The sequence below is a fragment of the Micromys minutus genome (genome assembly GCF_963924665.1).
Source record: "Micromys minutus genome assembly, chromosome: 1".
Lineage (NCBI taxonomy): Eukaryota > Metazoa > Chordata > Mammalia > Rodentia > Muridae > Micromys > Micromys minutus.
In genome coordinates, this window is record NC_137969.1 from 245,405,001 (window position 1) to 245,630,048 (window position 225,048).

A 225,048-nucleotide genomic window follows, 5' to 3' on the forward strand; every position below is an offset into this window, starting at 1 on the left:
AACAGGAAGTGCTTTCAACCATTAAGCCATCTCTCCAGCCGTGTGTTACATTTTCCTATATTTATTTCCTTGCTGACAAGAGTCTTGCTGATGATCTAAACTTCAAGGGATAGCGTTGCCTAAATCAGTGATTTCCTTGAAGGTAGCAAGACAGGTCTGATGCTAAAGTTATCCCTGAAAGAGTGGGATGAGAGAGACTTAAATGGACACGGAAAACCCAGGGGGGAGAAAGATAAATTAGTTCAAGAGATGATCGTTTGAGGGGCTGGCCGGTAGAGGTGCTAGCCTACGTTCAAGCTTCAAAAGCCAGTGGGGGGGGGGGTGTCTGGAGAGATTGCTCAGTGGTTAAGAGCACTGACTTCTCTTCCAGGGGTCCTGAGTTCAAATCCCAGCAACCTCATGGTGGCTCACAACCATCTGTAATGAGATCTGATGCCCTCTTCTGGTGTGTCTGAGGAAAGCTACAGTGTACTTACATTCATGAAATAAATAATCTTAAAAAAAGAAAAGAAAGAAACATCTTAAAAGCCAGTGAAGGGAGAGAACAATGTGACCTCTAACTTGTCCTCCTGAACTGTGACCTTCATCCACTCAATAAACAAATGTATAAAAAGGTGATTGAAGAGACATTCATTTGGGCTGGGAATGTAACACAGAGGTAAAGTGCCTAGCAGGCAGAGACAAACGCTTGAGTTCAACCTCGACTGAAAGAGAGAAAGAGGGAGAAGTAAGAGGGGATGGAGAAGAGATAAGAGAGCGGATGGAGAGGAGTCCCTTCAATACATGGAGTCACCGGGCAGTGGCGGCAAATACCTTTAATCCTAGCACTTGGGAAGCAGAGGCAGTCTATAAGTTCAAGGCCAGCTTAGTCTACAGAGTGAGTTCTAGAGAGAATCCCTCCCTCAAGAAACAAAAAGCATGGAGGCCATGGGGAAAGGCAGGGGGCAATCATCCCTCATCTTGGGCCCTCCAGTGTAAGGAAGGAAGGAACGGCTCAGAGAAGCACAGCAATGCAGCAGATTCTTAAAGGGAGTTCTGAACAACTGCCCTCTGTACAGGCCAGTAAACCGAGGCAAGAAGGAAAAGCCTGCCCCTGAGCCAGTCGGAGAGCCTACCACACACAGCCACTTGACTGTGACGTAGCCTGGAGCCCCGAGCTCAGGCCTTCTTGACAGTTGCTACTCTGCTGAGACCATTGCTTTTAGCCTGAACCCAAAGTGACCAGACCAGATAATGGAGATTGTTCTCCACAAGTGCTCCTCTGTGACTGATATCGTCCCCAAAGCCTGGGAAATGGCCCTCACAAAAACCATCATTTCCCTCTGCGCCAAACATTTAGTGACATTCTTTCAGTCCTCTGTGGCACTTAGAAAACACAGCTACTGACTAACTAACTATATTAAGAAATACCAACTACTGCCCACCCCCAGCCAGCCCCATGGGCCTTGGTGACGTCTACCCTATAGGGTCATGGGGAAAGAGGCATCTGGTGGCCTCTTGGATCCTAAATTGCTTTTCCTGGCAGAGCCCTGCCCTTGAGCTCTCGCAGACAGGCCGCTGGAGTTTGTCTTCACTTTCTGAGAAAATTAGATTCAAGAGAAAAGAAGTAGAGGGGCTCACAGCCCACGTGACTTGGTGATTGGAGCTTTAACTGGTTCCTACGATGTCCGAACAGTATCCGTCTGTAGTTGTGTGGCTTAAACACTATGTTCTGGTGGGTGTAGGGAAGCAGTTTGCAGGCACCCAAGAGCTGCGTCTCTTCACTTTCCTGAGAATCTTGTGGCATACACTGTGGGTTTGGGGACCCAGAGATGGAGCACATTGACAGAGTTGTACACTGAGCTTGTGGGAGGCTCTGGATTCAACCACAATCTTACCAATTCCCCTAAACCACCATGCGGAGCCACTTAGTGCTTAGTGGCCTTTGCCAGCTCTACCGGCTCTGGAGACACCAGGGAGAGAGGCCTTTAAGTTTGCCTGAGAGGGATGCCTGCTTAGGGTTGTGTTGATTAGGTTAAACGAGGTGAGACAGCACACCCCAAATGTGCGTGGTACCATTCCGTGAGCTGAAATTTTTTTTAAAAAGAGAAAGAGAGAAGAAAAGAAATTTTCATAGGTTGAATATAATAAGAAAAGAGGCAGAGAGGTGGTGACTCACACCTTTAATCCCCAGCTTTTAGGAGGCAGAAGCAGGTAGAGCTCTGTGATTTTGAGGCCAGCCTTGTCTACTGAGAGTTCCAGGACAGTCAAGCCCTGTCTTGAAAAACCAAAAGAAAAAAAGAGAAAGGAAGGAAGGAAGGAAGGAAGGAAGGAAGGAAGGAAAAGAAATCTTCATAAGCTGAATACAAAGGAAAGGAAGGAAGAAATCCCCATGGGGGGGAGAGGAAATCCAGGATAAGCACCCACCACGGCCTCCCTCTTCCTGGTGGCAGATATAACATGACCATATGCTGTAAGCTCCTTCTGCTTGGACTCTCTTGCATGCCTGACAGAACATGAGCTCAGATAAACCCTTTGTCTCTTGAGGGAGCAAATGACAGCCAACACAAACTTCCCCTGCTATGTCTATGACTTTCCTGTGGCCTTCGAGTTAAGAATGGTTTTACATATTTAAATGGGGGTGGGAATAAGAAGTGTAACCATCATCACTAGTAAGAAAGACGCTGGGAGTGACCCCGGCATACGGTACCAAGCCTGGTTTAATTCGTTCTTCCTTTAGGTTTTCATGTCGATTTTCAGCCATAAGGGAAGAGACCAGGATGGCTGCAAAGTCCCATCTCTGCAGAACAGGCCTACCAACCCTGCTCAAAATGGTTTGACTGTGCATTCTTGACCTTTCTCTCTTATACTTCAGTGAGATGCCAAACACCAGAGGCTAAGGATGCTTCCTGCCAAGACTACCAACCTAGGACTGTCTCAATCCGACTCCTGGGACCCACACAGTGGAGAGAGAGAACCGACCCTCTGGTTGTTCTCTGACCTCCACATACATATTGTGGCACGCATGCATCCATATCTGCACTTAGTTAGTTGATCATTAATTAATTAAAAACAATAATAATTAAATAATTAATAATTAAAACAATTAGTAGTAGTAGTAGTAGTAGCAGTAGCAGCAGCCAACTAGTTGCATGTCCAAAATTTTTGGGGGCTGAAATTGATTCCAGCAATACAAATGTTCTGAGTATCTGGAAATATAAAACTAGGACAGCATTTCCAGCAGAAGGAGGCCTTAGGGCTTACCTTTGTCATAGACACAGCACGTGCCAGTCCTCACCCCCACCCCCACCCCCACCCCCAAGCCTGGGCCCCATCAGAGACAGAGAAGAAGCCGACTTTAAAAAAAAAAAAAAAAAAAAACAAATGCCAAACTAAAGAAGGAGAGATTCTTAACCCCCTAAGTTATGGGCACGCCTTTGCAGGGCCCACAGGGGGTTTATTTAGCACTGTAGGGGCCAGTTCACACTCTGGAGGGGCAAAGAAGAAGGGTACCATCCTTAGGAGCTAATGGTCCAGGGTTGGGGTGGGGAAATCAGGCAAATGAGCACTGAGCCCTTGGGCCCCTGAGACTGAGGTGGTAGGGTACTTCTTGTGCACTAAAAACAGTTATAAGGGCTAATCGTAAAGTGCTGTGGCCCAAGTTACCCTTTGAAAGCCTGTGTGTGTGTCTCAACTTCCTGTCTTAACTGCTCGTGTTGGCAGGCCCTGGTAACTAAGAGGACCTTATGAAATCTGATTTTCAGCTCAGTGGACAGCAGGAAGAGAAGGCAGGGACAGTGAGGTGGACCTCTGGGAGAGAGCTGCAAGTAGATTCAGGATTTCACCCACCTAAAGGAAAGGAAGCTTCTGGAAACCGTTCAGTGTGTGTGTGTGTGTGTGTGTGTGTGTGTGTGTGTGTGTGTGTGTGTGTGTGCTAGAGAGCGACTCCAGGGCCTCAGGTGTGCTAAGCACACGTTTTTACCACTGAGCTGTGTAGACAGCACTTGTTCCATTTGGAGTGTAGATAGAGACAACACATTCATTAAAGGATTTTGCAAACGAGAGACTCGGAAAGTGAAATTTACCCAATGGGATCACAGTTAACAGATCTCCATCTGTGGCTTTTCTGTTACACAGACAATGTGTCTTTAATCTTTTCTCCTGCTTTCTTCCTTCTGGTCAACAGCTCTTATACATCTCCTATGCTACAACAACCTTAATAATCATTAGCTTTAATGGGTGCCTAGTACTTTTTTATTTTATTAATCATTCCATTCATTTACATCTCAAATGATATCCCACTTCCCGGTTACACCTCCATTAGCCCCCCCACCCCCCACCCTCCCTCCCCTTTGCCTGTATGACAGTGCTCTCTCTCCCACCCACACTCTCCCACCCCACCGCTCCAGCATCCCCCTATATTGGGGCATCCAGCCTCCCAGGGACCAAGTGCCTCCCCTCCCCTTGCTGTCAGGCAAGACCATCCTCTGCTACACATGTATCTGGAGCCATGGGTCCCTCCAGGTACACTCCTTGGTTGGTGGTCTAGACTCTGAGAGAACTGGGTGGTCAGGTGCCTAGTATTTAGCTCAGTCCGTTCAGTTAACAGACCGTTGTCTCACTTCACTAGTCCCCGCATACTGAGTACCTGACTAACTCCTGTTATTTTGATGCATTGGAATTGTGTGAACTAAGCAATCATTTGCAGCACTGCACAGCTCTGTAAGTGTGTGTGATTATTCTAGATAGCGTAGGTTGGGCGCTTTGACCTATATAGGTTACCTATGACTCCATTCTTGAAGATTAGCTCCTCCTGTGTGGATTACAGGGTCAAATTCCAAGTCACAGGTATTTCCCAAAGGCTCAAAGTGACATCAACTTCCTGGGTAGCCAAGCGTACTCAGCAGGAACCATAACTGTTTAGTTGCCCAGGGTTACCCACCCCACACTCTGTGGCAGGTACTCGGGCCCCTTTAAAGACACCAGATATTCTAGGTCTTTGGCCATATTTATATGCAGCCCAGATGGTTGCACATGAGCATACAAGAGGCCCAGTTATATCTGAACTTTGATATGCAAGGAATAATTTTTTAAGCTTGAGTATATCCCAAATGAGAGATACTCACATTGAAAAAACATCACTAAGGAGGCTGGAGAGATGGCTCAGTGGTTAAGAGCAGTGACTGCTCTTCCAGAGGTCCTGAGTTCAATTCCCAGCAACCACATGGTGGCTCACAACCGTCTATAATGAGATCTGATGCCCTGTTTTGGTGTGCTAAAGACATGGACAGTATACAGTATACATAAATAAATAATCCTTTAGAAACTATCACTAAGGATAGAAAATTCAGATGTACGGGTGCTTGTGTATTGTTTCTGGCAATCCTGGTCTTGAAGAGCCCCATCCAACCTCTGATGCCCCTTAGTGTGAGCGTGACCTTCATCTGCCACCTGGAATCTGTCCTCGTCCCTCTCTTGGGAGTGGGATGGTCATGGGTCCTGGGGAAAAGTCTGAGCTGAGATGCCATATTAGGAATACTGGGCATGGTTTAGAGGAATTGGCCTGTTTGTTTTACTGGGTAAAGAGATTGCCTGCTTACATTAGTGAGTAAAGTTTTGTTTTCTTTTGGGAGAGACAGAAATATCCAGGCAGGCCTGGCCCCAGTACAGTTGGGGAAATAAATCACAGAATCATCTTCCATGATGTCCTTAGGAAAACCACTCAACAACTCGGAGGGACCAGTCAGAAGAGAAGGACTCTTAGCCTTAAGAAGCATGCAGGCTGCATTGCTCAGGAATGTCTAGGACCATCTGCCCCACATCTTGGTGACAGAAAGAACTTTAAAGACTTTACTAAAGCCTCTGGGCTACTTTCCTGACTTGACGCCCCAGCCATTGCTACTACCAGGACAGCCCATTCTTAGTCTACTTCCTTGGCTTCTAGAAAGTTCTCTCTCCCTTTGTGTCCCACCCCTGGTTGGTTCCTTCTGGGTGAGCATACTTTTTTTTTTTAAAGTATTTATTTTATTTATGTGAGTTCACTGACCTCTGGGAGAGCAGTCAGTGCTCTTAACTGCTGAGCCATCTCTCCAGCCCTGAGCTTTATACTTCCAGCTGGAGGTGGAGGGCGCTGTGAGGAGGGTGACAGCCAAGGTGTGGTGAGTGACCTGGAATCTGGCCAATCAGGGGCTGTGACCGCCAAGCTCTCGCTCTGTGCACCCTTCCTGCAGCCACCTCCAACCTTTTTTCCCAAAGGTCATCAGGATAAGACATCCCTACCTTGATACCGCCCTCAAGCTTCCTCCCAGCTCTCCTGAATATTGTGAGCACACCTGGGCGCATCTGGCCGACCCGCGACAGACTCCCCCGATTCTCTCCCGTTGGGATAGATTTGCAGTATTCGTGGCCTGCAGTCAAACCACGTCCTTGAGTGGCTCTTGCGCCTCATCGACAAAGCGGCGCGGCAACATGGAGTCAGGGTCCATAAGTTGGCTGCAGGCCTCGAAGGGATACTATTCTACCCACGCGTAAGGGAAGCGTACATGGGATCTTGGTCTCTGCCTGTGGACGGCGGATGCCCCGGGCTTTGTCCCTGAGTCCTGAGTCTTGGTTCCCTCATCTGTGAACAGAACACGGTCAGACTGGACTGCAGGGATTCCCTGGGGATGCAATGGGACCACTCACTGGAGTGTGCGCATTAGTGCAAACGCCAGTTACTATCACCACAACCAAACTAAAATATGCCGTGAACTGAGGGAGCTGAGGTCAGTCAGCCTGTGGGAAAACCTCAACACTATAGACAAAGTTAACCTGCGGGTGGGTTTTATTTTTGAGACAGGGTCTCACGTATTCCAAACTGACTTCAAAGTCCTTATGCATCAGAGGGTAACCCTACTCTTCTGCCTCCACCTCCAGTCTACTAGAATTCCAGGCATGTGTGACCTCATCCAGTTACCATCATCCCAAGAATAAAACCCAGGGCCTGAAGAACGGCAGACAAGTTTCCTCCCCCCCCCCCCGCCTCTGGTGGGGGGATTTTATAAAGGACTGAATGTGGGTCACCTTGACTGCTTAATCTCGGGTCTCCTAGAGTTGTGTCTGAACCCTTAGGGAATTAACTGAGGCAGCCTCTCCATCTAGTGCCCGCTCTCCCCAGCATTGTTCTAGGCATTGGGGTACACCTCCCGCAGTTCACATCGGAGGTAACAGAAACAGGCAACACACAAAAAGTGTCAGATACAGAGAATAGCGGGTGGAAAGTGTGGGGGTGGGGTGGGGGGGTGGGGTGGATATAGTGCCAAGACCTTACTATTTTTCCCCAGTGCAACAGCGCTTCCTAGTGGTCATCCTGGAAATGTACATAGGCTAGCCATTAATTACAAGAGTGTACCTGGTGTTAGGTTGAAACATCCTGCTGTGCACAAGAGAGTTAAAGATATAAGGAATAAAACCAATCTGCTTTTGTCACTCTAGAACGTCTCAGGAGGCCAGTTTTGTCACTAAGAAGTTTTCTGACACTGACAGAGCCCACTTCATTTTTTTTCACTGTATATAAAGACTTTTATACTCACTGAAAGAATTCACGAGTCACGCACAAGGCGGGAAGGCGGGTCATGACTCCACAAGGGTTGTTTGCTGTTGTAAGGAAGAGGGAGGGATACTTAACGCCCGAGTTATGGGCACACCTTGGCAGGGTCCACAGAGCACTGTGGGGTCCAGTTCACACTCTGGAGAGGCAAAGAAGGAAAGTGCCATCTTTATTCAAGAAACTAATGGCCGGGGGCAGGGTAAATAAACCCCGAGCCCCATGGGACTGAGGTTGGGGCTGTGGAAGACATCTTGCAGCTATGGGCATTAAGAAAAGCTATAAGCTTATACACTGTAACCTCTCTATGGAATTTGAGTGCCTATCAGCCCACCTGTGACCCTGTGACCTACTGTAACCCTAGGTATTCCTGCAGTCAGCTGGCAGACCGGTTACATGTAGAAATAGATAACCAAAGTGGACTGATTCTTCTTCATCCTGTTGGTTTTTGAAGAGTGTGGCCATGGGCAACTCTTCTTCTCTGTGAGTGTGTCTCACGCTCGGAACATTGAGGGGGTTCTGCGGTGTTTTGAGGAAGGAATATTCAGCGACTTTGACAGGAAAGCTAAGAACCAGGAGGCTCACAAGCTAAAGGAAGCAGGGAGCCGAGGGCATGTCAGAGGAGGGCTCTGAGGACAGCAAGGATGGGCGCAGAGATGCAGGAGATGGGTGTGGGAGGTGGACCCATTGGTAACGTGCTTTCAGTACAAGCAGAGGGACCAGAGTTCTAATCCCTAGCATTCACAGAAAAGCCAGCGTAGTTCCAACACTGGGAGGTGGGCATAGGGACTTTCTGGCCAGTCACACCGGCTGGTCAGTGAGCTCCAGAGTCAGTAAAAAAAAAAAAAAAACAGTTTAAAAAATAGGTAGAAAATGTTGACAGGAGTTGAAATTCTGGGTCCCAGGACGTGGAAAGAAAGAAGAACCCTCACGCTGTTCCCTAACCTCTGTCAGGATACTCACACACACACACTAAAATAAACAGAGTTTAATTTTTTTAAATACAGGATATGAGGTATGATGCTTATTTTATTTTTGATGCATGCAGAGCCTGGAAGCAGGTGTTCAGGAGGTCAACGCTGGAGGATCACAAGAAGCCAGCATCAACCACATAGTGAGAACCAATCTCAGAGAAAGACAGTTGTCAAGGGCCCTGTCAGGAAAGGGCAACCGGGAAAGCTGGGTTCTACTTAGGACATGAGAGAGGGAGAGGGCTGAGAGAGAACGAGGGAGGAGGGAGGAGGGAGAGAGGGGGAGGCTGTGTGTTTTAAAAAACAGCAGATATCTAAAAATACACAAGAGTAAACCCATTTTTAAAACTTTCTGTTTTTTAAAGCCTATTTTTTAAAAGAAAGAGTCACCAATCTGTTTGTTCATCGATGGACTTGAACTTCGATTCGTGTCTCCTGTGTGTACGTATTCTATATGTATGTACCTTTTCATACGTATCCCATGGCTCCTGGAAGATGTCCCAGTCCTTCACTGAGGAAGGACTGAGCCCTCGTGTGAGCCTCTCACATAAGACTTGGGTCCTGGAGTCAGCGACAGGAGACAGGAAACACAAGGCTAAGTAGAGGGTAGCGTCAGGAGGGTTGGGTACAAAGTTGGCTTTTAAGGAGCCACCAAGTGTCGTAGGCTGGCAGGGCCCTTGCAGTGGGGTTGGTGTTGCCCCCGAGTCCAGGACCGTAGCCGACTGACTGGGTGCTTCTTCCGGGCTCTTTCTCTGAGAGGAGACAAACCCAATCCTGGCTGTTCAGAGACCCAGGGGCGTGGTACCAATGATTCCTCCAGGAGCTGGTTCAGGGGCCCAGAGTGTACAAGGAGACACGTTGATGGACAGGTGCGTGGGGCTCGCTCTACACCGCACCTTCAGGCTCGTCTCACACCACTGGGTGGGGGGCTGAGGACCAGCTGTCGTACCTGTGGGGTGTGGTCTGTGAGATGAGGATTGGCTCAGACAAGGAGGATGAGTGAGTGGGGCAGCCGGTGACAACAGGATGCAGCTTCTCACTGTCACATCGGAGAATCAACTTCCGGAGGAGGCAGGACTGTGTGGGATGGGCTGGAGATGCTGGCATGACCTCCAGGTTTGAAAGATATATGGAGGGGCTGGAGTGTCTGAAGACAGGGACATAACATAAACAAAAAACAAATCTTTAAAATTAAAAAAAAAAGAAAGATATACGTCTAGACCTAGACATAGATTTAGATGGACATGTAAACACACACATACCACATACACGTCCTGATGGAGACCCAGGGGAAACAACAGCCCTGAGGAGCCTGAAGGCCTGCTGCCCAGGTATTTAATTACCATTCCCCACTGACAAAATAAAGTCCATTTTGACAGAATGAAAATCCAAAATTCCTGGAGATTTACAAGTTGAGCCCAAAACCCTGTCTGGGTAAGAAAATACTCAAAACATAAAAATGCCGTGTAAATGTCAGACCCCAGCAGAGCCATTGAACCAACTCCCAACGGTCTGAAGCTTTTCTCTTCCTCGGACTGAAGGACGCAGAATACAGGTTTGGATGCTGTAATAAAACCCAACAATGATGGTTCAAATGTAAATGCAAAATTAATCTCTCTGATTTGAAAATAAACAGAACTTTAATTTGACATTCAGAGCGGTTAGACAGGAAGGGTGGTAATAGCTCCACATCACTTCAACCCAACCCTGCCTTTTTTTTTCTTTCTTTATTTCCTTTTTTTTTTTTTTTTTTTTTTTTTGAGACAAGTGTAGCCCTGGTCAGCCTGGAACCCACTATGTAGACCAGGCTGGCCTAGAACCTACAGATATGCCTATCTTTGCCTCCCAAGTGCTGGGATTAAAAGCGTGCACCACCGCACTTTGCTTTCTACCTTCTTTTTGTTTTCATCTCAAACCCCATCTTTCCACATAAATCAATATGGCTGCTCCACTCCTGTCAGCATATTTCTGTTCTAGCCAGAAAGAAAGAGGAAAAGAATTTAAAAAAAAAAAAAAAAAAAAAAAAAAAAAAAAAAAAAAGGACGATAAAAGAATGTGCCTTCGCTTTAAGGATATGACCTAGAATGGAGATTATATATATATATATATATATATATATATATATATATATATATCTCACTTCTGTTCACACCCCTGATGTCTAGAACTTAGTCGTAGAACGTGTCAATCTGAAAGGGAGGCTGGGGAAGCATGTAGTAATTAAAGCGATTCTGAACCTGGCTAAAAATAATTTTACCATGTAAGAAAGGGGTAGCGGGAGTTGGGAGAAAGTGAGCACTTCTGCTCTTGCGACAAATTCCTCATTTTGCTTTCCTTAAAGAGAGCTGATTCCTTTACACATGAGCAGCTGAACGCAGACTGGCAAGAAAGTGAGACCCTAACTTTTCCCCACCATCCTTGATGCCAGGCACTCCAGATGGACATCTCTGTCTTTTTTTTTTTTTAAGTTTTTTTTCTATTATATATATTTAATTTTTATATTTATTTATTTTTGAGACAGGTCCTTACTATGCAGCCTTGGCTGGTCTTGAATGCTCAAAGACCTCTCTGTCTCTGCCTCTCAGAGGGCTGAAGTTAAAGGTGTGCACGCCACCAGCCCCTTCCAGCTATTTTAACTTTTAAATTTTTATTTTATGTGCATTGATGTTTTGCCTGTATATATGTCTGTGTGAGGGTGTCAGATCTCCTGGAACTGGAAGGATGCTGAGAACTGAACCCAGGACCTCTGGAAGAGCAGCAAGTGCTCTCAACCACAGAGCCTGCTCTCTAGCCCCAGACTTAGGTACTTTTAATTTTTATGTGTATGAATGTTTGCCAGGATGTATTATGTAACATGTGTGCCTGTTGTCCATGAATATCAGAGTCCCTGGGACTGGTGGTTGTAAAGGGTCATGTGGGGGCTGGGAACCCAACCTGGGTCTTCTCCAATAGAAAGTGCTATGACCCAATGGGCCATCTCTCCAGGCCCCCACTTTAATTTTCTAAATATTTACTCATTCAGGGGGTAAGGCACCCTCATGATACAGCATGTGTGTCCCAGCATGCTGGTCAGTGGTCAGAGGACAACTGGAGTCAGTTCCTTCCGTCCAGCTAGTCTCTCCCACAGATTGAACTCATATTGTCATGTTTGGCTGCAGGGGTAGGGCCTACTGAGCCATCTTTTATAGTTCTGGTAGCAATTCAGTAAAGTAGTTCAGATCGATGATCAGGATGACAGAGTGACTTGCTCTTAGTCTCCAACCGTGGGACAGCTGGAATGGGAGCCAAGATTTCTGGGAGCCTCACATTCAAGTTCTTGGCATCACACGTGGCCTGCAGGTTCCCTACTCGTGACCCCGGTGCTGGGAATACATCATTCATCACTGTCCTTGGTGTCTGTTTTCCACTGGTGCCAGTCCCATCTGTGGGTATCATCTTTCTTTAACGTCAGTGGGTGACACACCTTTATGCTTCGACAGCAGCTCTACCCTAATCTCACGATAAGCACTTGCGGTTGGGGACACATCTTGTCATCTTCAGTCATCCTGATGCCGGTAGATATGACAGTCTGGGTATCCCCTGAGGAGCCCCAGCCTAGTGAAGATTCAAAAGGGAATTTGGCGACGCCAATGTTCTAGTTCCAAAGCAATGGCCTGTCGGGTTCACGGCCAGAGTGGGCTATGTGGGAAGTGGGTAAGAAAAGCTTCAGAGACGTTCCTGTAGTGAAACTGCCTTGGCTCCAGGAGGGAAGGTCCACCATTTTTCCCAATTAAAAAACTAAAAGCCTCATACACTGTGTAGAGGGTGGGACAGCAGAGCAGGCCAGGCCATGGGGATAAACTGGGAAGAAACCAGTCAGGGGCAATGTATGAGGCGTGAGCCTGAAGGTGCCAGGAAGACGAGGGACACCTATCCTGCAGAGTATGGACTTCAGCCCCAAGGACCTTGGCATTTATGGCCTGGGTGAGTCTGTGCCCACCCATGGCTGTGACACAGAAGCCTCGGGACTCTGGGCTGGCTCAGGACATCCTTCTGGCACTGAGAATATGCATCACACTGGTTTGCTGCCAGCATTACAGAGGCCTCTTCAGATCAGAAGCACTCCAGGCACACATAGGAGTTTGCTCAGCAGCCAATTCACTTAGAAGGTCTGGGCTGTGACTTAGGGGACTCTCCAGGACCGGGACAGGGAGGGAGAGCGGGGTGGGGGGAGCTGGGGAGTTCTGGGAAATGCATGCGGTGCTGCTCTGTGAAGGGGTTCCCGCTTGGTAGCAGTTTCCAGTTTCAGTAGTGTAAGCTTGCCCTGTAGCTAGCTGACTGCCGCCCACCAATGCCACATAGCTATATGCACGATGGGCTCTATTAGCTAGCCTGGGCCTGCCTCCGCAGACGGATGCTCATACCCTCTTTATTATGAAAGCGTAGAGGTGCATTTTGAGGTCTGAGGCTGAAGAGTGATGGGAACCTTGGTCTGCCTGGAGGCAGGGGCCGGGACACGTCTGCAGCCTAGGCTACCTCCGTCTCTTCCTCTCGATTTGCATTGTTCTGGGTCCACTCTATCTCCCGTTGTAGCAGATTGGCATCTGTGCCTGGGCCGAGGAGCGAAGAATCCCTCTTGCTCACATTTGCTAGGCTTGCGTGTCTCCTGACAAGAAAGACACCAGACTGCAGCTGAGCCTCTTTCTGTCCCAGTTTCAAACTCCCTAGAGGAAGCCCATTGGTCCTACCTGGTTCACAGTTCCCAGACTGGGGAACAAGAAGATGTTATTTATAGCAAGATGGTAGCTAAGGTTGAGAAGATAGAAACAAGACCAAAGCCATTGAGAGAAGCTCAGTGGATAAAGGCGCTTGCTGCCAAGCTTGACAACCCGAGTTCAAAACCCAGACTTGTCATGGTAGAAAGAACCAGTTCCTACACATTATCCTCTGACCTTCACACCCTCCATCTTGCTTCCTTTTCCTCTTGTTCTCTTGCGATGAGATTTACAGGACAGTCCAGGTTGGCCTCAGATTCTCACTCACCTGCCTCGGCCTCTTGTTGCTGAGATTACAGGCTTGTGTCACTATAGCCTAGGCTATCGCTGAAGTATTTTAAAGTGTAGACAGACATGGTGGTGCATGTCTTCAAGCCCAGCACTTAGGAAGCAGAGATAGGCAGATGTCTGAGTTGGTGGGTTGGTCTGTATAGAAGATACCAAACTAGCCAGAAGTACATAGTGAATCCCTGTCTCGAAAACAAACAAACAGACAGACAGACAGACATAGAATTTCACACTAAGCGATTAGTCATGCTCCAGGAAATGGCATGTCTTCCTATAGCAGAAGCAGTCCTACCTTCAAAAACAACAGCCACTCCTCTATGCAGCCCAGCCCTCTGACTACACCCAGACGCACAGAGAGGTTGTCAAAATGTCTTTTACTGATTGCTCTCTTCAGATCCACTGTTCAGAGGGTCTTGGCCTTCGGGTCTGAATTAGCAACCAGAAAGCCCTTCCTAGCTTCGCTTATGTTGCTGTGATTACCCTGACAGTAAACAACTGCAGGGAGGAAGGAGTCTGTTTCAGCTTACAGTTCCAGGTTATAGGCCATCACCGAGGGGAAATTAGGCAGGAACCCCATACAGCTAGTCATAGTACATCCATAATCAAGAGCAGAGAGAAGTGAACGTATGCTCTCTTGCTTGCTCAGTTTAGTTTCTTCACGCATACAATTCAGGACTAACCTCCATTACTGCACATAGCCTAGGGAATGGTGCCACCCACAGTTGGATGGGTCGCCCCACATCATTCAATAAGTTCACAGACATGTCTAAAGGCCAGGCTCATGTGAACAATCTTTCATCAATACTTTCTTCCCAGGTGATTTATAGCACATTGACAGTGAACGCTGACCATTGCAAAACCCACAAACACTTTACACTGTTTTCCGTGAACATCAGATCTTCTTAGGTGTAAGAAAATGAGAGCTGCTAGGCGGTGGGAGTACATGCCCTTAATCCCAGCACTTGGGAGGCAGAGACAGGTGGATCTCTGTGAGTTCAAAGGGGAGGATGAAAGCTAGCTCCACCAGCTGGGACTCTCAGAATAATGCACTGTGGCAATGTGGCAATAATAAGGAGACATCAGAAGAAAGGCAAGGGCCAGGAGACCAGAGAGGTTGGGGGAGTGGAGCCGGAGACCTGGCAGATGGCCCATTGGGGAGCTGCTGGCCCGAGACCTTTGGGAAAATCCTGCCGCTCAGCTCATTGAGTTGGTGGTTTCCTCCGGTGTGGTCTTGCCAATATCCCTGCATATCCCTCCAGGGGAAGGGCTCAGTGCCATGTGGATGACAACCTGTGGTGAGTGAGGACCCCACAGACTGTGTCTCTGTGTGGCCCCTGGCTGATGAGTCATTGCTCCTCGTTTGAGAACCTAGTGACAGATGAGGTTCTTGCCGGGGCTACAGAATAAGAAATGCCAGGACCTTGTCCACAGAGTGGCCCTGGCCAGCTCTGGCCTCAAGCACTGCGATGGTTACTCTCCATCCTCTTCTTGATGGGGTTTAGAATCACCACAGAAACACTCCTATGAGGGTGTTTCCAGAAAGGTTTGGCAGCACAGGGAAAATGCACCCCAAGTGCAGGCAGCACCAGGAAACCTGAAAAGACAAAAACCTGAAGAACAGGCAAGGCGCCTTCTTCCCAGTGACACATACAGGACCCTGAATGCTGACCAGAGCCCACAAGGAAAAGCTTATGGCCTTAGGTTGAAACTATGGGGAAAGGGGAATTCTTTGCATTTAAGGACAAAGTGGAAACCTACAATTGTGGCTCACACCTGTAACCCCTGCACTTGGGATTCTGAGGCAGGAGCATCCCTGTGAGTCTGAGACCATCTAGGACTACAGAGTAATGTTTTTTAAAAAACAATAATAATAACAAGATAAGGGGCTAGAGAGATGGCTTGGTAGTTAAGAGCACTGGGTGTTCTTCTACAGCACCCAGGTTCTGTTCCCAGCACCCACATGGCAGCCCACAAGCTTCTCTAACACTGGTTCCTGGAGAATCCAATGCCTTCTCCTGGTCTCTGTAGGCACCACAGGTATGTGGTGTACAGACATACGTGCAGGCAGAACAACCATACACATGAATACAAATATAAAAATATACACATGAATATAAAAGAAATAAGGTTTTGTTTTAAGGATTTATTTATTTAATGTGAATCCACTGTTGCTGTCTTCAGACACACAAGAAGAGGGCATCTGATTTCATTACAGATGGTTGTGAGCTACCATGTGGTTGCTAGGAATTGAACTCAGGGCCTCTAGGAAGAGCAGTCAGTGCTTTTAACCACTGAGCCATCTCTCTAGCCCTAAATAAATCTTAAGAAAAAGAACAAGCTGGGTTGGAAACAAACGCCTTTGTTCATGGAAAATATAAATCAATAAAGAATCAATGTGAAGAGAAGGACCCAAAGATGGATGGACGGGAATCCTGTCATCACTGGGGGGAGGGGGGATGTGGGGGGGGGTCATGTGCACACCCTGGCACTCTTGTGGAGATTAGAGGGCAACCTTGGGCATTGGTCCTTGGCTTTTGCTTTGAGGTTTCCCACTGTGCTGTCCAGGTACCCTGTTCCACAAGCTTTGTGCTTTGTGTCTGGCTTTCATGTGGGTTCTGAAGATTCGAACTCACGCCCTGCTTACTTGGCCTGCTTTTTTACCCACTGAGCTGTCTTTCCAGCTCCCGAAGCACTGTTTAAGCTGTGTCTGTTATGACTAGTGGTTTTTCTTAGGACACCCCTAGCTCCCCAGGAAGGAGAACTAGAGAAGTAAAGGCCTGTTTGGCTCCTCCTTCATAAGGAAGGGCAATGCCAGAGAACAGGGACAGAGGGCAAGCAAGAGGAGCCAGTTCACAAGCAGCTCCTTCAGTGAGGGATGCCTGAATTTCCAAGACCCTCCGAAGGGGAACGTTTCACTTCATGGGTCAGAATGAATAGGGAATTATCCGTGTCTCCCATCTCCCACGACTGATCAGTGGGGTATTAACTCCTTATCCACCCTCCTCTAACAGGCTGCAGGGTCAATTTAGTGGGGCTGTTGTTGACACTAGGATGTGGAAGGAAGACAATATTAAAACAAGTAACTGCAAGGTGATGTGGGCTTTTGTTTTTTAGGGGTGTGTGTTTTTGTCTGGTGTGCTGGTGTGCGCGTGTGCATGTGTGTGTGTGTGCATGTGTGTGTGTGTGCATGTGTGTGTGTGCGTGTGTGTGCATGTGCGTGCATGCATGTAGTCTTCCTTGCTACCCCATGCTGGCCTCAAACCATTCTTCTGTTTCACCTTCCCCATTGCTGGAAATTATAAGCTATTGTGCCCAGACCAGGTGAGGAATTTGAAGAAACAATCAATACCCAGTGTATGCTGGGCCCGGGTCAGAGAAGACCTCTTAGGTGGCCAAAGGTTGAGAGCAGGAGTGAGCCAGCCCAAGGGAATCCAGGTTACCCAGAGACGTCACAGACGACAGCAGCGTTTAGGGACCTACTGTGCTCAAAAAAAAAGCAGCTCAGGGAGCATTTACCGAACACCAAGAATTTACCAGAATGTGGCCCCTATTGTTCAGCAGCTCTGCCCTCTCCCCTTTTCTGGGAACGGCCTTCTTACTTCCTGCGCCACCCCACCCCCACCCCCACCCCCCACCGCACATGGTTACCATAGGAACAACCTCGTTCCTACCATTGGACCGCACCCCTCTGGCCACAGTCGATTGGACTAGAGGTGAACACCTCACTGAGGCTGGACCAATCAGAGACTCAGACCCTGGAGAATTGGGAAGGTTGGGATCCAGATTGAGGCTCTGCTTGCAGGGCTGGACAAGTTGGGTCGTTGGCTAGGCAGATCCTGGCAGCCAGCTTTTCAGTGGAATGAAGAGAAACAGTGAGAGGTGTTAATGAGGAAGACGAAAGATAGGAATAATTGTGGGACCTGGTTCCTGGGCGCCCAAGATGTAGCTGCACCTTTACCCTGGGGCTCTTCAGAACAAAGCACTCTTTCTGCTTCAGTTGCATCCAGTGGGTTTCCATGGATTGCAAGACAAGTCTTAACGAACACCATGCCAAGTGCTGGGGCTTTATAGAAGCATGGTCTCTGCCCCCAAGAAGGCCATAAAAGCAGCAGGAGGGCCAGACGTGTACACTAAACATTAACTACTGGGGGAAGTGCTGTCATAAAAGGTCATTCAAAGCTGGAGATTGCCAGGGAATAAATTATGATAACAGATGTAATGAAGATTTGGAAACGCCCTAGCTGTGTAATTCCCATGTAATTATGAGAATCAATTGCATTTTCCCTAAGCAGGAACGTGGCCACCTTCCTTGCAGAAAGACTCGATCCAGCTTGTTATCTGGCACTGGGCAAAAGACCACCCCGGGCCTGCGCTCGGGTTTCCTCATTGGCAGGTTTTGCTTTTTGTTTTTGTTTTCTGATAAATAAGTGCCGGGTTCCCCAAAGATTTAGGAAACATTGGTTTCTACTGTGGGGTGACAGAGTTTCTTCCTTCTCTGCGGCGACTCCACCAATGCTCACCGCTTGGTGAATGTGAAGGTTGCGGACTCACTGTTAGAGATTCTCCGCGGTGAGCCACTAAGAGGGCTCTGCTGATTGATATACCATTGCCTTGTTAACCTCGGGATGGGGACATTATATCTGGAGAGAAGGTGTGACCCTTTCCAGCTCGCCAGTTTTCAAAACATACAGACCTTCTCAGGGCTCGAGAAAGGGAACCTTATTGAGAAATTCCGGCTCGCCCCCTCATCACAGACACCCGTTGGTTCTTCAGGCCCGGAGTGGCTGCACCCTGGCGTAAAGGAGGAAGGTGACACCCACGTCAAACCGGATCTTGTTCAAAGCACACCATGCAGATTGTAAGGTTTGAGGTACTTTATAAGTAGCACCTCTTGACATCCCTGGAAGACTGATTTGAACACACACACACACACACACACACACACATACACACACAGGATTAGGCACAAGCTGACATGCCTGTATTTGATTCTTTGAGACCCACGCAGTGGAAGGATAGAACTAAGTCTTGCAAGCACATTTCTATAGATGTACTGTTGGGTGGCATTCACAAGAGCATGCATGTACAGGCACGGGAACAGAAAACAAATAAATCTTTAAAAATTGTGTGTGAGTGGCTGAAGCGATGGCTCAGAGTTTAAGAGTGACGTTGGCCGCTCTTCAGTTCCCAACATGGTGGCTCACAACCATCTGTAATCAGACCCAGTGCCCTCTTCTGGTCTGGTGTGCCGGAATATATGCAGGCAGAACACTGCATAGGTAATAAATCTTTTTTTTTTAATGTGGCTACAATGAACATGCATGTATTTCCCCCTTGCCACTGTTTCCTGAACAATACAACGTAACAATCATTTACATCATGTTTACATTGTATTCGGTAGTATAAGTAATCAAAACCAGTGCAATACCAACAGCTCTTTACATGACCTACTTTAAATCATTTCAAAAGTATGAAGCAGCTCCTGAACTTGGAGCCTCATTTTCTCAGCTGATTTGGGATCCAGGAAATCCTCTTGATTCCCCAGTCTCTTCTTCTGACAACCTTGAGGTTACCACAGCGATCAAGATCATACCCTACTTGTTTCCTGGGTTCTGACACTATTATGGCCTGCTATGTGTGTGCTGATCCCATAGTCAAACAGCAATGACTTTTTTTTTCCTTTCCCCACTCTCAGCTCACCAGTCTGGCCTCAAAATCACGGAGATCTTCCTGCCTCTACCTCCCAAGAGCTGAGACTAAAACTGTACTACCTCTCCCCTGAGCAAGAATTTTTAACTACTGGCCCATTTCCCCAGTTCTAGGCACATTCTTCCCCCAGGCACCTTTGATTCCCAGTGGGTAGAATCGCCAGCCGTGGAAGCCAAGGCTAAAGAGGGTGGGAATGGGGGCTGGCTGTACTTCTCATGAGAGGCAGTGGGTTCAGTCTGGCCTAATCAGCCGAATTAAGAGCAAATAATGGAATTCTGGGACAGGCGCCATCTAAAACTGTAAAATTCAAGAATGTCTTTCTCCTGAGAATAATTCTAGATTTGAGGGCTGGACCCTCAGAGTACAGTGTAGCATTATGAATTGCGGAAGCTTTCGCTCTCGCTCTTGGGCTAATACCAAACACCATCGCAGTGCCTGGCTTCTCAGATTATTTTATCTCAGCCAATCTGTCTGCAAAATTGATTATAAGCCCCCAAATATTCTGCAGCCCAAGAACTTCTAAGACATCTCAGCCAGCTGTGGTGCCCTGGCTGACGGGAGGCTGTTTCTTTCTACCTGCTAGAGTGGCACCACACTGTGGCCACACTGTGAATAGCACACAACCCCACCAGGATGCTTTGAAGTTTTCCTTCCTTCCTTCCTTCCTTCCTTCCTTCCTTCCTTCCTTCCTTCCTTCCTTCCTTCCTTCTTTTCTTCCTTCCTTCCTTTCTTCTTTCCTCCTTCCCTCCCTTCCTTCCTTCCTTCCTTCTTCCCTTTCTCCTCCCTCGATCCCTCCCCTTTTTTTTAAACGACTTTATTTTGCAAAACAAAGATAAATGTAAAGATTTTAAACATTTTTTGCTTAAAATTATACATTTTTGTCAGTACTGTTTTTTCAGACATTAAAATAAATTTTACATAAAACCATGTGAATATGTTTTTTTAGTCAGTACTTGATTTTTTTCAAGGGCTTGACAGTATGCATTGAAAACGTACTAGTTGCAATAAGCGTAAAGTACATGCAAAACAAAACGCAACATGGAAATAGTCAAAGTCTTCTTGTTTTGTGAATATATGTATATTTTTTGTTTTCTTTATTTCTTGGACTTCATACAGTCTGTGAGTTGTTTCTGGGGGAGTGCAAGCCTCTGGGGTTAGCATCCCACTATCAGTGACTGCATATTATGTCTGTTCTTTTGTGACTGGGTTACCTCACTCAGGATGATCTTCTCTAGATGCAGCCATTTTCTTAAGAATTTGGTTAAGTCATTGTTTCTGGTGGCTGCCCTTTTTCTTTTTTGCTTTCTGTTTTGTTTTCCTTTGTCCTGCAGATGGAACTCAGGGCTTTTTATGCTAGTAGGCAAGCAGTCCATTGCTGAGAGGCATCCTCATCCCTGCCAGTGATCCATCCATATTCTGACAGTGGAGCATCGTTTGAGGCTTCTTCTTTTTCTTCTCCTCCTCCCCTCCCCCTTTCTCCTCATCTTCTTCCTCCTCTTCTACTTTCTCCTCCTCCTCCTCCTCCTCCTCCTCCTCTTCTTCTTCTTCTTCTTCTTCTTCTTCTTCTTCTTCTTCTTCTTCTTCTTCTTCTTCTTCTTCTTCTTCTTCTTCTTCTTCTTCTTCTTCTTTTTGTATACAAACTTGATTGTTTAACTTTTCATAAGTACCCAGAGGGAGGGACACTTTTCTTTTGTAGTTTGGGAGTGTTCATGAGTATATACAACCCCAGGAAGAAGCCACATTCTTTGTGGTTGTCAGAAAAGGGGCTGAGGAACATCAGTTCCGTCAGGCTCTTGGACTCAGTTCGATAACAGAGGGCCTCCTGTGCTGAGTAAGAAAGTTCCTGAATTTGTAGTGTGTTTCTTCCATGATGAAAACAAGCCTTCACTCCATGGGAAGAACAACATTATCAACCAACCGAACCCTCTAGAACTCCCATGGACTAAAACACCAACCATTGAGCACACATGGAGGGACCCATGGCTCCAGTTGCAGATGCAGCAGAGGATGGCATTGTCTGGCATCAACGGGAGAGGAGGCCTTTGGTCCAGTGAAGGTGTGTTTTCCCAGTGTAGGCACTGAGGGGAAGAGAGTGTTTGGGAGAGGGAACACCTTCATGGAAGTAAGGTGAAGGGGGGGATGGGAGTGGAGGAAAGGGAATAACATTTGAAATGTAAATACAGAGAATATCCAATAAAAAATAATTACCAAAAGAAAAACAAACAAACAAACAAATAAACAAAAAAAACAAAAAAAAAAAAAAAAAAAAAAAAACAAGCCTTCTTCCTAGGGCAGGCTTGTATTTGCCCATGGGATGAATTCATTATACATGAAACAGAGTGTGTAGGACCCGGGGCATGCACAGCACACCATCAGAGTGTGTTTAGACTGAGAGCACACTGAGTTCAATCTCCTACACTGCCTTTCAAATAAAAAAAAGCAGGCAGAAAAAAAAGAAAAGAAAAGAAAGAAAGAAAGAAAGAAAGAAAAAGTTAAAGAGCTAGGTTTTGGGGTTGCTATTTTTTTCTAGCAGATTTCAAGTTAAAAAGAAAAAAAAAAAAAAAAAAAAAAAAAAAAGGCTGAGAAGGTCAGCTGTTCAGATGCACGCAGATCTCTCCGAACCATTACACTTAACAGTGCCTACTCACAGGATAGGTCTGTCTTATTTTCACAATCAATATGGGTTGGGGCAGTGTTTGTTTGCTTGTTTTACAACTACAGAACATTTCTTTATTTTTCACTAAGACTTTCCCGGAGGTCATAGCTAACCTTGGCCCTACCCACCCCCCCTCCACCCCACCCCCACCCCCCCCCCCCCCCCGCGAAGGGTTAGTGCTTCATGGCTATAAAGCAGACTTGGAGTTTCAAGGACTGGAACCAATCTTAAATGGCAAACACTGCTTTCTATCTGAATTATCATTAAAATGTTTAAGTTAAAAAAAATTAAAACTAAAGGAGCAAAGGGACAATGATGGCATCAGAGTGAAAAGATCACTCATGGTTCATGTCAGACATTCGCTCTTGGCTCGAGTGTGATAACGTGGAAACAGAATCACCATCGCCATCATACAAAAGGCTCACTACAGCACGCTGTACACACCTGCTCCAAGTCCACCCCAGCCCCTGTGCTTCCAACTCAGTTACTTCCCAGCCTGTTGGGCCTGTTGGGCCTGTCGATGGAGGAGCACATAAGATCTTCTTGATCCAGTCTTTGTTATACATTTGGTTTGTCTGTGTATCGGCTCAGTAAAAAGACAGCTGAGATCTGCCAGATCGTCAATAAAATCAAACAACTGACTGATGTCATATGAGATGGAAGGGCTGTTGGGAATCATTCTCTGCAGTGTTCTTCATACATTTTACAAACACCTCCCATGCATTCATTTGCAGATTCATAGCGTGTAAGTCCTGCCTTTCTGGCCTCTTGGTAGGCTGTACCAGCAAAATGGTGTGAGACATCTCGCCAAATGCAGCCGCAGCTAACACCTCCGCCGTTGCACAAGAAGAGCTCAGCCGCACCGCCAACAGCCAATCCTCCTGGGGCGGTGTTAAAGGTCTTTGGAGTTGGGCATCAGATAAAGTCCTCTATCCCCAAATATGGCCATATGTCTCCGGAGGCGCATTTAACAGGAACTGCCCATGCTCCATTATGAAGCAAACACAGCACAGCTCCTTGGAATAAAAACCCTGCTCACCCGGACAGTCCCAGCAGACAAATTTTGGGTGCTAGGAAACGGCGTGGCGTGAGCTGACTCAGCAGCAATAGCTGGACGGGTGAAGAGCCTCACACAGCTTCCGGGTCTTCGAGCTGAGGCCCGTGACATCACTTCGCAAGCAACTCCACAACACCCCGACTAGATCCTAGCCCAAAGGAACTGAGCGGTCCTGAATAGTTATAGTTTGGGGAGTGGCAGGCTTGCATACAAGTATGAAAAACTGGGAAAGCAGGGTGCAGGGGCTATAGCTGAGCAACAGAGTGCTTGCCTAGCAGGCAAAAGGTCCTGGGTTCAATGCCCACCACTGCAACAAATGACCAAACAAGAAAGGCATTGTTACAAAACTGGAGTGACCAGACCTATGAGGAGGACCTAGCCGGACTAGGAGAGTGCACATGTCAGTGGGAAGTTGGGAGCTGAAATCTAGACAATCTACTGCAGTGTCACGTGCCAGGGTACAGCCAGGAAGAATGCAGCTTATAGGCTGGCATCTGCTCACCTCTAATCAGTAGCTGAGCCACTAGGCTGGGGAAAAAAAATCCTCCAACAAATGTCGGGCGGTTGTTTTTAGGAGGACAGCACATGTCCAGAGTTTCTGGAAGATGGGAACACCTATCCCTCCAGCTGCCTTCATCTGCAGGAAGCTCAAAAACTCCAGGCAGTTTCCCAGGCTGGACCTGTCTCCTGCTCTGGGAGGAATCCTGGGTAGCTGGCTTAGCCACTCCCTAAGGAGGAATCATTTCACCTAGCTTTACATGTGAATAACTCCCAACAAAACTTAGAAGAAATGGTTTTGTATTTTATGTCCTTTGTTTCATATACTTTATTTGTCCAACCTCTGCAACATTACACAAATAGGAAGTCGTCATTGGAGCAAAGCAGAAATAGAACATTTGTATTTTCGGACAGGGTCTCCCTATGTAACCACTGGTCTGGAACTCGCTGTGTAGACCAGGCTGGCCTTGAACTCATAGAGATCGATTCTGCTCTGGCGGGTCTGGATCTATTCAGTGTTCTGTATCATTTAGTGGTGTTAAGTGCAGGACTTGGAAAGGTGGTTCTCTGTGACTCTGATTGGACTGGTGGGGTCCTTTGTTTCCATGTGAAGACTTAATGAGTGTGAACAATTTTACTTATGTTTTAAACTTTACAGTCAGTCCCGGTCAGTGCAGAGTTCCTACACACTCACCTCCCTTCCCTCCAGGAGACAGGTGGGTTCTATGACAGGTTTCAAGTTCAAGAGATCAGGCCTAGAATCCCTGGCTTCAGGCGAGTAGTCAGAAACTGCCTCACCTGACCTGAAGCAAGGACAATGGGTCAGCAACAGATTCCAGTCCTCAGGCCGCATACTGGTTTTGGAATGTCCCGAAGAGATAGAGCAAGATAAGGTCACCTACCTTGGAATTCCCCTTATGTGCTTTAAATGGTGCCTTTGAGCTCAGGGGGGGGTGTCTATCTTTGAGTCCAGGGTGCCATTCTTCTGTGAATCATGGACCCTTACACCCTAATGTAACTTTACACCTGTGCATCTGTGCACTCTGAGGAAAACAATGGCACAGTACTGGTCAGTGCCACGCAGGTCGACACAGCTAGAGTCATCTAGGAAGAGGAAAACTCCAGACAGAAGATGCTCCTATTGGACTGGCCTACAGGGCCAGTCTGTGGGGGCATTTTCTTGACTGATAACGAAGACCCAGCCCATTGTGGTGGGTCCCGGGGTGTATAAAAATGCAAGCTAAGCAAGCCATGAAAATAAGTTGATAGAGCAGCCTTCTTCTGTGGTTTGTGCTTTAAGCTCCTGCCTGGAGTTCCTGCCTTGGCTTCTTGTAAACCAAATAAACCCCTTCATGGGAGAATCTAGCTAGGACAGCCAGGATTCTGGGAGAGTCTTTTATTTTTAGATCTATGTGTGTGTTTTACCTGCCAGTATGTATGCTTACCACATGCATGCCAGGTGTCTATGGAAGTTAGAGGGCATTGGCTTGCCTGGAACTGGAGTTATTCGTGGATGTGAGCCACCCTGTGGGTGCTGGGAGCCAAACCCAGGTCCTTTTCCTCTGAAAAAGCAACATGTGCTCTTAGCAATGGAGCCACTTCCCCAGCTCTGGGTTTAGTGGTTTCACTAGTATCTTCTGTGTTCCAAGGTCAGCCCCAGGGCACATTACATGGATTTCCTATGGTTCCTTAGTTGCCTCTGATTTGGGGTAATTTTTTTTCAATTCTTTAAGAAAATGTCAATTGGGCTTCTATGGTGCATTTCTCATAATTAGCCTGGGTTATGGCTTTATCACATTGCACCAGGGGTCCAGACGGCCTCACAGTGATACCACTGAAGTTAATGTAGCATTAGCCAGGTTTTCCAAGGAAAAGTTACTGCTGTCCCTTTCCACAAGCTCATCCTTAGAAAGAAGTCACTAAGTGTCGCGCCCCACCTCGACCAGCAAGGAAGACACGACCCGGGGAAGGTCTTCTTCTAGCAGTTTATTCAGGATCCTTGTACAAGCTTCTTCTTCAGCTTCAGACTCTGTCTCCACTCCCGGGGAGGGAAGGGAGCAGGCTAAATACTCTAGACTGGCAAACCATAAGCTGCCACGTGGGCAATGCAGATAGGTTGTAACCATGCGGAAGTTAAGGAGCCAGGCAGGTGCGTCCAAATAGGGAGTTGTTTATCACGGGGAGGCTCACCATCGGGAAGGCGGAGGGCGGAGGTCGAGGTCGGCGCCATCTTTGGGGCACAGCACAGCGTAGCTCCCTACAACTAAGTTGAGCCTACATGCAAAGGGAAAGGAAAATGATAAATGATGCTTCCAGGGGTGGTTTAAATGACAAATGTCTCCCAAAGGCTCAGGAATTCACACGTGTTCCCCAGATGATGGCACTGTTTGGAGGAACATCGGGGAACCTTGCTGGAGGATCCACGCTTACTGGGAACCTACTTGGAGAGTTTATAGCCTTATCTTACATCCAGTTAGCTTTCTGGGCTACCTGAATGGTAAACTGTGACCAGCCAGCTTCCTGATCTTGCAGCCTGATGTCATAGCATAGCGTTCCTCTGAAACAGTAAGCCAAAACAAAACAACAAAACCACCAACAACAAAAAACCCAAAGTCTTTTGTCACAGAACAGAGTTCCTAGAGGGTAAAACAGTCACATGAATTATTTGGCATTCTTCTATGAAGATTCACCTTCTCTCCCATATTTACTCAAACTTCATTAACACTGACAACCCCCAGGTATTTCCTTTGTGTTGGAACTATCATTAGGAGGCTTACTCTGTAGCTCTGTGGAAGCTCTTCCCGAAAGTCCCCTGGCTGAGGACATAGCACCATCTGAAATTCCCCTTCAAGACCTTGTATGTAAACATGGCATTTTGGTGTCATAATGTGTCAACATGGCTGTTTAAAGAGGCATATGTGCTTTTATTATTTCTCAATTTATATAAAAGAAGTATAACTCCTTTTTAGTTCCTCAATTACATAGTATTCACCAGATAGATGTGGAAGAAAAGCTGTCTGTGGGCTGGAGAGGTGGCTCAGCAGGTAAGAGGACCTGCTGCTTTTGTAGAGGACCCTTCCCAGCATGTTCAGGGCAGCAAATAATCTTGTGTAACTCAGTTCCAGAGTTACATGATTTTCTTCTGGCTTCTTCAGACACTGGGCATGCACATGTGTTTGCATATACATGCATGTAAGCAAATGTTTATATGTCTAAAATAGATTTTATTTTTTTAAAGAAACACTCCTGGCACTGAATGAATCATCTTGAACCTTAAGCTTCCTGTCTGTAGAATGGAAACCGTTTTTGTTTTTTGTTTTTGACAGGTTCCTATGAGAAGTTAACAAGGTAACCAAACAGCTTAAGAACAAACCGACTCTGGGGGCTGAGGAGATGATGGTTTAACAGTGAAGAACATTTACTGCTCCTGTACAGGTTCCGGGTTGTTTCTGGCATCCTATGGTGACTCACAACGGTCTGACTCCAGTCTCAGGAGGATCCACCGCTCTCTTCTGGCTTCTACAGGCGCTGCATGAATATGATGCACACATATCCCCACATAACATGAAAAACAAAGATCAAGGGCTGGCAGTGGGTAAATGTAAATCCTGGCCTGTCACTTTGATAAGGAGACCATGGGGACACTCAGCAGGTGTTAAACATTGTTAAAGCTCTGCTAAAATCACTGTTAATACGTTCTTTTAAAAAAAATTGTAAGCACTCCTGCTGATGGGGCCATGTGACTTTTCAATCACCAGTTGCTGGACTCACCCACTGTTCTTGGCTGCTTTGAGCTAAAGGACTGTCAAAAAGCCCCCCAGTTATCCATATGACATCTGTTTGGAACATTGCATGAACACCTTAAACACAACTGCAGCCAATTTGCTCCAGCTCCCCAAGGTATAGCCTCAGCCAGGACTGGTTCAGCTTATATCAGACGTTTGCTAGCTCACCCTCAGAGACTCCTACATGACCCTACAGTCATTTTCAAGGAAGGACAGTTTCTCTGATAGCTTGGCTGTGACTGCGATGCTAGTGTTAGTTCAAGGCTGTGATTGGTGCAAACACAATCCTTCATTTGCATGTAAGGTTTTCTGAAAGTGGCACAGATATCCTTCCTTAGCCTGTAGTTAGGATGTTGAACTCACTTTGTCAGCTAGGAGATAACCTCTTGAGCTGCCTCCTCAATAACTCAAGTGTATCCTTGCCTGTTTCTAAGAGTTGTGAGGCTAAGACGGTAATACAAAGTCAGGAGAATGGCAGCAACAGCAGATGGTGGTGTGGCAGGCAGAGCTGAAAAATGCTGTGTGGCTGGCTGTTTTGACAACTGAAGAGGCAGAGATGAAGGAGAGAAGGCTGTAAAGAGGCAGAAAAGAAAAACTGCAGGCCCTTGTCACTGGAGGTTTCAGAGAGCTTCTGTGATTTTTTTACAAGTCCCAGACACCCTGAGGCCTGTAAGCTTTAACACTGGCCTTTGTCAAGGGCAAAGAAATACCAACTTCCAACGTCTACACAACAGCTGCAATACTTGTAAAGAGGCCTACCCAATAACTTAGTATTCTACTCAAGCGCCTGGTTAGTTAAGGGTTCAGCATCCTAGACCCCTAGAGCTATAGCATCAGGTGGCCCCCTCCTCCATTTGTCTGCCACCACTGCGAATGTTATGGGATTTAAGCTGTCAAAGACAAGCACTTAAAATCTGTGCCTCCCAATGATCTACCCAGAATAAAAAGACCCAGGGGCAGGGGTTGGCTAATACTACCTGTAAAATCCCAGATAAGTTAACTTTTCTGTGTCTCATCGTATTCATAAAATGGGAGTTGGGAAAAGACTTAGCTTCTTGGCACTTAGGGTCTTCAGCCAGTACTTAGTCCCTGGCCAAGGACATGTCCAATGGCAGCCCTTATTACTGAGTCTGAATAAACCTTCAGAGCAGGAATTAGTTTACTCCCTCAGCTCAGGGTCTCACATACAGGAGAGGTGTGCCATTTATTAATGCTTGTGTGTCTACTATACAAAATGTGAAGCTTCTTACAGAGACAGCACATGAGTGTCCTGCAGGACGGTGCAGGTGTCTTAAGCCACTAGACAAACACAAGCAGAATCACAGCTCTCGAGTCCACATGCCGTTCTGTGGTGGAAAACAGAAGGAAACGGGCCACGTATCCCTAACTCAGAGTAATCTAGTGCACTCCGACGCACCCAAGACTACATGTACACATGGTGACCCAGTCTGGTCCTGATTCTTGGTGAAGCTCCCTCCGTTAGCAGTGGAGAGAGCACCAGCCTTGCAAGAATGAGAACAGCTCTAATTACTACTTGCTTCATCTTTTCTTTTTAAACATTTTTTTATTTTATGTATGAGTACACTGTCACTGTCTTCAGACACACCAGAAGAGGGCATTGGATCCCATTACAGATGGTTGTGAGCCACCATGTGGTTGCTGGGAATTGAACTTAGGACTTCTAGAAGAGCAGTCCACTCTTAACTTCTGAGCCATCTTTCCAGCCCTACTTGCTTCATCTTGAACTTACATCCATTTTCCTAGGTGTGATTTTGGTTTCCCTGTATGTAGAATTTTGTCTTTGGAGGCAAGGTCTCACACTGTAGTTTGGGCTGGCCTTGATTCCTCATTTTGTCTTTACTTGTTAAGCATTGGGATTATACGTGTGTAGCACCAGGGTTGAAAAAACACATAAAACCTCATCTTTCCTTTCTCCCTTCAAATTCATATTGATAGGCCTGTTACTTGCCATCATTTGTGTACAGTCTGGTTCGTGTCAAACAAGCAAGTTTCTCTCCCCTAGGTGCCAAGAGTCCAAAGACCCAAGTCTGTAATTTCAGTGGCTTTCAGATTCACACGATAAAAACTTGTGCTCAGCCAGGTGCAGTGGTGCAGACCTTTAATTCCAGTATTCAGGAGACTAGCCTGGTCTACAGAGTGAGTCCCAGCACAGCTAGTGCTACACAGAGAAACTATCTCAAAAGCAAAACAATTAGTTTTGTTCAAATGTAGTATCTTGGAACTCCAATGGATACAAAGATCAAACATTTTATTATTAGCATTTCTTTATTTATTGAAGACTCCAAGAAAATGATATTTAGAAGCAGGCCCTTTGGCAACACATCAGATACATCACAAACCTAAAGATAGTTGTAGAATTTACTACAGCACTCAGTTGTGCTTTTTGATTGCACAAAATCAATAACTGATTTATAATAAAAGAAATTCTAAATATCTTAGCCTTTGCTTAGGGTCTTCAGTATAAATGTGGACAACAAACACCTGTAAACTGTTGGTAACTGACAGCACCATCACGTCTATTAAACATGCATGTAAACACTGGCTTTCTGGAACACTGTACTAGCAGAATGATCTTTTGATTTAAATAATTATCAGAGTAGAATAACATTTATACCAGTAAAACATTGGGGAGACATTTAGTAGGGTGAACAACACGACCAAGGGCTAGTTGCTTTGCAGCACAAAGTGGGGATGGGCTGATCACTGCAATGAGCTCCTCCATCATGTGGGTCAAGTGAAATATCCTAATTCAGCCCGAAGCAGGACCTCTTCCTCAGCTGCCTCCTTATCTTTTATCAGTGTCAGCAACTGCAATAAGCCTGGGGCTGGGCTACCTTCTGGCAGTCCAAGCTCTCGTCGAACTGACTTGTGGACTGCCCCAGCAATAACTTGGTCTAGACGAGCCTGATTCACAACTTCTTTCTCAACTGCTCCTTTCTGCACCAGTTTCTGTAATAAAGGCTCCAACCTTAGAACATAGGCAGAGAGCTTTTCATCTTCCTTCTGATAAGTAGTAAGGTATTTGACCTGCAAAGCCCTAGGGTTATCAATAATCCCAAATATTGTCTCAAGCGTCTTCAGGCATTCTGCAACTGTAATGAAGGGGTTGTTTATCTTGAGGACACGAATAATTTCAAATGCTGGGCCTCTAAGGCTCTCTATCAAGCGCCTTCTTTTCTCTACATCTGACACCTGCCATGTTTTCATTACTTGGGATGTATGAAACATCCAAGATTCAAATTCTTCTTCACCTGGTCCTGGAGGATCCCTGCCTGAGAACACACTCAGCTTTTTGTACCTCAGATACTGCAGGGTAGGCTTAAGAGCCTCATTTAATGCCTGTGCTAACATGGGTGCTCGAATTTCAGGGATCATCATGCCCTGGTCTAGGCAGAGAGGGTCATTCCGATTCCCAAGAACTCTAGTTAATTCATCCATTGTCATGCCCTCTCCCTTTAAAAACTCATTTAATCTGCATAAAAAGTCATTATCAGCATCAGGAGGCTTAAAGATCACTCTCCAGACACCTCCTTTTGCAGGTATCTCCTTGGGGACTAGGGTACTGCCAGTTTCTACTGTAAGCCCAATCAAGGCTACATTCTTGTTCTCATCCCTCCTGAACATCCTCCCAAGCAGTCTGTGTTCCCCTAAGGGAGCAAGGCCAGTCTGCAGGGCTTCCTCGATGTCTGCCACTCCGCAGGTTGGAGGGATGCCGGCAACCAGTAGTGCCTTCCGAGGGTTCATATCCATCCCTCTGCACCAGTCTTCTAAGAGTCTCAGTGTCATGGTGTCCAGAGTATTTAAATCCTAATTCGACTAGGGCGCCGCCGCCGCCACCACCACCGCTCACAGTGATGTACGTGCTCGTCTTTTTTAACACGCAGAGGTCCGGGAGCCTGAGAAGACAGAGCATCCATGTAAGTTAACGGTGTCTGATTCTCGAGACGGTCCTCCACCCACCCGCCTCCGGCGCTCTTTTACAAACGACATTAGGCCTGCAAATCACAAGCCTATAGATGCACCACTCAGGTCCCGGAGAGGGCGTCTGACCTTTGCGGGTTTCAGGAGACCCGGGGACCACGTCCCCAGCGTGTCGATGGGGAACACGGGCTCTTCGTGCCCGTCTCCCGGCCGAGGGCAGAACCGCGGCTGCAAACCCCACAGAAAGCAGACAACCGCCTCCCAGCCTGACGTCACGAGAGGCTGGTGCGCGTTTCCGGCCTAAGACGGAAGCTCTAACTGCGGCGGTATCCGGGACTGCGAGCGGGCGGGCCACTCAGGACAGGAAGGTGAGACCCGGGGCTGCTCAGCTTGGCTGCCAGGCTGGCCCGGCGTCGAGCCGGGAGCCCAGCTCCGGGCTCTGCAGGCCAGGCCTGGCGCCGCTGCCCAGCCCAAGCACGGCGGCGGGTGCTGTGGGGGGCGGGCGCGGAGGTCCCGTGGCCAGGCATCTCCAGGTGGTTCCCCCCAGCCTGGGGCTCCAGAGGGCCGCCGCCGCGTGACCAGCTGTAGTCACGCAGAGCTTAATCACTACTAGCTCGTGCTCTCGCAGGCCGCACTCACCTTCTTCAGCTGCGCGACTGAGAGGGTTTCTCTTAAGGTTGCTTGTTCTGAAATGCCAAAGGCACCTGATTATTCAGAATTGAGTGACTCTTGCACGCTTGCAGGGGGAACAGGAAGATTTTCGGGACCACTGTAAGTGTTTTGAAAGAGTTACCATCTTAACTTGGGGACTCATATTGGTTTAACGAGTAGAACCCAACCCAATGCTCATGTCTGAAATAATAGTGTTAAGCCAGAAAGCATTTCAACTGTCAAGTGCAATGTCCTGTGGGGAAACTATATGTTTCATTATCTGAAACGAAGGTGTACTGGGTCTGCTCAAGCAAGATGTGATGATTCACTCTGTGGGGTTCTCATAAATACCAGCACTCAATATGTACCGAAACCAGTACTTTATGTACTCACAATTGTTATATAAAACCACCTGTAAGTTGTTTTCAGCTGTTAAATCTTAAAATGCTCCTGCTTTTCGGAACTCTTGAATTTAAATCAAGTACACTTGGAATAGTTGCCATGGCAACATTACTAGACCCTAACTATAATTTTTATGTGTTTACATTGAAGGCACAGAGCATGGAGAATGATGAACTTCCGTCAGCGGATGGGATGGATTGGAGTGGGACTGTATTTGCTAGCAAGTGTGGCAGCGTTTTATTATGTTTTTGAAATCAATGAGACTTACAACAGGTTGGCTTTGGAACACATTCAGCAGCACCCTGAGGAGCCAAGGGAAGGAGCTACATGGACACACTCCTTGAAAGCGCGGTTACTTTCCCTGCCCTTTTGGTTGTGGACAGTTATTTTCTTAATACCGTACTTACAGATGTTTTTGTTCCTTTATTCTTGTACGAGAGCGGATCCCAAAACGGTGGGCTACTGTATTATCCCCATATGCTTGGCAGTTATCTGCAATCGTCACCAGGCATTTGTCAAGGCTTCTAATCAGATCAGCAGACTCCAACTGATTGACACATGAAGCCAGTCACCGTTTTCCCTTATTACAAGACTGTCAGTACTGTATGGTGGCTGACCACAAGACTGCAGTTTCTTCACAGGTCTCAGGAAGTTGTGGCGGAACAGAGACTTTAAAAAGTGACAAGAGGACTATTTTATCTGAATAATGACTTTTTAGGTAAAGCCTGAAATACAGTACTACACAATCATGTTGATGACTTCAGATTTTGGAAGCAAAATAGTGGCTTGTAATTTGCAGTCTTTAGGAACTTGAATAAGCACCTAAATTTTTTTTTTATTTCTATTCTATGTGCAACATAGTATGATTCGCAAATTTTTCCATTGGGGAAAATAATGAATATTTCCATTGTGTAAATGTAAAAAGGTCTGACCATGATCATAAAATTTAAATTTTATACAATTACTTTGCTTGCTTTAAAGTTCTTCAGACTAAGACACTAATCCTGCTGCAACTACTGCTTGCTTGCTTTCAGTTTACAAGGGACTGGTACAAAATTACTGAGGTGGCTATCACCTTTCTGGTTGTCTTTTGGGGTGGGAGGTGGCTAGGGGAGAGTGCTGGGAATTGAATCCAAGCCTTTTGTGCTGTGTTTTCTGAGACAGGGTTATTACTCTGTGTGCTCTGGCTGTCCTGGAACTTTCCCTGTAGATCAGTCTGGCTTCAAACTGCTGGGATTAAAGGTTTGTGCCACTACCAATCTTTTGTACTCTTACCACTGAATTATATGTCCATATTTCCAGCCATTAATGATTGATATTTAGATACACAGATTTTTTTTTTTGGATAATGGCTATCTAAACCACTAATCTTTGACAAACTGTGTAGGAACTGAACAGACTAAATGGTTGAAGTCTGGAAATAACGCACAGATGCCAGATGTACCAGCACAGATCACTAAAGCGATTGTGCCTTTTCTGGGTGAGATCATGCTATCCAGTGACAGTAGTGCTAACACATTTTACACCATTTTAATAACCATGGTTTTGGGTCATTGATTTAGAGCTACAGCAACCCAATGAATGAGATAGCACTGTAATCTGATGCAGTTCCTCACCACTGACAACAGCCCATGCTCTGCACAAATGTCAACTATTTACCTGTGTATACTGCCTACTACTCATACCAAAACATGAAAATGAGTTTTAGTGAAAGCTTTTTCTCAAATTGTACCATCTGCTAGCTTTTTGTGGTGCTAAAGATCAAACTCATGTCCTTGTACATACTAGCCAACCCTTAACAACTGTGCTATAACCCTAGTTCTGTAAGTTTTTCAGGAGCCTCACGTTATGCTGTATTTGAACGGAGAGGCTAAGATTTTCCATAGCAAGATTTATTTATTTATTTTTTTGAGACATTTTCTGGCTGTCCTGAATCTTGCTATGTATACTCAGATCAACACACTTCCTCCCAGAGTTCAGAGGCTAAAGAAAAGATGTGCCTGTGACACCACGCCTGGCTCAAACTTTAATCTTAAAAGGCTAAACTATCTCAAAAGCATAAGAATCTATTTTAAGAACTTCCAGTGGTGGCACAGGCCTTGATCCCAGCACTTGAGAGGCAAAGAGGCGAATCTCTAAGCTGGAGGCCACCTCGTCTATATGAAAAGTTCCAGGACAGCCAGAGCTATAGAGAGACCCTGTCACAAACAAACAACCCTCTCCAAGCTTGAAAAACAACTCAATTTAGTTGCTGAAGCAAAACATCTTTTGCTGTAATATATTCAGTATTCCAGGGAAACAGTTTGGCAAATCTGTGTCTGTCAATCAGGTGCATCATTTGAGTGCTTTTAGTATGCATGCTGCAGAAATGTTTTACAAGTACACCAACTCTTCACTCCAATACTAAGGCAGCTGTTATATTGGCACAAGTGCTGTTTTCCAAGACTTTGAAGCATTCAGGAATTAATAACCTGTCAATGGACAGGGTAAGTAACTGGAAAAGCCATGCTAAGTATGAGCCATAGGCAGGGTGTGGTGGCACATTCCTGTAATCCATCAAGGTCAGAGGCAGGTGGGTCTCCGTAAATATTGTCTATGTAGTGAGTTCTAGGACAGTCAGCTACATAGTGAAACCCTGCCTCAAAACCACCCCTCCCCCCCAAAAAAAATCAGATTAAGCAAGATTTGAACCCAGGATATCCATCTGGCTTCAGTTCCCATCTCTGTACTTATGGAAAAATTACCAATTCCTCTTTAGCTAGTGTAGAAGTAGCAATAATTTACTTTTTACTTTTGTCAAGACAGGGCTTTTTTGTGTAGTTCTGGCAGACCTGAAACTTGTTCTGTAGACCAGGCTGGCTTTGAACTCAAGGACTCAACTGCTTTTGCAGGGATTAAAGGCATTTCCAGATGTAATTAATTATTACTGGTTAGTTTACAAGGTTAATCTGATCTTTTAAAAAATTACATTTTTTCCCCCCAAATGTGAGGTTGGGCGCCATAGTCTATATGTGGAGGGCAGAGGACAACCATGGGTGTGTTTTTCAGGTGTTATCCACTTAGGTTTTGGGGACATGGTCTTTCTTACTGGCCTGGAGCTCTCCAAGTAGCTAGGGATTCCAGTTTCCTGTGGGCCAAATTGCTTGGCTCTCCCCAATCCCCGCTAAAAAAACAAAAACACGAGTTCTTGCCAACAAGCAGTTCTGCAAACAACAGCGCCATTGTCATTTTATTTACAATCCTAGCTGGAATGAAACAATCCCATTGAAGTTTTTCCCTGAAATACTTTAGTTTTCCAAAAGTGCAGGCACAGGAAATAGTTTAGCTGCAGAAATATCTATGGCACCTTTTTCTCTAGTACACACTTTTTACTTAGCTGTCATTACCTTTAAAGTAAAAATCCCCTGAAGTATAGAATCTGATTCTACTTTACAATCTTTTTAAGGAACAGAAAGTTTTTTTTTGGTGGAGTCATGAGATGAAGTGCTTACATAAGTCACTGCTCCTCTGAAACACACAAATGCCTGTACCGAATGGGTAGGGTTAGTGTTTTCTTAAGTGCCTGGCAGAAGTAATTACTGTGATACTTCATTATTCATTCTTTCATCAAAAATGCACCACTATGTTACAAATCCTCCCACACATAAAGTCCTAGATAATTTTCAACTATGGCTGGAAATCACTTTGCAGTTAGTGTTTCTTTTGGTGTAAGGTATTGAGAAACAAAAAAAACTCACATAGAATGTCAAGAACCAATTGAGGTGGTTCTATCTCATTTTGTCTTGAACATTTTTCAGTTGCTTCTGCTAGGGTTCACAGAACTGGTCCACAGTGTTTTGTTTTGTTTTTTTTTAATGTAGCATTTACTGAAGATTCAGGTATTGAAGCTGTGCTTATCTTTGGAACAGTATCAAAAAATGTTCTGCATAAAGTTCACTTAAGCCATTTACAAGTTTTGTCCTCATTTCCTCATATTAAATTCTTCCTGTGTTTTTGCTTCTCTCAGACTTTTGCTTCCCATTCTGCCAAAGCCGCTCAGCTTCATCAGTAAGTCCACAGAGTCACTGGTGATTAACACTGAACTCAACAGCCAGGTCTGGATCTTGACTTACTTTTTGAGGAGTTTCTGACCCTCTGACCCTTGACATACATTCTCCAGCTGGCTTTTGGGTCAGCACTATCTAGGATGTTCCTTCATGTCCTGTACTTCATGTACTCATTCAGAAGTCACAAACCAAGAGTAGCAGCCACATGTGGCCACTAGCTGTATGTATTTAGTAGCTCAGTTCTAGATAATTCTCTGGTTTTTCTTTTTCCTCATAGCTGCTTGCTGCTGCTTTGAGGAATTCTTGGGGATCTCCTCCAACTCTGCTGGTGTTCTCCAGTTCTTAGTTCTTAGTCATGTCATCTAGTCCTGTGGTTTTAAGTACCCTTCTTCAGAGTTTCACTTGAATATCCACCATCAACTTTTTTTTTCTCTGAAGTGGAATCTCACTTGGTCCTTTTGCCTCAGGCTCCCAAGCAGCTGGGATCACTTGCATGCAATCGCTACACTTGGCCTCCCTTCACTGCCTGTTATACTTCATCATATATTTACTAGCAGACTCATGAAATTTAACGTGTCTAACACCAAGCTGCCAAAGTCAACCCATCAAAACCTGTTTTTCAAGTCTAGTATCAACTGTGCCAAATGCTTATAATTCCAGCACTTCAGAAGAGGCAGGAGGACGAGAGTTCAAGGACAACTTTATCTACAAGTTCGAGGTCCTATCTTGGGTCAGGTCTGCTGTCTCACACTTTTGATCCCAGCATGGTCTATAGATGGAGTTCTAGGACAGCCAGGGCCACACAGAGAAAAGTCCTATATCAGCACTCTATATACCTTCATGTCATTTCCCTACTGTTCTTTCTGCTCCATTCTACCCCAGGCACACTAATCTTTTCTTTTTCCCTTTCTGACAAGCCTCACAATATGCAACTCAGGACCCTCTTGCCTCTGCCTCCAGAGCACTGGGATTACAGACATGTAATCCTTGCTGTGCTCCACTGGTCTTGACTATTTCAGAAATGTTATAAAGCCTCCCTCCATGCCTCTGGCTCAAATGTCACCTTCTTGAGATTCTGACTACCTACTGAAAGCAAGCATTCTTCCCAGTGTTACTTTAACCCACAGTACTTACATATCCTCACACGATCATATGTACATTTCCTCAAAATCTTGGATTTTTAAGTCATGTATTGTGATGGCTGCTGTGCTTACAACAATAACTGGCACACAGTGGGTGCTCAGAATGTATTTATGAACATATACTTCTCTTACCATACTGTAAAAACTAAAATAGCTCACTCTTCCTTGAGAACAAAGTCAAAAGCTCATATTTATTATTAAGTGTATGGCCTAGTCTGTCATGTGTTCAGTTTAATCCAACTCTCAGGTCTCAGGATTTAGTGATTTTTCTCTTCAAGGCCAAGATTTCAACTGTCCCTCAATGTTTTTGTTACATCAGTTTTAGAATTTTATTTTATTGGATATTTTTTATTTACATTTCAGATGTTATCCCCTTTACCAATTATTCCCCTGGAAATCTCCTATCCTATCCCCACTTCCCTAGAGTTTTCATAAACAAAGTTTTTTATTAAATGCTTGGCTAGAGTTCTCAATACATGTTTCAGTCATGAAAATTAGAGTTTCCTAAGCCGCTTAACAAGTACAAAGTGCAATGGCTTTTAGAACTACATAACACAATTCTAGAGCTGGACAGATGGCTCAGCGGTCAAGAGCACTGACTAACTGCCCTTCCAGAGGTCCTGAGTTCAAATCCCAGCAACCATATAAGCGCACAACCATCTGTAATGGGATCTGAAGCCTTCTTCTGGTGTGTGTGAAGACAGCTACACTGTATGTACTTATATATAATAAATAAATAAATCTTTAAAAAAGTGTAAAAAAAAAAGCAAGAAAGCAGCAGATGCACAGCAGTACACACCTTTAAGCCTAACACTGGGGGTTGGTATGAGGCAGGCAGATCTCTGAGACTCCAGGCCAGCCAAAGCTACATACAGAGAACCTGTCAGGAAAAAAAGAATGAGGGCACACCTGAGAAAAGGTGGCAGCACTAAAGATCTTTGCCTTTGCCTCCAAGTGGTGAGATTGTAGGTGTGCTTTGCTATGCTTGTCTTCGGCTGATTTCAGCAGTAAGAGTATTGGAGTGAGTGTTAAAAACAAATAAAAGATCCATCAAACCTATAGCCCAGAACCTCAAAACACTATATTGATGTTTTAAAGCACAAATACTATATTGAAATGTATTTATAGCTAATTTACTAGACAAAGGAAATGTAAAGATTCTAGGAGCAAGTTGAGCTATCATTTGAAACTATTTTTACCCTTCATGTATCTGTATACCAATATAAGGGAGTCAGGTCTCTAGGACTGGAGTTTCAGAGGGTTGTGAATGAACCCAGGTCCTCTTGCATGAACAGTCAGTGCTCTTAACTGCTGAACCATCTCTGCAGCTCCCTCAATATAAACTACTTAAAATATACTATTTTAAATTATATACCAGCAAATTGTTTAAGGATTATGTAAATCTAGAGTTTTAAGTTAGCAACTGAATATCAGAAACATCATTAAACAAGATTGTCTGCCCATTAGTAATTTTTCCTAGGTGAAACTGTTTGGATTACCTAAGAGTGCTTGGTGGAATGCTGATGCTCCAAGCAAGACATTAAAAAAAAGTAAGGTGTGTAAACTGAGTATCCTCAGTAACATCATCTGTAATTACATATGTAATTTGTAGCTGTGCATCTTAGCACAGCACTGGTGGTGGAGGCAGAGGCAGATCTTCAGGGGTTTGAGGCCAGCCTAGTCTAAGGAGCAAGTTCTAGGTTAACTGGACTAAGTAGTGACACTGTCTTAAAAAAAAAGAAAAAAGAAAAAAAAAAGATTCTGGGTGGTGGTGGTGCATGAATGGCTTTAATCCCAACACACACAGGCAGATGCAGGCAGACCTTTGTTGAGTTTGAGGCCAGTCTGGTCTACAGAGTGAGTTCTAGTACAGCCAGGAATATAGAGACCCCTCCCTCCCAATTAAAAAAACAAAACAAGACCCAAAACACAGAGCAAATGATCTACCACAGAACCCATTTCCACTCCTAAGAGTGTTTTCATTTTCATTTTGAGATACAGATCAACCCCAGGGACTTGTGCCTATTAGACAAGCATTCTGCCACCGAGGTATATATATATCCCCAGCCTCAAAATCTCTCTCCTTATAAATTTATAAAATATAAATTTATATATTTATATAAAAAAATAAAAACTAGGCCAATGGTTGGCTTTGTAACCTGAGTCAAGTAACAGCTACTACTCTGAGATTGAGTAATTGCTCTCTGAACTAAGTCATCATAGTTTGTTGCATCCAAGAGTCTATGAGGCCCTGAATATATCTGTAATCCCAGCACCCAAAAGGTGACAAGTAGAAAGATGAGAGGATTGAGGACAAGCTGGGCTACACCTAGGGAGTTCCAGATCAGCTTCAGCACACGGCAAAGCCTTGTCTCAAAATAACAAAAGCCAGGCATGGTTGTGAGCACCTGTGATCCATGATACTCAGATAAGACATTCAAAGTTCAGAGCCACGTAGGCTATGCGATGAGTTCCAGGCCAGTCTAGGCCACACACATATAGCAAGAACCTGCCCCCCACAAAACACTAATAAAAACAATCATTCTAATTTCACTAGGCACATTTTGCATTTCAGGTGTCAAAATCAGGAAAGATATACTGTAAATCAAAAAAAATTTAGTTTCACTGATAAACAGCAGAAAAGGAACATATACAATATATTTTAGAAATTTATATTTTTAACCTATTCAACAGTTCCTTTGAGTAAGATTAAAAAAAATGGCTACAAGAAATATATAAGTTACAATCTATTTTATTGTCTTAGGCCTCACATCTATACTCATACAGATGTATATATACACACAAATCATTTCTCTTATCAATTCTTCAAATATTAATTGCCTCTAACTATAACAAGCAGCTTTTGTAAAGATGGAGACACACACCATTTGATTCAACGATCACTTTAAAAGAGAAAAACAAAAGTTCATTTTCCAATTTAGATTTCATCCACTATGAACAGTTCCATTTTATTTTAGGATAAGACAAGAGTTCATTCCCAAACATTTGTTGTACTTTTCTTTGTTAGGAACAAGGAAGTCTGCTCTGTGATGAACTTGTTCCAATGAAAGAAAACGAGTTCCTCAACTAGAGCACGGGTCTTCTGCAAGTCCCAGCGGGTGACGGAACAGCTCTTTTTTTTTTTTAAGGCAAGGTCTTGATATGTATGCAGCACACAAGCTGACCTCCAGCTTTCAATTCTGCTGCCTCAGCCTCTGCATTAACTGAGATTACGAGTACACATCATCTCACTCAATGTAGTAGCAGTCTTAATTTCCTAAAACTATTGTTAAGGTGTTGGTTTTAGTCGTTTTGCAGATGGTCCATCTGAGTTAGTTCTACCAGAGTTATTTTCATCTTCTGCATCATCTTCATCATCACCTTTTAAAATAAATGTTTGTTGTATGACATTATGTTAAGTGGATGAAAGAAATACAAAAAGGTAGTGACTGATAAGACCATTTCCCTTTGGAGACTGGAAAAAAAAAAAAAAGAAAAAAAACCTACACATACCTTACATTTTATAAATGCTAGAAGCCAGTAGGATTGCTCAGTGGGTAAAGAACGCAGTACAAGTATGGTGACCTGAGTTCAATCCCTTTAACCCAATAAAAAGGAGAGAGCCCACTCTACATATGCAACATGCTACTCACATACACATAAAGTGAATTTTTAAAAACTTTAGGAATTTGTTGAGTGTGACAGCCTTTAATCTCAGTGCTTGGGTGGCAGAGACATGCAGATCTAAGTTCAAGCCAGCCTGATCTACATAGTAAATTCCAGGGGAGCCAGGGCCACACAGTAAGGCCACATCTCAAACACAAAGTAAACGTACACATCACAGCACTTGGGAGGAAGCAGCAGGCAAATCTGAGGCCAGCCTGTCTATAATGTAATACTGGCCCCCAAAGCCTGGTTGCCTCAGGGATGAGAGAATCCTAACATACATCAAGTAATGATATATGACCCTGCTCCTTATTTTAAAACTATTGGTTAAATAAAGATGCCTATAGCTAGACAGAGGAGAAATAGTTTCGGTTCTCATGGATTGAGGAGAACCATGAGAAAAAAGATAGAAGACACTGTGGGGTAGGTGAATCATGAAAACATGGCCAGGCCATGAGGGCTAGACAGTTGGAGTTAAGAGCTGTCCAGATGGAACACAGCAAGTTATAACTCGTGGTTATTATTGGGGAAGTGGATAAGAATAGCTTAGAAGGGAGATAAATGCCCAGCTCTAGTGCATTAAAAGCATATTATAAAAGTTTGTATCTTAATCTGAGAACTAAATGATCTAAGGTGGAGTAGAAATTTCTAATATATCACAACATATTGGCCCCTAACATGGGGTACCAATTTGTAGAAGCCTGATTCCAGTTCTTCTTCCTAGACTAATGATCCCAGAAATGAGACAGACTCAAAATATATGTACAAATACTTTGGCCACATAGCTAGGCTCTTCCAAGATAACCTATTATTTTAACCTACATTCTGCCACATGTATGGTTACCTGTGTTTGGGTACCAAGTGTCCCTCTCCTTGTATTTTCCTGGGTGAATCTCTCCCCTGCACCTTGCTCTATCCCAGAATCTTTTCTGCTTCTTGGATGTCCCACTTCTATTTCCAGCCTGAGCCATAGACCATACAATTGTGTATCGATGCATCCATACAATACACAAGATACTCTCTATTCCTGGGCTACATAGAGAGGCCTGTGTGGTAGTTTGAATGGGTATGACACCTATAGTATCAAGTATTTGAATGCTTGACCCATAGGGATTGGCACTACTAGGAGGTGTGGCCTTGTTGGAGGAGGTGTGTCAATGTAGAGGCAGGCTCTGAGGTCATATATATATATATATGTTTAAGCCATGGCCAGTGGGATAGTTGTCCACAGATTAAGATGCAGAACTCTCAGCTACTCCAGCACCATGTCTGATTGTACTTAGCCATGCTTCCTGTCATGATAATGGATTTAAACCTCTGAAACGATAAGTCAGCCTCAATTAAATGTTTGCCTTTATAAGAGTTGCCTTGGTCATGGTGTCTTTTCACAGCAGTAAAACCCTAACTAAGACAGGTTCCATATTTACAACAACCACGTTGTTCCTTCCAGTCTTACAACTACTAGTTTACTTTTAACCTCCATAGATTTGCCTATTTTGGATATCTCATACAAATGAAAACAGAGTGTATAGCCATTTGTGCCTGACTGTTGTCTTAGAATTCATTACTGTTGTAGCGTGAATCCACATTTCATTCCTTTGTGTGTGTGTGTGTGTGTGTGTGTGTATGATGTATATTTATGTACCTGCCATAGTACACACAGAAGTCACCATTTCAGTATAGGTCTTTACCATCCACTTTAAGAAAGGGTCTTTCTTACATACATGAAGTTTCCTGGCTCTTCCTTTCAAACTCACTGCAAGGGTACTGGATCACAAGCACATGGTGTTATATGGCTCTGGGGAGTCAAAGTCAAGCCTTCAAGTCTGTGCAGGTAGCTTTACTTTAATTGTTGAAGATTACCTAACAATCTCCATAGCCCAATACTTCATTTTACACTTCGACTATTATTTATCAATTAAAAGAATACTTATGCTTAATGGGCATTTGTATTATTTCCATTTTATAGCTACCAGTGAACAGTGCTGCTACAATCAATGTATTGAGTTTCGGTATAAACATATTTCCAGATAACCTGGAGAACTAGTGGTTTAATTATGGGGTGGTATGGTTAAGTTTTTAGGAATTCTAAAGTGGACAAGCCATTTTGCACTTACACCAACAATGGCCTATCATACCTTAGTATGACGGCTAATCTTGGTTGTCAATTTGCCTGGTCCATGTGAAAAGATATGGAAGGAAGCATTTGCTTTCTGTCTGCTTGCCCTCACTCTGACCAGCAGAATAGAACTAGTTGACTGAACAGAATAGAAGTTCATCTATTCTGTTACCGAGATGCCCAAGATGCTTGTTTGTTGGTGCCCACTTCTTTAGGGTTCCAACATGGACTGAAAACTTGCAGCCCTCTTAAGACATTTCAGGGACTCTAGTACCTGATTGGGACTGTTGAGACATCCAGTCTCCTGGACCAAACAACTCCCAGATTTTCTGTCAGAACTTTTTGGACCATAGGCCATAAGCCACTCTATACACTTGTTCTATCTGTTTTGCTCCTTTGAGGAACCCTAATACATCTAGCTAATCCTTTTTATTGTTCCTTTTAATGACAGCCAATACCTATATTATAAAGAAAAAAGAAGTACAGTTAACCTGCAATCTCCTCTGCAGAAGAACTGACTCCTTAGCTCAGGACAATGAGATATCTTGGTGTTCATTTCAAGATTAAAAGTAAATTTAACAAAGGTCGAGTGTGGTGGCACACTTCTTTATTCCTGGCACCACTGAGGCAGAGTCAGGGAAGTCTTTGCAAATTCAAAGCTAGGCTGGCTTAACAGTTATATGGTTGACAATGTCTACAAAATAGTTTTATTCCTATTAACAGAGCTGGGGCTGGAGCGAAGGCTCATGGTTAAGAGCACTGCCAGCTTTTTCCTTGCATGCACAAGGTGCTCTCAACTCTGGTTCTAGGGGATTTGATGCCCTCTTCTGGCCTCTGAAGACACTGCAATAAGTGGTGTACAGACATGCATGCAAGGTAAACATCCATCTTTAAAGACAAACTCCAACCCCCAAAAACCTAACAGTTAATTTCTACAACAGTAGAGGGGGTGAAAGAAAGTAAGAGCAAGAGGAAGGGAAAGGCTGTGATGCTTTTGGACATGATGCAGTCTTTACACTCTGGCAGCAGCCATGTTTACCAGCACAGGATGGCAACCTAAACATTCGATCATGGAAGGGAGAGGGGCCTATGACGTGCCACCCATCCCAGGGGAGCGTTTGGCAGTTAATGGGGGGTGGGAGTGGGGAGAGTCATTGTTTTTCAGTGGTTTAGTCACTGCTGATTTCCCCTAGTTCCTGTAAATAACCCACCCATGCTCATACAAATATCCTTAATAAACTCAGTGACAAAAGGCCGGAAAGAATAGGAGCCCTATTGGGAAGAGGTTCAGCGGGGGATAGAAAGAGAAAATAACCAGAATGTATCACATACACGAATGAAACTATCAATTAACTAAAAAATACCAAAAAGCAAAACTAAAAATCCCCTTTACTTTCAAAACAATACCTACAAAACTGAGAGGAAAAGTGGGTCTAGATCATCTGAAGTTCTTCTCATTCTGTCAAATGTTTTTCTAATTTCACTTCTTTTCCTCTTTCAACAACCAGCTCCAAAGTCCCGCCCTTTCGGTCTTCCTGTCAGCTAGCAATGGTACAGACCTGCCACGTTTTCTCGAGCAGGTCTGCCTATCTCAATCCTTTGCGGTTTTTGTTTTTTTTTCCCCAATGGAGTCGAGCTGACTTCGAACGTTGTCCAGTCCCTAGTCCAACGCTCACCACGTTTTGGTGGTATAAATGAAAAGTCGCGAAAACAGGGGCAGTGGGAGATCAGACAAAGAGGATAGAGAGGAATAACGATTTTTAGAAGCGACTCCTCCCCCAGGTTCGCCTTCTCTAGGCTGCCCTTCACACTGCCCGCCCCCGCCAGAGTCCCCAGTCGCCCCGCCCCCGCGCTCACCATCCAAAGCGTTGTCCGGATCTTCCGCCACGCCCTGTGCGTCCTGCTCCACTAGGGTCCCGAAGAACTCCGCTACCAACTCCTTCATCCGGACCACGCCCGCCGACAGGCTCTGGAGAGGGTCCGCGTCGCCCGACGCCTCACAGGACACTTGTAGCCGCTGCGGCTCTCCGTCACAACCGACGTACTCGCCAGAAAGCTCCATGGCGACCGCTCAGCTTCAACAGCGCGCCAGAGAATCGCCACCCGGAAGCGGAAGCCAGCCCGCCGCCGGGGCGGGCGGGAGAGGCCAGTAGAAGGGATGACTTCCGCTTTCCCTGAATTGCTCCGCCTATTTTCTTTCATCTCCTTCCTTGGGATTGGCTGTCTGGTGCTCCGGCCCCTCCTTCTCAGGACGCCCCTGGCGGTCACTTTTCCCGCCTCCACTTGGGCCACGCAGCGGAGCCCGGTGACGGTTGAGGATGGCCGGAGCCGAGAGCCCCGCTGGGTGCCAGGCGGAGCTGGAGCCCGTGGTGTCGCTGGTGGACGTGCTCGAGGAAGACGAGGAGCTGGAGAATGAGGCGTGCGCCGTCCTGGGCGGCAGCGACTCGGAGAAGTGCTCCTACTCGCAGGTGCGCGCGGCCCGGCTCTTCCCGCCGCCCTGCCTGTTTCCCTCTGGCTGCGGCCGGGCTGGCTCCGGGGCGCCCCTTTTACTCTGTGCTTCCATAGCCCCGGCTGCCCTTTGATCCTCAGCTTGTCGCCATCAGTTCTGTCCCTCTGTCCTGCTGGCAGTACACTGCAGGCTCCGGTCCTGGAGCATCAGCTCTGTCCTCCAGTTGTCGTCTCTTGGTGGCCTGCTTTCTACGAGATTATATTCTCGTGACCTCTCAAACCCAGATATTCTTCGCCCCATTTCTCCTACACCTAAAGAATGTTAATTAGGGACTAGATGGGAAAAAGTAAAGGGAAAGTGAGCCGGACTTGAAAACTTCCGGTGAGGGTGGGTTTCTGGACACTCCTGCAGTCTAGTTTAACTGCTAGTTAACAGCTAGCTGGTGACCCCCCTTCCGGTTAAATGAAGTTCCATGTGTATGTGCTGTGTGACACCCCCTCTCCCTCTGGAGTAGATTAAAGCCAGAACATCAGGTGGCTCTGGAAAACCAAAGAAGGAGAAAAGGATCTTTTTTGGCGTTTGTGCGACGTTGTGAACAAGAGTTTGAGGGGTCGAGATGTAGTGTTGACTGACGCATACTGTACATTTAAGTACTAAAGTGGAAAAGAGTGGGTAGGAAGGAAACGTAACAAGGATGAGAATTGGTGGAAGGAAACAGGCTCGCTATGCCCATGGGTGGAGAGGAAGATTGAGGAAGGAGTGAAGGGACTTGGAGTTATTGTGTAGTGTACACTGAAGTCATAATACTATTGGTTTTCGTTGACCAAGTTGGTTTGCATTGCAAAACTGTTGGATTGTCGAATAAATCTTGTATCGCAGAAAAAGTCATTGAATGGTTGCTTGGCTTTTAAATCATGAAGGATCACTGTTGGGTTTCACCTGGACAAAGGGGCTGTGTATATAACGTATTAAAGTGCATGGTGGCCTCCAGGTTCTCCCTGCCCTTCAGTCCCTTGCCGAGCCCTCCTGGCTGGCATACCCAGTCCCCTACCCCAGGCTTTTCCAGCTCCCTCCGCTTCCCTTTCCTAAGTAATCCGACCGTTTTGTTGAGCCAGCTCTCCTGGGTCTCCAGGCTGTGGCACCTGGCTTCACATCCCTTCTTGCCCTTCCTCTCTCTTCTCACAGGGCCCAGCTCAGGGTCGTTGAGACTCTGGACTCTCCCAGGTGTCCCTGCCTCTATGTTTTTCCTTTCATAACTTTCTCTTCCATCACACCAAGGACAGGCATGTCCTTTCCTTTTTACTTCTTTTTTCATTTAGTGATCACCAAATCACACACACCACCCCTTCCTTGGAAGAAGGAAAGAAAGGTCCTAAGTCTTTATGTAAGCTGTTTATTAATACACTTAGCTTTATAAAATATTAACTAAAATTGTTGTTGGAGATAGGATCTTATGTAGATAGGATCAATCTGCCTTGAATTCCTGATTCTCTGCCTTCACCTCCCAAGGTATTACAAGTGTGCACCACTATGTTTAGCTTAAAGTCTTGTTTTGTTTTGTATTTTTGTTTGTTTTAAATTTTGCTTTCATTTTTTTGAGACAGAGACATATTGTATGGTTCTAACTGGTCTGAAACTCACTGTAGGCTAGGCTGGCCTTGAACTCACAAAGATCCACCTCCCTGCCAAGTGTTAGGATTAAAGGCCTGGTCTTAAGTTTTTGTGTTTTAAATATCTCATATCTCTATTAAGTATAGATATTAATAACCATAATAATTATTATTTTAGCTTTTTTGAGACAGGGATTCTCTGTATAGCACTGGCTGTCCTGGAACACATTCTGTAGCCTAGGCTGGCCTGCCACTGCCTCTTGAATGCTGGGATTAAAATTGTGCACCGCTGCCACCACCACCTGACAGTACTTTTTAAAAGTATTTGTGTGGATATGTGCATGTGGGTGCAGGTGCCCCTGAGAGCAGAGGAATGGAACCCCCGGGAGCTGGAGTTAAGGGGGCGGAGCTGCCAGTGTATGTACTGGGAAGTTAGTGCTGGTTCTCAGAGAGCAGAATGTGCTTTTAACCTCTGGGCCATCTCTAACTTCAAGCCAATTAAAAAAGCTTATTTACTGCTTTGTGTGGGCATGTGTACCACTGAACATGTGCAGACAGACATCAAAGAACAACTGTGGAATCCGTTGTTTTCTCCACCTTTCTATGGGTTCTGGAGATGGAACACATGTTTCCAGGGTTACACAGCCACAGAGCTACCTCACTGCCCCGGCAAATTCCTTAGTAAAACAGGAGCACATTAAAGTAAAATAGACATTTGTGTAGTTGGACTGGCAAGAGAGCTCGGTAAGGTACTTGCTGCACAAGCAGGAGGGCCTGTGCTCTGTCCCCATAAAAACCTGGCGCTTTGTGTGCTGGTAATCCCCCTTCTGGAGTGGTATGTGCTCCTGACCAGCATTTCTAAGTTTAGCTGTTTTTTTCCTTCAACTTTTAATCTTTAAGTATTTTAAACCTACAGATAACTTGAAAGAATAGTTTGGATATGTGTATACCTTGTGAATTACTGCTTTTAAACACTTGCCTCTGTTGAATGTACTATCCCTTCTTTGTACTTCATTACTTGACAGTAAGTAGTTGGCATCACTACACTTCCAGATGTCTCCCATATATCTCTCCCCAAGTTAAAATGATTAATTTTTCTCAATGGTTGAATTATAAGCATTTTCTAAAATAAAAAAAGTGTGCCAAGTGGTGGTGCTACCTGAATTACCCAGCACTCAAGAGGCAGAGGCAGGAGGATCTCTTAGTTCAAGACCAGCATATTCTACAGAGTGAGTTCCAGGACAGCCAGGGCTACACAGAAAAACCCCTGTCTAGAAACCCCCCCCCCAAAAGGTGTATCACTCTCTTAAACCTATGTAAACTCACTTATTCACAGATTTAAACTTCTTATTGCTATAAGAAAAATGACATCAAAAACAAGTATCAGTATAGACCTGGGGTTTGGAATTGTGTTTTTGATCCTGTGTTAGTTAACTATTTTCTTCTTTTTTTGGGGGCGGGGCTGGCCTTTCAGGGCTCAGTGAAGAGACAAGCACTGTATGCTTGTAGCACCTGTACCCCAGAGGGAGAAGAGCCAGCCGGGATTTGTCTGGCATGCAGTTACGAATGTCATGGAAGTCATAAACTATTTGAACTGTACACAAAAAGGTAATGCTTTTTCTGAGTGTCTTCTAAATGTTTAAATTATTCTGCAGCCGCAGTGGCTGCTTAATCTTGCTTTTTATTCAGAGTAATTGTGTGTTGGTAAAATTTAATATGGGAGGGTATTTTTTTTCTTTTAAATTTTTAATTATGGAGACTACCTCAAACTTCTCATCTTTTCCTTTTATGACTTCATTTGTTTGAGAGTGATACAGATATTTGTTTTTTATGTATAGTGATGTCTAGAATTATAATTTGTAACTATCTCTTGTTGGAAAACTTGAACAAGACACATGAGCATCAAAAAGTCATCATTTGGATTCTAGAAGTTAGTCAGAAAGGGAGCTATGGTTAGTACTCAAAGAGTGATTCATTTAGAAAGAAAATGTAAATATATATTCTTTTTGTTTTAATAGAAATTTTCGTTGTGACTGTGGAAACAGCAAGTTTAAAAATTTGGAATGCAAATTATTTCCTGTAAGTAAGCACTGTGATTACAAATGTACTTGGTGGGAGTGGGGATGGAGAGGTGTCTCAGTGGCTACGAGCACTTACTGCTCTTCCTATGATCCAGTTCAGTTCCAGCATCCATAGCTACCTGTAAGTTCAGCTCCAGGGGATCCTCCTCCCTCTCTATATAAATAAAAGTAGATCTTTTTTAAAAAATGAACTTAATGAGTGGAGGTTGGTATTTACCAAAGTGTAAAAAAACTAAAATATTTTCCACTTACTTGTGAGGATTTTTACTCTTATTTGGTTGGGAAAACTGCATAATGTGTTGAGAGTCTACCATATACATTGCAGTTAATAGTACAGGTCTGGGAGGAGATGTTCTTTGGGCTGATTTTTACTTGGGTTGGTCATCGGTGCATGCTGAGGTTTCTAGAGCAAAGCATGTGACTGGATGAAGAGCTATGCTAAGAACCTGTCTACAAAACAGAATCAAACAATGCTTTCAAAGAAGCTGTAGGAAAACTGCTCATGAAGGAGAAAGGATGGAGAATGCCACATTATTAGTTTATCATTGCTGAAATGTCCATGTTTCCTCCTTTAAGTTTATGACTAATTTTTGATATTTTCCTCCTTTTGCTCCCTAGTCCTGAAAGTCTTGGTAGTCACTACTCCATTTTAGGAAATGTCTGAGGGCTAGAGAGAGGACTTAGCAGTTGAGGGCATGTACTGTGTGCTTCAGGAGGACCTGGGTTCAATTCCCAGTGTACAACTGCCTGTAACTCCAGCTCCAGGGGATTTTGACTCCTTTAGCCTCTACAGGTACTTGTACTTAAGGGCTCAAACTAAAAAGAAGTGAAGTGTGGTGGGGCATGTTCACCTGTATTCTCACAATTGGGGAGTCAGAGACAGGTGGATCTCTGAGTTCAAGGCCATCCTGGGTTACACAGTGAGTTCTAGGTCAGCTAGGGCTGTACTGAGAGTCCCTGTCTCGAAAAACAATTTTAAAAAGTTTCTTGAAATCCCAGGCCAGTGACATTTTACATAAACTGCATACACACACATACACACACACACATACACATACATAGATATTGTTTTTTATTATATGAGTATATTAAATAAATTTCTCCCAGTTGCTGCAAAGAAGATAGAGAAAATAAGGGTTTTTTTTGTTTGTTTGTTTTATCTCTGTAGCTTAAAAAAATTACTTGTTTAATAGTGACCTTTTTGTTGTTGTTGTTACTTGAAAGTTAATGACTAGTTTGTAGGAAGATACTTAATGCAGAGATTTTTTTTTTTTTTTGATTTATTTGTTTATTATATCTAAGTACACTGTAGCTGTCTTCAGACACACCAGAAAAGGGCACTGGATCCTGTTACATTGGTTGTGAGCCACCATGTGGTTGCTGGGAATTGAACTCTGGACCTCTGGAAGAGCAGTCGGTGCTCTTAACCACTGAGCCATCTCTCCAGCCCATAGAGATTTCTTAAATGTATAAATTTTATGGTGCATAACCTAATAGTAGACCAGTATATATACTGAAATTTATTCTCTTTCAGGACAAATCCAAAGTAAATTCTTGCAATAAGTACAATGACAACTTTTTTGGATTATACTGCATTTGTAAGAGACCTTATCCTGATCCTGAAGATGAGGTAAGAGAATCAGAAGTTTGAACTCGAACTGGGGTTTTGCTGTTGCTGTTTGTTTTAGTTTATGTTTGTTATTTTTGTGTATCATAGAAATAAAATATTGGAGAGGACTTTATTTTCCCACCCTCAGATATTTTCTAAGAAATCACAGCTTCTTTCCTCTGAAAGAAAATAAATATAGAAACAGGCATCTTTTAAAATTTCAGTAACCAGTGTAGGCAAAATCCCAGAGTCATTAGTTATTCTGTGCATTCACTTCTGCAACTAGCCCTTTAGATCAGCTTCTGCAGCGAACAGTCTACAGCCCATCTGGATGTGGTGGTCATGCCTTTAGTCTTAGCACTCAGGAAATGGAGGCTGGTATTCAGTCACAAGTTCAGGATCAGCCTGATCCACATAATGAGTTCCAAGCCAGTCTGGGCTATATAGTGAGATCCTGTCTCTAAAAGGTAAGAGGAGAAAACAGATGCCAAGTCTGCTTTGTAGCTTCTGTAAGTCAGTTAACTGCTCTAGCAGAGTGGCATGTCTAGATGGTCATCTTCAGGCTACATGCACATCCTCAGGCATCTAACTCTAGAGCACTCCCGGTGTTATGTAAAAGCACAGCTGTTGGTGGGTCTAAGAGTATTCTATTTGTATTTAACATTGTAATTGTGACTCCCAAAAGAGTTCAGCAGTAGTTATTTTGATAGTATTCTTTCTTTTTTCTTTTAATGGTGAAAAAAATGTATATATTTAGAATTAGCCAGCTGTATTGGTTTGGATTGCCAATCAGTTGCCAACTTTGTTGGCAGCATCCAAAGCATTATAATCAAGAGTCAACCGAACATAGCCCTCTTCCTACCTTCTCCCCATCAGGCCTTATCAGGACATTGACTGTGGCCAGCCACATCAGTGTCATAGCTATTTGATCTGGTGCTTGTTGGCCTTGACATCCACAGTGAACGCAAGTATGTTGTCTTTCATCTTCTTGTAGCTGACTCAGTGGTCAGAGGGAATTCGATGATGGCATAGTGGTCAAGTTGTTTCTCTCGTCTTTTGATAGTATTTGTATCTTGGGCTGCAGGAAAGTGGGTCAAATGTAGGTCTTCTTTTTGTAGTTGTGGACACTTTTTGACACAGCCATCTTGGCATTCAAGGCCTTCACTTTGGCTTTGACTTTGGCTTTGGGGGTGGGGGCAGGCACTTCTTTGATTTCAGTGCCATCTTGGCAAAAAAAGTGAGACCGTCTTAGTGTGTTGCCCTGACTTGTCTTAAACTCATCTTCAAGTGCAGGGCTCCTTTGGCAATTTTTGTTAACACTCTTAACTCCATGTATTACCAGTCCTTTAAAATAAACCACATAGGATGTGTACTATTAGTTCCTTTAGAATTGTTTTATTTTTATGTATGTGAGTGTCTTATTCATGTGTATGTAGGTGTACCAAGTGGATATCTGGTGCACATGGAGGTCATCAGAGCTTTGGATACCCTGGAACTAGAGTGTCAGCCGCTCTTTGGGTGCTGTTAACTAGTCCAGGTTCTCTGCAAGAGTAGCAAGTGTTCTTAACCACTGAGTCATCTCCCTAGTTGTGAATGAGATTACACAGTTTTCTGAGTTTTGGGGATAACTATAATATCTGCACTAGCTTTCCATATCCTAAGCAAATGTCTTGTTTGTATATTTACTGATCTGAAAGAGTACTTTGTGCATATAGAAGAGTTAACTCCCACCTTTCTGGCTTTTTAATCGTCTGGGACCATAATTATTGAAACAGATTGTATATAAAGGGAAATTTGAAATGTCTTTAACAAATATCTCTTAGAACTGGATATTTTTAAGAATGGGGTAAAATATTTTTTAAAGTACTTTTGAAACAGAAGACTCCCTCCCCGCCCCCCAGTGTGTAATAAATTAAGAGACAGAAAACAAAACAAAGCTTGTATTATCTGTCCATCTGTCTGTCTGTTAAGAAAACACCGCAGTAAAGGGTCAGGGAAACAATACAATGTTAACTAGTTGGTATGAAAACCTAAGATAAATAGAAAACCATCCCCCCATACTCTACTTTTGGTGAGTAATTTTCCTAGTGTTGGCTATTAAAGAGCTTTGATAATCACTTGTAAACTACTTCACGTAGAATGGGCTTGTCCTCTTGACCGTTCTTACATGGATAGGCTTCTCAGAGAGCTGCTAGACAATTACCTAATTTTTAATTCTACTGTGGGCCAGATTTACTTTCATACCCTAGAATTCAAAACAGTCATTAACAAATGTTTTTTTGTCAGGTTCCAGACGAGATGATACAGTGTGTGGTCTGTGAAGACTGGTTCCATGGCAGGGTAAGCAAGACTTTGACCCTTTAAGATTTGTCTCCCCCGCCCCGAGCATAATGGTGCATGCCTGTCATTCTAGCACTTAGGGGGTGAGGGAGAAAGATCAGAAGGTCAAGGCCACTCTCAGCTACTCGAGATCCTGTGTTTAATAAATGGGGCTGGGAAATTGCTCACTGGGTCAAAGAGCACACCTTTAGTCCTAGTACTTGGGAGGCAGAGACTGGCTGACAGCTGTAAGTTCAAGGCCAGTCTGGTTTACATAGCAGTTTCCAAGTCTGCCAGTGCCTACATAGTAAAACCCTGTCTCAAAACAATATTTCTGTTTTATTTTACATTCCTTTTGCTGAGGATGTGATCAGTGTATTTTTGCACTACTGTTTGTAAAACAACACATGCTAGAGGACTTGGCGATCACAGGAAGCATCTGGGTTTCTATATCCACAGCATCTTGGTGCCATTCCCCCTGAGAGTGGTGATTTCCAGGAGATGGTATGCCAGGCTTGTATGAGGCGCTGTTCTTTCTTGTGGGCTTATGCTGCCCAGTTGGCAGGTAAGTGTTTCTGTGAGGTTGATGTGACACAGTTTTGTGCTTGTGAAATGTGTGTGTTCAATTGAAAAATTTTAGTAGCTATTAAACTGGATTTTAGAGAGATCTAGAAACAGCCAGCGATGTCCATCTTCTATCCAGTGCTTTTAGACTGGTTGGGAGCCCGCCAGGAAGAAATGTGAACTTGAATAGCGTGATGCAGAGTATTGATGTGACAGAGTTAAAGAACGTGCAGGAGGTTGGATTTGGATGGGATTTTGAAGGACAAATAGAACTAAAGTATGTAGTTAAATATATGACATGTTTTAAAGGGATTAGCATCATAATTCTGAGGGTTATGACACAATGCCTTAGACTTATCAATAATGGATAAATAGTGCTCACAGTTCTTAAAGCTGACAATAAAGGTCAAGGTGACTGATGTGAAGGCCATTCTTTATACACGGGACTTTCTGTGTGTCCTTAAGCCATGGAGAGAACATACATTCTCCTCTAGGAATGTTAATTGCAGTATGTGACCTAATCACCTTCTAAAAGCCATAGCTTTTAATACTCTGTGCCGGAAGTTGACTTTTAACATACGGATTTTGTGATGTGTATGCATCCCACCCATAGCAGATGGGGAAACAGCATGTTATGAGGTAACACACCAGGAAACAGTAAAAACACAAGCTGTTGGGGTGGGTAACTCTGATTGCTGGTTCCACTTACACGGGGCATATTTTCTGCTGTGCCATCTTGATTTTCTGACTTTGACCATACAAGCTACAAGCAGTATAGCTGTGCCTAAGATCTTCTCCTCCACCAGCAACCTCAGACTTGCTGTGGTCACAGCCCCTTCTCTTCATTCTCCTCCCAGGTACCACTCCATTTGCAGACACTTGAGCTATATGTATTTCCCACAGGGTTTTCCTTTTTGCTTTTGCTGGTTGGTTGTTCTGTTGTATCTTTAGTCCTAAGGATCAAACCCAGATTCTCACATGTGCTAGGCAGGAGCTTTCCACTAAGCCTCCTCCAGCACTGTTTGGCTGTTTTTTCAAGGTAGGGTTTCTGTGTCATAGAGCCTGGCTCTGTGTCAAACTCCTGGATCTTCATGCCTCAGTCTGGGTTTTCTTTGTCTTTCTCTTCCTGTCAGGTGCTTTGTGCTAGATTGCAGCACCATTACCCACCATTAGATCCTTTGCCATTTGTCTCAAGGCTATCCTTTCTGACTCCCTCTTTTCAACTAAAAACTTAGGTTTTCCCGAATTGTCTTTTTCCTGTTTTTAGTTAAATCCCTTCCCACTGCCTTGTTTCTTTCGTTAACCTTTCTTTTAACAGCTGTGGTATATTCTTTATGCACATGGTTCTTAGGTAGGGAAGCATATTTTAGTGAACCATTTATTTAGCTAGGCAGGCATACCGGTAAGAATGCTAATTCACTTCTTGTTGTTACAGAGATTCTGGTTGCCTTGTACCTAGTCTGAGATATCTGAACAGTGTGATTTCTTGGACCGAGAGTTCTATGGACAGCTTTGTTGTGTGTGTCTCATTGAACCCACAGTCACCAGGACATCTGCTGAAGATGAAGGGCCGATGCTGAGTGTTGCAGGGATGGGAGATCAAGATGCTGTCAAGCCTGAAAATGGAGCTCACCAAGATAACACTCTGAAAGAGGATGCTCCAGAACATGGAAGGGGTGCTAACAAGGTGAAAGCTGAGCAGAAGAGCGAGCCCTGTGCCAGCTCTAGTTCTGAGTCTAACCTCCAGGTAGTGTGTGGAATTCATGTCTGGAGTGGAACAGGGCTAGATGATGGCATGACCAGCTGAGGGCTTGGGCCTGGGCTGGGGAGGCGTCTGTGTTGGCAAAGTGCCTGACATACAAGTGTGAGGGCTCTAGTCTCTTGTACCCATGTGAAGAGAACAAAATGGCCAGGTTGGGCATGGTGGCACTTTGATCCTAGTACTTAGAGACAGGTAGGCAGGTCTCTGAGTTTGAAGCTGGCCTAGTCAACATAGCAAGTTCCAGTTTAACCTGAGCCGCATAGTGATACCCAGTCTGAAACCACAACAAAGCCTTGTGCAGTGTGCATCTGAATCCCAGTGCTGGGGTGTTGGAGACGAGGATTCCTGGAGTTTGCTGACAGACATGCTAGCCAATCAGTGAGGTTCAGTGAGACCATATTTCAAAAGATAAAGTGGAGAAATGCAGGCAACGCACCCTCACACATAATAAAATTATTTCTTTAAACTTAAAAATACAAAAACTCACTTCAAAACTTAATTTTATTTCAGACAGTGTTTAAGAATGAAGATATCAAAACCGAGCCTCAGTCTGGCTGCAGACTTCAGGAACTCCAAGCCAAGCAGTTTGTAAAGAAAGATGCTGCCACCTATTGGCCCTTGAACTGGCGCAGCCGACTGTGCACCTGCCAAGATTGCATGGTGAGTGTCTGGTTCCACTTGATGTTCACAGATTAGACGATGCAAGACTTATTCATGTATCAGTACAAAGTTCAGGGGACACTGATTTCCTGTGGGTCAAATTTATAAAGTCATACTTATAGACTGAGTTCTTGTAGGGGAAAGTAGGCATTATGTGATACTTATATTAAGTTTTAATAGAAAACAGTTCTGGGGCTGGAGAGAGGGCTCAACTCATAAGAGTGCTTACTCTCAAAGAGGATCCGGTTCAGTTCCAGCACTCGCGTGGTGGCTCACCGTATCTGTATTCCAGACCCAGAGGTTCTGATGGCTTCTTCTGGCTCTGTGGGCGCCTACCTTCACACAGTCACACTGACATATGTCTAGGGAAATGCCCATGCATGTAAAAATAAAATAATTTTAAAAACCTACCAGTTCTTTTCTTTGTATCAGAATTGCTTAGAAGGCTAAGAGCTTGGAAATTAGTAAATGATTTTAACTTCAGACTACAGAGACCAGATTTCCTGTGGAAGTTGGAAGATTTCTAAAAAAAATCTGAGCCAAAAGTATAACTTTAATAGACGACTTTGAAGCTCACAATTTTCTAGGTGTGAATTTTAAAAATTTAAGGTCATTATTTATTCTCTTCAATTTGACTTTCTGAAAATGAGGGAACTGGACTTTTTTCTATTTTGAAGAAAATGTACGGAGAACTAGACGTCCTGTTCCTGACAGATGAATGTGATACAGTTCTGGCTTATGAGAATAAAGGCAAGAGTGACCAGGCAACTGATAGAAGGGACCCTTTAATGGACACCCTTAGCAGCATGGATAGAGTCCAGCAAGTGGAGCTCATTTGTGGTAAGTACTGTTCATAAGGTTTTCTTCATTATGCAGGACAGTATATAATCATCTATGTTTCTAATTCTAACCAAATTAGAATTCTATAGTAGACCTTAGCTACTGTTTAATTTTTTAATAATGCTGAATAGTTTAGTTGCTATTACCAATGGATCATTAGCATTTTACGCTAGAACAATGTTTAAGAAACCAGTTTCTGCCAGGTGGCAGTGCTGCACACCTTTCATCCCTGCACTTGGGAGGCAGAGAACTTTTTTAAGTTTGAGGCCAATCTGGTTTACCTAGTGAGCTTCAGGACAACATAGAGAGACTGTGTCAAAAAGGCAGGCAGGTAAGGAAGGAAGGAAGTAAAAGAAAGAAGCCACAGCATGAACTATTTTAACTAAGGGTAGATAATAATAGAGTGTTTCATCCTTTTAGAATGTCCACTGAACATCATATCTCCCTTAGGGAAGTGGTAATTTTGAGAGTCCTTGGGTGCTTGATGCTTTGTAGGAAATCCTGAAACCCCAGCATGCTCTGGTGATTCAGGGTTTCAGTTGGATTTTCCACTTGGATTCCACAACTTTTGTGTCCCTTTTATAGCACTGATCGTTTCCCTTACTTGTAACCAGTTGTGTTTTTTTTTTTTTTTGTTCATTAGATTAACAACTTAAAAGTTTTTTTTTAGTTGGTGTAAAAGTAATAGACTTTATTATGATATCATTCTTTTTTGGGTGAATTTATGTGCACTTGCAGACTCTAAGAACATGACTTTTTCAGTGATGGGGCTGTATCTAAGAGATTCATCAGCTGTGGTAGTGATTCATAAAGATTCATAAACTTGAGTGAACATATGAGCTTAAAGCTGTTTAATGAGGTTGGTGGAGATGGTGGCACATTCCTGGGAGGGAGAGGTAAGCTGGTCTCTGAATTTGAAGCCAGCCTGGTTACTACTCACTATAGAGTGAGTTCCAGGCCAGCCAGGGTTATACAGAGAAACCCTGTCTTAAAAAACAGAACAGCAACAACAGAAGCTGTCTGATGAGTTTAAGGTTAGTTGAGGGGCCTGAGGTGTCTGTTTCTTGTAAATATTAAGACCCAGATAGCAAAATGAGGGAAGCCAGACTTGAGAGGAGTGGGGAACAAGGTTCTGTGGGGGAGGGGGAATGGGAGAGTGGGGGAAGGTGGTAACATTTGAAATGTAAATACATAAAATATCCAATAAAAAAGATTTAAAAAATTAGTCTGAATAGAGAGTATAATGCCATTCAGTCTGAAATATTAACACAGTCACTGAGTAATGTTTTATTATTGGACACATCACTGCCATATTACCAAGATCAATATGTAGATAGTGTTCAAACTTTAACCATGTTTCCCCTGGACCATGAGTATCCTGATGCAGGGATAATGCAGGATTGATCACCACTGTATTGTCATTGGCACAGCATCCAGCATAAAATCAGTAAATGAGAAATGTTACTTGAACTGAAGATGAAACAGCAGTCTTGGATTTACAGTAGAGTGCTTTATTAGGTTGTCTTGTATTTATTATGTATTTTTCCTTTTTTAGGTTTATTGTGGGGGAAGGGGACAAAAAGGGACGACAGAGACTAAGGGGGAAAAGAGAAAAAAGAGAGCGTCTTGTATTTTTAAATGTATAAAATAATAAGGATCATGATAAACAGATAAAGAAAAAGAAAACATTGGTATAAACGGTAAAACACTTGCCTTGCAATGGCAAAGGTTTTAAAGTCTGTGGCCTATGTGAATTTGAGTTATTTTTGTGCTTTTGATTTAGAGTACAATGACTTGAAGACTGAACTTAAGGATTACCTGAAGAGATTTGCTGATGAAGGCACGGTATGTTGAGTTCAAGAATCTTACTCATAGCCTTTTTGGCTTGAATGAATTGCTCATTTTCTTTAAAATGACTCAAGGTACATTTTAAAAAAATTGTTTTCTTTAAGGAAAGAACTTTATTCTTCCTCATCGATGCAGAAGAGAGCACAAACCCAAGCTGAGTGTGGCAGTGCACACCTTTATTCTCAGCACTTGGGAGGCAGAGGCAGTGCATCTCTTTGTGTTCCAGGCCAGCCAGGACCACATAGTGAGACAAGAAAGCACAAACTTAGAGCAGAATACCTTGTTCTGTTGTGCTGTGCAGACCAGAAGGAAAGCTGTGCTGCTGAGCATGCATGTGACCTTAGGTCTCTCAGGTCACTGTGTGAGGACTCTGATGGTCCAGCTGATTCTTACCAACAACATACAGTGTGCACCATAGACTCTAGCTCACCTGATCTTCAAGTGGCTTTGCTAGATAGGTGCTGCTTTTATTCTCTTGGGCACATGCTGAGGTAGATGGTACAAACTGAGGTTTGAGCCATTCCCCCTCTGCTGCCTGGCTGTGTGACTGAGTGGTTAGCCTCTGTAGGCCTTGGTGAGCATTTCTGTAACAGGTGGTGGTAACTATACACTAAAGTACAGAGACCTTCATCAAATGTGGTTTTGTCCTACTGCTGTGCAAGGAAAGCATTGCCACCGAGTAAAAACTGCTCTGAGGTGTGAATCTGTGACTTTGGTATGTACACCACAGTCTCAAACAGCAGTGAACTCATCCACATTTAATCCTGTGGTGAGTAGAAGGGTGCCTGCAATTCTTGTTTATCTTGTGGTTTTTGAAACTGGGACACATTAGGTAACCCAGGCTGGCCTTGAACTTGTGGCTGTCTTTGTACATTAGGATCACAGACTGTGCCACCAGGGTAGCTCTCATACCTCAGGAATTAACCAGTGGAGTCCTTTTGTTTGCTTGTGACCTTGGCCTGCTGTTGTTATTGTAGAATGTAGCTCCCTTTCAAATCTTGGCTTTTCACCAACAGGTTGTTAAGAGAGAAGACATTCAGCAGTTCTTTGAAGAGTTTCAGTCAAAAAAGAGGCGGCGAGTGGATGGTCTGCAGTATTACTGCAGCTAGAGTGGAGCGCCTGCTTCCTCAGTCAGGTTCACGGATATGCCACTGTTCCGGAATAAAAGAGACCTGTGTCACACTTGGTTCCCTTTCCATCCTCCTGTGGCCTCAGGCTCCCTTCTCCTAACAGTAGCTGCAGTGTTTACACTGGTCTCTCAACAAGCATCCTTTATGACTCGGCTCATTCCACAGACCTCAGCTTTCCTGTCCAGGATACCAGGATTTTTGCTTATGTTTTAAGAAGTTTGATTTGATCTTGAGAAAGCAAATTAGCTTCTTTTTTTGCACTTTGTTCCATGACTTCCAAATGTGTGTCTATAGAGCTGTTGCTTTCTGGGTCCTCTGTTTGCAGGTTCTCTTCCTGTCAGCCTGAACCTCTGTGGCACAGTCCCCTCTCTGCCCCCATGATCACGGTGCCTTGGGTCAAAGCTTCCTCAAGCCTGCTCTGCCAGTCCTCTCAGTGCTGAGGTTTGATCATAGCTTGAAGTGATTGGAACTTTTCTCTGTACCAGCCTTCAGAGTAGCCAGGACTGATGTTGATGTCTGTTGGAAGTTGACTCTTGGCAGGATTGAGGAAGCAAGCCTTTGTTCTGAATTTCACTGATTAATTTAATTACCATTCTAATGGCCCTTAAACTTCAGCGTCAGTACTGTAATGCTCCCAGGGCTTCCGGGAAATCCACTCATGTGAGTCCCTTTGTTGCTGCCTAAACATGACTAGATCCTACCCCTGACATGTGGGTGCTTTACAGTCTTCTGCTTTCTTACACTATCAGGGATATGCATAAGCATATATTAAAAATGGACCTATTTTGCTACTGTTCTGTTAGGAAAATGTTATTGGAACCCCAGTAAGTTGTTTTTCCCTTTGAATTTGTGCTGAAGGCAAAGATACTTAGTGGTAGTAAGTGGGGCAGTGGCAGCCTTGGAAGAGAGATGGAGGATTCCAGTCAGAGCCCTCAGCTATGTACATGTTGAGTCTTTGTATGTAAACAGTGTGCACAGCCCTCCCTCCTGAAGGTCTTCATGAATTGTATAAAATCCTGTTTTTGAGGGAAGTCTTTCAGATGGTGTGAAATCTTTTTAAAGCTCCCTCAATCTATGTAGAAACATCTTTTGATCCACAAAGAGTCTTCCCTAGCACACTGTGAGGTACATTAAAGACATTTTAGGCCACATATTGGTGGGGATACTTTTGTGTGTGAGCAGCATTTGTGTGCATAAATATTCTCCAGTTCCTGGACAAGATGAAGTAGCCTACAAATAAGGCCTCAGGAAATGGCATGGCTCCTGTACTGTATACAGCCTGTACCTTCTAGTGACAGATCCTGTGAAGACTGCTATGTGGAGCTGGAAGGTTCGCCGGCTGCAGGCAAAGCCTGTGTGCACTGAGCTGGCCTTCTGGATAGGGTTCAGTTAAAAACCTTGGGTGCTGATAGCCCAGGGAACTTCCAAGCCTGTGGATGTTTTGAATTTGAGAGTTGCACTTGCCATGTACCAGCATGTCCTCAAAATTTGTTTCTTCCCAGATGTCAGATTTAACTACCAAAAAGTTCCTGTCTGCCCTTGATAGGTCAGAACCAAGGCTTAGTAGCAGTGTCAGTAAGTAGCAAAAATACAAACCGCCAGTGTTGAAGGGCTTGCCTAAGAAAGGTTCCCCACTTAACCAAAAACCTCTTTTTGTACCTGTTCACAACTAGTTTTCTTACTGACAATTCTCATAGAGGTGGTTTGGGCCAAAATGTGGCAGTTGATATTAATGCATGTTTTATGCAGAAAAAAAAATGTGATACTAGTTGCTTTTAAGGAATTCTGGCATTGTATGTACATTTTTGTAGAAATTATTACTCAACATACTTCAATCAGGTTTCTGTAAAATCCAAATTAAACCAATTCAAAATAACCACTTTTCTGATTGTTCTTGATCCTGTTTCTGTTTAACTCCTGCCTAAATTCTGATCCTCCTACCTAAATCTACGAGGCCTCTGTCTGCTGGTGGTGTCTGCCCAAAGCTTTCCTGGTTCAGAATGGGAGGCAGTTCATTTTGTGCCCACTTCTTTATGTCTTAACCCCGCTGAGCCATTCCCCCAGAGCCAGAACCCATTTTATAAAGAAGCAGCATAACCTGAGTTCATACCTAAAAATGAGTATGGTTGTACTCGTATTTTGGTAGCCCCAGTCACTGTTGATAGACATGAGGGTTGCAGGGGTACCAGCTTAGGTCCAAGTTCAGTAATGGATGCTGTCAGAGAGATGGGGGAATGATACTGCCCACAGTCAATTAGGTGAATGAAGTGTTCTTTCTCATCCTTGAGCTGTTCCTGTAGTTAAAATCCTGATGAAGGCATTCTTGGAACCAGGAAAGGTGCCCTTGGGTGTAAGCCAGGAATGCAGCAAGTTACTAGCAGTCTGGATAGGATGGCCAAGAAAAGGGACCCAAGCTTTAGAAACTACCAAGTGTTTCAAATCATTTGGTTCTGTATTTCTAGTAGGGGATGGCAGTCTGGAAACTGGGCTAATGATGTGCCAGGCATCCTGACCAAGGAACAGCAGCAGATGGACATACTGTACCTGTCAAATGGCCTGTACATTCCTAGGTTTCTGGTCAGACATGAGTGCTGCACTCAGTTACTGCAGAGACCTATAACTGCTCAGTGCTGAGAATGTGTGACCATTAAATGAAGATGTCCAAGTGCTCCTTAGTGGCAGAAAGAATTAGCATGGAGGATGGGGTGGAGTGATGCAGGCATCACTTGAGTCAAAACAACAGTAGATGAAAATGATTTCAGAAGTAAAGTAGTATTTAGTCTTTTTCCTCTAATTTGAAGAGGTAATATGGGTCATGTGAAAACTTAGCCATGGTTGGTGAGTGGGTGAAGATGTTTGTTGTGGAGCTTGGGTGCCAGTGGAAGGAGAGAACTGACTCTTAAGTTGTCCTCAATCTCCACAAGCTCTATGTGGTGTGTGTGCTCACCCCCAAATAAATGAGAGCAGGGGTTGATGGGTTTAGCTTGATAGCAGAGCATGGGCTTAGCATACCCAAGGCCAAATTCCCAACTCTGACCCCCACTGAAAAAAGAGCCAGTATACAATGGCACAATAAAGTAGCAAGCAGGGCTGGAGAGATGGCTCAGTGGTTAAGAGCACTGACTGCTCTTCCAGAGGTCCTGAGTTCAAATCTCAGTAACCATGTGGTGGCTCACAGCCATCTGTAATAGGGTCTGATGCCCTCTTCTGGTGTGTATGAAGACTACACCACATGCTACAATGTACTCATATATACTCATACATTAAATATTTTTTAAAAAGCAAGCAGGGAAAATAGGCACACACCTTTAATCCCAACGCTCAGGAGGCAAAAGCAGGGGAATCTTTGAGTTTGAGGCTAGTATTGTTTCCATAGTTTTAGGTCAGCCAGGGCTTCCAAGAAAGACCCTTAAGAGAGGCAGAGAGTGAGACTATAATCCCAGGTCTCCCCACTCTATTACTACCAGTAGCCCTCAGGGCAGCCCTGTAAAACACTGGAGAATTGTCACATACACCTTATTTTATCTTATTCTGTAGATGGAGACCAAATGCTGTAGGCTAGAACAGACTATGTCCAACTCAGCAGGTTCTATACAAGCCATTTATTTGAAATGCCAACTATATGTAGGATAAAGTCAGTGTTACATGCTTATCAGTAACAGTAGAAAAATAGAACCAGTGAAAACCTCTGTACAACTGTGATGATACTCAAAAGAGAAATGTATCGTTTACAATGTTTCACACAGACGAATTCAAGTTTGGAGGTACCTAAATAAAAATACTATATATTTCTTTAAAAAACACTATGTACAGTTGAAGCGTAAACAAGTTTTACAAAGTACTGGTTATGCAGGTTGTAAAAACACTTGCATAGGACATGAAATCAGTTTAAGAAAGATTTCTGAGCCTTTAGCATTGAAGGCACTTGACTTTACCATTAACAGCACGACCACAGAAACGCAGTGGTGGAGGCAGATGTGGCACATACACGACAGCAAGGGGAGCTCAGGAACCTCAGGTTTGTCAGCCGCCTCATCTAAGAGCAGAATTCCCCAGCGACTACCCAGACAGTCTGTGCAGGCACACCTGAGGACTCTTCCAGAAGATATTTCCAGGACAAACTTGCAGTCGTTCTATAAAAATGGCCGCAGCATTATAATATTCTGAACACAGAAGATTGGTACAGTCATAGATATAGTTTTTAAGGAAAACAAAATCAAGAGACTTGCCCAGACAATAACCACATGACAGCTAGTACAACTGATGGGACAGAAGCACTTACACATTAGAGCACTGTTCCAAGCAGTGTGGATAGAGGATGGTCAAACACCTGTAGGACGTGCAGAATAGCTCTTAGCAAGATTATCTGAATGAGGCTTGAAAGTAACTACATGGTAGACTTTGTGAACCACTGCAGACCCGGGGATAGCACCCATCACTGCGGCATTAATAGTCTTGACTACAAAGAGCTTAACTCAGCCCAAAGAAACATGTAAATGCCTTATCATTGCAAAACAATGGTCATATGCAAACTTCATGAAAAGCATCTTTCCCTTAAAAGGAAAGTTTAGTACTATGAAGACATATCTCCTTGTAGACAGGGAGTGTTGATCCTCCAGCTTCGGCCCAGCTGGCCCACATGGCCTCAATCAGATTACATTGTGTGACATCGGTCTCATTCAAATGTACAAGACCTGTACCCACTGCCATTAAGGTCAACAACAAAGGAAAATGAAATAAAGGGTGGCAAATGTTAACAAAACATCTGAAACCTAACAGAACAGCCTAAGAGGAAGCAAAGTCAAAGATTAGGTTGAGTTATATAAGATGCAGAAGACATATATTTAACACTATAAGCCCTAAAAGCCCAATGGCTGCTGAAATGGCCGGCTAGCTCAGACCTAGGGACAGCACTAATGAATAAAGCCAACGGAGGAATGTAAAAGGGAGATGGTGCATGGAAATTTAAGGATCTGTTTCGAATGGTTTTATTTTTTTTTCCTTATGAGCCACAGGCAACCTTAAATGTTATTTTTTAAAAATACGAGAAAAAGATCAACAGCGTCTTGAAAGTGGTGGCTCCCCAGCCTCAGCACTCAGTGGGACTGGAATGGTGATTGTCCGAACGGCCTGATTGTCCCTGGCCTCAAAAGGAGATCTGGGATTTTTTTTTTTTTTTTTTTGTGATTTGGTTATTAACTTTCTATACTAAGAGAAAAACAAGTTCCTGTGGCCCAAGGTTTATATTATACATAAATACCTTCTTTTCTGAGACCAACCCTATTCACACTTCACATCTGTAAGTACAGCATTAAGAAACTTCATAGATGCTTCACAGCCAGAGGCACACAGTCTAACTTCCCATGAACACCTATCCTATCACACACAACACCACACCTGTTTATCTTCTTTCTGCAGGTCACACCAGCCCACAATCCCATAGATTAAAGCAAGATTTCCCTCTATACACACGGTTTGGCCATGTAACCTACTAAGTCACTAAAAACAAAGCTTATAAGTTAAATAAGACTACAAACAGTGCCAGTTTACGCTTACAATTACACCATGTGGATTAGAGAGCACATTTAATAAATTTTCAAAAAAAAAAAAAAAAAAAAAGTGAGATCAATGGTCGTAAAATGTTAAAAAACAAAACCTGTCAAAGGTGAGAAAGCTTCGATATACTTGATTCTCTGCAGCACCTGCACAGTACAGTCTGATCTGGAACAATCTCAAACTACATCAAACAACTAGGTCCCAGAAACAGGCAGGAACAGAATTGCTTTTGCTTCTGCAACCTAAGGCTGCTTCAAAAGATACCACTTTTAAAGATGAGCAGAGCCCTGTGGTTTTCTACTTTAAGGAAAAAAAAAAAAAAAAGGAGCCTGAGCCCACTTTACAACAGATGTGTGCCCTGTCCAAGCCTGCAAGCTTAGGATACCCATTTCCGGGGTCAGCCACAGTCCCCAGCTGGACTCATGAGCTAAGTAGTCAGGCAACAGAACCAGTGGCAGCAATTGCGGGGTAAAGAGATGGGCATGTTCCCATCTATGGGATTATGTACTGTTAGGATGGTTTAAATGTCAGATCATTCCTGAGTGTACATCCACAGGGTAAAGAAGGAAGAGATCAGAAGAGAAACTACAGTTGCAGGAGAAATCAGAGTTGCTGATACCCAACAGAAATCTATTTACTTCAAAGTGCGTGCAATTCACTTCTCCGGTAGCTTGTTGAAGGCTCCCTAGCCCTGCATAGTTTTAGAGTGAGTGTAAGTGATTTCTAGTTATATGTATACGCACAGAGAAGAGGTTCCCAAATATCTTTTCCATACAGAATGTTCGGGAAGTCTCTTTTCTTCTAGGTGCTACGGCTGTGTATGTTTATAAAAATACAAAAATGAATGTTCAAATGGTGAAGTGATTTAAAAACTTAAATACTAATATATTTACACTGGAAAGTAAGAAAATACAAAAAACAAACAAAAACAGTCCTTAGCTCACACATTACCCTTCCAAGCAAAGGGGTCATGATCGAACCCACGTGCTAAGTGATTCAGTAAATACCAAACCAGCATCTCTGGTAGAGTTCAAGTAGGACATGTAGTGTTTTTCTGAAAACGAAATCGCTTTTGGTGGTAAAGCACTATGCATTATACAACTTTATAGAAGACACCAAAATTCAGACATAGTGACAGTATTAAGAAAAACGTATGATCACAAATACCAAACGACACACAGAAGACTGAAGCCCTTTTGTTTTTTGTTTTTCCACAAAATGCAAGACAACCAAAGGCAGTCATTTTCCCCAGTGTAGTGAGTCACATGCAGAGCCAGACACCCTGTCACTGTGCCCTGTGTGTGATATCACCATCTCCGCTACTGTTTTTTCATTTTATTTTCTGAGGCAGGGCTCACATACCCAGCCTAATCTTGAACTTAACTATGTAGCCTCGAACTTCTGATTGGCTGTCTCTGCCTCTCATGTGCTGGGATTAAAGGTGTGCACATGCTCACCAAGCCCAGCTCTACTGTTGTTTAATACTAAAGTCTGATTCCCTTAAGCCATTTGAATGAGTGAATAACTCTACTCCAAAACCTATAGGGTTCCCGACAAAACCCACACTAATTACACAGCAGCCACAGGCTGAACACCAAGGTTTTCCTCCTTGTTCTTTACTGAGTCAAAAAACATTAAGACCTGGACTTCTGCTGTGGGGAATGAAGACTGGCTTTCAAGACTTACAAAAAAGAATAACATTGGATTTATGGAGACTGAGCAGGAAGATTTCTGAACTGAAACAATCACCAAAAAAGAGAGGAGCGTTTGATGTGCTGTTCTTTGGAATTTCTATAATTAAAAAATAAACACAACTATTTTGTAAGAAAATACATCTTAGTGTGCAACCCAATGCACATGGAAATTGGTAGATGATAGGTAAAATGCAAAGAGTATGAAAATACAGTCCTTTAAATGTAGCAATAAAGTTTAACACACTGTTATAAAATCAGTACAAATAAAATGCACAAGTGCAGTTAGTCAAGAAGAGGAAGTGCCAGCCTGCTTGCTCTCTAAGATGTTCCCCACACAACTGCCAAACACAAAAGACATATGCAGCATTCAAAACAACTCTCTTAGCATGCCATGTATAATAAAAATATACATACACACACACAAGCTAGGATAAAATGTGAAACTGAGCTGGCACCGACAAACTGGTCAGTAAGTTGTTGGGTTACATCATAAGACAGGGTGTTTCACATCTCAGGCACAGACTCGGAAGCTACGTCAGAGGGCAGACTTTTTGTAGAGGAAGTCTGGCTTGCTTGGTGACCTCCTTCCTCTGCTAATGGAATCGTCCCTTTCCAGATCTGCATTTCTCTGAGCTCCGTGGCCCAGGGACTCACTGTCTGTCAGTCTTCTACTGGATCGCTCTTCCAGAACTTCAGAGCTACATGCAGAATGGGAAGGAGGTCTGTTAGGTGTCAGCCCAAAAGTCAAGTCAGTTTCCACTGCAGTTCGTGCCCTGACATGGGCAGGACCATTACTAGCATTTTCTGAGGCTGCCGAAGGAAAGTCTGACCTCTGGGGAGGCTGCTCAATAACATCCAGGCGTATGGGCTCATTCTTCTGCTTGTGTAGATGCCCATCAGGAGAAAGTGGATATTCTCTCCGAGTGTCTTCCTGCTTTTTAGGAGAGGTCTGACCAGGTAGGTAAGCTGACTTTAAGCCATTTGGTGATGCCTTACTGTGGCTGTACAAGTCTGGACCAAAATATCTACCATGAGAAGGGGAAGGAGTGCGTCTGCCAGGAGCAGGAGTGGAAGGTCTACAAGCAGCATTCGAGAAGTCATAGAGATCTGGGTATTCCTGCTGATTTTCTCTACCATCTGGTTTCTGCTCTAGTGTGTGTTTTTTCCGAGACGTGTGTGTATGTCTCTGTGGAATACATGAGAGATGCTGGGGAGGCCCTGGTCCTGCTTCGGAAACTGTTTGGCATAATTCTGTGTCTGCAGCAAGCTCTGGGAGCCTCCTGTCCTTGAGTGACAGTGTAGACACCCCCATAGCAATATCTGGCATCAGATCATTCAGCACAGGCTGTGGACACTGAGACAAAAACAAAGGAGCATTATCAAAAAGAAAAAAAAATCCATACATTTCTTTCAAATCCTTTCAAGAATACAAAGTACATCACTGTGTTTAGGAGTCCTAGAAATACAACTATACACAAGAACAATACCAACCACTACACTCTCCTAAAGGGACTATCACTGTTAGCACTGTGTAGCTCTTCAGTTCTGTATCTATGACTCTGCATTATACACAAAACTTAAGAGTACAGTTCTATCACTCAACTCTCTTTGAGATGACTTGAAATCACCATGAAACATTTTACTGTATTGTTGAGATGTAATTTAATCATTTGCTTACTCCCTCTCGTCCCTGCGCACCCATGTCTCTTTTCTCTCTTTTACCCTACCCTCCTCTGAAGGTCTGTCTATGTATCCTGGATATCCGGGAACCCATGCAGACCAGGCTGGCCCTGAACTCAGAGATACCTGTGCCTATGCCTCTCCAGTGCTGGGATTAAAGGTGTGTGTCACTATGCAGAACCAAGGCAGACTCTCTTAACTCACTGATAATGGTTAACCTGGCTAGCCATCTTAGTCTGGGGAATCCCTTTCAACTTTCTGATGCTGGAATTCCAAGTGGGCTCCCACACCCTCCTGGCTTTTATGTAAATTCTGGGGATCTAAATTTAGGTGTGGGGCTAGAGAGATAGCTCAGTGATTAAGAGTGATTATCTTCTCTTCCAAAGGACCCATCCTGTTCAATTCCCAGCACCCACATGATGGCTCACAACTATCTGTAATCAGTTCTAGGGGATCCAACACCTTCTTCTAATTTCCAAGGACACCAGGCATGGGCATCAAGTATGCATGTGGTATGCAGACTATATATACATGCAACACAATCATACATACAAAAGATTAATTAGAAAAGAAAACCAAACTTGGGTCTTCTCAATTGCACAAGAAAACTGAACACAAAGCTATCTCCACCATTGTGGTTTGGTTCTTTGAGAGAGGGTGGCCCTGGCTGGCCTGAGATTTGCACCAATACTCATCCTTTGCTTCTTGTGCACAGGTATTTATAGATGTACCACTATGTCCAGCTATTTTTATTTCTAGATGTCTAAGTTGAATCCATCTTTCTACCTCAGTGCTGGGATTATAAGTGTGCGTCACCAAACTTAGCTCTATTAGAAATTTATATTATTTGCATTTTTCACTAGTCAGGATTGTATCAATGAATATATTAATAAATAATCTTTAAAGAGAATTGTATTTGATAGCACATGACAGAGTATGGAGAATTAGAAGCCATTGATGTTTTTCTCAAATGTATTACATAAAACAGAAGTCCAACCTCTAGAAGCTCAAAACTCAGATGAAAACCCTTGCTTTGTCATACACACTGATACTAGCAGTCATAGTGCTTAGGAGAACAGAAGATTCTACATGCATACTTGCATGGAAGATCTGAACACTGGTAATGTGCATGTGCACTGTTTTATCACTGTGCTACAGCTAGCTGGCAGGGCTCAGCAGGACATTGCTTGCTGCCATCTTACTCACCTCAAGCCTCTCCTATCTATGCCTGCCCTCCTCTTTTTTCCATCTCCTGAAGAGAAACTTCCAGCTAGTCAGTTAACACTTCTGGGTGTTGCTAAGTCCCATCAGGATCCCTGGAGCTGAGGAAACTCCTCCTAAGGTCCTATACCTCTGTTTTAGAGAAAGTTATAGAAGTGCAGACTTACCACTTGCTTCTCAGAGATTATTGCTGCTGAGGCGGCAGCAGCTGCAGCAGCAGCAGCAACTGTCTGTCTCCCCAGACCTGTGGTGTTGGTACAGTCGGGAGGTGCTACTTTAACACCTGGCAGATAGACTGGGGGTGGGCCAGGCTTGGGAGCAGTTCTCGAGTGAAGCAGTGAGTGGTTACAGGGGTAAGAGAGTGATCGAGAAGGGTGATGACTGGGAGGCCTTTGTTTCCAGCCTGCCTTGAGCTGGTTATGGATTGGAGTAGCTGGAGGGTGGTATGGAGGGGGAGGAGGGGGCAAAGGTGGATGGAAGGCCACGAAAGAGTCTAGGTCTGTAAACATGGTTTCTGCAGTAGGCGTACTGTTGACACGACATCTCCCAGGCTGCCTCATTGTCAAGAGCGGACTTTCATCACCAAACCGTTCATCAGGAAAGAACTTGTGAGGATTCTAAGAAAGATTATAAAAAAGGAAAAGTTAGCATTTTAGCCCAGGCTGCCCTTGAACTCATGACTGAGGGTGAGCTTCAGACTCTCTTGCCTCAACCTCCCTATGCTGGGATTACAGATGTGTGCACCATGCCTGGTTGTGTCATGTTTTCTTTTTCCTTTAATAGCACAGGCTGGTCTCTAACTCATTATGTAGTAGAGGTGGCCTAAACCTCCCAATTTTCCATCCTCAGCATTCCAAGTGCTGAATCACATGTGTGTGCCACTTCATCTGGTTTTATGCTTGTACCCTTACTGGACTTAAAAACCGGAAACTTACAGGTTGAAAGAATTAAGTCAGGTACCAAGGGACAGTAGTACCAAGAGACAGAGTGCAGGAGGCAGCACAGAGCATCTCAGGCATCTTTAGCAAGATCATATGACAAAGCCAAACTTTAGTAGTAAATGTAATTCAAATATGCCATTGCTAAAGAAACTAAATTAAAACTGAAACCAAGGAAGGATCTTTCTAGAAAGTTTCTAATATAACACCCTTGTATCCATCTAAAGTTACTACAAAACATTATTCCTTACACATTATGCATTAGTGAGTTACACTAGGATACTATTAAATGTAGAATGTTTTTGTACAATTTATAAAATTAAGATTTTTTTTTTTTTGAGTTTTGTTTTTGTTGAGACAGGGTTTCTCTGTGTAGCCCCGGCTGTTGTGAAATTTACTCTGTTGACCAGACTGGCCTTGAACTCAGAGATCCAACAGCCTCTGCTTTTCAAGTGCTGGGATTAAAAAAAAGTGGGCATATGCCACCACCACTTGGAGATATATGTATATGTGTGTGTGTGTGTGTGTGTGTGTGTGTGTGTGTGTGTGTGTGTGTGTGTGTGTGTGTGTAAGTAAAGACAGAGTCTCACTATATTGTTCTCACTGGCCTGGAAATCCCAATGTTGGCTGGGCTGGCCTTCAGCTCAGAGATCTGCCTGCTAGGATTGGAAGTATGTGATCCCCACACTCAGCCAGAAAATACATTTGAAATGGCAAAAGGAAAAAAAGTCCTGAAGAAGGATGATGCCAATAGACAGGCTAACACGGGGAAAAAAAATCGTAAGGCCATAGCCTCAAACAAAGAACTACAGGTAACTAAAGAATGCCGAGAGTGGGAGAGAGAGTCTTCTTCCCCAGGGAGAGGATACCAATTGGCTATCCAATACCAAATGGTCATTTCTGGAAGCATATAATGCAAGCAACACTATATAGACTGAGCAGGTTGTATTGAAAAAGTCAGGAAAATACACATACGCACACCCAATAATAATTAAAGAGAGGCTATGAATTTGAACGAGAACAGAAGAAAGGGGATCCATGGGAGGGATGAGAAAGGGAATAAAGGGAAAAGGAAAATAATGAGATTATATTATAATCTCAAAAAATAAAAATTTCAAATTTCATTGTGTAGCTTTACTAATGGAAACAAACAGTAAAATAAGGCCTAAATCATTCACTGTTTTGCCCACTTTAATTGTAAAACTAATGTTATTGTTTTTTGTATCCAATGACTATAAATGAGGGTTAGTGTTTTCTGGCTAGGTTAAAAAAAAAAAGTTTTTTTTTTTTTTCTTTTTTAAAATGGTTCTTGGGTTGTGTTTGAAAACAACTCCTGAGGAAAAAAAAAGAAGAAACAAGAGACCTGGATGATCAGTGTATATAACAGGAGTCAAACTGGAAATGCAGTGACCAGATGGGCAGTGAGGCTTAGCATTTTCTACTCCCCCTCTGATCTCTCCTGAGAATGAAGTCTGCAGTAGTTGCCTGCTAGATGCTTGTTAGGCCTCAAGCACACAGCTTTACATGACATCCTGTCTTCACTGCACAGGGAGGAAAGAGACGTATGTCAGTGTGGGTAAGTGACTTTCTCTACTTAATAGATCACAATCAGCGGAGCCAACTCTGTGCTTAGGCTGCTCTCATCAGGAGAAACCTGCAGGCTATTAAGACAGCAGAGGCTGCAAAGGAACAAGCAGGAAGAAAAAGCAGCAGCTGAGGGCTCCTGAGGTGACCTGACTGACATTCCAGGCTCCCTCTGCCCAACTCAGTGTTGTGTCCTACCTGCAGGAGCTCTGCAGCAGCATCTGCAAGACCAAACTCTCTGAGCACTCGGATCTGGATTTCATAGCTGACGGTGGCACCTTCCCCACAGTTCAGCGCATAGGCTCTCTGCACCTGCTCTGTGTGCCGCAGTTCCTGCAGGCGCCTCACCATGTCCTTCATAATGAGGAGACGAGGAACTACAAGGAGAAAGACAGGACAATTCCGGAGCTATGCAAGAATACTCAGCAGGCACAAGGAGAAACATATGCTATAGCAGAATCTTCTGAGACACTTTTTAAAGATAGTATTTAGTTCCTGGAAATATTCAATTTATATATCTCCAATTATTTTCCAAGGTTTTAAATTTTCTCTGGGCCCCAAAGCTCTTGAGTACACAATCAACAGCTCCTAAATTCTATCATTTCCAGCCACAGCTCAAATAAAACTCTACTGGTACGTCCCAGCACTCAGGAGGAAGAGGCAGACAGAGCTGTAAGTTCAAAACCAGCTTCACTTGTTCTACAGAGTGAATTCCAGGATAGTCAAGGGCTACACAGAGAAGCCCTGACCAAAAGAACCAAAACAACAAAAACAAAAAAGCCAAGCACCTACTCTTTTCAGAAGGTGGAGGACATCCATGCCTTCCAAATGTATTCACCAGAAGGGCCAGGATAGATCTTAGTGAGGCAGTGCTCCTAGCTGTTATTTCCCACCAAACAAAATATCACGGTTATGGTTGTGAGTTCTGACAAACACTGGGGGTTGTGCTTGGGCAGTTAAGCAAAAAGTTACAAAACAAAAATTATGAACCCTGTTCTAAAAAAATTCTGGCTTTAGTCACTGTCAACTAAGTAAGCAAATAGAAGCAGCACCCAGGCTTGACTGAGGGCAGGGAAAAGTCCTTAAGACAAGAATTTTGACCAAGGAGGTTCTAGAAAGTAGACAAGCAAAGGAAGCAGGGAAGGCTTTCTGAGCAGAAGGCAGGTGAATATAACACATGCAAGTGAGAGATACCATGACACAAACAGCTGGCTTGACAGTAGAATCCGGTGCTCAATGGTACAAACTAGAAGTGTATTGACAGATGACAGGCAAACAATTTAAATACATTCTGTGTCTACCATGGAGTTATGTTTCTAGGGGATAATAGACCAGAGCTGTGACTCCCTGACAATTACTCTGTAACTACCGAACACAAATGTGCTGGCTAGTTTTACGTCAACTTGACACAAGAGCTTCAACTGAGCAAATTTCTCTATATGTTTGGACTGTGGGTCAGCCAGTAGAGCACCTTCACAATTACTGACTGATGTGGGAGGGCCCGGCCCATTGTGGGTAGAGCCATCCCAGGGCTGGAAGTCCTGCGTTCTGTAAGAAAGCATACTGAGCAAACCACAGTCTAAAAGAATCTCTTTTCACAATGTTACCCAGTGTACATATAAGTACACACACACACAGAATAGCCAAACATGAAAGCAACTTATGAAAGACAACAGTTCAAGCTAAAGCTGTGAATGTGATGAAAAGCTGTCCTACCATGTCCCTTATCTCTCCATGGCTCTGTAGGCAGAGAAGAACTACTGTTAACGCCATTCTCTGTTAGACATATTCTGAAGCCTGCAATGGCAAGTGGTGAAGGCTGGCCCTGAGTTTCTGACCACTAGCCATCGCTGTCCATGGACATGACAGTTATAAATCAAGGTCCGGCAAACCCTAACCCAAACTCCAGTAAATCTGGATGTGGTGAAAGGATCTCTAGGAGCGAACCGGGAATGCATTTGGGAGAGGAGACAGCGCAGTAGCTCCCTGAAGGTTTTGTTTTAGAGATGGGTTCATTATGTAGCTCAGGATCTTCTCAACTTTCCCGATTAGGGTCTGGGACGACAGGTATATGCCATCATGCCTGCTTCAAACAGTTCTAATATGACAGAAAAAAACCTCTCAATTCCTCTAACCAGTCATTCTTCATGGGAATGGTTCTGCTGCACAGTACGCATCTGATAATGGAACACTGCACAAAGGGCACTGAAATGTGGGGAGACTCAACGCACATAAGAGTGAGTTCAACCCGCAACGGTCAAACTAAAGAACTGGTACTGCCTTACCTGGAATTTCATTGGCTACAACTGATGGAGGGCTTGACTGGTTACTGCTGATCTGCTGGTGGCTGATCACGTGGCAGCACTGGGGCATGGCACTGCTGACCATGTAGAGTGTGTCTGGAACATTGGACATTCGCACCATTCGGAGTCGCACCAGGTCTGTTTGCTCCACCATCATCTCATCCAGCACCGACTGGAACATTGGAACAGAACTGATCAGCCTTCATTTAAATGACATTTCCAGCAAGATCATCATCATCATATAAAGGCTATCATTTCTCATAAAGTTTAAAATTGGAGGTAAAAAGACAAAGTGCTTCTCTTTTTGATGTATTTTGAAAAGATCATCTTCTAAAAAGTTTGACTATAAACTGGTCAGAAATGAACTATACACAAATCACAGACAGTGTGTACATATGCTAAGTATCAGATCAAACAAAATTGCTCAAAATACTGACGATAAGGCCAGGCACTAATGCACAGCTTTAATCCCAGCACTTTAACCACAGAGCAGGCAAGTCTTGAGTTCTAGGCCAGTGTGGTCTACATAGTGATTTCCAGAACAGCTAGGGCTAGACAGTAAGACCTTGTCCTCAAAAAGGGGACACACACACACACACACACACACACACACACTATATATATATATATAAAATTATTGCTGTTTACGTAACAAATCTATAAACAAGCCCAATTTTGTTAAGTAAGTTCCAGTATATCTCTCTCACTACACTGCAAAGTGGCCCAAACTCTGTAATATATGAACATTGTCCACATTTATTGGGGGGAGGAGGACCTCGTCTTAGGCAATGGCCCAGTGCCACACCTGGTGTGGCTAACTAGCCTGGAAGCAGAAAGAATGGGTGTTTATCAGAAAGGCCAGACCTGACCACCGGGCTGTTCTACTGTCTTAGATCTGCTTAAAATGTCCACCACTCGTCTTTCCTTGGAACCCTGTAGTGGCGGAAGGAGAATGACTGACTTCACAAGGTTGTCTTCTACTCTCCACTCACATGTTATATAGCACATGTGCCCGCATGGACATCATGCATATGTGGCTGAATGGCTCAGTGGTTAAGGACATTGGCTGTGTTGGCTTTGTGGTAGGTATAGTGAGGCACACCTTTAGCCTCAGCACTCTGGAGGCACAGGTAAGCAGATCTCTGCGAGTTTGAGGCCAGCCAGGGCTACAAAGTGAGAACTACTCTAACAATCACCACCACCACCAAAGATAAACTTGTTGGTGATTTAAAAGAGTCTTAGTTTCTCAAACTCCACACCAAAATTATGTGTGTGAACACATCTAATAAAGCAGTATTATGTTCTCACATTATTTTATTTTCTTAGAGAGTTTTCTATATTACAGTACACACAGGGCCTGCTATTTACTACTAGCAAGACTGAAACTTTGCTTAAGTGCTTACCCTAAAACTAAACTGAATTTAAAGGCAGCTATTCTGGCAGGTTAATCCAAGAGATCACATGTCTCTTAGTTTATGAGGCAGAAAGCAAAGCAGCTTGCTTTAGTCATCTCCCAACCTGCAGACTGAAAGCATGGGGCTGTGTCTGTCATGAAGCTACAACAATTTGCAAGGCATGGAGGTAAAATGCACCTTAAGTTTTAAAAGCATCCTTGATCATTAAATACTGCAGAAAAAAACCAACAAACTAGAATTTACTTTCAATTTCCCTTTTACTACATGTCTGGGACCCTTTTAAATAATGGATCTCTGTGCATGTGGTTGGTAATAAACTCATCTGCTACCTCCAATGTTTTCATTACCTTTGCTTCTTCCACATAGGGAGAAAACAGCCGCGGACGAACATATATGCCAGCATTCTTTTGCCGAAGCCAGGCATTTGATTTCCCCCCTTCTGTTGTAGGAAGCATATCTGATGGGGGTGTACTGATCAAACCTCTTTTTATCTTAAAAAACAAAATGAACAAATATTTTTAATATATAAACAAGATATATGCAGCACTACAATACTAGTAAGACATCAATATTACAGCTATGAAACAAATTACCACCATTTAAATAAGAGTCTAGGAATGTTATATAACCTTAGCAGTACTTTAAATGTTTAGCAGCAATAAAGAATATGTACCATAATTGACTGTTTTCCTCTAGAGGATTAATAATTTCACAAAGACACATAAATACAAATTTATTAATTTGGACTAATTTGGACAAAATTTGATAAAAACTGATTATTTTTTCCTTGTTTATTCTGCTCCCAATACAACATAGAGTTGGTCTAACTTACAGCACAAACACTATATAGTAGGCGCTCTTCTCAGGGAGTGTGACCTGACACCAACCCCAATAGCCCAAATCAGAAAATGTTGAACACTTTTCAGTTTACTGGGGAAAACACTTTAGATGTGGGCCTAGTAGCAGCAATGGTGAACTCTGTGACCACAGATGACTTGTTTATTAACCTCAAGGGCCCCGCTGTAGGGGTGCTGTGTGGTTCTGCAAGTGGGGAGCCACAAGACTAAAAATTTTAAGTGTTATCCCAAGGTTTCCTTAATGATGCTAGAAACCCATAAATAAGTCCCTTAGGTCCTCCTGTAATGGTAAAGAGTAAATGAAAGCAACACTTGTCATGGTGTGCGCTAGCAGCACCAAGAGAACACAGCAACACATAGTCACAAGCAAATCTATACTAGGCTAAGAATGAAATTAAGAACAAAAAGTACATAGTTCCTAAACAATGTCCTACAATACTTTTCTAAACAGAATACAAGAATCAATCTGCCTTGGGGTAGTGGTCCACATCCTTATCCCCAGCACTCAGGAGGCAGAGGCAGGCAGATCTCTGAGTTCAAGGCTAGCCTGATCTACAGATTACCCTGTGCAGGAAACAAAACAAAACCAAAATAGGAATTAATCTGGTTTGAATCTAGAGTTTTAAATAGAACCAAAAAGTATTTCCCCAAGTTTACTACTTCTTTTAAGCATAATGTCTACCTGACCCATTAGCTTAAATTACTTTAGATTAATAAAACATATCATAGTATTTAAAAGGTAGAGAAAAGATAAAAATAATAAATCATTATAACTATGATTCTACTGATATATTGTAAACTCCCCTCACCCCCTGCCAGTGTTTCTCTGTGTAGTCCTGGCTATCCTTGAACTCAAGAGATCCATCTGCCTCTGCCTTCTGTGTGCTAAGACTAAAGACTTAAGCCACCATGTCTTTCTTGAGACCAGTTCTCACCATGCAGTCCTGTTTGGCCTAACACTCATGAGATATGTTCTGCCTCTGGAGTGCTGGGATTAAGGGCATGTGCTATCATGCCCAACTTTTATATCCTTTAAAAAGCTTTATCATTAGCATTTTTCATATTGTTATGTTAGTTTTTGAGGCATGGTCTAATGATGCCAGTCTGGAACTCTACTTGACCAACTGGCCTCAAACTTCAAGAGATTCACCTGCCTCTGGAGCACTGGGATTAAAGGAGTGCACCATTCTGCTTAGTTCTGTAATAGTTTTTATACTATTATTCAAGGCAGTAAAATATTCTCTTGAACAGTCATATAGTCTTATTTTCAGTGTTATTAAAATTTAGGATACTTCTAAACATTTAAATAATACTAAGTATCTGATTGCTTATATATACACACATGCACACATTTATTCCTAATAGAGCATTTGAAAGAAGCAAAGACAAGACCAAAGAGTATGAATATATTGATGGCTCTTAACAACATGTCTAATTGCTGTCCCTCAGACTGCTCCAATCAAGTGTTACCAAGGTGCCACTGTATTTCCCAGTAGCAGGTCTTTGGCTACTTTGTGGGGTTTGTTCCACCCTTCACCACACTTTTAACACCCTAATGCTAGATAGGAGAAAAAAAAAGGACAGAGTGGAAAGGAAAGTGATCCTTGTATAAAGTCAAGGGTTGGAAAGGGAGTGACATTATTATACTACTTCCTGCTGATTAGGGGCATTGAGTACCTTGGGGCAAGCAGTGTATGTAATTTCTTCTTGTTCCTTCTTTGCATAGGACTACTTAACAAACCATGACCAACAGCAACTAACTACCAACCAATAATCCATCCCACTGCTTGGAGAGCTGGAATTTATATACCCTGTGAAAAGCCCTCAGAATCCCAAATGTCACATGATTGCAGATATTTGCAGCTGGTAAAAACTACACCTCTGCTAGAGCATGAGGCAAGTCATAGTCAGCTGCTGTGAAGCAGCCTCATATCCCCTCACCTGGGATTAAAACAGGAACATACTCTTATACTATTTCTGTGTTTCTTAAAGAAACCACAATAACAAAATTGTTACTTGTACTTCATACCTAGGATAGTAGCAATACTTTAAAGCTATGGGTTCCTTCGAATAAATAAATTACTCTTTGTATTCATGTAACTACTAGCAAACAGTATTTTTCTATTAAAAAGTCCATAAATTCTTTTTTTTTTTTTAAAGATTTTGTTCCATGCCTGCCAGCTATTTTCTATTGTTGTTATATGCCTGCTGGTCAGTGATGCAGAAAAATAACTTGAGTCAGAGCAGAGTCATGCTGACCTTGCTGACCCACATACCCTGTTATGTTTTGTACGTTATGAGGTTTGTTAATCTTAAGAAAATTCACAACTATAAGCTTCATGTAGAGTTCATTAAATTAAAGGTCAATAAGAACTGTCATGTCTAAAATGGCTTGAGTCAGGGTCGACCACCAGGCGGTACTTCCAACACTTGTGTATAAGCTCATTATGGTTTTGTGGTTTTAGCCTTTATAAGTTGGCCCTGAGAAATGTCCAGTGCACAACTTTGAGCTGTTGGCTCTGGTCGATCAGTCTTGGAATGTGCGAACAATAAAACATTCTGAGGTTTAGCAGAGATCGGTGTTTGTGTGGTTTGTGGGGTGACTCCTGGACCCCACAATATTAGTATTACTTACTAATCCTTTAAAGATTTCATACATATTTACAGTTCTTTGACATGTATATAATGTATTTTGTGTTTTGTCAACCCTCGGTTACCTTCTCTCATCTTCTTCTCAACAAACTCTATTTTCATGTCTTTTTCAAACTACTGAATTTAAACAGGGCTGCCTGCATGAACATGAATGTGGGGCAATTTCATGGAGCATAAATGACTTAACAGCAGCCGTATCTCTGAAGAACTTCCTCTCCCCCTAGCAACCATTAGCTACCAATACATCTTCAGGGGAGGGTCTGGGCCTCATGAGGTCCTCTAACAAAAACCAGTTTCTCGTGCAACAAAATATATTTTCTCTGTTTTGCTAAGGAGCTAATAGAGTACCATACTTATTGATGACAATTAATCGGTGTGCTTTTTCTAAGCTACTTTTTGCCTTACTTGCTTTTATTAGCATAAAAATATGTTTAAGTCTAAAAGAGTTACTGTTTTTTTCATTGTGCTCTTTTTTGAAGAACTCTAGGAATGGTTTCTAAACAATTTAGAATCAATTAGAAGCAATCAAGAATATTAAAAAACAGAGCAAAAACTTGTCTAGGTTATCTATCCAGCCCAAGAGTTGGTCTTTTGAAAAAATAATAAAAGATTAACAAACCTCAGCCAGAGTAAGAAAAAAAAATTAAAATAGCACCAGGTGTTGTAGCACACACCCCTAATCTTAGCACTCAGGAGGCAGGAGAAGGCAGATCTCTGTGAGTGCAAGGCCAGCCTGGTCTATAATTGAGTTCCAGGACAGCCAGAAATGTTACATAAAAACTCTGCCTTAAAAAACAGAAAACTAAAAAAAAAAGATTAAACTAAACTGATTCCACAGAAATAAAATGGAACATCATTATAAGAAATACATATGCCAACAAACTGTATAATCTAGAAGAAACACATCAATTTATGAAAATATACAATGTATCACAACTGAATCACCAAAAAATAGATGCAGTCTTCTAGTGTGTCTGAAGACAGCTGAAGTGTACTCAGATAAATAAAACAAATCTTAATAAAGCAAACATTTAAGGTGGTAGGTAGGCTAATTAAGCAAATTTAATCATCACATTATACATAATTGCTCTGAAAGCATTCATTACATTACACTGTATATATGTATAACTGTTATGTAAAACCTTGATAAAGAAAAATTGTGTTTATAATAATTTTAAGGTACTTTATAAAATATATAAGAGTTTATATTATATTCATTAATTTAAGCAATTCTGCTAGTTAAAAAACCATTTAGATGGCTCAAGAGCAATCCTAAAGACTGCAGTTTAGTTTAGTTTCAACATCCATAGAACCAGCCAGGTTTCCTGTAAAGACCTGTAACTCTAGCTCACAGGGTTCTGATGCCCTCTACTGGCCTTTGTGCCTAGGAGTATCAGACATTTGTTTCTGTCCTCTGAAAGTCTAGTTTCGAGTCATTTGCTAGTAGGAAAAATTATTTAAAAGATTAAAGCAGGGTAAGCTTGGCACTTTTCCTTTCCTGAACATAATGAAAGAAGAAATAAACTTACTGCATCACTTAGGACCTCGCTGTTTATAGGTAAGATGTGTTCAATCCGCACAAAAGGCAAGAGAGAAGAAAGGGCCTCCCTCAGCTCTTCTGTGTCCAGGTCTCTTCTTCTCACACCTCTTTTGCTCACACTGTGTGCAGTGCCACTCAGTAAGTTTGGCTCTATGAAACAGAAAAGGAAAAGCCTTCAGTCAAACATAAGTCATCAGGCTTGGGTAGCAGGCTCTTTTACACACCCAGCCATCTTGTTGGTCCTAGGGACAGCCTTGTTTTCCTCTCTATTATGTAAACACTTAGTACCAGACATTGCACGTAAGAATATCAGCTTTTAAAAAAAGTTGTAAATAAGTTTAAATTAGTACACAAGTTTCTGGACAGAGAGAAAGTACAGTGTCTACAATACAGGAACATTCTTTATGACTTCTGTACGTGACTCTTTATGTACAGTAACTCAAAGTAAGAAAAGTGACAATCTGTTAATACCAAGGTTATGACCAGTTTTTAATGTAAGAGGCACAATGCACTGCATATGCTACTTCAAGTGATGAAATCATGTATGAGAAGGGGAGAGAGGGCATCTCAAGTAGTCCAGGTTGGCTTCCAATTTGTTAATTGTCAAGGATGAGTCTGCACTTCTGATCCTTTTGCCCCTATTTCCTAAATTCTGGGATTACAGACATGTTCTACCATGCCCAACCCAGGCTACTTACATTTAATGATAATAACATATCAATCACCTGCACCCAAAGGAGCAAAATCGAATGTACATTTTACCTAGTTCTAATCGTCTAAGCTTCCACAACATGGAAATGTTACTGCACACAGGTTAATATTTAGTATTTGACATGTCAGTTTTCTGTTCTGAGCAAGACATAAAGCTTCTGCTCATTAGATATTGATATACCAAGAAGATCTAAAGAAAAATATGTGTGCTTATGACACCGAGGTATGAAAAAATTATAAAATTTTGGAAATATTTAATTACAACTTTAATGTAGGGGGCTATATGGTTTACTTAAGATCTGATAATTTTTATAACAAATATGCTCTATATTGTTGGTAATAACAGTGCCAGTCTTTTGCGACATGGTGTCCCTACATAGCCCTGACTGTATCTGAACTCACAGGGTAGACTAGACTGGCCTTAAACTCACAGAAATCTGTCTGTCTGTATCAAAGGCATGCATCATCACACTTAGCCCACATTTTATAAGCAAATACATCTTTCTAAAATCATGTGAGGAAATATATATAGAGAGAAAACAATTTGTATGTTTGTAGTTGAGGGTAAAATCTACGTCTCAGTATGCAAGACAAGTCACTATCACTGACTTTTTGTTTTTAAAGTACTGGCATCTTGTGTTTATGTAAAGTCTTACAAAACCTTCAAAAGCAAGGGTACAATCATCTAAAGAATGGCTAAGTTTGCCTTTCTTACTCTTGCAGGAGAACCTTACATTTTAACTTTATCTGAGCCTATTTCATCTATTTGCTTATTTTTGTTTTTAATGTATATGGCTGTTCTGCCTGCAAGTATGTCTGTGCACCACATATGTCCAGTGCCCTCAGAGGTGTTGTAAGCAACCATGTTAGGTTCTGGGAACTGAACCCTGGGACTTCTGGAAGAGAAACAAGTGCTGTTAATTACTGAACCATCTCAATAACTCCCAAAACTACTTCAAAGAAAATTTTATCCTTGAAATTTTTTTTTACCTGCTCAAATAATATGATCTTCCAACCTTTCCTCATTGACCTGTACCAATGAGCATACCAATGGACTCCAGTAACTAGGCAGTTAATATTCACAGTGTGTGTGTGGTAGTTATGCTGTACACAATTCACACACACTAAATTAAACACTTCTCCTAAAGGTTAGTTTTCTGTGAGCCTCTGGACACCATCATTTTGCTAACCCGTCAAGACCTAATAACTGTGTGCTTCTGTTTAAAGGCAACTTAACACATATTAACATCGAGCTCATGGCCAATAGTGCTGTAACTCATGCCTCAACGAAGATTATCAAACATGTTCTATTGTCTCCATAATAGAACATACATTTCAGAGTCCAAGACACTTTAGCATTTCACTTGACAACCATATTAAACTAAGATCATGAATGAGAAAACTGAAAGGTAAAAACTTATTAGGTGGGGTGTAGAGACAGCTCATTGGTTGAAGAGTATTTGCTGCTCTTGCAGAGGAGGACTGAGGTACCCACATACTGGCTCACAACCATTTGTAAGCATATATAGGTTTAGGCAAAAATACTTATACACATAAAATAAATCTAAAAATTTTCATTAAAAAAGAATTAGGTACACTATGAAAAGGAAGGTGTTCACAGTAGATCTGAAAACAAGGCAAAGAATCAGTGTCTTAGTCTTTGGGCTGACCAGGTTGTCTCTTAACTCGGTTCTACTTGCTTCTGCCTTCAAAGGTGTGCATAACTACACCTGGCTTGAGAATTTAATTTTGTTTTTTTTGAACAAAGAGTTTCTCTGTGCAGCCTTGGCTATCCTAGAATTCACTCTGTAGACCAGGGTGGCCTCAACTCACAGAGATCCACCTGTCTCTGGAGTGTTGGGATTAAGAGTATGCATCAGTTTAAGAAATTAAGCTACCATTCCGGCTGAGAATTTAGTTCTTGTCTTGCCACTCTGTCATGTCCACAAACAGCACTGAAAATGTGTGAATAAAGATTTGAGGTTACTGTACAATGTGCTGGGACCAGAGCCTAGCATAATCAACATGAGAGAGACCAGAGGATTCATCTAGCAACTGATGGGAGCAGATGCAGAACCCAAAGAATACTAGGCAAGAGCTTGGGGAGTGCTACGGAGGAGGGAGTTGAAGGATTGGAGGAGCCAGAGGGATCAAGAACACCACAAGAACATGCCCTATAGAATCAACTGACTGGGATTCAAGTGGGCTCACAGAGATCAGGGAGCCTATAGGGGTCTGACTTAGGTCCTCTGCATTTATGTTATGGTTGTGTAGCTATGTGTTCTTGAGGAATTCATAACAGTGGGAATAGGGGTTATTTCTGCCTCTCTTGCCTGCCTTTGGGATACTTTTCCTCCTACTGGGTTGCCTCATCCAGCCTAGATGTGATAACATGTGCCTGTAGCTTGTTATGTCATATTTAGTTGATGTCCCTGGAAGGCCTGCTCTTTTCTGAGGGGAGATAAAGTCAGGGGTTGGATCTGGGGGAAAGGGAGGTTGGTGGTGGAGAGACTTGTGGGAGGGGAAACTGCAGAGAGAATAAACAAAAAGGAAGAAAAGAATTGAGGTTACAAATAAATTTAGTAAGTTGATAAACTTACAAATACTGAAATCTATAAATGAGAATGGATATGTTGCTATTCAGAAATCCTTCTATATTAATTATAATAGCTTTGTAGTTAAAAATTTTCAAATTTGAGAAAATGTCAAAGGCCTTAGAAGATCATAGAAGAGTAAATTAAAAAAAAAAAATAGAAGGACTGCTTCTTCCTCTACTACTTAAGTAGCAACATAGGAGAGAGCTCAACAGTTAAGAGTACTTAACTGCTCTTGAGGATGACCCAGGTTTGGGTCCCAGTGTCCACATGGAGGCTCACAACCATCTATAATTCTAGTTCCAGGGATCTGATGCCCACTTCTTAGCTCTTCCAGCACCAGAAATAACATAGTACACATATATATGTGCAGGCAAACATACTTATAAATAAATCTAAAAACAATTTTTAAAGGGTTTAATGGTAAATTAACACAAAATCTTTATGTTTAGAGACTGTAAATGTAATGGCTTGAATATCTTAGATAAGTGAGCTTCATGATAAGCAAGTTATACACAAAGTACTGAGGCTGAGGATGTGGTTCAGTTGGTGTGACTTTTGACCAGCATTCAGAGAGCTCTGGGTTTGCTGGGTTTCACTCCTAAGAACTCATAAAACTAAGCACAGTAGTGCACTCAGAAAATGGAGGCAGGAGGAAGAGAAGTTACATAGGCTTTGGCCACATGAGCTCCTATCTCAAAATGAAATAGCTTAATAAAATGTTGAAAAGTGACAGGAAAAAGACATTTCCTTTGCTGAAGTTTATTGATATAGGTTCAGTATGTAGAGGAAGAGAGCATTAGATGGGCAGGGGAAGGGGATGATAGGGCAGTGGTCTAACATATGAAAGAACAGTACATAATCCTGTGTTTCCAGATTAGCAAGGTGGACTCAGTGTTTAAAGGCACCTGCCACCAAGCCTAACAAGTTAAACTCTTGCAAGCTGTACTCTGAATTCCACGCATGTACTGTGACTAATGTGTACACACCTGTGCATATACATGTACATGAACATAAAAATGAAGGAAATGAATCTTGTATTTCTAAGACCAAAGCCCACATTGTATGGACAGCCCAGCAGTGACCCTAGCTGGAGGACATTTTACCAACAAACTGAACAAACACCTTTTGTGGTGCTAGATGTCCCACATGCTAGGAACCCACACATACTTACTAAATGCTTATCACTAAGTATGTCTTTAGTCCCTGTAACTCCCCTTCTCTGTTAGACTTATTGAGACAGGGTACCCTCAAATCCACAGATTTTATTGCTACTCTACATCCTGAGGGCCAGGGCTACAGTTGTCTGCCATGTTCAGCCTTTGTTTCTTTCTTAATGAAAGTAAAATTTATACAACATAAATTTATCATGTTACCATTTTGAAAAGTATGTTCACTTTGTATATTCATCATCTATTCCAGAATATCTTTAATGATGTTTCTTTCTCTGACACATTAATCACCACACTACATTTTGTTGTTGTTGTTTTCTGTTTTTCAAGACTGGGACTCTCTATGAAGCCCTGGCTGTCCTGGAACTCAGTTTGTAGACCAGTGGTCTTGAACTCAGAGATCTGTCTGCTTCTACCTCCTGAGTGCTAGGATTAAAGGCATGCACTACCACCACCACCGTGCTCTACATAACATTCTTTATTCTCACACTCCATGAATCACTTAACATATTATTGTAAACATACAATGTAATAAAAAACTATCTTTTATGATCATAAATTTTAAAAAAATGATATATTTATTTTATCACCTTCCCCTCAACTCTTCTAACATACTTTATTTTTGGTTAGAAACCAACCAACCAACCAACCAACCAACCAACCAACCAACCAACCAACCAACCCACCCCCTCTAGCTTCTTCAGTCCAGTGTGCTTCTAAGACTGATGAGAGTCATTCAGCAAGCTTCTGGGATCATTGAAACCTTACAGATGGTAACTGGCGCAAGCTTACTTTCTGAACTTACCTCTGTCTGCTATTCTCTTCATCAACTGATGCTCACCCCATTTAATCAGATATTTAAGAATATCTTGTTCACTTGCCTATAATAAAAATGGATTGTTATTTATTTTACTGAAGTTAGGAAAATGTTTAGTTTCATTAGTGACTTTTTCTAAATCATCATGTACATATGGAGTGCAACTTACCACATTAATTTATTTGTATTAGCTGTGTGAAATTTAGAGTTAATCCCATGGTTTACCAACAATGAATGTACAAGATGGCATTCTTTTATTTAATAACCTCAATATTCATTCCTGCTAATGGTTTTATTTTAATCATATTTTTAAAAATAATGTGCATTTCCTATTTTAAAATCTATCTTATTATAGGGGTTCTATAGAACTAGTTGTTTTTGGGACAAAATAGAGACAAACATGTTATCTTCTCTGATGATGGGAAAAACAAAATGACAAATTGTCCAGGCAGGCTACAAGGTTTTCTGTAGGTTGAAGAGTAGCCCTTGCAGGACAGTTTGTGAAATGGCAGTGTGTTTATCATCTCTTTATATTTTATTTAAAGTTTTATAAAACACACAGGCTGATCCTCAGGATGCTTTATTTGTTATGAAGGTGTGCATAGCTCAAGACAACCATCTGAAAGCACTGATAAATCCTGACTCCAATAGACATCTTGTATTGATCAGGACAATGAGGCAGAGTGAACGAAAAAGATCTTCTACAAATGAAGGCCAAGTGTTTCAGGACACATTACTGGAATCAAAGCAATATTTAAGAAGCACAGTGAAAAACTTGGGTTGTTTTTTTTTTTTTTTTTTTGTTTTGTTTTTTAAATTTAGTATTTTCTAACCATGGTGATACCCTTTTATAGTCTATCTGGTACACATACAAAGATACAATGGCTCAAAGGGTTTATAGTTTCACAGCATTAATAGCTGTTGTATAGTTTTTTTTTTAAGCATGAACTTAACCCAATGTAAAACTATTAAAGTTAAAATATTGAAAAACTAGTAAATTACAAACTAGATTGACACATAAGGCAAAGACATAGAAATAACTGAAAATTGCTGTGCTTAAGGAGAAATAGTTGAAAATTCAATTATGCTTTACAGAACACACACACTGAGTTCTTGTGATGAGTTGAACAGATCAGTAATGGAATTCCACTCTTTGTGCTACTTAGTCTATGCTCTATACTCTAAGTATCTGATATTGTACCAAAAGAAATTATACCAAATGAATATTACTAGAAAATGGCAAGACAGTCACTCTGAGCCGGTGTTCCTGACCTGGCTTGTCTGCTTTGTAGCAGCTGTTTAAGTCCTGGGCTTGTTCACAATGCTGAGTCAAGACAGTAGTATGCATGGAGGTCCAAAGAGCCAGAAGGCTTTTAGTCTACAAATATGGACCTGGCATTCATTAAGCAAAGTCTACTTCTCCCTGCCCCATCCTAAGAGTGAAGTTATGAAGAACTTCTTTGTGCACACAGGGATGCAATGGATGTGGGAGATGTATAAATGATTACCTGTAGGTAGTCAGACTGGATAGCAGTAAGCAGATGGTCTTTGCTGAGTTCATAAAAAACATCCGAAGTCATGACCTGGGATAATTCCTCACAAAGGAAGTGCAAAGCTTGTCGGTGCACCCACTTAGAACCATATGGATGTGAGCTCCACTTAAGGATGGCAATTAAGGTATCTAATGAGATGCTTTCAGCAATGATATCCTCACAGCCTAAAAACAAGGCAAATACTTAAGATTAATCAGAAATATTACTTATTGAACATCAATATTTTAGGCTACCCAGTTAAAAAATGGCAACAGTTAAAAAAAAATCAAGGAGATAAATCTCATAGAAATCAAGACTTCACAGGATAAGATAACAACAGCTAAAACTTCTATAGGAAATCTGATGCCCTACAGAGTCAGATCTACAGGAAAAGGCAGAGAATCCTCCTAGCTACAGAAGAAAACATGTATATAAACCAATCCAATAATCGGAATAAGACAGTACAACTAAATCACTGGACCAAAGGGGAAGAAGAGTGGATTAAAAAGACAGATGTGGGAAAAACAGAAATGAAAGAAGGACATGGACACAGTTGGCTGGCTGAGCACCAAGATCCAAAGAGATGGTTTAAACCCTTAGAAGAGAGGCAAGACACATTTGATGTTCTTTTGTGTTTAATTCTGGCAAACTGAAAAAGAAGTAGTGAAATAAACCAAAAACCCAGAAAAAGTAGCTGTGCCATTTTAAGAGCTCAAAGAAGAAAGTAAGAAAAAATGAGAATAGTCAGTTATTTTCCTTAGGAAAAATCACTTTAAAATATAAAAATACACGGCAAGGCTAGTAGCACATACCTTTAATCCCAACACATGGGTGCCCCAAACAGGAGGATCTGTGGGAGTTTAAGGCCAGCCTGATCTACATGTGAGTTTCAGAGCAGTCAGAGCAAACAAAAGAAAACAGCACAACAACAAACCCAGAAACCCTGTCCCACCCTCTCTCCCCAGCTATGAGTGACAAAAACTGTGAAAGGACAGAAATGACTAGACAGAAACATGTCAGTTTACTACAGAGTCCTAATAATATGAAAAAGAAAAGACTAAGCATTTAAATCCTGTAACTAATTAAAAAATATGCCCACCCAGACTGTACTGTACAGTAGAGTCTTAGAGATAAAGACATCAACGACAATACTTCCACAGCTGAACATTCAAAGTTCAAAGTAACAGATATGCAAGACCATTAGTGGCCATTTGGCACCTACTTACCTCTTTCTTTTTTTCTGATTCACTACTACTAGATGAGGGAATACATCATAAATAATTGTGCCACAAAGCATTTAACAAAATATTTCATGATGATGCTAGTACCACAAACAGGAATGTTGTCTTCAATTTATCTTTATAGAACCTTTGCACATTAGGTAGGCAATGAAATGTGTTGGCTACACAAGTCAGATCCTAGCAGATACGAGGTACAAAACAGAACATTGTTTAGAGGAACTGCTTGTAAACAACACCAATTAGAGGGGAGTGGAGCAGATATGAGTGAGCCCTTGTCTGCAGTGTCGATCATGAATTTGTACGAAGATCTGAAAACTATGCTCAGAACTTTCAGATGACTGAATCTGGAAAGCACTGTTCCCAGGACACTGCACACAGCACAATCACAGCTGGCTATACAGATCAGTCAAAATCGAGTTCAATAGAGCTAGGAAAAATCATGAGTGTCTACACTTAGAATGAGGAAAATTGCTACTTGGTGGGTGACGGAAGCAAACTAGCTTAATAGAGAGCAGTATCTGGGTATTTTAACTGAACTGAAAAGAAATGTAGTATGGTTGTTATTAAACGGAAGCACTCTTGGGCTTCAGTTCTCAACAGAGCCTAAGGTGATACCACTCTCTCGTACTGCTGAGCCCCGTGTTTTAGATGGGTACTGATCAAATCACAGAATGCTAAGAGGCAGTAACAGAGCAGCAGAGTTTAATACTTGTTGCAGAAAAAAAGCTCTCAGCAAACACATTACACAATTTACATAAGAGAAACCTGACATGAAATATAAGAGATGTTATATGCTGTGGGCCTTCACTAGGCAAAGAATAAAGACTGACTACTATTGCTCTAAGGTCAAATCCCAATAACCAGCAGAATGTTAAAAGAAGGGAGACTGGCTCAAGAAGAAGAAATTATTATAACCACAATTTCTCTCTTCTCTGTTTCAGATATCCTTCTAGAAATTTAGGAGCAGAAATAGGCAAGTTAGAAACAGAGTACAAGGAATCTTTACATGGAACAGGAACCAAGGTCAGAAGATATCTAGTTACTAATCTAATGTAAACATTAAAATAACATCTTTGAGGGAGAACCAAGCTTTTAGTGTCCACTGACAGGTCCCCGTGTTTCAGTAGGTTGCCCCACACCGGACACATATAGGTCTTAGCTCACTTAACTTAGTGGTTCATTAAAAACAAACAAACAAACAAATAAATAAAAAGACATGAAATTGGAAGGGTGATTTATTAGGAGGGATATGGGAAGAGATAGAGGGGAGTAAATGGAGGGGGCATATATGATCATGATTGTATTTCATTGCATAAAATATTCATTGTATAAAATCCCCGAGGGGGAAAAAATCATCAAAAGCACTACTGAGATGACACAATGAGATCAGAAGGCACAAACATGTGCTGAGGAAATGTGCAAAGCATGGAAAAGTTCTGAAGAGACTTCAGGAGTTCATGGTGAGCCAAACTGAGGACAGATCTCATCTAAAAGGCAGTGGGGAACTTTTGCCAGGATAGAGTTTAAATTTAGAGACTGGAGTAGAAGTTAGTCAAGAATCAAATCGACAGGAAAAGCTATCACAGATGTGTTTGGAAATGAAGCGGGGAAAACAAACCTATTAAACCAGGATGTTGGCAGAGGAAAAGAGAAAGATGACATCATTACCCCAAATTTAAGATTAAGATTACAGAGAAGCAGATTAAGGAAGGGAGAAAGGGCTTTAAAATCAGGTGGGCTAGACTTGAAAATCTCAGCTATGGTGAAGTGTCATGGAACATGCCTTGAATTCTAGCATGCAGGACACTGAGGTAGGAGGATTGCCACCAGAGTGAGGCCAGCTTGGGCTGTATAGCAAGATTCTAAAGCAAGCATACAAATGAGCAAAATCACCTTGGTAATTACATAATTCTCTGAGCCCAAATTTTCTCTATGAAAGTGGGCTTATAACTATATCCTAACATTCTGCACTCATTCAAACATTCTGGAGCACCTAGGTACTGAACATCATGGCCACATAGCTTATTTCTGTCCATACTCATGATAACATTGCGGTATAGCTTGTATTGTCAAAGTTAGTATGTTATGATAAAGAAACATAGGCTGCCAAGATCCTCAGCAGCGATAGGATCTTGTATAAATCTGGTGGCCTAAATTTGATTCCAGAACCCATGTGAAAGGTGAAGAAAAAAACAATTTGACAAAGTTGCCTTTGACCTTGACAGGTGCACCATAGCGTGAATCCCCATCATAAACAAATTTAAACAAAAAGAGAAATAGCCAGGTAGGGTAGACATGTCTTTAATCCCAGAACTTGGGAGCCAGAGGGAAATGGAAGTCTGTGAATATGAGACCAGGCTACATCTTGTCTTCCCTCATCCCCAAAGGTGGGGAAATGCCTTTGTCAAGGTTCAAAAACAAGGGACCAAAACTATACTTAAAGTAGTAAGGCAGGGCCACTACGTTAGATTCAAGGGCTTCCCATAGTGTCTCTTTTCTGGTATATTTGAATTAGACTTCTAGGGTCCAAATGCATATTCAAAGATGGTCAGATTTTTTTTTAAAGATTATGTTAAAATCTGGTTTATTTGAAAGCTGCTCTCATGTCAGTGAGTTCACTAGCCCGAAGGACCAAGGCCAGGGAAGTGGCCATGAAGAAAATGTGGTAGTGGAGGGAGAGAAGGGGGTGCGTAATATGCAGAAAAAGAAGAGAGATTTGTTTTTAAGGGGTGATGGTGGTGGTCAGATTCTTGAGGACAAAAGAACACTAACAAATCCCTGCTGGTCAAGGTATAGGTGAAAATGTCCATTTATATACTGTGCAGAATATAAATGTCAGAATCAGTAGAATGTCACATATGCTACCTTCACAGTTCTCAAACCATCTTCTGCCAAGGAGCAGGCTTTTTGGGGGGAAGGGGGTGCAGGGGGGGTTGGGCAGGGGTGAGTTTATGTATGTGTACAGATGTACGTTCGTCAAGAGTTCAACATGGGTTGTCTACCTGAATCACTTCCTATTTTATCTTGAGACAAGGTCTTTCACTGAGCTTCGACCACACATCTGGCTGAGCTGGCTGGCCATCCTATCTGTACCTGCCTCCCCAGATGCTAGACATGTTATTATGAGTAGGAGGAACATGACAGGAATTTTCATCTTTACAACTGCACGTAAATTATTGTCCTGACTAATCCATCCGTTGGATGAAGTTTTTTGCTTGTTTGTTTGTATAAAGATAGGGCCTATGTGGCCCTGGCTGGTGTCTTAGAGCTCCTGATCTTCCTGTCTCCATTCTTCAAGTGCTAAGATTACAGGTGTGCACTGCCATACACAGTTTAAGGAACAGGGTTTTCTTTGTTCAGCTTCTTTATGAATTTCTACTCTGTTAAAGCTAATCTTAAAACAAACAAACAAACAAACAAAAAAACAGCAAAAAATACTGCTTGAATGTTGCTCGAGACGATTTTTACACTTAAAACCAAACTTCTCTATTTTTTTCCCCCACTTTGAACACACTTCAGACGGTGTTTTAGTGAGAACTTTTTCTCTTTTGGGGACTAGCCACTTCCTCCCTTGTCTATAGCCAAGGAAGAGCACTCTATGGGTGGCTTGTTAATCAAATCAGAAGGACAATGAGCAGCACTGGAAACAAAGCACTCTTGTAGACTCAGATGGACAGAGCTGTCTGTCTCTCAACCCCAAAGCTTGAGAGAAATCAGCATAGGCTGTTTATGCCACTGAGGGTCATAGAATGTTTGATACATGGAAACGACTGACTAATAACCCAAGTAACTTTCCAGATGAACTGAAAAACTTGTTAACAATTTCCTGGTAAGTGAAAATCTCTACCTACAATATTATAGAACAACAAAAAAAGAACAATTTACTCAGGTAGATTTTAGCCATGATGTTGCAATGCTAGAGCAGACTGTATGAAGTCAGTTTCTTTAAATTATTTTGCTTGTATGTTACCTACACTTTACAGATCCAGTTTGTATTTCATAAGTCTTTCTTTTTTCTTTCAGTGGATTTTTTTCTCCTTTATACAGACTAGAAAGTTCCTTTTAATTAAGCTACAAAAAAGAAATGAAAGAACAATAAAGGCTGAGATATAAAGAAGTAAAATCAACTTAAAACTTAGATATGATTGTGATAGTTATATAAAATAGAATTATGTTTTGATTTTATTATAAAAATCTTAAGAAAAAAATTCTTTCTAGCCCTGTGTGGTGCTCACCTTTATCTCAGGATTCAAGAAGCAAAGGCAGGAAGATCTCTTGAATTTGATACTAGTATGGTGTACACATTAAATTCCAGGACAGTCAGGGCTACATAGGGAGACCTAGTCTCAAAACAAAATGAACCAATTCATCTTCATGTTCCTCTAAATTTTGACATCTCATCAACAGCATCAGGACCCGATTCCTTGGCATGTCTTCACAGACGTACACATACATAAACTCACCCCTGCTCAATAACAATGAGAAACTTTTGATTGCTCCTGGACACCAGGAAATAAATAAGCAGATTCTACATCTACTTTCTACTAGACTTGGGGTAGAAAGAAAAGGAAGAAATAGGAAAGAAAAGAAATGGTAAAAGGAGATTACAGTTCACCACAACATAAAACAAAACCCCAACTTTAGTACAAGTTTGCCCTGGAACTAACCATGGTGATTCCTCAATGGCACCAGAAATGAAATAAAAACTTAAAGTACAAATCGGCTTGAGGAAACAATAGGGACATGAGAGTATTAAGCAGGAGAAGGAGACAGGTTTAATTTGAGCTATTACATCACTAACTTTTTCTCTTTTCTTGAGAGATACAGTCTTGCTATGTAGTTCAAGTTCACCTAAAACTTGTTATTCAGCCCAGGTTGGTCTCCAATTCATGATCTTCTTGCTTCAACTCCCTAAATGCTGGGATCAGAGGCATGTACCACTATGTCCAGCTTGTATTGCTCACTCTTGACTATCATCCTAAGTTCAATTCCCAGCAGCCACATGGTGGCTCATAACCATCTGCAATGGGATCTGATGCCCTCTTCTGGTGTCTGAAGACAGTGAGAGTGCACTCACATATAATTAATAAATCTTGAAAAAAATCTATAATAAACTTTCTTAAAAAACAAACAAAGGCAACAGTATAAAACATAAAAATATAGATCTGAACAACTGTTCCTCTGGTCATTATTCACTGTTACTCTTTGAGTACTCCTATACAGTGCAATAAATTCTGTCTTTTAAACTCACACTGTGTGTCATATCTGAATTCTCTGAACAGAGATCACAAGGACCAAGGTCCCAAAGGGGAGGCCAGAGTGAGATTTCAAGGACACTCTGATCTCAATATCTAGCCCATGAGGTCTAATGACTCTTCTTTCAAAATACTCTTATGGGCCTTTTATCTTTCCTCTTAACCATTCCTACTAATACCACCTATTTTCAAACCCTCAGAACCTCACATGTCAACTCTGTCAAGGCAGGGTAAACAGGCCTTCATAATCCTGTTTTGCAACGATCTGTCAGATGATCCTGGGCCAAAGGCTGAAGAATGATGCTCTAACATTTTGAGGAATTAGGGGCTGTCCAGGTAGGTAGTCAGCTGTCTCTATAATTGTTTAAGTTGAAGAAGCTATGTTTAGTGTTTCCTATATACCCAGGTAATGTTTAAATTCTAATATCTGATGGGGTTAAAGACTAGTTATAGTCTCATATTCAAACTCAAGTTGTTTAACATTGAAAGAGAGGTTATAGAGCAGAAGACATAGTTTTCAGATGTTACTGGCTAAAATCTAAACATAATCTAGGGATAGAATCATAATTCTCTAAATTAGGAATGATGGTAGAATACTTTTATCTAATTGACAAATATGATAAGACTAGATGTCATTTGTGTATCATATTGTGTAATTTACATGATTGTAATGGTTTTGTTCAATTTATGTCTGGAAGCTTTTTTTTTTCTTCTTCAAATTTTTTATTGAACAGAAAAGGTGAGTAGGGTTGGTTATGATGCTACAGTCCTGTTCCTCAATTGGCTTTTGATCTGTCAGTAAAGACGCCATGGGCCAATTGCTAGGTGGAAGGGACAGGTGGGACTTCTGGGTTCCTAGAGGCAAGAGACAGAAGCAAGGGTGGAGAGGAGTGTTCACTATGCTTATAATGGAGAAAAGTTGACCAGCCATGTGAGATCATAAAACAGAGTGGCCACACAGGCTGCCCCATAGGTGGGTGGTCAGGGACGTTTAGCTGGGACTAGCTGGGATTAGATGTAACTGGGCACTAAAGTTTAGGGCAGGTGAGAGGTGCGGAGCTAAATGTATTGATAAGGGCACGTTAGCCATGGGAGTTCAATAATGCCCAGCAATTGTGCCAAGAAGACAAGCTGAAGAACTGTGTGTATATGTCTTTTAACCGTAGATTTAAGGGACACTGGGTGGGGCCTGTTCCAGAGCTTTGGTGAGATAGCTACATAAAACCAATTAACAATTAAAATTTTGCTCATCACTTGGGATTTTGGTCAAATGAATGGATCATTTGGTCCTGAATTTCTGGATTTCTTTCTGGACTTTCATTTTAAAAGATTTGGTTGTTGAGCTGTGTGCCAAAGTCTATACCAGATATGCCACTGGCACTATAGCTCTTAATTTTAAAAGCACAGCATTTCTAGAAGAAACAGACACAGAAGTGAATATAAGCCTATGCACTTCTCACATTCTGAGTAGTCCAATTGTGGTGTTTATTTATTTATTTATTTATTTATTTATTTATTTATTTACTTTTTACTTTTAATAAATCTGTGGCTGAAAAGTTGTCTCTACTTCTGTTCCCTTTACAGAAATCTCTGACTAGCTCTTATGAAGACTCCCTTTTCACCCTTCATAGCCCTCACTAACCTTGTGCTTGGTTTTGTATTAGAATCTATCAGTACAGCAGGAACATGTCTAAGAAAGTGTGACATAAGAACAGTCATTGTTTATCTCATGTTTACCATAAATTAATTACTCAATGTAGGAAGCACTAGGTATATAATATCTAAGCCTAAGAACAGTCTTACAAACAAGATGGCATTATCCCCAGTTTTCAGATCAGCAAGCAAAATTTCACACATATAGCTAAAGCAATTGGAAACAGGTCTTACACTATGCACATAAAATAAAAATAAATCTTTAAAAAATTTAAAGTAGCTCCCTGGAACAGTATTCAAATCCTGGCCTTAATATTTTACCTGTAACATTATTTTCTACTTTCAGTTTATATATGGCAATAGGACCATCACCAATAAGTAAAGAAATTCTCCTGAATAAATTAATACAGTACACACAGAATTAGTAGAGGCTTGGAGCCTGGCTAGAGTTCCTGCTAGCATTTAAGACGCCCTGACTCTTGGTATTCATACATATAAGAGGGGAAAAAAAGGTAATTTTGACCTATTTTTAGATTTGTATCTGCTTAGAAAATTATGCATCTAAAAAAACAAAAACAAAAAACAAGACAAAACAACAACAACAAAAAAAAAAAAAAAAAAACCAAAACCCATTTCCAGAACACTTATGATCTCTGTATCTTGTAGACAAAGAGTTTTTAAAAAATGCAAACTTATCAGCCCACAAGCTTTATTTAGTGAGGGGATACTCTGCATGGTCTTAAAAAGCTTGTGTATCAGCCTTGTCTGCCTTATTTCTTGCCACACCTCACTCATCTTTGCGCTGTCACCATCCTTCTCCCGCTCTGTCTCCAGACCTTTGGATCTGCTGTTTCTTCTACCCCTAATCATTATGGGACTACTCATTCTCCAGGTCTTGCCTTTCTGAAAAGTCTTGTGTCTCTCTGCCAGGGTCTGCAGTTTCTCTGCCTCCCACCACGCTCCATCAGTATCCACTGCTGTGAGCTGTAAAGGCACTTTTGCTATAATTAACTTAGTGATACCACTGGACTGGGCATTCATTCCTTTAATCTAAGGGCCTAGCATACAGCAAGTCTTCAATAAATGTGCTAAATAAAAAAAGAATGGGAGTCATAATACTAATTTTACACTGGGACACTGTATGAATGGAGAAGCTAGAATTTTTTTCTATCTTCAGCATCCCTTTTGCTTTTATTAGTTTAAAAACTCACATAGCAGTTAATAGATTCAGATTTAGAGATCCACACTATCTACCACTGTGCATGTGAGTAATACTGGATAGCAAATGCAGAGACTTGCTCACACCAGGCAAGTGTTCCATGGGACTCTTACCCGAGCTTCAGCTACTTCTATTTAATCTAGTACTTCTAAAACACACACACACACACACACACACACACACAGAGAGAGAGAGAGAGAGAGAGAGAGAGAGAGAGAGATCTGGAATGAAAATGTAGATATGGAGTATTCACACCATTAAACACTTGCAGCGCTACTTAAAAAGCTGGGTGTTGGTGGCATGCACCTTTAATCCCAGGGCTAAGAAGGTGGTGCCAGGGGGATCTGTGTGAGTTCAAGGGTAGCCTGGTCTACAAAGTGAGTTCCAGGACATCCAGGGAGACCCTGTCTTGAAAAGCCAAAACAAACAAAACACCCAAAAAATTAGTGAATAAATTTTTTAGAAAGATGTATTAAGTGTTTTGCCTGCAAATATATACATGGTACCTGTGGAATTCAGAAGAGGGTGTTGTAGAAAGATATGAGTCACCATGTGGGTGCTGGAAATGAAACCCAGGTCTTCTGCAAAAACAGCAAATGTTCTTAACCACTGAGACGTATCTTCAGTCCAAGTGCTTACTATTTCTACTGCTCACACTTACAAACCAACAAAACCTTTATCTAGTTTATTTCTTCTTTTAAAAATTAATGCTATGTGCACATGTGTAAGTCTGAGCATGTGTGCAGGGGTAGAGTAGGGTTAGAGAGCTGCTTGGAGGAGTTATCTCCTAACATGTGGTTCTCAGGGATTGAACTTAGGTCACTGGATTTGGCAGCAAGGTACTTTTAACCTGTGAACCATCTCTCTGGTCCTATTTACCTAGTTTTAAATTGACACAAATAAAGAATAATAAATTAATTACATAGTTTAGGTTAAGGCATTTTCTAAACCTATTATAATAAGATAGAAGCTCAAATAACAATATACTTAGAAAATAAGATCCATTTATTTCCTGGAACTCTTTTCAAACTGCTTTTTAAAACAGCTGTTTTTTTGATACAAGCTTTAATTAGGAAAGAACACAGTGTAATCCTGACAGTATAAGCCTAATCTTATACTAAATCAATTGAAAAGGCTTATCTATTATATTATTATAGTTAAAGAGAAATATGTTTGATAACACACTGTTTTGGCAATATTTAAGTGTGTACATGTATTTCTGCTTTCTGGAGCTAGTGGTAGATGTGCAGATATTTCACCTTCAAACACTAACATGTAAAACACAGCACACAGGAATGAACATTAAACATGAAGCTTATGAAAATGTTTTATATATATGTATAGGCAAAGGCCAGATGACAATCTGGGGTAGTGTTTCTTAGGTCCCTCTACTTTATTTTTAAGACAGGGTCTTGCACTGACCTGGAACTGGCCTGGCAGGCTACTAAGTCCCTGGGATCTGTCTGTTCTTCCTCTCCAGTGTTGGGATTGCAAATACATACCACCATGTCCAGCTTTTTACATGAACTGTAGAATCAAACTCAGGTTGTAATGTTTGCATAGCAATAATTTACTAACTGAGCCATCTCTTCAGCTCTTATCTTAATATACAAAGTCTCTCCTTCATGGAGATACGTTTAGTGCGATTAGAACCATGTCAATCTATACTAAAAAAATATTTAAAGACATTTTTTCTGGCCAACTTATCATCACTGAATGTTTTAGCAGTTCTATAAACACACTGGAGACATTCACAAACAGTATTTTTGTTAGTGGTAGTTACCACTGTGGATAAGTCTACAAGTTCTTAAACATTTTTTCTATTACTTGTGTTATTTGAATCTAACCAACTGTGTATTTATTTTTGTATACTTAGAAAGTATCTTGAAAATTTATTAAAAATAAATAATAAAAATTTCTTAAGGTTTATTATTAAGTATGAAAAAGGATAGCAAAGCAAAGGTATAGCATGATGCAATTTACAGGACAGAGTAAGACAAACATATAAAACAGAAAGCCATGAAGTTCTTCACAGAGTATCTCTCCTGAGCTGGACAGAGTAATGGCAGTGATGAAAATATGCTTTGGGTCATGTTTGTTTACTACTCTCCCTTTTCCCCCTCCCCCAACAATCAGCATAAACTGCTTTTGAAACAAACTTGAAGTTCAAGATTTGGCATAGATAAATGTTACCAAGCATCCTACTTGAAGTCCTTAAAGTGAAAAGACACAAGAAGTTTGGTCCCTGAGTGGACAGCAGTACTCAGTAAATCCTTGATCTGAAACCCTTGTTCATCTGTGGAGGCAGATATGGGAGGAACTCAAATATTTGCCTTTTCTCTAAAACCGAAAGACATGGCTACACAGGTTAAAAGTGGTGCCTTTCACACACTGTTAGTGAAATAGTATTACTAATATAACTTAATTTTGAAATAACATATTCCAGTCCCTTTGGTTAGAGTCCTGCCCTGGATAAGAGCAGATCTATGTTTAAAGGAAGAAACTCTGCACTTTGGTCCTAGTTTGAAAAGCCATCATACTTGTAATGTTTCAGGTTCTTTCATCCCCGCCTCTATTACTCCCCTTGGTCCTATTTTACTTATATTAAATACTCTCCTTCCTTCCTTCCTTCTATCCTCCTTGCCCCATCTTTTCTGTGTTTTAGAGAAAGTCTCTCTCTGTAGCCTTGGTTGGCTTGGAATTCTCTATATGGAACAGGCTGGTGTTGAACTCACAGAGATTTGCCTGCCTCTGCCTCCTATGGGCTGAGATTACAACCTGCAACAAAAATCAGTTTTAAAATTGTGAAGCCCTATCCACTATAAGCTAAGCCTGGTGTCTATGTTTCTATGCAGAAGGAAAAATATTCTGAGGCTGAAAAACCTGGATGGATTTTATAGTTAGTATGTAGCAGAGATAGGATTGGAACCCAGGTCTAAGTTCAAAGTTCATGTTTACAAAACACAAGATTTGACAATGTTTACTTATCACTGGACCTGGACAAGCTTCACAGGATTTTCAAAATCAAGTGAAACAACTTATATCCAGTGCTGTCATAAAGCTAGGTATACTTTGGTGTCCAAATATTCCCTTTCTCCTGTTACAATCTTGAATTGCAATGTTGTCATTAAATATTAACTTGAAATTTGAAAATAGTTTATGCTTTTTATTTTATGACTAGCACCAAAAGTTTTGGTTACAATGATGGTTTTATTTTTTATGTCTCACTTTGAAATAGAAATGGTACTATAAAAAAACTATAGTGAACATTGATCTCTCAACAATTCAAGACAAAATGAGACTCCATATTGTCTACCAGTCTACAATTTAAATAAACAAGGACATTCAACTGGATCTTAACTGAATGTTAATTGTACATATTCTAGATAGTTGTAATGGCGACGAAGTGTCAGATACACACTTACATTAAAATGTCTTTCAATAAGTCATAATAATCATTACTGTCTTTTAAGTATGTAAGTAAGGGAATAAACATTCAAATTTCAATAGAAAACAAATGAGTATTGGCAACTGTTTACAATTTTATTTTTCTTAATAAAAAAAGACAAGAATGAGAATGTCCAAGTTATGGGGACATTTAGTTATATAACTGATTATGAGTGTACATTATTACCATTACTGTATATAATTTACTGCTCAATTTTAGAAACATAATTAGTTCTTTGACCTACATTATAAATTAGCTCAAAAGGTTAAGATTGATTTTAGGATCTCCACATGTGGCATACACCTTTAATTGTAGCACTTAGGAGGCAGAAAAGGCAGATATCTTAATTCAAAGTTAGTTTGGTCTAAACAGAATTATAGGCCCATGGGGCTGCATAGTGAGATCCTGTCTCAAAGTTTGCTCTTGGATTAAACAATCTGAGTTCAGATGATGTATAGTAGTACTGACTCCAAGAATATTTTAAGTTCAAATATCCTACTTTCTATCAGTGCGTTATCAAGTGAACAGAAGATCAATTAATTTGACATTGTTGCTTAAACTGGTAAGTTAGATGACAGTCTCATTGTTTAGATTATATACAAACCCACTTTCTAAAGAATACTTCCTTTTCATCTTCTACACTGGGATTGAATGTCTTCATTTTATTTACAACTTTTATGCTAGGTAAGCATGCACTCATCGCTGAACCACATCATATACAAGGCTCACTGCTCAGCTCCCTTTTCTGCATAAAAAAAGATCATGCAGAGGCTAGAAAGAGGACTCAGCCAGCCGTTCTTCAGAATACCTAAATTTAATTCCCAGAGTCCATATGGTAGCACCCAACCTTCTGTAACTCTAGTACCAGGGGATTCTATCCCCTCTTCTGGCCTCTACGGACATAGCATGCACATGATACATAAAAATACATACATCAAGGCAAAAAATGCCCATATACATACTTTTTTTTTTAAATCCAAAGAAAGGATTACTTAGCTCTTATTAGCTATCCAGAATAATTAAGAGGCTGGAATGATGGCTCAGTGATTAAGTGCATCTGCTGCTACTTTTCCAGAAGACCTGGGTTTGCTTCCCGGCAAGCTCATAATCACCTGTGACTCCAGTATCAAGGGACCCAACACCCTCTTCTGATCTCTGTGGTCACAAAAGAGTCTACTAAGAGCAAAGTACTATTCTAGGTTCTTGGGGTGATTGGAATAGTATCAATATTCTGATTCTCTCTTTAGGAAACATAGAATATTATTATGTGATTAGAGAAAATGAAACAGGTACACAGGCATTTCTAAGCCAAAAATGGAAATACCTAACAATAACAAATGTTTGAAAGTTCTTACAAAATGGAAAATACTCTTTAACTTGGAGTAGCAAATATAAAGCAAGGCACAAAGCACCAAGTTTGTTCTTAAAGATTAGGGCAATATATGGAAACTCAGGCAATAAATCAAAAGAAAGTGCAAAGGTACCAGCCAACATATAGAGGAAAAGCATGTAATCTATACCAAAAATTGTTTAAAATAAGACATGTAAGCAAATGCTCTATTTAGAACTCTGTTAGCTCTCTCTGATTAGATATGCATCATCTCAGTCACTTGAACTGCCATTCATAAAGCTAAAAGTAATTGTTTCTGTCTCATGTTTAACCGACTACTCTTCACCTGCTGAAATGGTCTTTAGCCCAGTTCAATGTTCTCTCAGAATCATGCTTTAGAAGGAACAGTTACAAACAGAAGTAAAATGAATCGCCAGCTGTGACAAGAGGAAAAGTGTCAATATGCAGGACAATGGAAAGAATGCTAAGAGGAGACACAGTGAGTGGGGACAGTGGCTCTGCCCTTTTGTATGTTTCCAGGCACACACTCTTGGAAGCTGGCCAAGTTGTTAAGGGAAAAACTAGGTCAATGTTTTTGTGGCTTGTTAAAAATTTTAATTCAATAAAACACATTCACAATGACTAAAAATATGGCAAGTACAATATACAGCCTATTTTTAAATAAAGATTATAAATAAATTTCATCTTTCAAAGGTTGAAAATACAATTTTGATTCAGTTAAGTTTTTATTAAAGATGTGTGTGTGTGTGGTGTGTGTGTGTGTGTGTGTGTGAGAGAGAGAGAGAGGGAGAGAGAGAGAGAGAGAGAGAGAGAGAGAGAGAGAGAGAGAGAGAGAGAGAGAGAGAGAGAGAGAGAGAGAACTCTTCCATGTGCTGTCCTGGAACCTGAGCCAAGACAGCTCCTGTTCTGTGGCAGGTCAGTGGTGGCAGTGGTAATGGTACCTTTTCTCTTTTTGCTGTAGACATTGTTGCTCTCCCCTGCTTCCAGGGGAAGAACATTTTCAATAGCTTCTGCTTTCTGTGCTACTAGCTCCTAACCTGAGGCCTAGGTCACATGTTAAAACCCAGGCACAGAAGGAAGCCAAGAAGACTTTTCTAGTTTTTCTTCTGGGAGGTGGGCTATCCCCCTCTGTTAAGACCTACACAAAACTAAAAAGGCTCCAGTGCTAAAAAGCCAAAAAACCCCAATGACCCAAAGAGGAAAGCAGCCCATTTAGAAGGAATGGCTGAAACACAACAGACGCTTCCGTTCTCTGACCAAGTGCTCTAGACTCCCCCTAATCAGGGGTACTTTGAGCAGCAACCTACTCAAGTCCCTGCTCCCAACAATCTTTAAACTTCCTGGCTGGGGTAACAATTCCAAGTGGTTTCCTGGTCTGATGAAGAAACTGAACTCAGTAAATACTCCTTCAAACTGATGCTTCAGTAACTAGCAGTCTGCCTACTTGGGCCACTACCTCCTACTAGACCTGTAAAACTGGTTCTCCACTCCTCTTTCCCTCTATGACTAATGCCTGGGCTTATGGATCAGAAGAACTAGTATGAGTTACACACAGCTTTATCAGCATAAGCTAGTTATTAGCTTCTGAACCCATCAAACTCGGAGGCTGTCAGGATGATCAAATTAGTCAAACTAAACTAAAATTATAAGCACAATATCATTTGTTACCAATCTTCATAGATGAAGCCAAGAATATGATTCAGTTGGTTGAGTTGTTTGGCATACACATGCCCCTGCCCCATCTCAGCACCAAAAACAGCAGGTATGGTGGCACATGCTATAATTCTAGAACTTTGGGACGTGGAAACGGAAGTTGAACTTCTTGATGAGAAGTTCAAGTCCATCCTCAGTTAGTGAATACAGAAAGAGACCAAAACAAACAGGCAAAAAACAATGAAAAGAATCTTAATATTCATTTAACAGCAAAACAACAATCTTTATAAATGATAGATTCTTATTTCTTTTTAAAGGACTGTGGCCTTTTCTAGGTATGTCACTAATGTCATATCTGTATTTTAAAAATTAATTTTGGGGCTAGCAAGATGGTTCAGTGGATAAGGATACTTGCCACTAGGATTGACAAATCTGATTTTGGTCCTGAGGACCCATTTCCACAAGTGTCCTGAGCTCCATCCACACACAAGCTTGGTGTGGCACATGAATGCCTATATATACATGCATAAAAATAAATGTAATAAAAAATAAAATAATCAAGCTTAATATGCTTATAATTTTAAAGTTGAGTACTAATAAAATGTCTAAAAAAAAAAACAAACCCCTATAGTATTCAGTCCTGCTCCCAATTAATTCTTTAGCTCTTTCATGTACTGTGTACTTCCATGTATTCTCATTTTTGTTCATTAGTATTCAGTGTTCCTATTATAACAAATATCTAAATACTATTTACTGCTGAGCTAAGCTCTAACTAGAATTGTATCTGCTTCATTGTCATTAAAAACTTACTTGAATATTAACTTTACACACATTTGCATCATTGTCAGAATTTATTCCTGATTCTTCCTAAATTCACTCAGAGTCTTAAATTTCAGTGTAGTTTGCTACTTTCTGTTCAAACATTAAGTAATTGATCTTCTAGATTTAAGGATTTTTGTTTTGGTCCAGTCTAGACCAATGCATTCTTTCCCCTCCCTAACCCTAACCTGAACCCTAAATGACTGGTACCTAGGCTGATTTCCTGATCCCTTTTCTCTGTTCTTGGCTTGCTTTAGCATTTGGTGAATCACATCTTCAGTAGCTTCCTGAAGTGGGCATGTAGAAGTGTAAATATTTATACTTTGGTTTTTCCTCCTCTGTTGTTGCCTTTTTTCTTTCTAGATTTCTTCAAGTTTACCTCTCAACCCTTTTATATTTTTTATTTCTGCTCTAATTTTTAGGAGCTTCTGCTATTCATTCATTCATTCATATTTTATTTTTTTTTTTTTTGAGAGAGGATTCCTCTGTGTATCCCTGGATGCCCTGGAACTCTCTGTAGGCCCAGCTGGCCTCTGCTTCCTGAGTGCTGGGGTTAAAGGTATGTGCCACCTCTGCTCAGCCCTTCTGCTTTATTTTTTTGAACTCTGTTGAAGTGATGTGAACTGATCATAGGGTCTTATACACATTAACTGAGTGCTCTACACTTACTCAATATTCTTGCCTCAGTTTTCCAAGCTCTTGGACTATGTCTCTAAGAAGAACGTTAAGCAAATCATGATTTTACCTTCAAGTTGTCTAACAGTCCTAGTTTCAGAGTCTTTCTGAAAGACTGAACATACTCATTTGAATCACAGAACAAAAAAATACAGAACAGGGCTGAAGAGATGACTCATAAAGGATAAGAGTCCTGCTCTTTCAGAGGACCCGGATTCAAGTCCCAGCTCACAACTGTTACTCCAATTCTGGAGGATCCAGAGTCTGGCCTCCTTAGACACCAGGCATATACATACACACTGGCAAAACACATATACACATAAAATAAAAAAAATACAGACTACTCAGTTCTCTCTAAGATGGTATATAGCTAGAACTATGCAGGATTTTCACATACATAGATGCCTGAGTCTACGTGTCACTGGTACAGACTGTTAGGAAAGCTAACTGGAAAGTGACAAGTAGACTGATCCTCAACAGTTTGATAAAAACCATGGTAAGAGACAGAAACCAGCTTAAAGTTGTGATAAAATTATAAGACAATCTTAACACCAATAACTTTCTAAAAATCTATGAAATATACTCAGTATTGGGCTTAATTAGTAAAGTTACTTTTAGAGAAGACTTCATCTAAGGATGAAGTTCAGCAGGAGAGTGCTAGCCTTAGCCTAGGGTAGAAGAGAAGAAAAAGAAAATTATGGCAATAAAGATATATCAATCAGAAAGATTTGCAGCTGACATTTATTGAATGCTTATTATATATTAAGCACTGTTTGGATGAGTTAATATATATGGTTTTCTTAATCCTCAGAATAATAGGGTTATTATTCTTTTTGCAAATCAGTAAGACAGGAAATTAAGATCTATAAGACTTGCATAAGGTCGAACACATTAAGATGCTGGAGAGGAGGATTCAAAGCCAGTTCACTTGGCTCAGACCTGAGCTTTAAGCTCTAACACATGAAATTCTTCCACAAGTAACCAAAAACTGGCCTCTTCATGAAAATGAGGTAAGGCTATGTTGAGGGGATTAAGGGCCAAGATAGATATGCCTCTGTCACAGGTATAAAGGAAAGGCACGATACACATAAAGCACATGAAGCTGAAGTGAAAACCGTGGCTGTGATGTATTCTGAATGAGAAGAGAAAAGAGCTTTTGGTTAGCCAGATTGAGACAACAAAAGGGAGGTTTTAGATCTTTAAATGTACTGTACAAATGCAATTTCTATGTGAATGACAGAAAAAATTAACTCACCTAAGAAAGTAAAAGAGCTCTAGGTACCACCAAAGAGCTAGGGACTGGCTTGAAATTTCACTTTTCACTCAAAACTAAAAGAATTACTACATTAAGGTACACACTCTCGCTTTTAAAAGCAGGTAAACATAACGCACACACTTGAATTATGTAAGCCTGTCAAAAATCTAAAAACAATTTGAGAAAAGAAAAGATTTGTCATACCTTTTTGATGCTGTGGCAAACTTCAATTTTTTTTTCTGTAGAAGCATTTTCTCACAAATTTAGCTTTATAGAATAAAGGAATGGTTGGTCAAGCTGCTAGGTCATTTCTGATATTGTCCCTATAAACTGGCATCTAAATAGTAAGCTATTAACATAATGACTATTTTAAACTAATAAAAACAGTTTAATGACACACTTGCTGAAGTAAGAAAACCAAAACTAGTCTGTTACTGAAAGACAAAGGTAAATTAAATTTTGAAAGATTATGTATAGAAAATTTCAATGTTTGTTTACTTTCAATGCCTGATTCTAATTTTATCATTATCACTTTAAAAAATTTAGTACTTTTCAAGGAAAGTCATGTTAAATTTTCCTTACTAAAACTGTCCCTTTCTCTTCTAGTTGGCAGCTTTTAAAATCCTTTCAGTGGCTGCACTAGCAAAATAAAATTTCTCAAGTAATATTGGGTCATCTCATTTTACTTTGCAGCCACAGAAAGCTAAATAGACACTTTCCCTTTGCAGTGAGAAAGGTCTCTTTCCAACTCTGAAATGATAGTGATTCTAACATTTACCAACAGACATACTTCTTTTAAACAATATGTATATAATTCACTTTTTTATAACACAAAATATATGACCTCTCTTTTCTTTTTTGGTTGGGTTGTTTAAAACAAATGAAACAAGCTTATGGGTCTAACTAACTGCTTTATAAGCTAATATTTGAGGTACAAGTTGAGCCTGAAAGATACAAACTGTTTTAAAATGTAAGTCAGAGACTTGCTTCAAATAAATTTATGTTTAAATATGTTCTACCTTTTTTCTATAATGAATTTATTCTAACTGTAAACAAAGAACCAACAAAGTGTTAAATGTAAATACAGGAATACTTGAAATCTGGGGAAATGGGCTAGTTCAAAGTCAGAGGAGAAACAGCATAGGCGGCTAATCACGTATTCCCATACCCATCATCCTATATTAGGGAAGAGCAAGTCTGCAGTCTCCCCTGATGTTCTTTATCATCAGTAATGAATGCTTGATTTTAATATGAAACAAAGAGCTATATTAATGCTGACCCTGCAGTTGTTTCACCATCCATAATTACAGACCAAGAAAAACTAACCCTGTATATTGTAGACACTGTTATCACAGAATTAAAGTAGTTGTTTCCAATTTAACAGACAAATAGTATTCATACCTTGTGCAAGCATGTTAAATTCCAAGAACAGTGCTATGTGGTAAAGTTCCATGGCTTCTTCTGCCCTGGTCATGTTTGGCTTCCCTGCGACGAGAGCCTGAACTTCACTGAGACTCCCCACAGAGGGGCTACAGTGCAAAACAGAAAGGTCCACCACGTCAGTGTACATACAGTGTAATATCACTTTTGCGTATTTTTTTGGTATAATGGACTCATCTAATATAATTCTTGTGGGAGTTCTCAAAGTTCGGTCTGTGATTTCTTCACCAGTCCGTATTCTCCTTTGTAATAAATTTCGGAAAAATGGGGACCGTGCAGAAATAATAGCCTTGTGGGCTTTGAGCTCTTCATCTAAACAATTCTGATTTCCACCAAAAGCTTCAACTAGTTCAGAATCTGAAGAAAAACTAAGGACAACATCATAATAACACATGTAATCAAAGAGTCCACGCATATCTACATCAAGGGAATTTGGTGTTCCAAATTCTTCACTAAGCTGAACAAGGATATCGACATTCTGAAATCTTGAGTCCTCCATTCCAAATTCTCCTGTGTAAAGGTAGTGTAACAAGGCAGAAAACATGGGCATATCAATACCAGCTGTACTGATATCCATTATTATCTCTGCCCCATACTCAGGGGAGGAAGAAAGCAGTGTTTTAAAAAATGGACACCTTGCTGCCAAAATGGCTCGATGAACAGGAAAACAAGTTTCTTGAAATATTAAGTCCACGTCAGTACAGTACTTATACTCATAAAGGTCAGCCATGTCCTTCTGCAGTGTCCGAGCTTCTGGTCTAGCCAAACTGGCTTGCAGAGAAAGCTCCTTTAAGGCTGAAGTTCCCTCATATTCTTCCACCAGTGCATTGACATCTCTAACATCCCACCCAGAGAGGAGTTCTCGCATCTGCTTGGCATGGTCAGCCGATCTATTAGATTTTCGGCGTTTAATGAACTTCTTTTTGAGAGTGGCAAGGCCAGAGGTTCTCTTTTTTTTGTCTTGTGGTTTCTCATGGCTATGGTCAAGGCTATACAACTTTGACTCACAACCATAGCCTTGCTGAGAATAGGAAGATGTTCCTAAGAAGAAAATTAAGCAAATCATGATTTTTTAAATATTTATTTTCAATGTTAATATATTTCATGACTAAAATTTTCACAAACACATTCCTATATAACTCGAGTAAAAATGTAAAACTGAATGCTTTTATGAAAACAAATAACTCATTTTTATATTAAGAAAGAGGGCTGGGCACTATAGTGCACACTTGTAATCATACCATTTAGAGGCTGAGGCTGGATGAAGGTCAAGAGTATGATAACAGACTGGGCAAGGAGAGCTCAAATTAAGGTAGGCAGGTGTGTGTGCACACGCCTGTGTGTTTTGTGCACATTCACGTGTGTGTGTGTTCGGGAAGGGGCAAGGAAGATTGCTTGGTGTTCAGATAATCATCCATCAGCATAAAAGCTGAACATAATGGTACAGTGCTGGGAGGATGGATACGAGCAGATCCTAGGAGATCACTTCCCAACCAGTGTAGCTAAAACACGAGTTCCAGGTTCACTGAAAAACCCATCTTTAAAAGAAGGCAGAGGGCTGGAGAGATGGCTCAGTGGTTAAGAGCACTGACCTAGCACAACCATCTGTAATGAGATCTGATGTCCTCTTCTGGTGTGTCTGAAGACAGTTACAGTGTACTTACATATAATAGATAAATAAATCTTAAAAAAAAAAAAAAAAAAAGGTAGAGAGGCTAGAGATATGGCTCAGTGGTTAAAGCACCACTGTTCTTACAGAGGCTCTCAGTTGGGTTCCCAGCCCCAACAACAGACAGCTCTTGACCACCTGTAAGACCAGTTCCAGGGGATCCAACATCCTTTGGTGGACTCTGCAGGCACTTGTCACACAAATTTATATTAAGGCACAGACACATACACATCAAAAAAAAATTTTAGAAGCCAAATAAGGTGGGGTGTAATTGCAAAAGATACTTGATATCGATCTTATATCCCTTTGTACACACACAAGCAACTGTATACACATGCATGCAACTCCCCTCCACACATATGCGCTCTAAAATAAAGGATGTAAATAAAATTTAAAAGGGCCAGAAAGATGGTTTATTGGAAAAGGCTGCTTTGCCATCAAACCTCTTACCTGAATTTGATTCCTGGGACCTATTCAAGGATTAGGAGAGAGCTTACTCTCACAAGTTGTCCTTTGACTTTCACATATGTTCCATGTACACACACGCACACACTAGTGCAAACACACACATGCTATAAAATGTTCTGTAACAATTTTTAGTAAAAAGGAAGATTAGGAAGGAAAAAGGAAAGAAAAAAAAACAGAAATAGAATAAAAAATTTGTCTAAAATTTTTTAAATGCCCTTGATTTTCTAGCAAGCAAGGACTATATCAAGGGTTCAGTCATGGATTTTAAGAAATGAGAGGTGATTTGCAAAATAAGAACACTGTATATAATTTTGAAATGTTTTTCTCTTCAATCACATTAAAGCTACATTTATAACAAGCCAGATTAACTAACACTGGGGTGAAGATAGGGAACCTGAGTACCACAGAATTATTACCTGTTACAACTTTTCTATGGCTCAGTACTCTTTTCATCTACAAAGATAACTGTTAACACATTTCTATTTGTAGTCATAACAGAAAATAAAATTAAGGAAATGCAAAGTTACCTATGAAAGTCTGCTGGGCCTGTGAATTTCCCCCTACCCTTGGGGAACATGAATGAGGATAGTTAGATGCATTAGCACCCATTTTCTTCAGTCACTCTGGCGTTCCATCTGCTGGTTCTTCAGAGGGTAATCCCAGAGGCCTTTACGAACCTTCAACCCTGGATCCAGCAGCCTCTTTTCATCCATTTCTTGATAAAACCAAAAAAAAAAAAAAAAATTGTTTCAAATGTATCTTAAACCATACAGGTTTTTTTTTTTTTTTTTTTTTTTTTTTTTTTTTTGCAAATAACATACTGTCAAGTTCACACATAGACTTAAGTTTGAGCTATGAATGTGTCTCTTTACACTTTAGGCATAACATTATGTACTTTTCAGGATGGCAAGAATCATCATACTTATATAGTTATAAAAGTACCTGTACTAAAGCAAAGGTTGCAAGAGGGGGATAACAGTCAGGAGGCAACAACAGCCATCATAAACTAACAATCTACATGGAAAGGGCTGATCAGCATCTACAAAAAGCAGATGTTCAAGTGACTGGTCCCTGTGGTTCTGTTATAAGGTAAAACAGCTTAAGTTATCTTTAATATTTATAATTGTATATTTTACAAGAGTGGTTAAAAAAGCAGATGATTAGTGTTTGTAAGCTACTTGTTCTGTTTAAATATAGTTAAGACAAAGGAAAAGCCAATTTTTGTTAATTTTGTTTATTTTGAGAATCTTATACATACATCATATCCAAATACCACCTTTAAAAAAAAATTGACACAAGGTATGGCTAAGTTGTTTAGGCTGCCCTTGAACTTGTAATCTTCCTGCCTCTGCCTCCCAAGTAGCTGGGATAACAGGCTTGCATCACTAGGCCAAGTCAAAAACCAATGTTTTAATCTATCTTTCCCATAAACTCAAAAATAAAAAACAAAGCCTTTTACTAACACTGTAATTTTAATATGTATATATAGGTCAGGTGTAAAAACAGGTTAAGTTTCAATGATTACACATTAATTTTGAGCTAGGAAATTAATTCTCAGAGCTGAAAGGAGAATATGTATGCTTAGAGGAGAAACTAAGATAGAGAACAAGGTAAGTAGGAATATTTCTAATTCTGTATACCCATTTGAATATACATATATAACTTATCTAACCCAAAAAGGTAATGGTTTAAGAAAAACAACTTAAATTTATTAGAATTGTTAGGATAAACAAGCTAGCAGGTAATCTAACCTCAGAATAAAGGATAAAATGTTTAACAATAAAAACAGAAAAAGTATACAAACACTTTCATAGGAAACCTGGTGGTATACCTTAGAAATTTACATTTAAGAAAAACCACTATTAGCTGGGCATGGTGGTATATGTTGTTAATCTTAGCACTTGAGTGTCTAAGGCAGGAGATTTTCAGGATTCAGGCCAGTTCATCTGGGCTAGTGAGACCTTGTCACATCTCAAACTATTCTGTAAAAACTGCAAAACAAGGATGCTAAAATGTTTATGCTGCAAAATATTAATCATAGGAGTGAGCCCTGCAATTGTGTTGTTTACTGGGGTGAAAAAAAGGCCTAGTTGTGAAGTGGCTTGGCCGTTAGCACACACTTTAATCCCAAACAACGAAGGTAAAATTAGTTTGTAAAAGGAAGCACCCATGTTTGAAAGTGATGTGTAATTGAGTGACAGGCAAAGTGACAAATCAGAGAAAGATTTGACATAATAGGATATGTCCAACTCTCATGGGAAGAGAGAGGAAAGGGAAGCTACTTAAGTGAAAGAGTACAGAGAAGAGAGCCGTTGTACAGAGACAGAACAAGCTAGACACAGGTGAAGACAGGCAGAGCTAGAGAATTATGAGCCAAGAAGATCAGAACAGACTGTCAGAGTTAATTTGAGGCCAAGAAAGCAATTTATAGAGAAGCTCAGAGAAGCCAGACTGAAGAGGAGTTTTGAGCCAGAAGAGCTGAGCTGAACCAACCAGTAAGCAGAAAGAACTAGGAAGAGTAAGTTTATTGAGCAGTTAAGTCTTAAAGGCTGAAAACATTCTAGGCCCACATAAGATTGTATGGAGGCTAGAAACTTCCAGACTAGGCCTAGGTTAGAAGACAGAGACAGTAAGCTTTGGAGATGATAATTATATCAAGTGAATAAAATTTACATTTATATGTTTAATATAATATTTCATAAACAGTACATAGTTTAAAAATAAATTCTTTCATTAAAGTACATTTTAAAGTACATGAATAATCAAAGTCTATTAACCCTCAGTAGGATCAATCCCAATCAAAAGATGCTAACTGTTAAACATGCCTGCTGGATGGGAAAACTCACACAGAATAAACAAACAATTGAATGAGAATTTAAAAATGCATATGACAACTTCTTATCTCCCCATCATCCAACAAAGTCTAAATAAACAATTTCCAAAGAGCTTCTTTCAAATTTAGAAAATGCAGAGTTAATAGCCAGATGTCTCTTTACCTCAGGACTTTTCAGTTGCTTCAAAGTGTAAAGGTACACTGTGAGAAGGAAGTTTTCAGCATGATATAAAGGAGTCCTATTGCCTTACAGAGCACCAAAGAAACGAACTTCAAACTGCAGCCTAGAAAGAAATGCTGACTGCAGCTTAAAACACTTTCTGCTTTTAGCAGAAGCCAAAATGGCAGAAGTTTACATTACCAGGGGTTGTATTTCGCTACTGATTATCACATAAATGAGACAAGTTACTGATAACTTTGATGGATCTTAGTTTCTGCACCTATAAAATAAAAAAGCTGAGATACGGTTTCTAAAAGGGAAGCAGTGACTTAGAAAATGAGGATGAGGATGGGGTTAGAGACTTATTTCTGTATTGTTAGTCTATGGAGAAAAGGGGGGCACGGGAACCTGTTTTGTAGACCAGGCTAGTCTCAAACTTAAGAGTGAAACAAATACGAAATTTCACCCTGTCAAACTGAAGTTCATCATACAACATATCACTTAATCCACAATGCTTAAGGATAAAAGGAAGTACAAGTTAGACAGGATCTGAGTCTACTTTTTTTTTTTGAAGAAACATGATACCCAAACAGGGACAGCTCCTGTCTCAGTCAGTCTCACTCCCAGTCTTCATAATGCTATTCCATTTATGGATTAATACTGTGGCATAATTGCATAATTACTTATATTCTCACCAAACTGTAAGTTTACTGATAGGTATTCTGTTCATTCATTGTGGGATAATTATCATTCTCCATAGAACCCAAGGTGGGTGTGAAATCTTGAATGAATAAATGCTAGTTATATTATGAATGCTGATAAATATTATCTCAAAGTCCCAAGGCATTCATATATTATGATATTGGTAAGCAGTAGCTTAAAAAAAAGCTCACTACACAATGGTGTACTACTCAGCTATCAGAAACAATGACTTTATGAAATTCCTAAGAAAATGGATGCATCTAGAGGATATCATCCTGAGTAAGGTAACCCAGTCACAAAAGTACAGACATAATATGCAGTCACTGATAATGGGATACTAACCCCAGAAAGCTCTGAACACCCCAGAAGCAACTCACAGACTATATGAAGCTCAAGAAAAACAAAGGAAAAAAAAAAAAACAACAAACCCCCCCCCCCCCCCAAAAACAAGGAAAGCCTCAGTCCTTCTTACGGAAAAAAAAAAAAAAAAAAAAAAGTCTAGCACCCTCTCAGAGTGTGGTACACCTGGATCTCAAATCATTAATAATCCAAGAGCTAAGATAATAGCCTTGTGGCAATTTTTGGTATTCACAGATCATTATGCTTAATCTATACCCAACAAGAAATCTGTTTCCATGTTACGTTCTGTCCTACATGTATTTCATGTTTATGGTAACTAGTGGGATTTCTATGCATGCTATCAAACCTCTAAAAGAATTAAGTACTGACAAAATTATTCATATAATGCCTTTAAAAATCTGTAAATGTATCCCTCTCTCTTTTTTTTTAAATAAAGCGGTAAGGAATAATTTAAAAAAAAAAAAAAAAAAGAGCTCACATGGTATATGGTGTAAGGGCAGAACACAGTAAGCTAGCTCCTGGAGCACAGATTAGGAAGAAAGCTGCACCACTACACCTGTGTTTATAAAGATTACTGATGGCCTGAAAGTAGAAGATATTCATGCCAGAAGACTTATTAGACAAGTCTTGCTACTGTTCAGAAAGTGTTAATGTTGAGGGGCCAGGATTTGTGCTATGTATGTGGAAAGAATTAAATATATATTGAAAATATTGAAGTAGTCTGAAAAGTTCACCAAGACTAAAGAGCAATTTCTAGAAAATAACAAATAGACTTGATTGCATTGTAAAGATCTGGTTAGCCATACTCAATTTATACTCAACATGACTCATCACAAACTACACCCTTGGTTCAAATGAAGTTCTACTGAGGTGTGGAGAGTGTAGAGACTGCCTCAATATACTGCTTGCCTATCCTCCGTATTGTCGTCTTTGGCAGACGGTTTTAATGCAGAATTCTACCAGACATTCAAAGAAGAGCTAATACTAATAGTTCTCAAACTATTCCACAACACAGAAACAGAAGAAACATTGACAAACTTATTCTATGAGACCACAGTCACCCTAATGCCAAAACCACACAAAGACTCAACAAAGAAAGACATTACAATTTTTCTTCTGAACACTGATGCAAAAATATTCAATTAAATACTTGCAAACCAAACCCAAGAACCAACACATCAAAAACATCATCCACTGTGATCAAGTAGGCTTCATCCCAAGTAGGGATGAAGTGATGGTTCAATATACAAAAACCCATCAACTTAATCCACCATAAAAACAAACAAAGAAAAAAAAACATTGAGATATCATTAGATGCTAAATAAGCCTGTGGCAAAATCTAACACCTCGTTATATTAAAATAAAGTCTTGGAGAAATCAGAGATATAAGGTGTATATCTAAATACAATAAAAGCAATAGACAGAAAGCCAATGGCCAACATTAAATTAAATGAAGAGAAACTTAAAACAATTTCACTAAAATTAGGGACAAGGCAAGGCTGTCCACTCTCTACATAAAGCAATAAGACAACTAAAGCAGTTAAAGGGGATACAAATTGTAAAGGTATCATAGATGACATGAATACAGATACATAAGTGATCCCCAGAAATTCTACCAGAACTCTTACAGCTGATAAACACCTTCAGCAAAGTGACTAGGTACAAAATGGAAAAAAAAAAAAAAGAAATCAGTAGACCTCCTTTATACAAATGCTTAATGAAAGAAATTAGGGAAACAACAACTTCAAATAAAATATCTTGGTGCAATTCTAGCCAAGCAAGTGAAAGACCAGTAAGACAAGAACTTCAAGTCTCTAAAGAAAAAAACTGAGGAAGATCTCAGAAGATGGAAAGATCTTCCATGCTCATAGATCAGTAGGATTAACACAGTGAAAGTGGCTATCTTACCAAAAGCAATCTACAAATTCAATGCAATTCCCACTAAAATTTTAACACAATTCTTTACAGACCTAGAAATAGCAATTTCCATCTTTATGTTAAAAAAAGACAAAAAAACCTAGGATAGCTAAGACAATCCTGTATATAAAAGAACTTCTGGAGGTATCACCATCCCTGATTTCAAGCTGCACAACAGAGCAATACTAATAAAAACTGCATGGTATTGGCAGATAGGTTGATCAATGGATTAAAATCAATGACCCAGAATTAAACCATATACACCTATGGACAGTTGTTTTTTTGATAATGAAGTAAAAAAAAAAAAAAAACAACAGAAAAGAAAGCATCTTCAACAAATGGTCTTGTCTAACTGGATATCTGAATGTAGACAAATTCAAATAGATCCATTTTTATCACCTTGCACAAAACTCAAGTCTAAGTCGATCGAAGACCTCAACATAAAACCAGATAGAACAGAAAGTGGGGTATAGCCTTAAATACAACATTGGTACAGGACACAACTTCCTGAACAGATCATCCATAGCTCAGGCAAATGGGACCTCATGAAAATGAAAACCTTTTTTTTTTTTTTTTTTTTTTTTTTTTGGTTAAGTCAAAGGTCACCATCATTAGGACAAAACAACAGCTTACAAACTGGGTAAAGATGTTCAACAACCCTACGAGGGCTAGTATCCAAAATATATAGAGTTCAAGAAGTTAAGACACCAACAAACCAAATAACCCAATTAAAAAATGTAGTACAGAGCTAAATTGAGAATTCTCAACAGAGGAATCTCTAATGGCCCATGAAACAAAGAATGTTCAACATCCTTCAGGAACCTACAAATCAAAACAACTCTGATATTCCATCTTACACCTGTCAGGATGGCTAAGATCAAAAACTCAAACTACAGTTCATGCTTGCAAGGATGTGGAGCAAGGAAAACACTCCTCCATTGCTGGTTGGAGTGTAAACTTTTATAAACACTCTGGAAATTAATTTGGCTGATTCTCAGAAAATGGAGAATAGTTATACCTCAAGACTCAGCTACACCACTCCTGGGCATACATCTATAAGAAGTTTTATCATACCAGATGGATACCTGCTCAACTATGTCTATAGCAGCTTTATTCCTAATAGCCAGAAACTGGAAACAACCTAGATCCCTCTCAACTGAAGAATGGATAAAAAAAATTTGGTTCACTTACACAGTGGAATACTACTCAGCTATTAAAAACAAGGGCATCATTTAATTTTGCAGGCAAATGGATGGAACTAGAAAAATATCCTGAGTAAAGTAACCCAGAAAGACACACATGGTTATAAACTTACTTGTAAATGGATATTAGCCATAAAGTACAGGATACCCATGCTACAATCCACAGACCCAAAGAAGCTAAGTAACAGAGAGGGCCTAAAGGCAAATGCTTGAATCTCACTCAGAAGGTAATATAACATTGGAGGAAAATGGAGAGAGGGAACTGGGTGGGAGGAGAATAGGGCTGGGATGGGAAGGGGAGTGAATATCAGGTACGGGGGGGGGGGGTGTTGGAGGTGGGGCAGGAGAGGGCTGGGAGAAGAGAATGGAAATCATTGGGGGGTATCTCTGGGAAGAGCTAGAGACCTGGGATGGGAAAGGCTCCCTGGAGTCTATGGGGTGACCCTAGATGAAACTCCCAGCAGCTGGGGATATGGAGACCAAAATGGCTACCTCCTGTAGCCAGGTGGGACTTCCAGTGGAGGAATGGGGACATCAACCAACTCACAAAACTTTCGATCCAAAATGTGTCCTGCCTACAAGATGTGCAGGGATTCAAGATAGAGCAATGATTGAAGGAATGGCCAACCAATGACTGGTCCAACTTGAGACCCATCCCATGGAAGAGTGCCAACCCCTGATACTATTAATGATACTCTGCTATGCTTGCAGACAGAAGCCTAGAATAACTGTCTCCTGAGAGGCTTCATCCAGCAACGGATAGAAACAGATCCTGTAGTAGTTTGAATATGCTTGGCCCATAGGGAGTGATAATGTTAGGAAGTGTGTCACTTTGAGGGTGAACTTTGAATCTCCTACCAATTTGAAAGAACCAATCTGCTCCTGGCTTCCTTTAGATGAAGATATAGAACTCTCAGCTCCTCCTGCACCATGACTGCCTGGATGCTGCCATGCTTTCCGCCTTGATGATAATGAACTGAACCTCTGAACCTGTAAGCCAGCTCCAATTTAATGTTCTTTGTAAGAGTTGCCTTGGTCATGGTGTCTCTTCACCCAGTAATGGAACCCTAATCATGATAGGCCTAGAGCCAAACATCAGGTGAAGCTCAGAGAGTCTTGTGGAAGAGTGAGGGGAAGGTCTGGGAAGGGGGGCACAGCAAGGATATCACAATAAGAGTCAACTAACCTGAGCCCTCACAGAAATTCAATCACCAACCAATGAACATGCAGGGGCTAGATGTAGGTCCCCTAGACATGTGTAGCAGATGTGCAACTTGGTCTTTATGCAGGTCCCCTAACAAGTGGAATAGGGACTGTCTTTGACTCTGCTGCCTGCCACTAGATCCCATTTCCCTAGCTGGGCTGCCTTGTTCTCCTATGACTTGATGTGCCAGGGTGGGTTGGTGAAAATGGGAGGCTTCCTCTTCTTTGAGGAGGGAGGGTAGTGGGAGGAGGGGTATGTGAGCGTACAACTGGGAGGAGAGGAGGAAAGGGAGGTTTCAATCAGGATGTAAAGTGAATAAATTTTTTAAAAGCCCAAATCAATAAAAATAGTAACTAAATAAGATAACTGAATGAAATAAGTTTTTAAAAAGTAAGCATGAAGTAAACAAATACTTGCTGACCGATAATCATAATGACCTCAGTCTCTGCAGCCTCAAAATTGTTTCTTGGGAACCATTTTCCTTGTCCAGTCTAAGCGTTTAAAAAAACATTTTCAGGAAAAGAAAGGACCAACAGCATCAAATGTGACTGCTGAGATGTTTCAAATACACAGTTTTAAAGGCACAGTTTCCTCGACATAGAATTATCATATAATCCAACAATCCTACTTGTGGGAATCTAGTCCAAAAAAGGTGATAACAGGGGCTCAAACAGGTATCTATGTACTCTTGTTCTCATAAACAACCTTCACAACAACCAGAAGTGAAAGCAACTCATGTGTCCAGTGGAGAGTAAAGGAACAGGCAAAATATGATACATACATAAAATAGGACTTTATGTAATGAAAAGAAGAGTGGTCTCGTGATAGAGCTAAAGTGCTCATCTCATATCATTGAGGGTTTGGGCCTAATCCTCAGAAATAACTAAGTTTTCTTCCCTTACTCCCCCCAACCCTTACCCCCACCCCCGCCCGCTTGAGAAAAGGTCTCATTATTTAGTCCTGGATGGCAAATGTAGACCAGGCAGGTCTTGAATTCAGATCTATCTTGAGTATTGAGATCAAAGGTGTGTGCCACCACATCCAGCTGAAGTAAGCTTTTTCAATGAATTTTTTAAAAGGAAATCCTGGCCGACGCTAAAGCATTGATAAATTGAAAGCATTGTAGTAAGTAAAGTAAACCTGTCACAAAAGTACAAATAGTGCATGATTACATTCATATGAAGTATAATCAAATTCAAAGACAGAAACTAGAATGGTGGCTGCCAGGGGTTGTAGAGTTAGGATTTAATAAGCAGGTTTACATTTGTGGAAAATGTGTTTTAGAGATGGATTGTGGTAATGGTTGTACAACTATGTGAGTTTTATTTAATATCATAAAATATATACTTAAAACTGGTTAAAATGGTAATTATGTATTTTATGTTATGTAGAAAATAAAATATATTAAAATAGAAAAGCAATGACACAGATTTATGTTTTTTAAAAAAACATTCTCCAATGAAAATTTTCTTTTCATGACTGTAGTGGGATCATTACATACCAGAATAAGGATGCAGAACAAGTTCTTCATGTAGACAGAACAGGTACCTTTTTTTTTTTAATTCTCTGAATGAATATGCTAAGGTAGAAATTAAACCACCATTCTAGTTTTGGCTCTATTGCTATGATAAAGCATCCTGACAAAAGCATCTTTAAAGGAGAAAGGGTCTATTTGGCTTAATATTCCAGGTTATGGTCCATCACTGTCAGAGAATCAGGCAGGAACTTGAAACAGCTACTTAAACAGAAGGAGAAGGAATGACTGCATGCTTACTGCTCAGTTCTTACACAACTCAGGACCCAAACCCAGGGAATGGTACACTGCCCACTTTTAGGCTAAGTCTTCCCACATCAATTAATACAATCAAGATAATATCTCACAGACAAAACCACAGGGTGATCTGATCTAGACAGTTCCTCATTGAGACACTCTTTCCAAGTCATTTTAGATTGTGTCAAGTTGACAATTAAAACCAGCCATTACAACTATCTTACTCAATATTAAATAGAGTATAACGGCAAAGCCAAGACTGGATTCCAGGAATAGTGATTCTAATCTTGTGTTTATAAGGTACTTCAAAAGGCTTCAATCCAAATAGTCTTTCCACGTTGCCTTTGCTTTTTTTAAGTCCTCTATTTTTATGCCACTTAAGTCTGCATTTTATGCACCCACCCATCTTGGTATGTTTGGGTGGGTGGGTGCATATCATAAGTGAGGTGATGTGTATACATGTGTACACAGTGTATAGAGATTAGGATACTTTCAAGTATCATACCTTAGTGCCTTCCATCATTTAAAAAAATTATTTAAAGAGTTACTTATTTTATGTATGAGTATACTGTCACTGTCTTCAGACACACTAGAAGAGGGCATTGGATCCCATTAAAGATGGTTGTAAACCACCATGTAGTTGGTTGGTGGGAATTAACTCATGACCACTGAAAAAGCAGCCAGTGCTCTTAACTGCTGAGCCATCTCTCCAGCCCCTCCATCTTTTATTTGACATAGTGTTTGTTTTTCATAGGCTCAAAATTTCTCCAAGGCTAGGATAGGTAGCTAGGGGGCTCCAAGTATTCACCCATCTCTGCCTTCATCTACCATCCTTTGGATTAAAGGGGCGTATCATCACATCCAGCTTTTCATGTGGGTTCTAGGGATCCAAATCTCAAGTACACATACCTGTAAGGTAAGCCAGTTTACCCACCGAGTTATCTCTCCAACCCCAAATGGACTGATTATAATCTTTCCAGTACTTTGAATTATCTATGAACAGTGAAGTTTCCCGTTTGTGGATTAACACCATAAATATCACATTCAGACATAGAAGACAATTTTCATTCCTTCCTCTTTTACAGGGGATATTTTTATAATTTCTTTTTTTTGTTTTTTTTTTTAAAAAGATTTATTTCATATATGTGGGCACACTGTCGCTGTCTTCAGACACACCAGTAGAGGGTGTTAGATCCCATTTCAGATGGTTGTGAGCCACCATGTGGTTGCTGGGAACTGAACTCAGGACCTCTGAAAAAACAGTCAGTGCTCTTAACTGCTGAGCCATCTCTCTAGCCCCATTTTTGCAAATTCTATAGGAAGAATTTGTATACACAAAAGTGGAGACTACTATCATCAGTAAATTTGAAAATTAGTTGAATTGTAATAATGTCATATCAACTCTACTTGAATCTTCTCCCTCTCTATCCTGAATTACTTTGACACACTCTCAAAGGGCCTATTATTTTATCCGTACTCTATGTGTCACCTCTAAAAGGAAGGATAAAAAACAACTGTTTTAGGTATTTAGTCTAACCTAAAACAATGGTAATTCCTTAATAGGAACTTCACAGACTCACAGTTTTCTTCTTTTTCTCACTTTGAATCAATGTCCAAATATGGCCCACACACACATTGTGAATGGAAGAAAACCTGAAATCTCCTTCAAGTGTCTCTCCTTTTGTATCTCCATTTCCTCCATGTAACTTTCATAAGGTTATCAGCTTGGTGGTGGTGCACGCCTTTAGTCTCAGCACTCTGGTCAGAGGGTCAGAAAAGTAGAGGGAGTAGGACAGGCAGAGAGGCAGATCTCCTGGTAAGTTCCAGGCTAGCCTGGTCTAAAAAGATAGTTCTAGAATAGCCAAGTTACACAAAGAAACTCTGTTTTGAATCCCCCACCCCCAAAACAAAAACAAAAAAAATAAGGCTATCTGAGTGTCACAGGGTAGATTTTGCCAAATAAATCACTTCATTGAGATCGAATATGTTCCTCTAGCTTCTTTTACAATGAACTGACATATCTAGAACTGTGGTCAGATTCAGTATCATTCTTGTGTCTGAGTGTGTTTATGTGGATGAAAGAGTGAGCTTAGGCACAGGCAAGCCAAAACAGATGTGTGTAAGACAGTCTTGATGTTGGGTATTGATTCTCTCCTTCTACCTTATTTGAAACAGTCTTTTCTTGTTTTGTTGCTGAAACCAGGCTAGGTGCCCTGCAAGCTTCCATCATGGACTCTCTTTGTCTCCACCTCCCATCTCTCAGGAGGGGCATACTAGGATTAGAAATGCCTATGCTACCAGGGAATCTGAACTCAAGTCATTAGGCGTGAGTAGGCAAGTTCTTTACCCACTGAGTCATCTCAGCCCCCAATGTCTTTGTTGTATGAACACGTGTGTATTTATTTAGCCAAGAATGCCTCATGGGTAAACTGTCAAAGTTAGTTTTGTCAACCTGAAATAAACCTTGGCATAGTTTGGAAGAGCTAATCTCAATTGAGGAACTGCCTTTATCAGATGGGCCTGTGGGCTTTATCTTGATTTAACTTTGATTTGGGAGAGCCTGGGCTATATAAAAAAGGTAACTGAACAGACAGGGAATCAAGGCAGTAAATAGTGTTCCTTGGTCATCTCTGCTTTAGTTACCACCTTGAGTTCCGTCTTGGCTTTCCTTGATGATAGATTGGAAGGTGTAAGATGGTATCATCCCTTTTCTCTACAAGTTGCTTTTATTTAGAGTGTTTATCACAGCAACAGAAAGCAAAGTAGAACAATTATGGAATATACTTCAAACTGTTGGTACAAAATTTCTACTTAACTCTCAATGTCTTAACTGTCACCAGTAATCACTAACTGGAGTCATTAATTTGTTAGGGTTTGCAAAAATTTTTTCTTTTTCTTTAATCATGAGCTGGAGAGCTTGTTAATTATTCAGTTGGCTGACTCTACAATTTATATAGAAGGGACAGAATTATTCTTTGCCGATGCTTACTAAGTTTGAAAACAACCAGTAACAAACTAGTACATTTTTCTCTAAAGAATTTGAGTTCTGGTCCATATATTGGACACCTTTTAATCCATTGTAACTATCATCCCATGTTATTCATACTGGCTACTAAGACCTTATAACACAATTCTGTCTGCTTCTGGCAATTTATTTTTTTTACTTTCTAGGTTCGCATGCTGTGTAGCAAGGGCTAGATTAGAGCTCTCAATCCTCCTGCTTCAACCTTCTGAATGTTGTGATTACAGGTTGCACCAATAAACCCAATTTAGCTAATTGACTATCTGTTTTAATATTAAAGCTATAAATAAGATAATCTCCAAAAATGACAAGGCAATATCTTTATCTACTGTATCCTTTACCATAATCTTACTCATAAATCCCCTTGAGTACTATCCTTACAATCCTGAAGTCAGTAACTCCTCTTATGCTTCACACCCCAACACCTAAATATATTTTTATTTACAACTGCTAGATATTGACAATTAGTGTGCTTATTCCATTTTTTACAAGTTCTCTTTTTTGGTATGTACATAAGAAGCATGCACATGTGTGAATACATATAGAGGAAACTTCTTGTATTGCTCTCCCTTGCCCTTTCTTTTGAGACAGGGTCTCTATCTTTGTGTAGTCCTGGTTGTCCTGGAATTCTCTATGTGAACTCATGCAGACCCACCTGCCCCTCCCTCACTAGTGCTCTAATTAAAGGTGTGCACTACTATGCCCAATTAACTGATTTTTAAAGTAGGATTTCTCACTAAACCTAGAGTTCACCTGCTTAGTGAGGCTAGTTGGCTGTTGAGTCCCAGTGATTTTCTTATCTTCATCTCCCCAGAAATGAAATGCAGACACCTGGCTTTTTATGTGAGCACTGAGGATCTGAATTCAGGTCCTCATGGCTGAGCCATTTCTCACCCTTGTTTACTTTTCTCATTAGGCAGCTCTGGTTAGTGCCCAACTTGCCATGATCTGGCTGACTGCCTTCTGAATACTGGAGTTATAGGTGTATGCCCCCATGATCAGTTTTCTCTCCAGTTTTGATAATTAAACTTGCCATCCTTGACTACAAAATGGCTTTGAAGCCAGTCTAGTCTACATGAGACCCTGCCTCAAAGAAAAGAAGACAGAGGGAAGAAAGGGGGGGGGGTAGGCCTTTTCCCTTATCCACTTTTCACTGAACAAAAAAGTAGTCTGAAAACTTTTTTATTCATGAGTGTTAAAAGTACCTATCCCCTCCCTGCTTTGAGAGAGGTTTTCACCACGTTTTAAACTCTTGTGTTCACAGATTCCCTGTGCTTTCAACTCTAAAGTGCTAGAATAACATGAATATGCCACCACACTCAGCTTTAAGAAAACATTACTAAGCTCATATGTTCTTTTATTTTTTAAATATAGCCTATTTCATTTAAAACAGCTGTTGGTCCCCAGGTGATACTTTTCTTACTCTATTTAAAAATGCATTTTTAAAGAAACATAAATGTATATAACATCCCATTATTTATGTGACATTTTTATACATGTAATTTTAAGAAAATTTTTTTCAAACCCAGGGATGGGGGAAATGACTACAGAGATATGAAGTGAGTCTGGTTCTTAAAATTTTGGCTTTACAGAAGAAACTTATTTTAATTTGGGGGAGTAGGTGGTATTTGAATATTTGGCTGACTTCTCCTAAAATGAAATTATGTATTCTTAGTGTTCCTGATTTTTCAAGTTATGAAATATTTCTCAAATTAATTATCAGTTACTATGTACATGGTCTGAAATTTGTTAGTTCTTAAAATTATTATTATTTTGAGACAGGGTCTTACTATGTAGCCTTGGCTGACCTGGAGCTTGCTAGGTAGATCAGGTTGGCCTCCAACTCATAGAGATCGACCTTGCCTTTGCCTCCTTAATACTAGGATTAAAGATGTGTGTCACCATACTGGGCTAATATTCTTCAGAGTCACATAGGTGAGAGTTTGAGGACAATCCAAGCTACCCAGTGAAAAAAGAAAGTCATGAAAAACCTAGGGAATAGATGCTAGGAAAGTTCTATAAATCATCCTTTTTAAAATTTTAAATAGTATTGTGTGTGAGCAAGGGCACACATGTGCATTTATGTGTGCATGTAAGTGTAAACATTAGAAGAAGCTGACAGAATAATTTAAAAAATTATTTTGTGTGTGGATGTTTTGCCTGCACGTATGCAGAAGATGGTGTTGGACACTCTGGAACTGGAATTATAGGCAGTTGTTAGCTGTTATATGGATGCTGGGAACTGAAGCTTTACTCTTGGAAAGCCCTTAGTCATGGAGTCATCAGCTCCTCTATAACTTATTTTTTGAGTCAAGGTCCTTTACTGAACTTTGAGCTTGGTATTTTAGCTAGACTGGTTAGCAAGCAAGCCTCCAGGAACCACCTGTGTCTTTTCTTCACTTTTGCCATCATACCTGGCTTTTATTAGGTTTTGAGATCTAAATTCAGGTCCTTACACTAATGCAGCAAGCACTTTATCCATGAAGCCATTTCCCAAGCCCCAGATCATTCTTAATAGGGTTAAAAAAAAGTCAAACCAGCAGGGTATGGTAGCACATGGCTGTAATCTTAACACTTGGGAGGGAGTATCAGGAGAATCAGGAGCTTCAGGCCAGCCAGGGGTATACTGAACCCTAGCTAAAAAGGGGAAAGAAACTTAAAAACAATGAATCCTTAAAAGATATATACAATTACATTACTAGGAATAAACTTAAAATATAGTTATTTGATTTATAAAAAGTAAAACTTATTAAAGCTCAACCTTAAAAAGTATTATACATTCATATGTACATTAAATGTAAAGGTAGTGTGTGACTACTGCAGGCTATCCTTAGGTTTAATGAAGTGTTTTTGTCTACTATAGAGCTTGAAACTGCCAATGTACTCTGCTGAGTGAAGAAAATCTCAAAGGCTAGGCTATTTAAACAAATTAAAATGTCAAAGAACTTATCTGCTCAATGTCCTCTTCTCCCTTCATCTCAGAATCAGAATTGTTCCCTACTCAATTATAAGAATAATCTGGCTCTTTCTGTCACCTTGACGCCTGTGGAGGCCTGCCGGGAACAGGACTTCTAAAGAGCACAAGCATGTCCAGAAGGCTGTGGTGCAAGTGCTGGCTACAAGTGTAGAGTTTAGGCTGCCCTCAGATTTGTGATCCTTTGATCTCTACACTGGGTTAAATCATGTGGCTCATGCTGGCATATATAGTTTTAAGTAGGGTATTCTCACAAGCAGTTCTGTAAATAGCTAATTTCATTTCAAAATATATCAGTGTTGAAGAAACATAGCCACATTAAAAAACAAACAAACTGTTCTTTGCCTTTTAAAAATCCAAACATAGAATTGCACTGTGAACATGTTATAATGTACTTAATCATAACCATATGGAGTCAGCCAACTCTTCATTATTATAAATGCTGCTGCTGCTACCCTTTAACATATCTTTGACCACTCCCAGAAAAGACTAATTATTGGGTTAAAAGATATATAAGCCAGGCATGGTGGCACGTGTTTTTAATTCCACTTGAGAGGTAGAGGCAGGTATGTTCAAGGCTACTTTCTATATATACGCAGTTCCAGGCCACAGAACTAGCCAGAGCTATAGTGAGATTGTGTCAAGAGAAAGAAAGAAAAAAACAAGCAAGTAGCAAGAAAGAAAGCAGGAAGGTAGGCAGGCAGGCAGGCAGGGAAAGAAAAAGGAAAGAAAAAAGAAGAGGGGAAGAAAGAAGGGGAAAAAAAGTAATTTGGAGATATACTGTCAGAAAAGGTGCAATTTAGACTCCTAATGACTTTCCAAGAAAATGTCCAAAATGTCCAAATGCTAAATATAATTCTTAATCTTTACACTCTAAATAAGGGAAAATGAGTCTGCTGCTATCATTACACACACACACACACACACACACACACACACACACACACACCACATTTGTATTACTATTAATATTCTTATTAACTCCCATGTTGCTTTATGCTCTTTGCCCATTTAAAAATATTTATTTATATATTTTTGCCTGTGTGTGGGAGTGAGCATGCTATGACATGTGTGTCATAAGGATCCAACTCAGGCCACCAGGTTTGGTGCCCACTAAAATGGTGTCCTGCTGGCCCTCCTTGCCCATTTTTCAATTCAGTTCCTTGTTATTAATTTGCAGTACATTCTATGTTGATATTAAAATAACGAGAGAGGTGCTACACAAATGGCTCAGTGATTAAAAGTACTTCCTGCTGTTCCAGAGGACCTAGGTCCAGGAGGCACCTCATGGTGGTTTACAACTATCAATAACTACAGTTTGAAGAGATCCAATGCCCCTTTCTCCTTTCTATAGGCAATGTATACATATGATGTTCATATACAGATGTAGCCAAAACACTCATAAACATAAAATACATGTATGTGTTTATGCATTATGTGTGTACATATGTATGTACGTGAGAATATACAACTGAATCTTTTAAAACTATTAGGGCTTTGGTCAGACTGTTTACATACTTCTAATTCTGTAAATATCCTTTGAAGTTCTGACATTCATGGTTTTTGCTATACTTTCTGAGTGCTGGCATTACAGGCATGTACCACCATACCCAGCCTACAAAAAGGATTAAGTACCTAACACATAGTGGACTTTAAGTAGGCTATGTTTGAAACACATGATAGGGAACAAATCTAACTCTTTATGCAAGTATCTTTTAAAAGAAATACCATGAACAGCCAGAGTCAAAACAAGTCATTTTCCTCCTCCTCCTCATTTTCTATACCAAAGTGGTTCACCAAACTTAGACCAAATTGTTTATTTCAAAATTGTGTGTTTCTCACTCCACTGTTTCCAGTTTAATCCATAAGCATATTAACAAACTATTTTATTAAAAAATAACAACTTCAATCAAGAGTTCAGAATAAGAGATAAATGGTTCAGTGGTTAGGAGCAGAGGATTGATATTTGATTGCTAGTACCCACGCCAACCAGCCCATTAACTACCTGTAAGTCTAGTTTTAGAGGATCAAACACCTCTGGCTCCACAGGTACCCGCACTCATAGGCACATACCCACATAAAGAGACACACACACATACACATAATTAAAAATAAATTCCGAAAAAAATTATCTCCTGTTTATACTATACATATTACATAGCATAAACTATTTTAGTGTTTACATTACTATTATGTGCATCCTACCACAAAATAGGATTAGTTTGGGAACTATTGGTTAGTTTTGGAGACCTACATATTACATAATATCTGAATACTAACTATAGGTTACACAGTGTTAGTTTTTAATGATCATATGTTTGAGTGAGAGAAAATAGAAATCTAAACAAATAATTACATTAAGTTAAACAATGGGACCAATGCCATGAATGGTACAGGCTACAATGGGAAAGAATGGGTAGTGACGCATTACTGACAGAATGGTAGTAATAGGGAATTAGGGCAGAGTAAGCAGTTGTGCAAATTAAGTAAAGTGGTTAGTAGAGAGCAGACAGGTAGAATGCAGGCAAGACAGTAAAACCAGGTGGTAAATATCCTGCAAAGAGCTAGGGTTCTCAAAGAGCTGCAGCAAGCCATTCCATACTTAATTATACAAACCTTTCTAGCAAAGCCCAACAAGACGCTACAGACAGTGCTCCATGGAAAATACTTTCAATTACGCCATGGAAGTCAGTAGCACTAAGCTAATGTTGATATATTTGGAAAAAATAAACAAACATGAAAATTGATTAAAAAAAAATTAAAAAGTACTATGTAGAGCTCAGTGATGATAGATAACAGGTGTCATTCACCCCATTATTCCCAAAAAAGCTTGTTTACAGGTTAGCTCTGGCAGTATTTAAGTATGGGTGTCAAGAGTGTTCCCTCCATCTCCTAACTGTTTGAAAGGGTGATTCATGGAACCTCTATAGTTTAGGGAAACAATATGATACACACTAAATTGCTGCTTTCCTCGTGTGAATTTAGGCAGAAGTGACCAGACCTCAATAAAAACTCTGTGCACTATGTCTCTAATCAACTTTGGTAAGAGAACACTTCACATGTATAGCTACATTTCCACACTGGTGGGATGAAATATGTCCTGAATGTTTCCTCTAGGAGAAGATTCAAGGAAGCCTTCATTTGTCTCCCTTGGGACTGTGCCCCATGATCCCTTTCCCTTTGTATTCTTGTTTTAATAATTCTTGGCCATGTAAGTTGTACCATGTTGGTTTTGAGGATCCCAATGTAGAAACACCATGGTATACCATGAAATGTTTTCTTCTTTCCCTCTCTCTCCCTCCTTCTCTCTCTCTCTCCTCCTCCCTCCCCTCTTTCTCAGTTCCCCAACTTCAGACTATATTGTTTGGAGATAAGTATTGAGCTGGTGTTCAGGCATGGTGGTACACACTTTGGGAAGTTAAGACAAGCAGCTTATCATGTGAGCTCAAAGCCAGTGTGGCCTACAGTGAGAGTCCTTGTCTCTAAACAGTTGATTTCTTTTTAAAGAAATTGGGATGTTTCAGCTGGAACTTTGAAACTACTTGGTAAAGGGGCAGAGAAAGATGAACAGGCCCCATGTGATGGGGCTGAGGAAACGAGGATAAATATGAAAAACATCCAGAACAGGCTACAGGGAAGAAATGGCACTTAAATGAATTTCACTTAAAACTGAGAGAATATCCTTCTCCTCTGCTGCCAGGAGTTTACACAAATTTACACAGACTTTGGCTGCAGTACTTCTTTCTCTGTAAGGGATACACTGTCTAAGTTCTCGGCAGACTGTGTCTTCATAGGATTAGAACTGTGTCTTACTTCATTAACTATATATGCCAAGGACCTTCCAGAATGCTTGGCTGGTAATGAATACTTACTAATAAATGAGGTGCTTAGAAATGGAAACTGCAATCAGGAAAGACTTGCAGAAAACTGGAGAAACAGGAGCACATAAGAAGAATTCCATCTTCAATTTTGAATTCCCTTCTATTTTCCTTCCTCTGGTTTTTACTAATTCCTATTGTCTCCTTGTGAAATGACATAAACACCAACCATATATTCTGGTACCATGTAGCCAGGTAATGTTGGGGATTTAAAAAAAGGAAAACCAATTTCATATACAAAAATGACACAGGGGTACAGTGAATACAGAAAGAAAGACAAAGATTATGGCATGGAATTAGAGAAAGCCAGCCTTTCTCTGGCTGTCTCTAAAAAGAAATTAAGATATAGGCACTTTAACACAGAGGTCAGCTTAATAACAAGTATCAGGCTCACGCACCACTACCACTTGCTGGAGTAGATTTAAATTTTTTCAAGACAACCTACTTTTTCCACAAGCTACTCTAGAATAACTTCTTGAAGTTATGACCAGATTATCACAAATGCACCCCACTTTGACCTAATTTTTCCTAGTTTTCTTACAAAAAAAATTACTGATAATTCAGCAGGCTTCTACTGAAAAATGCTAATAAAGAACCTTTGTAACCTCTCAACCTTAGAGATAAGTCCCCTACCCCTCTACTGGAAGCTCTGCCCTGGGCCCTGGAAAAAAGTGAAAGGATCTTGTGGGAGACCAGAGGTAGGTAGTATTCCTTACAGGCAGACAGAGTGAACATTCATATCTGTGTAGACACAGCAGTGTCAAAATTCAGATCTCCTAAGCAGCAGTAATTCCTGGCTTGAAAGAAAACAACAAAGAAACACTGGTCTTATGGAAAAGAGAGAAATCAAGGGAAACTCTCAGATATACCTACAGCTCTTAGAGGCCCTTCCCAAGGATGCTAAAACATGTAATGGTATGACAAAGGGGTGAGTGACTTCAGCATAAACCTTACACTTTCTTTCCTGCTGGAATTTCATGTAGCAAGCTGAGAAAGCTACTCTATACTATGAAAGACTGAACAGAGTTCATTTTTGAATAATATATATATATATATATATATATATATATATATTGAGTTCTATGACGTATCTCTCTTCTAGTAACTTCCCCAACTCTGTGTTCTTAGGACCTCTTCCTACCTGGTCACCAGTAACTGTGTAGTTTGAATGTAAATGAAAACACTTCGACAACTTTCTAGCTTTTGATTTGACCCCAATAAGTGTCAGCAGCTGTGGGGTAAAAGTAATTTAAGAGATGTACACCAAACAGTGGTATTTTAGTCAGGGTTTTACTGCTGTGAACTGGCACCAAAACCAAGGCAAGTCTTATAAGGACAACATTTAATCAGGGCTGGATTACAGGTTCAGAGGTTCAGTCCATTACCATCAAGGCAGGCACATGGCAGCATCCAGGCAGGCATGTTGCAGGAGGAGCTGAGAGTCCTACATCTTCATCTGAAGGCTGCTAGTGGAAGACTGAATTCTAGGGTGAGCGTCTTAAGGCCCATACCCACAACAACACACCTACTTCAACAAGGTCACACCTCTACACAGTGTGCTACTCTCTGGGCCAAGCATATTCAAACCAATACTAGTGGGTAGCTCAGTTACAGTGCAGTAATTATTATGGTAATTTGATTTTTCTGGTTTTCACAATTTTTCAGTAAGAGGAAATCTTGATGTGTTACTTTTCACTTAATTTTCTTTTCAGTAGCAAATGAAAGTATAGAGAAGACTTGGGGTAATGGAATAGGTATTCTATGAACCAAGATGTGTAAATAACTTGAATGTCCCTCAACAGATAAATAACAAAGAAAATGTAGTACATATATAAAGAGGAATACTAATTGGCCTTAAAGATGGAACCATTTGGCAGCATAGATGGATCTTAAATATTGTATAGACTCATTTATATAAGATATGGATCTAGATCTGGTCATTACCCAGATTGACTAGCAACTATTTAGTTAAATTCACAGAATCAAATGGCTATTAGTTGTGGAACTAAAGGAATTGGTCAGGAAGAATAAAGTTTCAGATAACCAAAATTAAGCTCTAGAAATCTACAGTACAACAATGTACCTAAATCAATGCATCAAACACTTAAAAATTTAAGATGGCAGATCTCATATTGTTATTGAAATAAGAAATACTTTTAAAATATAAAAATGATGGGGCTAGAGAGATGGCTCAGTTGAGTAGTTAAAAATGTGTATTGCTCTTGCAGAGGACTGAGGTTTTGTTCCAGGATCCATGTCAGATGACTCACAACCACCTATACTAACTAGAAGATCTGATGTCCCTGACCTCCAGACACCTGCACACACATGCACACACCTAAACACAGATATAATTAAAATAAGATAAATATCTTAAAAATAGGAATATAAATGACAATATGTAAGTACTGTTAAAGAGGCAAAACAGGAAGAACTAGAGAAAAATGAAAATGATGTCATTGTTCTTTAGGTAAAGATTAGTGGTAGTGTTTGTCTAGCATTACACAAGGCTCCGGTTGATCCCTAGCACCCACCCCCTACACACACACACAAATTAAATATGAGATCCATTTTTAAAAAGAATTCTATATGCATACAGAAATTATATCCTTTTAAAAGCTTATTAGAGAGCTGAAGATGTAGCTTAGCAAAGCCCTGGATATAAACCTAACACCACAAAAACTAGGCATGATATATGCCAGCATCTGGGAAGTGGAGGCAGGAGGATCTGAAGTTCAAAGTCATCCTCAGTTTCAGAGTTTGAAACCAATTTGAGCTTCAGAGGAAGATACTCTCTCAAACCTGGTCACTCCCCACCGAAGACTCTCTCTACTCTCAAAAATAATTGAGACCACATGTATAAGTATGTATCTGTGTATACATCCACACACACAAATACATGCATCCAAATCTAATGGTAAGGCTTTTGCCTAGCTTGTGTGTGAGGTCCTGGCTTCAAGCCCTAGGATTATAAAAACCAAGTAAAATGATTTTCTTAGAACTAAATATACTTCTGGATATCTAGAGTACTTGGGGACAATAAAATGAACAAAAAGTAGCATAATTTTTGCTCCAAAGGTACCTAATGTCTAGCAGAACACAGCAAAAAACAGACAACTATACTGCAAGAGAAGTGTGTATTATCAGTGAAGATGAAGAACTCTGGAATCAAGCTGCCTGAATTTGGATCCAGCTCTGCCATTTATAACATTTATAATCCAGCTCTACCATTTATAAACTGCACACTCTTTGGCAAAGTTTTTATCTTCTTGATGATAATGAAAAAGTCAGCTTTATAAGGTTGTTAAAGTGACATCTGAGTTAATAATGTAGGATCAACAGTTAAAAGTATAAACTTTATTCTAGAAGAGATGAAAAAGGATGTGAAGACCCAAGCAAGGACAAAACCTGATTGCTCAGGAGACAAAAGTGATTTGGGGAGGAAGTGCAGAGAAGCAGGATATGACCTAGGTGATCCATCACTGGCACTGTATATCTGCATTCACACACACATGCATATGCACACACACATCACTATAGAGTGAAAAAATAAGGATTTTGTTAACACTGATTTATTATTTTCTGTGTATTTGTTGTGTTCCTAAATGTATGTATGTTATGTGCACAACATGTATGCAGGAGCCTGTGGAAGGCAGAAGAGGGCATGAGATCTCCTAGAATTTGAATTCTAGATGATTGTGAGCTGCCACAGGATGCTGGGAACTGAGCCTGGATCCTCTTGCAAGAGCAGTCAATATTCTTAACTTCTGAGCCATCTCTCCAGCTCCTTTGTTTTTGTTTTTTGTCTTAAAAATAATAGTGGGCTGGGAATTTAGCTCAGTGGTAGAATTCTTACCCAGCATGTGTGAGGCCTGAAGTTCAACTTCTAGCATGGTGTTACAGGAGTAGATGACATGGGATTCATAACATCCAAATAACACTAATACTACTGCTTGAATTAAGTGACAGGCTTTTTCTTTGTCAAAAGGCTAACTAACAAGATGGCTCAGCAAGTAAAACCACTTGCCACAATGCTTGAAAGCTTACGCTTGATTCCCCAGGATCTACATGGTAGAAAGAAAGAACTGACTCCAGCAAGTTGCTCTGTGACCTCAACACACACATATAAACAAATACATAAATAACAAAATACCAAGGACTCCATACTCCCTGTACTTCCATGTTCATTGGAGTTCTATTCACAAAAGAAAGGAAGTGGAACCAGATTTCCATCAACTAACGAACTAGTAATTAAAATGTGGTACATACACATAATGGAATTTTATTCTGCAGTTATAAATGAACTTTGCAGGAAAATGGATGAAACTAGGAAATATACTGACTGAGGTAACAATAGCCAAGAAAAACAAGCACTGCTTATTCTCCCTCACCTGTGGATCCTAGCTACACATGTTTATAGTAGTCTGATTTAACATTATTGTGTGCTAGTAAAAGCCAAAATATTCAAAGGGGTCATTTAGAGGAGGGAGTGGGAATGGAACACATTGAGCATAATATAGAAAGGGGAAAATACTCAGAGAATAAAGGTATACCAGGGAGGTAAGTGGAAGGAAAGGGATGAGAAGAGGCAACAAAAACTATGGATGGATGAAAAAAGCCATACAGAAATTACTTTATAAGCTCATTGAAAAACAGTATTGAATGGAATACCAGAAGCCAGAGGTGATTAAATGAAAATCCTAGTGCCAGGTATAAGACAACTCCCTATTAGACATTGGCCAGTTAAGTCCTAGATGTTTCTCAAACAATACAGGATACTGTCATGCTCTTGACTACGCATCAGAACTTTAGATTAAGACCCTGTTGTTGAAAACATAGTATACTTTTGTCAAATGACATGGAGAAATCAAGCTGGAGCTGAACTGGAAACTTCTTCCCTACCCACCTTCATGGTGCTAGCCTATGCAGGTTGCTAGGGGAGAAACATCATCAGCAATTTTACTTAATGAAACTTCTCTATCATTAACAGGTTTATTAACATTTGTCACTAATGTATCTAGTTCTGCCCAAAACATTTTGCTTTTCAAGAAAGTTTTAATGTCTAGACTCAAACAAAAAATATTTTGGGAAAGATAAAAATATTTAAGTCTTATAAAGTATATTATAAAATTATAAATTTTCCTAAAATACAATTCAGAAATGAATCCTAAATAGATCAGACCTACCAAACTACAATTTTCAAAACACTCATTATCCAATATATATGAAATTAAAACATTACATTGTACCCCATTAATATATTAAATATAATGACCTTTAAAAATTTTTTTAAAGTTGCAATAAGAACTGGGGAAATGTCTTAGTCAGAAAAAACCTGACATCAGTCTCTAGACCCATGTTTTTTAAAAAAAGCCAAGTGTGTTTATAATCCCAGCACTAAAGAGGCAGAAACGGGTGTGTGCTCAGCACTGGATGGCCAACCAACCTACCCTATCTGCTGAGATCCCAAATGATGAAAGACTATCTCAAAAAAGCAAGGTAGATGTCGCCTATGGAACAACATCTGAAGGTGTCCTCTGGGCTTCATAAACATGCATATGTGCAGACACACGGCCACACATGCATGCACATACAATATATTTGAAGTTATTTCTGACATGTTTCCCACTTTATTGCTTCTTCCATAAGGGAAGATGACAAGATGAAACCACATTTTCTTTTTAAAAAAGAAACAAAACAAATGACTCCCCCCCCCCAATTTATTTTAATTTTAAATGATTATGTGTATGTGTATATTTGTGTGTGGATGAATTCGAGGAATGTTTGTGTATGCCTGCAGAGATCTGAAGAGGGAGGGCATCAGGTCTCAGAACTAGAATTACAGGTGGTGATAAGCTGTCTGGTGTAGTTACTGGGAAACAAAACTCTGGTCCTCTATACTTGCTCTTAACAGAGCCAGCTCTCTAGTTCCATGATCCACATTTTCTATCTAAGTGAAATATCTAATCAGGCATATTAGCTTACACAGTTAACTCCAGCACTTAAGGGACTATGGCAAAAGAATTCCTTTGAGTTCAAGACCAACCTCAATTATAGAGCGATCTCTCTCAAAAAATAAATTCCAGTTGATAATTAAGAGTCATCACAGGGTGGTGGTGATGCATGTCTTTAATCTCAGCACTTCAGCAGTCAGGAAGCAAAGGCAGGCAAATCTCAGATTTTGAAGCTAGAGCCTGGTCTACAGAGCAAGTTCCAAATCAGACAGGGATACACAGATAAACACTAGTTTGTTTTGTGGGGAACCTAGCACACAATATCTAGTCTAAATTTTTTGTATTAATTTGGTTTAAAGATCATAACACACCTTACACTTATTTTAAATTTGCTTATGCAACAATTATACAGTCAGCAACTTATTTTATTCTAAGGTCACTTGGTGGATATCATGAACAGACATGTTACATTCTATATACTTTGATTTTCAGTCAGACACATGAAGTGACTGATTACAATATGCTGTGATATGGATGGAAAATAGGTCTAAAGTGCCAATAGAGTAGACAATAGAGTAGACCTTGAAAATAAAGAACACAGTACCAACCAGAACATTTCTAATTCCAAAGAGCTTGCTTAAACAAGAAATTTATGGTTGAAGAGATGGCTGAGTGGTTAAGAGCACTTGCTGCTTTTCCAGAGGAGCCACATTTCATTCTCAGCACCCACAAGGCAATTAACCAACGCCAGTTCCAGAGGATTCAAAGCCCTCGTCTGGCCTGTGCAGATACAGAGTACAAAACATATAGTCAAAATACCCATATACATACTTACATAAATAAACAGTAAGAAATGTATCTGTAACAAGTAGTCCTGTAGTAGGGAAAGTCCAGGACATGATATAACTAAATGATGCCACCAAGAACTCTGACTCCTTCTACCTCTGATCTGTTATCTTCAGAAAATGTTTTATCCCTGTGGTTACAGGACAACTGCCAACAGCAACAGAGACCTCATGTTCTCTTGGTCTTGAACATGAGGAGAAAGAAGAACCATTTTCCCCAGAAATAGCCTGTTTTCTTCAGTTCAACCTGACTGAAACAGGCTAACAGTTTACAAGAGAATGCAACTGACTGACTTAGACTAACCAAAATCTAACCCTAGAGTTGCTGATGAATCATCTCTAAGTGCCCTATATTTAAGAATAAAAGCAGATTTGTCAGGAATGGAGATAGATAATGGGCAGCTAACAGAGTTGATGATAAAGAATAAGAAAACTCCAAGCACTTGGATAAACACATGAAAACCACAGATGGAAGGAGAGGAAATAAGAAACAGCTTGGTTCAGCTGGAATGATGAGAAATATGATTGGACACATTCCGCACTCTGCTTTTGAGTCTGGCCTTTACCTCATAAAATAAGATAAAGTTAACTTTTGTTTTTGATTTGTTTTTAAGTAGAAAAGATACTACAATTAGGCTTTCTAGAAGTATAATTATGAAAGTATTATCAAGAATAGTCACGAGCTGAAGAGATAGCTCAGTGATTAAGTGAATGTTGGCAGTTCTCAATCACTTGCAGCTCCAGTGGGATCTGACACCTGACTTCTGCAGGTGCCTGAACTCATGTGCACATATCCCTGCTCCCACTCTTCCCCATAATTAAAATAATAAAAATAAGTTAAAAATATACAAAAGTAGCCAGAGATAGGTGGGGAGAGTAAGGGAAAAGTGGCCCAGCCTCAGCTGGTGGCTATTCAGCAACAGTAAGACTGATAAAGAGAGGAATGGAAAAGAATAGGACAGGATTTAAAATCCACACACAGATTTCTAAAAACCTAGGCAAGACAATTCTACTTTTGTTGTTGTTGTTTTGTTGGGACATGTAGCCTTAGCTGGCCAGGAACTCACTTTATATACTAGGGCTGGCTTGGAAGTTATGGGTATCTGTCTGTCTCTGCCTTCTGAATGCTGGAATTAAGGATGTGTACCACAACATTCAGCACTATGTTGTTTGCTTGTTTATTTGTTTTTTTAAAAAATGTGTGTGTGTACTCCTGCATGTTAGAATACATGTTTAGGTCAGAGGACAGTTGTGGGAATGAGTTCTCGTCTTCCGCTATGAGGATCCCAGGGATTAGATTCAAAGCTATCAGGCTTAGCAAGTGTCTTTAACTGCTAAACCATCTTGCTGATCGTTATTTCTTTTATAACAAGAAAGAAAATTAACCCTCAAACAGATTAGGTAACTTACTTGAAATCTCAAAGTGATTAGAGCCTGGTACAGTGGTGTGCATCTACAGTCTCAGCTGCTGGAGAGGCTGAGACAGTGCCTGTGAGTTCAAGAACAGCCAGGATAACATGGTGTGATGCCATCAAATAAAAACAAAAATCAAAAGACTATAAATAGCAGATTGTAAAGAGAGGTACGATGCCCAAAGTCAGTTTTTCAATACCATAAATACACATGAAAATGTTTTTAATGTTCCACAAGTAAACCTGATATATGAGGTAGGAGTATTTCACTAGTTAAATAAAGGCCATTTGAGCTATGCTGAGAGTTCCAGGCCAGCCTAGGGTACATAGCAAGACCGTAGCTCAGAACAAAAGTATGTGTATAAAGCCAGGACTACCATATCATTCTGTCAACATCACTACAATTTTCTCATTCACCAGGCTAGAAACTCTTGCAGAACTCAAATCTAAAAAACAAAAAAAAAAAAAAACAGCTATAATACTCAATAAATCTAGAATGAAAGAAAACTATCTCAACATAATAAAAACTTGTGCTAACACGAGTTCCTATTGGTTTACTTTTTTTTCTTCCTGTGTGTATGTGTGTGTGTGTGTGTGAGAGAGAGAGAGAGAGAGAGAGAGAGAGAGAGAGAGAGAGAGAGAGACAGACAGACAGACAGACAAAGACAGACACTCAGTGGTAGAAGACTGAAAACTTTCCTTCTAAGATCTACAACATCAGACCTAACCAGAACCCACTTAAGTGGAAAGGAGAGATGACTCCTACAGCTGCACAAGAGCATTGACACACATGTGCACTCACAATCTTATACACACAATCATACACTCATAACAATAAATTAAGTGCAAAAAGCTTAATACTACCCAAAGCAATTTTCATTATTTAACAGAACAAAATCCAATAGATTTTGTTTTAATTAGAGAAATCCATTTTAAAATTTCTATGGCATCTCAAAGAATCTCACTGAAAAATAATCATTAAAAAGTTCAGACGTCAGGGCTGGAGAGATGGCTCAGCGGTTAAGAGCACTGACTGCTCTTCCAGAGGTCCTGAGTTCAATTCCCAGCAACCACATGGTGGCTCACAACCATCTGTAATGAGATCTGATGCCCTCTTCTGGTGTGTCTGAAGATAGTTACGGTGCCACATACATAAATAAATTTTTAAAAAAGTGCAGGGGTCTTATATATGTTGATTTCAAATCTTAACTACAAAGTAGTTATTAAAATAGCCTGGTGCCAATACAAAGAAACCTACAGAGAGCCCCAAACAAAGACTAGCACTTATGGTTCAATGATTATTATATCTTCCTCCTCCTACTTCTTAGTACATGCTAAGCATTCTCACTACAACTACACTACATACCCAATCCTCGAATGGTTTCCGTTAAGGTGCCAAAGCCATTGAACCAGACAGTATTTTTAAACAAACAGTACTGAGAAAGCTGAACTTAACTGGGAAAACTTACTCTTAAAAAGATAGAGGATCTACAACTATAAAACTCTTAATAGAAAACAAAAGGAGAAAACCTTTATGGCAAGAATTTCCACATGGCACCAAAAGTATAAATAACAAAAAGAGAAATGAGGTAAACAGGACTTCATCATAGTTAAAAATTTGATAGACTAAAGGTATAGCTGTAGTAGTGGCTGAAGTTGGGATTTTGTCCCAACATCACAGAAAAAAAAAATTTTTTTTTAAGTTCTTGCTGGGTGTGGTGGTATATGCCTGCAAGCCTACAGCTTGGGTTACAGAAATAAGGTCCCTAGTTAAGGGCCAACCTGACCACATAGTAAGACCTGGTCTTAAAAAGCCAACAAATAAGCACTTTTTTTTTCTATCAAAGGAAGAAAAGGCATCATAGATAAGTAGAAAACATTTGCATTTTGATGTAGGTGTCAAGCCTGACCTGGGTCTGAATTCAATCTTCCTATATCCCCAACTACAAGATGAAAGGAGAAACAACTCTTGCCAAGTTGTTCTTTGTCCTCCACACATGTAGTATGAAATGTCTACAAGCATGCTAGCTAGCACCCACACACAAGTGTGCACCCACACACAAAATATAACTTTACAGATCACATGTCTAACAGGAGATTAATATTCAGAAAAACCAAAGAACTCCTACAACTCAACAACCAAGCAGAACTTTTGATTAAAGAAATAGGCAAAGGAGTTGGGCGTGGTAGTCTACCCATGTAACTCTCCAGAACTAGGAAAGCAAAGCATTTTGATGCTAGCTTGTGCATCAAGGCCTCTCTCAAAAATTCCAAAAGGACAAAGGAGGTGACAATGCCAATAAATACAGGAAGAGATAGTCATCACTAACCACAAGTAAATGTATGTTAAAACACAATAATAACCACATGCACTCTTTACAATGACAGAAAAGGAGAACCCTTCACAGTTCAGAACACAATCTTTGTGCATTGCTTGTGGGAATATAAACTTCCTTTGGCTTGATAAATGCCCAAACTAAACAAAAGAGATGTCTTGGACAGGTCATTTCATATAGTGATCAAAAGACAGACAACTCAAGTGTCCATGGACAGATGAAGACACAACATGTAGTATATACTTAGAATGAGTTTTTCAGCTTTAAAAAAGGAAGCAAATTCTGATAGTGTACAACATGAATGGACCATCAAGCCAGTCACAACAGAAAATACTATGTTTTAGATTCTATGATTGTATTTCTACCTAATCAAGGTCATAGATAAGGTAGAATAACAGATTTCAGTTGCTGAGGTTAACCATATTAGTGTTTAAAGAGTACAAATTTTTTGTTTGGATGAAAGAATTCAATTTCTCAGATGAGGGTGTGTCACTTTGTCTCAGAAATCAAACTTAGCATGCATGAAACCTTCAGTTCAAATCTCAGCACTGGGGGAAAAATAAATTCTAACTATGTGAGTAGCAACATCATCCATCACATAAAGCTATCAGCTGCCCAAGCTGGTGTACCCGAGTTCTATCCCTGAGAACCCACATAGTAGGAGAAAATCAACTCCTATAATAGTCCTCTGACTTTCACCTGTGACCTTTGGCTGCATGAATGTTTATGCAGTAAGAAAAAATAAAATCTAGTAAAAATAACATTTTTCTAGGGCTGAAGAGATGGCTCAGTGGTTAAGAGTCATCTTAACCAAGAGCCTCCTCCAAAGGACCTGAGTTCAATTCCCAGCATCCGTATCAGGCACTCCTAACTGCCTGTGACTCTTAAGTTCCTATATGTACACACAGAGATAATTAGAAACACAAAGTTAAAAAAAAAAAAAAAAAAAGGAGGGTGGGTGGGAGAGATGGGTAAGAGGTTAAGAGCACTGACTGCTCCTCCAGAGGTTCAATTCCTAGCAGCCACATGGCAACTCACAACTTTCTGTAACCTTCACAGACCAAATACCCTCACAGGCAAACACCCTCACAGGCAAACACCTTCACAGGCAAACACCCTCACAAGGCAAACACCCTCACAGGCAAACACCCTCACAGGCAAACACCCTCACAGGCAAACACCCTCACAGGCAAACACCCTCACAGGCAAACACCCTCACAGGCAAAACACCAATGCACAAAAATAAAATAAAACAAAACACACACACACACAATTTAAAAACGAATTCAGCAGATAGCAATGGTAATGATATACAACAATGTAAATGTGTACAGAAATGTTTAATTATCAATATGAGTGTATAGACACATATATACCTGCTAGGTAACCCTCCTTACTAACTTTACCTTACCTAACTCAGTGGTAGAACATTCTTGGATTTGATTTCCAGCACTTCAGAAAAATATTTTGAGATACACTTTGCTGGGTGTGGGTGTACAAATCTGTAATCTTAGCATCTGGGAAGCAGAGGAATGATCCTAGCTATCCTCTCTGAGCCAGGTAATAAAATGACTAGCTACTGTCTTCTTAGCTCATTTATTTCTTGCCTTATTTTTTAACTCAACCTGTGGATGACAGCTTTTAACAAACACCTTTAAAGGTTTGTTAAAACTTGCACAAAAGAAAACTTAAAATTTCAATTTAGCACTCAAAATTCTTCTACAGAGTCAGCCTTCTGGCTACTTAATGTTCCCTATAGAAAATATCTTCTGGAGAGGAGAAGCTCTGTCTGCTCATTTTGTCTTCTTCTTCCTCTATTCCCTTTCCCTAGCACTAATATCCAATTTATACACCCCCCAACACACACAAAGTGAGTGTAACAATTTCTATGTAAACATAAACACTCATTGGCCAGTTGACTACCAAGTGTCCCAGGAAGTTATTTAAACTCCCAAGGGCAGGCTAGAACTCCCACTACCCTGACCTCCCACAGCATTCTCTGCATTAGCAGAGCTCATTAGACTGACTTCTAGTCTCATGTGAATGCATCTTTTCCCAGTAAGAACCCTGAGGCAAAGCCTATTATATATTACATTTCTTGACTCCCACTCCCTAGGTCTGGAATAATAAAAACACAAAGCAGACCTTTAATAATCATACGTAATCTGAGCCTTGTGACTAAAATATGAAAACAAAATCACTTGATTCTATTTTATTCCTGAAAAGTTGACCTGTAACATATTACATATAAAATTCTGAAGCCCAACAAAAGAAGAGAAGGGGACTAGGCAGTATAACCTGGAAAACCACTGTTTTAAACCTAAGGTTAGAGCCAGATACAAAGAACTTGAGATGCTAATCATGTTGGGACAGAACACTAACAGGAGTTAGGTTTTACAGAATGAACCCATGCAAGAGCGAGCCAGGCTACAATGTGATGAGAATCTAGTTATGGACCTAAGAAAACTTCAAATGAAATGTTACTCAGTGTTACTAAATATGGTTGGTGTTGGGTGGGGTGGCCTCCTTAGCAGTTCTTTTGATTGAAGTAGCTGCCAGGTTCAGAGAGATGCTCATTTCTACTTTCAACTTTATTGTGCAAAGGCCTAGAGATTGGGATGAACCGCGTGGTGAAAGCAATCCACAAACAGTAGTGCAAGAGTGGAGTGAAAAGAGCTCTTTCTCACCTGCAGAAGCCTAGATCCTAGTTTAGGTCTCACCCCTCCCCAGCTAAGTTAAGACCCATGGCAACACGCGTCCATCTCTCCCCACCCCCCCTTTAAAACACGCTAAATCTCTATAGGTTTTTCTGACTTCAAAATTACAAGACAAGTCTAATCATAACTGCTACTGCTATTAAGTTCATATAACTTCAAGTCTTTCTTCCAGACTTACAAGGAAGACGATGTGAGTGATGAGTGAAACCTAGACGCTACTCAGAGACAAACTATAACGTTTGCTGGAAAAGCTAACTCTTCTGCAAAAAAAAAAAATGCTTTTTCCTTGCTCGTCACAGTTAGATGCTTGAACCGAGGAAACAGTGCACTGGGAAAGAGAGCCAAGACTGCTCTGTAAATTAGGCCTACGCCAAGAGTACTTATTATGCCTGCTGGTATGTGAGAGGCGCTGTGGTAGTTCAAAGCAGATACAACACTCCTCGGAGTTTCTCCTAAGACGGTGAGAAAGTTCTCACCCTAGAGTGTGAGAGAGTGAGTGTGAGTGCGTGGAAGGGAGTAAACAGCAGAGGCAGAAGAGAAGGCACACCTTTCGCCAAGTACTCCAGGGAGCTCCATCAGCCTCCGCGTCTCCAGCAGACGCTCGGTATTGTCTCCCCACCTACCTGTCAAAGCTCAACGCCAGTTTCTTTCCTCCCGGAGCACTCACCCCGGACGATCTCACTTCGCCCGCGGGGAGTGGCCCTCCCCAGGCCTGCTCCTCCCCAAGCTCTGGCCCTCCCTGCGGCCTCACGCCCACCCGCGGCCCCGCACCCCATAAACAGGAGTCCGCGCCGGGAGCGGGTTCCCCAGCGCAGGGTGCGGCGGGTCCCGCCCCTCGAAGCCCAGAGCTAGCAGCCCGACCCGGCGGCCACCCCGGGCGGGGGTGGGTGGGATGCGCGCCCTCCGGCCCAGAGCGCCGCGTCTCAGTCCGGGCCCGGTCGGCTGCGCGCTGTCCGGCCCGCCCCTCAGGGCACGGGGACCGGCCCGTCCCGCGCCCGCGCGCTGGGCCCTAGACGGCCGGCTGGCCAGCGCCTCAGCAACCCCCGCGGCGTCCCGGCCTCAGCTAAGGCGCCACCACGCCCAACCACAGCCCCTTCCTCAGCCGGACGCCTCGCGCCGCGTCGGACGGCGAGACGGCTCCTCAGCTTCAGACACCGAGGGACACTCACCTCGGAGGCTCCTCCCGCCGCGACTGCTGCTGGGACCGCTGCCGTCGCCTCCGCCGCCGCCGCCCCCAGCGCCGCCGTCCGCACTGGCGCCAGCCCCCGCGGCCATTCTCCTCCAGCCGCCGCCGCCGCCGCCCTCCCCTCTCCTGTCAGTGGTTTAGGCTCCGGGACCACTCCAGGTTCCCCCCGTCGCCATTTTGACTCCGACAGGGAGCAGGAGGGGCTCGCCTCGGCGCGGCCCTGGCGCGCGTGCGCCGCTCTGCGGAGCCGGACGGCCCCGCCCGCCCCCGCTGTCGGCGCGCCCCCGTCACGTGACCCGACGTCGGCGCGCCGGGTTGGGGGAGGAGGGGCAAGCTAAGGGAGGCGCGTTCCAAAAGGCGAGTGCGCGCGCATTCTTCTGGCTAACTCGGCCTGAGGGAGATGCGAAGGGGCGCCGGGTACTTGTTGCAGCATCCTGTACAGCTCCTGGAACTGTACCCTATTATTCGTTGTATTTAAATGGAATAATCACCACTACGCAGGGGAAAGCCAGTTCCATTGGTTCGTTTTCTCTGGGTAGCTGCCACCCACTGGGTGGTGGCAAATGCTTGCCTCAAAAAGAACTGCGATCTGGAGGAAAATTCCTTCCTGGCCGACTTTGCATTTCGGTGGCTTCTATTTGTTAAGAATTTCTTAAACTCTTTTGTCCTCTTGGTATTTTTATAGGTAGCACTTTTCTAGTTACCTAGTATGTGAGAAAAAAAAGATACCGAAAAGTTTCAACAACAAAGAACTAGGCTGATAGAATTAACAGCGCCCCCCCCCCCCATGGGAGAGCCAGATCTCTTCCATAAACAGCCCTTGTTTGTGATTTTTGCTGTAATTACAGCGAGGCAGTAACAAAAACGACTTACATTTATGGAGTGCCCTACAGTTTTCAAAATACATGGTTTCTGTCTGAATGCCAAAACCGCCCTTTAAGGTAGTTGGGATCGGCGTTATTATCACTGTTTTACAGTGAGGGCAGCGGGCAAGCCAGGACAAGAATCCAGGCTGTGTCCTTCAGGAATTTGCGTTTTCTCTGTTTCCCCAGTCTTTCTGAAGCAAGTTCTCTAGCATACTTCTTTTTGATGGTGTTAGATTAATGTTTATGTGTATGAATGTTTTGCCTGCATGCATGTGCCCCACATGTGTGTCTGGTGTCCACAGATCCCCTGAACTGGAGTCATAGGATGGAGTCACCATGTGAGTGCTGGGAATCGAGCCCGGGTCCTCTGCAGGAGCAACAAGTTCTCCGAATCACTGATCCATGTTTTCAGCCTCTTCGTGGTCGTTTTAAAAAGCACCTGAGTAAAAGGTCCTGTCCCCAGTTCCTGAAAGAATCGACTTGATTTAACCTAATCTTTTAAAGATTTAACTGGCCTTTAGCACTTTTACTTTCTCAATAGATTTGGGGCGTGGGGGGGTATTTGTATTGAGACCTGTCTGAAGCCAAGGCTAAACTTTGACTTACTGACTTTGACCTTGAGCTCCTGCTCTTCCTAGTTCCTCCTATAGAGCAGGGGGGGGGGGGGTTACAAGGGTGTGTAGTCAGGCCCACCAACCCACTTTGCCTGATGACTGACTTTCTTCAGTTGACCGCGGGTGTTCAACATTTCTGATGTGTGGGGTATGGCAATCAAGTTAGAGTTGGTGGAATTTTGATCCTTTTCCAGTTCTCTGAGAGATGGATTTGAAACTTGTCCTTGAGGTCCCATGCCCTTGCCTCTCTATGAATAAGCACTGTGTTTTGCAAGTCTCCCCGCCCCCATTGGTATATTGTGTACAGGTTTAGGTAAGTTTCAAAGGATAAAAGCAACAAAATTCTGTCATGGGTTTGGCTTCTGGGTTTTTTTGTTTGTTTGTTTGTTTGTTTTGTTTTTGTTTTTTGGTTTTTTTCTGTTTTGTGGTAAAAAGGGTCCTAGTCCTTTGATATTTGTTCTTGTTTTGTTTTCATTGAATAGATGGTATATGTGTGTGCCTATGTGGTGGGGGAGGAGGGGTGTGCAGGGCAGAGGACAAACTCAGGAGTCAGTCTTCCCCTTTCACTTTGAGGGAAGGTCTCTTTCTATCACGGTCCAGCTGGCCTGTGAGCTCTGTCTCCCATCTCTCCAAAGTAGCGATAACATTACAGATGAAAAGCCTTACCCGGGTCTGGAGATTTAATTCAGTTGCCTGGCAAGCACTTTACCCGTCTTCCTAGTCTCTGTTTGCAAAAGAAGATTTGATCTGTGTTGTTTTAGATATTTGGCCTTCAGTTAAAGGGCATAAATTGTTTCTGTCAACTTCTAATAGAAGAACTTTCCTTTCTTTGAATATTTTCCTGACTTTTTTTCGAACATTTTAAAGTTTATTATAATTTCCTTATTGGTTCATTAACTGCTTTCTTTAAAAAACAACAACAAAAAGAGCTCTTCCTGGATTTATTAGCTTACTGTTTCCTTGTGCAGTGTAAATGCTGCCACAATTCTAATCCCTGAAGGTGTGTCGATTATAGCAGAAACTGTAACTATTGTTCAAAAGAGGATTCTGTTTGCACTAGGGCTCTTTCCAGCTTCCAGAGCTGACTACAAGGTGGCTGTCATCTCCTCTGAGACGTTATGGCTGCCCTCAGATCTCTGAGAAAGCCCAAGATCACCAAAAAAGAGGAGCCAGAGCTTTACCCTGTTGAGCAGTATGTCAGAGTCCAACTGACGGAAACTCAGAGGTAATGACATCATTCAAGGAGATTCAAGGGCCAGATTCCTATGCTCCACATTTGGTTATGAAACAACAGGAAAACTGGGTACATGCTGCCCACTGGTTTCTGGAAGTTCCTGATTCACAGCATCAAGGAGCTGGATGAGCTCCTGATGTTCAGCAAATTTTACCGTGTTGGGATTACTCACCGTGTTTTCTCCAGGAACTCAAAACCATCGGAAAAGCAGCACAGTCGGCCACCAGAGTCACCAAACCTGCAGAACAACAAAAATGGATAAAAGGTGTTTCATTTGCACTAAGATAACCCCAGAAAAAATGGCCACACAGGGATTCCCTGACAGCTGGTCGGTGTCAACTGACCACACAGCTGTGAGCAATAGACAAATGATAAATAGAAAAAAGTTTTGAGGGAAACTGGTCCATCTGGTTGGAGCTGATGTACCAACCTCCTAGGCCCCCTCCACTGTAGCTCGGAGTCCATAACTGCACGGTATCTTCAGTCAAGCCCCCACCACTATTTTCCACAACATGAACTTTGTCTATATCCGTTGACCACTCATTAAGGGGTGGAGAGATGGTTCAGCAGTTAGGAGCACTGACTGCTTTTTCAGAGGAACCAGGCTTGACTCAGTTCTCACGCTGCCACTCACAGCTAGCTATGACTCCAGTTCTGGCCTCTGGCAGCACTAGGCATACATGTGGTGAGCAAACATATCCAAACAATGTTAATACACATATGACTTTAAAAATCTTTACAACGGGCCATCACTAACTTGCTTCTGCTTAACCACAATCACAGGAAAAGGACTTATTTCAGAGTTTCCACCAGCAATCTTTGGTTTTTTTTCTAGCCTTGTGATGAAGCACAATTCAGCAGAAGTTTGTGGCTACTTGCTTAATGATGGCTAGGAAGCAGAGATGGGGACAGACTGGGGACCAGGGGTAACCTTCAAAGGTAAGCTCCCTGTGACCCTCTTTCTCCAGCTATGGCCTATTTCCTATACTTTCCACCAGTTCCCAGAATAGTGTCCCCGATAGAGACCAACTGTTGAAAACTTGAGCCTGTGGACTGTATACAGTTCATACTTAAATGAAAACATAGTCAGAGATAGATGAGCGTGTGACACAGTCCAGTCAATTGGAATATTTTCTGAAAAAAATGTTTACCAGAGTTGAAAACCTGAGACATTTGCATCCAAGAATTCCAGTTACTGCCACTCCAGTGGCTTGAGTTTCTTTTTTATATTTATTTTATTTTAAGGTCTCTCTCTCTCTCTCTCTTTCTCTCTCTCTCTCTCTCTCTCTCTCTCTCTCTCTCTCTCTCTCTGTCTCTCTGTGTGTGTGTGTGTCTGTGTGTGTGTATGGATGGGGGTATGTGCATCCCACAGTGTGCATGTGGAGGTCAACAGACAACCTGAGGGAATCAGTTGTCTCCCTCTGCGTGGGTCCTGGGGATGGAGCTTCTGTTGTCAGGTTTGACTAGAAGTACCTTTATTGGTTGAGCATCTCACCAGCTCAAATTCTAACAGTATTTTCTTCCCAGTATACTTGCTTTTTTATTCATAAGCCACGGAAGCCCCTTCTCAAGCCCCTTCCTGGATGTATATAATAGAAACAGGGTTGGTTGGTTGGTTTTTTAAAGTCTCAGAGGCCAATTTTACTTTCTCCAATTGCTTTGCATATGATTCTGCTTCCACTCATTTCTTTCAAAGTCCCTGGTGTCTAAGTGGTGAGAAAAGTTGAAGTACATTTGTCAAATTATAAGAGGCTAGAGAAGTGACTCAGCAGTTGAGAGCACTGACTGCTCTTCCAAAGGGCCTGGGTTGGATTTCCAGCACCCACATAGCAGTTCACAAACATCTGTAATTCCAGGTCCAGGGGATAGGATGATGTCCTGCTCTGACCTTCATGAGCACCAAGCACACATGTCATGCACATATATACATGCAGACAAAACTTCCATACACATAAAAATAAGTGGCTAAATCTTTAAAATTGCTTAGTATCCAGAACAATAATTGATGTATAGTGCTTAATAAGTTAGTATTTATTATTATGTTAATAAGTAATAAGATTAATAAGGTTTCTAGAAACTAATATTGGAGGATAGTTTAATTGAGCTGGGGAAGAAAAGTTTTGTTTTGTTTTTTTTTTTTTTTTTCCAGATGGGGTCTTATATACCCAAAGCTGGTCTCAAACTCTGTGTAGCCAAGATGATCTTGAACTTTTGATTATCCTGCTTGTATCTCCTAAGAACTGGGATTATAGACCTGTGTTTTAATTCAAGGGAGAAAAACAAAACAAAATAGATAAACAATCAAACAAACAAAACCCATAAGGTTCATGGAACTTCAGAACATAGCAGCATTTGTGTCCAGCATCTCAAATCCAGTTGAGGCTGGAGGATTAGGAATTCAGGAGTTCAAAGTAACCTCCAGTCTGTAGTAACTTTCAGTCTGTAGTAACCTTCAGTCTGTAGTAACCTCCAGTCTATAGTAACCTCCAGTCTATAGTAACCTTCAGTCTATAGTAACCTTCAGTCTGTAGTAACCTCCAGTCTATAGTAACCTTCAGTCTATAGTAACCTTCAGTCTATAGTAACCTTCAGTCTATAGTAACCTCCAGTCTATAGTAACCTTCAGTCTATAGTAACCTTCAGTCTATAGTAACCTTCAGTCTCAGCACATCTTTTTCCTAAGTGGCAGTGTTACAGCTCTCATGACAGAAGCTCTCAGATGACAAGAGGAGAGTAATTCCTGCACACCTTTATTCCTTCTGGATAGGATTCTTATATACAGTTTTGGGATGACTCAGGGTCTGAAAGTAGGTGCTTCCTATTGGCTTGGGAATACCTCATCTACATATGGGAGGGTTTGGTCCTTCTTCTATGTGAATGATCTGACTTGAACTGACCTGTGGAGGAGGGGCTTACGGTGGGCTGTAGGGAGGCTGTAGCTACCTGAGAGGGGCCTGACCTCCTGGGAGATTAGGGAAGCACCTACCATCTCTTAGGGTCACCAGGACTTCAACCTATCTCTACCAGGAATCAGGATACCTTTCACAGCCCGCCACCCTATCCACACTTTGTCGCAAGCAAGCAAGCAAGCAAGCAAGCAAGCAAGCAAGCAAGCATGTGCAATCCCAGTCTTCAGAAGGCTGAGGCAGCAGGAGTTTGAAGCCAACCTGGGCTACATAGTGAACTCTTGTTTGTAAACAGTGAAGTCTAGTTCCTCAAAATATATAGAAGAGTATGAAAAGAGAAGGCACACAATAGAAAAAGGTGTTTACATTTTATAGCAGAAGGACGATTGAGAATATAGCTCAGTAGAGTAGCTCTCAGGTGTGTGTGAAGACCTGGGAGTCAGCCCCCAGCACACATTCAGTCCTGAAAATGGACTGTGGTGAGAGAGTCGAACAAATGGAGAATTCCAGATAAAAGAAACAAAGAGGGGGTTCAAACACAACCGATGTAAAGGAAGTACCCATGCTAATACTGATGTCTCCGATTGATTAAGAAAACAAAACAAGATCATTGGGCAGGCGAGATGACTCAGTGGTTAAAAGTGATTGCCACCAAGCCTGAAAACTGGAGGTTTCCTACATCCTGAGTTCAATCCCAAGAACCAATATGGTAGTAGAGAACTGACCCCCCCTTAAGTTGTCCTCTGACTGTCATATATATTATGACATGTGGAGCAACACACACACAAACACACACACACACACCCCACACACATGAATAAAAGTAAATACACATTAAAAAAAATTCTTCTGTGAGCTGAGTTCAAGGCCAACCTGTGTTACAATGAAACCTTATCTAAAAAAACATAGTGTGAGGTTTGGTTAGGATCTAAGCTGCTGGTGGGAGTGAGAATAGGAAAACTGCTTAGGAAAGCAGCTTAACTTTGCCTAGGAAGGATGAAACTATTTGTGCTACCACACAACTAAGATAGACCAGGACACCCCTCCCTGAAGGTACTTAGCTGGTACTTAATTATCATTAGGCAGCATTTATTTGAGAGCTATGCTAAGTTCATATTAGGTCTCTGTCAAAGTTATTCTTTAATGTGTTTGTCCCTTTAAATGATTAAAGATGTTATAGCCTAGCAGATTAGCCATTTGATTGACAGCCGTCAAGTTCTTCAGATGGCGGCGGCGGCAGCGGCGGCAGCAGCAGCAGCAGTTGCCTAGGAGCCTGACTGAGTATCCCCAAATCAGAGAAGACTGGGAACCAAGTGTAACTGCTGCTGTTGGGGGCTATGGTCCCCGAGTCTAGGACAACAGTGAACAAGACCACAGCTGCCCCCAAAGGTGTGTTGGGGTAGTAGAAGCTGCAACGGAGTGTGGCACCTCTCCGACACCTGCTTATTAGGTGACCACTAACTGTTTTACACTTCACTGCTGTTAGCAGAAACTTCAGGCCAGCCAAGATGCTGAGCAGAGACTTCTTTCTAGCCCCAGAAACTATCACAATGGCCATGCCCTCCTATGTAACGACAGCTTTGCTTTGGGAAACTCGGCTTCACTCAGTGCTGTGGTGGCTCTGAGACTTCACCCTGCTTTTGACAGCTTCAGGTAACCCTTGTGTGACCTTGTCTTCAAGGACTGCAGGTGTCTCCCCCCCCCAGCAGCTCCTGGGCATCACAGCACTTCCTCCATCCATCCTTGCCAGCTGGTCTTGCAGCCTTAGGTCTCAGGAAAGCCTTTTTGAATGGGTTCATTGCCTGCTTGTGGTGTAGCTGGAGCAGAATGACCTGGCTGCACCAAAGAGCAGAAAATTCTCCAGGCTGCCAGCTGCAGGCACAGCCAGAAGCAGCAGCTAGAGGGCAGCGGAAGAGAGCAGCAGGGAGCTCAGAAGGAGAAAACATGGGGCTTGCGCAAGTGCTAAGAAGGCAAGATACCAAGGAGAGCTGGAGACGATGGAGAGGAAGGACTGCAGAGCCAGAAACTGCAGAAGGCAAGGGGCTGCAAAAAGCTGCTAGCCCAAGCTGCTGGAATTGTTGCAGGGTGCTGCCCAGTACCCAGCGTGGCTAAAAGCTGAGGGGCTGGGCACTGAGAGTTCAGAAATATAACTCCAGCTGCAATGAGTCTCTGACTTTGAAAGTCCAGAGCTAGGCATCTGTGGCCCCCAAAGCTTAGATCTATCTGTAGCCTGTGGCGGGCGCACAGAGGCTCTTGCTGCCAGCCCGACTTCCACTTATTCTCACAGATGCCCATAAACACAACTATCCAGCAAGTGTTCCTATAGTGGCAAAACCATCAAGACCATGGATTTAAAACTGCTGTTTTCACTGTGGGAATGAACTTTGACACCCTCAGTTTCTTTGCACGGCTGGTCATGGTGGTGTAGCACTCAGGAGACTGAGGCAGCTCATGTGTTTTAGCCTGTACCCTGGCGATTTTCACTACCCAGGTCCTCAATAGACCAATTTAAGGAGACAAAGAAACACCAAACGGCAGGAGAAGGAGAGTTACTCATTGTGACAGCCCTGGTAAGGGAACAAAAGGGTCCTGTGCACCTCAAGTCCATCTTTGGTGTCTTAACATGAGATCCAGCTTGAGGAAGGAGATGAGAGCTTCCTCTAGGCAAGCAGTCCTGGTCAAAGTCGCAGCTGCCACCTTTCTCAAGGTGGTCTGACAGGTGTCAGAACTGTGGTCTCTGCCAGAACCATAGCTCCAGCCCTTCCCAGTAAAATTCCAAGCTCTCTGGGTTTATTCAATAGTCTGATTCCCAAACTGAAGAGCAAAAGCTCCTCTTTAGAAGGAACACAAGCACTAGGCCAATTCTTGGGTATATAGCTCCTTCCAGGACAGCTTGGGTTACATACCAATACACAGTCTCAAATAGAAAAAAAAAAATGTCTGGATGCAGTTCAGGAGAAATAATGAGTGTTGATTCTGAAATAAAAGGCAATAAATAAAAATAAAAACTGCTTTAATAGTTTAAAATAGAAATCTATATCTATCTCTATATAGATATATAATTTAAATGTGTACAAAAGAAGAATGTGGAACACCAAGATTGTCTTTTAAACTGCCCGAGGGCACTTCTGCCTTGAGATTCTTTGTAATAATGGGCCACAGCTTCTACTGGGGCTTTTTATATTACCATTGCGCCTGCAGCTCACAAGTGTGTTACTGAGGCTACCAGTTACATAACTTGAGAGCTCCCACCCTGGCAACTGTCTGCCCTTCCGGCCCGCTTATCTGAGCCTCTCTGTCCTTGAGGTCGTGCCTTTGTGAAGACAGGCGAGACAAAGGGAGGCACTTCATTCCTCAAAGACATTTGGTCCTTGAGCAGAAATTAAAGGTGTTTTTTTCTAGCGGCCACAGTTCAAGATATTTGGACGTGAGGCAGTACAGGGTTAATGTCGTTACATAATTTTCTCGAAGCCCAACATCAGCTTTTTAAGAGAATGAACACTTAAAAAAAATCACATTAAAAAAAAAAGGTGAGTGGGTGAGGGAGACTTTCCTATTCATCGTGTACGTGGGGCTGCAGCTCTGTATGCCCTTTTACATGACTGCTGAAGGCAGGCCTTGCATTGTGGGTCACTGGGAATACACTGAATACGGCCCACTAAGCCCTTTATTGAAAATTGTAGAGGCCTAAGTTAACAGTGCAGGGCTTTTGTGATTTAGAGAAACTAAACTGAGGAAGGGTTGTTCTTACCTGTAATTTGAGCAGCTAAAAGAGCTATTCCCCGGGGTGGGGGTGGGTGGCTTAATTGTGTTGTGGCTGAATTCGGAGTCAGACTTACTGACAACCCGTAAAAAGTCATTTGAGTCTGTTTCAGAGACACTTAAAATTCTGGCTTCTCCCATCAGCTGTGCTGTGCTTCGAACTTCCCAGGATTGGGATGAACACAGCCAGGTTTCTCTGCATTAAGCTCTTCTCAGTTTCAGGGTGTTGTTTACATTTTGTTTCCCTTTCTTTCTTCCTTTCTTCCTTTCTTTCTTTCTTCCTTTCTTCCTTCCTTCCTTCCTTCCTTCCCTTCCTTCCTTCCTTCCTTCCTTCCTTCCTTCCTTCCTTCCTTCCTTCCTTCTTTCTTTCTTTCTTTCTTTCTTTCTTTCTTTCTTTCTTTCTTTCTTTCTTTCTTTTTTGGTTGTTTAGCTTTTAAAAGACTGGTTTCTACGGTATTGTCCCAAATAGCTCTGACTTCCTGAGCTTAAGCACCCTTCTACCTTATCCTCATTATTAGCTGGGACTGCAGGTGCATGCTGCTGTCCCCAGCATCAGTGAGGAAGGACAGCTGGATGGAGACGGAGGCAGGAAGGCCTCAAAATCAGCGGATGAGGGACTGGAGAAACAAACGGCCCAGTGCTGGAGAATACTTAACTTCTCTTGCAGGGGACACAAGTTCATTTTCCAGTACCCACCTCAGTTCCCAACTCCCTGTAACTAGCTCCAGGGGATCTGAATCTCTCTTCCGGCCTCCATGGGCACCCCCACACTGGTGCACATAAAAACAACTGAGTTTTAGAAAGAAGTCATTACAGAGGAGGAGTGGATCCCTACGATCCCCACTGGCTACATACACGAAACAAAACAGAGCATGCGCAGAAGAAATGTCCGTAAGTGAAACATGCTCAGAAAAAGTGAAGGGTAGGTAAATGACTCTTTAAAAGGTCACAAGGTTCTAGGCAGGGTTCTCTGAGTCTCTGACCTTTCTTTGGAGCTGGCCCACTTCCAATATAAAAAGGTGCTTTTCTCCTTTAATAAAATGTCTCTGTTTCTACCACTGTTTTACTCATCCCTGGACCAATTCTTGTTCCAGGGCATAACCAGTCTCTACCTCTAAGCCAGATCCCATAGCTTGAATGAGGCTGCACCTCCCAGCCACCCTCTCTAAGACAGTTAGAATCTGGGCTGCCCAGACTTTCCCTTTGTTCTGGGAATTCATCTGAGACTCACTATGAGGAACTTGAGGTGTTCTTTAGGCTGCTTTCTGAAGTGGTTCCACTATTCCATCCCTTTACTTCACTCATGGTGGTCCATTTCTCTGTCTCCCTCTTCCTCCCCCTCCTCCAACTTCCCTTTAAGGCTCCATCAAGTTTAGACTTCTCCATATATTGAATTGTTTCTAATGCTCATCCTCCCACCCTGCTTGTGGCCTTGAGAGACTTTCATTATAATAAACTTCATTCCTGAAGAGAATTCATGTGTTAGTTTTCCTTTGTAGACAGACCACAAAGGCCTTTTCTTTTCTTTTCTTTATTTTACTACAAGAAACTGAAAATCCCAGCAGGTGCTTTCTGGCGAGGGTGAGTCAGTTTTCTCTACGAGTGTAACCCCTGTTAAGCTGACCATGCTCCAGTGGAAGGCCACACATCTAAGCCTGTATGGGCAGCACAAAGTGGACGTGATGGGTTTAAAACAAGACCCGAAGCTGAGCAGGCAGGGAAAGGAGGTGAATCAGAGAGGAGCGGGGAAGGGGGAAATATGTAAGATGGAAACACATTGTACAAAATTCCCATAGAACTGACATAAATAAAGAAAAATTAAAAAATGGGAACTGGGCTGGAGAGATGGCTCAGTGGTTAGGAGCACTGACTGCTCTTCCAGAGGTCCTGAGTTCAATTCCCAGAAACCACATGGTGGCTCACAACCATCTGCAATGAGATGATCTGGTGCCCTCTTCTGGTGTGTCTGAAGACAGCTACAGTGTGCTCACATATACAAGAATAAATAAACCTTAAAAAGGGGGGGGAACCTGGGGAGATGATTCAGTACTTTCTGCTGAGCCTAACCTCTACCCGAGTCGCTATGACAGAAGAACAGAACTGACTTCTGCAAATTGTCCTCTGATCTCCATGTAGGAGCTATGACATACATGTCCCTTCAAAACAAACAAGCAAACAAACAAACACAAAAATAAAATGGCTGGATATCATGGCACCTGCCTGAAATATCAGAACTCTAGAAACTAAAGAAGGAGAATCATGTGAGTGAGGCCACCTGGTTTACATAGGAAGACTCTTGCCTTAGTACATGTGTGTATCATATATATATACATATATATGTATACTATAAACATTTATATATCATATAACATTCATATATCTATATATAGGCATATAGATAATATATAAATATAACAAATAAAAATATAATGTAAAAAATAATAAAAATATATAGTAGTGGTTTGAGTAGAGTGGTCCCTGTAAGGAAAAGATGACGGGGCACCAATGAAAGGAAAAGTCACAGGGCATCAATGTTGTGAAAGGATAACGATCCGAGTCACGGCACCAATGTTAGGGGAAGGATGAAGAGAGTGGGGGGCATATGGCCCATGGAGGTGCGGCGAGGCCTGAGGGCAAGGGAGATGCCTCTGAGGGGTCCATGTTGGGAATCCCTTCCCTGAGGGACCAGCCACACAACAGTATAGTACGGAATAGAGTTTATTCAGGTCATGGGAGAGTTAAGAGGGTGGTAGAGGCAGAGAGAAGTAGAGGAGTAGAGGCCGGCCATGAGCACGTGGAAGAGAGGGGGGAAGGGAAATGGGAGAGCAAGGCTGCAAGAGCACAAGGGCAGGAGAGGCCAAGAGAGAGAGGAGGGGTCAAGCAGCTCCTTTTATAGTGTCAGGTCACTGGGGCGGAGCATACCTGGCCACTGCTGGGTAATTGAGGGGTGGGTATACCTGGCTGTTGCTAGGTAACTGAGAGGTGGGGTTTACAGAATCCCAACAGTCCCCATTGGCTTAGATATCTAAATTCTTAGTCCTTAGTTGGTAGAACTGTTTGGGAAAGACTAGGAGGTATGGCCTTGTTGGAGAAGATATGTCACCATGGGCAGGCCTTGAAGCCTCAAAAGTCCCTGTAGGTCTATATTTTGTAAAAACCTACTATAATAAGGGTTCTTAAATGCTCCAACCTTTCTCATAGCCCACCAACCAAAAGTAGGGGAAGAAAATGGCTAAAAGGACATGGGAGGCGTGGACCTATTTAGAAATAGTCCCTTGGGGGTAATTCTAAACTTGGTTGTCTATAGTCCAGTCCACTATCGAAACACCAAACATGAATCAGTAGCAGTGGCTCCATCCAGAAAAAAACCTTGATGATCTGTTGATCAGCCCGAGTCTGTGATAGTGACAAGAAGCCATTGGAACATCACAGTTTCTTTGGTACACTTCTCTCTACAAAGTCACAACAAGCAATGATCATCCGAGAAAGCAAGGCAAACCAATGTCATCAGCAAAGCCCAATGAAGACCAGCAAAGAGTAGCAAGGCAAACCAATGCCAGAGCATCATCTACTGTCAGTTGGGTTATACTTTACCCTTTCCAAACATCACGTGTCCTCTCAAGTGTCTTGTTTGGTATATATTTTACATGTGAACCACGCAGGCCAGTAATGCCTAGAGCTGGGGGAACTGAATTTGCTTTATTTATTAGCCACCCATTCTGCAGTCTATTAGTATGATACCAATAGAAAAGAACCTGAGTAGTTCACCTTATTCATAGCCTTGAATGAAAAGTCAAGAATAGGTGGAGAAAACCCACACAGCCAAAAGGAACAGAGTTCACACTAGAGGAAATGTGTAGATTGTCCTGAAGCTGTTAGTATTTTAATGTTAATTCCACTTCCCCAAGAAGGGCTATCTAGTCATATGACTCCAACTGAACCTTCCCATTTTAATTAGTAAAATAAAGGAAAGCCAGTGACTGGGCCAGGCAAGAGAAGTAGAGAGGGCTGAGAGGTCGAAGGAGGTCAGAGGAGGTTAGACATCGGAGGTGGAAGATTGTGGCAACATGGAGCTTCCCAAGGACCAGCTAGACCCAGGTGGGATTGATTGGTATTAAAAAGCTATGAACATTAAGGATTTTACAGGTCTAGTATATCATATAAAAAGGCAGTTTGTACCTTTGTCTATTTGATGCAATCGTGTTGTGTAGAGAGTTTGTGGATTGAAAGTTGGATATATAAACCTGTATGAAAAGCTATCTGTAGAATTGTGTTTGTGGATTTTGGGGTACAGAAACACCCCGGGACAGAGGCAGAGAACAGGTGGTAGTAAACCGCCAAGGGAAGGGTGTTGCAGGGACAAGTTGGGCCGTGGTGGCAGCTCAGACTGGGCACCAGAGGTGCGTGCGGCTCCGTATCAGGGTTGGGACTAAGGAGTGAGACCTCAGGGCCGGAAAAGAGACAAGCACTTTTATTTTTTAATATTTACTATTTAGCAATATAAATATAACTACAAAACTGAACAGAGAAGAATATTCAAATGTTCAGTGAGTATTCAGAGGGAAATTGGAGGTGATGGTGCATCTGTAAAGCACTGAAAGGTGACTCTTAGACACGTAAAAGGAAACAAAAACTGTAAAAATGTAAATCCAGGCACTCTGCTACTGAGGTATGCATAATCTAAGATAAAAAATTCAAGAGAAAGGACTAGAGGAGGAAGCCATGGACATTCTGCAAAGTTCTGAGAAGGGGAAGAAAAATGGACAGTGAGAGAATAATTAAAAACCACAGATGACTCACCAAGGAGAGCCAAGAATCTATCTAACAGGAATCTTAGATTAGGACCAGAAGAGCAGACAAACATCCCTTGGAGTTAAAGATCCAGCTTTAAATGCCCGATCTATTGCTAGTTTATATGAATAAAAGAAGATGTATATGTATCCAATTTCTGGAGAAATCTCACAAAAAAAAGAAAGAAAAATAAATTAGGAGCTATATCAAATGATGACAATACATTATATGGTGGTCTGAATGAATGTGCCCCCTCATAGGCTCATAGGGAGTGGCACTATTCAGAGGTGTGGCCTTGCTGAAGTAGGTGTGGCATTGGAGGTGGGCTTTGAGGTTTTAGATGCTCTAGCCAGGCCCAGGGTCTTACTCTCATCCTGCTGGCTTCGATCTGGATGTAGAGCTCTCAGCTACTTCTCAAGTACCACGTCAGCCTGCATCCTGCCATGCTTCCTTCCTTGATGATAATGGACTAAACCTTTGAATTGTAAACCAGCTCCAATGAAATGTTTTCCTTCATAAGAGTTGCCATGGTCATGGTGTCTGTTCACAGCAATAAGTCACTGACTAAACACATTATATTGGCTTACTAGTTGCTAGAAAACCAAGAAATAATGACATAAAAAAAAAAAAAAAAACATGGTGTGAAGACATGGCCCAGGGGTTGCAAGCACACATTGCTCCTTCAGAGTACCAGTTTGGTTTCTAGCACCCATATGGGGTGCTAAGAGGATAGGGTAGGGAGTCAAAACCTCCTATAACTCCAGCTCCAGTGGACCCAGTGCCCTCTACTGGCCTCTGCTGGTACACACACACACACACACACACACACACACACACACACGAATAAAATTAAATGTTTTTAAAATTGAAAAATCCCAATGTATAATGATTTTGAACTGAGAATTCTTGTAAGCTCACTATATCAGAGACACAGATGAACATGCCTGTGTTTTCCTACAATGTCAGAATTTATTGTTTAAATAATAGTGTCATTCCCTGCGGCCAAGCATTCAAACCACCACACACAGTATTGGTTATGGCCTCATTGGAACCAATTTGCCAAATGCCACTGTTTTCCTTGATAGCCTAAGCCCAGGTAAATACGCATTCTTTTATACCAGTATCAATTACTAATATGAACTCTCAGGTCACACATTACACACCATACTGTAAGTCTATCACCCGTGTACCTATGTGTGTATGTATCTACACTACAGAATGACTACAAAGGGTTAATAGTTCAAGAGTTTTCACTGACAGAAATGCAAGTAGACCCCACCCACACACATACACACTTGCCCGTGTGTGTGTGTGTGTGTGTGTGTGTGTGTGTGTGTGTGTGTGTGTGAGAGAGAGAGAGATGAGACACACGTGGGGAAGGGATGGGACATATAATTAAACAAACCAACCCAGAGAAGCGATTGTGGCTGAAGGGTCAAAGTGAGCTGTAGAGTCGAGTTTAGCTACAGAGATGAAAGGGCAGAATCAGCTTCGATAAGTGAATGGCTGACGGGAACCTTGGCGGAACGGTGGAGAGCAGTTTGAGTAGGCCTTATCATCAGTGGAGACCAAGCCCAGTTGAAATCTCTTCTTGTCCGTTCCTTGCCACACATTGGTGGTCACATGACAGGTTGGTAGAACCATCACCCTCTCTGTACGAGATGTTGACCTCTTTATGAGGTGCACATGAGAGAACCACACCCTGTCCTTGGTCCAGTACGGTATTGGCCTGGTTCTCCTGATATGATGGTAATATACCCATGTGCCTTATAGTTTCAACCCACTCCTAAAATCGTATAGAGTGGCACAATACACTTTCTACTCTCCAAACAAGTCATTTATTGTCCCCGAGGTTACTCATGTCATAGGCTCTCAAGAGAAATATTTCCGATATTAAGTTTCAAAACTTACAATCTATTCTATTTTTCCATTGAGGAATACAAATTCAGTGGTTGGTGATTTTCACATCCTCTCTTCTGGGCCCAGGTTCTCTGTACTATGAATATTTTTTTTAACATCATCCTCATATTATAAAAATTTGTTGGGCCAAAGAGATGGCTCAGTGGTTAAGAGCACTGACTGCTCTTCCAGAGGTCCTGAGTTCAAATCCCAGCAACCACATGGTGGCTCACAACCATCTGTAATGAGATCTGATGCCCTCTTCTGGTGTGTTTGAAGACAACTACAGTGTACTCACATATAATAAATAAATCTTTAAAAAAATTTTTGTTCTTTTCATCTTTTTTCTGAGGGGGGGAAGGGGGTTGAGACAGGGTTTCTCTGTGTCTTGGTACTTGCTCTGTAGATCAGGCTAGCCTTAGACTCAGAAATCCACCTGCCTCTGCCTTGGGATTGAAGGTGTGCACCATCGATGCCCAGTTCAGAAGCTTGATCTCGGTCTTGTCTCTCATTCCTCTTTTAGTCCCTTTGCTCCCTTTCCTCCCTCATTCCCTTCTCTCTCTCTCTGTTTTTTCCTCCTTTCTCTCCTTACCACAGTGTCTCACGTAGCTCAGGCTGGCCTCCTGCTGTAACTTTAGCCTAGCATGCATGGCCTTAGCCTCCCCATCCCCCTGCTTTCAAACTAATGCTGGAATGGCAGATGCAGTCCACCATGCATGGCTTTTCTGTTTGTTTTCATTGTTAAGAATGAATTTGCAGGTAGGAAAGAAGTAAAGCAAAGGTAAAATATACACGTGTTTGTGTGTGTGTGTGTGTGTGTGTGTGTGTGTGTGTGTGTGTATAAAAGGATGAGTTACAATGTTTTAGCTCAGTTAGTGTTGTAACATGCATGGAGCCCGGAGTGAGAGCTTCAGGACCACAAAAACAAAGAGAAAAGGAAGTTTCAAACAATACCAGGAAGACAGTATGGAAATTTTAATTCATATTATAGAGCAGTGTAGAAATGGCATGACATTGCTACTGACTAAAAGCAAGGGGATATTGATCAACGCCTACAGATGCTGGTAACCAGTAGTTCCCTCGCCTTACCTTAGGAGAAGAAAATCAGTAGAATCTGAGTGTGGCTTTGCGGGCTGAATAGGTTTGGCATTCATGAGTATGGGAGAGGGCAGGGAGCTGGACTTGTGGGGACATGGGCAGGAAGCAGGTAGAGAGTGACAGCAGGGTGGGGTCAGAGCGCAGATTCCATCCAAAGAGCCCCAGTGGTTGGTGCGCATGCTCAAACCAGCTGCCCGCCTCCCTCACACACTTGACCAACGGCCTTCGACTGGTGCTCTCCGGTTTGCTCCGCCTCGGTGGCCCCTCTCTGACCTGCGATGTCTCGCTTGCTGCTGTTCTGCTCTCGAGCAGTCCTGTTCTCGAAGCCTGGCCACTCTGGCCGCCTCAGCCACTCAGAAAGCCCACAAAACCAAGACCTGTCGCCCACGGTGAGGTTGAGACCGCCTAACGGTCCAAGTGAAGTGGGTAGGGAGGTATGTGTGTATGTGTGTGTGTGTGTATGTATGTATGTTGTGGTGTGTGGGTATATGTACAGATGGTGTGTGTGTGTGTGTGTGTGTGCATGCGTGCGTGCGTGTGTGTGTGCGTGTGTGCGTGTGTGTGTGTATGTATGTATGTATGTATGGTGTGGTGTATGTGTGTGTATGTACGGATGGTGTGTGTGTGTGCGCGTGCATGCGTGTGTGTGTGTGTGTGTGTGTGTGTGTGTGTGTGTGTATGTATGTATATATGTATGTATGTATGGTGTGGTGTGTGTGTATGTATGGTATGTATGTATGAATGGATGGATGGTGTGGTGTGTGTGTGTGTGTGTGTGTGTGTGTGTATGGATGGATGGATGGTGTGGTGTGTGTGTGTCTCGTTTCTGTGTGGTGTGTAGTATGAGTGAGTGTGTGGTGTGTGTGATATGAGTGAGTGTGTGTGCTGTGTGTGGTGTGTATGGTGTGTGTGTGGTATGTATGCTGTGTGTGATGTGTGTGTGTATATGTGTGTGGTATGAGTGAGTGTGTGCGTTGTGTGTGTGTAGTGTGGTATGTGTGCTGTGTGTGGTGTGTATGGTGAGTGTGTGTTGGGGGGGATGGTGTGTGTGTGTGTGTGGTGTGTGTAGGTAGGTGTGTGTGGTGTGTGTGTGTGGTGTGGTGTGTGTGTATAGGTAGGTGTGTGTGTGATGTGTGTGTGTGTGATGTGTGTTGGTGACTTTAGTTGTGGGGTCACTTTGGATGGAGGCTCAGAGTGTGGGTGAGTCCCAGGTAGGACCCGCCCTTCTTTTTGGACATGGAGGTGCAGGGTCCTGGGTTCACTTCAGGGTAACTTACTTGTCTCGTGGCCAAGCCATAGCATTTTTTTCTAAAAAATGGTAGAGATGCTGGACATATTCAAGTTTCCAGAATCCAGATGTCAGAAATTGGCAACTATTGAAAGAAACTTAGTTTTCTGAAAGTTCAGTTGTGTATGAGTGGAATACATTGCCAGGACCCCAAGCCTTTTTTAGTTTTAAAGATCTCTTGACGGATTTCACAGAATACTTTTGTGCATGTGTGCGCCCAAGTGCAGGTATCTGAAGAGTCCAGAGGTGCTGGATCTGGAGCTACAGTTGATTATGACCTGCTTGACATGGGTTCTGGGAACCAAATTTAGGTTCACTGCAAGAGTGGTAGAAGACTTAGCAGATGAACCATCTCTCCAACCTTGGGACACCCAGAGTTTTGTGCACAGGAGACTGCAACATCTGGTTTCTACTGCTAACCTCCGTCCGCCTCTTCCACAAATCATCTTATTAGACATCGGGTCACACTCGCTAATGTGACTTTTCTTCTTTTCCAGGAATCGGTTGTTGGAATTGCCGTGTTTTTTACAACCTTTTTCATCCCAGCTGCGTATGTGCTAAGCAATCTGAAGTATTTCAAAGGCGAGTAGATACGAGATGTCGATGAACAGCTCCTCAGATCCAAAATGCTTTCAGAAAAGGCCATGGCCCCTTTAAATGAGAAAGAGTGCCTGTTGGAACCTCGTGTGGCTATTTAGTCTTATGTCTGCGGTGTTCTGCGATTTTTTTTTTTTTTTTTTTTTTTGGACTATGCATAGGATGGCAAACATGATCTGCTTAGGTGTTAAATAAAATGGAAACACTTGTTCGTGCTTAGCATTATTTTCTGTTTTACTTTTCCTGTTTTGCTTTGCTTTGACTTGAAAGGCTAGGGATCCAACCCTGGGTCTCATGCATGGGAGGAGGTACTCTACCACTGAGCTACAACCCCAGTCCTTGGAGGTTGTTTTCCGAACATCCTTAGAGCTGACAAAAATTTACTAATGAAAAATTACAGTGAGGAAAAAAAAATAATGAAGATTGTTATGAAAGGTTGCACTTAGGGATTCTGAGCGACATCAAAAGTCTTGTGGATGTGAATAATTGAATCTAATAACCTCAGCTAGGAAAGAGTAAACAGGCTTTGAGGCCTTGGGGATTTGAATGAAAGTAGTCCCCATCACCTCAGAGGCTAATAGTGTCACTAGTAGGAAGTGTGACCTTGTTGGAGGAAGTGTGTCACTGGGGGGTGGGTGGGCTTTGAGGTTTCCAGTGCTCAAGCCAGGCCCAGTGTGTGTCTCTCTGTCCTCGCTGTCCCTCAGCTACCTGTCCAGTGCCATGCCCGCCTGTGTTCCGCCAGGCTTCCAGAATGACAATGGACTGAACCTCTGAATTCAATGCCAGACCCAATTAAAAGTTTTCCTGTATAGGAGTTGCCATGGTCATAGTATTCCTTCAAACTAAATAAATTTAGCTATATGTTTTGCATGTTTTGCTGGTCCCATTTTTACTGTGAAAGATGTGTGTGTGTGTATGTGTGTGTGTGTTCTGGGAATGAAACCCATGACCTTTCCATGTGCTCCAGCCCTGAGTTTCAGTTCTGTAACTCTTCATTTTTTCAAGGTTTGTTTACTACATCCATGTAGTCACTCTCCTAATTTCTAATTTTGTTATTCTTAATTATCTTTCAAGTTTGGCACACCATATGTATACACGGCTGTAGTCATCATTTTTCCTGTTGCTGTGACCAAATCCCAACAGAAGCAGGGTAAAGAGGGAAAGACTATGCTTTGGGGATCGTGTGACAGAGCAGAGCATTTCAGTCATGGTGGCCAGGAAACAGAAGGGTGTTGCAGAAAAGTGGGTGGGGAAAATATAACCCCGAGGTACACTCAAGTGCAGTGAGGATGCCCCCCCAATAAGGCCCCGACTTCCTGTTCTTTATCCCCCAATGATTTCCTATTACTACAAATACAAGGGATTAAGCCATTGATTGCACTGGAGCCTTCAATCCCTTCAGGAAAGGATATTGAGGGGGGACATTTCATATTCAAACTAAAAATACCTTGTATTTTTTTTTTAATTTTACAAGTTATGTACTTGTGTGTATGTGCCATGTTGTGAAAGAGCCAGAGTTGGGGTCAATCTAAAGCCAGTGGGACAATTCCACCACAAAGACCCCTCCCTTCCAGGAAGAATAGGGCTAGTTTAGGTCCTGGAACAGCTATAAGCCAAACTGTCAAAAAAGTCACCTGTGACTCCCTATGGACCCCAGCCCTGGAACATCCCAAAGGTCCACTGACCACAAGTTGGTTTGAAGGTTGCGTTGCTCCACCAATAGTACATAGTACCCTGTCTGGTTGGCATTGTTTGAATTCTACCCTTATCAAATGTATATAATCCCCTGTTAGAGTCTGCCCAGGGTCATCTCCCTCCCAAAGTGATGCAGATCCAAGCATTGGAATAGTAAAACTCCTCTTGCTTATGTATTGATTACCACCTCTGTGAGTCTCATTCAAGGGGTCCCGGAAGATGTCCAAATTGAACCTCACAGATGTAGAGGTCAGAGAAAAACTCCCAGGGGACAGTTTTCTTTGTCCACCATGTGGGTCTTGGGGAGGTCACACATGGGGTGCCAGGCTTGGTAACAAGGTCCATTAGTCACAGAGCCTGTCAGTAGCCTGCCTGTGAACTTTTCGTTTACTCTGTAGTTGTGGTGGGACTGAACAACACTGTTCAACTCTAAGCCTTGGCTTCCTTATCTCTGTAATAGGGACTTAAAATTACTCTTTTGGAGGGAATTTGTGGGGACTAGTTAACTTGGTAAACAAAGATAAAATAGTTTTTAGTATGGTGCCTGAAAGTAAATAAGTACAAGCTCCTGTTTGCAAATATTTAACATCCTGTATTCCTGTGACTCACTAAGAGCAAACAGTACAGGGCTTGGCATTTCATGGACCTAAAGATCTTGGAAATTTTGTATTTTGTTACTTTTGCATTATATTTATTTTTCAAAATTTATATTGTGTGCTAGGTGGGGTGGTATACAACTGTAGACCTAGCACAAAGAGGTTTTACAGGTGGATCATAAATTTGAAGCCAATCTGGACTATGAAGTAAGACCCCTGTACTGGCTAGTTTTGTGTGTCAACTTGACACAAGTACAGTCATCACAGAGAGTGTCTCAGTTGAGGAAATTCGTTCATGAGATCCAGCTGTAAAGCATTTTCTCAATTAGTTATTAATAGGTGAAGGCTCAGCCCATTGTGGTTGGTGCCATCCCTGGCCTGGTAGTCCTCAGTTCTATATGAAAGCAGGCTGAGCAAACCAAGGGAAGCAAACCAGTAATCAGCATCCCTCCATGACCTGTGCATCAGCTCCTGCCTCCAGGTTCCTGCCCTGCTTGTGTTCCTGTCCTGACTCCCTTTGGTGATGTACCCTGATGTGGAATTGTAAGCCAAATAAACCTTCCCCAACTTGCTTTTTGGTCTTGGTGTTTCACCACAATAGAAAACCTAACTAAGACAAGATAGTACCAGTGTAGTGGGGTATTGCTGTGACAGACCTGACAGTGTTGGGGAAGGATTGTGGAAAGACTTGGGTCCTTTGGGCTGGCCCAGCCAATGAGTGTTGAGAGCTCAGTGGGATGTTCCGTAGGAGCTTGGAAGGTAAGAATGTTGAGAGCAGTGTAGAAGATGGAGGGCTGGCTTGTGACATTTCAGGGGGAAAAATTAAAGACTCTTTCAGGGGCATTTGCTATTTTGACTTAAGATTCTGTGGTTCTGGTTAGCTGGGGCTGAAGAATCAGCTGTGATTAACAAGACACCAGAACTACTAAAGTGAAACCTTCATTTACTGGGACAAACTGATGCTGGTTAGGTGAAGCTAAGAAATTAGCAGCGATTAAGAAGAGACCAGCATTACCCAGGTGAAATCCTGGAAGAGTTTTCTGAGAGCACCAGAGAAGCCTGTATCTTGTTCTTGCAGATGGACTGGATAATGTATAAGAGTTACTCAGGTGGTATTGATTTTGAAAGCATGCCGGGATCACGGCGAGCAGCTGAGGCTCGAATGCAGGGATCATGGAGAGCAGATGGGACTTGGCACTTGAGAGGCCAGGGGAGACCATTCATGAAGGTGCAGCCTCCGTGGAAGCTGAAGGTCCAGGATTATAGGAGTGATGTAAAGGAGTTGAGGCTTGGCACCAGGAAGAGCCCAGGAGAGGCTGTTGGTGAAAGTATAGCCCGGTTACAGCAGAGGACCCCAGCATTTTGGAGATGCCACTACCATGGAATGACCCCCAAGAACAGCAGCAGCAGTGGAGTGGAGCCGGCCAGAAGACAAGAAGACAAGCTGTGTGCTGACGATGGCAGAGACAGAGAAGTGACTCACGCTCCTTGGAGGAGTCCAGAGGATCATGACTTGTGACTATGCCCTAATTTTCCCCTCTTGAAGCAAGAAAATATCTTACTGGATTAACTGTGGATAACCCACAGTTAAGAGACTTTGAATTTTAAAAGACTTTGGATTAAAAAAAATATTGGATGCTTTAAAGGGACTGAACTTTTAATGTGTTTGAATTTGTAAAGACTGTAATTATTTTTATTGGGTATTCTATTTACATTTCAAATGTTATCCCCTTCCCCCACTTCTCCTACCCCTCCCCTCTACCCTCCATGAAGATGGAGCCTTCACTGGACAAAAGTCCTCTCCTCCCATCAATGCCAGATAATGCCATCCTCTGCTACATATGCAGCTGGAGCCATGGGTCCCTCCATGTGTACTCACTGGTTGGTGGTTTAGTCTCCTGGAGCTCTGGGGGATTTGGTTGGTTGATATTATTGTTCTTCCCATGGGGATGCAAATTCTTTCAGCTCCTTCTGTCCTTTCTCTAGCTCCTTCATTGGGGTTCCTGTGAGTTGAAATTTTGATGGGGATTACATTGAATCTGTAGATTGCTTTCAGTTTTACTATATTAATACTGCCAATCTATGAACATGGGAGATCTTTCCATCTTTTTAGATAGTCTTCATTTTCTTTCTTCAGAGACTCGAAGTTCTCGTTATATAGATCTTTCACTTGCTTGGTTAGGGTAACACAAATGTATTTTATATTATTTGTGACTATTGTGAAGGGTGTTGTTTTTCTAATTTCTTTCTCAGTCTGTTTATCCTTTGAGTAGAGGAAGGCAGTTGAGTTGTTTGAGTTAGTTTTATATCCAGCCACTTTGCTGCAAAGTTGCTTATCAGGTTTGGGAGTTTTCTGGTGGAATTTTTGGGGTCACTAAAGTATACTATCATATCTGCAAATAGTGATATTTTGACTTCTTGATTTCCAATTTCTATACCTTTGATTTCTTTTTGTTGTCTAATTGCTCTGGCTAGGACTTCCAGTACTACACTGAATAGGTAGAGAGAGAGAGGGCAGCTTTATCTAGTCCCTAATTTCAGCAGGATTGCTTCAAGACTCTCTCCATTTAGTTTGATATTGGTTACTGGTTTGCTGTATACTGCTTTTACTATGTTTGGGTATGGGCCTTGAATACCTGATCTTTCCAAGACTTTTTACCATGAAGGAGTATTGAATTTTGCCAAATCCTTTCTCAATATTTAATTAGATAATCATGTGTTTTTTTCTTTGAGTTTGTTTATATAATAGATTACATTGATGCAATTCCATATATTGAACCAACCCTGTATCCCTGGGATGGAGCCTACATGATCTTGGTGAATGATCAGTTTGATGTGTTCTTGGATTCATTTTGCAAGGATTTTATTCAGTATTTTTGCATCAATATTTATGAAGGAAATTGGTCTGAAGTGTTCTTTCTTTGTAGGGTTTTTCATGTGATTTAGGTATAAGCAAAATAGTTGCTTTGAAAAACAAATTGGGTAGTGTTTCTTGTGTTTCTATTTTGTGGAACAGTTTAAAGAGTATTGGTATTAGGTCTTCTTTGAATGTTTGATAGAATTCGGCACTAAACCCATCTGGTCCTGGCCTTTTTTTGGTTGGGAGACTTTTTATGGTTGCTTCTATTTCTTTATAGGTTATGGAACTATTTGGATGGTTTACCTGATCCTCATTTAACTTTGGTACTTGGTATCTGTCTAGAAAATTGTCCATTTCATCCAGATTTTCCAGTTTTCTTGAGTATAGGCTTTTGTAGTAGAATCTGATAAGTTTTTGAATTTCCTGTTTCTGTTGTTATATCTCCATTTTTATTTCTGATTTTGTTAATTTGAATATTGTCTCTGTGTCCTCTGGTTAATCTGGCTAAGGATTCACCTATCTTGTTGATTTTCTCAAATAACCAGCTCCTGGTTTTGTTGATTCTTTGTATAGTTCTTTTTCTCCTTGGTTGATTTCAGCTCTGAGTTTGATTGCTTCCTGACTTCTACTTCTCTTGGGTATATTTGCTTCTTTTTGTTCTAGAGCTTTCAGGTGTGCTGTCAAGCTGTTACTGTATGTTCTCTCCAGTTTCTTTTTGGAGGCACTCAGAACTATGAGTTTTCTTCTTAGCACCATTTTCATTGTATCCCATAAGTTTGTGTATGTTGTGCCTTCATTTTCATTAAATTCTAAAATGTCTTTAATTTTTTCTTCGACTAAGTTGTCATTGAGTAGAACATTTTTGAGCTTCCATGTGTATGTGAGTTTCCTGTTGCTTTTGTTGTTATTAAAGACCAGCTTTAGTCCAGGGTAATATGATTGCATGCATATGATTATTTAAATCTTCTTGTATATGTTTAGGCCTGTTTTGTGACTGATTATATGGTCAATTTTGAAGAAGGTACCATGAGGTGTTGAGAAGAAGGTATATTCTTTTGTTTTAGATGAAATGTTCTATAGATATCTGTTAAATCCATTTTGTTCATAACTTCTGTTAGTTTCACTATGTCTCTGGTTAGTTTCTGTTTCTGTGATCTGTCCATATTTGAGGATGGGGTGCAATGTGTGCTTTGAGCTTTAGTAAAATTTATTTTATGAATGTGGACGACCTTGCCTTTGGAGCATAGATGTTCAGAATGAGAGTTCATCTTGATAGATTTTCCCTTTGACTAGTATGAAGTGTCCTTCCTTATCTTTCAACTATTTGTTGAAAGTCAATTTTATTGATATCAGAATGGCTACTTCAGTTTGTTTCTTGGGACTATTTGCTTAGAATTTTCCCCAGTCTTTTACTCTGAAGTAGTGTCTGTCTTTGTCACTGAGATGAGTTTCCTGTGTGTAGCAAAATTCTGGGTCCTATTTATGTATCCAATCTGTTAGTCTATGCCTTTTTTTTTTTTAACCAGGGAATTGAGTCCATTGATATTAAGAGATATTAAGGAATAGTGATTGTTGTTTCCCATTATTTTTGTTGTTAGAGGTAGAATCATGTTTGTGTGGCTATCTTTCTTTGGGTTTGTTGCAAGAAGATTATTTTCCTGCTTTTTCTAGGGTGTATTTTCCTTTTTTTTGTTGGAGTTTTCTATCTATTATTCTTTGTAGGGCTGGATTTGTTGAAAGATATTGTGTAAACTTGTTTTTTCATGGAATATCTTGTTTTTTTTCCATCTATGGTAATTGATAGTAGCCTGGGCTGGCATTTGTGTTCTCTTAGGGTCTGTATGACATCTGTTCAGGATCTTCTAGCTTTCATAGTCTTTGTTGAGAAGTCTTGTGTAATTCTGATAGGTCTACCTTTATATGTTACTTGCTATTTCCCCTTACAACTTTTAATATTCTTTCTTTGTTTTGTGCGCTTGGTGTTTTGACTATTATGTGACAGGAGGAATTTCTTTTCTGGTTCAATATATTTGGAGTTCTATAGGCTTCTTGTATATTCATGGGCATTGCTTTCTTTAGGTTAGGGAAGTTTTCTTCTATAATTTTGTTGAAGATATTTACTGGTCCTTTAAGTTGGGAATCTTTGCTCTCTTCTATACATATTATCCTCAAGTTTGATCCTCCCATTGTGTCCCGAATTTCCTGGATGTTTTGGGTTAGGAGCTTTTTGCATTTTCTTTCACTATTGTGTCAATATTTTCTATGGTATCTTCTGCACCTGAGATTCTATCTTCTGTCTCTTGTATTCTGTTGGTGATGCTTGTGTCTATGACTCCTGATCTCTTTCCTAGGTTTTTTTATCTCCAGGGTTGTGCCTTTTTATAAATTCTTTATTGTTTCTCTTCCCATTTTTAGATTCTGGATGGTTTTGTTCAATTCCTTCACCTGTTTGGTTATGATTTCCTGTAACTCTTTAAGGGATTTTTGTGTTTCCTCTTTAAAGGCTTCTACTTTTTACCTGTATTCTTCTTTATTTCTTTAAGGGAGTTATTCATGTCCTTCTTAAAGTCTTCTATTATCATCATGAGGTGTGATTTTTAAATCCAAATCTTGCTTTTCCTGTGTGTTAGGTTATCCGGTACTTTCTGTGATGGGAGAACTGGGTTCTGATGATACCAAGTTGTCTTGGTTTCTGTTGCTTAGGTTCTTATGCTTGCCTCTTGCCATCTCATTACCTGTGATGTTAGTTGGTCTTGCTATCTCTGACTGGAGCTTGTCCCTCATGTGGGCTGGTGATCCTTTGGGCTTAGGAGTGAGAGTGCTCTTGGGAGATCAGTTCTCTGCTGGCAGGTTTTGTGTCCTGATCAGCTCTGGGCACAGATCAATTGTGAGACTTTTAAAGTTATTAATGCTATTTATGTGAGAATGAATCCAAAAGGAAGGATTGTGACTTACTAGGTTTGTGTGTCAAGTTGATACAGGTTATAGTCATCAGAGAGGAAGGAGCCTCAGTTGAGGAAATGTCTCCACTGAGTAATAGAAACCCTAACTAAGATGACCCTCCCACCCCATCTCCAAAAAATAAAAATAAAAAAAAAATAATAAAGGGAAGAGAGAGAAGAATTTGGTGTCCCCCCCCCCCCCAGAGAAACAGCCAATAGAAGGTATGTGTTCGCACAGGCACATGTATATGTGATTGATTACTTTTATGTATATAGAAACTGGCTTAAAGGTTTAGTGTGTGTAGTTATAGAAGCTGGGAAATAAAGTGTATACAGGGTCGTACAGCTGAAGGCACAGGCTAAAGTTGTAGTTAAGTTTGAAGACATCCCAGAAAGACTTCCTTTTTCAGGCCTTGAAAAGTATTTTTTTGTGGGCTGGAGAGATGATTTAGTGGTTAAGTGCATTGACTGCTCTTCCAGAGGTCCCAAGTTCAAATCCCAGCAACCACATGGTGGCTCACAGCCATCTGTAATGAGATTTGATGCAATCTTCTGGTGTGTCTGAAGACAGATACAGTGTAATAAATAAATAAATCTTTTAAAAAATGTATTTTTTAGGGGTCTGCTTTTGTGTTGGACACAGGGCCTTGTCTGTGCTGAGCAAGCACTTGAAAGGAATCTAAACCTTAGTTTTTTCTTCTTTCCTTTCTTCCTTCCTCCTCTTTTTCTTTCCTTTTTTTTTTGTTTTTTTTTTTTTTTTTTTTTATAGCCCAGCCTGTTCTGAAATTCACTTTGTAAACCAGGCTGTCCTGGAACTCATAGAGTTCCACTTGCCTCCTGAGTGCCAGGATTATTAAAGGCATGTGCCGCCACATCTAACCTCATTCTTTTTTAAAAGCTTTAGCTCACTGGATGAAGCCAGCCACATTTCACATTTGTCTTGCAAAAAATCTGTTGATTTATGGAAGACTCATCTCTTCTGTCTCTCAGAGGAACATCTAAAATAGTGTTTAGCTGAAAAGCTAGGTGTCATAGTGTATCCAAGTTGACATAAAATTAACCATCATAATTGGGTAAAACAAAGTGGATTAATTAAAATCTTACCAACGTGCTAAGAGCCACCGTCCCTCATCAACAGTGGCAGAACCTCTTGTAGGCCCTTCAGAAACAAAGTAACCTATAACCGTTATATGGACCCAGCATTTTTTCCCTGATAATCTTTATCAAAGAAGGAAAAATGAAAATAATTTTAGGAGTTATAAATTTGGTCCTTTAAAGACTTAGAAGCCATGTGTGGTATTTTAATTTGTAAGTGTGCCAAGCACTGTAACTGTGCTCTTTCCTACCATGTCCCAGTTACTGAATAACAACTCTGAGACTTAATTATTTATAAGTAAATGTCTAGGCCATAAGCTTGGATTTGTTCTCTGACTAGTTCTTAATTTATATAACCTGTTTATTCTATGTGTACCATATGGCTGGTTACCTCTTCTCAGTTTCATGAGTCTGACTCCTCAGAGTCTGGGTGGTGAATCTTCCCCTCCTAACTACCCAGAGTTTCTATCTCTATTTAAACTCCCACCTCTTATTTCTTGCCTTTTGCTAACAGGACATCAGCTTTTTATTGACAGGTGATGCTTCAACACTGCACACAAAAGATTCTAGAGAGCACCATAAACAATGCATATGGTATTTGCAGCAAATATTTTATGGGAACACTGGAATTTTTTTCAGTAGGATTTTAATCGTGCTCTTTTACCCTATGAGGGGGTGCATACAGATTCTCATTATGTAGTTCACACAGGCCTTGAACTCAAATTTCTCCTTTTTTATTAGCCTCCTGAGTGCTGCGATTCAGGTATGTACTATTAGGCCTTGCCAAATTGTTTTCAATATATAAAAAATGATATTTGTGTATGTTTTGATTTTCTGACACACAGTGTGTACAGTCATTTGAATGAGTTGTACCCCATAGTTTGGGGGACTTGAATATTTTGTTGTTTATGTTTTGAAAAAGGGTCTTACTATATAGCCCTGGCTGTCCTGGAACTATGTAGATCAGGCTGGCCCAGAACCCAAGGAGTTCCACCTGACTTTGCCAAATGCTGGGATTAAAGACATGAAACATTATGTCCGACTATAAAAACATTATTTTCAAGTCTGTGTTCATGTTTAAAGATTTGATGCTATGGGAGATCACTGGATAATTTGTAAATCAATTAATTCTGTAAATTTGTTTTCTTTGCTGCAAGACTAATAGATTGTCCTAAACCTATACATTCTAGTTTTTCTTTTATTGGAAACAGCCATCATTTAAAGATGTTTTTCTTACTATTTATAGGACAATTTCATTTTTCAAAATGTATTATTATTATGTGTATAAGATGTATGAGTGCAGACATTCCACTCCCACAGTCTCTCTCTCTCTCTCTCTCTCTTCTCTCTCTCTCTCTCTCTCTCTCTCTCTCTCTCTCTCTCTCTCTGTGTGTGTGTATGTGTGTGTGTGTGTGTATAACTCAGGGGACCACTTTTGGATTTGGTCCTGGATTGGCCTCAGGTCATTTTTCTTGGTGTCTTAGTTAGGGTTTTACTGCTGTGAACAGACACCATGACCAAGACACCTCTCATAGGGACAACATTTGACTGGGCCTGCTTTACAGGTTCAGAGGTTCAGTCCAGTGTCATCAAGGTGGGAACATGGCAGCTTCCAGGCAAACATGGTGTAGAAAGGGCTGAGAGTTCTACATCTTTATCTGAAGGCTGCTAGCAGAATAGTCCCTTGGAGCACTACCGGGCACTGCAAGGTTGGTCAGCTTTTGTCTTCTGTTGGATACTGGTCCAAAGTACAACCATGCTTGCTCTGGCACTTGGGTCTCTCTCTCTCTCCCTCTCTCCCTCCATTTCTATCTCTTCTTCTCCCTCTCTATCTCCCCCCCCTGCTTTGAATTCCCTTTCCCTTTCGACCCTGAAGCAACTTGCCGACCTACATTGTAAAAGTTGTGTGCTGGTTGGTTTGTTTGGCTTTCTTTTCTCTTCATCTCTGTCCTTCAGGCAGCTGCCAAGATCAATGGTTTGCTTGTCTTGTAGGTTTTCTCTCGAGCTCAAGTAAAATTGTCTTTAAACTTCCTTCTGAGTCCATCTTAAATTTTTTTTTATTACTTATGCTAAGAATCCAAACAGGAAACCTCATTTTCCCTAGTAACAGAATAACTCCTGCAGCAGAGGAGAAACATTTGACATAATACTAACCAAGACTTCTCTCTATTCACATCAAATACCAAACCATGGACCCAGGAAGCTCAGAAAACACCAGTCAGGACGAGTGCCAAAGACTATACTGAGCTGCATAGTTCTCAACTCTAGGAAAACCAAAGATGAAGACTTTCTGAGAGCAGTGAGAAGGACAAACGTCCCATCTCTAGAGCAACAAAGAATTACAGCCATGGAGCTGGGGACACCACTCAGTGGGTAGCACTTGGTTTTCACAGAGAACCAGGGTTTTGTTCCCAGCACCCACATGGTTGCACATGACCACTCATAACTCCAGTTCCAGGGGATCTGGTCTCCTCTTCTGACCTCTACAGGCGCCAGGCACACACGCACGTGCATGCACACACGTAGGTAAACACACATGTAAAAATAAATAGACCTAAAAAAAAAAAAAAAAAAAAAAAAACAACAACAAAGTTCTCAGGAACCATGATGTTTGAGCACCAAGTTGAGCAGGAATGGGTTTTCGATAGGTAGATTTCATTGTCAACCTGACCAGAGTTCACCGAGGAAACACATCTCTAGGCATGTCTGTTAGTGGGGTTTTCAGAGAGATTAAAATGAGAAGATCCACTCTGGATCTGGGGAGGATCATCTCATGGGCTGTGGTCCTGGACTAAATCCAAAGGAATACAAGAGAAGTGAGATGAGCACTATTGTTTCTTTTTCTCCCAGACTGTAGACACATTGTAAGCAGCGCCTCATGCTGCTTCCTTATCTGGAGCTGGCTTTGCTACTGTGCCTTTCCCAGAATGGGAACTATCTGAGAAACTAAGAGCCCAATCAAGCCATTCCTGACTGCCTTTGTTGGGTTTTGGTCACAGCAAGTTAGAGAGATCTTACTTCAGAAATAACCAAAGCAGTTGAGAACTGAAAAACAGGCTATGACAAAGGACCCCCAAACCCCATCAAGCCCTCACAAAGAAGCCAACAGGATTATGACTTCTGCAGGCATGTCCCTGGTATTCCGGGATACTCTGTGGACACGGTCAGGCTCCAACAAATCAGCCTCCAAGTTTACCTACACAATCCATTATGTACTTTGGTACCACGGACTATTTCTGGAAGACAGGACACCATGGGGTTGAGACATGGCTGTAGCTGTCATCCAGCAATCACCCCATTACTTTGGGGTAGGGGCTACTCAGCCTAGTACCACATGAAGTAGCCTCTCCCTCTGTCCTCACCAGCCAGCCTCCCATCAAGAGCCTTTCTGTGAATCTGTAATCCTCTAACAGGCGCCCCAGGTACCGAGACACCAGGACATAAATGTTAGATCCCAGAGCAGATGCTACTCAGATCAGAGCCATCTGCAGCTCTCTCAGCCTCTGCTCTTATATTTGATTCTGTGATCATTGCTGCTGCAGGGACAGATGGACACCCTACAGAGAGCCTGTCTATGAATCTGTTGCCCTCTAACAGACTCCCCAGGTGCCTGAATTCCAGGAGAATGGCAGGCACCTTAATACGTAATTACCCAAAGGAAATGTACAGGGTCTAAACCACAAGAGTTTGACTCTCATCCTCAGCTCCCATCCCCCTTCTTCTATGGTTCAGGAATTAGAGACATGGAATTACTGACTATAGGCCGGTACCCTGGATTAATTATCAGTCACATGGCAAAGAGCTTCCCTCTCTTTTGGATACCAGAAGAAGGAACTCTTTACACTGCTTTGTGGGTCTGATTTCTCCTCATAAGTCCGGCCATGCTGTCTCTCCATGGCATTAATAAATCTTTAATAAGTTATCACAAAGGACAATCTCTCTCATTGGTCCCCTGGAGCAGGCAAACCCCCACGACCACTGTGTACTTCTTTGGATTTGGTTTTGAGAAGAAGCCACATCAGAAGTCCCCAGAGTATGTGTTTAGCTAGCCCCACTCTTTGTAGCCAGGATATGGTCTGGTGTGTTGACCAAAAGAATCATGTCCCCTAGAGAGTAGATAAGTGCCCTCTGTAGACCTGCTTCCATGGATTTGGAATTGAAATTGCCAAGAAGTTCCTGAGTTGGGTCACCCCCAGCTTTTTAGGCTGCCAGAGATCTGGGCTATGAAAAACCTGGAAAGTCATCAGCTGTCGGTGAGAATTGTCCTCAAGGGTGTGCGGAGAAGGATGGTGTGATCGGAGCTCCTCATGGACCGGATGGGACTCTTGCTTTGATGACGTCTTGTTCCTGACATAACCTGGTATGCCTTTTGAAGCTTAAGCTCACTCTTGACAGTTCAGGAGCTCTCAGAGAGTTCAGAAATGGATTAAGTAGCTTCTAGATTAGATAGCCTTTGAAGCTAGGATGCTACCTGTGATTGACCATTGGCCATACTACACCCAAAATAGTTCTTGCTAAGAAGGTAATTTTAGCCTCTTGCTGGAGGCATTTGCACATTTTCCACCAGCTGACCAGGAGCTGAAACCTCCAGCTGAAAAAACTCAGTTAGTAACCAACGTGCCTTCTAATTATCTTGAGATAAGATTCCTAGCAGTTATATTAAAAGCAGGGCACAATGGTTCATGAAGGAACTCTAGCATAGCAAACATGGCTCTGGCAGGCTATGCCCTTCTCCCCCATTCCCTCTGCTTTGCTAAAAACCATTAGGTTACATTTCTAAAGCTAGTCACCAAGGTCTACTTCCTTATTTGGCCACTTCCTCTCCTGAGGCTGACTACCAAGGTCCAGCCATCGAAGTATTAAACTCCAGCCATCAAAAACTCCCTTTGGCTCACCTAATTAACATGTCCAATAAAAAATTAATCACCTCATCTTAAGGTAGGGTTCTCCCTTTTCCTTTATAAACTACCATTTACCCGAGGGCCATATTTATCTCCTCTTTATCCATAGGAAGTCTTCTGTCCTCCAGGACAAATATCTCTCCTCCTCTTCCTGTTCCCTCCCCCTTCTCCCTCATTCTCTACCTCCAGTCTGTGTTTCTTATCCCATACTCTCTATCCCTCTGGGGCAACTAAATCTCCCTTATGCTGAGAATTTGTTTGGGGGTGTCTTGAGCTGACTAAGGCTTCCTACCATTGTTCATGCAGGCAATTCCAGTTTCTGAAGGTGCATGGTAACGGATGGTCCACCAATCTAAGCTGTATCCAGAGCCGGAGGGAGAGAGGCTCTGTCTCAGATGTGAAAGGTAGAAAGCGACTGAGGAACATACTTGCAGTTACCATCTGGTTTCACATGTACCATGGTGATCCTGCAGTCTTCACAAACACACATATATAATCCCCCACAGATACAGGTTTAAAAAATCTATTAAGATAAAAGCTGTTGTAAAAAATATATATACAGGTCTTTGTGTACATAGGCATCTTAATTTCTCCCCAGTCCCAGGAATCAAAATTAGCTTTTTTAATTGGTCCCTTTGCCAGGAGGCAAAGGCAGGTGGATCTCTGTGAGTGTGAAGCCAGCTTAGTCTACAAAGTGAGTCTAGTCCAGGACAGCCAGGGCTATTACACAGAGAAACCCTGTCTTGAAAAACCAAAAAGAAAAAAGAAAAAAGGTTGTTTCCATCAGCAACATTCTACTCAATGCATCTCACTCATTTAGCAATGTTGTAGGCTTCATGCTGCAGTGAGATTGTGGAGAAGTTGCATCACTGTGACCAACAGGCTGGTCGTATGCCCAGTCTGGTCTTTTAACAGCAAGTTTGCTGATGTTGGCTCCAGGAGTGTGAGGCTGGTGAACTAACATAGATGGACCTTCCTGCCTGCTTGCTTGTCCAGTAATTAATTTTCTTTTTTTTTCCTCTTAGAGATGCAGGATGCTCCATTTGTACGTTATCCCACTGTTAGCTTTCCCCCCACTTCTCATTCTGGTGGGCGTTCCTTGTAAAATGTGAGAACTGGCATTCTCGGCTCTCGTCAAACACTATCTCAACGTTTGCATTTAGAACTCAAGAGAAAAGAATCTGTATTGTAACTTACTAGTGTTGATATAGACAATGTTGTCAAGATGAAAACACACTTGAGGTTCAAAATTAGGAACAGAGATAATCTCACTCGGTGGCACGTGCTTCTGGTTGCTCAGGGAGCAAGAGTTGGTTGAGTGTAACTTCAATTTTTTTGAAGCCTTATTTTTAGTGATGGCTCTTAAATGTTTTAATGTTCTCTGCAGACCCCCAGCCACCAGAGGTAGTGGGAAAGAAAGGATGGGGGTCAGGGTGAGGGAGTGGACCTGTTTAGAAAGGTTCTTTGGAGCAGCTTCCTGTGTTGTCTAGGAATGAGCAGTTCAGTTCACAAGTCAACAGCAGCAGCAGCAGCAGCTTGACCCACTCACAAACTCTTCACGGATACACCAGCAGTCCAGTTCGGTGGAGTCGGGATGGCAAACATGAGTCAGCAGCAGTGGCGTGACCTTGCAGAGACAGCCAGGCCTCAGCCTCAGCTTGAGTCAGCAGGAGGGACCCGGAAGGACACCAGGAGAAGCTCTCTACTGTGCCTCTCTCAGGGAATCGAAGATCAGTGAAGACATGAGACACACAGGTGTTACACAGCTGGCTCTGTAAGCAAGCAAAGCTCAGCCTCTGTCACTGGCTACTGAGTCCTATTTATACCCTCCAAACATCCCGAGTCCTCCATGAGTCTTGCCTCAGCATGTGTGTCTGTCTCAGCTGACATCACTCTGCCAATCAGCCTGAGTCTGCAGAGGCAGCAGGAAACTGCAGCACACCACCAAAGTATTTTGGTGTGGTTTCTCTCTATGGAGATCCAACAAATGCAGCTCAACTACGCAATGTAAGGTGGACCAATACATGCGTGTTATTAGCAAAGAATCTTTTATCACATGTCCGTTCATGTGCTTTAGAAGAACATCCTCTCTCCCTTGTCTGCTTCAGGAAGTGTTTCTTAGTCTGCCTTAGTTCTCCACCCGTGTCCACTTCAGGAAAACACTCCCTCACGTGTTTGCCCCAGCAAAACACCATCCAACACAACTGACTTTCCACAGAATCCTTACGTTTCCACTTCAGTTGTGCCCAGGAATTTGAAGCTGGCCTGAGAAAGAGCCTATTCCTTTAAACAACCAATAAAAAGAAAAACGCTCATGAGTCAAACACCAATCTAGTTTTAGTCAATTCTCAGGAATAAAATGTAAAGCAATTACTTGAAAAATGCCACTGTTGTCTTTTGTGGCAAGTAGCACAGAGATTTTCAGAATTGAAACAGATTCATTGTGTCAATATCACACACACAAACACACACACACACACACACACACACACACACACACACACACACATACCACTTGATTTTTCATAGGGTTTCTCTGTGTAACCCTGGCTGTTCTGGAACTCACTCTATAGACCAAGCTGGCCTCAAGCATGAAATCTGCCTCCTGAGTGCTGGGATTAAAGGCCTGGGTCACCACTGCCCAACTATTTTAATGATGATGATGATATAAGGAGGCTATGAGGGACATTTTCTATTGTATATATGCTTTATAACCAGAAACAACACAAACATCTGTGGGAAACACATCCTGTGCAAGGGCCACCATAGTTTTAGAATAATTCTGAGCCTGGTGTGGTGCACACCTATAATCCCGGCTCCATGAGGATTATAAATTTGACGCTCACCTGGGCAACATAGCAAGATTCATCTCAAAAGACTAAACAGAGCCTAAAGTGTTTTATCAGTGGATAAAATACTTGAGACCAGAATTAAGAACTCTGAAACCCAAGTAGGTTTTGGAAAGCCAGGCAGGTGTATGGTAGGGCAATTCCTAGAGCAAGTTGGTTAGCTTGACCAGCTGGAATTGGTAAACCCTGGGCTCTCGAGAGACCCTGCCTCAGTAAAGAGGAGAGAGACTGAGAAAAGATCCCCAGTGCCAACTTTTAGGCCTTTATATCTGTGTACATGTGTACACAGATGAACCTGTACCCTCTTAGACATGTACCAATGCACATATCCACAAAAAAAAATCATCCATGCATATACAAAATAAAATAAAAAATAAAATAATCTTCTATGAGACTATCTGTCCGATAAGTTTCTATTCAGTGTTTGTCTTTCTGTTGATCCTTATAGCTAGATATTATTATATCAGAATGAATTATGTTTTCCTCCTATTCTCATCTTCTTTCTTCTCCTCCTCCTGACTTTGGTTTAGAAATCTCCTTTTACGCGTTTCTTCTGAATGTGCATATGATTTCTGTGGCCAACATAGTCTTCCTTCAGTTAGTGCTCCCTACTTATTTCAGAGACAGTGCTCCATCTCTTTTCAAGGCTGGCTATCACAAACTAGGCAGAGACTCATTTATTTCCTTATTTATCTGACAAATCCAAAATGTACATTTTTAGTACATCATGTAGCAGGATAAAGATATACATGGGTCCTTTGATAGCCTTCTCATTGAGGTGGGGTTCATATCTTTTTGACTCTGTCTAGACTTTTATTATGTAACATTGATCAGTTTACACGACAGAAGGCATACTCTGTTGCTTTCTTGGCATAAGCTTTAGAAGACTGGTAGCTTCAGCTTGCTATCTTTTTGATCATTCCAGAAGGTCTGAGGTGCCATGTAAGAAGTCCAATTATCTGGAAGCCACCCTGGAGTTACTATTTATATGCACACTGTGCCCAGACTTTCAAGCCAAGGTGCCAGACATGTTAATAATGCCATTTTGGACCCTCCAGACCATCCATCTGCTAGCTGAGTGATCAGGTAATATTGGTAGATGCCGTACTGAGCAGAAAATCATCCTGCTGAGTGAGGTCAGCCCAAATTGTTGACCAAAACAATTGTGAGCTATGGTAGGGTTTTTGCAACAGTTACTGATCATTATCTAACAGTAGATAAGCTGAGAGCTTAATGTGTATCAGGAAAAGAGTTTTTGAGGTAGATAGATTTGGGGTAAGAAAGGAACTAGTGTATATTTAAGGATTTTGGTGGGGGGGGGGTGGAGATGGGGCCAGGTTGTTTGTTTTGAGACAGGGTTTCACTGTGTAGCCCTGGCTGTCCAGGGAACATGCTCTGTAGACCAATCTGTCTTCGAACTTACAGAGATCATCCACCTGTCTTTGAATCCCTAGTGCTGGGGTTAAAGGAGTGTGCCAGCGCTGCCTGGCTAAGGTAGTTTTGTTGTTGTTTTGGTTTTTTTCTTTATGTTCTATATCTGGTGTATAAGTTTTCTTGCCTTTTCTCAGTCTTAAGAAAATGCATGTTACTTATTTTGAATGTATGCCAGAGTAGCATAGATCTGTTTGGAACAAAGAAGGTTCTTATAATACCAATTACTTATCTACATGCCTATATATCTACAACTTATACACACATATATATCTGTGTGTGCTATGGAGACATATATAGTTAAAATATATTTTTAGGTAAATTTAACAAAGTTTGTTTGCTCAGGCAGTGTTTATGGAAAGAGCACTCAGCTCAGTGGTATAGGCAGCAAGCTTTAAAATCTGACTTTTATTTACTTACTTTAAAAAAAGATTTCTTTATTAATTATATATAAGTACACCAAAGCTGTTTTCAGACACACCAGAAGAGGGCATCAGAACTCATTCCAGATGGTTGTGAGCCACCATGTGGTTGCTGGGATTTGAGCTCAGGACCTCTGGAAGAACAGTCAGTGCTCTTAACCACTGAGCCATCTCTCCAGCCATGATTTTTATTTTTAATTAGCAGACAGCATCTTAAGATACTATTGAATCCTATAGCAGGTACTATTGGAGTTTCTAGGATGGTTTTGGAAAGGGACAACCCCATTTTTTTTTTTTTTGTCCCAGTATATATCATTACATGATGGTCACTTAGTTATTGTCTGCCAGAATACCCTCCAACATGAAAACTCACAAGAACAACCCCATTCACTTTTGCCTATGCTGGAGGAATACTCACTACACAGAAGTTTCAAGGGACCAGAAAGAGGATCCCTGTCTCTTGGAATGTAGTTACTTGTTAGCAACAATGAAATACATTTTAATTTTTAAACAGTTTAAATAATTGAGAATTAGTTGTAGTAATGATCAGGTATCCTGGCATAGCATTTGTTAATTAATTAGAAATTACTAAAACTTTACCATTCTGAAATGAGGAGTGGGCCACAGCTCATCCTGTGCCTGCTCATCACTATGCTAATGCCCTAAACTTGTCTCCAGATGCCTTTGCCTTCTGTACCGACTCACTAGCAGAGACAACATTGTCCTTTGCAGTCTGTCCCTTGGGCAAATGTCCTTAGGACTTGAATTAAATGCCTGTCAGAAATTGGCACTGCCATTTTCTTTAGGTGATTGTAACATTTTTCAATCAAGGAAGAGAATGTTGTAAGTTTTAACCTTTGGGAAACATTTTCTTGGGATTAACCAATATGCAGTGGGTAGGTAACACTGCTTTGTTAGGAGTTACAGCACATGCTGGCCATGAAGCTAGTGTAATTACCAGAATTCTTCTTCTCCTTTGAAGCATAATGTGTTTGTGGTGCTGTCAGTGGTGTGGGAGCACTGAGAATAAAGAAGAATGGTGTGGAAATGTGAGGTTGTGTTGGTGTGTGGAAAAGCCATAAAGATATCTTTATATGATATAAATGGTACTTCTGTGCATCTGTTTCTATCTTCTGTCTGTATGTCTATCTATCTATCTATCTATCTATCTATCTATCTATCTATCTATCTACCTACCTACCTATCTACCTATTTACCTACCTATCTATCATCTATCTATCTATCATCTATCTATCTATCTATCTATCTATCTATCTATCTATCTATCTATATATCTATCTATCTATATATCTATTGTCTGTCTCCTATCTCTCTCTCTCTCCTAGCTTCTGTCACCAGGGTCAGAGAGTTCCTTGTTGTAAGTTCTTGATCTCATTGTTAAAAGAATTTAAGAAATGACACGAAATGGGAACTAATGAGCAACTGGTTGAAAAGAGAGCAGGAAACCTGGGATCTTAGTGGTTCCTTGGACAAGGAAAATGATAGTGATAGATACTTTAATGACAGTAGGAGACAGATGAGGGACAAGGTAGGTGCACTGCGAAGTAAAAAACTGGATGCCCACGACATTTGTTCCTTCTGGTTTTTACAGAAGGGTATGATTGTCCTCCTAAGGTGACACAAACCTTGGGCACACGAGTAATGTTCCACACCTGTGTGTCTAGTGCGCAATATTACTTGGCTTAGCGCTGAAGTTGGCAGAGAGTTAATAATCGGTGTGGCACAGTACTGAGGGCAGACATGTTTAAGGAAAGAAGGAATAATAGCCAGCTGGATCCTGTCATCTGTTTGCCTTTTAGTTTTGTGGCAGCTATGCCTGAGATTTTAGGGTCTAGGCCTGGGCTCTGGTAGTCCTAAGGGGCTCAGCCGCTTGGTCCTTAGTGAACAGACCACAGTGGCATCTGATGATAAAGGACACAGAGAGGAGGTTTACTTCATGACTGAATTCAAAAGAGCAAGAAGCTAAGAGGTCCAGTGACCCCAAATCCATCTTCGTGAGACTGACATGAAGTTTGCATTTAAATAAAGATCAAGGAAGCACTCCTGGCCAGAGCTGTGTGACAAGTCCCTCCTCTGGTTGTCCCTGGGGCTTCAAAGGTTCATCTCCCCAGCGGATTTCTGGGGAGAAATCCGATTCTTTGGGGCCCAGTGTTTTAATAGTCTGGTAGTCAAAGCTGCTCTCCTATCTCCACGCAGGCCAGGACAGTAAGTGCGGGCAAGAACCATTAACAGCATTTATTGCCTGAGGCTTACCTTTCAGCCTTGGGCTGGGAACGCAGCACTAACTGTATTGCCACCCACTTGTCCTTCAGCTCTGCTGGCCAGTTTAAAGCCCTTGCCGCTGGCTCACCTTTACCCCTGCAGTTAATTATAAGCAGTATAAGCAACCTATGCTCTTTCTCACTGACTTGGGAGGCTAGTGGTGGTTATTATGAATGGCAATGGAAGGCTTGTGCTGGAACATGAGTTAGAAGTAGCTCGGAGATTTTTCCACGATCGTGCTTGAAATCTACCTTTTAACTCTGTAAAGATTTCCACTGATCATGCATGCTACTTGTATCAGAGGACCCTGATATGTGTGTATATATATATATATATATATATATATATATATATATATATATATGTATATATATATGTATGTATGTATGTATATATGTATATATCATGTATGTATATTCATGATACTCAAATGACTGAGTGGGTGCCTTGGAAGGACATGACTGCAGAGGACAGTTTTGTTTCCTTTCTTCTAGGACCTCTGATTACTATGTTCCTTGTAGCTGAAGCTACCCCACTAGTGGTGCAGGGGGCAGAGCACTGAATGTTTCCAATGCTATAACCCATTCTATAACCTGGATATAGCTGATTGGAATAGGGGTTGTCACATATGACCAAAGACGAACCAGGCCAATTAATGGGTATTCATTTTTACCTTTTCTTATAAACCTGAATTTAGACACATGGGACCACAGTACAACAGAGCTGGTATTAAGATTCAAATGCCAGAATGAATCTGTAAGCTGGCGAGACTCCAAGAGATCCCATGAAAGCCAGTCTTGGAACATGGGGAAGCAGTTGAGTCCAGGATAGGAGAGCAAAGGAATTCGGGAGAGTTGTGTTATCTATAAAGAGGAAGAGTGGGCATTCATGAATGGCCGCTGCTGTGAGCCATCTCTTCCTGCATCCAGAACTGCTTTACGTCTGTACTTGGGTTTCTGTATGTGGCTGTCTGGGATGTTATTATTTCATCAGGAAGAACCTTTATTAACTTGTCTTTTGTTTTGTTTCTTTCACTTGAACTAAGTAGTATCCACCTTGTTACTTTCCTAAAGAAATAACATGTGTAGAACTAGCCAAGTGGGGAGGCATGTACCTTTGATTCCAGCACTTGGAAGGCAGGTGACTCTGAGTTTGAGGTCAGCCTTGTCTACATGGAGAGTTCTACGCCAGCCAGAGTTATGTAGTGAGACCATATAACAACCAAACAGACAGACAAAATATTCATAGATGTATAACTTGATGAATTTGAAACTAAAGTTTACAAGGCATAGATACCCCCTGCCCCAAAGTCATCACCTCTAACTAAGCAGAGTTTGCTAAATACTGAGAGAGCACTTTTAATGAGGTTGGTGAATCATGGAGCTGCCTGCAGTTGGCCATAAATGTTAAAGTGTTCATGGCCTAAGGTCTGAATATTATCTTTCATGCTGCAGACACTCATTACACCCCTCATTTGGTGCATTTCAGAAATGAACAAAATGGAAAATTTTCCCTGCTGTCATTTCTACCCACATTAATATACAACTTGCGTTGAAAATCCATTAAATGCTTTGTAGCTGCTTGAAACTCTAATATGCAGAAGGAAGTTTTGTTTCTTTATTAAGTTTTTATTTTGATTTTTGAAAATTTCACCTAATTTTTCCAATTCCTCCTGTGTCCTCTCTCTTTCCCCCTCAAGCTCATGACCTCTTTGTCTATAATTACTATATTATATTATTATATTTCTCCCTCTCCTTCCCCCTCCCCCCTCCCCCTCTTTCTCTCCCTCTCTCCCTTCCCTTCCTGCTCTCCCTCCCCTCTCCCCTCCCTCTCTCTCCCCCTCCCCCCTTTCCTCCTTCTCACATTCCTCCTCTCTTCCTCTCCCTATCCCTCCTCCCCTCCCCCCTCCCCCCTGAACAGAGTTTAATAGAAAGTGGAAACTTCAGTTGAGGAACTGACTCCTTCAGATTTTCCTGTGGCCATACCTACAAACTTTGTTTTTAAATTGTTAAGTGATGTAAGGAGAGCCTGGCCCTGTTGTGGACAGTACCGTTCCTAGGCAAGTCAGTTATATAAGGCTGGTGGAACAACCCAAGGAACAAAAATCAGTAAGCAGTGTTCTTCCATGGTTTATATTTTAGCTCCTTGGCTTCCTTCCAGGATGAACTGTAATCTGTGAGCCAAATCAACTCTCTCCTCCCCAAGTCATGGTACTTATCATAGCAACAGAAAGTAAAGGGTGACCCTCACCCCATGCACAGACAGATGACTGCTCCGGAAACCTACTCAGCCTTCTTACTGTTGCTATTATAAACGATTAGGATCAGATGACCTTTCAGGGGGCTGTCCCTGTAGAAGACTGATTTTCCCTCTCCCAGCAGCCATTGGCTTTAGCTCTTCATCTCAGAGTGTGGCCATGTGAATTTTCCCCTATGTGAATCAGCATGCTGAATGTTGTCCTCATGTAGATTTTGTTCAGACCAACACATCCAAGGTTCTACAAATAAAACACAACAATACTATTTTTTCTCCAGAAAAACACCTGGGGCATTAGAACATCATTTTGTCTTTTTCCCCCCTAGGAGGTGAGAAAGACCTAGCATTTCTGTGTTCTTTCCCACATTTGTTGGCAATCCAGATTCTCTTCTTGAGAAATATTAACACAGGAAATTTCCATGTGCATGTCACAAACTCATTATTTCCTCAAATAATCTGAATTCAAATCCTAAGATCATATGACTCAGCTATACTATTCTTGAGCATGTATCCAAAGACCTCTATAACCCAAGGTGGAGACACCTGCATATCCAGGCTTATCACCGGAGAAGCCTATTAGTGGTAATGAAAATTTTGTATTGATTTTTCTTTAGTTCCTTCCCATTGGGTTCCACAATGTCTGTACTAGTTTATATTCTGACCAGCGTATATAAAGATTCATCTACCTCCCAATCCTGGACAGCGTTGGTTGATCATTGCCTCGTGATGATTAGCCATTTATTTGGAGGTAAACAGTTTTAATTTGCATTTTTATGATATTGTGTGTGTGTGTGTGTGTGCATGTGCACATGTGCATGTGTTTGTATATATGAGTGCAGGTGCTCAAAAAACCCAGAGGTGTTCCATAGCCTGAAAGCGGAGTTAGAGGTGGTTGTGAGCTGCCCAATATGGGTGCTAAGATTTAAAGTTGGATCTTCTAGAAGAGCAATAGATGCTCTTAACCGCTGAGCCATCTCTCTAGGCCCTTTACTGGACATTTCTAAGATATATTTCTTACCTATTGGTATTTATTCTTCAAAAACTTTTTGAGAACTACATGTACAAAGTTCTTTATGCATCTATATCATTCTTGTCTCTTCAATTCCTCCCGTGTTTTCTCTCCAATAGTCATGACCTCTTCTTTAATTATTATTGTTACACATGTATAAATATGTAAGTATACACACACACACATGTACATACATACATACAACCCACTGAACCCTTTTAGCATTGTTTTCTATGTATCCTGGGATAACCTCCGTATTTCTTCTTTTGAGACCAGTTTCTTTATTTCATTAGCCTACTTATTGATGGTATAGTTGTGTGTGTGTGTGTGTGTGTGTGTGTGTGTGTGTTTAACTTGCTTTTGAGACACAGTCCCGCTGTGGTTGGCTGGAACTCTCATGTAGATCAATTGTCTACATAGTCTACTCTCAGAGTCCCAAAGATCTGCCTGCTTCTGCCTCCCAAGTTCTGGGATTACAGATGTGCACCACCACACACGGCTTTGCACTGGTAATTTTGGCAGTCCATTGAATGTTTCAGACACTGTGCTCTGTCAGCTGTGTGGCTGGCAGAGATTCTCCCACTCTATAAGCTGATTCTTCACTCTGCTGACTGTTTCCTTTGCTACACAGAAGCCATTTTGTTTTGTGAAGTCCAATTTGTGCATTTTGAAGATTATTTCCTGAATTTCTGGAGTCCTTTTTTGAAAAGGCCTAACTCCCGAAGTGCCTTGCTCATATTTTCCCCTATCATTGCTAAAGTTCCAGGCAATATGTGAAGGTTCCAATCCATTTCTATCATTGTACCAGATGAGGAGTACAGGCTGATTTTACTCTTTTACATATGCACATACAAGTTACCCTGGACCATTATCTGAGGACGCCTTTTTTCCAATACATGTTTTTGACACTTTGGTTGAAAATTAAGTGGCTGTCACAGCTCAGACTTACTCTCAAGCAGCCCTGACTTCTTCCCTTTCAACCACATGTTTGCGTTTGTTGCACTATTACAAGTTTTGTTACTGTAGGTCCAATGTGATTCAAGATCAGGGACTGTTGCTGTTAGCATTGTTCTTTCTGCTTAGGATGGCTTTGGTCATCCTAGGTCTTTCATGCTTCTATATGAATCTCATAATAGTTCAGTGAAGAATGTAATCAAATTTTAATACAGATTATGTTGACTTTGGTTTTAGCCACCATGCCTTCCCTGCCAGATAGACTGTGTCACTTTAAACTGTAAACCAGAACAAACCAGTTCTCACTGAAGTTGCTTATTGGTCATAGTGGAAATAAAAACCTGGTAATGTTGACTCACTCCTGCAATCCCACAATTTGGGAAATAGAGGCAGGAAGGTCAGGAGTTCAAGGTCACCCTCAGCTACATAGTGTCTGAGGCCAGCCTGAGCTACAGGAGACCCTGTGTCTTAAGTTACTTTTCACAGTTCCAGAGGGTAGTTGAGTCTGTAACCATTATTGTAGAGAGCATGGCAGCAGGCATTCAAGCATGGTGCTGGAGCAGTAGCTCAGAGATTACATGTTCAGACAACAATTATAAGACAGAGAAAGCGGTTTACTGGGAATAACATGGACTTTGAAATTTCAAAGCCAGTCTACCTGACACACCTCTACAAGGCCACACCTCCCAATCCTTTGCAAACTGTTCCATCAGCTGAAGAACAAGCATTCAAATATATAAGCCTATGGGGGCCATTCCCATGCAAACTACCATGCCCCATCTAAAACAAAATTTTAAAAAGTACAAAAAAGTCTCTTTTTCATCAAGCCATGGACTTAAGAGGACGCAAAGGTAGACAGCGAGGTGACACAAATTGCCTGCTGTTGCTGAAGTTGTCTTCCTGGGAGAGATATAAAATAATATTTTCCCTCTTCTTAGGGTCAAATTCACATTGGAGAATCAACGAGTTCATTGGACTCACTTAAAGACCAATGGGTGAGGCGTTATGAGCAAGAGTGTAGATGGCCTTGCAGAAGCCACACTGAAAAGTCTGCAATAACATGGATGACTGTGAATGGAGACCTAGCCTTAGTCTCTCATAGCCTGTGTACTTCTGGTCCCTGCCTGGGGCAATTGAAATTAGGACAGAACTGTGCACAGCTGATTAGAGGGAGTAGCTGGATCTTTGGGTGAGGGACCATCATGTTCCCATCCCCATCTTTTATGAGGGAAGATCAACAGTCAACAATCCAAGCTGTGACGATCTTTTGTAAGTGGTTATAGATAAACTCATGAGGAAGTGGCACTTTGGCTCTGAGGATAGTCCTATACAACACCTGCATCATAGAAAACTGACAGAGCGGTTATAACTGGATGACACAAACTACTCCTGCAGATCAGTAAGGAAGAGAAGACAATTTGTCAAGATAGCTAGAGCTGAGTTGGAACTTCATAGGAAAGGAAGCCAAGTATAAAATAATCCTGTGAAATAGTCTCAATTTACTTGTAATTGGCAAATTGCAAATTAAAAGAGAACCTCCTACACAATTATCTGAATAGATTAATTAAAAAGGCTGTGATGTCTAATAGAGCCAAGGAAGTATAGAGGTACTGGTGGAAGCCTAAGTTGGCACAGTCATTTGAAAGGAGTTTAGTATGATTTGCTGAGGCTAAAGATAAAGCAAACGTATGAATAGCAATTTCAGACTTAGGTATGCACTCAACTATATTAGCTACTTTTCTAATTCTGTGTGTGGTGGCTTGAATAAAAATGGTTCCCATAGATAGGCTCAAATGGAGTGGCACTGTTAGGAGGCGTGGTGTTGGAGTAGGTGTGGCCTTGTTGGAGGAAGTGTATCACTGGAGGCGGGGCTTTGAGGTCTCAGATGCTCAAGCCTGTACCAGTGACTCACTCTCTTCCTGCCGTCTGCCAATCTGGATATAGAACTCCCAGGTACCACTCCAGCACCATATCTGCCTGCAGGCCACCATGCTTCTTGCCATGACAATAGTGGACTAAACCTCTGAACTGTAAGTCAGGTCCAATTAAATGTTGTCCTTGTAAGAGTTGCCATAGTCTTTCTGCCTACTTGTTCTTTTTCATTGTAGACTTGCATAAGTATTATCAATAACAACCATACCATAGATTCAGTGCTATGTCGTTTTGAAATTGTCTCTACCAAAGAAATCAGTCCATGTATTAGTTATTTTTCTGTTGCTGTGATAAAACACTATTTGACGAATGCAACTTAAGAGAAAACATTGATTTGGGCTTATGGTTCCGGAGTGGTAAGAGCCATCATGGCAGGGAGGTTTGGCACTGAGAGATGAGCATATTGGATGGAATAGAAAGTCGAAGGCTCACTCTTGAAGTGCAAGCACATAGCATTATAAATATAAAATGGTGCATATCTTTAAACCCTCAAAGCCCACCCCAGTGACATATTCCTCTACTAAAGCCACGCCTCCTAAGCTTACCTGGTCAGAGCCACAATTTGGGATCAAGTATTTAAACATCTGAGGCTATGTGGGACATTTTTGTTCCAACCACCTTTTAATTAGCCCCTGGAAAGTTCTCAGGGAAAAGGGCAGAAGACAGCCAGATTCTTTGCCAAAATATTATAGGAATAACCACTAAAGCAGTTGCTGTTAGAGTCTTTTCTTCCTTCTGAAATGTCTTGAGCCAGTCCTCCACAGTGTGCTTTGCCCTCGGCATCACTGCCTTAGGCTACAAAGAATGCTGCTTATAGCATCAACTTTTCATCATCAAAGTTTCAGAGTCTTCCATATTCCACGATGGAATACAGCTCCTGTATTAGTTACTTATTTGCTGCTGTGATGAAATGCTATGAATAAGGTAACTTACTGAAGAAAGAGTTTTTCTAGGTTACTGGATCCAGAGGGAAAAGAGTTCACCACGAGGAGGAAGCAACAAACAGCAGCCATGGAGGTAGATTAGGGGAGCCCTAGAGCTCACATCTTCCATTACATGGAGGTAGATTAGGGGAGCCCTAGAGCTCATATCCTCGATTATAAGAACAAGGCAGAAAGGAGAATGTGGAAGTAGAGCAAAGATGTAAGCTCTCAAGTCTCAGCTCTAATCACATCCTTCCTTTAGCAGAGTTGCACCAGCTAAGCCTCTGTAAACGGAGTCGCCAAGTGGGGACCAACTGATCAAATCCCTGAGCCCGTAAGGGTCATATATCATTCAAATGATGGCGGTGTGTATTGTTTCAAGCTGAATTTTCCTTTCTTGTTTCTCAGCATCCACACACTGAATATCAGCACCCACCCCTCCCCTATTTGTCTCTGTCTCTTGTGGAGAAGCTAGTGACAAAGGTGATACTTAAAAACTAAAAAACTAGAGAAGAATTATTATTTTTTTCCATCTTCAGCCATGGGAGTTTCCCGACAACTCCATCCCAAACTTTGTTTTTAACCAGTAGCAGCTGTTTTCTAAGAAGCATTTCCACAGGATAGGAGTGTGTAATCTTCCTGAAATATTGGTCTTTGAGGAATGATCGCTCAGATCTTGGGGATTACACCTAATATATCCTCAAAGAAATGAAGAACTGAATCCTGCCTGCCATTTTACCATTGATGATGAGCTTCAAGGGCATGCAATAAATTCAACCTGAGCATTGACAGAGGCCAGAGAGGTAATTCGGGGCATTGGTAAGCTCATAAAAATAATTTGGAGAATTCTTCTAAAAATGATGTTGGCCATATGTTCAGACATAGTCTAGTGACTAATAAATTTTCCTTGATCTTCTGTTCTTTTAAGAACTCATTTGTATAAAGAGAGCAAAGAAAGCAATTACCCTCACAGTCAGATTTATAACTGTTGAGAGAGAAGTAGGGAGTTCTGATGGGGGGAGTTCAAGGCTCTTTGTAGTGGTGGCATGTTTTGTTTCTTGACCTGGGTGTGATTACGTGGCATTTGCTTGATTAACCACTGTTCAGTAAGCTGTATTTTTTATGTTTGCACATAGCAGATCTGCTCTATACATAGGGAATAAATATCTTCTTAGCTCCTCAGTGGATGTCAGAAACCACAGATGATGCTGAGCCCTGCACACATCTTTTTTTCATGGTAAAATTCAATCTATAAATTAAGCACAACATTAGCAATATCAATCTCTTATAACACAGAGAGTTTTTACAATATACCATGGTAAAAGTAATGAGGATGTAGTTTTTCTCTTTTTAGAGAGAATCAAATTTGTATGTGTGTGTGTATGTGTGTGTGTGTGTGTGTGTGTGAGTGTGTGTTTGCCTGCACATATAGATGTGCACTGTGTGTGCACTATTGTGAAGGCCAGAAGAGGATGTTAGTTTTCTTGGAACTAGACTTATGTATAGTTTGTGAGCTGCCATGTAGGTTTCGGGAACCAAATCTGGGTCCTCTGCGAGAGCAGTCAGTGCTCTTAACTGCTGAGCCATCTCTCCAGCCCCTGTAGTGTGTTTGAACCACAGCTGATGCACGTAATTAAAGCTGCAGAGAAGCAAAGCCACAGATCAGAGGGAGGACTGTGCTTTGCTGTCTTTCCCAGTATTAATGGCTTTAAGGGAGATCCAGAAACAAGACTTCAATTTGTCTTATAATTATCTGTCTTAAGGAGATATAATGTTGAATGTTCCTTTAAGCCCCTGGAAAATATTTTTGACTTATTAGATTCAGCTTTATGAAGATTAAGGAGTGATGGTTTTCTTGACATATGGTTGTTTTTCTCAAAAAAGCATGTATAAACCAGACCCAGAAGGACAACCATTGAATATTTGCTCTCTTCAGAGGTGCCTAGCACCAACTCTTTTATTCCCCTTACACCTTTATTTAAAAAGAGAGAGAGAGATACATGTACAGATTTTTAGAAGCATTTTGGCATAAAACTAAATAAATATATTTTTGTTAGTACTTGATTTTTTTTAAAGGTTTGATAGTATGAATTGAAATCTTACTAGTTACCATAAGCATAAAGTATATGTAAAACAAAACGTAACATGGAACTAGTCAAAGTTTTCTTGATGTGTATAGATTAAACATAAATGATTTTTAAATACCAAAAATTCCCACAAGGCTATCTTCTTAGCTCTTGAGTTATTAATGATTTAAGGTCTAGGTGTACCCTACTCTGCGTGGGTGCTATACACTTGTTTTTTTTTTTTTTTCTAAGAAGGACTGAGGCTTCCACTTTTTGGCCTTCCTTTTTTTTTTGAGCTTCATATGATCTGTGAGTTGTTTCTTGGATATTCAGAGATTTCTGGGGCCAGTATCCAATTATCAGTGACTGCATATTATATCTGTTTTTTCGTGATTGGGTTACCTCACTCAGAATGATATTCTCTAGATACATCCATTTTCCTAGGAATTTCATAAAGTCATTGTTTCTAGTAGCTGAGTAGTACTCTATTGTGTAAATATACGACAATTTTTGTATCCATTCATCTACTGAAGGACATCTGGGTTCTTTCCAGCTTCTGGCTATTATAGATAAGGCTGCTATGAACATGGTAGCACCAACTCTTAAGACATGAGTACGTATCCTGGAGCAGCTGCAGAAACCAAGAGTGTTCAAAGAGAGCATCACTGGGGGAAGGTGGCTGTGGGGGCACCAGGGAGGGGTCTGGCAGGGTATATGTGACCTGACCAGGGAGAGTGTGATCTGACCAGGGAAAGTGGGAAAGGGGGGCTGTAGTAAGGGAGGGGAGATAAGGACAGAGGAGGAAGGTAGGTAAAATAACTGTAAGGGTTTTCAAAAAAGCCACAGGGAATTATACTACTAACTATGTGTCTTAAAAAGTGGACAATACATAGAAGTCTGTGCATCAACAGCTAGTTTAAATGAAATTTTCTCACCAAAGATCAGCTAACAAAGCCCCCAATATCAGGCATGAGAAATCCTCTTTTGAGTTGTCCAGGAGACTTCCCAAATTGTACAGACTATTGTCTTTGCTCTTGGCTGCTCCTCAGAGGTACAAGGTAATTCTCTATGGTTAAAGGCACCACGTACTTCAGACACAGGGCCTAAAGGGCCATGAGCTTGGATAGACCTGTATGTCTCCTCCATTAGCTTTCATGGTACCAAAAGATGCCATGTAAGTTTTCAAAGGTAAAAAGCAACCAACAGTCCTTCCAGCTGTGACACCTATGGACCCAAACAATGTGGCAGTGTGGCACAATAGCCCTGATGGTGAAGTAGTGGCACACATAGCTTGGTGGTGACCTACGGCTTTCTAACTGGAGTTAAGACCTGCCCAACAAGAGGGAAAGCATGCTTTGTACTAGAAACCTAACTAACTACCCATGACTAGTTAAAGTCATAGATCTTCAGGGGGAACCCACAACCATTACTCTACCAAGTTACATAATTCTCAACTACATTCTCAGTATTTGTCCTTGTGCTCACAGACAAGTGTAGTCCTCACTCCTCCCCAAGGAAACTTCTTGCAGCAGATGGGAGACCCTTATAGAAAGCTACAGCCAATCAAAATGCAGTGGTAGAGCCCAGTCCCAGTGGCTATGAACAAGGCTCAGGGAACATTGCAGGAGAGTTTGCTGCAAGACTGTCTCCTAGTAATGCTAGAACCTATACTAATAAAGTCTGATCAATATGCCTGCCTAAATGAGCTGAACAAGGACTTGCTAAAGGGACCAGGAAAAGACCTTGTGGTCTCAACCGTACACAAAAGCCTACAGGCAACTGGGAATGCTGAAAATGGGAGAAACGTTCTCCCCTGGGGAAGGGTACACCAACTGGTTTTCCAACACCAAATAGTTACCCCTGAAACCATACAAACAAATAACATTATTATAGACTGAGCAGATTATATTTAGAAATATATGTGTATAATGTGTATATTCATAGATGCATAACAGCAAATATTTAAAGAGATCATGGTTAGAAATTTGAAAGAGAGCAGGGGATGGATATATGGGAGGGTGTGGATGGATGGGGAAAATGTAATTATATTATAAACTCAAAAATAAAAAAATTTAAATAAAACATTTAAAATATAGAAAAAAATAAGCAAAGAGAAACTACAAGAATTAAAAAAAGTGGCTCTATGTGATTCCGCTGCATAACAAGGAGATATGGGTGTGGAGATTAACATCTGAAAATGTAAACAGTTGTCATGGGAAACTTTGAAAATGGGAGATTAAAATATCTTGTATTCTTTGAGAAAAAGAAAGAAATATATATCATTTTGTGGTTAATACCCGTGTCTAGAAACGGTCTTCACGGAGTGGGAAGCATGACCTGTAATACACAGTAGGGTCGACTGTGTCTTCAGTGAATCTAAGACAGTCATTAAACAAGACTGTTCTTGCCTTTAATACCTTCCATTATTATTTTAGTGAAAAAATTTTGTAGTTTCCCATAGTTCACATAGGAAATAGAACTTCCTTTCTTTCTCCTTCCTGTCGTTTTTCTTCCATAAAAAAAAAAAAGCCCACTTATTTATTTATTTATTTTTCCCACTTTATTTATTTATTTTTTCAAATAAATTTTTTAAGGTTGTAATTAAGTATTTGTGGGTACATATACATACACATATGTATATATGTAACAATAATATAGGAAAAGAGGCTATTAATTTGAGGGGATAGAAAAGAGACTATGAGGGGCTGTAGGGAGGAAAGGGGGATGTGATACAGTTCTATTTTAATTAAAACATATTCTTATTTATTTATTTATTTGTTTATTTATTTATTATGTGCATGGTTGCTCACAAGTGGTCATTCCACTCAGCATATCATATATGCAACAATAAAATACCAATGATTTCTGCTGTTACAAAGAACTTACAGTGAGCCATGTGCTCCTCCAAAAACTTTACAGGAGTTAACAAGTTTGGAACATAAACATATAAATGGGCTCAGGAGACCATTTCAGGATGGAGAAGATGACAGCAAGATGAACTAAATGTACTTATCTAATTTACCAGCTCTTGTGTCTGTGGCAGTGTGGGGCAGATGCTTACAACGGTTTCACCAGGCTAATCACCTATGGGTTGAATGTCAAATCACCATGAAGCATCTAGGATTTTCTTGAGTTTCATATTGTATAAACACTGGGGAGCTTTGGGGGAGAGAGGTCACTTGCAGCTACAGTAACCAGGAAGTTTTGCACCTGAGAAGGAAAACTTCCCTTTGAACAACAGCTATGGTTTGCTAGGCAATTGGTCAAAGGGTTGCTGCATGTGTCCACTGACACAGGGTAGGAATGAGTGTGAAACGGGAGGGTGGGTGTTAGGGTTAACAGGGGAATGCACTTCAGACAGAAGCAAGTTGCTCAGGGAAATGTTATTTGAGAATGAAAAACCCTCAAGTGAAACGTTTTAGAACAGAATGGTGGAAGGTCCCAAGGGACTGAAATGGAAATGCTATGGGCTTGGGCACTACTCACGACAGATTGACTAATTCTGCAGTTTTTCTCTTCTTACTGTTTTCCTCTTTTACTGTTTTTGAAGTGGAAAAAGAACCCAATTTATTATACATCTACTACATGCCTATCAGCACGCTAAGCACTTTATATGTGAGTTTAATTTATTTCTTATGTCACAACTTTTGTGATAATGCTATTAGTAGCCCACTTTAAAGACTTAAAAGGTTTAGTGTTTAAATTGGTTTTTTTTATTATTATGGAAATGAAATTCATGACAAGTTGAGTTATCATTAGGGCAATAATTGGGGAATTTTTTTTTTGCAAACATTCTGTATGCAACTTGTGTGTGTGTGTTGTACACATGTATATTGTGCATGTTTGTGAGAGTGTACATGTGTGTATACATTCACATAGCAGCCAGGGCTAACTTCAGTTGTGGCTCCTCAGGAGATGTCGCAGTTTAGCCCGAGCTTGCTAATCAAGTCTCCTCCTGCCCAGTGTTCAGACTGCAGGTGTGTATCACCGCGCTCGGGGACCTGGCTTAGATAACTAAATATGGTATGACGTGGCAGACCTGTGCTATATATGTAGCCTAGGCAGAGAATTTGGGGCATTGAAACAAAGGAGATATTGCTCTGGAACAAATTGATCAGAGAAGGACTCATGGCTTAAGTAGAGGTTGAGTAGAGATAGGTAGAGATGTTCAGGGCAGGTGTAGGGACGGGATTGACAGTATAGAGACCCAGCAATGAGGAAGGCACAAGAACAAATGTGAATGTATAGATAAGGTTCCATAGACTTTGGCACATATAGCTCTTGAATGATTAAACGGTGCTGGGAGCATCGAGAAGACTCAACTGAATCATATTGCCTAATAACTAAATTCCATTTTTCTGGTTGGGTACAGTCAACACTCAGAAAGCAGTGATAGGCAGATGTCTGTGAGTTCAAGGCCAGCCAGGGCTACACAGTGAGACCATGTTTAAAAATCAAATCAATTTATTTAATTTTTTTTGCAGTTCTGGGGATAAGATCCAGGGCCTCCCAGGTGCATTCTCAGGCTTAATTCTATGCCCTCCCCCCCCCGCCCGCATTTCATGACTCGTGACTGTATTTATGACAGTCTCTGGTTAACGCTCTCCTTGGATGGTTACTATACCTAGTTTGGACCAGGCTATGTAGAGAGCCAGGTGGAGACAAAGAGATGAAGCAGAAAGTGCTAGAGAAAGTGAACACCGAAGAATAGAAGGAAAGAGAAGAAAAGGGAACAAAAGGCCTCACAAAAGAGACATCTGAACCCAGATTTCGTAAGCTAATTCAGTGCTGAGGACTGGAGCAAAGAAAACAAGACCGAACACCCCAAGAAAATGTGAATTCCCTACAAATGAAATTAGCGGCTGAAAACTTATTTTAAGAACCGAAACAATCAGTAAAAGACCAGAAGCAGAATCTAAGCCTCTCAGATCGGCAGAAGGAAAGGGACATCGTGTACGAGTTCTGTATATTAAAAGCACAATTATAGGATAAGGGAGAAAAATGAAGAAGTAAAAAAGACTCTGCAAGACCAGAAGGTGAACATAAGCTAAGGGTATCTGAAGAAGCACAAAAAAGAGTCGACCTGTTACTGAAGGAGATTATGGGTCTAAACTCAAGCCTCAACCGTGTTGCTGATGGAGAGATAAAACTTAAAACCACACAGAGTCACTGAAAACAGAGATGAAAATGACACACAAAGCACTGTTCAAAGCACTGACCCCGAAAGGCTGCGGCGTCACACAACATAGAAGTCGGGGCACGGCTGTTTGAAAGGAAGAATGAAGATGCAGCCGATTAACAAGAGAAGCCACCAGGAGCTTGTAACGATTAGACATGTTTCCACGTAATATAATCCTTAATTTACAAACGTGTTCTCACATGTTGTTATCTGTAGATGACAAGATGAGCAGAATCATGAGGGGAAATGAATCAAAACCACAATCGAATCGGGATAAACAGGTAAGTGTGCCAAAAACTAGCAGAGGCCAGAGCGAAGCTCAGTGGTCAGGATGCTCACTGCTCACTTAGAGGAGCCATCTGGTCCCTGCTCTAGCTCCAGGGTATCTGACACCCTGTTCTGTCCTTCTCAGGCATGTGTGCATACACACAAACACACATACATACACACACATACATACACACATACACACAAACACACATACATACACACACATACATACACACATACACAAACACATACACACACATACACATACACACATACACACGAATATACACATACACGCATACACACACATACACATACACACACATACATACACACACACATACACATACACATACATACACACATACACACACGCATACACATACACACATACACACATACACACATACACACACGCATACACATACACGCATACACACACATATACACACATGCACATACACACATACACAAACACATACACACACATACATACACACACATACACATACACATACATACACATATACACACACGCATACACATACACGCATACACACACATACATACACACACACATACACATACACACACACACATACACACATACACACACATACACATACACGCATACACACACATATACACACATACACACATACACACACACATACACATACACACATACACACGAATATACACATACATACACACACATACACACACACACATACACATACACATACATACACACATACACACACGCATACACATACACGCATACACACACATATACACACATGCACATACACACATACACAAACACATACACACACATACACACACATGCATACACACACACATAGTCAAAAGATAAGATAAATCCATAAAAAGCTAGAAAAGAGCCAGAAGATGTCTATTTAAAATCAGCGGGGCTGGATTTGTGTCTGCATTTGACACAGGCTAGCATTGGGCAACTCCTGGGTTCAGTTTCTAGGACCACAGCAAACAAACAAGCAAACACCCCAAACCAAAACTGTTATTTACTTATCTCTTTGCTTGTTTATTTTATATTTTATTTTATTTTGGTTTTCCTAGAGAAGGTCTTTCTGTGTAGCCCTAGCTATCTGGAACTCAAGCCGTCCACCAGGCTGGCCCCTAACTCACAGGAGATCCTCATAGTTGTACCAGTCAAGTTCAGGGACTGAAGGCCTGCACCACTTTTCGGAGGCATGGACCAGCCTCTTGGAGCCGGTGTTCTGAACAATGCTTGCTTTACGTATCTTTTCACCCCTTTATTTTCGCTGAGTCTGTGTGGTTTTAAGTTTTATCTCTTTTAATCAGCAACGAGGTGGAAGCCTGTTTGCATTTACTCTCTCTCCTCTCTCCCTCTCCCTCTCCTTCTATTTTAAGAGAAAATCAGAGCATTAATTGGAAAATGATTTGTAAACAAATGGCGGTTTTACCTGAGACGCATAATGCTAAGACAACACTGATGGGTAAACATGTAGCACTTATTATGAGTCATTAACAACTGTCCAGTTTAGCTGGAGACATAGAAATGGATAAGGGGAGGGAGCTCCTCCTGCTTCCAACAGCGAGAACTGCAGTTGTTCAGACAGTGGTTCTCAACCTCTGGGTCAAGGCCCCTCTGAGTTTGCCCATCAGATTTTGCCCATCAGATATTTACATCATGGTTCACGACCGTAGCAGGGTCACAGCCAGGAAGAAGCAATGAAATATTTTTAAGGTTAGGGGTCACCATAGCCTAAGGAACTATATTAAAGGGCTGCAGCATTAGGGAGCTTGAGAACCACTGTACTAAGCTGACCTGTGTTTTTGATGGTCCAGGACTGAGGGGACAGTTGGCTTTTTAATGCTATACAGGGACAGTTACAGGCTCGTCCTACCCTTAGCCATCAAAGAACAGATCATCCTAATTTAAAGATTAGACAAAGAAAGAAAAGAACCCATTCCTTTTTGCTCTGACAACTATCACCTGAATGCTGTGACTGGACGAGAAAATGACTAACCGGGGACACACTTTTCATGACAGGTGCAAAAATTCCAGGAAACAATTATCAAGTCAGTTCAGAAGTATTCAAGAAAGATAGGATCAAGTCTATCCCGGGAATGTGGCAATCCTTTAGAAATCTATTAATATAATAGATCTCATCAACAGATAGAAGGCATTATGGCTTACTTCACAGATGATTTACTAAATTCAGTACAAGTTGGGGGTGCGCCTGTAGATGCAGATATATGGGAGGCTGAGGCAGGAGGATGGTTTGAGCTGAGATGCTGAAGGCTAGTATGTTCAGTTCAGCAGCATCTCAGCTCAACAAACACAAACACAAAACCGACTCCACACAGACATCTGTTTCCCTTCTCCACAGAGCAGAAGCTGTTACTTCTGCCCCGGTGGTAAGAGAAAGCACCAAAGCTCACTGGCTGTTCCTAGATTCACCAGAGGTTTGAGGCCGGAGAACGCACTGCTGTTTCAGTTTTTCAGGGTCGCTGCTAAGAAATGCCAGACACTGGAGTGCTTAATAACCACAGCACAAGGAAGCCGTACTTCTTCAAAGGCTTTGTGGAAGCAATTTGCTGGTGTAGTGCTTGTCTCCAGGATGTCCAGGTATTCTCATAATCTCTGTCCCCATCCTCACAGGATCACCCTTCTGGTTCACATGGGCCTTACAAACTTTCCAACCCATGATGGCCCTAACTTGATTACATCTGAGAAGACTCAAATTTTCAAATGTGGTCATATGGTGATATTCTGGGTGAACATGTCCTTGGTGGAGTAAGACTCAATAAGTTTCAACACACACACACACACACACACACACACACACACACACACACTCACTACAAACAAAGCAATACACAAACCCTGGATGAACAGGTGAGCACAGACTCACTCTACTGAATCACAATGCATGAAACACCTTCATGATTATAGATGAGCTGTTGCAGCAGAGGGCAGACTACCTGGATAAGCGAAAACGCGTGGCAGGTGCAGGCTTGGAGAGGCTCGCTTTCATATGCTTTCACCTCTAGAGCAGTGGTTCTTGATCTGTGGATCAAGACCCCGTGTGGGGGTTACAGATCAGATATCCTGTATATTAGATGGTTTCGTTATGATTCGTGATAAAAGTATAGTTATGAAGTAGCAACATAACATTACAGTTGGGGTCACCACAACATGAGGAACTGTATTAAAGCATCACAACATTAGGAAGGTTGAGAAACACTGGGTTAGGGGCTCCAAGAGATTCTCATGGTGAGGGGCTAAGAAAAGCATTCTGCTTCTGGCAGGGAGTAAGAAGATCAAAGACTTTAGGATCCAACCAGAGCTATATATTCTCCACAGGGAAGGCTTTTCTCAGAACAGCTTCATTCAATCCTTGCTCAAGCTTGGGACAGAGAGTTGGAACTCACATCAGACTTTCTGCCTCACATAATGGTTGTGTAAGGGTGGAGTGAGAGCTAAGAAATTCTTCTGTAGGTTACAGTAAAAAGGGATTTGAGCATGGTACTATAGATTACTTCTCCCATGTAAAACCTAACTGCCATGTCAACAGGGCTCCAGTATATTTACTGGCTTATAAGTAAGAGAGGCAAGACAGTATGTAAAGAATTTCTAGGGGAACTTAGGTAACAAGGGAGACAAGGAATAAAACTAGAGGAAACGGAAGTCTGACACACACAGCTTCAGTTAGCAGGAAATACAGCCTAACTTCTAAGTAAACAAACCCTCGAGCTAAATGCTATTTTATTACCCAATACATTTAGTCGGGCACTCAACAAAAATTTACAAGGCATGTATAGTAGTCAGAACTAGTAGGTTACTCTTACTCTCTGAGGCAATTAGCTCAAAGAGTCTTTCATTTATTTTGGAGTCTGGAGTTTTCTGTCCGAGGTTGAGCATCCCATTGACTTGGGCCTTTGGTGAGGGTCCTGGTTAGCAATGGAAGGAAGCACTTGTCAGGGTAAATTGTTTACTTATGAGCCATGAAGGAGAAAGACCACAAAACGAGATTCCATGCTCCCTTTTGTGGACATACCCTCAGTGACCTAAGATCCACCCTTAAGGTCCTCCTTCTAAAGGTCAAAGACATGTCCCAGGAGAGTTACCCCGGGGATGACGACATTAGTGCACAGATCTCTAGAGGGGACGGCTAGCATTTGAAGCATGTTGGCATGCTGAAAGGAAAGACATCACACAAGCTGAAAGGCAAAGCAAGCACTGGAAGCAAACACAGACGCGGCAGGTTAGGATGGCAAGACATAATGATGATTTGATTTCAAATGGGCATGATCATTGTGCTAAGGGATCTGCTAGAAAAGTGGACAACAGGAAGAACAAACGGGTATTATGAGCAGAGCAGGAACCTCCATCTAAAGAAAATTCTAGAATTAAAAAGCCTCTTATGGTAGAAATGAACAAAGTCTTACTGAGCCATCTCTAGAATGCTACAACACAGACCGAAGATTTAAACTATGGATTCTGGTTAATGTGTGATCACCATTGGTTCAGTTGCAAAAAATGCAGTGTGTTAGCAATAAAGTCTCTCTGTGTGTGGACTCATGTCTGAGTGTGTGTCTGTGTGTGCATCTGTGCATGAAGTGTGTGTGTGTGTGTGTGTGTGTGTGTGTCTGCATGTGAGATACATGCGTTTCTGTGCATGAGTGTGCATGGACATGTGCTAATGCATGTGTAGGGACACAAAAAGTGCATATGGAGACTCTCCAGTCTATCTTCTCAGTAACTTCTTTATTAAAAATAACTTTCCATCATTAAAGGTCCATGGCTAAGTAGAAGAAACACTTCCCCAGCATACTATAAAAATGTCCTCAAAACCCAGCAAAGGTAGTATCGAATATTGGAAGAATAACTCGTAAGATTTGGAGTAGGGAAAAGATGTCAAAGTGAATTTATTCTATAGTATTCTGAAGTTTCTGTCCAATGTAGTGAAATTAAACTATGGACCTAACAAGGAAGAGTGAAATAGATTCTCTCATTATTCCTAGATGTTAAGTTTGTCAATGTGGAACATCTTAGAAAAATCTAACAGATACTAGAACTTGTAAGAAAGGATGTCAGTCTAAGGTTAAAAATTTAAAAAAATATGCTCTACATATCAATAAAAATGAATTATAGAGCCAGATGTAGTGTCTGTGAACCCAAGACACAGGAAGTTGAGGCAGGAGGATTGCCAAGAGTTCCAGGCCAGCTTAGACACAGAGGGTTTTAGGTCACCTTGGCTTACCTGGTGAGATCCATCCCAAATAAATCAAAATAGAAAATAAGAAAATGTACCATGAAGCATCATTGCATTCACAGTATAAATAAAATAGACAAACTGATTAATAAGTAACCTACAAATGGTCTGCAATGGAAACATCTACAACAAATGATTAAAAAGCTAGATACAGAGAAAGAAAAATCATATTCAATGATGGTAACATTCAAGACATCAGCTATATCTAAATTACTTTATATGCTAAACTAAATAGTAAAACTTTCAAGTTTTCCCATGTCACTTGGTAAGTTCATTGTAAAGTCAATCTGCCTTACAAATATTTTAATTATAAAGCTGGTTATTAAGATGCTATGGCAATGTGTCTGGTTGTATGGGCCTGGAGTCTGTGTACTTGGGTTGCTGGGGCTGGATCATTACATATTTAAGGCCAGTCTGCTCTGAAGTGTAGTTAGGGCTGGAACACTCCATTAGAGAAGACTAATTTTCCCTTTACCAATGGTCATCAACTGCAAATACTTTTTTGGAGAGAGGTCAGACCTCATGCCCACATCCCCTTCATGGGACCCTGTCTGGATTGACCCTGTGCAGCCCCATGCATGCTGTCATGATCTCTTGTGAGTCATACGTGTATCAGTCCTGATATGTCTGGAAGATACTTTCCTTGGAGTTGTCCTTCACCTCTGGCTCCTTCCACCTCTTCTTCCACACAGATCCCTGAGCCTTAAGGGAAGGGTTTGATAGAGACGTTTTATTTATGGTTGAATATTCCTAAATCTCTCATTCTCTACACAGTGTCCAGTTATAGGTCACTGATTTAGGGATGAGTGAAGCCCTAATCTATGGGTACAGCAGGATGTCATTAGGAGTCATTTTATTGTCATGTTCCTTTAGCAGAACAAACTAGTATTAGGTTTTACTCTAGGCCCACACCATAACAAGTCTCAGGTTCTTGGTTATTGTAGTAGTGTCAGGTATGGATTTTGTCTCACAGAGGGAGCCTTAAATCCATTCAGAGACTGGTTGGTTGCTACCGTAGCATGATGCCACTATTGCACCTGTATATCCTGCAGGCAGGTTGCTGCTGAAGGTTTCAGAGTTTGTACCTGGGTGATAGTATGATTTTCTTTCTTTTCTGGTTCTATGCAGAGTATGTCTCAGTGCCATGGTGGTGAAGCTGCTAGTCTAGCACTAGCTTGAATTGAGAAGTTTAAATTCATAGAAAATCAAGCAAGCAAGCAAACAAACAAAAAAGAAATGGGATGTACAAGAATTCCCATAAGTCCCCTGCCCCTATGCAGCTACACCCTAAGACAAAATATATTTAATGAAAATCAAGCCTGGGCACATTGAATTCAAACAGAAGAAAACCAAAACCCCAAGCATGGGGCCACAGATGATTCCGTGTTCTACATCAGCCTGGGCTGCCTAGAAAGACTGAAGACCCCCCCCCCAAAATACCCCACTAACTTCTGGACTCAAGACATCCTACTGCCTCAGCTTTGGAACTATAGGTGTGCACCAAACCCTATATCCTGTTTCTTTATGTGTTAAATAAGTTTAAATTTTATCCTAGATATTGTGACTCTCATGTTGTGGAGAGTCTGTGTCTTAGTTAGGGTTTCTATTCCTGCACAAAATATCATGACCAAGAAGCAAGTTGGGGAGGAAAGGGTTTATTCAGCTTACATTTCCACATGGCTGTTCATCACTAGAGGAAGTCAGAACTGGAACTCAAGCAGGTCAGGAAGCAGGAGTTGATGCAGAGGCCATGGAGGGATGTCACTTACTGGCTTGCTTCCCCTGGCTTGCTCAGCTTGCTTTCTTATAGAACCCAGGTCTACCAGCCCAGGGATGGCACCACCCACAGTGGGCTGGGCCCTCCCCCCTTGATCACTAGTTGAGAAAATACCTTACAGCTGGATCTCATGGAGGAATTTCCTCAACTGAGGCTTCTTTCTCTGTGATAACTCCAGCTTGTGTCAAGTTCACACAAAACCAGCCAGTATAGTCTGTGTTCTATTATATTCTGACTATGAACTTGACTCCCCTCCAGCAAATACTCCCAGGTCCATCCATGTTCTCTTCCACCCGAATCCATATCCTCCTTCTCTTACTAGAAAACAAACAGGCATCTAAAAATATAACAAAATTAAAATAAAAGTTGAATTGGACGAAACAAAGAAGCTGAAGGAAAAATATCAAAGAACAGGGAGTGTTGACTTTTTAAAAAAGCGTTTGTTTAATGAGTTAGATAAAAACCAACTCTTGGGGGGATTTGTTTAAAACAGAAATATTTGCTTAGGTCTTTTAGTCCTAGTTTGGTAATTGTTGCTTGTGTGTAGCCCTGCATGTGTGTGGTTCAGAAATCAGTGAGAGATTTGGATAGACACAGATAGTTTGTACATCTTTTGCTTTGGTTCCTTCTGATAATTCTTCCCTCACTGCCCACGAGCTACGGTTCCTTTAAACTACTTATTTTGCTATTTCTGGCAAGAAATGCTTTGGCCACACTAGTGGAGTCTTCAGCCCCAGCAAGGGAAACTCATCTGGGTCATTTCTCTCTTCCAAGTGTTGATGCCTCTTGAGAATCTCTCCAATACTTTCAGCGAGTGTTTTGGTCTTTTATCCAGGGTTTATAATTACTGTCTGTGGGAAGATAAGTCTGACAGAGTCATTTATTTGTCCATAATGGAAATGGAACCTGGAAGGAGTCTAAATTGGTACAGTCACTTCAGTGAGGGACTTGACAATGACTTGTGAAAATTGAACTTGCCCTCAAGGACTATTATCTGTGGACATAAGGACATATGTCAGGATGGTCACTGAACTTTGTGTTTTGCAAAAGAAAAAAAATATTGCAAATAACTTAAAATCCCAACAACAAAATCATGAGTAAATTAATTGTGGGGTATTTTTATGAATGAATAAACAGGCTTGGGGGCAGGCTTAGTGGGTAAAGTACTCGCATCCAAGTGTTAAGAACCTGACGTAAAATCGTCAGAACTTGCCAGGCAGTGGTGGTGAAACCTTTAATCAGCACTTGGAAGGCAGAGGCAGGCAGATCTCAGAGTGTGAAGCCAGCCTGGTCTACAGAACAAGTTTCTGGACATTCAGGACTACACAGAGAAGCCTGTCTTTAAAAACAAGACAAAACAAAACCAAGTAAAACAAGAGTAACCAGAACTCACGTAAAGCTCGGTGTGGTAGCCTGTAATCCTCTGGTGAGACCTGAGGCGGGAGGCAGAGAACACTTGCAAACTTGGTAGCCAGATGGCTTGACATAGCAGACATGAACAATGAGAGAACTTACCTCAAGCAAGGTAGGAGAAGAGGACACTCGGACCAGCCCTCGCCGTGTGTATCCGTGTCACCCACATACAAAGAATGAATAAACCAGTGTTTAATTGACATGATTAACTAAAAGTGCCATTGTAAGCAGAGAATTCTATAAATATATCTATATGCATATATGTGTATAGATAAATCACACACACACACACACACACACACACACACACATATATATATATATATATATATATATATACTTTGATAATTATATAAGCTTAAAATGTGGTAACTAGGTTCTAGGTACGTAGCTCATTTGGTAAAGTATTTGTCTAACCTGCATGAAGCCCTGGGCTTGATTCCAAGCACCACAAAAACCAAGCGTAGTAGAGCATGCTTAAAATCCTAACATCAGGGAGGCGGAGGCTGGGGTCTCAGAAGCTCAAGGTCATCCTTGGCCACTTTATGAGTTAGAATCCAAGCTGAGATGCATGAAAGTGTCTGGAAATAAAAATCTGTCTACCCATCATCTACCTACATGCCTAATTATCTACCCATCTATGAGATAGGGCTGGGGGATATAGTTCAGTGGTAGAGTGCTTGCCTTGTATGCACTATGCAGACACAAGAATACATATTTCAAAGATAAAACCCCAATTGTATGTGCATAGGTGTTTTGCCTGCACGTCTGTCTGTGTACCACAGGCACACAGTGCCTGTGAATGCCGGAAGGTGGGTTATCTGGAACTGAAGCTACAGGAGGTTGTGAGAAGAGCATCAGTTTCTTTTATCCACTAAGCCATCGCTCCAGGCCCAAAATATATATTTTTGTGGATCTAGGTACAGAAGAATGTTTAAAACAAAGGTTGTATTTTAACTGTATGTATATGTGGAGAGGGAGTTGTGTATTCGTATGCAGGTGCCCATAAAGGTCTGGGACATAAGCTCCCCCTAGAGCAACAGATGGTTGTGAGCCACCTGAAGTGGGTGCTGGGAACCAAACTTGGGTCTTCTGGAATGTCAGTACAGATCTTAACTGCTGAGCAATCTCTTTAGCCCTATGCTGATTTTATAAGGGGTTCTACTATTCATAAAGTATTTTATTTTATCTCTAGAATATAAATTATACCGTACCCAATTAAGATCTGATGTCACAACAATGCAGCTAGTAGGCAGCAGTGCACAGTGCGTTAGAATGGTTACTCCAGACTTTCCAGGGCAGAGCACTTCTCTCTACGCTAGATATTCACTTACCTAGAACAAATGGAAGCTCTTATAACTACAGGCAGGGCCTAGGAAGCAAAGACCTTTTATGTGGCAAAGAGAGGAGGCACAGTTTCTGCAATGGACAAAAACATATCCAGAAAGGTTAGGGGCAGGTAAGGGGGAAAGGCAGGAGAGAAGACAAGGAAGAGTGTGTCTCCCTGAAGGAGTGAGTCGGAGCTTGTGCTGGCATGGAGCTGGGTGTGGAGATTGTCCAGGCTGTTGAATTGACGAGAACTGCTGGGGACGGACCAGGGGCCTGTGATCTTTCTTAGCAATACTGGCAACAACAACCATTGTTCACGTGTGCCTGGCTGCTCTGGACTCTCACAAGTGTACTCCTTTAATCCTGACAGCGACTTTTGATATGACTATCATGCCACTGCTTTTTTTTTTTTTTTTTTTTTTTAAGATGAGGAAATAAAAACATAGGAGAGTGAAAGGTCTTGAGTAGGAGCAGGTCTGAAACCCAGATCTGGATTCACCCAGGTCGACATGACCTTAACAGCGGCAGGTTCTTAGTGTGGAGATATATGTTCAGTGACAGAGCAACACCATCCGGCAGGGGATGGGGGAATAGTATCCAAGGTGTATTTGCTCCTGTGTTCTCTGTTTGTCCAAGCTGTTTTCTTCCTTTCAAGTCCCAATTACCGCTTTCTTTATTAATGCCTCAAATGTCCCAGAGATTTTGGAACAGATCCTTGAGTTTTCCTCCAATCACACAAAATGTGTGTCGTTTTTCTCAGAAATGTTCACCATATTATTATTTTTGCTCAGAACCACTTCCGTGTATTTTGATTTCATTTACTCAGGGTGAACTTGTTTCACCGTCATTCTTCACAGAATCATTTATCTTTGCCCGAAACAGGGCTGTGATCTTGGGAGTGAACAATGGTAGAATATGGTAGTCTGGGCAGGTAGCTCAAGCTGCCTACCAAGAATGCAGTCACCGGGCATCCTCAAGAGCCACATCACTCCCTGTTAGCTGCTCAGCTTCTTGGCAGTACTTGCACCATGGACAGCTCCCTAGACGTCTGTTTTTCCAGGCCACTTGGAACACCTTAATAAGGGCTCACAGTATCTGTTTTTTTTCCTTAATATTAAAAATCGCTCATCAACTTACAGTCCCTACGGTCTTTGTTTATAATAGTCAAAGATCTGGATAGTTAGTACATTTCTCAAAGAATTTTCTGTGATTTCCTTAACCTATATATATTGTTCTTCCTGAGATGGAAGAAAATGGATTTTTCTTCATATTAAAAATCGCTCAACTTATAGTTCCTATTGCGTTTGCTAAATAGGTTTTCTATGCTCGTTGTCACCCCCCCCACCCAAGTTTTCCAAGTGAACAATCTGAATGAAGATTGGTTCTAATGGCTGGCAGTTAGTCTTAGAGTTTCCGATTTTAAGAGAACTCTCGCCTCTGTTGTGTTGTTTGACTCCCGTTAATTCTGGGTGTCAGGACGGATTTTATTGTTCCCATTTTACAGATGGCGAAGAACCATAGGCTAATGGAACTGGGTCTGGAACATGGTTCTTCTAAGCCCGAGCTTCCAATGCTTTTTTACTTTGAGGTGAACTCGCCAGGAGTCTTCCTATTAATATACATGTTGCCCTTTTGATCGCTTCCCATTTCCATTGGTTTCTGCTTCCCAGCAGAGAGAGGGGCTTCCCACGGCGGCGCCCAAGCTGGACTGCTTGCACACCTGGGTTCTTTCTGTCTCCAGTTTCTCCTCTTTCTTTTCTGTGGACCTTCCACCTTTACCATCTATGGAAATCTCCTCCTTTCCCTAGCTCCAACCCACACCCCCTCAAGTCTTCTCACAGCCCCCTGGCAGTGGGACCTCCCATCGCTGCTCAGCAGCAGGAGAGCCCATCCGCCAGGGGAGGCAGAGGGCACGGAGCGCAGCACGCCGGGAAGCCATGCAGAGGGTTACTTCTCCATTTCCTTCCTCGCAGTCCTCGGGAGCACCGTCGTCGCCCTCCGGCCCGGCTGTGTGCAGCCCGCCCCGGATCCGCCTCCCTGCCCTTCCTCCCGGAGGCTGAGACGCGCGTGGGACGCACCTGTGCTCCTCTCCGGTCACCGCGTCGAGGCGCCGGGGGCTGCTTCGCCCGCCGCATCTACGGGCCTGGAGAACGCCAATGGGGAGATCCAAATGGTCGGGGACTCCGGCACTTTAAGAGGCTTTTCTCTGGGAAACACCCGGCCCCTCCGTGCGCCTTATGAATGGAAATACTCCTCCCCCGGTCGAGCCCATTTTCCCATTTCACCAGGAGCCGCAGCTCGCTCTCTCCTTTCGGTCTCCCCGCCCACATCCACGCGGGCAGCTCCAGGAGGGGACGGACAGGAAGCCTTTGGCCGCCCATTAAATCCCACCCATTTCTCCGGGGGCGATTTCCTAACCTTCCGGGACCGAATTCTGCAATTTGATGTGCGTTTTGTCCGAATGGTAGCGACACGGGCCTAAGGGAGGGGGAAAGCGAGGGGGTGGGGGGTGGGGGGTATGCGCTCTTTTCCTCGCAACATCGCTGGCGGAGCGAGGGAGCTCACACGACACAGATTTTGGGGCAAAGCCTTTCCATCTGGACAGCACCATGTCCACCAAAGCGGAGCAGTGTAAGTAGCAGCCGGCCCGGCGTTCGGCCCGGCTTCCGGCTGGGAGCTATCGCAGCTGCGGCGTTTGCGGCTGCTGGGAGACCTTGGCATTGTGCTGGTGCGGGGGTGGGGGCTGAGGTTGGGGCGGGTGGCGGGTGGGGGGTGGAAGGAGGTGGGGGAGGGTGGACGGCGGAGGCAGCGCGGCGCTGTCCCCGGTGCTGAAAAATAATGCAGTCTACTGGGGCTAGCAGTGGGGTTCTCCAGACCGAAGACCCCGCGAGATGAAATTAAAATGGGGTCATTCTCGGGAAAAAAGAGGCCTCGTATCTTTCAGATAAACATTTCTGTATCTCTTGTTGGAGTGGGGGAAGGGGGGCAGCGGCAAATCAGGGGCGGGGAACTGTCAGTTGCAACCAAAGCCTGCCTGGCCTTCTGAGCATGCCCAGTTCCTGGTGCTGGAGCCATCGGGGAGTTTGAGTCTGCAGTTTCCACTTCGGGTGGAAGAGGCAAGAAGGGAGAGAGGGGGTAGGGAACAGGGAGCAGGCTGAATTCTGCATTCAGTATAAAGAAAATTAACTCGTGCATAGCAACTGCTCCTCTGGATCAACTAACCTCCACTGTGTGGGGGCTTACAAGACAGCGAAAGGGGCACTGGGAAAATGATCTACTGATCTAATGTTTTTTCCAAAGTGCAGGCTTTCTTTGTAGGGCAGCTTACACAAACTCTAATAGCACAGGAGGAATTTGGTTGTACCAATAAGGACTGACTCTGTGCTTGGCTGGTAACAACATGATAACTCCATGTGGACGGAGGACATTTCCAGCTTGGTCCCCATAGTAACTCCTATTTCGATGTGCACTAGTAGGCCTTGGGAATGCACTTGGAAGGCTGGTTGATTTGATTGTCTACCTGCGTGCACTTGAGGGATTCAGAAACTTAAGCTTTTGGCTGTAAATAAATGATCATTTCAATAAGCAATCAGTTGGTATTTCATACAAGCGTATGTAGAACTTATTTTTCTAAATGATTCTTTGTTTCTTCCAAAGCAGTATACATGTATTCTGATAATGCTGTCACTACTTAAGCCTGTGTAATTCTTCTTTGGAATGGTACTAACATGGATTTGGAATGTGTTCGATAAGATGCTGTATGCCATTTATCCACCACACGAGACTGAATGAGCTGGAGATCACACAATTCCGAGAATGATGCTACTTTAGAAATTGTGTGTGTCCACTTCTCACCAGAGCTTTCACCATGATTTTGAAATCTAGAACATCTGGGTATAAATGTTAGTTCTGCCTCTGACCTTGGGCGAGGTAACTGACCCCTCCAAACTTCATACCCTCATCTGTAGATCTGGGTGTGGATGTGAAGCTGATAATCAGTGAGAAAATACACACGAAATATTTCATGATCCCAGCATATAAAATATACCCACCATATGACAGTTACAACGCTCCCAAGCATTTCCCCTTTCAATTGTCCATCTCTTCTAAATAGTGAAAAATGTCCCCTGTGATTTTTTTTTTGCCTGTTTCCAAAAGTCAAATGTTCCCTCAAAGTTAAATTCTGTTTCTACATAGACTTTCAAGAATATTGGGTGCACTTATTTTACAGTATATGTAACAGAATCAGTGCAGAGCTTCCTACTTGAGGACCCCTGAAAACTTTATTGTACTCTGGTTTTCAAGAAGCCCCGCCACCTGTCATTTGATTCTGTAACACATTATATAAGTGTTTCCAGGTTAAAGCCACTGGATATCACTGTCCTCTTACTGTGTTTTCTTCCTCGTGTTGTATTTTGATGTCTGCCTCAGGTTTTGTTTTGCTTCTTTTCTGGGCAGTGAATTCTAGAATGGGGAAAAAAAATCTAGATCAGGGTTTGGCTGCGCAGTGCGGTTTGTGGACTGGGATGTAACTATGTTATACTTGTTTGCAGAACAGATGTTTTCATCTGTAGAGAGTGGACTGGACATGTGGATCTGAGCTGTGCATGCCCTTCTGATGACCTGTGAGACCTGGGTCAATTCGCTTAATAGTTCTGTGCCTTAGAATCACATCTAAGTGAAGAAACAGCAGTGATAGCTATTGTTGGAGGTCAAAGGGGATAAATAAAAGGAGGCTGTTTTGGGCCTTACAGATATATTTTACATTTAGAGTTAGGAATTTGTTTCTTTTCCTCCTTTACGCACTAACGCGAACGGATGTGATGTGCACTCCAGAAAACCGAGCAACAGCAGGAAAAGCTGCTAGTGGATGTCAGTAAATACATCTACCAAAGTTGCAGATTGCAAACAGTTTATCCTTGGACTTGGTAGGAGTACAGCTATTTGGAGAAGAGAAAGAAGAAAGGACCAAACGGAAGATTTTTTCCCCCCTTCTTGTACTGGGAGTGAAGCTCACCAGAGGGAAGAGGAGAGACAGAAGTCCTTTTCTCCTCTGCAGTCAGGAGCATGCACAGTACAGCTTTCTTAAGAACCAAGTAGGGGGAGGACTAGGCTTCACATAATGTAACAAGATTATTTTGTTACTCTTTCTCTTGGAGCCTCTTGAGAAGTGAAGGTTCCACATACAGGAAGTGGATATAGTTTGGTTGAGGCAGCAAGAGGAAGTACTTGCATTTCAACCCAAACAGATTACGTTTCCCTCTGAAGTGTGGATTATCAGAGAGCTAGGACAAACGGTCTTTATTTTGTATGCAGTAGCTTTTTTTTTGTTTGCATGTGTTAAACAACAATCATGCAAGATAGATTAGTTTTAAGTGAAGATGTAGTTGGGAGCCTGGGTGAAACTTCCAGTCTCTGTGCTGTCTGCAGAACTTGCCTGATAACAGGAGGTGAAAATTCCCAGCATTTTCTCAGGCAACTGCAGAAGAGCCAGGTTCTCTTTCCTCTTTGTGGCACCCGCCCCCTCTCACAGAGTCCATTGTAGTGAAGATGTTTATACGGCATATGTAGACATGGGAAAGGTTCTAATAGAAATTCATGATCTATCTGGGTTTCTCAAAAGGATTCTACCACCCCTCCCCGCCCCCGACCTTTTCTTTCCATTGGTAGTTAGCAATAGACAACCTGGAATATATGGGAAGAGGGGTGCTTTTTAGCATGAATCTTTGCTTTTGACAATGACAGAAGTTAAGTCTTGGGGCTCTAACATCAGATTGTGGCCTTGGTTTGATTCTTGACTCTGCCTCCTGCAAGTTTTGTGACCTTGAACAAGTCAGTTTAACTCATCTGAGCTTTGGTTGAATCATTTATAATTTGATTGCTGTTGTGAAGATGACCAATAGAAAGGTCTTAGCATAGAAGGCTGGCACAATGGTGCGGAGTGCAGAGATGTGACCTTCTTTTATCATCAAGAATAAAACCATGAGCTTGCTACCAAAGTGGAGGTGAATATAAACTTTGAGTCTAGCTTTCTAGAATGCAGCAAAAAAATTTAAAAACTGATATTATTTAAATGGCACATGGACTATTGGGCGAGACTGCACTCCTTGTCTCTTTTGCATGGGGACTCTTGGAGTTGATATTTCTAGCAAAACGCTGACTGGTTACCTACACAGAACCGTTATAAGGCGTGAGCTGCCTTTCTGTCATCCTTTGTGTTGTGATGACAGTATATGATGTCCACAATAATGTCTGTCAAATTTGCAAATCAACCACTAATAATTGAAACTCAAGATACCTAATTATATAATATAAACATGTATATTATTTTTAACCTGTTCATTAACACAGTATCTTTGTCTTAATAACTAAACATAATTTTAATTACATCAGAGGCATTTAGAAAAAGCTAAGTTACATTTGTGTGTGTTTGTGTGTGTGTGTGTGTGTGTACTTGCACCCTATAGGATGCATGTTGTGGTTAGAGGACAACTTTCAGAAGTCTTTTCTTCTACCATGTGAGTTAGAGGATTGAGCTCTGCTGTCAGGCTTGGTGGTAAGCACTTTTATATTTACCCATTGGGCCATCTGCAGACAAATTCTTTTAAGACTGTATCTACTTAGCAGTTTAAGGTTGAACCTGTTCCTTTCTAGGCAAGCTTAATCGTCCTGCTGCATAAATCAATAGACAGCTTCCTATTTTTTTTTTCACACAAGAGAGCCACCAGGATAGAAAAGCATTCTTCCTTCCTTTGAACACAGGACTGTGATCTGCAGTCTTGAAAAAAAATCTTTGTGTAACACCACAGCTTCTTGCAGGGGAAATGCTTGTTTTCTTTATATATGCAGCAATTAGTGATTTGTGGTTGTAACACAAAAACAATGGTTTGTAGTTTCTGTTTGACATGACTCCTCTGTGTTGTTGGATACTAGTTAATACATTCCTTAAACTCTCCCATGCTTCTGACTATCTCTACTCAGACCTTTTTTCTTTTGGGGGGGGGTATATGTTTTGCTTTAAAATCATCTACCCAAGATTTTATATTTAGTCCAGCCTCCTTCTCTCCCCTCCCCAATAATATCAGTTATCTTCCACATGTTTGTTGCTCTCCAGTATAGCCTACTAGTCCAAGCATGTATCTTGAATTAGATGCCCTTACATCTCTTCAGGCATCTAGCATGCAGATAAAAAAAAAACCCAAAAAAACTCAGTGTATTGTCTCAAAGTGGTACATTTAAAAAATGTCCATCTCAGTAAGTGTCGCCGTTTGTTTCAGCCAAACAATTAGGAGTCTTTCTTCCAAGGTTTCGGCTCTTCACATTAACTATCCAGAAAATCACTAAGTTCTTCATCTTTTGTCTTACCTGACGTCATATCTGTCTTATGGCTTCACTGTGCTGGCAGTGGGCTGAGTATTTAATTCTGCCAGTGTACCATGCTCTTTGTCCAAAATGTTCTTCCCCTCTGTGGTCCTTGGTGTAATGTGGCTGTCGCTGACTTAATGCTGAGCATTTAGCTCAGACGCTGGGCTCTACTGACCATCTCCTCTGTGTCCTTAGATGCCACACTGGACTCTAGCAATTAGCTTGATCATTGGTTCCCTTAATTTACTTGGTGTGTGTATTATATTGTGTTCTTATCCCAGCTCCCGGATGTGTCACGTTGCTGGTGCACATTTTACACAAAAACTGGTTCTCGAAGAAATAAAAAATGATTGAGGGTGGATGAAAAAAATGTTTTTTTGGTATGGAAGGATTATATAACCAAGTTCTCGAATATGGTTTTATGCTTTACTTTGTATTATTATGAAATTTGGCTCTCTCTCCAATGTGAATATTGCACAAAATATGTTTTTCAAATGGATTTCTAATTGTCAAAAATACTTGAGAATATAGTTGCTTAATCAAATGTTGTAGTGTTTATATAACAAGTTACATTTTAATTGAATATTGAATATGATTTTGATTCTTTCTAATTAGCTGAAATTTCTTTTTATTATGTTTAGCACAATAATTATGATTCCTAATTGGTAGGCTGTCTTAGTCCACAACCAGCCAATTGGTGTTTGTAAGATAAAGCGGCAGTACATCAGAAGTCAGAGATGCCTTGAGATGTAGTTTTCCATAGATCCTGTTCAAGTTCCATGCACCGATTGTTCGACTGTGTGTAGGCTGACGTTGAGTTCTTCTGTGCTGTGATGATGTGTTAGAACAGTTAGAACGGCTCTCCTAACTCTGTGACCGTTCAGTATGCATCCTCACATTGTGGTGACTCCCAACCATAAAAGTCCTTTCACTGCTACATTATCACTATAGTTTTGCTGCTGTTTTGAATCTCAATGTAAATATTTTTGGAGATAAAGAGGTTTGCTGAAGGGGTTGAGACCCCCACAGGTTGAGAACCACCATGTTAGATGTTCATTGATCTCTTATGCTCGGAAGAGATATGGCGGCTCCTTGGAGGCGAGCAATGCTGGCTTAGATGTGAAGTCGACTGCTTCGGAAAGTGTAGAGAACTAGCTAACATGTACTCACCAATAGTCTAGCTCTCAGTGGTGAGGAAAGATCAGCCATTTTCTGTAGCTTCTCTCATCCCAAGCATTCCATTTCTGTCTGTCAAACCCTTTCAACAGCACATATATCACCATGAGTCTCATTTTATATTTGATGTTAGATGAGCCATAGGGAGGTGTCCAGCATCTCAAGGTATCTTTTGTTTTCATCAACCCCAGAGATTGACTGACACATGGATAAAATTGAAAGGATGTATGTACACATAGACATTTGGTTACATGTAGTATTATTTTAATTATAAGAACAAACGGGCTTGCCTTAGAAGTAGAACAAGATGATAACTCATGATCATATAACCAATTTGGCATAAAGAGTTATACATATATTTGGGGGTGGAGAGATGGCTCAGTCATAATCCACATTAAAAAAAATCTGGGTGCACATGCTCTCTCTCTCTCTCTCTCTCTCTCTCTCTCTCTCTCTCTCTCTCTCACACACACACACACACACACACACACACACACACACACACACACACTCACATGCATGCGCACTTGAGTCCCAAATAAAATAAAATAAAATAAAATAAAATAAGGTAAGGTAAGATAAGAAAAAAGCCAGGCATGGTGGCTTTTTAATTCCAGCTCTGGAGAGGTGAGATAGATACATCCCTGGGGCTTGCTTGGCCTGCCAGCCTGGCTTTCTTGGTGAGCTCCAGGTCACTGAGAAACAGGGTGAATGAACCCCAAGATGAATAGTTCGTGAAGGCGTCCTTTGACCTCCACATGCACTCCTACAGATGAGTGTACACACAGAGGTCTCCTCTGTTCTGCTCCAAGAGAATTAGTTATTTACATTTGAATCTTAACCTCTCACAGGGAAGTTTAGGTATTTATTGTTTCTGCCGAAGGCCAGAAGTGGTATATATCACTTCTAATGTTAACTTTGAGAGGGAAGGGCTAATATACTGATACTCTGGCATTATCTCAAGTATGCCTTAGACAGATCATTTCCTCTTCTTGCCATTGCCAATTAGCTATGGAATTTAGCATAGTGCTTCTCTATTGCGACAGCCTTCTGACATACTTCCTCGAGTCTGCTTCTGATGGAGTATCTTGGCTATCAGTTTGACATAACCTGGGAAGAGGGAACTTTATTTGAGAACATTCTTCCACCATACTGGGCTGTGGGTAAGCCTGTGGGGACATGTTCTTGATTAATGATTGACGTGGGGAGGTTCATCCCAGTATGAACAAGGTCATCCCCAAATAGGAAGACCTGGGAGATAAGAAAGGTAGCTGAGCAAGCCAGAGGAACAGTAAGTAGTGCTCCTCTGTGATCTCTGCTTCAGTTCCTGACTCCAGGCTCCTGCGTGAGTTCCTGCCTTGTGTTCTCTTGATGATGGCCTGTACCATTTAAGCCAAGACAATCCTTTCCTTCTCTACACACTTTCTGATAAGGGTTTCATCACAGCAATGCAAAGCAAACTAGAGTACTGTTGTTCTTCCTATCAAATGTATTGTCACACAGCAGCCTGGAAGACCCACCAAAAATGCAGAGATCACCCTGCCAGTGCCCTCAGCTTTAAAACCCACGGGTAACTGAGCATCACCACTGACCTGTGTCAGAGCTCAATAGAACAACCACTTACTAAACAGTCATGCAGGGTAACTGCTGTTTAGTGGCAGAATAACAAACATCCCAGAAACTTACCTTTTCTTACCACCACTTAAAAAGTACATTGCAGGTCTTCCTCACCTCCTCCTTCAAAGGCAGGATTATAAAAGGACCCATGACCTACGCTCACCTAGTTAGCGCAGAGCACAGGGATCTTTCTCTCCAAATACGAATATTCCTTTCTGTCAGCTGTGTTCCATTGGGGGGGGTGGAGAGAGAGAGAGAGAGAGAGAGAGAGAGAGAGAGAGAGAGAGAGAGAAAGAGAGAGAGAGAGAGAGAGAGAGAGAGAGAGAGAGAGAGAGAGAGAGAGAGAAAGAGAGAGAGAGTCTTCATCTTCTGTGGCTTCTTTAAAAATTACCAGAACCTGGATGGCTTAAACAGTAATATCAGATACAGACAGTTCGGACAATTGGTGTTTTTGTCTGTCTTCTTCTGTGAAGTGGGTCTCATCATCCTATAGCCCAGGGCTTGCCCGTGCATCTCAGATACCCCGCTGATAGATAGATGTGTACCAACACAAGTGTTTTCTTGTCTTGTTTTTAATTTTAGCAAGAACACACTGGTATTTCTCTGTTAAGTAAGACATATTTTATTTTTACTTTTATGTGTATGTGTGAGTACCTGCATGGATGGTGTCTAAGGAGGCCAGGCATGTCAGATTTCCTGGAACTGAAATTACAGGTAGTTGTGAGCCACCAGGTAGGTCCTGGAAAATGAATCCTGGTCCTCTGCAAGAATAGCAAGTGTTCTTAATCTCTTAGTTATCTATCCAGTCTCTGACGCTCTGAACTTTATCTGTCTGTCTGTCTGTCTGTCTGTCTGTCTATCTATCTATCTATCTATCTATCTATCTATCTATCTATCTATCTATCTATCCATCCATAAACACTAGTGAGTATTGAATTTAATTCATTGTCTCTATTGCAAGCATATGCCATCTTTTAACTGTATTATATTTGGAAAACTTTGAGAAATTTTGTAATCATAGTAACTAGTTGATTGGTTGTCAGGGTTTGGAGGAGGTAGAGTAGAGGCAAGCTGTAGTCAGTATTTGGGAAAAATCTTCTTTTTAGTGTTGGAAGTGGGTTTGGGGCATTTGCCTTAATCTGCAGCACAGTAGCGTTGAGACTGTTCATTCTTAAATGTGCCTAGTGTCCTCTGTGAAACCATTTAGTTAAGGCTTAAAAAAACCTTTTCTCTTTGTTTTGTGTGTTTCGTTTAGACTTTCTGCTTTTTTTCCTACTGGGGTGAAACTTGGTATGCTTTATTTGTCAGAACAATAATAATACATTTCACATAAGTTTTCTGTTTTGCTTGTATGGGGTTATGCAAAAGTCCCTATGAGCTCAAAAGTCCTCAGGCTTAATATTTGCTTCTCTTTATCTTTTTTTTTTTTTTTTTTTTAGTGTGGTGTGTTTATACTTTCTCCCTGGACCTCCTACACATTAGTCTCAGCTTTTCTTACTTCTCACTTTTTTTCATTTAAAAATTTATTTGTTTTCATGAGTTTTGAGTTTCTCATAATTTAAATTTTAACAACATACGAACTTCATATGATATATTTTTTTGATGTTTCCTTTGGCTGTAGCTCACGAATTTCTGGTCACAGATTTGAGATGTAATTATCATTATTTTCAAGAAATTTTGTGGTAGAATCTCGTTCTTTGATTCCAACATGGTCAGGCATTTTGGTTTTCAGTCTCATTGTTGATTTCTATTTTTATTGCACTGTATTCTAAAGAAGGTGAGCTGCTGTTGTTCTTTATGGCATTCGTGTTTTCTTGGTTTTGCCCATGTTCCACGCTCACTTGAAAGACTGTTATAATGTCTATCATCGATCAGAATATCACACTTGACAGATATCTACATGATTGATTTTGATTAGCTCTTCTGCAGCCTATTGATTATAAGTGCACTTGACTGGATTGGGAGAGGTATGTGGAGGTCTTTTTGATTAGTGTGTTTCTGTCTGTTCCTGCATCATTCTGTGTTGCTGCTCATGGAAGTTACTCTCGTCCTATTGGATGCAAAAACATCCGTGACCAAAACCTTCCCTGTGAATGTAGCCTTCAGCATTGTGATACACACAGGCACATGTAGGGATACTTGGTGACCTTGCCAGGCATCAAGATCATAGCTCCTGTTTGCTTCTTTATTTGTTTGTGTTTATTTGGTACATTGTCTTGCTTTTTACTCATTCGGGCTTCTTTGTTTTAGGTATATCTTTTCTATTCTGTGTGGGGTTGGATTTTTCTTTACTAGCCAATCTGAAAATCCCATTCTTTCAGTAAGTGAGTTAAGCCCATTTAAATGTGCTGATATGATTAATATGGGTTGGCTTAGTTCTAGCATTCTTTTTTTTTTACATATTTATATCAAAGGCTTTTTCATATCGAATGGGTTTTTAATTTTCATATTTGTTCTATTCATTAAATTTATATTAATTTCTTCATGTAAGGGTAATTAGCTCATATGTTTGGGGACTAATTATTTCTCTACATTGAACAATATTGGAATTATTTGTAGCCTCCCCTCACCCAGTATCTGATATAAAATAATATCTCTTTATTTATAATTAATGCCTATTAATGAGTCATATCTACATGCACTATTTATTCCCCAGGCTTTTCAGCTTTTTAATAATTGTACAGTTGTTTCTGTGTCCTCTCTCTATAGCCATGTCTCAGCCTTGTTCTGTGGGCTTCCTAACGGTGCCCACTGCTTATTCCTTCTAACAGATTCTACTGGAAGGGCTCAAAGGCTCAATGCGCCCTGACGTTTGGCAGGTTTATGAGGGTTTGTTTATAGGCTTGTACTTGAAGACTAGGTTGGGTAGATATAAAACCCTTGGCTTATACTCCCCATGGCTAAGGGCCTTAAATTTGTTAAATTTTTCCTTTGGGGTTTAAGAATTGGTAAATAGCCTAGTGTCGATATCATTTCCCTTTTCTTGCTTACTGTTTTTGTCTGTTTGTCCAAACGACCTCTCCCCCCCCCCCGAAGTAGTTTTAACACGACATGACATGATTCACTGTTGGCTGTGCTGAAGTCATTGCCGTGTGGGTCTTTCGATGTTCAATTTGAAGATATCTTAGGAAAATGCTTTGAAACTATTGTTTCAAATATTTGTTTTGTCCTATTTTTGCCTTTTTCTCATGATCCATATCTTATGTATGCATTTCTTTAAAAAATTGTTTATTTATATGTATGAGTACTTTCCCTGCACATTCATCCCTGTGCCATGTGCATGCCTAGAACCCATGGAGACCAGAAGACGGCACTGGATCCCTGGAAGTAGATTTACAGATGGTTTGTGAGCTACCATGTAGGTGCCAGGAATCGAACACGGCTCCGCTGAAAGAACAGCCGGAACCCTTAATCACGAAGCTCTCTCCAGCCACTGCATTAAAAAAAAAATTATCCCCTGAATAGATCATTTTACATTGTTTTAGAAACCTGTATGTTTTTATCTTTAAAAATATGTATTTGTTGTGTATGTGTTTATAGGCATGCGTGTATATGTGCATGCTCGGATGTCTGAAGAGGCCTTCAGCTATGCACCAACATATCACTTATTCCTCTGAGGCTCGGTGTAGAGGAATCCAGCACTGTGGCTGCTCCAGCAAGGGATCACATCCAAAGATAAGATCTGGCTGGAATGCAGACATGCCACACACCTTTAATTCTTCTGATTAGAATTCAGACAAGCCCTTAGCACGCACCTTTGATCTCTCTGGGTGGACTGTAGACATGCCTTTAGTATATACAGCTTTAGTTTACTTATTTTAAAATAAATAAATTTTACTTATTTAAAATTTAATTATTTTAATCAAATAAATAATTATTTAATATTTAATAATTAAATTATCAAATATAATTTAATAAATTTAAATTATGTAATTTAATATACAGACAAATGCCATCTAATTGAGGGACAGACAAAGAAGCGATGAATCAGAGAAAGATTTGACAGAATGAGTCAGAGAGAGGATATGCCCAACTCTCACAAGAACAGGAAACAGGTTACTTACAAACAGTGAGGGAGAGACAGTCAATTGAGTTCATCTGTGTTGAGTTGAGTTTGGTTGAGTGCAGTTGTGCTCAGTTAATCCTGGAGCAGTTTAGTTCATAGAATTCAGAGGCGGTCTTTCCAAGCAGAGTAATTCAGTCAGAATCCCAGTGAAGCCAGTTCGAATTAGTCAGCTTGGAGAGGCGTTTGAGCCAGGAGAGCTGAGTTCAGAACCAAGTTCAGAAAGAGCTAGAAAGGGTGAGTCTGTTCAGTAGAAAGTCTCAGAGGCTGAGATATCCTAGGCCTAGGTTAATAGAAGGAGGCTGGAAGCTGAAGCCTCTGAGGTTCAGGTTTGTAGAGGATTAGATTGTACAGAGGCCAGAAGCTTCCAGGGGCAGGTCCAGGGAGAGTCAGAACAGACAGAAATGCTCTGGGATCAGCCCAAGCCACAAATTCATCAAGCTCGGGTGTGGCTCTCATCTCATCCCTTTATCTGAGGAAATAAAAGCAGCATTTACAGTTACAGCAGGGTCTCTCCCTGAACCTGGAGCTTGCAATTTCTCAGCTAGGCTAGGAGCCAGCAAACCCCAGTGATCTTCCTGTTGCTGGCCCCTCAGAGGGGTTAGAAGTGCCTTCAGGGACATCTGGCTTGTGCAAGTCCTGGGATCTGAACTCTAGTCTTTATAACTATCCCATAAGCATTTATTGATGAGCTATCTCTCCAGGCTTGTATTTTAAAAAATCTGTTCCCACAGTATTCCTTGATTAGTCACTTTTGAACTAGCCGGTTTGTGGCGGTTCTACACAGACACTCATGCATGTGTTTACTTAGCCCCTAACTTGAAATGTTAAATATAGATTAAAAAATGGACACCATTTAGTTGAATATTGTCATCTCATGATTATCATCTTATTATATGCATAAGCATTAGCTTATAATCACAAGCATTTGACTATATCATTATGTTTTGTTCCGTTTGCCAAGCTTGGCAATAATTTCGTACAGTAAAATCAATCTGTCTTCAGAATGTAGCTGGGTGGATTTTCCTAAATGTATACATGCACTGTCACAGCGAGAGTGACAGGGCCCTCACCACAGAGGATGCTTGTGGTCTGCTCCTTCCACCCCAGCTCCAGGAGGACACTCACTTGTGTCTGTCATGGAAGACATCGCCCTTTGTAGAGTTTCACACAAATGGAGTCGTTCAGCACTTGGCCATTCATATTTACCTTTTTGTTTTTCTGTATTCTGGTTCAGCCGAGACTACTGGTTAATTCATAAGGAGGAAAGGGTTTTAAAGGTCATTGCCTGTGTCTGT

The 225,048-nt window shown here is 41.5% G+C and overlaps 6 protein-coding genes and 1 pseudogene across 8 annotated transcripts; 3 read left to right on the forward strand and 4 right to left on the reverse strand.

Annotated features, from left to right (window-relative positions):
• Positions 1–22,426: 22,426 nt before the first annotated feature.
• LOC308438679 (enhancer of rudimentary homolog) lies at positions 22,427–22,745 on the reverse strand (annotated as a pseudogene). The gene has a single exon. The product of its transcript is annotated as an enhancer of rudimentary homolog (transcript).
• A 6,739-nt stretch (positions 22,746–29,484) lies between these two features.
• MOAP1 (modulator of apoptosis 1) lies at positions 29,485–31,483 on the reverse strand. The gene is made up of 2 exons (XM_080933179.1): positions 31,354–31,483; positions 29,485–31,199 (listed from the first exon to the last, which is right to left on the reverse strand). Exon 2 carries the CDS (start codon positions 31,087–31,089, stop codon positions 30,034–30,036), a length of 1,056 nt encoding a protein of 351 aa, XP_080789305.1. The 5' UTR covers positions 31,090–31,199; positions 31,354–31,483; the 3' UTR covers positions 29,485–30,033.
• LYSET (lysosomal enzyme trafficking factor) lies at positions 31,477–33,236 on the forward strand. Of its 2 annotated transcripts, none has more exons than XM_080933193.1 (2): positions 31,477–31,592; positions 32,428–33,236. In XM_080933193.1, the coding sequence occupies exon 2, from the start codon at positions 32,444–32,446 to the stop codon at positions 32,837–32,839; it is 396 nt and encodes a 131-aa protein (XP_080789319.1). In that variant the 5' UTR covers positions 31,477–31,592; positions 32,428–32,443; the 3' UTR covers positions 32,840–33,236. The 2 variants fall into 2 exon arrangements, with proteins under 2 accessions (XP_080789319.1, XP_080789318.1); XM_080933192.1 differs by lacking the exon at positions 31,477–31,592 and adding an exon at positions 31,626–31,995.
• Positions 33,237–39,969: 6,733 nt separating this feature from the next.
• Positions 39,970–45,342, reverse strand: GON7 (GON7 subunit of KEOPS complex). Its single transcript, XM_080933211.1, has 2 exons — positions 45,108–45,342; positions 39,970–40,846 (listed from the first exon to the last, which is right to left on the reverse strand). The coding sequence occupies exons 1-2, from the start codon at positions 45,310–45,312 to the stop codon at positions 40,755–40,757; spliced, it is 297 nt and encodes a 98-aa protein (XP_080789337.1). The 5' UTR covers positions 45,313–45,342; the 3' UTR covers positions 39,970–40,754.
• Positions 45,343–45,538: 196 nt separating this feature from the next.
• On the forward strand, positions 45,539–61,932 carry UBR7 (ubiquitin protein ligase E3 component n-recognin 7). Its single transcript, XM_080923020.1, has 11 exons — positions 45,539–45,718; positions 48,784–48,917; positions 49,328–49,388; positions 50,925–51,020; positions 53,286–53,339; positions 53,778–53,883; positions 55,424–55,629; positions 56,155–56,304; positions 56,982–57,144; positions 58,928–58,989; positions 60,009–61,932. Exons 1-11 carry the CDS (start codon positions 45,569–45,571, stop codon positions 60,099–60,101), a joined length of 1,275 nt encoding a protein of 424 aa, XP_080779146.1. The 5' UTR covers positions 45,539–45,568; the 3' UTR covers positions 60,102–61,932.
• Positions 61,933–63,709: 1,777 nt separating this feature from the next.
• On the reverse strand, positions 63,710–145,103 carry BTBD7 (BTB domain containing 7). Its single transcript, XM_080940756.1, has 11 exons — positions 144,991–145,103; positions 111,062–111,249; positions 108,359–109,438; positions 88,365–88,573; positions 86,845–86,920; positions 81,552–81,712; positions 76,861–77,004; positions 75,081–75,270; positions 72,994–73,172; positions 70,441–70,890; positions 63,710–68,726 (listed from the first exon to the last, which is right to left on the reverse strand). Exons 2-11 carry the CDS (start codon positions 111,141–111,143, stop codon positions 67,908–67,910), a joined length of 3,390 nt encoding a protein of 1,129 aa, XP_080796882.1. The 5' UTR covers positions 111,144–111,249; positions 144,991–145,103; the 3' UTR covers positions 63,710–67,907.
• Positions 145,104–162,455: 17,352 nt separating this feature from the next.
• Positions 162,456–164,055, forward strand: COX8C (cytochrome c oxidase subunit 8C; the record flags this gene model as incomplete). The annotated part of the gene is made up of 2 exons (XM_080924119.1): positions 162,456–162,566; positions 163,963–164,055. 2 exons carry the CDS (start codon positions 162,456–162,458, stop codon positions 164,053–164,055), a joined length of 204 nt encoding a protein of 67 aa, XP_080780245.1.
• Between the last annotated feature and the right edge of the window lie 60,993 nt (positions 164,056–225,048).

Coding starts and splice junctions, on each gene's coding strand:
- MOAP1 (XM_080933179.1), bottom strand. CDS start 31,089: ATGACACTGAGACTCTTAGAAGACTGGTGCAGAGGGATGGATATGAAC.
- LYSET (XM_080933192.1), top strand. CDS start 31,916: ATGCCAAAGGCACCTGATTATTCAGAATTGAGTGACTCTTGCACGCTT. Junction 31,996..32,427: donor GGAAGATTTTCGGGACCACT/GTAAGTGTTTTG, acceptor TTTACATTGAAG/GCACAGAGCATGGAGAATGA.
- GON7 (XM_080933211.1), bottom strand. CDS start 45,312: ATGGAGCTTTCTGGCGAGTACGTCGGTTGTGACGGAGAGCCGCAGCGG. Junction 40,847..45,107: donor TCCGGACAACGCTTTGGATG/GTGAGCGCGGGG, acceptor TTATTTTAAAAG/GTGATGATGAAGATGATGCA.
- UBR7 (XM_080923020.1), top strand. CDS start 45,569: ATGGCCGGAGCCGAGAGCCCCGCTGGGTGCCAGGCGGAGCTGGAGCCC. Junction 48,918..49,327: donor TTTGAACTGTACACAAAAAG/GTAATGCTTTTT, acceptor TTGTTTTAATAG/AAATTTTCGTTGTGACTGTG. Junction 53,340..53,777: donor AAGACTGGTTCCATGGCAGG/GTAAGCAAGACT, acceptor CTATATCCACAG/CATCTTGGTGCCATTCCCCC.
- BTBD7 (XM_080940756.1), bottom strand. CDS start 111,143: ATGGGTGCTAATGCATCTAACTATCCTCATTCATGTTCCCCAAGGGTA. Junction 77,005..81,551: donor GCGAGGTCCTAAGTGATGCA/GTAAGTTTATTT, acceptor TTGTTTTTTAAG/ATAAAAAGAGGTTTGATCAG. Junction 68,727..70,440: donor TAATCTCTGAGAAGCAAGTG/GTAAGTCTGCAC, acceptor TTTTTGTCTCAG/TGTCCACAGCCTGTGCTGAA.